Here is a 225,796-nt window from a genome sequence, read left to right as displayed (position 1 = left end):
AAAATCAAATTTTATATGAGAAGAAAACACTGAATGATAGCTGTTGAAACTGCAGTGAAATTTTACCGTTTTGGTTGTAATTTTAGGCCGGTTTGCTTGGAAATGAGAGAGATTGGAATTGTATTTAGGATCGAAACTACTAAGTTTGGGCTCAATTTTAGTACATTAGCGGTTTTGTGTGGAAATAAGTAGCGGGGCAAAAACATTCGGATTAAAGAAACAAAAGTATTTTGATCAGAAGTGTAATTACACTGTTTTGTTCGCCAGCAGCTCCTCAGTTGTAGTTAGTGTCAATCTATGCTCACATTACATATTACTAACTAGTAATAAAATACTCAATACAGATATTCATTGTACAATAATTTCAGAAACCCTAGTGTAAAGGGGTTTGATAGTGGCCTATGGTCTGGCCGCCATTTTGAATTTACACAAAAATGTTGCCGTAAGCTCTGGATCTCTCTTAAGTCGAGTTACTCGCGACTTGTTGACGAGTTAAAAGAGACGGTTCGGTAGGCTTTAGCAATTTTTATCGCAAATACCTAAGCTGCGTCGAATAGGTAAATAGGTATGAGTGAGAGAGACGAAGCCGAAGCTGCCAACTATCTCTTTCTGAAGCTCGATCTGTATTATTTAAACAATGTACAGTGTACGACCACATTGCGTACGAACACGCATTTACTTGAGTCTGACACATTTCAACTGCGTGTGAAATTTATGTCGTTTTGTACTAAAGCTCGTAACATTACTTAGCCCTTGTTGACTCAATTTTGTAAGACTGTAAATGTATATAAGGAGGAATAATCATACTGTAAAAGACATTTTGTGATATCTCACATATTTTTATAGTGTTAAGAACTTTTTTTACTCATAGAAAGTATTTGAGTAGATGTAATATCATAGCTTTTTCCTTTTTTGGGTTTCGTCTAGTCCGTCAGGCCGTCTGTCTTATTACAACTACTTTAAAATACCAGCTAAGTGCGAGTCACACCGAGGCAGGGTTCCGTAGCTTGAAAAGAAACATTAAATAACATATAGTTAATGAATAAATAAATCTACTGTCTCAAAAACAAATTCCTATATTTAACAAATCAAAAACTAAGTTTGTTTGAAAATATTGCTTATTTCTAGAAAAACCATGCTAAATAGAGACCTCGTTTTACTGTATCAACTCTAATTTTTAAAAAAATCGCTCTGCAAACTTTTTAAAGTATTTTTCATCACTAGGCACTCCTATAGATACCTCGGGGTGATTCGCTAACTCAGAGTCTAACACTGTATGATAGCCACAGTGCTATTCGCTGAACGAAAAAAATTACCTACCGCTTACGAAATGAAGTTTAAGCAACTAGCATGATAACGGAACCCTGCGAAATGTGTTTTTTTACTTGTACTTGACTAGATTTATTTTTTCATGATTTATTATGCTATAAACAATATTGTTACACTGTAAAAAAGGACTTTACCTACCTATTCTTTTAAATACGAGTATGTGTTATGAATGCTATGCTTTGAGAATTTTAGCGGCATTTATCAAATATTTGAAGAAATTAAATTTCTTAGTACGTATCACTAGAATTCCTATTTACTAGAACAAAATGCTCGTAATTGAATTGGTTGTATGGATGATAAATTAAATATAATATGAAAAACTGTTAAATGGCTGGTAATATTGTGTTCAACATTTCCTTTAATTAGTATATCTTGAAAAGCAACAAATCAGTGGTGTTTAGAATTAAGTGAAAACTGCAATATAAATATGATTTGAGATTTTTTCACGCTTTTTATTTTAGACTAGCTTAAGCCCGCGGCGTCGCCCGCGTGGATTTAGGTTTTTAAGAATCCCGTGGGAACTGATTTTCCAGGATAAAAGTAGCCTATCCGTAGTATCCCGTCCCCGAGATGCAAGATATCTCAGTACCAAATTTCGTAAAAACATCAAAACACATGATTCTATAAGAATCCCATGGGATCACCTCGATTTAGGAATGCAATTCCTTACAGATCAGCCCTCCAATTTCATCTTTATCGTAATCGTCAACAAATTCTGCCCCTTGATTGGCTGTGAAAAAATGTAAACAGTGATCAACCAATCAAAGGGCAGAATTTTTTGACGATTACGATAACGATGAATACGTTTTTCTTACACAATCGGGGGGGGGGGGGGGGGGGGGGGGGGGGGCTGGACTGAGGAGTTGGGTCCTCGAGTTCAAAAAGTCTACTTGGGACAGTCGTTACCGTCGGTTATAAATTTCGTCTTCCATCGCTCGTCCTAATCAAATGCCATAGCCATAGATAATTTACTACGCAACAATGTGTCTGCAGTCTGCACCATGAAGCTAATCTGCACGCAAGACCTGCCCCATATTTACATTATGAGTCGTGACACTTTTATGTATATAGCGACGGGTGTTTATCTACTGTTTAGGTAACTTCCATCATTTCTTGCCAGTTTGTATAAAAAATTAGATAGGTACCTGGTATACCTATCTCGATTATAATAAATGTTAGGTCGAAGCTGTGCATAATACGGACGAAGTCTACAGATATTCAACAAAGGATAGAACTAACCCTGATGACCCTATACAAATAAAAAAATAATTCTCGAAATATGTTCTGATTTGATGGACCTAGGTACTTACCTAATATTAAAAAAAAAACCTAAAGGAAACCTATTACTGCGATTATGCACTGCACTTCCGTCATCCGAGTTCTATCCGTTATCGATGAGAATACCAGCGGACATATCTCATAAGCTACCATACAAAACAAAAACGTAACGAACGTATTTTGACGGACTCGGATCGGATGCAGTACGTAACCTCTACTGGATAAAAAGTATGAATTGTATTTATTAACTAAGGGTATTAGATTAGTTTTACTTAATTTATAAACATGACAAATTGCCTTTAAATCCATTCGGTAGTTTCGGAGTGATCCACGGGCTCTAGGTAGGCATAGTAAGAGACAGGTTAAAATGGCAATACGGGAACGACCCGTAGACCCGCACAGCCCCCGCCTTAACACGTTGCGGGCGAGCGCGGGTGACGTCCCCCCGCCTCATACCCCGATTGTAACCTCAATTCTCAACCTGTCGCGTACTATTATATCGATAAAAAATAAAACATCCTCCGATTAAAATTTTCAAAATAAATTTAATCGTCTAGTACTTAACAGTTTTGTTTATGTTATTGCATGTTATGTTTCAATATTACCTAGATTATATCCTAAACTAGTTGGCGGCGCTAATGGATTTTTGATTTTGATATCAGTAAGTACCCTTATTATAAATGCGAAAGTGTGTTTGTTTGTCCTTCAAACACGTCGCAACGGTGCAGTGGATTGAAGAGATTTTTTGCATGGGTATAGATAAAGACCTGGAGAGTGACATAGGCTACTTTTTATCCCGGAAAATCAAAGAGTTCCCACGGGATTTATGAAAAACCTGATTCCACGCGGACAAAGTCGCGGGCATCAGCTAGTATACTTATAAATTAATTATTCAAACAATTCCTTGAATTAAATTTGATACAATACAAAAATAACTTTTGAATAGGCACATTAAAATCACTTTTCAATCATCTGTTATGATTTATTACGTCACATGCGCCGTATGTTTCATACACTAGCTAGGATTTTAACATAATTTTAATTTAAAAACTAAGTAAAAAGTTTTTACATTAAATAATTATATTGTACACATTTTATATTGTTACCTGCTTTTCTAAATATCTATCAAAAGTTTCTGCTATTCCACAATTAACTCGCGGTTTACCATCAACCCACCCAGGTGGGTAAAGTCTTAATTCTTCGGACAAGACCAGTGAGTTCACGTTCGTAATTTGCACCCTCGAAGTCAGCCAAAAGATCGTTGTTGGGATTGTCTCCTCTTAAAGCGGACCTTTTTGCGACTTTATGTTCTGGTTCTACTAAATCTGCTTCTTTGGTAGGTTCATCTAGCGGCAAAACAACCGGAACAAAACCAACTAAACCTTTGTTTATCAGAATCTCTGTTTCTGTCTTATTGTCGGGATCATAAGACACTGGTGTTGCATATATTTCGCCGAGTGCAAAAAGCAGAATTATAATTTTGATATACATTTTTCTTACTTCTAGCAATTTCTCTTTTGCTTGCTCTTGAATCTTGTTTGTAATATATTTGCTATCAATTTAATTCTGTTTAAGTATTTTAATTTTTGTTGCGATGTTGTATTGTCCAACGGGTATTGTACAATAAAAATTTGGCGGCATACTACGGTTATATACTTCTACGAGCCTAGAATAGTAATTGTGCTAACAAAATTATTATCCCAAATTTGATGCATATTTACGCATTATGTACCGATAGGGTCACGCGGTAGAATAGCTTAATATGATAACCAAATATTTTCAATGGTAATTTTATTGTGACCGTGAAAATGTTTTGTTTACTATTTGTGAATATTAATACGACTCAGAAATAGTCGCATGACCCAATTGCGTATTTGGGATAAGTAAGTGCTTACTTAGTAGATAAACGCATATTCGTGGCAATAAGATGGCTGAACAAATATCTAGCTAGGTAGGTACCTACGTCTCGTATCTACGTCGCACAAGTTTAACGTTGTTGTTGTAAGATAGATCTATAGATAGATGCCATATTTTATCTACCTATACTTAGTCATAATCTATTCTGTACTATATTATAGTACGCGACAGGCCGAGATAGCAATCGGAGATGGGACACCCGCACAGCGCGGCGCCGCGCTATCCCGGTGCGGGATAACGCGGGTGACGTGCGGTGTGCAGGGCGTCCCTCGCCTCATACCCCGATTGCCATCTCGATCTGTCGCGTCATCATCATCATCATGTTCAACCCATCGTCGGCTCACTACTGAACACAGGTCTCCTCTCAGAGTGAGAAGCGTTTTGGCCATAGTCTACCACTAGGTACCTATTTTTTTATTTTTAGGGTTCCGTACCTCAAAAGGAAAAACTGAACCCTTATAGGATCACTTTGTTGTCTGTCTGTCCGTCTGTCTGTCAAAAAACCTACAGGGTACTTCCTGTTGACCTAGAATCATGAAATTTGGCAGGATAGGTAGATCTTATAGCTGACATTTGGGGAAAAATCTGAAAACCGTGAATTTAGGGTTAGATCACACAAAAAAAATTAAATTGTGGTCATGAATTAATAATTAGTATTTTCAATTTTCGAATTAACATAACTATATCAAGTGCGGTATCATATGAAAGGTCTTCACCTGTGCATTCTAAAACAGATTTTTATTTATTTTTATGTATCATAGTTTTTGAATTATCCTGCAAAATGTCGAAAAAATACGACCGTAGTACGGAACCCTCATTGCGAGATCCTGACTCGCACTTGGCCGGTTTTTTAAAAACCCATTTATTCGTTTACGAGAAAAGTAGTCTGCTAGGTTACCTTTTTAAGGTTCCGTTGTAAACAAGGAACCCTTATAGTTTCGCCATGTCCGTCCGTCTGTCCGCCCGTCTGTCCGCCCGTCCGTCCTCGGTTAATCTCAGAGACTATTAGTGCTAGAAATCTGTAATTTGGCATGGGTATAAATATTAATCACGCCGACAGTGGTGAAATAAAATTGTGATAAATATTTTTTTTAGGGTAGCTCCCCTACATACAGGGGAGCTACCCTAAAAAAATAGGGGATGATTTTCCTCGTCTACCCCATAGTGTGGGGTATCGTTGAATAGGTCTTTTAAAAATACTGTGGGTGTGAGAACATCATTTTTCGATTTCTAGATCCGTTTGTAAAATATGATGTTTTAAAGTGCTAATTTTTATTAGAGTCAAATGTCGTCGTCGTCCCCCTATTAACTTCACGTCATGACCCGTCCGTTTATTTTATCGTATTGACCTCATTATTAAGACTATTGACGTGATTGCCGAAACATCTTAGCTTATTAGGTTATCATTGATAACATCTATTTACGACAAGTTACAAAACATTACATACCATACCTAATATGTAGCAGGCAAACAAGGCCTTTGCCTTTGTTATTTTATTTTTACCGACTCGATATTCTAAGGGTTGTTAGCACCTTGTTACTCTTGTTAACGTATCCAACGTGACTCAAGGCTCGTGCATCAGAGATTACTTTGCGATCTGTTTATAGTATTTCTCAAGAACGTGCGTCAATCCGGTAGGCTGAAAGCTGGTGGATACAAAGTATCAAGTAAAATACCTACAGTACACGGCCGCAAACAATGTACATCGACCTTTAGAAGGAGACAGCAAACTAGCTCTATGAAACTTCTAGAGCACTGTCTCTGTCGTTGAGACCGACAAAACTTCATATAGGTATATGAGTGACACATGACAGAGACAACACTCTACAAAGCCGAAATGTCATTCTAAAGGCCGATGCACATTACTTTCGGCCGCGTATTGTACAATGTTTTTGTTAGACAGATTACAATCCGGCCACGTCTCTAGTACGTACCTACTACCGTGGTACCTACTACGAATACTACGCCCCCGACACTATACTTACAAGCGAACGCGGCAGGAAAAGAGTTGAGGTTTCGTAGAGCGTTGTCCCTGTCGTTGAGACCGACAAAACGTCACATAGGAATGAGTGACCTATACAACGCTCTACGATGCCGAAATCTCTTTCTAAAGATCGATGTACAATATTTCCTGCCGATTACTGCAATTTAATTACCTATTACTACGCAATACCAGCATGTCCGATCACGATAATATTGTGTGTGTGTGTGTAGAAGCCAGTCGAGCGGGACATGGACAACGCTATACGTAAGCAACATCAGTGCTTCTCGCTAGCGTGATAACAATGTGAGAACCGAGTTATGCCAGCGCGGCAGTGCCAGTAGCCGTGCCATTACGTTGCAGAAACGATAAATTGGCGGGAAGGAGTGAGTGTCGCTTCTTTACAAAGGTTATAGTAATAATCTTTTACTATTCTGTGGTAGGTAAGTACTACATAGTATTTTCTATGAGACAACCTACCTACCTACCAATTACACTCAAACGCTGATGTCGATTGCGTATGCAGGAACGTCGTACAATGGTATGGTGACATGAAATCAAAGAAAAATAGGGCTAAGTAGGTACCTACCTTACTTAGGGCTATCTGCCGTCAAAATGTACTAACATTTGCGAAGGCTCGACGTTTTGTTAGTAGTTTCCTAACAGTCGTGAACTGTGGCTGTTCAGCGTAGAGGGTATCAAGTTGTGATATTTCTATTGACGATGAAGTACCTAGCTGAGATGGCAATCGGGGTATGAGGCGGAAGAAAGCCCCGCACACTCGCACGTTACCCGCGCTCGCCCGCGTACCGGGCTAGCGCGGGTGCTGTGCGGGTGTGCGATCGCTATCTCGACCTTTCGCGTACTATACTCTATAGAAAACTGTGATAGTGATAACTGTGAACCTACAGAAATCTTTCATTCACTAGCTCTTAAAAAATCTGCTTTACAATGCGGATTCAAAGTGTACCCTTTCAATAATGCCAAATAGATTTGGTAAGCAACGGGGTGCTTATAAGGAATATGGATTTATACTGAGGCAGATTATCATCAAGGCTTACGTCAAGATAGGATCGTTGGGAAATGCGTTCAGTGATTTTCGTCGTCGCCTCGCTGGCATTGCTAGCGGCCTGCGCTTGCGCTCCAGAAGGAGAATCGATCCAGCACATCCCGATAAAAGTCGGCGCAATACCGTCAGCTACAGAAAAAGATGGTTCGAAGTCCGATGCTGTGGAAGACGCTTCTGGTGCTTCTAAGCCCTTGACGGTGACCAGAGAACGCCGAGACATTGCAGGCCAGGAGAGCGATCTACTACCGTCGGCTAATAACTTCGATGCTTCCCCCTTCGGTGAAATCTCCAACCTCGATGGCCGTGGTCGTATTAAAGTCCTCCCAGCATATCTCGGCTAAAAATGTATGATCTTTACCTTAATATGGATATATTATGATAAAACGGTTGGGCTATAGATATTATATAAATATTAATTTTAGTTTACCTCTCGGGAAAGCCTATATCCAACAAACAGGCTGTTTAATTAATTTTCGGTAAGCCTCTCGCCTTTAGAATTTGTATTACCAAAAGTATTGTATTTATAAATTGCTATTAAATAAAATGATGTAAATAGTCAATCATGTTTTTATTTCCGAACTGCCGTGATAGCTTTATGTTTAGGTTAGGTTATTTTAATGTACCTACGACTTGTTCTATTTAATGCTCGTTGTAATGGTCCGTAATTAGAGTTACTCGGGACCTGTAAAACTGATAACATTTTGTTTAATTTTTAGTGTGTAATTCTGTGGGCTGTTCTTGGACAAATAAAAAAAAAGCCTAATGGTTAAAACATCCGCCTCCTTCGGATTGGAAGGTCAGTGTTTCGACCCCGGGCACGCAGCTCTATTTTATACATATATCGGAGTAACCTACCTACGCGAGTTTTAAGCAATTAATTAATATCTCAAAAACATCGTGAGGAAACCTGCATACCTGAGAGTTCTCCATAATGTTCTCAAAGATGTGTGTGAGGTCTGCCAATCCGTACTTGGCCAGCGCAGTGGACTATGGGCAATTCCTTCTCATTCTCAGAGGAGACCCGTGCTCAAAAGTGAGCCGGCGATGGGTTGATCATGATTTATGATTTCTGAGCAAAATATTTTTCTAGTTTAACTACCTATATAAGTACTATCAATTTTACCATATGGAGTTTGGTTTTCATTACACTTTTCGTAACGCTACGTTAAGCACATCTCTTATGTTAATCAGCTAATGTTAATTGTAACTTATTAGTAGGCAAGATCTAATTAAAGAAAATCTTTATAAATATTGGTACTGTTTTTTTGCGCTACACTTCCTGTAAGGTTAACCATGAAGTCAATAACAATATTTTTTATATTTTGCTTCATTCTTGGCATATATTCACTCACGATTAAAATTGAAAATGGAAATCAGACAACTGTGGGTGCAAATCAAAAACTAAAACGTGATGATCAGAATGAAAATAAAGATAAGATTATTGATGATTCAGAGTTGATCGCGACAGCAGAGAGTAATAACTATGTATATCGACCTCTCTATGTGTATAGAAGGATTGAACATAGCAAACGAAGAATCACTATGTATAACTCATTCGCTGGATAGGTAACTAATATTATGTTTCATCATTTATTCTTTAACATAGCCTATTCTTTATTTCTAGCCATGAATTGCTGAGAAATAAAAGCCAATAAATTGCCAATTTCTGTAACAATCTAGCAGTTATGGTTAAGATTGTTAAATGATCGTTAACGCTTATTTTATTGTTCGCAATTTCGAAGTTGTGTGTACTAGGTATATTTTTTGTAAAAATGTTTTCTGTAACGCGTGTTACTAATGTTTTGCTTTCAATCTTTGTAAGTTTTTTTTACAAAATTACGAACTAGGTTTATTTTAAGTTTAAGACATCTATATAAATATATAAGTCAATGGTTTAAGATGATTCCGGCTGTACTCCCGTGTTTAGTTGACGTCAGCTCGATTAGTTTCAAAGTCGGACCCATCCTTTTTCACATAGTTTAAACTTTAAACGCTATAATAGGTTTATTTTATTAAAATCTGAATAGAATAAACTAGAAGCTTGAGAGTTTACATGAAGGTTTTCGCATTAATAATAATAATAATAATAAAATAATAATATAGCCTTTATTTACTGAAAACATTACATGCAATTACATTTTATTATAATATTCAGTATATACAATATTTTAATAGAATCAAAAAGACAAAACTTATACATAATACTTATTTACATTTATATTTATATATCATCACTATTATTTATGTCATCACTATTTTTTAATTATTTTTTAATTCTTACTGTATATATTTTCATTTTTTAATATGTACACAATACTATTCTGTATATCACTACTAATTTTCATATTTTATTAGGTATATACATTCTTCTTCCACTTTTATTTTTCAGTACGCCCCATTTGGACGAAGGCCTCCTCCAGTCGTTTCCACATTTCTCTATCTTGGGTCAATCGTTGCCATGTTGCTCCCATAATTTTCACAAAATCATCATTCCACCTAACTCTTTGTCTCCCTCTTGATCTTTTACCGTCTCTAGGATACCATTCTGTTACTGTTTTTGCCCATCTGTCTTGGTTTTGTCTGCAAACATGTCCGGCCCATTTCCATTTTAGTTTTCTAATTTGTACTTGTATATCTACTATGTTAGTTCTATTTCTTAAGGTTTCGTTTGCTATTCTATCTTTTCTTCTTACATGTAGCATACTACGTTCCATTGCACGCTGGCAGATTGCTAATTTTTGTTCTAATTTTTGTGTCAGGGCCCAGGTTTGGCTACCATAGGTTAGTATAGGCAGTACGCAGCTATCAAATACTTGTTGTTTGTTTTTCATCGGCATTTCTTTTGATTTCATTACTTCTTTTAACATCCAATATCTGTTCCACGCATTTGCTGTTCGTCGTTCTACTTTCTTTTTCATCGAATCTTATTTCGCATTACGTAGATCCTAATAAGAAGGAAATTTTCAGAAATAACACCTGGGCGAAGCCGTGGTGGGGCACCTGTATGATAAATTTCTAATTCTCTTACAGATTATTGAAACAACAGCAGGCATATCTCCAGTACACGATTTGGCAACTATAATAAATGCAAAACTTAGTCACGAAAAATTTGTATTGAATTCACCGCATAAAGCTCTACAGCATTTAGACAACACTATTTTGAAAGCAACTAAAAATGTTACTCAAAATCCCGAAATGGAAGGAAATCTTTATCAAATATCGAAGGATTTAGTTTCTGCAATATTAGCCAAATTAGAAATACAAGATAAAATAACACGGATTACACGAGAGGCACTGGATGCTCCTGGAAACACTAAAGGAATGACCGCCATAGAAACTAGAAGAATTTTGGATTACATATCAAGAACACTGTCGGGACATATTCTTACAATAACTCGGGCATCTACAGAACCTGAGCTGCATAGGTTGGTCTTTGGTTTAGCACAAATAGCCGCTGAGGTTTCTATAGTTTCAGCACTAAAAGATATCACATACGCTACAGCTTTATCGAAGAAACAATCAGTAGACTTATCACTTCGTAAAAAAAGATCCGTGCCTGCAAAAGATAACAACCAAACCACTTCTGCGCCAGTAACTGCGGCAATGCCATTGGTTTATAGAGCTATTTTAAATAAACCTTCGAATGCTATAGATTCTACAATACTTCCTATAAGTAAAGAGCCTGAGAAATTAACTCCTTATTCTGTTATTTCTAAAAATAACAGAATACCTGTGCAGATTTTGTTATATAAGAAAAATGATTTAACGCCAGTTCGAAGAGGATTTTTGAACCAAACTGCTCTTGATATTGAAAATAGGGATAGGAATGCAACGGAAAATAACGCTATTGTTTTAGATAATAAGTTAAATGGAACTCACTACGTAATAACAGATACGCATACTTTAGACACTCAGGAAACGAACGTACCTAGTCTTGTAGACGATTGGATCGATCCAAAAGAAAACATTTATGCCCTAAATCCAGATGTAGTAGCTGAAATGGAAATAGATCAACCTGAAATAGAGGACGAAAGTGTAAACGAAAAAAAGATAAAACAAAAGTTAGAACGCATGGAGTTAAAGGCTAAAAAAGCTATTCTTTATGCGGGTGATGTGGCTTATTTAGCTGCTGCTAGTGTAGTAGCTATGAGGCGGGCCTTGACAGCTTCTATAGAGGTTCACATGTCGGTAAAATATGCTAAAAACGGCATGGCAAATCACCAAGATTTAATGATGAATTTAGCAAAGACAGCAGCACAACAAGCAGGGAAAGAGGCAAAAAGTGCAACTTCCAAATCACTAGCTTGTGAACGTGTTATTAAACTAGCTTTGAAGTATACTGCGCAGTCAAAAGGTGCTAAGCTGAACCATGTCGCAAATAGAGTTGTCATGGACACGTTATCCTTAGCTACTCTCGCTAAATCAATGGCATTTGTATCTTCTGATATTGCTATAAACTCTCTGTATCAAGCTACTGATGTAAAACCACCATCGTGATAATATTACACATTTACTTAAACGGCACTGTTTTATTATAATAACAACCAAATTATATACAAAATCAAGATCTGACTGACTGACTGACTGACTGATCTATCAACGCACATCCCAAACTATTGGATGGATCGGGCTGACTTTTGGCATGCAGGACGTAGTACATCCGCTAGGAAAGGATTTTTGAAAATAGGTACAACCTCTGAGGAGGGGGTAAAATAGGGGTTAGAAATTTGTGTAGCCCACGTGGATGAAGTCGTGGGCATAAGCTAGTTATTAATATAGTTAGTGCTCAAATCAGCTTCATATTGATTATAAATTCATAACATAATAATTTATTATAATACTTAGTTACCTAGCATAATTTTGCAAGTAGGTGCCTAACGCCATCTATCTTCCTATGCTGTCCTTATTTTTCGTTTGTGCGATCAAGATGAGCGTTGCTCTTGATCATAAACTATCTAGTTAGTACTATTACATATTCTGTGGCTATGTGACGTACCCACTACCTAGATCACAGTGTAAAGGACAGTATGACAGTTATTATCGGAAGGTAGGTGGCGTTAAAAAAACTTTTCATTAAAAAGTAGGAAGGTATTGTTGATCGAAGATAGGTAGGTACTGTCAACTGTGGTTTGGGAGAAAGCATAGTGAATAACAAGAGATTAGGTACCTAATCTTATCAAGTAGAAGTAGGTCCACTGTAGGTCTACTTTAGTTACAAAATCGTGATAATTTTTTCAACTAAATATCAAAAAACCGACCAAGTGCGAGTCAGACTCGCGCACTGAGGGTTCCGTACTGTAGTATCAAAATCAAAAACTATTATGCATGTGTCATATCACGATTAAAAATATAGCCATGATTATTATGCTAAAATTTACCTAATCATAAACTTGGAGTCTAAAATAAATATTTGTAGTAATATTTTGAACAGAATCGTTATGCCGTGACAGCATACAACGTCAAATGTTACCCAGCCCGAAAGGTTATGATTTAGTAGTATCTTATATTCTTTATTGTTGTCCAATTTAATATCTAGGAATGTGACAATACGAAAAATAATATTATGTAAATTATCGATACATATGACTAGTTATTTATTGTAAAGTAAATACTGACAACATACTAGGATTGACAGGATATGGCTGGATTTAAAATACAGTTGTCTATAGAAATTATGTGAAATAATATGTAAATCATCAATAGAGTATGGCATTAATTAATGTAGTAAAACAATAATAAGTAAACCGTCAATACTACGTAATGTTGCAAATAATATTATTTAAGTAAATTAATAATAATGTCAACAATCTCAATGTTGGTACAATGGTACCTACCATTGTACCAACATAAATAATTATTAAAGATGTCATGTGACTGTGGCCTGTGGTTTGTTTACAATGGAGAGAGGATTAAAACGGGACACACATCGATAAACGGGCAGTCTCGTATTATAACTCCTTCTCGTGTTAACTACAGCCTTAGTCTAGTGAAGTGATGTGACTTCAAAGTAAACAAAGGTGAAGAGTTGCTAAGTTAAGTATTCTTATATTTTATTGTAAATTGTAATGTATGTAATCACTTGCCTTTTAATGTTTACTTGTTATAACCATGTACCAAATATGTTTTAAACATAATGTAATGTTGTAATGCTTTTAAAAGATGTGTGTTGTGTAGTTTGTTTGCCCTTTCTTCTACACAACTAAACACCTTTGGAAACGGGTGGTAGATTAATTTGAATATAAATAGACCTATGCTGAAAATACAACAAAATACAGATAGGTCTATAAAGATTAAAGTATTAAAGGTCTTTCAATAAATGATCAATTATTATTCGACTTGGTTGGTTTTACTTCTGTATTTATAACCTACCCTCTTTTGCTATTTATTTTATACATTGAGATAAAAGTAAACACTAAAGAATAGCTACTAATTATTATAGAAACCAGTTAGATGATTCGGATTCTAACTTTAAAATAACACAGCAGATGCTTTGCTTGAATTTTAATTACTTAGCCTTACCTGACAAAATTTACAACTACCTACATTTCAAATAATTGATAGATGATAACTTTTATTAGTCGTCATTAGATTCTATTAATCATCATTATTAAAGCCCACTGTCTTAACTTCTCTTTTCTAAAATCTCACACATGCATAATGATCTGTTTTAGAATGTACAGGTAAAGCCCTTTCATAAGATATCCCACTTGATATAGTTAACTATCTTATTGAAAATTGAAAATACTAATATAACGATGACGATCGAACCCATCGTACCATTGCCTGTGCTCACGTGATTGCTTGCGAGTTTCAAGTTAGGACACTCTGAAGAAATCTGTATGTTTGAACTCATTGTGCGACGAAAACGCATCGAGCCTTCTTACGATCGTTGCCATTTAGGACGTCCTTCGGGTTACGGTCGCGTTGACTATGCGACTAGTCAACGGCGTAGGCTAGCGCGTAAGTATAGCCTCCTGATGCCCAACTCCGGTCTCCGAAGTCCGAACTCGCCTTTGTTCCACATCCCGCCAAATCTAAACAACGCAACGTAGAGCTATGTAGAGTAGGTAATTGTAGACCGCGTGGTGGAGGGTTTCTGCTCAGGCTGAGCCACACTACGTCAACAAAGTGACTGTCAGATTGGTCGTGGCTTCGAGTCGTTCTCGAAGTTTGAGACTATAAATATATGTTAAACTATTTTAATACTAGCTACATTAGCAGTATTTTTAACCTCTTTAGTTGTTTACATTGGTAGAACACTTTGCCTTATTATGCATATTTATATAGGTAACTTAATAATATACATATTTGCATAACTAACATCCTTATTGTTTATTTTATACATTCGAGTAGCCAGCAGGTCTACTTTAGATGATCCATAATAGGTAGGTTCCTATACTACTTAATATTATAAAATTGCGAAAGTGCGTCTGTCCGTCTGTCTGCTAGCTTTTCACGGCCTATCTGTTTGATCAATTTGGTAGGCAGGTACAGTACGCGGCAGAAAGTAATGTAGGTACATTGGCCTTTAGAATGGCATTTCGGCTTTGTAGAGCATTATCTCTGTCACTCATACCTATAATATGACGTTTTATCGGTCTCAATGACTGGGACAACGCTCTACAAATCTCTCTGCTATCACTTTCTAAATGTCGATGTACATTACTTTCTGCCGCGTAGGTACTTACTGTTTATAGTTATTTAGATGGCTTATACATGCCGGACACAATATGCTAAGTACTTTTATCCCGGGAAATCTAATTATGTACTTCCCACAGGTTTTTTAAAAACCTAGATTACCTACCTACCTAATTCCACGCGGATATACCTAGTCGCGGGCATCATCTAGGTATTATTAGTACCTAGATGAAGAAAACCAAGAAAATTTTCGATTGAGCTTAGAATAAAGGGAGTATTTTACGTAGGTATAGGTAGATATACATAAGTATATAAGTAATTTATTAAATACGTGCTTATCAATGCTAAGTGTTTAGTTTTATTGCAACATAGGATTCGTCTAAGTGATAATGTATCGATTTGTATTCAATGGCGCAAGACTTCGGTACAAGTTACGATGATTTTTGTTTCGATCTTCTTTTGTCTAGGTAGACTGACTAACTGACTGATCTATCAACGAACAGCTCAAACTACTGGACGGATCGGGCTGAAACTTGGCATGCAGATAGCTAAACCAATATGATGTAGACATCCACATAGTCCAAGCGGATGGGATTGCAGGAATAAGCTAGTATAAAATATTGAATATTTCAGGTTTATATACATATCAGATCCGTCTTTACTATCTTAAATATACGTTGGGCATCTGGGGCAAAAGCCCAGGGCCGAAGAACCCAGTCGAAGCCCGCCAGTGCCGGGCAAAAGGCTGAGATCGATGGTAGACCTGCTAGGTATAGGCACCTATTTTGATTTTGCTCAGACTAATCAATCAGCCTGTTTGCGTCCACTGCTGGACATAGGCCTTACCAAGAGCGCGCCACCACACACGATCCTCTACCTTCCTCATCCACCCACTTCCCGCTTCCTTCTTAAGGTCGTCAGTCCAGCGGGTTGGAGGTCGTCCCACACTGCGCTTGCTGATACGTGGTCTCCGCTCCAGAATACGCCTGCCCCAGCGGCCATCGGTTCTGCGGCAGACGTGACCTGGCTACTGCCACTTCAGCTGGCTAATTCGTTGAGCTATGTCGGATGTTACGGATTTTGTCCCTCAGAGAGATACCCAACATGGCCCGCTCCATAGCACACTGAGTGACTTTGAACTTGTGGACAAGGCCAATTGTCAGTGTCCACGTTTCAGCGCCATACGTCATCACAGATAAGACTAAAGAGATCATCAAAACGTAGGTACTGTATTCAGTTAGACCTAGAATTAAGTACCTTTTACAGTTCAATGCCCATTTGTGAGATTTTGATTGATTTCAGTAAATATCGGTTTTCGGTAGTAATTAGGTATGTAAGTACCTAGGTACTTAATTAATCATTTTTTCATTCCAGGTATACAAATCCTCTTTTATCTTCGTTTTAATTGTATAAAAATGTAGGTTAAAGTGATACGTTATGCCTATCTACTATCTAAATTTCACCCTAATCAGTATCTAAAGGTCCATTTGGAAGGTAATTAATAATGATTAAAAAATTAACGTTTCGAAAACTGAAGAATGCATTCGCTGATATGGTTAATTTTGAATGTCATGCTCATTTCGTAATTTCATAATCCTAATTGATATATTTAATAATTAATTTGGCAATTTTTAGGGTTCCGTACCTCAAAAGGAAAAACGGAACCCTTATAGGATCACTTTGTTGTCTGTCTGTCTGTCTGTCTGTCAAGTCCAAGTATTGCACGCTATACATTGCGGATTTGAAAAATACTAAATCACTAAAACTACAAAATGAGGCAAATGGTTATATGTATTTTATTTATTTTTATCAAAGAAGTAATTAAACTATTAATAAACTTAAATCTAAAAAAAAAAAAAAAACATTAAATTAAAACTAAAATAAATTAAATTAAATCTAAAACCTCGTCGAGACCACCGCAGCGAGGCATTGTACCCAAGATGCTGGCAGCATTACCCCTTTGGATGGCCTATAATGGTTATATTGGATTGTGTTTAGGTAAGTAGTATAACAATAACGTTAAGTTTTTGCCAGCGTTCTGGTTACATCCTGTATAGATCTCACCCTCAGCCTCCGACTGTGCTCAGATATCTTGAATCTTGACATTGCATCGCATCGGTGCAGCTGAGATGTCATCAAACCCTCTAGGCGCCTCACGCGCCGACGCGAGTGACTTTGTTGCGCGCAGAAAATAAAAATAAACCTTTTGTGAACGTTCGAGAAGGTTAATGCAGGTCATTAACCTTTGCAAAATAAAAATATAAGACTTTTTGTGAAATTCGATTCAATTGCAACGTCTATTCATGTCAGAGATTAGTACCTCTACCTAATAGCTAATAGGGGCTTGCCCACAGATGAGTGAATGTGGTAAAACTGCAGTGCCCCTACCTAGGTCGTTATTATGACTTAACTAGCTGATGTTCGCGGCTTCGCCCGCGTGGATTTAGGTTTTTATGAATCCCGTGGGAACTTTTGATTTTCCAGGACAAAAGTAGCCTATCCGTAGTAGCCCGTCCCCGAGATGTAAGATATCTCAGTACCAAATTTCGTAAAAACATTTAAAAATTATGACTCTTTAAAAATCCCGTGGGATCACCACGATTTAGCAATGCAATTCCTTACAGCATCAGGACTGAGGAGTTGGGTCCTCGAGTTCAAAAAGTCTTTACTTGGTAGGTACCTACCTCCAATATAAACCTGTAACTGACAGTTTCTAAATCCCATCAATTTTTGTGGCCAGGTCCGGTACAGCATCAGTATTGAGGAGTTGGAATCCAATTTTTTTTATGGGACCATGTCGCAAAGTTTCTCCATCGATTAGAAAAAATACTCAGAAATCTCGGAGATTTCGGTGTATATAGCTAAAAACACAACTCCCTTTTGAAAGTCGGTTAAAAGAGTAGCTTATGTTACTCCTTGATTAATCCTCTACTTGTGTGAAAAGTCCGTCCAAATAGGTACAGCCGTTTCGAAGATTAGCCCGTTTAAACAGACAGACAGATATTTTAAAAACGGAGGTAGGTACGTGTGATTCAGTTATGGTATAGTTCAAATAACAATAATTATGAGCTTAATTTATGGTAGTTATCATATTATTTCGAAATTACAGACAGACACTCCAATTTTATTTATTAGCATATGTATATATAGAGCTTATTTCCGCGACTTCATCCGCGTCGACTACACTTTCAAACCTCTATTTCACCCCCTTCAAAAATCCTTTCTTAACGGATGTCTACGTCATAATAGCTATCTGCATGCCAAATGTGTGTTACAAAAGATGATAATAATAAAGTTCTAAGTTTATGTCTTAGTATAAACTTCTACCTACTCCATAATTTTTTTGCAGTTCTTTGTATGTCTAGAGCACAGTACAAAAATTGAATAAGTAAACCAATTCCCAATTCCGTGGGCTTCTAGAGATTTGATTCTTTGTAAGTAGGTAGTCTCTTTCAAGAGTTTTCGCGTCCAAACCCTCTTTTTAACCGTTTTACTAGTTACTTAGCTGTATAGCTATCTATACAGTAAACGTGGAAATTCATAATCAGACATTTTGCTGATGAATACATAAAAGAAAAACAAAAAAAATTGTAGCGATAAATATTCGTAATTTGTTCAAATCAAATATCTATAGTAATTAGGTGGTATAGGTAGGAGTTAAAATACCTAGTAGTGTCAAAGTATTAATTAAAACAGTTTTTCATTGTTACGTGGTTCTATTGTTATGAATGATATACGGTCTACTTACAACACTTACTACAAGTAGGTAAGTGACGAGTAAATAAATACACAATTTATGTCAACTGCTAATTTATTTTGCAATGGAAACATATCTACTTACTAGACTACTAGGTATTACACCTACTTTAGATTTACAGTGTAACTACGTAGTTTCAAAAAAAAGATGAATGATTTCACCGTCAAAAAAGATGAAAAATTCCTTGGCAATTTGTTTTGTCATAGGACTCTGGTACTTAATCTTGATTTTCAATCACATACCACTTATTCTTCTTGAAATGCAATCATTAGGGCTATCTGCAACTTGGACACTGCTGCGCGGAAATGAGATCGGGTACTCTTGCCATACCATTGGCGTAAATTCTTTAGCCACGATGTTCTTCTTCGGCCGGGTGGTCGCCCGCTATTTTCCCCTGAATAATGAGCTAAAAGTTTCTCATAATGTGGCCGAAGTACCTACTCCAACTTCCGCACTTTTATGGTCTTCAGGATTTCAAGATCTTTGATTAGCCTTTGTAGTACAGTTGCATTTTTGACACGCTGTACCCAAGAGATTCTCAACATTCTTTTGTATACCCACATTTCAAAAGCTTTTTACAAAAGGTGTCCGTAAGTGTCCAGGTTTCCACCCCATATAAAAGAATGGAGAAAACGTAACAACGTGCGCCTCTTATGCGTAGTGGCAAGCTGAGATTACGATCGCCAAGTAGGTATCTTGTCCATTTTACGGAAGGCTGCACATACCACTAAGCCGTAAATTATCTGTGTGTCCACCACAAGAAGAGCCACTACAATATGATATCATCATCAACCGATAGACGTCCACTGCTGGACATAGGTCTCTTGTAGGGACTTCCACACGCCACGGTCTTGAATCCAGTCTGTCGACTAGTCTGTCGACTAGTCTGTCGACTAGTCTGTCGACTAGTCTGTCGTCCGTCCACTTAGTAGGGGGTTTTCCAACGCTGCGTTTTCCGATGCGTGGTCGCCATTCCAGCACCTTGAGACCCCAACGTCTATCGGTTTTACGAACTAAGTATGTGACTGACTGACTTATTTATATCAACGCACAGCCTAAACCACTGATCCTAGAGACATGAAATTTGGAGGGTGTGTTCTTTGTAGTAGAAGAGTAGGTATCCACTAAGAAAGGATTTTTCGAAATTCCACCCCTAAGGGCGTAAATGGAAGTTTGTATGGAAGTCTATCATTTTACCTATGTACAGGCTTTCGGTTAAGAATAAAAAAAATACGTAAGTACCTTCTTCACAATGAAAGTCCGTCATTTTTGAAGTATTTCCACGAAAATTGATATGTATTTGGGTTTTCGGTTACAAAAGAAAAAAATACGTAGATACCTATTTCAGGATTTTTGAAAATTCTACCCCTACGCCGATTTTCTAAATTCCACCCGAGCGAAGCCGGGGCGGGTCAGCTAATTAAGTATTAACAAAGAAGTCATTGTAATTATACCCTACTTTGCACGAATACCGTGTGCTATCTAAGGCCTAAGTATATTTTCTTATTTACTTAGGCCCAAAAAATTGACTTTGCCAAATATTCAAACATGGTGATAGTGATAGTAAGTAAGGTGACGAATTGCAAAACCTGTCCGTGAGTAAGGGTAACGTGTTTCTACTTTCTGGTGAGTTTCTCAGGTACTTCGTTAGGTACTTAGGTGCCACTGCCACACCTATATTCTTTCGAATCTTCTATTGCGATTTGCGCTAACAAATGAGTAAGACTTTGGTAAGTAGTAAGTAGGTATGTAATATACCTACCTATCTTTATCTGCGCAATTGTATTTCAAGGCAAAATGTTAATTTTGTATTTTTATTATAAGTATTTAGGTAGGTACCTACTTAGGTTAACAAATTATAAATTTTTATCGTTATTAATAATTACAAATTCCACGTGAAGAATAAAAACAGGCAATTAAAACTTAAAAACCGGTCAAGTGCGAGTCGGCATCGCACACGAAGGACTGTTTATTACCTATTTGTTGATACCTATAATAGTTACCTATAACATTATAACATTATATCCGGAACGAGGAAATTCGCAGAAGAACAAAAGTGACCGACATAGCTCAAAGGATTAGCAAGCTGAAGAGGCAATGGGCAGGTCATGTCTGTCGCAGAACCGACGGCCGATGGGGCAGACGTGTTCTGGAGTGGAGACCGCGTACCGGTAAGCGCAGTGTGGGACGACCTCCAGCCCGCTGGACCGATGACCTGAAGAAGGTGGTGGGGAGCGGGTGGATGAGGAAGGCTGAGGACCGTGTTTGGTGGCGTGCTCTTGGAAAGGCCTATGTCCAGCAGTGGACGCAAACAGGCTGATGGATGGATGGATGGATATAACATTACCTAATAGTCCGTACAAAATGAATCCTCACACGCCATTTTAACTCTATGGGTCAACTGTCATGTGAAAAGTACGGATACACCTTTAAAGTAAGGACTAAAATCTTACTTTTGCCATGAATTTGACAAAAAAAGTTAAAATGGCGCCTAAGGAGTTAAATTTTACGCGTTATACCTACATATTTTCATTCTGTCTTCTAATTAAAATTGTGGTCACAATACTTATAGTTCACACTTCACGTTACAATCTACTCGAGCATCTTACCTACCTATACTTATTATATAGGCAATAATATCATTATGTAGGTACTTATTCTTAAGTATAATATTATGATGACGTCCTACTATATCGCCGCGCGTCGCGTCGTGGAATGGACTTTGCCCAGCCTTGATTCCGCTCAAGCGTGTTTGGAAATGCCAACACCCAACAATCATTTCGCATATTTTCTTAATTCTTTATCGTATTTAAGTAATTTACATTTTAAATACTAGCTGCTTGTGTGATTTTATTTATTTGCGTTCCACATTTCAGAAAAGTGTAGTAGGTATTTTTTACACTTCACGATCACTTTATGTAGGTACCTACCTACTAAGTAGGTTATAGACTCTCTCAGATTACTAAGGAGCCTTTTATTAGTTGTTTATCTTTGTACCTAACCTATTATTGCTTTCAAACATTTTAATGTAGGTAGAGTTTGGAGTGATGATCTAGAGATACCTACTTGTTAGATAGGTAGGTGCCAGCCCAGGTGGGTATATATTTTATCGACATGCCTGCATAGGTACGTCTCTACGCAACGATATTAAACGATAAAAAGTCTAAAATTAACCAAAAATGCTTTATTAATTTAGTTCTCTTGGTTTAATTAAGTAGGTAAACCAAAAACGTAAAGTTAAAACTTGAACATTAGCTTGTTCAAGTTTAAATATCACAGAAAACTAAAATCGTAATTCATGGTTAGGTTAAATAAATGCGATCGAAGTAAGAACACAGGAAAGTCAAGGTGGTCAAAAACCTCTAACTGTTAAGCGTCACTTTAAACCGGTTTGCAAGGAAAACGTTTTCTTCATTATTTAACTGAGTTAATAGGTACCTATCAAAATCTATGTATTAGGTCAGTAGGTACCTATACTCGATAGTAGTGCTAAAAATGCGTCGACTATAGGTAGTTCTTCATCTCTCATTCTTATTCTTAGTTTGATAGCATTATCCCCTGCGTAGGTACCTAAGTATACAAGTTACTCAGTAATTTACTGTGGCAAGTGTTGCAGTTTTTATAGTTCGGGATATAGCAAAAGAAATTTTATAGTTTGGGATATAGCAAAAGAAAAGAAAATAATTTCAATAAATAGATTGTCCCTCTACCTACCTGTTTAGAATTAAGATTTCCGTTAGTTAGACAGTTTTGCGCTGGTTTGGATAATAGTGTATTCAACTTGTTTCAATTTGCGTCATCACCATCTGCCATGTTTTTTTAAGGTTTAACATATTTTGTTTTGGTAGTCGTCAACATAGTCGACAGCCAAAAACTTCCATGAATCAATAAAGTACCTAAGTCTAATAATTTTGTCTGGTGGGAGGCTTCGGCCGTGGCTAGTTACCACCCTACCGGCAAAGCCGTGCCGCCAAGTGATTTAAGCGTTCCGGTACGATGTCGTGTAGAAACCAAAAGGGGAATGTGTTTAATAAAAACTGCCATACCCCTTCCAGGTTAGCCCGCTTCCATCTTAGACTGCATCGAGCATCATCACTTACCACCAAGTGAGATTGCAGTCAAGGGCTAGCTTGTATCCAATGATATTAGAAGAAGAGGTTGTATCTGAATAAAAAATAAAATAACCATTCTGCCAAAACCAACCATTAATACACAGTCAGTTTTTACTTAAAATGGTCACTTCGAAGGTAAGTAAGTAGGTATGTGCTATACTTATACCAAGCCACTTGTAAGTATAAAATTTGTTGAACGATTTTTGCATTGTAAATAATTGTGAATGATTTGTTTTGTTATGTCTTGCGTCTTTTATGAAGTTCATAATCAATTTACTTATATTATTATATTATAATGAATTTACTTAGGTTTAATTAATTTAATTTAGGTAGGCACCTACTGTAGGTAAATTCATTAATGCGCCTATGTGTATAAGTATATGCCTATAGATATATAGTAGATACTTACCTAATCTACATACTCGGGAAATCATTTAGGTACAAGTTTGCAAATTGCAACTCGTTCTCGTTAGAGTTCAGATAGACATCGAACAGGTTTTAGGGCTCCGGATATTGTTAACTTCACATAGATACATATATTTATACACAGGGGCGTGCATTTCATAGAGGCATTAAAGCACTGCTTACCCTACTTATAATGGATCAATCATCAATGCTCATTTTTCTTTAGGCTCTGCTAGTAAATAGGTTCCAATCTAATAACTGCTTATCCTGCATATAAACATCTCTATGATATAAACCCTATGCACGCCACTGTTTATACACGTAGGTACCTATCACGTCTTTATAATATAGTAACTATAGATGATGCCCGCAACTTCGTCCGCGTGGATTTAGGTTTTAAAATTTTTAATTCTTTCTTTTCTTCTCTTTAATTTTCCGTAGCCTATGTCCTTCCCCAGGAAGTAAGCTAGCTGTACCAAATTTCATCAAAATCGGTTAAACTGTTGGGCCGTGAAAAGCTAGCAGACAGACAGACAGACACACTTTCGCATTTATAATATTAGTATGGAAGTATGGATTTATTTGTTGTAAAAAATACTTAGGTTTAAACTGTAAACAATTATAGGTACAGGGTGTAACTTACTGATTTTTTTTTTATTTTTTTTATTTTTATTTTTACATCTTATTAGAACGGCAGTGCCACTTACACTAACTAGATAATTAATAATAAATTTAAATACAAATAAAGGTACAAGAAAAAAAGACATAAAATACAAAACGATAAAAAATCAAAGGATTTTGAATATGTACGCTGAGAACATTGAATGACATATTCATGTAATGCTCTCAGCGTACTTCAGTAACTCTCGAACCAGTATTATAGACCCATCATTAAATGGGTCCCATTGAGCATTATTGTCCAAAAGCGCGTTGAATGATGCTAATGAACGGGGTATAGGTGACATAGATCTAGCAACAGTGCGATGATGTGGGACCACGAAAAGTCTATTTTTTCGTGGACGAAGATTACTGTTGGATTCAGGGACACGTATGCGACACAGTTGGTCATGAAGTTCTGGAGCATTAACATCTCCTCGCAAAATTTGACACATAATTTTGAGTTGGTCGCAAATGCGTCTGACCTCCAGGGAGTTGAAACCTAAGCAACCTAACAGAAATTTGGTTGGGTATAGGAAAGGGTAATATCCATAGCAACGTTTATACAGGTATCTTAGGAAGGCCTTTTGTACTTTTTCTAATATAAGCCCGTACTTTGCCTCGTACGGATGCCAGACACAGGTGCTTGTTTCGAGCTTGCTTCGGACTAAGGCGTAATATAGTAATCGTATTACCAAAGGACTATGGAACTCCCGAGAGTTCAAATCCTAATCTTCGAAATGAGTCAGCTGCTACGGTGTTAATATGGTCATGGAAGGTCAATTTTTTATCAAAAATTACACCTAGGTCTTTCATGTTCTGTACTCTGGGAATAGGGATTCCATCCAATTTATATTCATGTATCAAAGGATACCGAACTTTACCAAAGGTCATAACTGAACATTTGTCACGATTGAACTCCATTTTGTTCGCTTTACTCCAGTGATATACAGCTGTAAGATCGCATTGCAACTTGAGACAATCTTCGATAGAAGTAATTTAGAATATAAGTTTTAGGTCATCTGCATATAGCAAGCATTTTGCATATTTTATAGATTCCGGAAGATCGTTTATCATGATTAGGAAGAATAGAGGTCCTAAGATAGAGCCCTGGCTTACACCGGATCGCGTATGATATGGTTTAGACTCATATATGCCATATCGAACGAATTGCTATTTGCTGATGATTATACCACAAAAAAAAAACGCGAAAAAATATATAAAAAATTACATTTTGTAAAAGTTTACGATATATTGCAAATAAAACATCTGACTGACGCTAGAGGTCAACGAACGTTGCGTAAGTAGGCCACTCAGAGTCAATGCCGCGTCGTAGGCGGAGCATTGACCTGAGTTTTGCACGCTTTACATTGCGGGTTTGAAAAATACTATATCAGTAAAACTACAAAATGAGGCAAACGGTTATTGGTCTTGGATTGTGTTTAGGTAGTATAACATTAATAACGCTAAGTTTTTGCTAGCGTTCTGGTTACATCCTGTATACCTACAGACAGTGGCGTGCACAGGAGTTTAAGCCAGGGTATGCATTTAGGTATGAACTTATTTTACGGCAGGTTATGATGAAAAATAAGCATTGATTTATTACAATGAGGGGTAAGCAGTGCGTTTATGCTTCTATGAGCTGCACGCCACTGCCTACAGGACCGTAGCTATTAGTTAGTTGATTATAAGGTAGGGTAGCCGTGGTTACTGTAGGACAAATCCGAGAAAATCCGGACGCATGGTAACCCTAGTTGCAGGTAGGGCGGAAGTAAAAATTTTACTTCTACAGCTGTAAATCGATTTTCGTCGTACTTGACGTCTTGTGAGTGCGAGTAGGTAGAAAATATTGTACATCGACCTTTAGAATGAGATTTTTGCTTGTCTCAACGACAGAAACAATATTTTCTGCCGCGTACTGTTCCTACTTATTAATAACTAGCTTATGCTCGCAACTTCGTGTGCGTGGACTTCACAAATTTCAAATCTCTATTTCACCCCTTAGGGGTTGAATTTTCAAAAATCCTTTCTTAGCGGATGCCTACGTTATAATACCTAGCTTTAAAGCTATCTGCATGCCACAGCTCGATCCGTCCAGCAGGTAGTTTGAGCTGTGCGTTGATAGATCAGTCAATCAGTCAGTCAGTCACCTTTTATATATTAATAGGTTATACAGGTAGTACTCATTGAAAATGGATGCCACAAGGAGGTATGCTGGGTCCATAACTAGTAATTTTTCATTTGATAAACGATCATCTTGATTCTTGACGCCAACGCGTTTTATGCGCATATTATTATTATCATACAATAATACTTAATTATTTAAATATATTAGCGGAAATCAATCGAAATCAATTATTTTGTTTTTAAGTCCGTTTACGATTAAGTAGGTAATTTAAATTAAACATGATTTTTAAATTATTTAAACTACCTAACCAATACAATTAATGATTAATCAGTATAGAAGTACTTACAGTAAGCAATTATATTAATATTGTAAGTAGGAAGTACTCGTAGGTAAGTATATATGTACATATAGGTACATAATATAATTATAAATAATATTGGCTGTATTCCCTCTTTTAATTGTCATAGGTATAGGTTGGTACATAATATCTTTTGGCAAAGGTATTAGCCAGCCGTGGAAGTATTTATCTGATTATTTTGATATCTATGTAGGTACATTACAATTTACAATGTACATGCAATTTCAATAGGTAAAGACTTTCTTATTTACTAGATGAACTACATCTATACCTACCTATATCCATTCTCATATAGGTACCTATCATAATACTTATACTACTTACAAGGCTTTCTACGTCTACCTTTTTAGGGTTCCGTACCTCAAAAGGAAAAAAGGAACTATTATAGCACACGTAAACGAAAAAACCGAAAACCAAAAAAACTATATGTTTTGTGGTTTCCAAAAAAATGTGTTCATGAGCAAATAATTAGTATTTTCAACTTTCAAAGTAAGTTTACTACACCAAGTGGGGTATCTTATCTGTGTATTTTAAAACAGATTTTTATTTATTTTTTCACAACACTCGCTATAGGTACAACGCAACACACAACGTCACAAAATTCCTACGAATTAGCCGTGTGGTAGTGTTGTACTGAAATCGTCTGAAGAGATGTAATGTAATTTAAATTTAGAACATCCTGAAGCAAATTCTGTTCCTTACAAGCAGTTTTTAGTTTAGCTGCTACTGCTGTCTCGCTTCGACGTATGATGCAGTCCCTCTCACTCACCATGGTCTCATAAGTTCAATAATCTATGAGGCTATGGTGAGTGAGAAACTCGCTCCAAAACTATCTCCGGAATTTTGTATTGTGGTGTTACCTACTTATTGAAACTAATTATTTAATTTGAAATTAAAATGTCGTGATGAAGATATCCAGCAGTAATTTAACTCCGGAAACTATGAATGCTCAAATTGTATTTAAACGATTTGCAACTTCCAAAGACAGATAGGTAGGTAACTAGGTACCTATTAGAGGATACGAAGCTTTTGATTATATTGTCTTGCGAGGTGTGAAAAGTAGAGTATTGAACTTGGCGGTAATACTGTCTTAGTCTTGGGCGCCCCTAAACCCCGCGCTTCACTCAGGGTTCTAGATGCAACACCCTCGCTACGCGCGGGAGTTTTTCTAAAATCCCTCATTACGCTTGGGATTTATCCCAGCGCCCGTGACGTCAGAAATTACATTACCCCCATGTTGAATAAGACTATTATGTAAATTTAATAGTTTTTGATGTATCGTGCAAAATGTCGACAAAATAAGGCTGTAGTACGGAACCTTCGGTGCGCGAGTCTGACTCGCACAAATAAACAGCGTTCACCAGTGACTATTTGCGAAGCAAAAACACACGTAGGTACCCACCTACCTACCTACTTAGTAAGGTAAAGTGACCTTGAATTTACACTGTGACGTCTAAAGTCTGAACCACAATAAATATCAATATTTTTAATGTATTGCATATAATATCCTGGTTCGGAATCCGCGTAATCAATATTCACCTGTACCCGTAGTACAAGATTTTACGTCTCACCAAACGAAACCAAATTCGAGAGTCGAAATACTTTCGCGTTACAGTAAAATGAACCTAAACAGCCTTGAATTGAAGTCAAATATTCAATGCCACTGATTTTAATTTCGCAATGTTTCCGCTTGGAGCGCTGGCTGTAGAAGTGTAGACAAACTTGAGCTTTAAAACAAGGCAGTTAAGATCCAGTTTACTGTAACGCGGAAGTATTTCGACTCTCGAATTTGGTTTGGTTTGGTGAGACGTAAAATCTTGTACTACGGGTACAGATGCTTTCTTTGACCTTCGATTAAGTAAACTGTAAACGAATTATTTATTCTGAGATGAATAGCTTTACCTAGTGAATTCAGGGGCCGACTTCCGCTCTAAATGTCGTCATAGGTAAATGAGATTTTATTGCCGCGGAATAAGTCGTCAGACGTCAAGCCTTTTTACAGAGAGATGTATAAGCAGGTATACTGTGTCGGTGGTAAGTTATGTAAATATTTAAAAATTGATATACCGTAACTAACTACCAAAGTATTACCGATATTTTTCGGAATTTTTTAGTGGAGCAGTATAGAAATCTACTTAGGTAGGTAGGTACTCTACTTCTTCTTACTACTAATAATATTCTACTAGGTACCTACTATTATTATTATTTTCTATTTATTTACTAGCTCTGTTAATTAGCTCCGGCTTAGCTTCACCCGGGTTGGATTATATTATATTCCATGGATATACCTAAATATGAATGTGTTATGATGTACTTACCTATAATTAATATTATACTTAGGTATGTACCTATATTACAATTTACAATATAATATATTATACCTACAATTTCAAATGTTTGTACTTAAGTATTATATTATTATGTGTTATGGTTAAAAATCTACTTTTTACTAAGCTATTACACTGATAGCCATCGATTTGTTGTTACCCGTTGAGGAGTCTCGTCCTCCAACTTCGAAATTACCTATTCAAAAATATGAAATCTACCCACAATCTACCTGACAGTACAGCCTTTACAAAGAATTGTTAAAATAGGTTAAGTACAAAGTCATATTATTACTACTATTAATTTATACACGAATAAATTCTTTAGTTACCTATTAGTCTAACATTAAAAATAATTAATATTATAAAGACAATATTTGGAAATATTGTTCGTTTATAAACAAAAAACATGTGAAAAATGAATACACAGATTATTTAGGAAGGAAGGTAAATACCTACCTATAATAATTTATTATTTCGCAGAAAACATATGAATGAATATTCATGTAATGCTCTCAGCGTACTTCAGTAACTCTCGAACCAGTATTATAGACCCATCATTAAATGGGTCCCATTGAGCATTATTGTCCAAAAGCGCGTTGAATGATGCTAATGAACGGGGTATAGGTGACATAGATCTAGCAACAGTGCGATGATGTGGGACCACGAAAAGTCTATTTTTTCGTGGACGAAGATTACTGTTGGATTCAGGGACACGTATGCGACACAGTTGGTCATGAAGTTCTGGAGCATTAACATCTCCTCGCAAAATTTGACACATAATTTTGAGTTGGTCGCAAATGCGTCTGACCTCCAGGGAGTTGAAACCTAAGCAACCTAACAGAAATTTGGTTGGGTATAGGAAAGGGTAATATCCATAGCAACGTTTATACAGGTATCTTAGGAAGGCCTTTTGTACTTTTTCTAATATAAGCCCGTACTTTGCCTCGTACGGATGCCAGACACAGGTGCTTTTTTCGAGCTTGCTTCGGACTAAGGCGTAATATAGTAATCGTATTACCAAAGGACTATGGAACTCCCGAGAGTTCAAATCCTAATCTTCGAAATGAGTCAGCTGCTACGGTGTTAATATGGTCATGGAAGGTCAATTTTTTATCAAAAATTACACCTAGGTCTTTCATGTTCTGTACTCTGGGAATAGGGATTCCATCCAATTTATATTCATGTATCAAAGGATACCGAACTTTACCAAAGGTCATAACTGAACATTTGTCACGATTGAACTCCATTTTGTTCGCTTTACTCCAGTGATATACAGCTGTAAGATCGCATTGCAACTTGAGACAATCTTCGATAGAAGTAATTTCGAATATAAGTTTTAGGTCATCTGCATATAGCAAGCATTTTGCATATTTTATAGATTCCGGAAGATCGTTTATCATGATTAGGAAGAATAGAGGTCCTAAGATAGAGCCCTGGCTTACACCGGATCGCGTATGATATGGTTTAGACTCATATATGCCATATCGAACGAATTGCTATTTGCTGATGATTATACCACAAAAAAAAACGCGAAAAAATATATAAAAAATTACATTTTGTAAAAGTTTACGATATATTGCAAATAAAACATCTGACTGACGCTAGAGGTCAACGAACGTTGCGTAAGTAGGCCACTCAGAGTCAATGCCGCGTCGTAGGCGGAGCATTGACCTGAGTTTTGCACGCTTTACATTGCGGGTTTGAAAAATACTATATCAGTAAAACTACAAAATGAGGCAAACGGTTATTGGTCTTGGATTGTGTTTAGGTAGTATAACATTAATAACGCTAAGTTTTTGCTAGCGTTCTGGTTACATCCTGTATACCTACAGACAGTGGCGTGCACAGGAGTTTAAGCCAGGGTATGCATTTAGGTATGAACTTATTTTACGGCAGGTTATGATGAAAAATAAGCATTGATTTATTACAATGAGGGTAAGCAGTGCGTTTATGCTTCTATGAGCTGCACGCCACTGCCTACAGGACGGTAGCTATTAGTTAGTTGATTATAAGGTAGGGTAGCCGTGGTTACTGTAGGACAAATCCGAGAAAATCCGGACGCATGGTAACCCTAGTTGCAGGTAGGGCGGAAGTAAAAATTTTACTTCTACAGCTGTAAATCGATTTTCGTCGTACTTGACGTCTTGTGAGTGCGAGTAGGTAGAAAATATTGTACATCGACCTTTAGAATGAGATTTTTGCTTGTCTCAACGACAGAAACAATATTTTCTGCCGCGTACTGTTCCTACTTATTAATAACTAGCTTATGCTCGCAACTTCGTGTGCGTGGACTTCACAAATTTCAAATCTCTATTTCACCCCTTAGGGGTTGAATTTTCAAAAATCCTTTCTTAGCGGATGCCTACGTTATAATACCTAGCTTTAAAGCTATCTGCATGCCACAGCTCGATCCGTCCAGCAGGTAGTTTGAGCTGTGCGTTGATAGATCAGTCAATCAGTCAGTCAGTCACCTTTTATATATTAATAGGTTATACAGGTAGTACTCATTGAAAATGGATGCCACAAGGAGGTATGCTGGGTCCATAACTAGTAATTTTTCATTTGATAAACGATCATCTTGATTCTTGACGCCAACGCGTTTTATGCGCATATTATTATTATCATACAATAATACTTAATTATTTAAATATATTAGCGGAAATCAATCGAAATCAATTATTTTGTTTTTTAAGTCCGTTTACGATTAAGTAGGTAATTTAAATTAAACATGATTTTTAAATTATTTAAACTACCTAACCAATACAATTAATGATTAATCAGTATAGAAGTACTTACAGTAAGCAATTATATTAATATTGTAAGTAGGAAGTACTCGTAGGTAAGTATATATGTACATATAGGTACATAATATAATTATAAATAATATTGGCTGTATTCCCTCTTTTAATTGTCATAGGTATAGGTTGGTACATAATATCTTTTGGCAAAGGTATTAGCCAGCCGTGGAAGTATTTATCTGATTATTTTGATATCTATGTAGGTACATTACAATTTACAATGTACATGCAATTTCAATAGGTAAAAGACTTTCTTATTTACTAGATGAACTACATCTATACCTACCTATATCCATTCTCATATAGGTACCTATCATAATACTTATACTACTTACAAGGCTTTCTACGTCTACCTTTTTAGGGTTCCGTACCTCAAAAGGAAAAAAGGAACTATTATAGCACACGTAAACGAAAAAACCGAAAACCAAAAAAACTATATGTTTTGTGGTTTCCAAAAAAATGTGTTCATGAGCAAATAATTAGTATTTTCAACTTTCAAAGTAAGTTTACTACACCAAGTGGGGTATCTTATCTGTGTATTTTAAAACAGATTTTTATTTATTTTTTCACAACACTCGCTATAGGTACAACGCAACACACAACGTCACAAAATTCCTACGAATTAGCCGTGTGGTAGTGTTGTACTGAAATCGTCTGAAGAGATGTAATGTAATTTAAATTTAGAACATCCTGAAGCAAATTCTGTTCCTTACAAGCAGTTTTTAGTTTAGCTGCTACTGCTGTCTCGCTTCGACGTATGATGCAGTCCCTCTCACTCACCATGGTCTCATAAGTTCAATAATCTATGAGGCTATGGTGAGTGAGAAACTCGCTCCAAAACTATCTCCGGAATTTTGTATTGTGGTGTTACCTACTTATTGAAACTAATTATTTAATTTGAAATTAAAATGTCGTGATGAAGATATCCAGCAGTAATTTAACTCCGGAAACTATGAATGCTCAAATTGTATTTAAACGATTTGCAACTTCCAAAGACAGATAGGTAGGTAACTAGGTACCTATTAGAGGATACGAAGCTTTTGATTATATTGTCTTGCGAGGTGTGAAAAGTAGAGTATTGAACTTGGCGGTAATACTGTCTTAGTCTTGGGCGCCCCTAAACCCCGCGCTTCACTCAGGGTTCTAGATGCAACACCCTCGCTACGCGCGGGAGTTTTTCTAAAATCCCTCATTACGCTTGGGATTTATCCCAGCGCCCGTGACGTCAGAAATTACATTACCCCCATGTTGAATAAGACTATTATGTAAATTTAATAGTTTTTGATGTATCGTGCAAAATGTCGACAAAATAAGGCTGTAGTACGGAACCTTCGGTGCGCGAGTCTGACTCGCACAAATAAACAGCGTTCACCAGTGACTATTTGCGAAGCAAAAACACACGTAGGTACCCACCTACCTACCTACTTAGTAAGGTAAAGTGACCTTGAATTTACACTGTGACGTCTAAAGTCTGAACCACAATAAATATCAATATTTTTAATGTATTGCATATAATATCCTGGTTCGGAATCCGCGTAATCAATATTCACCTGTACCCGTAGTACAAGATTTTACGTCTCACCAAACGAAACCAAATTCGAGAGTCGAAATACTTTCGCGTTACAGTAAAATGAACCTAAACAGCCTTGAATTGAAGTCAAATATTCAATGCCACTGATTTTAATTTCGCAATGTTTCCGCTTGGAGCGCTGGCTGTAGAAGTGTAGACAAACTTGAGCTTTAAAACAAGGCAGTTAAGATCCAGTTTACTGTAACGCGGAAGTATTTCGACTCTCGAATTTGGTTTGGTTTGGTGAGACGTAAAATCTTGTACTACGGGTACAGATGCTTTCTTTGACCTTCGATTAAGTAAACTGTAAACGAATTATTTATTCTGAGATGAATAGCTTTACCTAGTGAATTCAGGGGCCGACTTCCGCTCTAAATGTCGTCATAGGTAAATGAGATTTTATTGCCGCGGAATAAGTCGTCAGACGTCAAGCCTTTTTACAGAGAGATGTATAAGCAGGTATACTGTGTCGGTGGTAAGTTATGTAAATATTTAAAAATTGATATACCGTAACTAACTACCAAAGTATTACCGATATTTTTCGGAATTTTTAGTGGAGCAGTATAGAAATCTACTTAGGTAGGTAGGTACTCTACTTCTTCTTACTACTAATAATATTCTACTAGGTACCTACTATTATTATTATTTTCTATTTATTTACTAGCTCTGTTAATTAGCTCCGGCTTAGCTTCACCCGGGTTGGATTATATTATATTCCATGGATATACCTAAATATGAATGTGTTATGATGTACTTACCTATAATTAATATTATACTTAGGTATGTACCTATATTACAATTTACAATATAATATATTATACCTACAATTTCAAATGTTTGTACTTAAGTATTATATTATTATGTGTTATGGTTAAAAATCTACTTTTTACTAAGCTATTACACTGATAGCCATCGATTTGTTGTTACCCGTTGAGGAGTCTCGTCCTCCAACTTCGAAATTACCTATTCAAAAATATGAAATCTACCCACAATCTACCTGACAGTACAGTCTTTACAAAGAATTGTTAAAATAGGTTAAGTACAAAGTCATATTATTACTACTATTAATTTATACACGAATAAATTCTTTAGTTACCTATTAGTCTAACATTAAAAATAATTAATATTATAAAGACAATATTTGGAAATATTGTTCGTTTATAAACAAAAAACATGTGAAAAATGAATACACAGATTATTTAGGAAGGAAGGTAAATACCTACCTATAATAATTTATTATTTCGCAGAAAACAGATTTCACTCAAACGTATTGGTAGGTTAATTATTATACTAATAAATACAACTTCTGACCTCGTTTGCTCGCAAATGGAATAATTAAATAATTACCTACAATTTTAAAACAATACAATATTAATACATGCATTTGATTCCTTTACAATTTAAATGCAGTTTACTATGCTGTAATATAACCTAAGGTTAATAGGTAGGTACCTACTAACCTGCCTAAGAGATTTTTGGGTTTAAGTTGTTTTAATTAAATAATATGTTACTGCGATGATATACATCCTAGTAATAAAATTCTAAACCCTTTTTTACTCTATTTACCAAGATTCTTAAACTTACATAACTGTCAAATAGATTAGAAATAGATAGGAATGTAGGTTAATAATTGACATAAGTTGTTAATGAATAACAATACATAACTAAATAATTACTTAGGTAGGTAGGTACTTAGCTAAATATTGTCATTAAGTAAATAGTTAGATATACCTATCAAATGCTTTATACTAAATTTATAAATTACTTCATCGAGTCGGTAACAATACAATTAACAGACAGATGAACAAAAGTGACAAATAACAAGTATAATATGAAATAATCTGAATAGTTTCTAAATGAGCAATACGAATAAACTAGATGTACTTATCCAGACGATCTACTCATATATATTTGTAACTCCTCATAACATTTCCAGAATACCTATTACCTACATACTTGGTTATAAGTAGGAACTACATACACACGTGAGTAAGCCGGGACAGATAGTATTTATAACTACCTACATATAAGGTTCGTTAATTTACTATTGAATAGCATAAAAGAGAAACTCTAAAAGAAGAAAAATGGCCACCTGCCTATTTCCTGTATTTATACATTAGAAATGTCGGTGCAAACTGCAAATCAGGTATATTTCTATGTAGGTACTATAGTTTTCTTGGTTACTTTTTTTAATTGGGTACTTTAAAGATGTTCTCATTATTATTAATATTTTCTTATCGTTATTAATAATAATGTTTCAAGTAGGTAACTACTTAGTTCTGACTTTGCTGGAACAAAATAAAAAAAAACATGTTATTTTGTTATTTACATTGAGTTTTTAAATAATCTGCATCTCGTAATCTGAATTACCTACTTAGGTATATTTTTTTAATCGCAAAATTTGTCGCATCATGCTAATAAAACCAAACTGCTGATTAACAGTAATTTTGAATGATAATGAACAGTAAATTATGAAATTACGAAAACCTTGTATAGGTAAACGAAGGTCGTTATTGCTTATGCAAACAAAGAAATCGAATAAATTTAAACGAAATAAGAAGTCGGTAGGTAAAATATTAATAATTTACTGTATCATTTTTTTACATTTTTTTAATGATTAGATAGGTAGGTATTTATTCTTTAAAAAACGAATTATTCGTTTTAAAATGAAACAATTATGATATTATAATTACAATATTAGGTAGGTAGGTATAAACTTTTTGGTAGGTATTTAATTGATAAATTATTAATGGATACCTACTCGAATGAAAGTATACTCAGGTACCTAACTACTTATTTACATTTACATAATATGACAACAGAACAGCTAGTACCCAAGTAGGTACTATGTACCTACCCAGTTGTACCTATTACAAAATTTTGGTAGTGATAGTAGGTGTTAATCATTATTTTTAACTTCACAGTTGCTTTCACGTAGGTATCTATATTAATATTTAGTTGATCATCATCGGTGCCACTGATACGTAAATAATATTTTGAATACCTATCTACCTTCCTGTTCTTATCTACTTTCAATTTATGGTGATATCTTTAGCTATGATCTTTAGGTACATAATACCAATTTAAGCATCTTTTTCACAAACAACTTTTTACGATAGGTATATTTAGATTGGTGTATGTCTATGGATTAAAATATATATATAGTGAGAGATATCTACTTCCTAACTATCATTAATCTTTAGGTAGGTAGATAAAGTTTTTAAAGCTAGAAGAACGTTCCTTCTGAAACATTGTAGGGTCCATTTATATGCACATTTCTTCCTTTTTGCCTAAGCTCAAAAATATCAAGCTCAAAAATATATATTTACAATAGTATTAATATGCACTCACTACTTAACTTTTATAATATAATATTATGTATTTAAAGGTCATTTACCCCTTTTGCAGTGAATGAACTTATTTTGTTATGTACCTATGGTTTAGACATTTGATAGACGTTGTGTGACCTAGTAGTGAGTAGGTGCCTACCTATCTGCTTTTATAGGTAAATATTTTTAATTAGAACATCAAAGTTCAAGTGATTAATATCGCAATATTATGTTTAATTTTTAGGCCTAAAAAGAAAGATTAGGTATAAATATATCAAAGGTGTACGCATTACCCATTAAGAAGTTAATGTACCTACTTGCAAAGAATTTAGAATGTGGCGGCACATGAGTAGATAGTGGTGGCGGTGTGTGACGCAAAAGGTAGATAAATAATTCAATTTATCAGCCAGTTTTGTGGGTGTGTTCCTACCTATACACAGTAAGCAGTAAAATCCGATCGACGTGAATCACATTAAGTGACATATTATGTGAGGTGCTGTTTAATTTTGTTGTATTACAATAGCATCGTCAAGGTTTTGTGCACACCTACTTCGTGTTTATACTTTATGAACTTTATGATCATTCCTCGTCAGTGAACGGTATTGATCGCACGTTGCTTTGTCCACTGTTCACGCGCGCTCTCGAAATTAATTCTAGTAATTTAAAGACGTACAGTCGTAATACCTGTTATTGATTTTTGTGGACCAAAAAAATCAATGAAAATGTACTCCATCGCTGAAGCTACATTGGCTTTCATTGTTTTATACCTTTTCTCCTTTCTCTTCGAAGTAGTAACGGGATTAGTGTCGTAGGCAGCTAGTGCGTAAAAATAAAAAGATGTGATATTTAAAATTTTCGTAATAAAGTTAGTTCTAAGGTAATTAGTCAAAATATCAATGCAATATAAGTAAGGTTTAGGATTTAATAAATTATTTAAGATAGTAAAATATGTAAAACAAATTCAATTCCAATAGAGGACTATCGTTGATGCCTGGTATGTATTTTTACCATTAAGTAATACTTTTGCTTTAATTTTGTTCTCACTTTTGTGCCATCATAACAACACATAATATATTGTAATTAATATTATTTTAGAAGACATTACTTAGCTAGCTTGTTAGGCTACCACCGTACCTATATAATTTACTACCTACTCACGCATTTAATATTACTAGTTTAACAGTTTTAACAAACTCATAAACAGCTGTTAATAGCAGGCAGCAGTATGTATTAACTTTATTATAATAACTAATTAATAGGTTTAGGTAAATAGTGAATTCTTCAATACATCTGAAATATACCTACACTATTTTAAATGATCTTACTATGTGGGTAGTTATCTTTTTAAGAATATTTTAGTCATATTTTCTCATATTAGATTTATATAAGTATCGTATCTTTAGTTAGTTGGGTTATGTATATTAATATAATTAACGCAATGCATCCTTTAATTAAATAGTGTTCTAATGTAACTAACTATACAACTATGTATCTATTGTAATACATGAGCGTATAATAAGTCTATGGTATTATTTTATCTGTTATTTTAGATGTCAGCTTTGATACTGTCATCAACGTCAATTGTCAATGTCACAATTGTTGTCCAATTGTTGTTAAAATGTTAAGAAGAGAGAACTTGGACAGTTTTTAATTTAGAAAATGCATTTAAATATAATAACAAGGAGATTACGTTTTAATTATAACAAAATACACAAACTGTACATAACGACGCCTTCTCTTAAAAAGTGGCAATGGCAAAGTGTTGTGGGTTTGGAAGTTCACGCTCAGTTAAATACCGAATCTAAATTGTTTTCGGGTGCTCAAAACACTTTTGGTGGGTTAGTGAACAATTGTGTATCATTATTCGACGCTGCAATACCCGGGACATTGCCTGTTTTGAATAGAAAATGTGTAGAACTAGGAATTTTGACGGCATTGGCCCTTTCGTGTAAAGTGAACGAAATATCGACTTTTGACCGCAAGCATTATTTTTACGCTGATCTGCCTGCTGGCTATCAGATAACACAACAAAGAGCCCCTTTAGCCAGTGACGGTGTTATTAATTTTCAGGTATTAAGTAAATATTCACCTTAGATTTTGCTGTTATTTTTAGCGTTCCGTACGTCAAAGGAAAAAAGGCACCTTTATAGGGTCACTTCGTTTCTGTCTGTCTGTTGCGTCTGAGACCCGTGAAGGGAATCAAACCTATAGGGTACTTCTCCTTGACCTAGAACCATGAAATATGGCAGGTAGTAATGTATTTTAGCACAAGTAAAGGGAAAAATCCAGAAACCATGAAGTTGTGGTTACATCACAAAAATAATAATTAAAGAGTGTTATTTCTTGTACGATGGTACAGTACCCTTTGTGTGCGAGTCTGACTTGCACTTAACCGTTTTTTTGATACTTCTTTTACTGTCTTGTTATTCTGTATTCGTATTAGGATTTTTTTTCAATTAACATATTAAGTATGCATTATAACTTTAAACAGCTATGTTAAACAGTTTCTTTGCAAATGTTTTTATTAGTAAAACTAATTAGCAAGATTTTTACATATAAGTTGATGAATGTTTTAAACCATTTGATCAAATAATTAAGCAATGTTCCTCTTTGTTGGCAGGTATTCACACCAGGGGTTCATAAAAAGCCATATAACAAGAGTTCAAAGATAAAGCAGATACAACTGGAGCAGGATAGCGGCAAATCCTTGCACGATGCTGACCTGAAGCGAAGCCTCGTAGATCTGAACAGAGCTGGGGCACCTCTTATAGAACTGGTGTTTGAACCGGACTTAGAGGTAAGCAAACTAAGCATACTTATCTAGCTTTTCCCCACTGCGTTGCCAGTGTCTCTGGTACAGTACACACACAACACAAGTAGTTCAATCTGAAGAATCTCGAAGTGAAAGATTAAATACACTAGCTTGGTTGAAATCTGTTTTTGTACAATACTCAGCTTTGTATCCAGATGAGACTACTTGTTTTGGTATAGTATAATAGGAAGGCGTAGTGTTGATAGACCCCCCACAAGGTGGACAGACAACATTAAATGATTTGCAGAGAGCCGCTGGAATCTGGCCGTGTAAGGCTGTGAGAAGTGGATATCCCTACAAGAGACCTATATCCAGCAGTGTATGTCTGTTGCTTGATGAATAATGATGATCATTATAATGATTTTTTCTGTTTCCAGGATGGGGAGGAAGCAGCGGCATTGGTCAAAGAGCTGGTGCTGATAGTGCAAAGGCTAGGAGCATGTACGGGACGCATGGAGGAAGGCGCGTTGCGGGTCGACGCGAATGTGTCCCTGCGTCGCGTTGGAGAGCCCCTGTCTACACGCACTGAGGTTTGATTTAGATGTTAGCTTGATTTAAATTGAACGAAAACTTAAAAATAAGTTTGTGTCTAAAGATACTAAGAGATATTTTAAGCAGATTGTCTCATTACTGAGGGTTCTGACCTCTTTCCGTTATTCATGAAATGGTAGTTTTCTTGGGATGATAAGTAGACCAATTAGATTTTTATAATTGTCAAGCTGAAGCTGTGATTTATCAATAATCTAAATATATAAAAGGAAAAGGTGACTGACTGACTGACTGACTGACTGATCTATCAACGCACAGCTCAAACTATTGGACGGAGCGGGCTGAAATTTGACATGCAGATAGCTATTATAACGTAGGCAACCGCTAAGAAAGGATTTTTCAAAATTCAACCCCTAAAGGGGTAAAATAGGGGTTTGAAATTTCTGTAGTCCACGCGGACGAAGTCGCGGGCATAAGCTAGTAGTTATTATAATAGCTTATAATATAAATAATGTTTGCGTAGGTGAGCCCATTGGACAGACAGACAGACAAATCGAATGAGCTTCACGTTTAAATGCTTATGAATAATTTATGACACTAATTTATTGCTTGTAGCCATTAAATTGTGATTTGTTCTGTTATGGTTTTATCAGGTACTGTATCTTTTTAACCCTCGACTACAGTTTACGACAGTTAGGAAACTTGTAACAAAAGATCGACTCTGGCAGTCCTAGACTTAAGTAAAGTAAGTATATAAAAGGAAAAGGTGACTGACTGACTGACTGATCTATCAACGCACAGCTCAAACTACTGGACGCATCAGGCTGAAATTTGACATGATGCTATTATGATGTAGGCATCCGCTAAGAAAGGATTTTTGCAAATTCAACCCCTAAGGGGGTGAAATAGGGGTTTGAAATTTGCGTAGTCCACGCGGACGAAGTCGCGAGCATAAGCTAGTTGTGCTATAAGACCTACCAACCTGCCAAACATGATTCTAGGTCAACGGGAAGTATCCTATAGGTTTCTTGACATACAGACAGACAACGAAGTGATCCTAGAAGGGTTCCTTTTTTCCTTCTGAGGTACAGAACCCTAAAAATCGATTATTTTTGTTTATAGATCAAAAACATCGGTTCAGTACGCGGCGTGGCGGGCGCTATTCGCCACGAAATTGATCGCCAGCGCACAATACTGGACAGTGGCGGTAGTATCTCCAACGAGACGCGAGCCTGGGATGCAGCGGCCAAACTCACCATTCCGATGCGAGACAAAGAAGTTGTTCAAGATTACAGGTAATAGTCCAACCCTTAGGATTATTGCTTACACGACTACAAGACCAGATGGTATCGCGACGCAGGCATTCGAGAGGTATAGTCCACGCTATATAATAGTCATTCTTGAAGTTAACTGCAAGACGCATCGGAACAGCATTTTGTTGGGGCATAAGTGGGGCGGGGCGTGCGACGCGAGGGAGCAGAGCACACCAGCCCGCGCGCCGCACTGCACCCCGCGTTTGCCATCTGCATTAGCGTGAGCGCTACATACATGCACAGTATGTACACAGCACGTGGAGCAATCAGAGGCGGATTATCCCTAAGGCAAACTAGGCACGTCCCTAGGGGCGCGAGATTACGAAGGGGCGCGTGCGATCATGTAGAGTTGGATTAGTGAGTCTGCGCTTCAGATATCTTCCAGTCTATGCAAAATCCTTGAGTGACCACCTCTTCTTTAAAATAGCAAAGTGTCAAGTTTTCACTCGTTCACTTCACCAACTACCAGCTTTGTAATTACAATACGTGACAAGTCGAGATGGCAATCGAGGAGGAAACACGTCCCACACCCGCACAGCCCCCGCGCTAACCTGGTGCGGGCGGGGCGTCCCCCCGCCTCATACCCCGATTGCCATCTCAACCTGTCGCGGACTATATACGATTCATCGTTCTTTCGAAGTTAGTAATTTTTTTTTTAATGACTGCTCTCTAGCAGCTCCTCTGAGCACTCCTCTGAGTACCTATGAGGTGCTTGCCTAGGGCGCTCTCGACATTTAATCCGCCTCTGGGAACAATACCTGCGCGAACCAATTTGCTATTAAACTTAAAACTCTTTGCAATGGCAGTCTTTGAGTACTTACTACTTACTACTTATTTTCTTTTTTACTATGGCTTCCTATGTCTATATTTAAAAAAATCAGTACTCTGTTTTATAACAGTCACTAAGCTTATTAAGATAAGCGTAGCAACCTGTGTATCTGCGTAACAACGCAACAACTTGATTGCAGTTCTTTGTTTTGCTTACTGATAGGTGCTAGCTCACATTCATAACATTATTATTCCATTATAAAATCCAGGAATTAGTTTTAGATTTTTTGCAGTTCAGCTATCTAATTCAATGCTCTATTGTTATTAAGCGAAGCGAATGCGAAAATTTAATAGTAGCTAGTTATAAAATAACATCGCGAAAAATGCAAAACGTTTCCTGAAATTATTGTACAAAACTGTAGGGCGATTGTCTAAAACCTGCATCAATCATTATTGCAATCTCAATTGTTCTGATTGGCTGAATTTGTGCGATTCTTGTTGCAATAATGCATTGTAGCCAATACTGAGCGAGCGTTAACCAATCAGAGATGATTGCGATCGTGACATTGTAGCTGTCACTCTCCCGCCATCGCGCAGCCGATCTAATGGTCCAATCCATAACTTTTTCACTCTAATTTACTTTAACATAGAAGTCTCCAACTCCAAACATGCTCTTGTTTACTGAGGTTTCAATATATAAATCGCTTGGCGGCACGGCTTTACCGGTAGGGTGACAACCAACCATATCAGACCAGAGACAGTAATTTACAAAATATAAATTTCCAAATTGCCCCCGCTGAGAATTGAACCCGGGACCTCCCATTTATAAGACTACAGCGGTTACCATTGCGCCATCCAGGGAGGTCGTCAAACATTTAGACCGAGGCCTGGGGAAGACCATCCCCTACCCTCTCCGCCCCGCCCTTAGTCCGCCACTGCTGACACAAAATGAATATAAGCCAGTCAATTTAGATCAGCTCTAAAAGTAGTGATATCCTTTTCTGAAGAGATCACTTTGACAAAGATAGCACTACTTTTGGAACTGCACATTAATCCATCCTACTATTTATTATAAATGCGCCAATTTGCTCAGGGGGTGCACTAGTATATGGTCTATGGTCACTAAGTAGGTACAGGGCGACAAGGCTGTCTTGGCACTTGAACGGCATTGACATTGGGGCGCTGTTAAAGAACAAAGACTTAGAATATTCAAACAAGAACAAAGGGGACACTTGACGTCAACGTTAGTTCCGATTTTCGCCGCGCGCCAAGATAGCGTTGTCGCACTGTATTTATGGTCTTGTATAAAATAGTTCCACGGGTTTTCCGCAATACAGCGAGGTATCTTATTTTTCTGGTCAGACTTTAACTGTGTATAGTGACCTTATGATACTCATAATAACATATATGTCTTTCATTACAGATTCATGCCCGAGCCGAATCTTCCACCATTACGAGTTAATCTCAATACAAAAGAAGACACCCAAGACGTCATCAGCGTTCTACTTGTAAAAGACAAAATACCAGAACTACCGGAACAATCTAGAACAAAACTAATCGAACAGTACGAGTTAAAACCAGAGGCCGCCATACAACTTGTGAACGAACCTGTTTTACTTGAATATTTCCATAATATCACCACAAATAAAGCCAGACATCCCACTAAAGTTGCTAATTTGTTACTCAATGAATTGTTAACTATACTAAATAAGAGGAAAATAGATGCGGAAAACTGCCCCATAACAGATGAACACTTAGCTGATTTAATAGATTTGTTATTACAAAACAAAATTAATTTGAACGTCTGCCGAGCAACTATAAATGAGCTCATTGAAGACTCAACGTTGACTGTTAAAGAACTTGTTAAACATAAAGGTTGGTTCCTTATAACAGATGAAAAGATGATAGTAGACAAATGTACAGAAATCATAGAAAACAATCCGAAAATTGTGAAACAATATAAAGAGGGTAAAGTCAAAGTATTCAACGCTCTATTAGGCTTATTAGCTAAAAGCACAGATAATAAATTCGATATGTCACTTGCGTCTAAAAAAATGGAAGAGTTGTTAAAGAAATAAATTTGTAAATATTTTTGTATTGTGTTTTATTGTATTTTCCAATGAATCTGTAAAAAGAAAAAGCTCTTACTGCTGTTTTGGTTTTCTGTAAAAGCTCAACGCACATCATAATAGTATTTTGACGTTTCGTATCACGCATTTCATTTACGCTCATGCGCTCTATTACTTTATGATATCTCTAGGTCTGAAGATAATATAGTCCGTACAAAATGATTTTTCACGCGCCATTATAACTCTATGGGTCAACTGTCAATTGTCATTTCAAAAGTAAGGTTCAGTGGCCCTACCGCGGTTGTTTGACAGCTACAATGTCACGATCACAATCATCTCTGATTGGTTAATGCTCGCTCACTATTGGCCACAATGCATTGTTGCTTATTGTTGCAACAAGAATCGCACAAATTCAGCCAATCAGAACAATTGAGATTGTAATAATGATAATAATAAAGACTAAAAAAATTGTCACATAAAGTTAAAAATGGTGTGTAAAATCATTTTTTTACTCATTATACAAAATACTAGATGATGCCCGGGACTTCGTCGGCCTGGATTTAGGTTTTAAAAAATCCCGTGGGAACTCTTTGATTTTCGGGGATCTAAAGCCGCCTCGCCTTCGCCTTATGTCCTCCGGGATGCAAGCTATCTCTGTACCAAATTTCATCAAAATCGGTTAAACGGATGAGCCGTGAAAAGCTAGACAAAAACAATTAAGACACACAAACAGACACACTTTCGGATTTATAATATTAGTATGGAACTAGTATAAACTATCGTGAATGATTTCCATTATACATATATCACACACCAGCTTTACTCACGTGTTTAGTCGACGCACGTTAGCCCGACTAGTTTCGAACCCATCCAACCGCGACGCGTGCGCGAACTGAGCCCCTGTAAAAAGGACCCCTGATGGGTTTGAAACTAGTCGGGCTAACGTCGAATATAAACACGTGAGTAAAGGTGTGTGATATATTATGTACAAATAGATTGTTATTTGTATATTGCTGGTCCTGTATTAACTTAGGTACAGAGGAATAATATGCAGCTTCTACTTATTATTATTTTAATCTTCTAAATGTATTATTTAGCAAAACGTTAATCTATAGGGGCTTTATATAGCAAGCGCCCCTGACGGGACGCTCGCTGTGAAGACAAAATAATATATGGTGCTGGTAACGAAATACAACAAGCGTCTGCCTTGCGCCTGTTTCGTTCCATAGAACGCCCTACACTTCGTCTGGCAATAGACCCACAGACGTCAGGCGCAGGGCCATTACTAGGTAGGTATATCAAGTCCCTTGTCCAAAAATGTTTGTTTGATGTTTACTAGAGGACTTGGTATGCAGAACGCGCGAAGGTTGTTTGTTGCCGATGTCACACGCGCCCCGAATATTGTAAGCAACCAGGGAAATGCAACCATTTTTCATCAACCATTAATTAGTATAAATATATTGTAGTGGTTAATACTTCCCCCCCTATTCGGGAGATCGGGGGTTGGATCCCGGGCACGCACCTCTAACTTTTCGAAGTTAAGGTATTATTAGGAATTTAGCGTTATATTGAGTTTCCTGCTATACACCTAACATCGAAAAGTTTGCGTGCACGGGATTGAATCCCTGACCTCCCGTAAAGGAAGTGCACGTATTTAATATTATGCTATCACGGCTTTCTATCAACAAGATAAAGTTCGCTACTAAAACCCAACTACGATCCTCTTAATAAACTCTGAAATATAGTAAAATTGAATTTCTGTCGCTTGATATATTATATTAATATATTTACTATATTTATATTTTTGAACTCAGAATTTTCTCCTCTTTCATTTCACATTCCACTCAATACAATAGCAATTTTTTTTTTTGTAAATCCCCATTTTTTTGATATAAAGCCCGTCAGATCAATAAGATGTAGCAAAATAATATCTCTATAACAACAAATCAATTGACACTTCATTCATCAAAATCGGGCCAGTAGTACCTATAGGCGCTACGGTGGAACACACAGAATCAGATACAAAATGTGGATACAAACATATATTACATAGACTGCTAAAATCATAATCCCTTCCTTTTGGCTTTACCGTAGTTGGGTAAAAAGACTTAATTAAAAAGGTTAACGACATCTGACAATAGTTACGTCTACTTACACTAAACACCGTCTCAATTAAACGTATAATCAAATCACGTATGGTTACATCATCCACTGTCTCATTTCTTTGCAATCAATCTATCACCAACCACTTACCATTTGTACTCCTATCGGGCACAATGTGGCCTACACGTATTATTTTTTTACTCTTCACTTCTGTCCTAGCTGATATGATTGCTCCAGGAATAGATAGATCAGTCTCGGATGGGGTGACGAGTATGGGATATAACGTATTGTACGGTGACGAGGATTTGACGGTCATTAATCAAGTAGTGGGTGAGGAAGAAAAGTGGAATGCTATGACGAAAAGCGCTGACGTGTACCGTGCTCTACCTCCGCTTCCAGCTCAAGACGTGAAGTGTTTGATGTCGGTTGATCGGTATTGTTCCAAAGATATGGGTAAAATGAAAAGTGAGTTATGCTTTAATTTAATTGGAGTGGAGTTGATTTTTAAAATGTAAATATATAAAAGGAAAAGGTGGACTTATCTGAAGGAAAAGACTGACTGATCTATCAAAGTACAGCTTAAACTAGACTGGTTATGATAAAAGTTTTGCAATTAGAAATTGTATTAAGTAAATTTAATAATAATCCTACTATGATTAAATAGATAGTGTGAATGAATTATGGCCCGCCCCTAATTCCGTACCTTAGCTATATGCATGGGTAGGAACCTAATTTGGTTGCACCGACAATAATATTATACAGTCATCATCATGATCAACCCATCGCCGGCTCAGTACGGGTCTCCTCTCAGAGTGAGAAGGGTTTGGCCATAGTCTACCACGCTGGCCATGTGCGGATTGGTAGAATTCACACACCTATGAGAACATTATGGAGAACTCTCTGGTATGCAGGTTTCCTCACGAAGTTTTCCTTCACCGTTCAAGCAAGTGACATTTAATTACTTAAAACGCACATAACTCCGAAAAGTTAGAGGTGCGTGCCGGGGATCGAACTCCCGACTTCCGATTAGAAGGCGGACGTCCTAACCACTAGGCTATCACAGCTTTTTTTTTTTTACAGTACGAGAAGTATTAAAAAAGTTTCGGTAGTGGACAACGACCAGGGTACCTACCGTGTAGAAACCAAAGGGGCATGGGTTTAATAAAAACTGCCGTACCCCTTCCAGGTTAGCCCACTTCCATCTTAGACTGCATCATCACTTACCACCAGGAGTGATTGCAGTCAAGGGTTAACTTGCATCTGAATAATTAAAAAAAAACCTGAATTTCATAGTCACGGAGATACGGAATTACCTTGCTAATCTTTTTTTCACCTTCAGATATACTGATACAGGCGTTAAAGGATGACTGCTCGAAATGTAGCAAAGAAGAGAAAGAGAGTACGGGAAGAGTCGTAGCCTCCATGATGGCGCACGACCCGAATGCTTGGAAGCTGTTCCTCACCAGGTACGACAGCCTCAACAAAATACAGCGGGTCTTCGGATAATGCACCATGTAAGGGTCTTGAAAGCTATACTTACCTATACCTACCTATTTTTTTGGATAGATACATATTTTCTGTTCCAGTGTTCCTTCTATCAAACCTTTATCTCTGAAGTTTCTTACAGATACAGGTAGAATGAGCTTTGGACGAAAGTTTGAGGTATCAACAAGGGTGTCTGACAGACAGGCTTGCCTCGACACTGTCTGGCAATGTATTACGTGATTTCTAATACTACTTATTATTCTAAAGAAAAATAATTAGACTTCATACTTTGACAATTTGACCTGTTATCTCCCAAAGCCACTAAGATCCAAACTTCATAGTCGCTGATTGTTCCTCCCTGTGTTGGGAAAATGCGAAAAGAAATTTTCGGCTTGTATAAAATAACGAAGGTCTGGCCCTCACAGCCTTTTTCTCTACCAGCGATATTTAATATTAACAGATACGCTAATCTAATATTCCATTTTTTAGGTCAACTCTACAAATTTTACCTGAAAAGAAATTACCCAAGCAAGAAAGGCCTAGATTTAAAATAACCGGAGAACCTGAATATATTGAAAACACTAGAAATCGATACACCATGCCTGGCTTTAAAGTGAGAGTTAAAAGATATGCAACGGAGAGAATTAATTAATGTACTTACAGTAAGCGGCAGAAAGTAATGTACATCGGCCTTTAGAATAACATTTCGGCTTTGTAGAGCGTTGTCTCTGTCACTCATACCTATGACGTTTTGTCGGTCTCAACGACAGGGACAACGCTCTACAAATCTGCTATCTCCTTCTAAAGGTCGATGTACATTTCTTTCGGCCGCGTACTGTAGGTATGTTGTCTTTGTTTGTCAATATTCTTATTATAAGTTAATTATGTGTTTATAATTTTTGTTTTATGTGTAGCGTTCTCAGTCAATAAATCCACTTTTTTAATCAATCAATGAGCTTTTGTATTTTTAGCATTTTTTGAAAAAAAAAACCCTTCTCATTATCCGGTAAGTATTCTATACTAATATTATAAAGAGGTAAAGCTTGTAAGTTTGTTTGTAGGAAGTAATCTCTGGAACTGCTGAACCGATTTCGAAAATTCTTTCACCAGTAGAATGCCTGAGTGACATACGCTATATTTTATTTTTTTTTAAATGCCGGGGCGGGTCGCTAGTTTTTTATAAAATCCACAGGGTTTTAGAAATCAATAATTAGAGAGTCCGCAGGTTAGCTGTTAGGATCTCAAAGGATCACCAATTTTCAGCTTATCGAGCACTTTTTCACAATTTCCTACATTCTCGGACCAAAAATCAAAATCAGTACCTACCTAGACCTACGTCTATAAATATGTCGACAAGCCGCATCATTAGATCACAAAAATTCATCTTCTGTGTCGATCTTTCGAAACCAGTTGAAAGAAATTAAAAATCAGAAATTTTTATTATGGAATCAAGGAGCTACTTGAATGAAAGCTAAAGATAGTGTTGCTTTCCCCAAATATTTATTAGCGACTTTCGTAATAGATTCTTTGTCTGTTCATATAGCTACGAGTACGATATAAATACTTTTATTAAATTATTTCTTTATATCCTTTTTCGTATAGTGATCTTTATTGTTTTCGTCGTCTTCATCATCAGCATCTTCATCGTAACTACCACTTTCACTCGTATCCTCTTTGGACGCGGATTTGTCAGCTGGTTTTTTGCTTGTTAAATACTTTAGTTTGTAGGTCCCATCTGAATTGTATCTGTCAAGACAATAAAATTTTTCAAAAAAAAAACCCCGACTGCGGTTTCTTCTGCTCGGACATTAAAGCGCATAAAATACGCCATTTTGATTTTTTAAAGAATTTTATGTAGGAAGTACCCAGTGATACTCGCGCCACGTAACATTTATCAAAATCGGTTGAGCCGTTGTGTAGTTACGAGCGGACATATGAACAGACATATACATACATACGGGTTAAACACATAACCCCCCCTTTTGGGCTTCGCCGCAGTCGGGTAAAAACACAGATGAGAGATTCTCTAATCTGTGGGTAAAAATAATTAATCAAGGAGGCACGTAGGCGCAACGAGTCTTAAAGCTAACGTAGCAATGAGTCGACACAACGCGAGTGAGCGGTTCAGGAGCCTCATCTGTTTTTGCATCTAAATCCAGTATTTCTTTGCCTGGCCAGAGATAATATATTAACCTGACCAAGGACTGGCATACGGCATGGCCCACACATGAATACGGCACAGTTTTACGATCGTAAAACTGTGAATCCGGCGTAGTATGTGGACCAGCGCAGATTAGACCTAGGGAATACAGAGCAATTTGTAGCCAACGCGCAACCGAGATCTTTGGACTTTGTCAGCGATATGTATACATCGATGGTGAATGGTGATATGTCTTTGTAAGATTGAAAAATAAAAAGGGTTCCGTACTACAGTCGTAATTTTTCGACATAAATCAATAAAAATAAATATAAACCTTTTTTAGAATGTACAGGTAACCCTTTCATAATATGATACCCCACTTGGTAGGTATATAATAATAATAATAATCATCTTTATTTCAGATATTACATCCATTTTGTTAGTAATAAAATTAATTGCTAATGACTATATTTAGTAAGTAGGCTCTTTTATGAAGCATAGAACCATTTTATTTGTCTATGAATCTACCACCCATGAGACACTGAGAGTGCATGTGCAAACCAACCCAGTGTCTCATGTAGGTACATAGTTATCTTACTTTGAAAGTTGTAAATACTAATTATTTGTTCATGACCACATTTAATTTTTTTTTGTGCTGAAACCATAAATTCACGGTTTTCAGATTTATTCCTTTACTTGTGCTATAAGTCCTATCTACCTACCGAATTTCATGATTCTAGGTCGACGGGAAGTACCCTATAGGTTTTCTTGACAAACACGACGGACAGACAAACAAAGTGATCCTATAAGGGTTCTTTTTTCCTTTTGAGGTACGGAACCCTACAAATAAAATGATTTAATATCTAATAGAAGAAAAAAATCTCACGTCAAGGCTATTTGTATAGCAATGTTTAAGATTTGCGTTAGGTTAACGTGGCTTAGATAAACTAACAATACTAATATTTGTGGCGATTGTGGCATAAATATCTTTGCTATAATATCTCAAATTTCCAGGATTTGAGGAACCCGCAGGATTCTTCCGGTTATTGCCACTATTTTTGATATGTATTTGAACCTTGAAGTGTAGGTAAAACACTATTATGAAAATCAGTACCTACCCTTATTATAAATGCAAAAGTGTGTTTGTTTATTGGTTTGTCCTTCAATTACGTCGCAACGGTGCAACAGATTGACGTGATTTTTTGCATGGGTATAGATAACAACCTGGAGAGTGACATAAGCTCCTTTTTATCCCGGAAAATCAAAGAGTTCGCACGGGTTTTTTAAAAAACCTAATTCCACGCGGACGAAGTCGCGGGCATCAGCTATAGTTAGATATAAATATCTCAAATTAATTAATGTTAAGTACTAAGTACGTACTTTTCTTCAAGCTTTTTCCAATCCTCCGGTCGATGGTCGATGACATAGTGCATGACTTTGTCAGCACCCTCGCGCTGTTTGTCCGTGCATTTGCTACAGTCATCTTGAATTGCATCAGGCAGGTTTTCTGGAAAACAAATATGTACTTATATTCATCTTTATTAAAACCAACTTCATTATCTTCAGTGTGAAGAACAGGTACCTACCGGCAGATGAGAGTACAGGTAAGTCAGTCAGTAAAACAAGAGATTCGCTTAACCGTATACCTAGCATCTGGCATCTGAATAGGTAAGGTATCTTCCCTAGAGAACTATATTATTATTATTTACTATTTAGTATGGATTTGCGAGGACACGAGCAGGCGGGCTACCTGATGCCAAGTGATTACCGACGTCCAAGAACAAATGCAGCACCAGAGGAACTCATAATACATAATATTATGCAGAAAAGTTTATTTTGAAACCAATTCTAGAATTGCTATATCATTTTGTTTACAAAACACTTTTGCTATTAAAACAAAGATTGTCTTGGGAAAGTTTTTCAAGAAGAAAGAAAAACCATATGGCACAGACCACAGGTTATCCCGGCGCTTCCTCCACTCCTCCTACACGGTGCCTTGCAGCATTTTTACCTAGATATGTATTGATTTTTAAGTACTTATTAAGTAATCCTCCGCGGTGCCTTGCAACATTTTTACCTAGATATCTATTGATTTTTATTTTTTAAGTAAATATTACTTACTAGCTGCCCTGGCGAACTTCGTACCGCCTAACAGTCGATTCAAACTTTTTAAATTTTTCTCTCCGTAAGAACCATCCTCGTACTTTAAGGAATATTATAAAAAAGAATTAGCGAAATCGGTTCTGCTGTTCTCGAGATTTGTGATGAGCAACACATTTAGTGATTCATTTTTATATTATAGATTGAGTAGCTAAATGTTGCCCGCGACTTCGTCGCAGATTTAGGTTTTTAAAAATGCCGTGGAAACTCTTTAATTTTCGGGGATAAAAGGCCTATGTCCTTTCCCGGGATGTACTTACCTAAGCTAATTCTGCACTAAATTTCATCAGAATCGGTTAAACTGATGGGCCGTGAAAAGCTAGCTGACACACAGACAGACAGATAGACAGACACACTTTCGCATTTATAATATTAATATGGAGAATATAGGTATGTGTATGTAGGTATATATAGTTCGACATACGTTTCAATTCCTTGCCATCAGGAGTGCACGGTCCTTTATCCAGAAGGCAATTCACATAGCCATCCAGCAGTCTATCGCTTGACAGGATTTGGTCCAGGTCTATGCCATCGTACTTGTTGGTGTAGGTATTGTTCTCGCAGCGGCAGTGGTAGATTACGTGAAGTAGCAGAAGGCAGGATAGGAAAGTGTTCATATTTTCTGTAATATTAGTTTTACTAGCAACGTACCAATTTTTTTCTTTAAAATAGGGTAATTCCGGGGGAGATGGCCCCATTAACTTTGAGGACTGATTGTCAATGAATCATAATAAATCAAACAATTACTTTAATCACAAACGAAACTTTAATTATATCTGTTATCAAATGTTAACAATAATCAGTCTTAAAATAAACAAAAGTAATCAACCTGGCACGAAATAAAAAACTTACGATTGGCCATCTCTCCCAGATTGTCCGGGTAAGATGGCCATAGGAGTCGGGGAGAGATAGCCAGTACTCTTTTTCCCTTTCCCTTTGCCCTTACGTCCTTTCAACTCCTTCTTTTTCTTATTGCCGCAGTCAGAGCACATATCCTCAAACTCCGTACAGTTTTCATGCGTCCAAAGCAGTGGCGTGCACAGGGTTTGAAGCCAGGGTAGGCATTAGTTAGGTGAAAACCTGTTTACTGGCAGGTCATAATGAAAAATATGCATTGAGCCATTACAACTGGGGTAAGCACTGCATTTATGCTTTTATGACCTGCACGCCACTGGTCCAAAGCATACAAATATTACATTGCAGCCAGTCTTCGACGAGTTGGGTCTTGTGATAATTTTCTCCACAGCCTCTACAGTTATCTTCTTCGTTGTCTTCATTCTCACTTTCAGAAGTATCACAAAGGGAGAAGGCAACTTCTTCACAGCTACTTTCTGAGATCCTCGGAATGGCTTTGCGTTTTCTAACAATAGGCCATCTATCCCGATTGTCCGGGAAAGATGGCCGTATGAATTAAAAAAAGAAACACGCAACTATGATTTATAATTTATAGGTTAAAATGCGTGGAAACTTAATTACTTTACAATAACTGTGCTAAAACATGCAAATATTGTAAAATCTTTTTGCCACCACGTATTATGATAACCCCTTGCCTTATATGAAATGTTTAATCAAACAAAAAAGTGGAATTTACTTACATTTTCATGTACTTTTTTGACAAAAACTCACAGACACCTGTCGCCGGTCGCGAAAGGAAGCGTACTAAACTGATATTAGTGCCATTTACTGTCTAATTGTCGATTTTTTATGTATTGGCCATCTCTCCCGTACGGCCATCTCCCCCGGAATTACCCTACTATAATTAGATGATGCCCGCGACTTCCTTCGCGTGGATTCAGGTTTTTATAAAAAATCCGTGGGAACTCTTTGATTTTCCGGGATTAAAGTAACCTAGCCCCGGGATGCAAGCTGTCGCTGTACCAAATTTCGTCAAAATCGTTTGAACGGATGGACCGTGAAAGGCTAGCAGTCAGACAGACCGACAGACGGACAGACAGACAGACACACTTTCGCATTTACAATATTAGTATGTAGTACTAAAATTAAGGTGAAAATGGGGCCAATTCTCTTGTAAAAATCTCTAAGCTTAACTAAATTAACAGGTCTAAATCTAGTGCTATCCTTTTCCGCAAGCAACATTATGAAAGGGATAGCAATAGATTTAGACGTGCCCTTTTACTTTCGTTTCTAGAGATTGTGTACAACGGAATTAGTCACATTGAAGGTCATACTGAGTCCTAATCATGGAGCTAGGAATCAGCTTAGCTTCAGTCTTCTTTTTATATTGTTTTTAGGGTTCCGTACCTCAAAAGGAAAAACGGAACCCTTATAGGATCACTTTGTTGTCTGTCTGTCGGTCTGTCAAGAAACATACTGGGTACTTCCCGTTGACTTAGAATCATGAAATTTGTCAGGTAGGTAGGTCTTATAGCAGACATAAGGGGAAAAATCGGAAAACCGTGAATTTAGGGTTACATCACACAAAAAAAAAACTGTGGTCATTAACTAATAATAGTAATTTATAATAGTAACTAATAATAGTATTTTCAATTTTCGAAGTAAGATAACTAGGTATATAAAATTACATCTTAGATGCCATAATATGCTAGTAGGTATACTGTATACATCTTCTCTATATATAAAAATGAATCGCTAAATGTGTTCCTGATCGCAAATCTCGAGAACAGCTAAACCGATTTCGCTAATTCTTTTTTTATAATATTCCTTGAAGTACGAGGATGGTTCTTACGTAGAGAAAAATGAAAAAAAATAATCCTGAATCGACTGTTTGGCGGTACGAAGTTCGCCAGGGCAGCTAGTTCATAATATAACTTGGCTTACCTGGCTCCAGGACAACTTACAAGTTCGTAGACCACTCCTATTCACAACTATAGAAAAAATACATTACTTTATACTTAGTTTTAGATGCGCTTATATACATTGTCCATAAAAAGATAATACCCTGCGGTATTTTACTAAATTACCTGAACAATGATTTGTCATTCGATGAAAATAGCATTTTACATGCAAGCATCATCCAAGGTTTGGCTAAGTGGGTAGGAACACATTTTTAGGGTTCCGTCGTAGTTCCGTACACGAAAAGTGCCAACGGATCCATATCTATATTAGATATGGATGATGATGATGGATGTTAATATTACCTACAAAGAGGAAAAGTTTGTATGTATGTTTGTAAGGGGGTAATCTCTAGAACTACAGAACTGATTTTGAAAATTCTTTCACCAGTAGAAAGCTACATTATCCCATAGGTATTTCATGTAAAAAAATTAGAGAGAAATAGCTACCCGTGCGAAGCCGTGACGGGTCGTTAGTTACTAATAAAGATCGAGAGTTGAATTTTTTAGTATTGCCACCATATCAACAAATAATAATAAAGAACAGCAAAGTGAGAGTGAGACTCGCGCACCGAGAGTTCCGTACTACAGTCATATTTTTTCGACATTTTGCACGATAAATCAAAAACTATGATGCATAAAAGGAAATAAAAATCTGTTTCAGAATGTACAGGTAAGGCCTTTTCATATGATACCCCTTGGTATGGTTATCTTACTTTAAAAAACCGGCCAAGTGCGAGTCAGGCTCGCGCAATGAGGGTTCCGTACTACAGTTGTATTTTTTCGATATTTTGCACGATAATTCAAAAACTATGATGCATAAAAATAAATAAAAATCTGTTTTAGAATGTACAGGTGAAGACCTTTCATATGATACCCCACTGGCCACTTAATATAGTTATCTTACTACGAAAATTGAAAATACTAATTATGATTAGGTTATGACCACAATTTTTTTTGTGTGATGTAACCACAAATTCACGGTTTTCAGATTTTCCCCCTAATACCAGCTATAAGACCTACCTACCTACCAAATTTCATGATTCTAGGTCAACGGGAAGTACCCTGTAGGTTTCTTGACAGACCGACGGACAGACAGACAGACAGACAACAAAGTGATCCTATAAGGGTTCCGTTTTTCCTTTTGAGGTCGGAACCCTAAAAATTAGCCTATGTCATTTCCCAGGTCTTTAACTATACTCATGCAAAATTATGTCGGTTGCTCGATTGCGACGTGATTGAAGAACAAAGCAACAAACAAACACACTTTCGCATTTATAATAATATTATGGTTAGGGACTATGGGTAGGGATTATGTACATAATTTCTTTGTAATATAAATATATCGTGATGATCTGTTGACTAGGTAGTTAATTTTTTTTAATTAAAAATGTTACAATAAACATATTTAAGTCCAGTGGCGTAACAAAAGGGTGACAAGACGGGCAGAATGACAGAGGCTCCCGGCTGGATGGGGCCCCCAACATATGAGACCGCGGCTCTCCCGGCGCGGCGATATGAGGATCATAACATTTATTATTACAAAATTTAACAACTAAATGGAAAATATATACAATGTAAATATATGTGATATAGATATTTTATATTTGCGTAATAATAATCTACTGAGTAGGTTGTAATGTTACTATACAACATAGTTAAGTCCAGTGGCGTAACAATAGGGTAGCAACTGGCAAGACGGGCAGAATGCCAGGGGCTCCCGGCAGGAGGGGGCCCCAAGACATGAGATCGCGTCTTTCGCGGCGACACGGATCCTAACATTTATTACTTATTACAAAATTTAGCAACTACAGGAAAATGTATACAATAAATAAAAGCGTTTGTACGTACTTTACGTAGTAAAAGAAACTACAACTACGTTGGTTGAACTCTTTACATTGCAAGAGGGCGCTATACGATGAATTTACTACGAGACTCTAACAGTATAGTTATGCCACTGGCTAAGGGCGTTTGTGCACTCATCTGTATTCGGTTCGAGCATCCGCGATTCTTCGAAGTGGCCGTTATACAAATACGATATTTGATTCGTATTTTTACAAACGCTCTAAACCTATGTAATACTAATCTATGTAATAATGAAAAAAACTATAGGTACCTACTGCTTTATTATAATTTATTTATAAGTAGGTAGGTACGCGTCTGGGTTTTTACTTTTTACGTAGGATGAGTATGTATGTATCTGTGACGTAAATCTGTAAGGACCGGTTAGCTTTACTTATAACCACTGTAATTGAAAATACAAGGCAAAACAATTTCTACCGTCTTACTTGGATTTTAAAATACTTTTGTGAGTAATATTCCACTCCACGGTCCAATCAAATCTTAAAAAGGCCTTTTCTGAGCTAGTGTTTATTTTCTTTTTATTTTACTATTTAATTGAGTTTCAATAAAATTCTTAAATGTTCGAGTGTAGTATGTACTATAGTTCGCGACAGGTCGAGATAGCAATCGGGGTGGGGACGCCGCACACATTTTTTTAAATAGAGATAGCGAGAAAACGAGAAAATAGGCGGGTCAGGATGTTATGTGATTACCGCCGCCCATGCACATTTGCAGCACCAGAGGAACTGCCGATGCGTTGCCGGCCTTTCAGTAGTTTGTTGGTCCACCCCTTGAATAACCCCATGTTGCACATGCACAGCCCCCGCGCTAACCCAGTGCGGGCTAACGCGGGTGACGTGCAGATGTGCGGGGCGTCTCCCCGCCTCATACCCCAAATGCCACCTCGACCTTTCGCGGGCTATAGTTATCTAGGTTTTCAATTAGGTATTTAAAAACACTGTAAAGTCGCATTCCTGTAAGTACCTACCTACTTAATTGATCTTGTTGTTTATTTTAATTTTCATTTATTTGGGACAATAAACAATTACCTACATTATAATTACGTATTAAATTAAAACTATAATTACTAGTAGGTAAGTAGTACCTCTGTACAAAAAACAAATAGAAAATCATAATCCATACTAACATTGGAAATGCGAAAATGAGTCGTTTGAACGGTTGGGCCGTGAAAAGCTAGCAGACAGACAGACAGACAGACACACTTTCGCATTTATAATATTAGTATGGATGGATATTATATGTACATATTTACTTTTCCTACTATTAGTACTATAACAAAAGATAAAACTACTAACTTAGTTACTAAAATAGTTAGCTAAATGGTCCTAACGCCCTTGCACTATAATGACCTGACTCAGACGCTCAAAGGTCATAAGACGTCTATTAATTTGTTTTTATAAGGTCTACACACATTTTGCATAAATAAGACGGCCAGGGCCGTTCTAGCATGTATGCAATTTTAGCACATAGAGTTTGGGGCCTTTCTGACAGCGGCAGACTAAGTCCGTCGGAGGCCTGGAGCGGTATCCGCATCATCAAATGAGCTCTTCGTTTCTTGATTCATCCCAAATTTGATCCCCGGTGGGGTCCGTAAATGTAATAACGCAATATGAGCACGAGAGAAGCGAGTGAAAAAACTCAATTTCACAAAAGATGTTCACTCATAAATCATAATGAATGCGACCAATCAGAATCTAATTAGGTATTGAATAATAAGGGAAGTGAAGCGAGCACGATTTCTTCCAGTTTTTTGTATATTTACATAATATACAAAAACGTTTACTAAACGCTTATTAATTGGTTTATTGGATGAAAAATACATGGGTACATACTGGGATTCAGAATTTCGGGGGCTCGGGGGCCATGTCTGACCGGGGGCCTTGGTTTCGTGCTGAGTCATGCCCCTCATGCCCCTATGGTAAAGACGGAAATGGACGGAACTAGCATAATAATTAAGGAAAATTCTAATCAAGATTACATAGATTAGAATTTTTTACTTTGCATGAAAATTCTAGTTTATAAAATTTTGCAAATTCTGCATTTGTCATTGAAATGAGCAACTTAATTTTTAGGTCACTATGATTGTTCCATCATATTTTAATAAAATTATAAATGTAAACTATAAAAATCAAAGATTTTGTGACTTATCGAAGAATAATCGCATTTTGTTTGTGGGGACTGGCTTCAGGGATAAATCGATATAGGTATGCGTAGATAGTAGATACCTATAAGTGTTCTTTCAATTTGCAACATAGGTATCGAGGCAAGTAAGCTGACAGTAGGTAGGTACCTTGAGGAATCGGCGCATGATGACTTATTTTGCAGATGTTTGCAATTTTTCGAAAACAAAATATGACTTCAGACTAAGTTATGATCATCGCTACCCCTATTGTAAATGCGAAAGTGTATGTTTGTTGGAAGTATTTTCGTAGAACTTTATAAACTTTATTAATTACTAGCTGATGCCCGCGACTTCGTACGCGTGGATTTGGGAATATTAAAATCCCATGGGAACTCTTTGATTTTCCGGGATAAAAAGTAGCCTATGTCACTCTACAGGTCTTAAACTATACCCATACAATAAATCACGTCAATCCGTTGCTCCGTTGCGACGTGATTAAAGGATAAACCAACAAACCAAAAACCAACAAACAAACACTCTTTCGCATTTATTATAATATGGGTAGTGACTAGTGAGGTAGCGATAAATATTTATAGCTGTAATTTCTTGGAAACTCCTTATAATCTTTATATGACACAACAACAACAACATTAAATCAATGTGCGTTCAAGCCTTGACGTCAAATACAGTTAGTGGAAACTTGGAATAAAATTTGAGTTTAATTAAATGGATTAATTTCAAGAACTAGTTACGCGGATGGAATAAACTAGACGACCTTACTGGCGCGGGCGCTATGATGGAAGTGATTGCTTCTGACTTCTGGTTATAATCTCCTAATCCCTTTTGATTCTTGATACAACGGCGAAAGAACACAATCCTATTCCTGATCACACTAACATTATTGAGGTGAAAGTTTGTATGTGTGTTTTTGTGTTTTTGGGGTTCCGTAACTCAAAAGGAAAAACGGAATCCTTGTAGGATCACTTTGCTGTCTGTCTGTCGGTCTGTCAAGAAACCTACAGGGTACTTCCCGTTGACCTAGAGTCATGAAATTTGGCTGGTAGGTAGGTCTTGTAGCAGACATTCGGGGAAAAATCTGAAAACCGTGAATTTCTAGTTATATCACACAAAAGATAACTATATTAAGTGGGGTATCCATATGAAAGGTCTTCAACTGTATCTACATTCTAAAACAGATTTTTATTTATTTTTATGCATCATAGTTTTTGAATTATCATGCAAAATGTCGAAAAATATGACTGTAGTACGGCAACCTCGTTGCGCGAGCCTGACTCGCACTTGGCCGGTTAAAAAAATAAGAATATTAGTCAAGTTCATCATGATGCCTAATATTATCCTTTCCCTTCCAATTAGGCGTAAAGCGAAGGTACGACAATAGGGCAACAGGTGGGATTTGAACCGGCAACCTTTCAGAATTCAGTCTGCTTCTGTAACTGTTGAGCTATTGAGGTTTCTTCTTTCACACAAGACGGATTTGGCTGGGAATGAAGATAAGTATACCTTGGATTAACGCATATGCCACTTTTTATCCCGTACAATCCATGATTCCTGCGGGATTCTTTAAACATCGTGTCGCGGGCACCAACTACTAATATTATAAAAGTGAAAGTATGGATGCTAGAAGTTTGTTAGTCTTTCACAATTGAAGCGCTTTGGCTGACATTTGAAATGAAGATAGCTTAATACCCTGACTATACCATAAAAGAGATAGGATTTTTTATCCTGGATTTGTCACGGGATTTTTAAAAACCTACATCCCCGATTCGTGCTTGGTAGGGAGCCGGATGATGTTGATGATGATGAGTTGATAATTTCTAATACCCAAGTAATTTGAAAAACCAGAGTATTTAAAAATGTGAATTTAAAAGGATTAATCCATACTAATATTATAAATGCGAAAGTGTGTCTGTCTGTCTGTCTGTCTGCTAGCTTTTCACGGCCCATCCGTTCGACCGATTTTGATGAAATTTGGTACAGTGATAGCTTGCATCCCGGGGAAGGACATAGGCTACTTTTTATCCCAGAAGATCAAAGAGTTCCCGCAGGATTTTGAAAAACGTAAAACCACGCGGACGAAGTCGCGGGCATCAGCTAGTAAATAATAATTGAGAATATTGTTGTTCCTAGCTAGCGTAGATACAATACAAAAAAAGCTGTTGAACTGGTTAACGAATAGCGTAGACGATTGTAGGCAAAAAATTTAATGGAGAAAAATCACTAAGTACCCATAAATGATTATAAATGCGAAAGTGTGTTTGTTTGTTGATTTGTCCTTCAATCACGTCGCAATGGAACAACGGATCGACGTGATTTTTGTGATTTTTCACATGGGTATTGGGTTGGTATAGTTAAAGACCTGGAGAGTGACATAGGCAACTTTTTATTCCGGAAAATCAAAGAACTTCCATGGGATTTTCAAAGGCCTAAATTACCGCGGTTGAAGTCGCGGGCATAAAGTTATCTTAAGTACATACAACTATCTGTTAGGTAGGTGCATAATATATATCACTACCTGTTGTTTATTAGTTTATTGGTTTGTTGGTTTATCCTTCAATAACGTCGCAACGGCTCGACGTGATTTCTAGCATGGGTATAGTTAAATACCTGCAGAGTGACATAGGCTACTTTTATCCCGGGAAATTAAAGAGTTCGCATAGGATTATTGAAAACGCGGACGAAGTCGCGGGCATCAGCTAGTATTAATGAAACAAAGTTATCGCTCACCTAGTATTCTTTAAAGTACAAGTATCAATTAAGTACATAGATACATACATATTTGTGATTTAGTTCATTGACCTATCCAACAGAGATAACCACCTGCACGGGAGATCCTAGAATCTATAGTAAACGACACCCGCATAGCCCCCACGCTAACCCGGTGTGGGATAGTGCGGGGCGCCCCCCGCCTCATGTTCTGATTGCCATCTCAACATGTGCGTACTATAGTTGCATTCTCTACTCTATACTACGTTAGAACTATTATATCTTCTGTGTCTTTACTATCATAGTAGGTACTTAGTCCGATGGGTCTGCAGCAATCCAACACGACTGGAAGAGATCAGATCAACAGCTTTACGTGCTCTCCGAGCCAGGGGGTGACTTTCCTAATTCCGGTACCACTGAGATTATCTTGACTGAAACACCCAATATAATACTAACTTGTAATGACACAAAATTGTAAATCGACTTATAGAGAGAGAGCCAGCAGGGCGTGCCAAACCTTCCTTATTTTATAAAAGTTGAAAGTTTCTCTACGTATGTCCCCAACACTGGGAGGAACGTTTGTTTGGATCGTGGTAGCTTTGGGAGATAACAGGTAATAAAGGTGTACAAAATGTTACGTCAAAGAAATTAGACTTTATAAGTCAAATTTTTTATATTTTCTACGGAGTAGTATTAGAAACACCCTAGGGTGTCTACCCTTAAACGTTAATAATTTATTAAACTTTACTTTTTTAGTAAGCACGCTATCAAAATAAAGCGATTCTATATCTTTTGCTATGCATCCTTGCATCCATTCATTTGGAGAAAAGCAGCCTTTATTGTAATAATCCTTGCTATGTATGACCTGAAAGTTATTATTAAGTATTCTGTGCTATAACCATGTAGACTGCCACCAAGCCACCTTTTTAATATCTAGATATCTTTAAGTCAAAAGTGAAGGCATCCTAGAGGAAAGCTGCATCATCACTTGCCAGCGGGTCTGATTGCAGCCAAGGGCATGTTTATAAATTTAAATAACCTTTCTTTGGGCTTCGTTGTAGTCGGGTAAAAAAGCCGTAGGTGGTCTAAAACATTAAAGTAATTACCGCTTGTAGAAGAATGAACTTAAAATGAATGATACTGATAATAATTAATGATCGAACATTCTACAATAATAAAATGAATATTTCCAGCTACATCGTACCTACGGACTTATTATTAGAACAGCAATTAGATAAAAAATTGTATTAAGGCATCGATTTTTTGAGTTTATCGATTAATTAACGACAGCACTGACGAAATAGCTTTCCGTGAATAGTTAGTAATAGCCAAAACTTGTTTGTTACGTCCCAATATATCTCGTTCTGTATTAGTATATAATAACTTCTAATGTTTAGCCTTCTGGACTCCGTAGACAACTGTGAACGACGAAAGAACGCTAGTGATTTTTTTAAAAATAAGGTAGGAATCGTGCTTATTTTACCTAAGTACTATTTTTTAGATCGTTCTCTGTGTTGATGATTCATGTAACAACTAACAATGTACCTACTTACCTAGTTAATTTAATTCACTGCAGTTAAATTGTAGGTAGTTTTTTTATGATTTTTCTGTAGGTTACCTAAAAGTCTTGATAATAATCTTCTTCATTAGGTAGTTTTCCATACTTTACGTTTTTTGTCACTGTTATTCTATGCGTAAACTTGATTTGTGTAGAATCTAATGAAAACGAGAATTTACTCAACAGAGGAACCTGATAACTATTATTGATTGATTTTTATCCTACTTAAGTAGAATACATATTATATTTATATTTAAAAATAATGAAATTTAAGTAATTATTTATTAGTTTTATACAGATTTTTATTCAAATAAACATAAATTACGAGTGCTTTTGAATTGTCAAAATAATTTATACCTACCATATTTGGCTGGTTTGGTATATATAGGTAACTAATGTTCTTTAGCAGTGTTTTTTAACTCGTAGTTTAATTTATTTTGTGTCAAAGTTCAAACTTGATTTTGTTTTGGATCTCTTTTAATTTAACAAAAATGGGCCGATGGGGATGGTGACTTAGTTTTACAACGTACCTATTATATCAATCGTTTGCGGTTGATAAGCAATGTTGACCCAAGTCGGAAATTGGATGGGTGACTGACTTTGGAGTTGAATTTAGTCTTTTCGTTTCCTCCGTGCCTTGGGGAGCACGTTAAGCCGTCGTCGTCGGCCCCGGTTAGTAAAAACCACAGAGTCGAAATTTTGTTCTCTTAGTCAAGTCTCTTTCATGCTGAAGGATCTGGGAATCCACCGCATAACTACTTATCCCAAGATTCATTATGTGATTAAAAGAAAGTGGTCACAACCCTCAGCAATAAAGAATACGACGTACAGAGAGAGACTGTTTGTCGCACCTATGTTTGTTGTGGGCTCTTCTCAGATCTGGCGCCTTTAGAACCCTCGTAGCTTTGGTTTTAAGTTCGCGTAAATTATCACCATCATATCACCATTTATCATCTTACAAATGCAACAACCGACCATCAATAAGTGTAATTTATTACCTACTAGCTTATGCTCGCGACTTTGTCCGCGTGGACTACACAAATTTCAAACCCCTATTTCACTGCCATAGGCCACTGCCTTGAATATTCAAAAATCCTTTCTTGGTGGATGCCTACATCATAATATATCGTCCGATCCGTCCAGTAGTTTGAGCTGTGCGTTGAAAGATCAGTCAGTCAGTCAACTTTTCTTTTTAGATATATATGTATTTAGATTTTAAATTAATTATTTGACTTTTGATTTTTTTGACTTTTTATGCCATCGCTGCTGCTGTAGCGTTTAGTGTGGGTCCAAGCATTAGATATGTCTCATCATCATCATCATCATGATCAACCCATTACCGACCCACTAGTGAACACAAGTCTCCTCTCAGAGTGAGAAGGGTTTAGGCCATAGTCTGCCACGCTGGACCAATGCGGATTCGCAGACTTCACACACCTTTGAGAACACGGAGAACTCTCAGACATGCAAGTTTCCTCACGATGTTTTCCTTCACCTTTAACCACCGCAAGTGTGATATTTAATTCTTTTAAAAACGCACATAGCCCCGAAAAGTTAGAGGTGTGTGCCCGGGATCGAACCCTGGACCTGCCGAAAAGAAGGCGGACGTCTTACTACTAGGCTATCACCGCTTATTTGCACCGGTCTGTCTCATAATCCATAATTTCTTCATTTTCAGAATGCAGCTCGTTACAGTTTTGTGCATCTTGGTGGTAGCAGGCCTTGCATCTGCTGGCGAAGATACCTACACTGACCGCTTCGACAATGTCGATGTCCATGAAATCCTCAATAATAAGCGGCTGCTTATTACCTACCTTACTTGCATCCTTGAAGAGAAAGCCAAGTGTACCACGGAAGGACGGGAGCTTAAATGTAAGTGCAAACAAATTTTATAAGTGAAAATTTCTTTTAGGCGATTTCGGGACGGGTAAAAACTTCAAGATCGCGTTACCGACATGCATGATAACAGTGACGATGAATGTAAAGACTAAATAAACCACTTATTGATAATTTACAATTATATTGGTTGTAAATGTGGTTATAATTTTAATTTTTGATACTAAGTAGAATTAATTTGAAAATTCAGAACACACTGTTATTCTTTTTTCGGCAGTCCCCCACTGACTGCCAATTTTTATTTATTTCATCATAATCACTGACAGTAGGTACGTAACTACTATTGTCTACACTCTACGCTGATTTTGTGGGCCCGGGCCTGGGTTTTGTGGCTCTAGAAGATTTGTCTATCAGTCTCTATCATTTGGATTGTTGAAGTTGGACAAACTTCTTACACCGATCCTTTTTATCTTGGTTAACTCATCCAACCCTCTAACTTATTTTTAATTTTTTTTATAATTCAATTTTTTTTTTTCGTAAACCGTACCGACATTATATTCTCAAAAACCTGTACAAAAACTTAGGTACTTATAGATTAAAAAACAGGCTAATCAACGAGGAGTAAATAGAGAATATATGCATAGTACCTACGCGACAGGTCGAGATGGCAATCGGGGTATGAGGCGGGAGGACGCCTCACACACCCGCACGTCACCTGTCGCGTACCTACAATACCTACCTAAATTTTTGACACTTGTACCATTACAGCCAAGCGAGTATAACTACGATCTTTACATAAATACGTCATGATTACATACATACTCGTACCTACCTACTGGCGCAGTCGGTAATAACTTCATTAGATTAGATACCATATCAGGAACCGATTATAACAAAACCATTCGGGAGAGGAAATTAAAAGCAGTGCAATGCCTACCTACCCACGATGGCTATTGGATTGGATGGCGATAAATAGTTCTTCTGGCTTCATCGGACTGTTTTTAAATACCTCTGGTGAAAAACAGTAACTAAAAAAAGGATTTGGAAATCCCCTTTTCTGGTTGCTTTTACCGTGACTGATTTGATTTGATTCGTATTTTTTGACAGATCCGTAAAATCACGAATGAGTGCACAAACGCTCTAAGGGGGTAAATTAATAGAGGTTTGAAATTTGTGTAGTCCAGGGGAATGAAATCGCGGGCATAAGCTATTATATTTATGTTTCATGTAGGACTTCGTCTGTGACTACCACCTGTTCAGTCTGTAGAAAGGCAGCCATGCCAGTTTTTCTGTTTCTAATAATCTAAATTTTCGTTTTCAGCAAACATTAAGGAGGCTCTAGAAACCTACTGCAAGAAATGCACAAAAGTCCAATTCAATTGGACTCGGCTTGTGATCGCCCATCTTATCAACCACGAACCGGCTTACTGGGACAAGCTCGTCGCCAAATACGACCCAGACCACAAATACACTCAGAAATATGAGAATGAACTGAGAGAAATCAAGGGTTAAACATAACATCCCTAAAATGCAGTAGAAACCCGACTATTCAGGCTAAGTCCATTAGCGATAAAACTTGTAGGAAGTTAGCCGTGGCAAGTCACTTGTACCAGAGATAATTTATCTGAGTATCACTTACGCAGGAAATGAATTTCTGCTTTGTATACTAAAATCTCTATATACATGTTTGTCTCTTATAGAGATAAATGCTTCCGTATTGACTTTTTATGTTTGTAATAAAAATAAAAACCTTAACTTTAAGTAAATCTTGCAAAAATTGACATTGACAATGAGAGCTTGCCTCTGTAAGTTTATTGCTAGCGGACACTACCTAAGTATATTTTTATCGAAACATGCATGAAAAAAAAGTGAAAGCCCGAGTTTTAGGAAGAAATGTTTAACATTACGCTAAGAGCTAGCGCGCACTACTGCGCGGGGAGTTGCGGTGTGTTTTAAAATCCGCAAATTTGATTTAATCTATCAAAATCTGGTGCGGATATAATTCCGCAGTACACACACTTCTATGTAGTTCTATAGTTCACAGATTTTGCCGGAAAAAACGCACGGAATTTTACAGTGGTGCGCGCTAGCTCTAATACTTCTCGTTTCTCAAATCACCAACTAAGTATAGAGTTATCCGTATTAATGTATTATCTACTAGTCCAGATAATTAAGTTTCTGCTTATGTTAAATACCAAGAAATCGATTCAATTCAAATAAATAATTAATATTCAAGTAGATACTTAATAAATTTTTTTTGTAAATAAAAACATAATTTTAAACAAGAATAAATTAAATAAGAAGTACCTTTGTAATATACATACATTACAATATGTACATCCTAACTATGCCATTTTTAAGCACGATAGTATTATATTAAATACGATAAAATAACTTAATATTATTTGAAATAAATTATTTTCATTTTTATTTATTTATGATTTATTAGTTTTATTTTGAGTTACCATCCCTATAGAAAATATCCAAGCTAAAGTTAAGTAAATAAATCGCTGTTAACAAGTTATTTCAAGATAAACCTAACTGTTAGATTAAATAATAAGATTGTTGATTTTCTTCAGTCCAGAATTGTAAATATTATTATCGAGTATGTAAGATCTAAGAATAGTAGGTATTTATCTCCTTACCTAAAACATATCATTTAGTTAGCAATTTGACATACATATAATATATTAGCTAGTTAGGACATAAAATATTATTTAAAGAAAAGTGGGCAAAAGAAAAGAAAAGTAAAGTTTATTAGTATATTAATCACCAATTTTCAAAGAGTCCACTGGAGCGAAGCGGAGCGGGTCGGCTAGTAACTTTATTTTACAGACAGACATACCTAAAGAGAAAACATATAAGCTTTTATCGAAGGAATTTAATTAAATAATGCTGCATATATCAATTATCATGGATCAGGATAACAATACCTAGAAGAGGTCAAAACCTTGGCTCTCGCTGCATTATATGGTGGTTATGTTAGATGCTCGTGTCAACGTCACGGAAAGTATTAGGTAAATAAACACAAGTACTTAGTTTTAATATTGTCCTCAATGAATAAGTATAAAAAGACACATCGGTAATGAGAGGTAAGCAGTGAATCAGATTTAATCCGTGGTTAAACATCTAATAACAGGTGAGCTTTAGACGAGATAAAATAAGAAATTTCTTTTTTTGGGTTATATAAAAAACAAGCGATAGGTTAGGTATAGGTTTTTCAAAAATTCCGTTTGAACAATTTGATTTTCGGGATAAAAAGTAGACTGTGTCCATTCCTGGGTTGCAAGCTATCTCTGCACCAAATTTCATCAAAATCGGTTAAACTGGTGGGGCGTGAATAGATAGCAGAACTCAGAAGACACACTTTCGCATCCAATACTAATATTATAAATGCGAAAGTTTGTCTGTCTGTCTGTCTGTCTGCTAGCCTTTCACGGCCCGTCCGTTCAACTGATTTTGACGAAATTTGGTACAGAGATAGCTTGCATCCTGGGTAAGGTGCTTCGTTTTATCTCAGAAAATTAAAGAATTATCATGGGATTTTTAAAAACCGAAATCCACGCGTACGAAGTTGCGGGCATCATCTAGTTTATAATATTATAGTGTGGATGTCCGAGATTATAGTCTGAGATTCGACTGTAATCTTTATTTTTATTCTTACCTGAAACTCTTACAGAAACATTTCACACTTTACATTTTACAGCTTCACCTCCTGAAAATCTCATGAGTAGGTATATGTGGACCTTACAGTTTTTTTACTGAAAATGTTTTGCAGTAAAACATAAAGCTACCCTTATCTAATTACTGTACAAATTATGCCCGCGTGGAATGGTGCCATGAATACTGGTTGCATTTCTACACTGGACAGCCAGGCTGATCCTTTGCCCTGAAAATGAGCCAGCAAAGTTCATCAATAAAAAAATATTTTATACTTATCAGGCCACAATTGATTCTTATTTATTTGGATACTTTTGTTTTACTGAAATAATAATTGCAGCGATATTTCATTAACTGTAATAAGGTTGGGCAAACATTATTTAAAACAATTCCTAATTTTAAGTCGATAGCATAAGTAGTTACTGTTATTATAATGGCGAAAGTTTGTATGTGTGTATATTTGTTACTCTGTCACACAAAAACTAATGCACGGATTTGGCTGAAATTCGGAATGGAGATAGAATGGAATGGAGATAGAGATTTTAAAAAAAAAATCAAAACATTTGGATGGAATAAAAATCAAACCGTTTTCAGAATTAAATTGTATATTTTTCAGTGAAGCTTCTAACATGAAGACTATCGTTTGCCTGTTCGCCTTAGTGGCTGTATGCCTCGCCGGGCCCGAGAAGTACACCGATCGGTATGACAACATCGACTTGGATGAAATCCTGGCCAACCGCCGTCTGCTCGTCCCCTACCTCAAATGTATACTGGAAGAAGGCAAATGCTCTCCCGAAGGAAAGGAGTTGAAAAGTAAGTAGTTTTCGTCTATAATAAAATTGCTAACTAAATTAATTAACTAATAAGACATCACGTAACTAATTCTTTAACGAGTAACGAGTCTTGAATTAAAATAATAACTAGGTATAGGTAGGTACACTGAAATAAAAATAGATCCATCGATTTTACTTGGAAACGATTTTTTATTTGTGTTCAGTACACAAAGAGGTGCATGCAAAATAAACACTCGTGTATTTTTACGTAGAAAATATCAGATGAAGGTAAGATCTTGCGCTTATGACTCATGAATCATGATCAATGACACTGAGGTTAGCTGTATAATATACAGCTCTTGTTATGAACATAATAAATTTTTTTTTGGTAACGGAAAATTACTTGCTTTAAATTACTACCGGATTTGATTAAGTTTATTAATTATAATAATTAAATAATTAGAAGAGCCATGCTTGCGTTGAAGTCTTTTTGTGCAAAAAACTTTTTAGCGTATCAAAAAAGTTGTTAGTTCCAAAATTGGCAAAAATAATAAAAACCGGCCAATTGCGTGGCGGGCCACGTGCAGTGAAGGGTTCCGTAGTCACAATTCAATCACAAATTCAATAGATACAAAAAAACTATAAATAGTATACATTAATATGCAACTCATAATATCTACGTACAATAATAACCTCGGAAAACAGATATAACTCCTTAACCTGCGGACCCTACTTAGCTATGATAGTTTTCCTTTAAAATTGATTATATATACAACTGCTGTGAATTTTTTCACGTTCCTATATACTATCATTTGGCTGATAGAGGGGAAACTTGACTCTAATAAAAATTAGCAGTTTAAAACATCACATTTTACAAACGGATCTAGAAATCGAAAAATGATGTTCCCATACCCACAATATTTTTAAAGGACCTATTCAACGATACCACACAGTATAGGGTAGACGAGGAAAAAAATCACCCCCACTTTACATGTAGTTGGGGAGCTACCCTAAAAAAACATTTATCACAATTTTATTTCACCACTTTGTCGGCGTGATTAAAATTTATACCCATGCCCAATTACAGATTTCTAGCACTAATAGTCTAGACGGACGAACATGGCGAAACTATAAGGGTTCCTTGTTTACTACGGAACCCTAAAAATGACCATTTTTTAAGCATTAAAGTATAATTCATTGACACTGAATGTAGATGAATGAATTCAAAAATAATAATATTATTATTTAACAAGAGTTGTGTATTCCGCTATTAAATTCTACAAACAGCTAATATTTGAAACTAGCTATCGTACTCCTGTTTATTTTATAAACCAGTAGCCTTTTCACGTGACTTCGTCCACGTCGAGTGCGTAAACGCACGTTAGATTTGAGATTCCGTTGGAATTGGTCAAGTACCACTCGAGCGAAGCTGAGTTGATCAGCTAGTACTCTTATACATGCGAAAGTGGGTGTGTCTGTCTCAGTGGCGTGCAATTCATAGAGGCATAAAAGTACTGCTTACCCTAGTTGAAATGACCAGTGCTCATTTTTCTTTATGACCTGCCATTCAGCAGGTCTCTATAAGGTGTATCTAAGGCCTATCTTACTAATGCTTACCCTGGCTTCAAACTCTGTGCACGCCACTGGTCTGTCTGCTAGTTTTTACGGCCTATCTGTTTAACCGTGTGGTACAGAGACAGCTTGCATCCCGAGAAAGGATACAGGCTACTTTTCGTTTACTCTTTAATTTACTGGGAGTAGGTCTCGGAAAATCAAAGCGTTTCGACGGGATTTTTAAAATACCCCACAAAAACATGGACAAAGTTGTTGGCATCATTTACTTGCTAGATACAGAGATATTCTTGATGGTTGGCATTCTGGAGATGGACATAGCTTACTTTTTATCCAGAAAAATCAAAGAGTTCCCACGGGGTTTTTGAAACCTAAATCCACGTGGATTAAATCGCGACTATCAACTAGTTTATTAAGATTGCACGTCAGATAAAATTGCAGGCTTCACCTTCACATACATGGTCACATGGTCGCGGATCGCGGTCACGAAAAAACTTGCTAAAAATAGCAAAAATATGTATTTTTTACTTATAGCACAGAATAATATAATAGTACTAACGTACTTATAGTGATATTTTAGGCACCTATAGAGTGTTCGATCGTTGGGAAGAGGCATAGTAGTTTCATTGAACCCATACGTTTCTAATTTCTCCACGGCATCGTATACTGGACCGCTGAATTGCTTTACGGGCATTGCCGGTTGGATGGTAACTAGCTACTGCCGTAGCCCCCACCAGACCAAACAATTTAGAAATTATAAATTCCCTAAAATGATCCCTGTCAAGGCAATCCTCGTCACTGTGCCAGGGAGGTAATCGAAAAATTGAAATAAATCTATATAAAAAAAATTATATTTTATTATAATATATTATATTTTATAGTATGTACCTATTAAAGTGTATATGTTTTATATATATATATATATATATATATATATATATATTATATATATATAGCTACATTGCTTGCAACTCCCCGTCTTACAGTTCTATAAGTTCTTAAGTATGGGTTGCCTGGAAGAGATCACTTTAGAGATAAGGTCGCCCTTTGTTTTTCAAGTGTATCCTGTATTCTTACTCTCTGTAAATTTATTAACAATAAAGTTGTTTTAAATTTAAAATTAAATCTATCGAATTTGGCATCAAATGAAAGGTCTCCGAAAATATAAAATTTGTACATTACATAAAATATGAATCGTTCTTACGTGTTAATATTTAGAAAAAGTATATTTTTAAGCGAGTCTGGTAATATTTTGAACTCTTTGATTTCAGTGCACATAAAAGAGGCGCTTGAAAATAACTGCGGGAACTGCACAGACGCCCAGAAAAACGGAACGAAGAAAGTGATCGCTCATCTCATCAATAAGGAGAAGGAGTACTGGAATCAGCTCTGCGCCAAGTACGACCCCGAACGCAAATACGTCAGTATGTACGAGAAGGAACTTAAAGAAGTTGCGGCCTAGGAAATTTCGTAGCCTAAAAAATATGTTAAAATATGTTAGTAAAACTATTTAAACCAGAAGGAGCATTATAATGAGCACTGATCATAATAAAGGGTACAAGCTGCAAGGAGGACTAAGTACATCTATTTATTTATTTCAATTTATATTTTGTTATACAATACAGTGCTCGATTACTAAAAACAAGCTAATAGTCCAGCAAATGATTGAATAATTTTAACTTAACATTTTAGGAACTGATATTTAATTAAAGCTTTTAAAATACTTATAGCGATATAATTTAATTATTATTGTAAAGTTCGAAGATGTTATTTATGTATTTAAGCAAGATTAAATTATACTAGCAAAATTATTAAAATTAAATAAAGAATGCTGTTAAATTGATTTGTATTATTTTATTTATACAAACGAATATAAAATAACATAGACTGCTAAAATAAAATATTATTACCCGACTTCAAAAAAAGGAGGTAGAGCTAAATTCAACTATATGTTTTTTACAATAGTAAAATTATTGCTGATTCCGTCAGTTTGGCCCACCTTCATATTATATTATATAAACTGTATGTGCCTACATACTCTGTAGCGATGTACTAGTAGGTTGAAGGTTGGTCACGATGGATGTACCATAAAACAGGTCAGGGGTCTCCAAACCTCAGAGCGACACTGGTTTCTACATAGTCGAAAGAACCAAGACATATTGTATTATGAATTTCGTGCAAATTAAAATTTTAGGACTAGGCGAGTGGCCTATGGCGCCTATGTTAGGTCACTTCTACTGGCGTGGGACGAGAATAATTATGAAGTTTTTTTTAATTTCTACTTTACTGGAATTTTATACGAATCATTATTCACTATTTCACATTATTCATAAGCACTTGTAAAACGTTTGTAAACTTTTATTCATTACAATACAATACAATTTTTTTATTCATGTATGAATAAAAAAAACTGAGACACTTTGCTAGTTTCATTTTGCTCTTCATCTTTTATTCGCTTTCAGCACTACTTATTATTTGTTTAAAAAATATTCTGTTAAATAATTATTTAACTAATAAGCAATAAGAATTTAAAGTTGCTACTAGTAAATTTGATTCACAAAGAAAATCACAACTAAGTACATAAATTATGTGAATTACTAAGTAGGTACCCTGAATTCCACATAATTTATTACAATTTAAATTAATTTCATTTTGTAAGTGCACTAATTATGCTCGTCTTCCCGTACGAAGTCACATGAAATGCTAGTAAGTAGTAATAATAAATTATGACGGACTGAATTTCGGGCATATAGCTTGCTTGACACAAAAAAGTTACATATAAAAGAAAACATACAATTAGCGGCCTTATCGCTGTGAAGCGATCTCTACTATTTAAAATAGTATGAGTGAGATAAAGGGGATGATAATCTGAGTTCAGGTTCTTTTTATTATTACTTCTTACAATATCATTAAAACATATTAAAAACATAAGAACTATTTGCTTAGCAGTAGCTTTACGCTTAGTTGGATTGGGACAAAGTTGTATTAATTTTTCGTTATTAAAATAAATGTGTAGGTAAAAAAAACTAATCACAAAAAGGCACTAAGTTACCCAAAGCCTATTTATATGAAAATTATAATTTGTTTTTGTAGAATATTTACTATGTACGGACTCTACCTTTGCATATTTTTAACGATATAGATTCACGGAAAAGATAAACAAGTTTAACACCTTATGGCAACAAGGAACAGAAATTGCAAAAGCCTATATATAAATGCTACCAGCCCTTGTTCTTTTGACATTCGTAGTTGGTGCGTGAAAGTATATATTATTACTGATATTATATCCACCAGTTTTAATACTTCAATCTTAAATAGTAAAGTGAGTAGGTAATACAACAATATTTTCGTTATAATGTATCTTAGTACAATGAATACATTTTTAGTATACGTAAATTCATTGATGTCCAAAACTTAATCGACTTGAAGGCTGGATCTTTCCAGTAAGGTGATCGAGCCTTTGCCAAATGGCTTTTGTTACCGTGTTGTTGTTGGATTAAAATAAAATCAAAGGACCGAGTAAATTCTTGTTTTTTTTAAAGTGATTTAATTAAAAAAAAAGCAAAATAAGTGTTCTGTAAATGTGAATATAGGTTCAAAAAGTTTCTTTCTGCGTCTCTTAATAATCCAAAAATAAATACTTAGTGAGATTATCTTCCACTTCTTCTCGAGTCGTTTTAAGAATCGTGGCCCGCGCGAGATATCATCTACTTCATGATATTGCGCCATTTCTAAGGTTCCGTATCTTCAGAGAAAAAAGGAACTTTACTTTGTATGTCTGTCCGGTCAAGAGAACCAAAACTTATATGGTACTTACCGTTGACCTACTTAGAATCATGGGCAGGTAGCAAAATCTTAGTTATAGTACAAGGGAGAAATTTCGAAAACTGAGAATTTGCGGATACATCACAAAAAAATGTTATTTCTTCTACGATGGTAAGGGACCCTTCGTGTGCGAGCCTAACTCGCACTTGACCAGTTTTTTTTCTGTTGGAAGCCGTATGGAAGGCATTGCAAAAGTGTGTGTCGACCGCTCTTCTTATCTGGTTAGACAAACATCTCGCTACGTCCACAGAGGCTCTTTCCTCTGATCTTAGCAGTTACCATAAGTTTCTCAATGCTACTCGCGTTTTCTCGCGTTTTTCATTGCAACGTGACCGAGCATCAGCGACAGACATATTATGTTGAATAGCCGTATCATTCTTTTCAATATGTTTAAAATCGAGACGTTGGTCTTGTTTTCCGTCCACGGGGGAAAATTTAGTAAATAACAAAATGTTATTGTTTTTAGAATGAAGCCTATAATTATCGCAAGCTTATGTCTCATCTCCTTTGTTGTGGCCAAGCCTGCTGAACACTACACAGATAAATTCGATGGCATCGATGTCAAGGAAGTTCTTGCGAACCGACGGCTGCTGCTTCCGTATGTCAAATGCATTCTAGATCAAGGCAAATGCTCTCCCGAAGGCAAAGAACTAAAATGTGAGTATAAGTCCATGAGACATGGTTCTAGCGCAATAGCAATTTGCGGGACTTATAATTAAATGTCATTGATCTAGACTTTTTCCTACCATAAAGCACCATTATAAAGTGGCAGCTTTATTACTACTACCATCTAGCCTATGGGCTAATTAGTAATATTATTCTAGCTTAAACTTCTACTTATGATTAATTTTTAAATCTAATTTACAGTCCAATAACTGTCCTTAGTTTATTCTAACACGTACAGTTTACAGTTCACTATGTTCTTGTGACCTAGAAAAATAAAGTAGCACAAGCACTATTACACAAACGCTGCACTTATGTACTTTTTAACACTAATTCGAACGGCTTGGTTCTTTTGAGCCTCCTTTTGATATCCATGTTATCTAGAAGCTTCACAGCCTCCAAATTAACATGATGGCGAAGTCGATGTTGGTGAGCTTCTGCGTACTTTTGGATGATTTTGTTTACGAACTCTATCTTAAGGTCCCTGTGGAGATCGTGATTTCTTACATACCAGGGTGCATTTGTTATTTCCCTGAGTACTTTGTTCTGGAATCTCTGTATTACTTGAACATTGGTCGGTTTAGTACATCGCTACAGAGTATGTAGGCACATACAGTTTATATAATATAATATGAAGTTGTAGTGATCTAGACTGTAGATAAAAATATTCGAAGTGCGGGCTAAGAAATCTTTTCCACATATTATATTCCGCACTTGGCCAGGCTGGTAGACTATAGACTATGGTCTACTACGCTGACCAAGTGTGGATTGGCAGAATTCGCAAACCTTTGAAAACATTATGGAGAACTCTCTGACATACGGGTTTCCTCACGATGTTTTTCTTTACCGTTAAAGCAAGTGATATTTAATTACTTAAAACGCATATAACCACAGAATACATATAATATAATGATATAACTCCGAAATGTTAGAGTTGCGTGCCCGCCTTTAAATAAAAATAAAATAAAAATAATACTACATAGTATTTAACTACAATTCTGATCAACAGCACATATCAAAGAGGCCGTAGAAAACTACTGTGGGAAATGTACGGATGTCCAGCGCAGCGCCACACGCACGGTCATCGCCCACCTCATCAACCATGAGTCGGACTATTGGAACCAGCTCACCGCCAAGTACGACCCTGACAGGAAGTACACCAAGAAGTACGAGAAAGAACTCAAGGCTGCCAAGCAATAAAAACCAAATTCTCACGAGTCACAATACAACTAATGCATTTTTTAGCACTGAGCTGTTATTTTTGACATTAGAAAGATATTAAAGTAATGTACTATTCAGTATAATAATACATATTTATTATTATAAGTATTGCAAAACATATTTTATTGTGACAAAGAAATACTATGACGTTAATTACCTCCGTGGCGCAGTGCGTGCACTGTTGTATTAAAAGTTGGAGGTCCCGGTTCGATTTCCGGCTTGAGTCTGGTCTGGTGGAAGTTTTCGGTACCGGTAAAGACGTAACACCAAGCGATTGAGCGTTGCCGAGATGCTGAGTTGTTAAGATGCCGTGTAGAAACCGATTAGGATTAGGTATACCTAACGGGTAGCTTCCATCTTAGACTGCCGTGTAGGCCATCCATCTTAGACGGTGTGGCGCGCCGCGCGGTTATGAGTCTTCCACAAACGTTTTATTTAGGTAACTCTCGGGCACTGTGACCCTTCCACGGAACCCCAGGGTTCCGCGGACCACCAATTGGGAATCGCTGGTCTAGGTCATAATAGATATCTGCATTTTTAGCCCGACCCGGCCAGTAGTTTGAGCTGTGCATTGATAACTCCTGCTTTAACGGTGAAGCAAAACATCGTGAGGAAACCTGGATAACTGGGAGTTTTTCTAAATGTTCTCTAAGGTGTGGGAAGTCTGCCAATGCCCAATTCGCACTTGACCAGCAGGCCATCTAAGCCCTTCTCATTCTGAGAAGAGACCCGTGAGAAGTAGTGAGCCAGCGGACCAGCCTAATGATGATGATATTTTGCAAACAGCCATTTTAAACATTTTGTCAGTCTCTTTGGCTGTTTGGTAATGTTCCGATTAATTTTCAAAACAGCTAATCTGATTTTGAAGTGACAAGCTACACGTGTATAAATTGGCAAGTTTTATGCAAAAATTCTCACACGGGAAAATACAGTTATCCTCGCACAGAAAGCCGAGTGAAACTGCAGTTCTGTATTAAAATATAGGTATTATTTATTACAAAATAACCAAGAATAAAATTATAAATAAAAAAGTTAAAAACTGTAAATATTCGTTGAAAACATTTCAAATAGGATGCCTTGTTTTTTTCAACCCTGATTGACACCAATCTTAGTCTTTTGGTATGACAATGCCCTTTTCCCTGGCCAGGTCCTCATACTTCTTCCTCCAAACTCCTTCAGGGTCATATTTGGCAGTCAGCTTGTTCCAAATCTCACGTTCAAATTTAATCAAGTGTTCTATTACTTCTGTTGCTTTAGTTTTTTGAATTTCGGTGCATTTCTCGCATCCAGTCTCTAGAGCATCTCCAAGATGATCTGTAAATAAAATATAGGTACATAGTTTGAAATCTAAAACAAGTAAATAATACAGGCCTACTATTTTGAATTAAAAAAGAAAAATAATCTAGAATTTGTAACGTGAGGATTGATAAAACCTGCTATAGGTAATAACCTATCTAATCCAAGCTATTTAGCTTGCATTTCTGAGACAGACATAACCTTACTTTATATCACGGAAAATCAAAGAGTTCCCGCGGCATTTTCCTGCTAAATCCACGGCATTACCTAAATCCATAGAATAATAATTATTATTGGTGCCTAAATCCAAGCAAAGCTGCAGCCATCATATTCTATTAGGTACAGAGATAACTTGCATCCGGAGATACAGATTGGCTACATTTTAATCTGAATAAGGAAAGAGGTCTCGTGAGATTTTTAAAAATTTGGATTTTACCAAATGTGTTTACCTGTGGTCCACACAGAGAAAGTCCCAACATAATCCACTTGGTAGTTGAGAAGTTATGTGTTTAGGAACAAATAACAGGTAAACGTGGGTTCATTCGCAAAGATTATGACTTTCATATCAGTCAGTTAGTATGTATGGTTTTTTTTGTATGTATATTATGTAGATTACAGGAAAAATATTGTAAGTAATGAAGCCTATAAGTTTTTTAGAAATCAGCAAACAACTAACAAGCCATTACAAAAAAATCCAAACAAAAGGGATTTATTCTTGAGGAGATAGGAGTGCGTGAGTCTAACTAGGACTAGCCATTTTCTAAATATGCAAAATGAAAAGCTGACTGACTGACTGACTGATCTATCAACGCACAGCTCAAACCACTGGATGAATCGGGCTGAAATTTGGCATGCGGATAGCTATTATTACGTAGACATCCGCTAAAATAGTATTTCTGAAAATTCAACCCCTAATGGAGACGTCCACGCGGACGAAGACACGGGCATAAGCTAGTTTTTTAATAATTATAGATACTAGCCTCTTAATGTATTTCCTTCAGGGGTGCATTTTGCTTTTATATCCAGCATGCAGTCGGTGTAAGCGTTCAGCAGTCGTTTATTTTTCAGAATTGGCTTTACCTCAAGATTGTCATATTTGGATGTATACTTGTCGTTAGCTAACACTGCCACTAGGAGACAGCTGATGATCAGGCATGATTTTGAAACCATCTGCGAAATTCACAAAATAAGCCGTTTATAAATTATTTTATAAATTAGGAGTTTTTATTTTTTATAAATATATTGGGGAGTAACGGGGAGAACGGGAATAACATTTAGTCGACCTCAAATGTCAACCTCATTTTTTTAGTTTAACTCAAAATTTCGGTAGTACTACTGATGGCAAATCGTTCTGCCGCGGGAAGACAACCACTAAAACTTCACCGTGTATTAAGTTAAATTACATGACGTTGTACTTATGTAAAATCATTTGAAAGCAAACACTACATGCACATTATCCATAGATCGACTACTGACACAAAGCGAAAGTCGAAGGCACTAGAACAGTGGTAGATCTAAATGGTGTTTCTCAGGCATGATTATCGTCAAGCGCTAGTCTATCTCACAATAATAATAAAAAGATTGCCGATGAGATGGGCGGATAAAATGTAATGACCAGAATGGGAATCTATATAAATAAAAGCAAAAGCTGGCTGACTGACCTATCAACGCACAGCTCAAATTTCAGGATGGATTGGGCTGAAATTTGGCATGCAGATAGTTATTATGACGAAGGCATTCGCTAAGAAAGGATTTTTGAAAACTCAATCCCTAAAAGGGTAAAACAGGAGTTTAAAATTTGTGTAGTCCACGTGGACGTAGTCGTTCGTGGGCATAAGTTAGTCCTAATATACGATTGTGTAATAAAGGCAACCGTCAGGGAAAAACCGGCCAAGTGCGAGTCAGGCTCGCGCAACGAGGGTTTCGTAAAACAGTCGTGTTTATTCGACATTTTGAACGATAATTCAAAAACTATGATGCATAAAAATAAATAAAAATCTTTTTTAGAATGCACAGGTGAAGACCTTTCATGTAATATCCCACTTGATATAGTTATCTTACTTCGAAAATTGAAAATACTAATTATTAGTTCAAGACCACAATTTAATTTTTTTGTGTGTTGTAACCACAAATTCAGTTCGGTTTTCAGATTTTTTCCCGAATGTCAGCTATAAGACCTACCTACCTACCAAATTTCATGATTCTAGGTCAACGGGAAGTACCCTGTAGGTTTCTTGACAGACAGACAGACAACAAAGTGATTCTATAAGGGTTCCGTTTTTACTTTTGAGGTACGGAACCCTAAAAATGGAGATGAATTGCCAAATGATTGCCAAGAGAGCCACAGCTGAAAGCCAAAGCCACGTCCAGTTTGCCAAGACTGTAGTGCCTAAGAAGAAGAAGATAGTACGCATACATACTTCCTTTAATTAATCACTTAAGTTTTTACCTTTTAAGGCGGTTTTAGTGGCACTGTAGTAGCACTGATGCAGTAACTTGTGATCAGAGATGGTACACAAACTGTATTTATATATTAGATTCGGGTTTCCGTTTACGTAGTTTTATTTTTAAAACTTCCTTAAACATATTATAAAGGGTGTTTTTTAGCCTTGTTTGTATAATTACTTTGAATTTTGTTTATTATTCAGATACCAGTTATCTCTCGACCGTGATCTCATCTGGTGGGAAGGGATACCGCCGTTTTTTCATTAAACTAATACCATTTCGAATTATCAGCTGTGGTAGGTAGGTACCTACCCGTAATTGGTTTCTACGCAGGCATCGTACCGGAACGCTATAATCACTTGGCGGTACAACTTTGTTCGTACTTTTAAAAATATCTAAACTAGGATAGAAATAGAAACTCGATTTTTGCAAACTCAACAGTCTGTAGGTACAGTACATATATCTATCGATGAAGTAATACAGTTTCCACTTTTAAGACCTTGTCCACAAAATTACCGCTAAAAATGTATATGTGCAGTTGCTCTCTTCTCTTTCTTTTTTCTCTCTCTAAAGTGTTTTATTTTTCACAAGCTTATGCTCGCGACTTCCTCCGCATGGACTACATAAATTTCAACCCCCTATTTGACTCCCTAGTGGTTGAATTTTCAATAATCCCTTCTTAGTGGATGCTTACGTCATACTAACTATAATTTCAGCGCAATCCGTCCAGTGATTTCAGCAGTGCGTTGATAGATCAGTCAGTCAGTCAGTCAGTTAATCACCTTTACTTTTATAACATTTTTAAAATTATAATTGTAATGAGTGATTCAATAAATGAGAAATTAATAATATACATCCTGTAGATAGATATTACATTGTTTCCATGAATATAAAGTTAAAATGAATTACTCAAAGATACTAATTTATCATTTGAATTGTTCTTATAATGCTTATTTTTTGTGATGAAATTAAAATTTGGACTTATACCAAAAGAAACAAATTACATACCGCAATTCTTTGTTTGCTACTATGGTTCAGCTCCACTATCGGGATTTGGCAAATGATTCGTAATATCGCGAATTGTGTGGCCGGCGGCAATCGTATTGGTAGGCACATTCGCGGTAGCCCGAATTCTTAGCGCAAATATAGGTTTTTTTTAAATCCCGCGGAAATTCTTTGTTTTTCGGGATATAATATATAATACGCCACAGGGAGGATCAGACATCACAGAAATCACAGAATGTCACGTCTGCCAGCCGGCTAATTAGACAAACTTATTTAAAAAATCGCCAAACACCGCCGTATCCTGAACAGTGTAGCCGTTGATTTGCCGAATGCCGAATTATCGTAAAATTTGCTCGAACTCGAATCATTGGCCAAATCCCGAGAGTGGAGCCGTACCATTAGGACAAATAAAATGCGCCAAATACCAATTAGGTAACTTGGTAGCTTATTTTTAATTTCAGGCTAGATATTCGACTGGTAAGTTCATTATACCTAAGAACATACAACGGTGATAAACTAGTGCACAGAGGTGGATAGTCTAGGGCCAAACACATCTCTTTCTGAGAGGAGACCCGTGTTCAGTAGTGAGTCGGGGATAGGTTGATGATGATGAATTTCATTATGGAAACAGATAAGTAGTATATTATATACCTATACCAATAAATATCAAAATATAATAAGAAATTTTATTTTACACACATTTAAATAACAACCAGAATTAAAGGAAATATGAGTAAATAGTGACAAGTAAAATTATGATGAAAACTTTGAATTTAGCAATTTAGGTACTACTTATACATTTAAAAACAATTATTTAGTATTAATAATTATCATCGATAGATTAACCTATGAGATTTTGTTTCCTAACGTTTTCATTCGTCGCAAGATTTAAATCGGATATAAATACACTGACAAGTAATAGCCAAAATTATAAGAAATGGTGACAAGTAAATTAAGTTAAGAGAACTTTGAAGGTTACAGTTTTACTTTATAATAATTTGTCCAAGCTTGAAGATAATAAAACTCCGTAGATCCTCCGTCCTTCGCGGTTTAGGCGTTAGGTGCTTACCCCCCGTCGCTCGTTCCCATTCGTCGCAAGATGTTAATCAAATATTAATACACACACTTAAGTAAAAGCCAAAATTATAGTAAACATTGACAAGTAAATGAAGATACAAGTTTTGAAGGTTTACTTTATAAAAAAAAAAATAATAATAAGCGGTAGATCCTATCCTTCATGGTTTATAATTTAGGTGGTTCGTCCCCCGTTCGTTCCCGTTCGTCGTACAATTTTCAAATACTTACGATACTACCACAGTAATAGTAGGTAATGACAATATCACCCACTCTGTGCTCAGTGGCGTGCAGGGCATAGAGGCATAAATGCACTGCTTACCCCAGTTGTAATGGCTCAATGCATATTTTTCATTATGACCTGCCAGTAAATAGGTCCCTACCTAACTAATGCTTACCCTGGCTTCAAACACTGTGCACGCCACTGTCTGTGCTACTCAGTGATGTGGTTATCTCAGTATCATAACTCTATGGTGCTACTACTATGATCAAAATATATTACTAAATGAAATCAACTTTATTTTACACTAAATTGTTTGAGATACATGATTAGTTAAAACTCTGTTAATGGAATTCGCTTTTCATATTATTTTGTTTATTCCTGTATGTATTTAATCTTCAGAATCGAGGAATGCTTCGTAAGTTGGCTTGAATTTGTTCTCGGGGTCGAATTTCTTTTTAAGATCTTCCCAGAATTGGTGTTCGTGATTCCGGAGATGGTTTACCACTTTTCGCGCCTTTATTTTTTGAGTTTTAGTACATTTACTGCATCCAGTTTGCATACCGTCTTGTAAGTTCACTGCAAAAAATAAATCGGTCAAGTGCCGAGGGAAGACCCGCGCTCAGTAGTGGGCCAACGATGATGATGGCAATAATCACTTAATATCAAGTGTCCCTCTGCTCGCTATAAGAAGTTACCTATATCCATACGGCATCCCATACGTTATAATAAGTAGAGAGATTACATGTTACAGTCCTGGGAAAAATAGGCTACATTTTCCGGGAAATCAAAAAATTCCCACGAGAATTTTAAAGGCCCGTCCGTTTAATTGGTTTTGCCGGCTATCCGTGTAACGTGTAGCACTGTCTAGCACAAGTAAAGAGAAAAAAACCAAAAACCGTGAATTTGTGGTTTTACTTTAATTTAAGTACATTATTAAAAACTAGAGAATGCCCGCGACTTCGTCTGCGTTGATTTAGTTTTTAAAAATCCCGTGGGAACTCTTTGTTTTTCCGGGATAAAAAGTATCCTATGTCCTTCCCCGGGATGCAAGCTATCTCTGTACCAAATTTCTTCAAAATCGGTTGAACGGTTGAGCCGTGAAAAGCTAGCAGATAGACAGACAGACACACTTTCGCATTTATAATATTAGTAAGTATGGATTTGTTTGACAATCGTGTAAAAAGGACAAAGAAATATTTTCAGATTTTCCTCTCGTAATGTTCGTTGCCAGGTTCGACCCAGTCACCTGTACCACAATACCGGGTGAGTAGAGAAAACCTTTGGGAAGTAACTATTAATTAATTTCTATTTATTGCCTTTGGAAACGTTCATGTAAAGATCGAAAAACATAAAATGTTAGTCTGTTACCTCTAATTTCTTTTCCTTCAGGAGTACAACGTCCTTGGCCCAACACGCACTTCATATACGACGCGAGTAATCGTTTGTTCTGCAATATCTCATCTATGTTTATATCGTCGTATCGGTCTGTATATTCTTCAGCCACCGAAAAACTTATTACAGCAAGACCAACTAATAGTATGAAACTCTTCATTTTTGCAATTGTTTTTTTACTTACTTTTTTTACAGACTGACAATGATAAAGATGAAAAATGACGAGTGATTCAGTTTATATCTGATTTGATCCTTTATAGACTGAAAACAATAGCACCTATAATAAATTACGCAAGCAAAGTAGGTATTAGCGGTCGGCCTATTGTTAAGTGTTACTGCAATTAATTTACATTGCATGTTGTTCTCCCTTATGGACTAAGAAACAGCGCATGCCAGACCTTCGTTATTTTATAAAAGCTGGAAATTTTTCTGCGTATTGTCGCCAACACAGGGAGGAACGATCAGCGACTATGAAGTTTGGACCATGGTGGCTTTGGGAGATAACAGGTAATAAAGGTGTAAAAAAATGTTACGTCAAAGTCTAATTTTGTTATTTAGGTATATTTTCTTTATATTGTGGCAAAGCGTCTGGCAGGGGGACCAAAATAACGAAGGTCTGGCACGCGCTGGCTCTCTCTCTATTATAATGTCATGGATAGTAAATATTAATATTTTAATAACGAAAATATTAGTTATCATTATAAAATTATTTTCATTTATTTGTGAATACTTTTAAAAAAAATTGTGCGTCATCTGTAATCAGTAATTGCAGTTATACATCGTGTTTGATGAATCTAGGTATAATTTTAATCATATGACAAAATATGAGGTATGTACCAAATAGTTAGTGCCATAGATTCTTTCATTGTCTCTCGCTTGACAAACGTTGGAATGGTCGTTAGAGAAAAGTTTTTTATGAGTTTTCTTTATTTCCACGATCACCATGTTTGCAATGTTGTTACAGTGGAGTTTTACACAAATTCTTTACCTAAGTCCTCATATCGCCCACGTATGATAACCAAGTACGCCCGAGGCTCATGGTTTTTTTTGGTAGGTACATATATCTACACATTAGCATAATAATTCCTAACCTCAGCCTGCCGGGATATCACGCCTTGTATTGTTTATATACCTAACTTTAACAAACAAATAGGTATATAAAAATTACAATTTGGTCTAAACCAAACCTACCTACTTATCATAAATCCATTGAGTAAATTAATTATCTATTCACTCTTCATAATGATGAAAAAATATTACCTACAGATTCTTATGACTAAAGGTTTGCAATCAGTATCCATATTATCAGTACCCATTATTATAAATGTGAAAGTGTGTTTGTTTGTTGGTTTGTTAGTTTGTCCTTCAATAACGTCGCAACGGAGCAACCGATTGACGTGATTTTTTACATGGGTATATAGTTAAAGACCTGGAGAGTGACATAGGCTTTTTTTCTTGGAAAATCAAAGTGTTCCCACGGGATTTTGAAAAACCTAAATCCACGCGTACGAAGTCGCGGGCATCAGCTAGTAAATAATATTTTTCTTTGTTTTAATAAACTTCCTTTTATGTTAAGATTGAAAAAAACTATTTTCGAAAGCTAGAAATCGCTAAGATTTCCAGCTGTTACAGACCGAAAACAAAAGGTGTCAATATAAATTTTTCGATTAAATTGATAAATATATTTAATACAAAATCAACAGGTAAACAAAATAGATATAAAAATTCATCATCTATCGGTTTTCATGGAAATAATTTTATTCCTTGGGTATGGCAATTCCCCTTTCTTTCGCGAGATCCTCATATTTCTTCAGCCAGATTCCCTGAGGGTCATACTTGGCAGTCAGCTCCTTCCAGATTTCAGGCTCATTCTCGATTACGTGGTTTATTACGGTTGTAGCTCCTTTAGATTGGGCGTCTGTACATTTTTTACAGCCAGTTTCGAGAGCGTCCTGAATGTGTTCTGTGAAAGAAGAGTAGGTACTTCTATATTTTCTTTGTCGCATTTATTTAAAACTAGCTTATTCCTGCGACTTCGTCCGCGTGGACTACACACATTACAAGCCCCTTCCTTACCCCTTTAGGTGTTAAATTTTCATAAATGCTTTCTTAGCGGATGTCTACGTCGTAATAGCTATCTGTATGCCAAATTTCAGTCCGATCCGTCCAGTGGTTTGAGCTGTGTGTTGATAGAACAATTAGTCAGTCAGTCAGTCAGGTTTTTCTTTCATATATATAAGATATCCATGCCTGCCCTTGATTCAACAGCTAATTGATAGATTGGAGGTGTTAGTCGATATTAAGTATTTGTAGCTAGATGATGCCCAAGTCTGCGTGGATCATTTGCATGTATTTAGGTTTTTAAAATACTGTGGGAACTCTTTAATTTTCCAGCATAAAAAGTAGCCTATGGCCTTCCCCGGGATGTAAGCTAACTCTGTACCAAATTTTATCAAAATCGGTTAAACTGTTAAAAAGCTGAAAAGCTAGCAGACAGATAGACAGACGCACTTTCGCATTTATAATATTATATTAATATGGATAAAATAATAATGTTTCGTGTAATACTAAACATGTTAAATATTTAGATACTTTGCGATGCAGAGCAAAGTAGGTACAAAGCATATTTTCTTTTTAAAACTAATCAACCAACAAATCAACAAACAAACACACCTTCGCTTTTAAAATAGGCATGGGTAGTGACTAGTGATAATATGGGTAGTGATTTATGCTATACTTATCTACCTCGTGTTTAGTAGATGGAAGTGAAGGAAAACATCGTGAGGGAACTGGCATGCTGAGAGTTCGCCATGTTCTGAAAGGTGTGTGAAGTCTACCAATACGCTCTCTGTAAATCCTCGTTCTGAGAAAAGATCGGGGCACAGTAGTGACCCGGCGATGACTTGATAGTGATGATGAAAGGGGTTTTACCTCTTAATTCCTTTCCTTCAGGGGTGCATTTCCCCTTGTCGAGAATGCAGTTGGCGTAAGATTGCAGCAATCTTTTATTTTGCAGGACCTCATTTAAGTCGAAGTTGTCATACTTGTCCGAATATTTCTCCTCGGCTAGTACTGCCCCTAGAAGGCAGAACAGCACCACACATGACTTCGAAATCATCTGCAAAATTAAAAAAAAAACTTTTTTAACATCATGTGGATAAAGTTGTAATATTTTTATTACCATTCGTCATTCATCATTCAATGTCATGTGGATAATGTTGTAATATTTTTATTACCATTCATCATTCATCATTCAATGTCATGTGGATAAAGTTGTTATATTTTTATCATCATTCATCAGTCATTGGATATTCTGATAGAACAACCAGTAGATCTATAGAAAACTGGACTAGCTGATGCCCGCGACTTCGTCCACGTGGATTTAGGGTTTTGAAAATCCCGTGGGAACTCTTTGATTTTCCGGGATAAACAGTAGCCTATGTCCTTCCCCAGGATGCAAGCTATCGCTGTACCAAATTTCGTCAAAATCGGTTGAACTGATGGGCCGTGAAAGGCTACCAGACAGACAGACAGACAGACACACTTTCGCATTTATAATATTAGTATGGATGGATTTAGCTTGAACATACACCAGCCCCAGGCATAGAGTTGGACTTGGATGTCTGAGGACCATGCACTTGCCAAAACAGCTTATTTGGTAATAAAATTCAACCTCAATCCAAATATGACGGGCAGGTTAGATAAAGTATAAAGGTTATAGTAAAGGATTATCTTTGCCCAGAAGGCCTAAGACTTAAAACTTAATTAGGTTTTTAAAGCGCCAAGAAATTAAATCATCCACTAAACACATGACCTAGAAGCATAAGTACCTATTATATTGTTAAATTCTGATGTAGGTAGGCAATCTCTAAACTCAACTAAATTGATAGGACTAATAGGTATATTGCTATCAATTTTGTGTACAAAAGTATTAGCCAGCCAGTTGTGTTTAGAGATTGTTTAGTTAGTCTAGTTTAGTTTTACAACATAATTAGCCACATTAAGTACTTATTTATTTTATTATTAACAGTAGGCTACAAGTTATTGTAGCAGGTTAGTATTTAATTCAATTTCAATAGGTATCTACTATATAAGCTGTGATAGCCTAGTGGTTAAGGACGTCCGCCTTCTCATCGGAGGTCGGGGGCTCGATTCCGGGCACGCACCTCTAACTTTTCGGAGTTATGTGGGTTTTAAGTAATTTTAATATCACTTGCTTTAACGGTGAAGGAAAACATCGTTAGGAAACCTGCATGCCTGAGAGTTCTCCATAATGTTCTCAAAGGTGTGTGAAGTCTACCAATCCACACATGGCCAGCGTGCTAGACTATGGCCAAAACCCCTCTCAGAGAGGGAGACCCGTGCTCTGTAGTGAGCCGGTAATGGGTTGATCATGATGATGACCTATTCTCAAAGAATGAGGGGCGGTAAATAGTGTTAGTTGGGATGTTAGAAAATGGTGCTCCATCTTCTGACGTAAACTTCTGTTTCCAATTTGCCGTCACAGAGAAGTTTACTATGCACCAAGACTAGGCTTTATTTAATGTCTACTTTGTGTTTTCTAATCAATGTTTACTTGCAAAAAGTGATTAAAATCCTACCTTATCAGTATCACACAATAAGCGTTGCACAACGTGTTGGTGACTTATGATCATAGAGTGGTCAACGGCGGTATTTATAATGGATAGAGTCAAGCTTGAAACGTCTAATTTGTCCTCCTCCCCCACCGTCATTATAGTCCGGTGGTGTCTGCTGCATAAAAAGTTACACATACTATACCTACAGGTGGATTCGTATTTTTTTCAACGGCGATCTCTCCGTCAATCGCTCCATACCAACCTAGTTTCATCATCATCATGATCAACCCATCACCGGCTCACTACAGAGCGCGGGTCTCCTCTCAGAGTGAGAAGGGTTTTTGGCCATAGTCTACCACGCTGGCCATGTGCGGATTGGTAGACTTCAAACACCTTTGAGAACATTATGGAGAACTCTCAGGCATGCAGGTTTCCTCACGATGTTTTCCTTCACCGTTAAAGCAAATGATATTTAATTAATTAAAACGCACATAACTCCGAAAAGTTAGAGGTGCGTGCCCGGGATCGAACCCCCGACCTCCGATTAGAAGGCGGACGTCCTAACCACTAGACTATCACAGCTTCCTAGTTTGCTCACAGAATAATATAATAGTACTAACGCAGTTATTTTTTAATATAATAATGGCAAGCAAACAGTCAGCCGGGTCACCTGATGTTAAATGATTACCGCCGTCCATGAACATTTGCAGTACCAGAGGAATCACAAATGCGTTGCCGGCCTTTCAGCAATTTGTTGAATAACCCCTTGAATAACCCCATGTTGTAATCTAATGGAACACCGCAGAATGGAGTTGATTCCAAAGTTTGCATGTGCGTGAAAAAAAGAATCTGGCACAACGGGTGGTCGAAGTGCTCCAGAAACTAGGTGGTGAGGGTGGAATTGTTTGCGGTGGCGTGCGGTCTGGTTCTCATTTAAATATGAATCAATCAAACTCGATGCAATTTTGTAGATACGAGTACGTGCTAAAACTTATATCTATGTCTATAATTCGCCAGATTTCCGTGAAAATATCGAGTTTCAAAGTTACGGGTTCAAAGATTTGTATGTAAATAGGCTAGTTGACACTTTTTTTAAGTAGGTCTTAAATGGTTAATATTTGTCCTATTAGATCAAAAAAATTAACACTATATTTTTTTGCGCCCTAAAAACCGTAAAACTTTAATTTAAAAATTTTTTTTTCTTAGACAGGTGAAAACACTGTCGGCCATGTTTGGCCGATAGATTATCTGTGCTCTGACGTCATGCATTTGTAAACAACAGCATAACCTCCCAAAGTTTAATAAACATGACTTCTATACTAGTTTACATGAAAAATATAGTAATTATCGTTATTGAATCATCCGAGAATGTAAAAAACGCATCGATAAAGACCACAGGAAAGTTGTGGACTAGAGTGCCCAGTGAAATAAATATACGTAACACGCGAAGACTTGCTTAAAGGGATCCTATATGACTAACGACTTCAACCCAAATTTATTATTGCAAAGATGACTTTGTTGTAAGTCTTACTTAATAACTTATTCAGTTTATAAAGAGAAAACGATATTTTTTCACGTTTACTATGAGTTTTTAGAAATATATAAAAACTAGCTTATGCTCGTGACTTCGTCCGCGTGGACTTCATAAATTTCAAACCCCCATTTAACTCACTCAGGGGTGGAATTTCAAAAAATCCTTTCCTAGTGGATAGCTTCTCTTTACCTACAAAGAACACACAGACCAAATTTCATGTATCTAGGACCAGTTGTTTAGATGTTTAGGCTGTGCGTTGATATATAAGTTAGTCAGGACTTTAAATTTTATATATATGGATACTACGTTAGTCCCCGCGTGACATAGGGATGACATTTCTTTGTTTACATATTTAATGACGTCACATCATGGCTGACAGCGTTTTCTGCGTTTCAAATAAAAATAAAAACTGTATTTTTTTAAATTGGATTTATATATCCATCCTGCGTTTTTAATAATTGTTATTGATATATTTCGTTGTCTTAAGCAAAATACTATAATAAATAATCATTTATTGGACGAAATTAGATATGAGTCAAGTAGCCCATTCTTGAGATCGTGTGACTTTGAAACTGAATATTTTACCATTAGCAATAGGCTGAACAAGATACACCCTATAGGTACAACTAAAAAAGTTGGAGGGAAATATGAGTATTTCCGTTTACTAAATTTGGTAATTTAAAATGGTATCTTCAAGATTGACAAAAAATATTATTTGTGCTTTATAATATTTTTTTATTATCTACGTATTGTTTACCTAATTGCGAGATATGCTTATGTTCGAATTTTTCGACGGATATTTCAATTAGTCCTGCTAAAACAATTCTTATGAATCTTTGCAAGGAATTTCCTTGAAATCAGTACCCTTATCATATTTTTCTCTTTAAGTCCTCATATTATGTCCCACGTATGATGGGTCCTACTAATAGATAGCTATAAAATACTGCACGCAAACTATACAGTTTCAGTACGTTTTAGTACTATTATATCTTTTGTGGTTTCAGTCGATCACGCACGAGGCTTATTTTTTTTTTGGTAGGTACAATGACATTCTGAATGTCATTGGGTAGGTACCTATATCTACATATTGGCATAATTCCTAACCTCAGCTTGCCGGGATATCACGGATATCTAACGCCCTTATTATAAATGCGAAAGTGTGTTTGTTTGTTGGTTTGTCCTTCAATCACGTCACAACGGTGCAACGGATTGACGTGATTTTTTGCATGGGTATAAAGACCTGGAGAGTGACATAGGCTACTTATTATCCCGGAAAATGAATGAGTTCCCACGGGATTTTTATAAAACCTAATTCCACGCGGATGAAGTCACGGGCATCAGCTAGTAAAATTATAACATATTTCCAACTTCTCAATGCTGATGCTCTCCCTGGAGTAAAATATAATATTATGTACTTAGTGTATCTTGCTGATGATTCCCACCTTACTGCAAGTACTCAGGGTGTACCTATTGAATATTATGATAGATGCAAAGTACATAATATAATAATATACTTCGTCATTGTACTTTAAGTTCTTCAATTCTGGAAAAATACTTGATTAAATCAAATGTTATGTACGTGGTAGAGATACTTACGTGATCTATTTTATTGATTATTTTGCTCGTGACTTCGTGTAATAACGTAGTATCTATTATATTTATGAAGGACTAGCTAATGCCCGCGACTTCATCCGCGTGGACTTTACAAATTTCAAACCCCGTATTCTAGCTGTAGGTTGAATTTTCAAAAATCCTTTCTTAGCACATGTCTACGTCAAAATAGCTAATAAATGTATGCCTAATTTCATGTTTGTTGTGTGGGAGCCCCCTTAAATATTTATTTGATTCTGTTTTTTTAGTATTTGTTAGGGGCAACAGAAATTGGTACGGTAAGTACATCTTCTGTGAAAATTTCAACTGTCTAACTATCACGGTTCATGAGATACAGCCTGGTGACACACGGACAGACGGACAGGCAGACGGACAGCGGAAGAATGGAAAAAGAAATATATACTTACTAGCTGATGCCCGCAATTTCGTCCGCGTGGAATTAGGTTTTTAAAAAATCCCGTGGGAACTGTTTGATTTTCCGGGATAAAAAGTAGCCCTTGTTCGCCTCTTCAGGTCTTTATCTATACCCATGCAAAAAAACACGTCAATCCGTTGCACCGTTGCGACGTGATTGAAAGACAAACCAACAAACCAACAAACAAATACACTTTCGCATTTATAATAGGGGTATAGTGATCTGTATTCTGGTAAAAACACAATTTGTAAAAATCTTAAAAATAAAAATGTAGATAGGTCTATCCATTCCAAATCTTGGATTAATTCATAATCCAAGATTTGGAATTTTGTAGAGCATGGTAACATTAGAAATAGGTAGACCACTCAGCATGTGTTTATATTTCTAGATTCCGGTACCTATAAAGAAGATGATTAATTAATTAGAATGTTAATTACAAGTAATTTACATAATCAGAAGCTTCATCTTGATGTTATACCTACCATGGCAACTCCAGTACAAAATAGTCTTATTTATTTAGATTTATCTAAAGTGCATGTAGGTACGCAAGTAAAGACCTTCCTGTATTATTCTTAGAACATTGTAATTAATTAACATCTAGTTCTGAGTAGAAAAACAAACATACTGACATACGGACGGACAGACAGACATGACGAATCTATAAGGGTTCCGTTTTTTGCCATTAGGATACGGAACCCTAAAAACCGGTCAGTTGCGAGTCGGGCTCGCACACGAAATTCAAATTTAATTTGCTTTTTTGCAATTTGTAAACTAATACGACAAAGTAGGCTTATGGCATTCAAATTAAGCCCCTAGCAGTATCATCTTCATAGGCTTATATAAAGTCTTTACTTGAAAGTGTCCAGTTTAAGAAATTAGTAAAAATAATGAGTTTGACGTGAGCTCACAATTAATTAGTGATTATTTTAACTAATTTCATAAACTGAAATAAGTACCATTAACCGACTTCAAAAAAGGAGGAGGTTCTCAATTCGTCGGAATCTTTTTCTTTTAACTCTTTCATTTTCCGGGAAATGCCTATATCCATCCTCGGAATGAAAGCTATTTCTGTATCAAATTTCATCAATACTGGATACACGTTTTTTTTTGTTAATAAGAATATTAGCCATGTTAAATGACTAATATTCCTCTTTCCTCTCCAACTAAGCGTCAAGCTTGTGCAAGGAGTAGGTACGACAATAGTGCAACGGGCGGGGTTTGAACCGTCGACCATTCGGTTTTCAGTCCACTCCTGTACCCGTTAAGCTATTGAGGCTCTATGAAAAGAGCTCTATGGATGGGCTATGAAAAGTTAGCAAACAGAAAGACAGACACACTTTCCCATTTAAAATATTTGTATGGATTTTAGTTTTGAGGTAGATTAAACATTTAACCGTACTATTCTGGATATATTGTACGCGACAGGTTGAAATGGCAAACGGAGAGGGAACGCCCCGCAGACCCACATAGCCACCGCGCTAACCCGGTGCGCGCTAGTGCGGGTGATGAGCGGGTGTGCGGGACGTCCCCCCGCCTCACATCTACCTCGATTGCCATCTAAACCTACCGCGGACGGTAAAGATTTTGCCAGAAATGTATCTAAAAAATCTTCGCACTCCGTCTCAACTTCGCAACGGATAGCGCGTGAGGCACTAGTAGACTAGGTAGCAGTGGGTACCTAGGTTAGGTTACCTAAGTAAGGTACGTGGTTGGGTGACCGTTGATCCATGTGAATCCTTTTGACAGCATAATGAGCGGCCTTGGCCTTCAGCTGTGCATCGCATGCTTCGGAAAACAAGGAATTACGTCAAATCTATTCGGTGTGAAAATATGTAAATTATGTCATTCATTTTAATGCATAGAAAAACAAGGCGTTGTCTTGCTTGGGGCGAATTACGAGTAGGTATATAGTTCGTGTAGTCTTGGGGCGAATTACGAGTAGGTATATGTATAGGTAGTTCGGGGGGACGCCCCGCACATCACCCGCACTGGGTTAGCGCTAGGGCTATGCGGGTGTGCGGGGTGATCCCTCCCCGGTGGCCATCTCGACCTGTCGCGTTCTATAACTATTTTAAAATCCTTATTACGTACCAAAAATTGCGGAACCGGCAGGATTCTTTAATTTTCGAATCTGCGTCTGTTTTGGGTGTTTCACCCGGAACGCTTAGTACTGGCTGAAAAATACTCATTGAAAATTGAAATTAGCAAGAAATAACAGAAATAAATAGCATTTTATAGCATACGAAAAGTTGCGCTTGTTTTGAGAATTAAAATGGAAAACACAGTAGGTACTTACTAGGTGCCTATAGTATAGCGACAAGTTGAGAATAATATAGCAATCGAGGTGGGAACGCCCCGCGCATCCGCGCAGGCCCCGCGCTAAACTGGTGCGGGACAGCGCGGGTGAGTTGCGAGTGTTGCCCCCCCCCCTCACACCCCCATTGCCATCTCGACCTGTCGCGTACTATACCTACTTTCGAGTTCCAAGTTGCTCGTTCTAATTTTACATAATGTAAATAAACATAACTATGTACCAATCTTTATAGCCAGCGTGGTGGCCTATGGCCAAAATCCCTCTCTCTGAGAGGAGACCCGTGCTCTGTAGTGAGCCGGCGATGGGTTGATCATGATGATGATGATGGAATAAACATAATGGATAGGATAGGTAAATAAAAACTTTTGACATAAAATCTTTCGCAATCTCATCTCTGCTTTTGCTGATTTTTAGGGTTCCGTGCCCGAATGGTGCTAATTACTAAGCCTATTACTAAGCCTCCGCTATCCATCTGTCCGTCTGTCAGCGGGGTAACATCTCGTAAACCGTACCTAATAGATAGAGAGTAGAACTTTTCACAGAATGTATATTTCTATTGACGCTATAATTACAAATCCATACTTAATATTATAAATGCGAAAGTGTGTATGTCTGACTGTCCGTCTGTCTGTCTGCTAGCTTTTCACGGCCCAACAGTTTGACCGAATTTGATGAAATTTGGTACAGAGCTAGCTTGCATCCCGGGGAAGGACATAGGCTTTTTATCCCGGAAAATAAAGGAGTTCCCACGGGATTTTTAAAACCTAAATCCACGCGGACGAAGTCGTGGGCATCAGTTAGTATCAATATATCCATCAAAATACCACTTTTGTAAGTTCAAACTCCGATGACCTAGGTATGACTAGGTGAGGTGATGAAATTCTTAACAGTGTCGTATAAATCATCTTATAGTAACGCAATTTTAATGATAGGGCGGCACGGACGCGACCTAGGAAACATGAAGCAGCACTTAAGTAGGTACTTATATCTACTTTTCCTTATTGTGTAAGAATAATGTCAATGCAATAATGAAAATCAACTTATCCCACGATCCGACTCAAGAGAAGTTTCCCTAGCCCAATCCTCAGCGTTTTTAGGCATCTAAATGTAGTTTGATTCTTTTAAGTCGTGCAACTTAAAAACTAAATAATTTTACGAAAATCTGGCAAATCACAGACACAGATATTAGTTTCTATAACGTACCTAGTATCTAGGTACCCAACCTATCTACATTGAGTTTGATTGGTTGATATTCGAATGAGAGCCAAGCTACTTTTGGACCCTATTGGGTGCGCTACAAATAAACTTCTCTTAATTACGATAGGTATAGTACACGACAGATCCAGATGGCAATCGGGGTATGAGGCGGGAATAGAATAGAATAGAATGTTTTTTTATTCATGTAAACTTTTTAAAAGTGCTTATGAATAGTATGGTAGTTTTAATTTACCACTGGTTCGGAATGCCGTTCCTACCGAGAAGAACCAGCAAGAAACTCGGCGGTTGCTCTTGCGGGGGGACGCCCTGCACACCCGCACGTCATCCGCTCTTGCCCGCACCGGGTTAGCGCGGGTTTGCGAGTTGTTTCCTCCCCGATCGTCTCGGCCTCTTGCGGTACTACTATACATAATTTGTAAAAACACATAACCCTCCTTTGGGTTCGCCGCAGTCGGGTAAAAAAAAGAAAATCCTGACTCAATGTCTGACTCATCAAAATTAACGTATTTCATCCAGATTTCTTCTTTCTTCGAGTCAGAGGCTCTCGTGTCCTGTCGGTATCTTTTCAAATTGAGTAACGCAGCATACGTGCATTGGTGTAAGAGAGCGCGCGCACTAAGGTGTGGCGAGTTGCGGTTAAAATCCGTGAATTTAAAATCCTATTAAATTAAATAAAAACCGGTGCGGAATTAATTCCGAAGTGCTGAGCTTCTGTATACTTGGTTCTATAGTTCACAGATTTTGCGGGGGAAAAAAGTGGGTACGGAAATTTTCCGTGGTGCGAATATGGACGCGGGTAAACCATGTCATGATTTGACATATCCATACTATAAAACCTCACGATTTTCAACTATGCAGGGCATTGATTCTATGGTCTACTAGTAGAGTGAAATGGTATAATATACTAAGTAGATAGGTTTATAAAGGTAATAAAAACGTAATAGGTATAATATAAGGTTTATAATTAAGTAAGTAATAAATAAAGTAAGTAATTAATGTTTTAATTATTAAGAGCCTCAATAGCTCAACCGGTAAAGGAGTGGACTGAAAACCGAAAGGTCGACGGTTCAAACCCCGCCCGTTGCACTATTGTCGTACCTACTCCTAGCACAAGCTTTACGCTTATAATTGGAGAGGAAAGGGGAATATTAGTCATTTAACATGGCCAATATTCTTTAAAAAAAAACTGTCTGGTCATTACCTAGTCGTTCGCGTATCATACTTTGTAGAATTTGTCTTGGCATTTAGATTAGGAAGATTTCTGAAATACTATCACGCAAGTCGTTCAAACAAAAGGGGCATTGCAACGCATGCCAAGCATTCATGATCAATCCATCACCGGCCCACTACTGAACACGGGTCTCCTCTCAGAATGTGAAGAGTTTAGGCCATAGTTCGCCACGCTGTCCTAGTGCGAATTGGCGGACTTCACAAACCTTTGAGAACATTATGGAGAACTCTCATGAGTCTCATGCATGCAGGTTCCCTCACGATGTTTAGTGAAAGGAGACCGATCATCTCCCATACATCGTTGGGTCCAGAAATTGATGAACCGTTACAAGTTCCAAATTAGTGTGATTTATTAGATAAAAAATTCTTTATATATTCCTACGGCTATACTCATGCGCGTGCCCGGAATCGAACCCGACCTCCCGAATAGAGGCGATGTCTACGTCTAGTTAGTAAAAAATAAAATAATTGTTGAATATTGACACGCATATTTTAAGACATCCTATTTTCTTCCGCGGGAAGCTATTGTCTAATCAGCTATTATTTACTTATTATTATTGTTATCAATTATTCACAGAGCCCTTCGATTGTTGCAACGTCAATAGCGCAACGCTGAATCTTACTATAAAAGCTAGCCGTCGGAACCTCACAGCCAGAGTTGATTCGATCAGTGTTTAGTACCAAACAGGATCACTAATTAAGGTAGGTTTTCAATAATTTAAAATAAATACTTTTATTAAAACAACAAAATATATTGTCCTAATCGTCTCGCGGTCGGAAACTTTGGAGATAGAAAAGAATCGAGTGATTACAGATTTGATAGAATAGCAATTAGAACTTTCGGAAATTTTCTTTCAGTTGAATAATAAAGTGTAATAACAACTTATAAAAATCTTTAAACATTGATAGATAGAAACAAAAAAATGTAGTCGTTCCAATCCAAATGATTTTCTTTGAAACTCTTTAAACGAGCAAATTCTTGTACCTACATAATTATGGATATATTGTATATTATGCTTCAAAATTTTGTATATATTTACATAGTACTCGATAGTATCATCCCTGGGAAATTAGTTTTCACAAAAAAAAACTCGAAAGACACCGAGAACTCAGCCACCTATTGAGATGTGATATTGATTTTCAGGCCCAGGATAAGAGCATAATGTGGTCGCCAGAAAGTGACAGCATTAAAAAAAAATTAATTACTTAAATAAATTTTTAAGTGTCTTGTGCAATTGGGCCTCGCGATTATATTACAGCAGATAACTATACTTACTAGCTTATTAGATTATAAATAAGTAAGTCGCTTATTTATTTGATAGATTTAGTGAGAGTGCAGGCTCAGTTATTATACAACGAAGGTAAATTGTGAAGTTAAATTCATTCAATAAACACTACCCATATTATAAATGCGAAAGTGTGTTTGTTTGTTGGTTTGACATTCAATCTCGCAGCAATAGAACAAGCGACGAATCGACGTATTTTTGTATATGGATATATAGTGAAAGACCTGGCGAGTGACATGGCTATATTTTATTCCGGAAAATCGCAGTTTTTACGAATTCTTAATAACCTAAATCTCAAGGATGAAGTCGCGGACGCGTCGTAACAATGACTAATTGCGTTATTGTGTCAGCATTATTGAAAGCGTGGCTACGATTTATTAGTTTATAGAATAGTATAGTATAATATATAGTAGAATATCTTTAGTAGCCTTTTAAATAATGGTCACGAATTTTTAAAAATATTTGGCGAGAATCGTGTAGATTTAACACTTCACAGACCACAGTGGAAGTGACAATGGCATGATTATAAAACAAACAATAAGACAATAGACAATCGTGGCAATTAAACTATGGCTAGGTACAAGCTTCTGAAGTATCAGATACCTATACTTAGGTATTTTTAAATAATATCTTTACGATGCAACGATGGAAAACTAGAGAACTCGTTGTAAGTTATAACCTAAGTAATACGTCATAATCATTTGCAATTCAATTAGCCTTCCATGTTTATGTTCTTTATAAAAACAATGTTGATAAAAAAATATAATTACACTCAACTGTTCGCATCAAAACCTACTCTGTCTAAGTCAGTGCAGAGATGATCTACCAAATGGTGATAAGCTAGCTAAGAAAACTAGTACCTACGTTTGCCAATGTGACTTAACGCATTTTTACATCAGGCTCCTACCCGATGTTTGATCACTTTCTTCTTCTTCTTTTCCTGTTTGGTGGCTTTTTGTAATAATAGACTAACATAATGCACTTTGCCAGTATCAAGTAGCTTGAAGGAGGCACATAGGATTAGTTGGTAAAAATGTGCCAATTTTCTAAGTAGTTTTTTTTGTAATAGAAACATCATGTCTGTGAATAGAAGGCTTATCATTTATTAGTTTAGTACTGAAATTTATAGATTTTTGTGTCTTCTACGGGCTTAGCGATTAGCGAATCTTGGTACCGAGTGCGTCGGATTTGTGCTATCAATATTAAATTACAGTAGCCGGCAAGAAAATATATTGTACATCGACCTTTAGATTGAGATTTCGGCTTTGTAGAGCGTTGTCTCTGTCACTCATACCTATGTGAGGTTTTGTCGCTCTAAACGGCAGAGATAACGCTCTAGGAAACAGCTATCTCGTTCTAAAGGTCGATGTACAATATTTTCTGCCGCGTACTCATAGTTATAATTGCATTGTTTAGATTTATTTTCTGTGTATTATAACATTTTTGTATTTAGGTATATTTTATTTATTATTTTATTTGTTACAGATAAAATATGAAGTCCTTAATCGTATTGACACTCCTCAGTGTTATCGCAGTAGCGTGGACGAAGCCAGCTAATACGTACACTGACAAATGGGATCATATCAACGTTGACGAAATTTTGGAATCACAGCGCCTCTTGAGGGGTTACGCTGATTGCCTGGTTGATAAAGGTCGTTGCACATCTGACGCTAAAGCCCTTAAGGAAACACTTCCTGATGCTTTAGAACATGACTGCTCGAAATGTACCCCGAAACAAAAGTCTTCAGCCGACAAAGTTATCAGGCATCTAGTTAACAAACGCCCTGACCTGTGGAAGGAGCTCTCGGCGAAGTATGACCCCAAGAACATTTACCAACAGAAATACAAGGACAGAATCGATGCTGTCAAAGGAAAGGCTTAATGTATTAGTCGGCCGTCGCGTCGGTCTGGAATTGGAAGAATAGAGTGGATGTGTAGAAAATAATATCAGTCATCGGTACCAAAGCAAAATTTTAATGTGACAACGTTTGTTCTAAGATTACAACTGTTAATTATATGATTAATAAATTCGATATTTTAAATTTTAACGTTCAATTTTATTTTATTACTTATCTCTATTTCTTTTATGTCTTAGTAAAAATGAAACAAGAAATATCAGTGTTCAATAGTTTCGATTTCCTCTATAAAGGCATTAAATGTATCTCTATATGTGTTATCCTTATCATATTTGTCTACGAGTTGCTGCCAAGCTGTGGGGTGCTTAATCATCACAGCTTTAATCACTTTACGGATCAACTGTTTCTGTTTTGGAGTGCATTTTCCACATGTAGTTTCTACAGCCTCTGGTATTGCTTCTGAAATAAAATAACCTAAGTATTAGTAAGTATAACCTATTAGTTGAAATATAGTTTTTTATATGCTAGGCTGAGCACTTTCACAAAAATTCGGTTTTTGTGATAAACGTGTCAAAATACCCTTGCAAGCCCGCTTCCATCTAGACCTATCCTTAGTTATAGCAGCAGTTAAAATCGCAAAAAAAAAAACTACCATTTATATGTACCTACTTTACCTCTTCTTTTTGCCGATGGGAAGTATTTAGTGGCTAAGGAGGAAAACCTAGGTGAGGAAAGGTAAATATCCTTGGACGAATAAACCAAAGTAATTATCACACAAGCCAGGGTGGAGTGAATATCATCAAGCCAGCGTAAGTTGCTTGAATTTATTGATTTGGTTATTTTAATAGAATAAGTATAATCGTAAACATTTTTTAAACCTAGTCAGAGTTCAAAAAATTCATAGGAGTAAGTAATTATCCTTACCAAAGTTATTCGTAATTTAATTTTTTTTTAAATCTCATTATGACATTATGACCATAGTTTCGTCTGCATGATCAACCAAATACTTAGGGATAGTTTTAAAATGCTTACTTTTAAAATCTTTAGCTTCAGCTGTGCAAGGTCCTTGTTCAAGAAAACATTTAGTGTACCCCAGAAGAATTCTGTCATTCTCAAGGAGTGGTTTGATATCAAAATCATCGTATCGGGAACTGTAGAATTCAGCTGCCACCAATGATATTGCCAGGGCGGAGATAAAAATTCTTGAAAGCATATTAATCTAGAAAATATTTAGATGTCTACCTAGTTTTTAAGGGTTCCGTAATCCGTACCCGAAGGATGGCAACGGGATCCTATTATTAAGCCTTCGCTTTTCGTCCGTCCGTTTGTCCGTCCAGGTATATATCAACATATAATATGGCTGTCATGAAAATTAAAAAAATTTAAAAGTAGGTACATAATCTTGTACGATGGTACGGAACCCTTCGTATGAAACCCCACACTTGACTGGTTTTTTTAGGGTTCCGTAGCCAAAAGATGCCAAGTGGAACTGTATTACCACCTCTTCTGTCTGTACGTCCGTCTGACACATTAGAGGTATACCTACAGCTTCAACCATAATAGGTAGCTAGTTGAAATTTTTATAGAATAAGTGTTACTATAGTTTCTAATACCGCAAATACTTGAAAAACTGAAAACGCGTTTCAGTTACTTCGATAAAATGCTTATAAGCAGCGATAAATTCCCTTACCATCATATGATCTTCCAGTTTCTATATTTGAAAAACAACTCTCCGGAACAATATTACCTGATACAATGTTGACTTTTGTAAGAAAGACTTTAACTAAGGCATTCATTAGAAACCCTCATGTATATATAAAGTGCACGGAGGCTGTTATTACATGAGTATACAGTAGGTAAATACAACCAGCAATTATTGTTACCTTAGGGGTCAACTGTGACTGTACCTACTTATTGTACAGCAAATTATACCAACTGCAAATATGACAAAAAAACATAATAGTGACGTGATGTCATGACTAAGTTATTTTTAGTTAAATAATAATATGATTGTTATGATCAGACCATTTTTACGGTAATCAGAATGAAGGGAAGTTTTCAATTAAACTAACTAGTAACTACTTACAGCAACTTAATGCATTTCGGATTTGATCTCAAAACTTGTATCAAAGGTGTAGCTAGGTATATTAGGAAGTCATACAAAACTGGTACAAAACCCATCCAATCCTTATCTATAGTTGCTTTCAATTGAATAATAAATCTAAATATATAAAAGGAAAAGGTGACTGACTGACTGACTGGCTGAATGACTGACTGACTGACTGATCTATCAACGCACAGCTCAAACTACTGGACGGATCGGGCAGTTTGGCATGCAGATAGCTGTTATGACGTAGGCATCCGCTAAGAAAGGATTTTTGAAAATTCAACCCCTAAAGGGGTGAAACAGGGGTTTGAAATTTGTGTAGTCCACGCGGACGAAGTCGCGAGCATTAGCTAGTGATCAATAAAATTCATTAGTAAAACACTAATGTACAATAACTTTACTGTCCATGGTGAAACAGAAAAAAGTATAAAGACTTTTTCGGCACTTGTTTAGAAAAAGAATGTGATGCAATTTGACAGTAGAATTCGTCTAAGTCAAACCAATAGTTATTATTGGTAAACATTTGGTAAACATAATTTTTTCACACAAGTTTACAATATGAATTTTTTGGACATAATTTTATACATATTTTAAAATACCTACGCTACAAGCTACTTTTCCATCATGCCAGTGGATTGTCAGAAATCTACTTCTGGTGGGAAAGGAAATCTCGGTATGTTTATTGAGAGAGATCCCAGAATATGTGCAGCTGGACTTCCTACAGCCCAGCCTGATGAAAAGGTTTCGGATTCTTTACAGCACTGTTTGTTAAAGGATGAGGTTGATGCTCTTATTAGTGACGCTATTATACCCTCCAAGAAGCCAAAGCCGTTGCCACTACTTCGTTTTCCAATTCCCCGGGATAAGCGATTCGCTGGACCATTTGGACAACTTTCAGAGCTTATTAAACCACCAATAAAAACAAAATTCCAAACTCTAATTAATGACTTTAAAGATACTTCATACTCTTCGTATTGGAAAAAACCGCTCGGCCGTGTTGGTGATGTTGTACCAATGTTTCCCGAAGGCTTTGATATTTTTGGAACAACGTTTGGAAAGAAAACTGAAAATCACGGTCGTCTTTACGACATAGTAATGCCGAAGGAGCCTCTAATTGATAAAACTCCACAAACAAAGAATCCTGGAGTACAAGCAAGTCGCAGCTATTGTGCTCCTCCATACAATCCAGAATTAACGTTTGGCCATCGAACTTTTGTTGATAAATGCGGCATTTATGCTAAATGTTGTCTAACTGATGAAAGAATTTTACTTGGTACAAGTAATAGAACAATAGAAAATACAATTCTCTCAAACCATCAAGAGTTGAACAAAGGCAGGATTGGCACAGTATTAGCCCCAAATGATAACATTAGTAATTTACCTGAGGGATATACTTTTGGAAAATTAAAAGCACCTGACAACTTACCTGAATGTCTTACGAATTGCGAGATTAATCCACATCGAGATTTATGCAGAAAATGTCTAGGACACCTAAATTCCTTGCGAAAAAAATTATCAAAACGCTTTTTACCTACATTCTTCCGAAGTTTTTATTTAAATCTTAAATATTACGACATTGAAAAATCTGGTTGGCTTCCAAAAGATATTGTGTATAAATTATGTGCATCAAAATTGATACGATTTGATTCTTCTTTAATTGAACCATTGCTTTCTATGTGGCAAGCTTTTGACGGCTCTAGAATTGAATATAAAACATTTGTTAATGTGATTAACTACAGAGAACCCTCCCCAGAAATTCCCAAAATACTTGATGTACCACTAGAATGTCTTGACTTTCGCACAACATATACTGATATGATAAAACCAGTAAAAGAAGCAGGTGAATTAAAAATGGCAGGGTTACCATCGGGTCGATATTTAGATTTAGATTACCCTATAACGCCAGAAAGGTGTTGCAAAGCTGATAGAGCATATTTTTGTCACGAATCCGATATGAAAGCTTGTTTGTCTCCGAGTATATTAACTTTGCTTCATGTGAATCACAGAGACATGTACGCTAGGCGTGAACCACATATCGTTAAACGGGTTTTTGAAGCTACCGGTGAGTCATTAGATGATGGAAAGTTCAATGCTCTATGGGAAGAAGCCAAAAAGTATCACTCACAAGGGTGGGTTTGCTACGAAACATTTCGGCGAGCCTTACACATCTACTCACAGAATCATAAGGAAAATAAAAAAAATAGCTGATTAATACAATATAATGATCTTTATATTTTTCCGTACAAAATTTTGTTTAATTTTTAAGAAATTGCCTTGTTAAGAAATTATTAAGGAAAAACTTGTATTTATTAAGATTTAAGAAATTCTTCCAACGCTTCACGGTACTTTCCTTGAGGATCGTAGAAAGAAGATAAATCCGACCAAATTTCAGGATGTTTGGATTTGATTTCATTTACCAATTGTTTTCCCATCTGTCTTTGCTTATCTGTACATTTTGCGCACTGTGTTTCCAAAACTTCAGGCAATTTTTCTGAAACAAAAAATTCAAAATAATTTTCAATAATAAACTGAGTTGCGTACACTACTTATGTACAGTACGCGGCAGAAAGTCATGTACATCGGCCTTTAGAATCACATTTCGGCTTTGTAGAGCGGTGTCTCTGTCACTTAATTGCTCACACAATGCTCTACAATCGGTCCTTCTAAATCTTCTTCTAAAGGTCGATGTACATTAGTTTCTGCCGCGTACTGTATTACTATACAGAATCGGTGATAGACCAGTGGTTAAGATGTCGGCCTTCCAGTCGTGGGGATCTGGAGTTCGGTCATGGGCAGGGGCACACACCTCTAACTTTTCGAAGTTATGACGTGCAGTTTTAATAGTGAAGGAAAACATCGTGAGGAAACCTTCACAATGTTCTCAGAGATGTGTGAAGTCTGCCGAATAACACTTAGCCAGCGTGGTAGTCTATGGCTAAATCTCCCCGTGTTTACGGATACCCGTTCTCAGTAGTGAACTGGCGAAGAGTTGAACATGATTACTATATTAGTAGATTTATATTGTCATTTCCGCCCCCATCTGCATCTGTGATTTCGGCATAAATAAGAATGTAACTACAATTTAAACATAATATAGTAGGTACCTACGATAACATTAGCGAAGCGGAACGCTCAGATGAAAGTTGGTTGGAAGCTACGAGGAAACTAATGAACGTACGTAAATTTACATACACAAACAAACTACCAAACAAAAAATATAGACTGCTAAATCACGTAACATTGTAATTTGTTAAAGGTATACCCCCTCTAGACGTAGAATTAGATTACTGAGGACTGAATCTGAATACTTAGGAATTAGAAAGTACTAAGTAGGTAGGTACTTGTCTCAATAAGCTATGCTGACTAGTTCCATGGTGGTTCTCTCAAAGAAATTTTATGTACTAAGTACTTCGTAGTACAACAAGAATTATTACCTCCTATGTCGATGGATTCTCTATAATTTTATTCACTCCGTCAAAACTAGTCAAAACGTCAAAACCAACGCATATCACGGAAGATCAAGTTTCAAAAAGCTATTTTCAATTTATATTTGTATGATTGAGAGTTTTTCAAGATTTCTGCAAATATGGTGCCCTACAATAATTAATTAATATACTTTGAATTAGGATTTAATGCAAGATGGCTACAAAGTGTTCTACTCAAACAAGCGGTGATAAAGGTAATATGGGACGTTTCATAGAACATGAACTGAGAGTTAAAGATCTCCTGACACAATATTGTTTGCAAGATGAAGTAAATGCTCTTATCGGGGATGCAACAATACCTATGCATGAAAAAACTAAATTGCCGGCCTTGAGGTGTTCACAAAAGCGAGATATGCGCCATGCTGGTATATTTAATGAAGGACATGATATTCTCAATCCTCCAGTAAAAACAAAATTTCAAACTTTGGTAGAGGATTTTAAAAGCACGACCTATAAGTCATATTGGGCAAGGGCAGTTGGTAAAGCGCCCGACCAAATACCTTCTTTGCCGGAGGATTTCAAAACATATGACACTGTTTTAGGTAAAGCATATGCAGCTCATGAAAATTTATACGAAATAATTATGCCAAATGATTCAACTCCTGATAAAACTTCTGGTTCAAAAAAAATAGCCCATCAGATTAATCGTAACTACTGTTTGTTTAATCCTTTGGCAACTTTCGGAAATAAAACTGATGCAGATCCATCTGGAAAATTAATGAAATGTTGTCTAAGAGACGACCGAATAAGTGAGGGCACTTCTTTAAAAAGGCCAATTCTAGAAAAGCAAGCTGAATATCAATTTTCAACAGTAGCTAGATTGGGGCTTGCGCAAACACCAAATGAAAACATCAATTGTGTACCTGAAGGGTATACTTTTGGGATTCTATGTCATCCAGACAATCTTGCGGAGTGCTTAAGAACCTGTGTAATAAATCCATACAAGGATGAAATAAAAAAATGTTTAGTTCACTTAAACACATTGCGAAAATGCTTAGCTAAGCGATATGATAGAAACTTTTATCGTAAGTTTTACTTAAGCCTTAAAATTTTAGACAAATCTCAAAGCGGTTGGTTATGTAAACAAATTGTTTACAAACAATGTAGTGATAAATATATACGATTTAATCAGTTCCTTATAGAACCCCTCTTGTCTATATGGCATGCGTTTGATGGATTTCAAATTGAATACAAAACATTTATACATGTAATCAATCACTATGAACCGTCTCCAGAAATGCCTAAAATACAAGATATGGAATGTATAGACTACAGAACTATTTACAGCGATTCTTTTAAAGACTGCTTTAGTTATGATACTAACGGCCCCATGGCTGGAACACCATCAGGAAAATACTTTGACAAAGAATATCCAGTCACTCCCGATGGGTGTTGTAAAGCTGACAGAATTTACCTTCCTGAAGAGTCGGATGCAAAAGCATGCTTGAATCCCAGTATATTTACTTCACTTGGAGTAAGTCATCGTGATATGTACGCTAAGCGAGACCCAAAACATGTCAGAAAAGTTTTTGAAAATGCTGGAGAAACGTTTGAGGATAATCAATTTGAAACAATCTGGGAGATTGCTCAGAAGTATCATTCCCGAGGATGGGTTTGTTTTGAGACTTTTAGGCGATCTATCGTCGAATATAAACGCACTAAAGTGTGAAATAGGAGAAGTATTAATTGTATAGTCCAGTTTGAAATAGTTAAAAAAATTAATTATATTATATTCAAGTGCTTTGATATTTTGTTATGCTACTAAGATTTATTTACGTAATAATTAATACTATTTGTTTTTATTATTATTAAAGAGTAACATTAAAGAGTTTGCTTGAATTAATTTAATCTCAAAATGTTGTAGCTTTGAACTTCATTACCCTTACAACAAGCTTCACTTACAGCTGGCAGGAAAAAGAACTACAAAGTTATACTACTTTATGATGTAACTATTATAATATTTAGTTTAAAAAAATAATAATTTTACCTTTGAGTTTCTTAACTTCTGGAGTACAAGGTCCTTTGTTCAACAGACATTTAGAATATGAAACTAACAGCCTGTCATTACCCAGTACTTCGCTGAGATCTATATTATCTAGAGAATCGTATTTATCTTCAGCCAGAGCCAAAGCGGCCATACACAGGGCCAGTATGATTAACTTCATTTTCAGTTTCAATTAACACCGATTAAATGTACTGCTTAGATCTAGTTGTAGTGCAGTATGATTAGAACAGTGCTGTTCCTGCATTTATATGTGTGACATATTCATGTTGTTTCTTGGAATGGTAAGCAGAATGCAAACATGCAGTAATTACAGGTCTCACTGATATGTCCTTGTTACAATAATATATTATAGTCCGATCTCGCATTCAATTATATCAAGTATTGATCATAATTAAATCATTTAATTTTCTGTCCCATGAAATAATCGATTCAAAGTCATGAAAAGGAAACTTCATCTTATAATCTTTAACTAAATAATACTTTATTTTTATCATAAATGCATTTAGTATTTTTCCACGAATCATAGTGTTGTAACATTGCTGAAATAATTCACATCTGCGTGGAATCCTAACATGAATAGGTAAGTACCTACATAAAAAAATAGAAATCCTTTCGAGGTAACTTTTTTTTTTTTTTTTTTCTTTCTTAAAGTAACTTAAGGCGGAAATAAACAGACAGCGCAACGGAACGTGACTAGCGCGGCTCCTAGAAACAATTTCTTTTATTTATTTACTTAATTAAATGATTTTATTAAACGATAAATAAAATGGGTCTCTCTACTACGATGCTACACATAAACTGGGTATCCATATTCCTACTAAGTCCCGCAAATTGCTATTGCGCTGGCACCATGTCTCACTAACATCGAAATAACGTCAGCCGAAATGAAAATATAGCATCAGCTCGAAACTGAAGTGCTGACGTCACTAAAATGGCGGCCACGCGCATTAGCAATTTGCGGGACTTACCTATTACATAGTATTTATAATGTATTTATGGAAATTACAATAAACAATAAACCTACTAATTCTATATCAATGACTAGCAATAAAACTTGCAGAAGTCAGCTGTCATTGTCGAGTAGATTTCCTGCCACTAAAACTTGCAGAAATTAACTGGCTGCGAGTATTTACACAGTGCAAGTGTGCCAGAGCGGCTTTTGTAAGGTTTATCGCTAATAGATACTAGGCAAAGTGTGCTTTCACAATGCAAAGCACGCGCTCATTAGCTCTCTGGAGTATCTCACGGAGATCAACATGTTCTAGTTTGCCAGCGCCGACGAACAGGTTGAGAAGAAAACCAGCCTTGCAGTTGCAGATGCGCTACACCTTGACATGTTCTACACAGGTCCTTGAACTACTCGCATACCTACTCGAACGTTTAGTATCACGTGTGTTTCCGCCGCGCGGTGTGTGTGTTTCAGGACTAAAAACTATGCTAATTTCCCGTAACTAAAAATGCGTAGAGCGCCTCTCGATTGATTTGTGTCGGGTCGTATTTCTCTAGTAGTTCAGTGAAGCGGGGCTCACTCTTCGCCCTGATGCCGAGGAGCATCTTGCGTACAACCATTTTCTGTTTGGGAGAGCACCGTCCACAAGCCGTTTGCAACGTTTCAGGCAGTACACCTGGAAAATCACAAATTTACATTTTAAAACGTGAACGACGCATCTTAAGCATGACGTCAAATAATAAAAAGGTTTATGATTAAAGAACCCCGCAGGCTATGGCAGAAATAAATTAGAACCAAGTTCCCACCACAGTCTTTTAACCTAAATTTTGTGTCTAAACTCTAAGGTGGACACGTATAGTAACGACCTTTGAAAGCATTTTGGCTTTTAACTAAAACATTTAGATCAGTATGAAAGTTGGCCCATTTATAGGCATAAAAATTTTAAAGATCCAGAATCAGTGGTCTGACCGCCTGTGATTCATCAGTTACATGGCAACCAATAATAGGGTTTGAGGCATGAGCTAGTGCTTTTTATGTAGATGTTACAGTCCAAAGCTAAAATCCCGGCACAATGTTATTCCAGGTCTTGGCAATCTTCAGAAATACTGAGAAAGCTTAGGCAAAGGACTAAAACTAGACGACGAGACGATTGCCTAGGTCAATTGTTATGTGCCAGCATTTCAGCTTTGAACTGTAACACGGGTACTATGATTTTTCCTTATGATATTCGAATCATTACGATTCAAGACAGCAAATCAAGCCTACTGTACGCTTAGTATAAGATGTTACGTCTCACCAACGTTGCTAGAATTCTAGAGTCGAAATAAAATAACGTCAAAGTAAAATGGACCTAAAGAGAATTGAATTGAAGTCAAAAATTTAATGCCACTGATTTTAAACTCGCAACGTTTCCGCTTGGAGCGCCGACTGTAGATATGTAGACAAACTTGAGCTTTAAAACAAGGCACTTAAGCTCCAGTTTACTATAACGCGGAAGTGTTTCGACACTCGAATACGATCAACGTTGGTGAGACATAAAATGTCATACTAAGCGTACTGGACGAGGAAGTTTATTTTATTCAGACTAAATAGGGAAATGATGCAACTTACGTTTGAAATTCTTGCCGTCCTTAGTGCAGGGGCCCTTTTCCATGACGCATCTGTAGTATGCGAGTAAGATCCTGTCGTTCTGTATGATGGAATCGGCATTGAAGTTGTCGTACCGGTTGATGAATTGCTGCTGTGCTGAACTGAACTGTTGTGCTATGGAGGATGCCACCACCGTTAGCGCACATACGCTCAACAACAAGAGTCTCATTTTGTTCTGGTGAAAGAAAAATATTTTCTATTAGACATCTTGTCCCAAGTTTGGTTTTGATTCTTATAGGCTTAGATCTATAGTCTGTTTTGACTTAGCTCCAGACTTTTGTTTCAATTAAAACTTAGACCCTTAGACAGATTTATGTGTCTGACATAAATGTGTCTAGTTTTCCGGAATGACATTTCATCCAAGCATCGGATATTAAGGTGACAGGTTGAAATGCCAATCGGGGAGGTAACGCCCCGCACATTCGCTCAGCCGCCGCGCTAAATCGGTACGGGCGAGCGCAAGTGACGTGCGGGTATGCAGGGCTTACTCTGCCTCATACCCTGATTGCCATCTCAACCTGTCGCGGACTATAGGTACAATTTTTTATTTTTTTTAAAGAATATTTAGCCATGTTAAATGACTAATATTCCCCTTTCCTCTCCAACTAAGCGTCAGGCTTGTGCTAGGAGTAGGTACGACAATAGTGCAACGGGCAGGGTTTGAACCTTATTATGTCGGTCAGTTTGTCGTGAGGAGGAATCGTCTCTTGTGAGGCCTTGGAGAAACTAAAGATCTCATGACTAATGACACGGCATGTACCTGTATCTAGAAGATACCGGTCAATTAAATGTTATTGTTAGCTCGCTATAGGAGCGATTAGCCTGGAAAACTCCTTAATAGCATTAAATGCTATGAGACATGACACAAACTCGTTATTATTCAACTTATTGTGATTATTTGAATAATAAAGCTACCAATTTATGGTACCTATCTTACTGTGTTCTTATTTTGTACTGGGTTCTTGCGATTTATTACTTATTTGTTGTGTTACTTAATAATAGGTAGTACATTACTGTCCAGGCTTGAACTAAAACAATTGACATCCGAGTAATATTGGAAGGCTTTAACAAAACGAAATAGCTTTAGTCCGCAACAGGTTGAAATGGCAATCGGGGTATAAGGCGGGGGGACGCCCCGCACGTCAACCGCGCACACCAGCGTCGGGTTAGTGCGCCCCGCACACCCGCATAGCCATGCGGGTTCCCTCCCCGATTGCCATTTCGACCTGTCGCGTAGTATACCTACACACTAAATATCGTTAATATAACATGATCATTTGACAAATACATAGAATAGAATATAAGCGGACAGGAACGGACATTAGTACATACGAACCAGTGGTAGATGCATCCGACTATTCGAAAGTAGGTACTTGTAAAAGTCTATTTGAATCAAAAAGATTTTTATTAATTAATTTATTTATTTACACACATGCAGGTCAAACACATAACCTACTTCCTTTGGGCTTCGCCACAGTCGGGTGAACAACAGAAAGAAAAAATTGGTGGTCGTTACTGATAAATAGTTAAAAATCAAATTGAAATTATTTATAAATAAAATATTGAAAATCATAGTTAGTATCTCTCGAAGACTTTTCTATCACAATGGATAGAAAACCTATAGTTTTCTCAATTTATTAAACAATGGTTTTGTTATACTTATAAAGAAACCATTATTTATAAAAAATCTCTTACATTCCTTACACAAATAAAAAAAGACCGTAAAAATTGACCTGGTCCGCAGTTTATGTAGAGCGTCACTTTCTAAGCTAAGTAAAAAATTTGTTTAAAATTGAAATGGCTACTTACTGTTTGAAGAAAGTAAGAAAGTCTGTGCGGGTCCTTCGATAGCCACGGCCAGTGTCGGTATGGGCCTTGTATGGGCCCGTTACTAACAGTGGGGTGAGCATTTCTCTAAACCTGTCCCAGGTCGATGTAACGGGCCGCATACAAAGTAAATGCGCCCGGAACAGAAGAAAGTAGTGAACGGAAGGCCACATCAATGTAGGTACATATTTTTCTTGTTCTTGTGATCTGAATCTATCTATCTGTAGACCTTGAAATACATTGGGACGTAATAAATTTGGTTTGATGGTGTTACTTTACATTTTGAGATCTATAGCATGCGACATGTCGAGATGGCAATCGGAGTGGTTACGCCCCACACACCTGCACAGGCCCCGTCTAACTCGGTGCGGGATAGCACGGGTGACGTGCGGGTGTACGGGGCGTCCCCCCGCCTTATACTCCGATTGTCATCGTGACCTATCGCGTACTATAGGTCTTAGAGGACGAACTAGGTCCAGGACAAAGACGCAGGCATCATAATTATATTCTAGTTTATAATCTAGGTAGTAAATGATGCCAGCGGCTTCGTCCGCATGGATTAAGATTTTTTATAGGCCCTTGGGAACTCTTTGATTTTCCAGTATAAAAAGTAGCCTATGTCCGCGAATCGCGATGCAAGCTAAAATACATAACCCTTTCTTTTGACTATGCCCGTAGTCGGGTATAAATACATAGATGATTCCCGCGTCTTTGTAAACTTGAATTAGGTTTTTGAAAAGCCAGTGGGAACTCTTTCATTTTCCGGGACAAAGAGCTGCAGACAGACAGAAAACAGTTTCGCATTTAAGTATAATTAGCACAGGTATGGGTTGTAATAATAGTTTTTTCCGTTTATTTTATGTCGATGCATTACGAATAAACAAACGTTGAGGAATTGTTCCCATAAAAGTTAGTTCGAAATTATTTACTTATGCACTTGATACGAATTTCACGTTAGTAATGCTAAGGATATGGACCTTACTTCTGTTATCTATGATAATATGGACTCTGACAGGTAGAATTTAGAAACCTTTAGTAAGTATAATTGTACCACTTCTAGGTATAGGTTGTATAAATTAGGCTTCGAGGACAGTACTCGTAGTACAAGATTTTACGTCTCACCAAACCAAACCAAATTCGAGAGTCGAAATACTTCCGCGTTACAGTAAACTGGATCTTAATAACGCCTTGTTTTAAAGCTCAAGTTTGTCTACACTTCTACAGCCAGCGCTCCAAGCGGAAACATTGCGAAATTAAAATCAGTGGCATTGAATATTTGACTTCAATTCAAGGCTGTTTAGGTCCATTTTACTGTAACGCGGAAGTATTTAGACTCTCGAATTTGGTTTGGTTTGGTGAGACGTAAAATCTTGTACTACGGGTACTGCTATATTATATTTTAATCAATGAAATTAGGTAGATAATTTCATTTATCGAAATATCCGAATTTCGATGTTCCCTTTCAAGTTTAAACTGGTTTCAAAGTTCGAAGCCTAAAATCGTTACCGTTAGCCTGGCTGTAATGCTAAAATTTAGTATCAAGGAAATGGTTTTTTGTACCTACAGTATTTTCAACAGGTTTTGTGCACACCTATTAAGCTCAACGAGCATTGATTTAGGGAGATGTTACCGAGTGCCCAGTCCGTACCAATCCAGATATTTAAAGGAATTGTCTTCCAAAGCTGCGTAGGAGAACTAGAGTAACCGACATAGCTCAACGGATTGCGAAGCTGAAGTAGCAATGGGCAGGGCACATAGTTCGTAAAACCGATGGACGTTGGGGTCCCAAGGTGCTGGAATGGCGACCTAGCAGTCGCACCGGAAGACGCAGTGTTGGAAGACCCCCACTAGGTGGACGGACGACATCAGACGAGTCGCAGGGAGCCGCTGGATTCAGGCGGCGCAAAACCGCGGCGTGTGAAAGTCCCTACGAGAGACCTATGTCCAGCAGTGGACGTCTAGCGGTTGATGATGATGAATAACCTATATACGATTTCATTAATTTAAGCCAGAATATTAACAAACGACTTTCGTCGATAGTACAGAGTCGCATATTAAAATTCTTCGGGCACGTCTCCCGGCGTGAGAGTGACTCCATTGAGCGTCTTGTCGTGCAGGGCAGGGTGGAGGGCACCAGAGGGCGAGGAAGGTCACCCATGCGATGGACCGACCAAATTAAGTCTGCTGTGGGCGGTCCTTTGCACGAGTGTACCAGGCTGTCAGCCAGCAGGGAGAAATGGCGAATGCTCGTGAGGCATATAACATCTGCCCTCAAAGACGTTGCCTCGTGATGACCACGACCGCTCTGCCAAGAGCGATACGACAAAGAAGATTAACAAAATCGTGTACCTAAAAAACTCAATGTATTTTAGTCTACACCATAAAGAACCTCGTCATCAGTATGAAACTGTCCAGCAATTTCTATTACAGTCCCCTTGTAAATTGCTGGCGTGCGGCCAATAAAGACCCGATAGCAGTCCTCTGTAGTGAAAACCTTTCTTCAGTAAAGTAACAAATTCCGAGCAAGTGGAAGAAAAATAAATTAAGTCATTTTTATGTCTTTATTCGTAGGGATGTTCTTTGGCAGAATACTTTAACACTAAAGCATTGAAAATCTCTGGATTCCTTTCGAGGAGAACTTTGGATACGTGGTCATACTTCTTTTTCTCTCTTGGAGTACATGCACCGCATTTGGTTCTTATCAGTTCAGGAATTGTATCTGAAAAAGTATAATTAAATGAAGTTTCAAGAAATTCAGTTTTAACGTCTGCAGTATGCACCTGCTTTAAAGTCTTGACTAATATCTAATGCAGTAGAAAAGGGCATTATTCCTAATTTCAAATCATTTTCCGTTAACGAACGGACGACGAAATCCCCGAAGCCTATATTAAGAGTTCCAAGATACATCGATCTGACCACTAGAGTAGCACGATACCCACTAGGAGGAAGATCTTATATTGTTAGTTGTTACGGACTACGGTCTAATAATTATAATAGTCTAACGGTCGAGACTCGAGCCCACCTAAACACACAACTGCCTTACCCTAATATTTTATTAACAGCAAGTTACCTCTTCAAAATATTTGCGATTAAATATTTCAAAGGAGACTTTTGCCCAACTGAAAACTTGCTGATGCAGTGGTACAGGTACGCGGCAGAAAGTGAAACGAATGTACATCGGTCTTTAGAATGACATTTTGGCTTTGTAGAGCGTTGTATCTGTAACTCATACCTATAGGTATAACGTTTTTTAGGTCTCAACAACTGAGACACTGCTCTACAAATCTGCTATCTTCTTCTAAATCGATATACCTACATATATTATTTTCTGCCGCGTGTACAAAATATGAGTTGCACTTGCAGTTGCGCGAATCACAAAATTATTATTTCATAATAGCTATTACGTTTTAAAAACTTAGCAAAACTCCAAGAAAAATATCGAATCTTAGGGCTAAGGCTGATCATAGTTGGTTCACACACTAACAGATTTTATCTGTTTTGACGAAGTAAACCAAAATAAGCTTGTTACTGTTTATTACATAGAACTTGCATTCAAATCAGTTTTTAGGGTTCCGTACCTAAAGAGGAAAAAAAGGAACACTTATAAGATCACTTTGTTGTCTATCTGACTGTCGTGTCGCGACAGGTCGAGATTGCAATCGGGTAGGGAGCGCCCCGCACACCCGCTCAACCCCCGCACTGACTTGGTGCAGGCGAGCGCGGGTGACGTGCGGGTGAGCGGGGCGTCCCCCCGCCTTATACCCCGATTGACATCTCAACCTGTCCTATATTATAATAATATATAGGTCTTATAGCACAAGTAAAGGGAAAAATCTGAAAAATTTGAATTTTTGGTTAAGTACCTTCATCACAAAAAAATAATTAAATGTGTTATTTGGTAAGGAACCCTTGGCATGCGAGTCCGACTCGCACTTGACTGGTTTTTTCTGTATACATACCTCGTAACCCTTGCCATTCTCCACATGGTTTCTTGTCCATGAGACAGGCAAATGCAGATTTTGTCCGTTCCTCATTGCTGAGGAGTCCCTCAATGTCAAGCTTATCAAAATTGACTTTAGTACTGATGACTGCTGTTATAAAAGTGAAGAGGAATAACCGAACAACTAATTTCTGTTTTGTGTACATCTGTAAAAAATAATATATCGAACGTAATGTTAATTTAACTACGGTCAGAAACAGTTAAGGTTTGTATGTAGTACCTAGGTACTTACAAAACGAAATGAAGGTAAGAAAGTTCAAAATTAACGAATCCTGATTTTCGCAAACTACTTATCTTTAAACTGCTGATTCATTTAATGTGTCAGACAATCCATGGTTGAGAAAAACTTTATCCTCATAAAATAATAAATTTTGATATTGGCTGAAATTTGGAATTGAGATAGTTTTTATTTAATACCTAACATCTAGTTGTGCTAGTTTTTATGTCGGAAAGTTCCCGTGGAATTAAAAAAAATATATATTCACGCGAACGAAGTCGCGAGCATCATCTAGTTAGTAGCTGGTACCTAATATTATAAAAGTGAAATTTTAGATTTTTGTTACTTCTTTTTTACAACCCGTTTACTAAAAGAATGGACACGGCGTCGATTAAAAATTTAAAATATTAAAAACTCAACAAGTGGCAGACAAAAATTCGTAGTACGTGTATGTTCGCATCTTTGTCACTGATAACACGTACCTACTACGAATTTTTGTCTGCTACTTGTTGAGTTTTTAATTTTTTTTGATTTTTAATCGACGCCAGGTACATTCTTTTAGTAAATGGGTTGTAGTGCATAACGACTGAAGTTGAACCGATTTGGCTGAAATTTGGAATAGATAACTATTTTTGTAAACAACGAAGTATTAAAATCTGTGTTATTATTGTAAAGGATTAATCTAAGAGAAAATAATACGTAAAAATATGACCAGCTTACCATGGAAATTCTGCAGAAACTACTATGTACCACAATGCGATTCTATCTTTTATATGCAGCATCAGTCAATTAGGTATAAGCTTTTGCGTGTCTAGTATACCTAACTGGTACTGCAATCCGGGTTTTTAATTACCCATGTTTTCCTTTTTCCTTGTTTTTGTTTTATTTCTTAAATGTATCATAATATAATTGAAATCGATAATTTAGGTTTATCACTGACTAGCCTGCGACATCCTCCGCGTGGATGTAGGTTTTTTAGAATCCCGTGGGTACTTTTTGATTACACAAAGTGAAAGTCAAATGATTTATTCAAAATCCATACTAATATTATAAATGCGAAAGTGTGTCTGTCTGTCTGTCTGCTAGCTTTTCACGGCTCAACCATTCAACCGATTTTGACGAAATTTGGTACAGAGATAGTTTGCATCCCGGGGAAGGACATAGGCTACTTTTCATCCCGGAAAATTTAAGAGTTCACACAGGATTTTTAAAAACATAAATCCACGCGTACGAAGTCGCGGGCATCTGCTAGTAGGTAATAAATTACTCTTTTTGATGGTCAGATGTTGGATTTGTAAAATATAGTGGTGATAATTATTACGCAAACTTAAAACTTAAGCTACGAGGGTTCCAAACGCGCCCAGGTCTGAGAAGAGCCCACAACAAACTCAGCCGGGTATGAGTCACACACACACACCTCACACTTTCGCATCTATAATAATATGGGTACCTAGTGAAATGAAATGAAATGAAATGAAAAAAAATGAAATGAAAAAATGAAATGAAAATTTATTTATCACAACAATGTCGGCTTACAGTTTAGTGTCGGGAACCCTGAAGTAAGTTTGATAAACCTGTGTCTCAGGGTAATTACAATATTTTATCCATCAAACTATCATTTCAGTCTGCAGTAGTCCACTGCTGAAAAAAGGGCTTTCCCAAAGAGCGCCACTATACCAGACCCTCAACCTTCCTGAGGGTCTGGTATACTGGCACTCCACTTACCAGACCTAAGAAAATTAATGAGTCTGACAGCAAACATGTGTTAGGTATAAGATTTCTAAGTTATAACTTAGGTATAAGTAACTCAGAAATCTACTTCCTATGAGGAAAGTGATTGTCGCCACGTAGCTGATGTACAGTGAAACGTCAGTGCGTATTATTCTCAAAACCACAAAAAGACGTATTCGCATAGCGTTACAGTTTAAATTACTTCGTTGAATTCCAGAGATTTAGCAAACTTTTCAAATTATTTACTGTTAAACAGCCGTACTCAGAGTCGCTTAATCGTTACTTAAGTTTAGTTAAAACGAGACAGAGCTATATCTCTCACGTAAATCTATCTCGTTTTGACTCAATCTTAAGTAACGATTAGCGACTCTAAGTACGGCGGAAAGACAGCATTTGACATATCTATTAAGTTTTTTTAGAATTCCGTGTCTATTACCAATATTTGATTGGAACCCACTGAGATTATATGAGATGGTTATACAAGCAATGTTGTGGTTACGTCACATTGCAACTGCGCAACTGACCTACCCGACACACAAACACACATGCAACAGCTGTTTGCCTCGACTTGCCCAACCTTTCCGATTTTGGCCGACTAAGGGTGAGCTCAGACAATCGTACTGACTCGTATTTTTTTAATTAGTTAACGGATAACTTGTCATCCAGTTAGCCCTTGACTCCAATCTCATTATGACAACGAGTACCTGCACGCCTCACATGCGCCCCACGAGAAAATTTTGTCTAAGCATTTACTCGTCTTATCTCTATGAATAACACGAGAAAATGCGTAGACTAAATTTTCTCGTGGGATGCGTCCTCTGGTAGTGATTACCTCGTAATAATAAGTGACGATCTATTCCAATTGAAGCGGGGTAAAAAGCGGGAACTTGTAAAAAGGGGAGTGAGAGGTTGTCCGCATTTCCTGCACCTATAACCTAAATCCCTTCCAAGGTAAGCGTGAATAGGCATTTTGTAGGTAAGCATGTTTTAACCTAGACCTTATCGATGCATTTTATTGAGCATGATTGTCCTCTAGCGCTAGTCCATCTTGCAATAAAAAACCGGCCAAGTGCGAGTCAGATTCACGCGCCAAGGGTTCTCGGCTATTTTTTCGACATTTCGCACGATAAATCAAAAACTATTATGCATAAAAATAAAAAAATAAAATCTGTTTTAGAATGTAGGTACAAGTACAGCCCTTCCATATGATACATAATCTTGCTTTGAAAGTTGAAAATGCTACAATATTTGTTCATGGACTCATTTTAATTTTTTTTGTGATGTAACCACAAATTCACTGATTTCGGATTTATTCCTTTACGTCTTGTGCTATAAGACCTACCTACCAAATTTGATTGTAGGTCAACGGGAAGTACCCTATAGATTTCTTGACAGACAGACAACGAAGTGATTCTATAAATAAGGGTTTTTTTTACTTTTGAGGCACGGAGCCCTAAAAAGAGGTACATGTGTACCTCTTTTTAGGGCTATATCTCCCTACCTACCTATATCTCTAATTGGTTCCAACGCACATATTACATTAAAAACGCTAAATGGCGGTAGGTACGGTTTGTCTGCCAGTTTGGTGGTAAGTAGCCACGGCTTCCCATTAAATTGACAGGGGCAATTAGAATGTTTCTAAATTGCCTCTGCGCTTTCCGGACTAAGTCGGTACGTTTTCCCCAGTTTTCCCACTGGATGGACGACATCAAACGAGTCACAGAGAGCCGCTGGATTCGGGCGGGGCAAGACCGTGCCGTGTGGAAGTCCCTACACGAGATCTATGTCCAGCAGTGGATGTCTATCAGTTGATGATGATGATAAAATTACTTAGTATCTATTATGTTCTGTTCATGAATACTTTCTATCTTCTTTTTGTACCTATTCTCTACCACCTCTCGCACTGAAAAGGGTTACTGGTAGAGATATTTCGTAGAGATAAGTACTTTCCTGTCCAATTTTACTCTCTTTTTCTCTTTATTGTAAATGTTTTTGGTACAAATCCATATCCATATCCATACTGATATATAAATGCATCCGTCTAAAAAGTGTGTCTGTCTCTCTGTCTGTCTGCTAGCTTTTCACGGCTCAACAGTTTAACCGATTTTGTTGAAACTTGGTACAGAGTTAGCTTACATCCCAGGGAAGGACTTTAGATCCCGGAAAATAAAGAGTTTCCACGGGATTTTTAAACAACCTAAATCCACGTGAACAAAGTCGCGGGCATCATCTAGTAAAAAATTAAATTGCCTCTGATGTGACTCGTATCCGATACCTCTCACTTATAAAACCACATCGCTTACGACTGCGTCACAGAGGTCGCATGTTGAAATAAAATTATATGCATCAGTAACTCTTACGATAGCAAAATATGCAATACAAGTTGAATAGAGTGCGATAACAGCTCGTTCTATAATAAAAGCAATCATTGAGTTCTTGAAAAAAGTGATAGAACTAGATAAACACAAAAAACTTTGATTGTCCAAATGATTTGAAAATCTTACCAATGAAATCTCATTTCTCATTCAAATAAGAAATGCTACAAAAAATTCATCAAGAGAAAGAACGAAACACTAAACAGTTTATTTACTAATCTTTCAAAGATTATAATAAAAAAGTTGTAGATAACGTTAGAAAATTAAGAACAAAACGTAGTTTCAGATTTTCATTTATTAAAATCAGTCAACACCAATAATTAATAAAATAAATAACAATTTTTCACCAATACTTATAGAAAATTACAAATGCATTACCTTATCAATTAATTTAGGTGTTATTCTTCACGTCATACCAAAACCAAATTATTGATTTTCTTCAATTATCCATATCTATTTTATCACATTGACTACTAGTTAAAAATAAGGGCGTATAATAATCTAACTTTTTGTCGGCAATAAATTAGATTTGTTTCTTAATGTAAGATAAGAACTAAAAGTACTTTGTAGTATTAATCTCTGGTCAAGGTAACCACAATTGTACCACGTCACACAATATCTGTGCAACCCAATAATTAAACTTGTATGTATGTCAACCACTTATAAACTGGGTCTTTTGCACCATTCAAACAATTTTTATGGAAATTCTCCAGCTTTTTGTATCGGAACTATGTACTTCCCTCTAACTCATTCACTTGGTGAAAAATAAACTTAAAAGTAATATTAAGTACACTAAAAATATCTCTTAGCCCTAATTTAAGTAAAAAAAAGAGTAGTTGGCAAACAAAAATAGATTTGTCTACTATATAGCCGGTTTTGGCTCTCAAAGTCTACATCAAATTAGTACCTAACTATAAAGCCCTGATATATTTATGGATCAAAAACAGTTCTTTTCATCATCAACCTTTATTAACCCGAACTCTTCTAGAACGTAATTTTTTTTTGTGTTAAAAATGTCTCTAGAAGCGATGTACCTTCTGGCAAAGATTCTATTACCCTGTTGTCAGGTGTTCGCCAGTTTATTCTAAAATACATGTATGGGAAAGGAACATCAAAAAGTGCCTTAAATCAGAATGATCGACAGTGAATTGATGCTGTTTCATTTGTTTTTGGCCTCTTCTGTAAAATGTATCTGATTTTGTTCGTCACCTACTCAAATACTTAGTATATAAGTTTAGCTTCCCTGAATGAACTTCTCGAAGCCGGCGCGGTATTTGCCAGTAGGATCATTTTTCTTCACAAGATCCTCCCACTGCTTAGGGTACTTCTGCTGGATTGCTTTGATCACCTTCCTGATGTTTAGCTTCTGTTTCTCAGTGCATTTTGAACAGATCGTTTCCACAGCCTCTGGTAGGGCTTCTGAAAAGTTGCATAAACTTATTAATCTTTAATCTTCTTAATATATAAAAGGAAAAGGTGACTGACTGATCTATCAACGCACAGCTTTAACTACTGGACGGATCGGGCTGAAATTGGACATGCAGATAGCTATTATGACGTAGGCATCCACTAAGAAAGGATTTTTGAAAATTCAACTTCTAAGGGGGTGAAATGGGGTCCGAAATTTGTGTAGTCCACGCGGACGAAGTCGCGAGCATAAGCTAGTAACAGATAAAATTAAATACCAAATCTTTGTCTACGTAGAAAGAAGGTCATGGATATTATTTAATGAATCAACGTCATCATCGTCATTGTTATCTACTAATGCACGCAAAGCTTATTCATAAATATTCTGTCTTATTAATAAAGGAAAAATATTGTTTTGGGAAACTTATGGTACGATTACACCTACCGAGTAGTTAAGCGAGACAGTAAAATGACACTCGGCCGAGACAGTGTTGTGGCTGAGAACTTGGTGAAATTGCATTCGTTAAAGTGTTTATACCAACCGAGTACTCGGCCGAGGACACTGACTCTCCACTGTACTCGTTAGGTGTAATCGTACCATTATGGGCAGATTACACCTACCGAGTACAGTGGCGAGTCAGTGTCCTCGGCCGAGTACTCGGTTGGTATAAACACTTTAACGAGTGCAATTTCGCCGCAATTTCTCAGCCACTGCACTGTCTCGGCCGAGTGACATTTTACTGTCTCGCTTCACTACTCGGTACGTGTAATCTGCCCATAACTATCCACTGAATCTTGATCAGTGTCACTGGCCTTGTTATGTTTAGTAATATCACTAAAGAGCTCATAATTTTTGACTGTTTTATAAGCTTATTATTCTATTAGGTAAATGTTATATTATGTGTCATGGCTTCGGGTCATGGCTTTGTATAAATTAATTGACTACAAACCGGGAAAACCTTGCTGCGTTTTGAGAATGACATTTTACAATTGATGTCAAAAAATTGTGCTAGTCCCATGGCAGTGGGAAGTACTCATTCTTGGATAGACTTAACTGACTTAAGAGGGCTCAGGACGGTGCTTTCTTCATACAAACGTAGGAGGGTAATTACTACATTATTTGATACTGTACGCTCAAAACTAAGTGTTATATCGATTTATCTCGTCAATATCTAGGTTTTTTGATACTTATATAAAACATTGAAAAAAATATTGATCTTAAAATTAAAGCGAAGCGAGCCTCAAAAGATTCCCATTTTTACACTAAATTTATGACAACTTTGGGCGTAAAAAAAAAGATTAGGGGTATGAAAATTCTAAAAGAATTTAACATTAGACATAGTTTATTTATTCATTAATTGCAATAACTATACTTCGAAAGCATAAATTCAGTAGTTTTTTCTCAAAAATACTTTTTCTAAACCCCTTTCGCGCACTTGATTTCGGGGAAAATCATCTTGCCTCTCACCTTTCTCATACAATGTCAAGTGAAAAGCAAATAATATGTTACCCACGTGCGCTGCCAATTTCGGTCGAGCGTCCTGCGTCACCTTTAAATCGTGTCGTGGTAAATCTTTTACGACTTGTGGAGCCAAACTTTGTCAAACTATAGATATCGAAAGCTGGTCTGAATAAACGGTATAATTACACTTCAGATCTATCTACTATTTTAGGGTTCCGTACCCAAAGGGTAAAAAGGGACTATATTACTAAGACTCCGCTGTCCGTCCGTCTGTCTGTCCGTCTGTCACCAGGCTGTATCTCATGAACCGTGATAGTGAGACAGTTTAAATTTTCACAGATGATGTATTTCTGTTGCCGCTATAACAACAAATACTTTAAAAGGCAATAAATTAAATATTTAAGGGGGCTCCCATACAACAAACGTGATTTTTTTGCACGTTTTTATAGATAACGTACAGGTACAGAACCCTTCGTGCGCGAGTCTGACTCGCACTTGGCCGGTTTTTTCTTTAAATTGAGTCCAAAGTTCGATGATTTCGGTCACTGAATACCTAAATACAATCTTGAACTCATTTCCAAACAAAACGGCCTAAAACTGCGCTTTTGAGTCCAAAGTTCCTGATTTCAATCTAAACGGTATAATACCTATACTTAATTGCAGTTAAGTTTCATCAGCTTAATTATTCAGTTTTTTGCTCCTCGTGTTTATTTCTTTCAATTTCACCATTTTGGTGCCAGCTCCTTAATTAGGAACATAGACTTTCCAAAACATATTTATGCCTTTACTATATATGACAAAGGTGCTTCATGGTAAGGTATTACGTTGCCCAATTAAATTTTATGTGTCATTTCGCGATTTATGGGCAAGGTACAATAACCTTGACCTCGACCTTTTTAAGTAAGTAATCAGACGCCATTATACTGAGCTCACGCAGAATAAATATGTGGTAGGTACTTTGTAAACATTACACATACGGCATAAGTCAGTATTCGTTAGCATTACAAACGGATGTGTTGAAAGGATAATGTTCTTAGTCTATTGCTTTACCAATAGCGCTATAGTATATCCTACCATTTTCAATTATAGTTACCTAACTATGGAAATAATCAAATTATTAGCAAAAAATTGTCTTAGATGTACTTTACGTCTATATACATAGACTCTACGAAATAGTTTCAGAATTGATTACTAACACCCTCTATCTACTATAGGTACACTGTACAGTCATGTACATGCCTATTGAGTCAAAAACAACCCCTCACGGCAAAGCAGTGTCGCTAAGCGATGAAGCGCTTCGATATGACATCGCGTAGAAGTAATTAGAGGTTCAGGCAGGCGCACTCATCTTAAGCTGCAACATCACCTACTATTTTATGTGCAGTTGTGCAGTCAAGTACATGCCTATTTAGTCAAAAACAACCCCTAACGGCAAAGCCGTATCGCTAAGCGATGAAGCGCTTCGATGTGATATCGCGTAGAAGTAATTAGAGGTTGTTGGTTTAATCAAACTGTCAAACCCCTTGAAAGTTAGGCACCGCTAGCGCGCACCACGGTATATTTCCGTACGTTTTTTCCCTCTAAAGTGAATTAACTTTAGAACTACATAGAAGCGCGCTCACTGCGGAATTAATTCCTTACCTCCTTTTAATAAATTTAAATTCAAATTTACGGATTTTAAAACCCACCACAACTCTAACTCTTAGGCCGTTTTCATCTTAGACTGCTGTATAGTCACCTACCTAGATGACATAGCCGTCAAGGGTTCATTTCTCATCGAATTATCTGGTCTAGTGACGATTTTAGAATTTAGTGAAGGGACAGTAATTAATCGAATTATCTGGTTTAGTGACAATTTTAGAATTTAGTGAAGGGATAGTAATTAATCGAATTATCCCGTTTAGTGATGATTTTAGAAATTAGTGATGGGTTAATAATTAATCGAATTATATGTTTAAGTGACCATTTTAGAATTTAGTGAAGGGTTAGTAATTTTAAACTATGACTAAACTTACTTTTGAAATCGTTTCCTTCAGCGGTGCACCTGCCCTTGTCTAAGAAGCAGTTGACGTATGATTTCAGCAGTCTATCGTTTCCAATCAAGGTTTCCACGTCGAAGTTATCATATTTTGAATTGTATTTGTCCGCGGCGTACACCGACAATACCAGGCAAACCAAAACAATACAAGATTTCATTGTATTATTATTCTGAAAAAATAGACAAATTGGATTTAGATGGATTAGAACTACGATCAAAATCTGTAAAAACAAAAACTATAAATGAATACAAATGAAGTGTCTATCTGTAATATCCCGTGGTAACTCTTTGATTTTCCGCGATGAAAAGCCTATGTCCTTCCCCGGGATGTAAGCTAACTCTGTACTAAATTTCATCAAAATCGGTTAAACTGTTGGGCCGTGAGAATCTAGCAGACAGGTAGACAAACACACTTTTGAATTTATAATATTATATTAGTATGGATGTTGATTTAAAAACTAAGTATGCCATATTATATGAAAGATGATAGAAGTACCTAACTATGAGTTAATGGGTTTATCCAATTGAAATACAATGAAGCGAATGAGTACGCTTCTGAATATTAAGCAAGATCTTAGTGACAATACGAAAAGCTTCCATGGGCATCAAATGCGTGATTCGAATACTTTGTAACTTTAATGATGTGAGACATCTAAATGAAACAAGACTAGACAAAAAATTAAGTATTGATATATTATATATATTATATATTATATATATTATATATGATATATTATATATTATATATTATTAGAAACAGATTGAATATCAATCTGTTTCTTTGTGAAAATCCAAGACCTACTATATCAATAAAGGTGAAAAATTCATGCAGTGGGATTAAAATAATCACAATACTTTTTAATAGAGTGTTTACGGAAATAAATTACCTACTTAAATAATCTATACTTCGATACTACTCTATACTAATATTATAAAGGAGTAAAGTTTGTAAGTTTGTTTGTGTAACTTCTGTAACTCTTGAAATGATTTTGAAAATTCTTTCACCAGTAGATAACTATATTATTCCAGAATTCTGAGTGACATAGGGTATGTTTTATTTTCAAAAGAAATCCACAAATACACAGTTTTCAGTTTTTTTCCTTTACTTGTGCTATAAGACCTATCTACCTGCCAAATTTCATGATTTTAGGTCAACGGGAAGTACGATATAGGTTTTCTTGACAGACACGACAGATGGACAGACAGACAGACAACGAAGTGATTCTATAAGGGTTCCTTTTTTCCTTTTGAGTTACGGAACCCTAAAAAATTGCAATATTTTTGGAACTATTATTTTATTAGTATATTTTAAACATTTTATGAGTTTTGTTTTTTCTTAAGAAAGTAATGATATACCTAACACAATGCACAAGTGGTAAGGTGTACCTATATAATCAATTGACCTTCACTACATAATTATAAATTAAAGTCTCCCGCCACGTAGAGTTCGTGTTTATTCAGGCTAATCTCAGAAACTACTGTACGGATTTTCACACAATTTTCACCAATAAAAAGAGGGATTATCTAAGAAAGCTATAATTTACGAATATTTTATGAAAATAAGGTATGGTCATTTCGGTCAAGTCGAAGAAAATCGTCACCCGAGTCAAGCCGGGACGCGTTGCTAGTATCACACAATGCACAAGTAATAATCGATAATCCTATAGAACAATCAATGAAAACGTGATCTAGATTATCCGTAAGTATCACACCGGGTTACGAGAGCATCGAGCCGATTGTTGCGTAACACTATCACAAATCGGTTAGGTACTGTTGACACTGATTGCAATAATGCAGTTCGTTCACCCACCTTTTACTCTCTATAGGACCCAAAGAACTAGCCGCCGCAGAAAGCGACAGTGCTTTTATATTGACGACCACTAAACCACCACCTTTGCCACCTCGCAGACCAAATACAGTGCCATAAACGTATTGAATTCTAAGCCTTTTGTCAATGCAGATAAGAACCTTTATTTGGTAAACATTAGCATATATTAAGGTCTCGCTTTGTTGTCGAAACATATCAAATACGATTTGGTGCTGAATATTACCAGGAAACTAAATTGAGCAACTCAAAATCCCCTGGCGTTGGTAAATGAGGAAGATAGTAATAGCTACAAAGTTCTGACTAAGCAGGATAAGCCGGCAAGCTATTCTGGGCCTGTTTCATAACCTTCAGATAAAATTTCTTCTTCTTATCTTGTTTGCTGGCTTCATGTAGTGCCAGACCAGCACAATGCACTTCGCCAGATAAACTTTATCTAACGAATAAATTTGACATTCTACATATTAATAAGTTATTGAAAAACACGGAAAATATTAGGTACTATAGACACCTACCTATTAAAAAATATTATATTTTGTCGATTGCTAATGGGACATTTTTTGCGATGTGGATAAAAACTAAACTTTATGGCTGAAGTTTATCCATTAGTTAATTTTTTAGTTTCTTTTATTTGTCATCTAAAAATAATGTTTCTATGACGCATTTCGGTGCAGTTTTTGCGTTTGCAGGTCTACTTAGTTACATTTCGTATAAAAAATGTCGTCATCGTCATTGTCGTTAGTACAAATTGTGTAGTTTTTGTAGGCTTTATGCTACCTCGTATTTTGTAAGCGATGATAGCGACATCGGGGTTCAATCCCAGAGCCCGGATTTTCGGAGCTATATAAGCATTTAAAATAAGTATAAAGCATCGTGAGGAAACCTGCATGCCTGAGAGTTCTCCATAATGTTCTCAAAGGTGCGTGAAGTTTGCCAATCCGCACTTGACCAGCGTAGTTGACTATGGCCAAAACCCTTCTCACTATGAGAGTAGACCCGTGCTCTGTAGTGAGCCGGCGATGGGTTGATCATGATGATGCTGCTCAGTATTAAGTAATAATTAAGCCTGTCTGTTTAAATTTTCGGTAGATTTTAATTTCGGTGGGTAGTTTCTCTCATTTCGGTGGATAATTCTATCATTTATTCTACAAGAAGAACAATAAACCACAGTTCAAATTCTTCTTCTTCCCTTCTCTTTGGCTGGAGACCCGTCCTTAGAAGTGAGGCAGTTTTGCGTGGATGGTGATGATGCTACAATGCATGTTACAACCAAACTTTTGCCAATGTAGGCTTCTAAAACAACCCGCGCTTGTTTATATTATATTATTCGTAAATAAAATATATTTCATTGTGTACTTCCTGTCACATTGTAGATATCTACCATCCAAATAAGGCTAGGCCTCACATACAGGCTACCTAGTTTTTCTGTTCGCCAACATTTTTTGGCGCTGCTGATTAATAATACCTACCTATAGTCCGCGACAGCTTGAGATGGCAATTGGGGTATGAGGCGGGAGGACGCCCCGCACACCCGCACGTCACCAGCGCACGCGTGCACCGGGTCAGCGCGGGGGCTGTGCGGGTGTGCGCGGCGTACCCTGCCCGATCGCCTTCTTGACCTGTCGCGTACTATACTTGGCTTTCATGTCCAGCCTATACATGCACCGCGTAAGTACGCCTCTTTGGGGTAGTATTGCTGAAAAATGATTATTGTTGTTACTGTAATTCTGATGAAGAAACCACCCGTAAACCGTAAGGAGGCACAAGAGCCGACTCCGCTGTATGTCTGTCCGTCCGTCCGTTCGTTTGTCTGTCAGCGGGTATCGCGTGAACCGTAATAGGTAGAGAGTTAAAATTTTCACAGAATGTGTACCTATTTCTATTGCCACAATAACAATAAATAAAAATTTTAAAAAATTAAAAATAAAAAGTGTTATTTCTTGTATGTTTTTTTTTATTCAGATAGGTACATTGTACAAGTTAGCCCTTGACTGCAATCTCACCTGGTGGTAAGTGACGATGCAGTCTAAGATGGAAGCGGGCTAACCTGGAAGGGGTATGGCAGTTTTTAATAAACCCATGCCCCTTTGGTTTCTACACGGCATCGTACCGGAACGCTAAATTGCTTGGCGGCACCGCTTTGCCGGTAGGTAGGTAACTAGCCACGGCCGAAGCCTCCCACCAGACCAGACCAGAAATTTAAAAATTATAAAATTCTAAATCCCTGCCAGGAATCGAACCCGGGACCTCCCACTAATAGGACCACAGCGCTTACCACTGCGCCAGGGAGGTCGTCATGTTAGTACGGAACTCTTCGTGTGCGAGTCCGACTTGACAGATTTTTAGAATTTCACTTCTATTCGACCCTTAAAGGTCGGTTCACATTGGTATGAATTTTCCTAAATCTTTTCTTACTGCCCATTGCATACCTATACCTACCAATTAGCAGTGGCGTGCACAGGAGTTCAAGCCAGGGTATGCATTTAGGTATGAACTTATTTTACGGCAGGTTATAATGAAAAATAAGCATTGATTTATTACAATGAGGGTAAGCAGTGTGTTTATGCTTCTATGAGCTATACGCCACTGCCAATTAGGTACAATAATATAGGAATTCCTACGCATTTCATGCTTAGTACTATACCCACTGGTAAAAGATATGTATTGTTTGTCAGTCTGTCAGTGGAGTTTTATTAAGTAGAAGATGACAGGTAGGTGTGTGGCCTTCAATTACTCTAGTCTCTTTACAATCACGATCAAAGTTTAAAATTCATTCATAGGTCAAGATAAACAAGCATGAAATGTAAACTGTAGTTACCTACCTATCTATCAATTATAATTATTTATAAACATTATTATTTAAATTTAACCAGCTTATGATTGTGTTTAATAGGTATTTTAAATGTGAAGTAGTTAAAAAAACTATGATGCTAAGTAGGTACCTAAAACAGTATTCAACCAATCAGAATTATGATGATCATGAAATAAACTACATAATAATATGTGCTAATATTTACATCTTTTAATATCAATATGCATTTTTGTTGAGTAGGTCCGTGATTTTCCACAAGTCGCTTAATATCATCATCATTATCATCATCATCATCATCATCATCATCATCATCATCATCATCATCATCATCATCATCATCATCATCATCATCATCATCATCATAATGAACAACCTATCACCAGCCCACTACCTGAGCACGGGTCTTCTCTCAGAATGAGAAGGGCTTAGGCAATAATCCACCACGCTATCCGAGTGCGAATTGGCAGACTTTACATACCTTAGAGAACATGGAAAAATCTCAGGCATGCGTGTTTCTTCACGATGCAAATGTTTCCCTTCACCGATAAAGCAAGTAGGTATTTAATATTATAACTCCGAAAAGTTAGAGATGCGTACCCGGGATCGAACCCCTGACATCTACCCTTTCTCGTCTCGGCGCAACTATCACGGCTCTTCAATCAAGTAGCTTAACAATGTTTAATAAACAGTCATAATAGTTAATTATTTTAACATTGTTACAACGACAACAAGACGAATTTAATATACCAGTAAGATAATATGCACGGCTACGCTTATACTTATTGTGTCAATTTTATTATAACAACTAGCTTACGCCCGCGACTTCGTTCGCGTGGACTACACAAATTTCAGACCCCTATTTCACCCCCATAGGGGTTGAATTTTCAAAAATCCTTTCTTAGCGGATGCCTACGTCATGATAGCTATCTGCATGCCAAATTTCAGCCCGATCCGTCCAATAGTTTGAGCTGTGCGTTGATAGATCAGTCAGTCAGTCAGTCAGTCAGTCAGTCACCTTTTCCTTTTATATATATATATAATTTATATATATATATATATATATATATATATAAATTATGTTAACAGACTTTGTTTTATAACATGGTCTTGTTTATTGTTGAGGCTAGTGGAAACGTAGTGTATCGTCGTTTGATGGACATTTGTGGTCGATATCCGGATTTAGATTTTATGAAAAAAAAATAAAAAAATAGCATTTTTAGGGTTCCGTAGTAAACAAGGAACCCTTAAAGTTTCGCCATGTCCGTCCGTCCGTCCTCGGTTAATCTCACTAGTTTTGACTATTAGTGCTAGAAATCTGTAATTTAGCATGGTTATAATTAATATTAATCACGCCGACAAAGTGGTGAAATAAAATTGTGATAAATATTTTTTTTAGGGTAGCTCCCCTACATGTATCCCCTACATTTTAAAGGAAAACTATCATGGCTAAGTAGGATTCACAGGTTTAGGAGTTATATCTGTTTTTCGAGGTTAATTGTGACTACGGAACCTTACACTGCGCGTGGCCCGCCACGCACTTGGCCGGTTTTTTATTCACTGGAATACGTCATTCATACAACAGTTTTTTGTGCAAAATGACACAATATTTATCTTTGCGATTTACATAAAAGAGTACCTATACAATTTACATTAGACACTAAATGTAAATTGCTAGTTCATATTTTGACTGTGCAAACAATTTTGACGAGTTTAGATAAACTTACCAAGAGTTTTAAATTTTCAAAAAATCTCGATGAATCGAATCAAAAGTCAAAACACCTGCAGGCATGCCCATTGAAGACGACTTTACTAGTTTATTAGGCCAGTAATTTAAATAAGACGTACATACAGTCAATTTTGGTTTTTAATTCAACATTTAGTTCATAACAATTATTATTACAGTGTCTCAGAATGACATAGATAGTAGGTACGTGTTAATAAAATTGCGTGTTTTAAACACATGAGATTAACTAGCGCACATAAAAATTACGGGTTTTACGCAACGTTTGTTCCGTAAAAGTTTATCTAGACACGTAGGTACGAGTATATTATACAATCTTAACAATCTTATACACTAACCATTTGGTCCCAATACGTTTTTCTAGATCTAGAGAAAATAGAAATATAATTGCAAAGGGAATAGTCGCATTCTCTATGCATAAATCAAGTCGATCCGTTGCTCTGTTGCGACGTGATTGAAGAACAAACACTTTCGCATTTATACATTTATAATATGAGTAAGTAGGTACTTAGTTCAGGAGTTGGGGGGGGGGGGAGGACATTAATTATAATGCATGTAAAAATTGCCACTATGGGGCTAATTATTTCGTAACGGTAATATTTTTCCGAAAAACCTTGGAAAACTCAATCTAAAGTGCTGACAGCCTAGTGGTTAAGTTGTCGCCTGTTCGATCCCAGCACGCACCTTTAACTTTCAGAGTTATGTGCGTCTTAAGCTTTTAAATATCACTTACTTTGACGATAAAAAAAAATATCGTAAGGAAACCTAGCTAGGTATACGTCTGACATTGCCTGAGGGTTCTCCATAATCTCCTCAATGGTGTGTGACTACTCTGCCAGGAGAGTTACGACGAAGAAATAAAAAAACCGGTCAAGTGTGAGTCGGACTCGCACACGACGGGTTCCGTGCCATCGTTCAAGATAATATTATTCCTAACACTTTTATGTGCAACACTGCAAGTTGGTTACGGACAGCGCCATCTAGGATGTGATTGAGTACACTAATTAGGTACTTGTACATGAACATGTTTTGATTTTTTTGTGATGTGACCATAAATTCAAATTATTCCCTTACTTGTGCTGACGGTTGCTACCTGCCAAATTTCATGGTACATGGTTCTAGTTCAAAGGCAAGTACCCCATAGGTTTTGATTCCTTTTTCTTGAGACACGGCAGATAGTCAAACAGACAGACAACGAAATGATCATGTAAGGGTTCCCTTTTTCCTTTTGAGTAAAAAAAGAAACGGGCCGAATTGAGAACCACCTACTTTTTGGAAGTCGGTTAAAAATAAACAAACACACTAAATTTGACATTTTATTTCAATATTACAACTTCTTTGTATGTATTGAGATTACAATATTTTCATCGATAAGCACCCTAATATTTTGCGACAGCAGCCTCCAAAGCGGCGAGATATTTGTTCTCAGGATCGTACTTGTCCTTGAAGTCTCTGTATCCGTACATGAACTCCTTCGCCTTGATTGCTTCCAAGAAACCTTTTAAAATGTGCTTTTGCGCATCTGTGCATTTTGCACAGGCTTCGACGATTGCTTCCGCTAGGTCTTCTGCAAAAAGAAAAGGAGGTAAGCTGTTTGTCAGAAGAGCACAGCTGTAGTTCGATTTCGTAAAACCTGCATCAATCATTATTACAATCTCAATATCATACGGTATTTGCCAACTAGTCAAATAAGTAACTTTTTATCAAACTTCAAAACGCGCGCTTAGTATGCGAGATTCTATGAAATACCGGTGTGTGACGTCACAATCATTTGACGTGCTTTTATTAGTTTAGCCGATAATTTAAAATGGTTATTACACTTAAAACCAACAAAGGACTTGGATTTTACGTATTTTGGAAGACCCTCTATTTAATAATCACTGAGAAATAATTTATTCTTGATGTAGTCAAATATCCAATTGTTTTGATCTTTGCTTACTTTTACTTACTTTTAAAGTGAGCACCATTCTCCCTGCAAGGACCTTTGCCAGTAAAACATTCGAGCATTATCTTCAGTTCCTCGGGGTCTGCGCGTAGAGCTTCAATGTCAAAATCATCTTGTTCTGTGGTATACTTTTCTTCTTCTGCTGCTGCTAAAGCCACTAAAGCCGAAAGTATAATAACCCACTTCATTTTCTAGATCTGAAACGAAAAAAGTAAGGTTTTAGATTTACCCATAAAGGTGGTTTGAACTTCGAACCCAGGCAGGTAGAAGTTACGAAGTACATAAGTACCTACTCGGGCTACTAGCTGTTAGGTACTAAAGGTTTCAAAGATACATTTTGCCTGTGGACCTATTACCTACTCGTATAACTAGAATGCGTAATATGGAAGTATGTTAAATATTTATTCACTACCTACACTCATTAGAGGTGTCAATAGATTCTATAAACAACTTTGTACTATAAGACGTAAGGATAATACATTAAAGAGGGGTTTATCTGTAGTGCGCTCCAAACAAAAGTAGTTTGGCTCTGCCCCCCAATTGCGTAAGAATAACCATTTCATGGCTATCGCAATCGTCAAGAATTCTGCCCTTTGATTGGCTGTGAAAAAATGTAAACAGCGAATCAACCAATCAAAGGGCAGGATTTCTTGACGATTGCGATAGCCATGAAATGGTTATTCTTACACAATTGGGGGGCAGATTTAAATTATTAATCAATGAAACTCGATGATATTTTATGGATATTAATTAGTTCTTAGAACGTTTCTTGCATCAAAAGCGCTGAAGGGCAAGCTAGGGACACTTCTCTGAAAAAAAACTGGCAGAGTATATTTTCGACAATTTGCACGATAAATCAAAAACTATTATGCATAAAAATAAATAAAAATCTGTTTAGATAGCACAGGTAAAGTCCTTTCATATTATGATACCCCATCCGCTATAGTCATGTTACTTTGAAAATTGAAATACTAATTATTATATTTTGTTCAAGAACACATTTTAATGGTAAATTAAACTAGTTAACGATTTAAAAGCACTTGAAATAAGTCTACTTGAATAAAAATATATTCTGTTTTATCTATAATATTTTTTTAGTGATGTAACCACCAATTCACGGTTTTCGGATATATTCCTTTACTAATTGTGCTATAATACCTACCTACCTGCTAAATTTAATGATTCTAGGTCAACGGGAAGTACCCTATATTATGTTTTCTTGACAGACAAATAGACAAAGAAGTGATCCTATAAGGGTTCTTTTTTTTCTTTTGAGGTACGGAACCCTAAAAATATATTAATAACAAATATTATTAATTACAATGGCGATTAAAAAACCAGCCCCTAATAATAAATAATCGGCGTGAAAAAATATTTGGGATATAATCTTAAATTTGAGTAGGTGTAGCTACGTGATACGATGTATTTATTTGCCCAACCAAAGAACACAACTGAATATCTTATTATCTTACTTCAGTTAACAATAACAGTAGGTATTGTAGTGTTACCCCGCTGTGTTGTGAAATTTAAGACATCGTTATACAAACCTAGGAAAAACACGAAAGAAAGTAGACAAGTCCGTAAGATGTGGGCGGATGGTAACCCTTACTGAGATAATACACTTAGTTACTAGGTTTAAAGATACAGTAATGAATAAATAAATACAGATCTCCATTTACATAAGTTATCACCTTTGACCTTACGTATTATCTTGAAGATACAAGAAAATGTACCAATAACTTTAATTTTAGTTGTGCAATTATTGAAACAAGTCTATTTGTCGTACCTATTATTAAACAAACCGGCCATGTGCGAGTCAGGCTCGCGCAATGAGGGTTCCGTACTACAGTCGTATTTTTTCGACATTTTGCACGATAATTCAAAAACTATGATGCATAAAAATAAATAAAAAAATAATAAAATCTGTTTTAGAATGTACAGGTGAAGACCTTTCATATGATACCCCACAATTGATATAGTCACTCACTTCGAAAGTTGAAAATACTAATTATTAGTTCATGACCACAATTTAATTTTTTTTGTGTGATCTAACCCTAAATTCACGGTTTTCAGATTTTTCCCCAAATGTCAGCTATAAGATCTACCTACCTGCCAAATTTCATGATTCTAGGTCAACGGGAAGTACCCTGTAGGTTTCTTGACAGGCAGACGGACAGGCAGACAGACACACGGACAGACAGACAGACAGACAACAAAGTGATCCTATAAGGGTTCCGTTTTTCCTTTTGAGGTACGGAACCCTAAAAATAATAGTAAGTAGTATAGATAGTATTAAATCACGTCACCCATTGACAGACACTTAGTATGGAGGAAACCCCCTGCCAGACACACGGAGGCCACCAGTTTACATATTATCATGTTTAAATTTGAAGTAATTACGTTCAGTAATTCAGAAGTTATAACTTATAAGGCTGTGACAGACGGACGGACGGACGCACAAGCGCAATATTTCACTCAAGTAGACTCAGAGACAGTCGACGCTTCGCTCGGGTAATTTCTTGGTACCTACATCAATGGTTACCAATTTCAACGGAATGACAATATTGTAAGGACAAGTCAAACTAACAAATAACCAAAAGAATTAGTACTTCCTATAGATAGTTTAATAGGTACTTACCTACATATAGTACTCGACGGGTCAAGATGACAATAGGGGTGGGGACGCCCCGCACACTCGCACAGCCCCCGCGCTAACCCGGTGCGGGATAGCGCGGATGATGGTGTCCGGGGTTTCCTCCCGCCTCCCGATTGGCATCTCGACCTGTCGCGTAATATAACCTACCTAAAATTCAAATTCAAATTCTAACCCACGCTCTCAAGGTTGAGAGATCTGCTGTCGAGATAATATTATAGGCCGTCAAGGTCCAAAAATAAATGTTAAAATAATATAATATAAAAATAAATTATTACCTTTATCAGCTGAGCTAAGTCTGAACAACACGAAATTTAAAGTCAAATGTTTAACACGCTGTTGTTAACGCTCCTTTTATATGTAATCCTGTATATTGTATCTGTATTCTGTACGCATAGCCCATACTCCATATCGACATCATAAAACGGGAAAGTATTTCTGTATTCCTGTTTGTTACCTTTTCACGGCTCGATCGCTAAACCGATCTTGATGAAATTAGCACAAAAGTAGCTTGTTTCATGAAATTTTGACGACCTCCCTGGCGCAGTGGTGAGCGCTGTGGTCTTATTAGTGGGAGGTCCCAGGTTCGATTCCTGGCAGGGGTTTGGAATTTTATAATTTCTAAATTTCTGGTCTGGTCTGGTGGGAGGCTTCAGCCGTGGCTAGTTACCACCCTACCGGTAAAGCCGTGCCGCCAAGCGATTTAGCGTTCCGGTACGATGCCGTGTAGAAACCAAAGGGGTATGGGTTTACTAAAAACTGTCATACCCCTTCCAGGTTAGCCCGCTATCATCTTAGACTGCATCATCAATTACCACCAGGTGAGATTGCAGTCAAGGGCTAACTTGTATGTGAATAAAAAAATAAATAAAAATAAAATGTTTTATCCCGGGAAATCAAAGATTTCCCACGGCATATTTAAAACCCATCAATTCAAGCGGACGAAGCCGTGGACATCAGCTAGTGAGTAGGTAATTAAAATTCTGCCCACTTACCGCACCTATAAAATCTATTTTTTACTAGATTCTGTCATACTGCTACTGCAAACTCATGCTAGGTAAGTACATACTTACAGGTTTTTTATTTGAACGTGCTTTGCATACTCCTTTAAAACGTAGGTACACGGTCCCGGTCGCATAAATATAAACATAGATTGTTCTAGTGTTTTGTTTATGTATCAATTACAATCCCAAGAAAAGTTTCTTGTGGTAATAATGGTGCTGAAAGAGTCGCGGGCGCGCTCTCTCAGCAGCATTATTACCAATGACGCTAGGCTGTGAGTTGGAACTCCGAGGTTTTAGGCAGAACTAGTCCGGCATTACGCGAACATAACGATTGAGTGTGGTCAGTGGTGCAATGGCCTCCATGATGTACCTATTTCATCACGACAAAAAAAATGGGACCGGTAATGTTGACATTTAATAAACTCGTTTATCAAAATTTCAAGAAAATTGTAGGTAAGTAGATTGCCTGGTGTATAAGAGCGGATGTATTGGCTCCTTGAGATTGCCCAAAAAAAGTGCCTCGACTTTTATCTTTTACGGGAGCGGTATTTTGTCCTTCCCCGGGATGCAAGCTATCTCTGTACCAAGTTTCGTCAAAATCGGCTAAACGGTTGAGCCGTGAAAAGCTAGACAGACAGACAGACACACTTTCGCATTTATAATATTAGTATCGATTTAGTCTTCTTGATGATATATTAGTTGCTTGCAAGCCTCTATTGCTTTTTTAAAATCATCGTAGTATTGGTTTTGGCGATCGTAATTATATCGCAAGTCCAGGTATTCTTCATACAAAGAGGTCTTAAGGATCTTAAGGAATACATATGCCAAATGCTTGTATTCATCCGTGCACTTTTCACATTTAGGGCCGGTTGTTTCAACAAACTTTGACGGACACGTAACCTTTAAATATGGCGCTAACGAACGTAAGTAAAGAAAAAGCGTTGATTCAGCATCTATTAGCGCTAACGTTCGTTAAAAAGTTACGTTTACGTTAACCAGTGCTGGCGCCATTGGTGATCGTCAAATCAGTTCGTAACTTCATACTTCTTACAAACGGAATATTTTATTTACAAATTATAATGGAATCAATTTAATTCAAAGCTTTTAATGGTAGTTTTTTTGAAGATGAAGAGAGTTTGTAAGAAAGAAAAGTGTTTAAAATGCGAAGTAGCAATATAATACTATGTATATAATTTAATATACTTAAAATGAAATAAAAAAAGGATACGGAGAAGTAAGTTAATTTTTAGGGTTAGTTTCGCAACCAAAATAACAATGACGAACAGTTTTTTGTACAATGAAGCAACGCACTTAAATTAACAGATGTTTAGTTCGTCTACGTCTGTTAAATTTTAACGAACGTATCTTACGAAGACCAATGGTTTGAAACAACCGGCCCTTAGTTGCAAGAATTTCGGGAATCAATGCTGTAATTTAAAAATATAAGTTAACTAGCTTATGCTCGCGACTTCGTCCGCGTGGACTACACAAACTCCAAACCCCTATTTCACCCCGTTAGGGGTTGAATTTTCAAAAATCCTTTCTTAGCGGATGCCTACATCATAATAGCTGTCTGCATGACAAATTTCAGCCCGATCCGTCCAGTAGTTTGAGCTGTGCGTTGATAGATCAGTCAGTCGGTCAGTCAGTCACCTTTTCCTTTTATATATATAGATTAAGTATTTTAGCGTTTAAACTATCGTGAGTGATTTCCGGCGTGGCGTGTGTAAGTCCCTACAATAGACCTATGTCCAGCAGTGGACTTCTATTGGTTGTTGATGATGATGATGATGCGTGATTTCCATTATAAATAATATCTTACACCCGGCTTGACTCACGTGTTTAGTCGAAGTTAGCCCGACTAGTTTCGAACCCAGGTACGCAGTGTGATTTTTACGACTTCGTGTAGGTACGTGGAATTTTTATTATTATAGAGAGATAAGTGTTGCGCTTAGCGACAATCATGCCTAATAAAAACAATGATGAGGTTTAAACTGGAGCACGCTTGCCTAGAAGATGCCTATTCACTCTTGCCTCGAAGGAATTTAAATCATATTTTTGGCAGAAAACACGGATGCGCCAGAAGGGCATTCCACACCTTAACGGTTCGTATCAAGAGCGTTCAGCAAAAACTTTTTGTACGAGTAGATTGAATGTGGAGTGTGGACCACATAAGGGTGCCAACGTCCAACAGATTCTTGCTGTGCTGTAGTAGAACGGTAAAACAAAATAAGGTTGTGAGGTTCCTGAGCACACTCTACAAGTATAGATAAAGTAACTCTCCGATAAAAGAGCGATAAACAGGTGACTTTGCGTCGGTGCTATAAGCCGAGCAATTTCACCTGCGTGATTGATTGCCAATAATTCTTTGTGCGCGACGATCTATCGAGTCAAATGCATTGAGTTGGTAGGTGGTAGAGCCATCCAAGGGTGGCAGAAGTAATTCATGCCAGACCGAAAATTGAGCCTGATAAAGAGTAAGACGTTGTAACTTTGGCGTAAAGTTCCTACAAGGAAGACCTGTATCACCAGGAAGTCCAGGAATATGTACCTAAAACAATTTTTTGGGATTAAGTGAAAAACCGGCCAAGGCGAGTCAGACTCGCGAACCGAGGGTTCCGTAATGCAGTCGTATTTTTTCGAGAATTTTGCACGATAAGTCAAAAACTATTGCTATACTAAATTAGGTAATACCTTTCTTTATTTCAGACGCGCTTCTCATTTATATCAAGAGTTTTCATTGTAATTTATTCAATGAAAAAACTCATTAAAGCAAAGTTAAATTTAATAAAAAAACAATAATAAATGAATAGTAACATGAAGATTCTATAGTCGTCCGTATAGGACCTAATAAGCTTCCATTCTTTTTCAAAATCGTCAAAGTATTGTTTTCAGGATCGTACTTCAGTCTGAAGTCCCTGTATTCTTCGGGTAAAGCAGCCTTTAGTCCCTCAAGGAATCCATGTGCCAAATGCTTAAGTTTATCTGTGCATCTTTCACATTTAGTGACAGAGCTTTCGGGGAATCAAAACTGTAATCAAAAAAAATTTTATATACGTTAATCAGGTAAATTAAAAAACCAGCGAAGTGCGAGTCAAGCTCGCGCAACGAGCGTTCCGTACTACAGTCGTATTTTTTCGACATTTTGCACGATAATTCAAAAACTATGATGCATAAAAATGAATAAAAATCTGTTTTAGAATGCACAGGTGAAACAACTTTCATTTGATACCCACTCGATACTTAGTATCTTACGTCAAAATTGAAAATACGAATTGTATTAGTTCATGACCAAAAATTTTTTTTGTGATGTAACCACAAATTCGGGGTTTTTAGATTTTGCCCGAATGTCAGCTATAAGAGCTACCTACCTGCCTTTCGTGATTCTAGGTCCAACTGGAAGTACCCTTTAGGTTTCTTGACAGACAGACAACAAAGTGATCCTATAAGGGTTCCGTTTTTCCTTTTGAGGTACGGAACCCTAAATACTAACAAATCGCAGACAGCTTTGGTATGCTGCTAGTGAAAAGCGGCCACCAGGGGCTCGATTGTACGTTTGGATTGCCTCTTCAGGGAATGGGCAATGGTATGGCTATAGTCAATAGACGCCGCCTTAGGCTTGCCTTCAGCGACTGAAAAGAATGGGGTCGCAAGCAGGTGTATCCAATTTTTTTCAAAGAACAAAACATCTGTTTTAATCAAAATACAAGAAAAACATCCTTTAATAAATATATTCAGCTTTTTTAATGTTTAACATGTCGACGCTGAGCGTAATGGAGGCTTTTTAATCGGTTACAAAACGACTAGCAGGGTGGTATCCATGAGACCACCCACGGAAAGGGGTTAGCTCTTAGGACCTACATATAATATAATGGTTATGTTTTTTTATAAAAATATTACAATAAACTTAAAGCTAGCCTTATCTAATTACTATACAACTCATGCCCGCGTGGAATGGTGCCAAGAATACTGGCTGCATTTCCGCGCTGGACAGCCAAGCTGATCCGTGCGCAAAAAATGAGCCAGCCCTTCTGTCACCAGATGAGGCTATTAATCGCGGTGAAATGTCTCGTAAAAAATTTTTTGCACTAAGACTCCATGGCCCCAGGGTCTCCACGGCAACGGAACAAAAGATGTAACTTCGATAAGGAGAGGACATACTTGCGCCGCTTGCCGTTTTCAGCTGTTTTCTGCTGCGCTCTATGGTTATGTTAATATTAATAATTATGTCTGCAGGTGAAGCAAATACGTACGTTTGTAAGTAGCTGGCCGGTTCGAAGCAAGGCGCTCTATCCAAATAGCAAATCCACAAAACTTTTCATCTTTGATACTTTAGAAACTAATTCATTAAGATCCAGAGTATCATCGGCAGCGTAATACTCTATTTCAGCAGCAGCCAGCGCAAATAGCGCAAATAATACAATAGTCTTCATTTTGAGGAAACCTAAATAAACAACAACATTTAATTTAATATAACAACTTTTCTGTAAAATGGCAACACTTTATTAAAATTATAAATAAAATATATCTATACCAGTTTATTTAAAATAATATTAGCCTTGTTAATATATGACTAATATCCCCTTCCCATCCAACTAGGCGAAACGCTTGTGCGCAGTTATCCAGCTTAAACAAAAAAACTCTAGGCTTCGAACGTGGAACTAGGAATCAGTTTAGCTTCTATGAAATAGCATCCTGACGTGGGCCGTCTAAGGTGTTTTATGAGGTAGATAAGTGGTGTATATGGTGTGTCTAAGGTGTATAACCGGGTTAGTGCGTGCGGGCTGCGCGGTCGTGGGCGGGGCATTCCCTCCCTGATTTTCATCTCGACCTGTCTACTACGTACCTATAATATAGTAGAGGTATTCGTTCTAAAGGTAAAATACTTACGAGTGAAAACTGAGACCGTCGTGTCGTCTTGTCAAAAATGCCACCTGTTTTTCTAAAATAAGATCTACATTTTATACCCATTTTTGTGGTGTTAATTACTTTGGGTACTTAACTTCATTTGTTAATGACTAAAACTATTTGGAAGTCATCATTGATTAATCGATATTTTATTAACTAACACTAACTACATTAATTATAATATACACATAAAAAACTTCACATTACAGGTATAATTTGAATTTCGAGAAAGTTTGAGTATGAGTAAAAATGTATAGGGTTACAGTTGATTGATTGTTTTTCAGGCAGATTAGAAATAACGACCAATTTTAGGATGCGTTAACGTCGCATCAAAAGTGAAAATTATATCAGGATATCGACAATATCAAAGTATTTGTTATCTGGATGTTACACTTTCTTCGCTTCTTCCACAGGCACTCCTTTGCTTATTGCATCGACAAACAAGCCATATTATTTTTTGTCAGAGCTGTCATTTCGGACAAGCTTTTTCAATAGCATCTGGAAAATTATCTGCAAAAAAGCATCTATTCAAAGTTCTTGCAATTCACGAAGGCGAGTGACCTTTACTTGTGGTTACGTCGGATAAACGGGCATTGCATAAGTGTGTGTACATGTCGGACCAATCAGTCTGCGAGCAAACGCTGGCAAACGTCCACATTTAGTGTACCTTACTTATACCGATACGACTTAAACACACAGCAATGAGCCACTCGCCTTTGTGAATTGCAAGAACTGTAGGTTGCCATTGTACATTTTTTGATGTGTCAGTAATTGTTGATAGTTTAATCATTAATGATACTTAATCAAATAGTAATCTTAAAACTAAAGTTACGAAGGTTCCAAACGAGCTTTGGTCTGAGAAGAATAAGATTATATAAAACTAAATAATCAATCTAGCCAGAAGTTTTTCATAATGGTTTTTCATCTTGCGACAGATTTTTCAATTAGGTAGGTAACTTCTATTATAACTGTGGCACTCGAAATAAGAATGTAATAATAGTGTTCCAGTGAACTTCGGATTCAACCCTTCAATTCTGCAGGGTACAACGAGGCGTAAGGGTGTCTACCGATTGTGAATTGATAAACATCATTATCATGATTAACCCATCGCCCTACAGAGCACCGGGTCTCCTCTCACAGTGAGAAGGGTTTTGGTCATAGTCTACCACGCTGCCATGTGCTGATTGGTAGACCTTCACACACTTTGAAAACCAATATGGAGAACTCTCAGGCATGCAGGTTTCCTCACGATGTTTCCTTACTTAAAATGCAATATAACTCCAAAAGTTAGAGGTGCGTGCCCGGGATCGAACTGCCGACCCCCGATTAGAAGGCGGACGTCCTAAACCACTAGGCTATCACAGCTTAGAAGGCCCAAGGCCTTAGAAGGCTTAGAAGGAATTGGTACACATAAAACCATATTATTATTCTTCAAAAGTTTTAGTTTGGGTTGATATAAAAAATATATCTTCAATTAAATAGAAATGAAATTACTTAATAATTTATTTCATTTAGGACACCTGTGCCACTTATGATACTATGTTAAAACTCTATCACGGGTTCGGAAAGGAGTGTTCCACTCTAAAGAGCCCGGCAAGAAACTCAGCAGATGCTGTAAAGTCGAAAATTAACTTCCTTGTAAGTCACTTACCGTTGGTACTCGCTAATTTGTCAGCACATTTTCACCAGGGCGACAGTCATAAAGTTCTTGTAATGATTTGTTTTCAAGCAGAGATTGATCCAGTGCTTTGGCTGACACGAGGGCGAAGAACGCAAACAGGATAATATTTTCATTTTCCCCGCAAGTGTCTTCTTATCTAAAAGACGGATAAGATATCTTTGATATTGAACTCGTGGGCTCGATTGCGATAGAGTGACAGCTATAAAGTACAATGTCACGATCGTAATCACTTCTGATTGGTTGAACGCTTGCTCAATATTGGCTCAATGCATTGTTGCAACTAGCCTACCATAAATTCAGCTAATCATAACAATTGCGATTGTATAGTGATTGGTGCAGTTTTTTCGCAATCGACCAGCATATTTTTACTTTGATCAAGGATGTTTCCCGATCGCTGTATTAAGTACTTATTGTGATGAGTTTTGTAAAAAATAGTTGAGAAGGTAATCCTAGTCGTAAACCCTCCATAAACCAAGAGATCAGTATTAATATTATTCTTGAACTATCTCCACGGGTAATATAGGTATCATATTGTGAATATGTAAATATACTGTACCTAGATGTATAATACGCGACAGGTCGAGATCGCAATCGGGGAGAGGAATGCCCCGCACACCCGCACAGCCATCGCGCTAACCCGGTGCGGGTGAGCGCGGCGGTGACGTTCGGCTGTGCGGTGGCATCCCCAGCCTCATACCCCCAATTGCCATCTCGACCTGTCGCGGATTATTATAGTAAAGCGCGATTAGCGACCACTATAGTGATTACCTACCTACTTCTTATTCCAATAAACTTACCTGCTCTCTCTCTGTAGGCTTTTTGGTTTCATACCTATCCTAATTAAAACTTTTATACATTACCTTACTAATTACCAAAATCACCGAATTATGGGAAAATCAATTTTCGTTATCCTCACTAATGTTTAGGAAATTTATGAATACGACCAACTTTAAAAATTAGTGCCGAGATCATCATCATCATCATCACGATCAACCCATAGCCGGTTCACTACAGAGCACGGGTCCTCCTCTCAGTATGAGAAGGGTTTGGTTATAGCCCACCACGCTGGCCAAGTGCCGAAATTTTCAGGATTTTATAAATAAGGAAGGTCTGGCACGCGCTGGCTCATTCTCTAATAGAAATCCAGTGTCGCTTATCCTATTGGGCTTAGTGATGTGTATTGATGGATTATCTAATGGAAAAATAATAATAGCGTATTTTATCAGGACTTCTCAATCATTGTATTTACATCAATTTATCAATATTTAGGTCGCGTAGAGACTACAAATACTTCAAGATTTTTAATTCATACAACCTAGAATAGGTTATTTGAGTTATTTCATAACAAAAATGCAGAATCACGGTGTGAACAGCCGTTGGATTATTTCAAATTTATACAGCTAGCGTTCAGAGGTAGGTAAATACAAATCAAATTATTTACAAAGTGTTATCTTTATTTAAAAAATATTTAATTTTAAATCATCGCTTAGTTAAAAAACGAACAAAGATAAAAAATATTTTTAGTTTAGAAATACGCATAGCATTAGAATTTAACAGTGTATTAAATAAAGAATCAACGTAGGTATTATTATAGAAAACGTCATCTTAGCAAAACATGCGATGGTAATTATTGCATTACTTTCAATTGTTATCAAATATTCTGATCTAACTAATATCTGAATTCAATATTTGATATCTCGGTTTCTAAACCCTCAAAGTAAATGTTGTCAGGGTCGTACTTCTCTCTGAGGCTTCGGTATTCTTCAGGCAACATGACCTTTATACCCTTTAGGTACTTCCAGAAAATGTGTTTTTGATCTTGATTGCACCTTCTGCAAGCCTGTACAATGGCTTCAGGCATGATTCCTGCAAAAATGGCATAATATTATCATAGTATCTAGGGTGTAGCTAAAACGCTAGCTAAAACGAAGTCAGGTGGTAATACTGATGATTACTGATACGATACCACAAAAACGCGAAAAAATATTTTAAAAATTTCCCATATTTTGTAAAAGTTCACGTTATATTGCAATACATAAAACATCTGACATAAGGCTTTTAACGTAATAAATAACAATACAGGTATTTTCCAGAAAGCAGAGCTATGATTTTGCTTATCATCAAGTTGAAAACTGATTCGAACTTAACCTAAGAAACATGCATTTATTGCTATAATAAATAGCGAGAAGCGAGAAACAGAACAAGTTGAAGAGAAAAAAGACCTAACTACTAAGTAGGTACCTATCATATTACAATAAATAGGATATTATGCGCTGAAATTTTTAGTAGGTACAATAATTATCTTATGTAGGCGTATTTCAACCAACATTGTGTGGTCTTCTTGGTTCTTGTTATATTTTAGAGGGCCTATAGTTATTTTTTCAGTCAATAAATTAGCATCAACAGCTAAACGCAGTTTGTTACCATCTCCATAGAAGTTCAGCTGTGTCATATTTTTAACTTGAAAACTTATAGGTAAGTACTAAGTGCTAAGGTTTATGATTGGGTGATTTTTAATACAATAAAACTTAAAGCTAGCCTTATCTAATTACTATATAAATCATGACCGCGTGGAATGGTGCCAATAATACTGGCTCATTCCGCGCTGGACAAGCCAGGCTGATCCGCTGCGCAAAAAATGAGCCAGCCCTTCTGTCACAGTTGAGGGTTGATATAAGGTTTTCTGCAATATAACCAAAATACGTACGTTATAACTCGCTGCCAACTCTGAGCATGGTCCCAGATCCAAGTAGCAGTCCAAGAACTGCTTTGTCTTAGCACGGTCAGCTAGAAACGCATCCACGGTCCAGATGGTCGTTGCCAGTAGTAGTAGTACTGTTGAGCTACCGCTAAGGCGATAACGCAAACAGTATTAATATTTCATTCTAATATTTTGATCTGCATCAGAGGAACTATTAAAATTATAATCATCATATTAAGTATAATTATAATCCATACTTTCACACGAATTAAATTATAAATGCGGAAGTGTGTCTATCTGGTGGCTTTTTACGGCCCCTTGCCTATACTAAGTTGGTACTATGTTATACCTAGCTGTCCCGGCGAACTTCGTACCGCCAACACGTCACTCATTTGTTTGCCTTCCCGAACCCCTCCACTAACACACTTGAACTTTATAGGATGTATTAAAGTTCAATTGCTTTTAAGCATTATTACGAATCTTTTGTAAGGAATATAGAAAAGTGTTGGTTTTTTAGACTTTTTCAGGCTTTTTTAAAATTTTCTCTCCGTAAAAACTATCCTCGTACTTCACGGAAAATTATAAAAAAAAGAATTAGCGAAATCGGTTTCAGCTGTTCTCGAGATTTGCAACACATTCAGCGATTCATTTTTATATGTATAGAGATTATACAGTTATGGATAATAATATTTTGTTTTTAAGTTTTATAATATTAATAATAATATTTTTTAGTTATAAGGAAGGTTTACCTACCTGAACTCGTAGTTTAGAACAAACAGAAATAAAAATATTTTTAAACTGTCCAGATATTTATAGTAAGTTGGTACCTACAGCTAGCACTTATATTATAATATTGCCCCTTATTAGCGACGTTAATTTTAAAACAAAGCGATGTCATCGATAGAGACTTGTTATAGAGAGAGCCAGCGCATGCCAGACCTTCGTTATTTTTTTTAGCTGAAAGGCGAAATAGGGATTTACTCGAGCGTCGTGGGGACCTATTAGGTTGTGAAGATTAGGTTCTAAGAAGACAAAAAGGTTATATAAATGATGTATGCCCTTTCACCGGTGGGGAGAGCGTGTAGACTGTAGGTACATGTTTTCAAAAATGTAAAAAACATTGTCACAAAGAAAAACTCGAGCGCTTCAGATATTAATAGCGTATGCGCCTCACGTGTTTCTGTTATCGGAAAAATATTAATCTGCCTGTTTGCATGGTGCAGGTGGCCGTACGAAGGGGTAGAAGAGGGCGCTCTATCTTAGGCTGCATCATCACTTGCCACCAGGTCTAATTACAGCCAAGCCTATAAATGAGTCTATAAATTTAAGATAAAAGAAAAGAAAAAGAAAATAGAATCAAAAATATTTATCGAGCGGGTCAGATATTGAGAAGGGGTGTCAAGTGAATCCTCGAGTAGCTCCTATTAAAAGACTGACGATTTGGACGAAACCTAAAATCATGGCTGATGTTTGAAACTTTGTGACGCTCCTATTTCCTTATGTCACGCTCAAATTGTCAGATTATTGAAATGCACACTTTTTCTGCATCTAATTAACTTCTTAACCTTGCCTTAATCTGACGCGCTCGAGGAAATCCCAAAATCCCCTCTTGGGGCTCCCTACCATAAAGTCAAACTTTTTTATTTTTCTTCGGAATAGTAGAGCAAATCACATCATGCATTGCCAGATACTTAGTGTCTTGGCAACCCCTTGCCAGACCCCTTACACTTTTATACTTTATGGGCGTCTGGCAGGGTTTAAAAAAAATGATAAGAAAACTAATGAGAAAAAAATCAGCAATAAAGAACTTCACCTATGATAATAATGGAGCCTGACCTCACCGATCGTTTAGGATATAAATTAGCAGCAGATATCTACTTGCGACAGAAAAACTGCATGTCATGTGCAGACAGGATGTTTCCATTTTAGAATAATAATATTATAATTACTTTATACTTTATGCTGTACCAACCACAAGAAGGATTACTATAAAAGAACAAAAGAAAACACAGACAGAAGGAGGATACAAAAGGCGGCCTATCGCTAATAGCGATCTCTACCAGTCAACCTTAAGAAATAAGAAAATATGAGGAAAAACAGACTGCAGGTGGAGTGTAATATAATTAATTATAATATACATACATTCAAATAACTGCTACATTCTAAAACATTAACCCACCTAATAAATATATTAAATAATATGTATAATACCAATCTTTTTAGTGGTAGTTATATTCTAGAATCCTAGATGGCGTCGCCGCTTGTCGTTGTCGTGTCGTTGCCGTGTGTTGTAATGCCATTGCCGGTATCGTTGCCTTGTCGTTGTCGTGTCGTTTGCCGTATCGTCGGCGTGTCGTTACCAAGTCATTGTCTTGTCATTACTGTATCATGTTAGCATTGTCGTTGCCGTGTCGTTTGCCTTGTCTTTGTCTGGTCTTTGGCGTAACGTTGCAATGTCGGCGCCATGTCGTTACCATGTCGTTGCCGTGTCCATCACCTGTCCCTTACCATGTCATTGCTGTATCGTTGTCATGTCTTGGCGTGTTTGTTGCCGGTTGAGGGGTATGCTATGCAGGCGGAGGTTACTGGCTTGAAAATAGACGGGCGCTCTATTGCCAGCGCTGGCTTGACTTGAAGAACTGTTTATACAAGCCAATCACTGCTTCGTTTAAACAATGCTTGGCCTCTGCTCTCTGTCCCATTCACATGTTGCGTTCAATAATATTGATAACGAAAATAATTTCGATATTATGCCCGACATGTATTAGTATGATCATCTATCATTAGACCCCCCGTTATCTTGTCGCATCATCAAAATAGACGATTGGGTAGGTAGGGAGATTTCACACATACACACTTTAGAAAATTAGACAATATGTAAAATCTTTACTAATCAGTACACGTGATTCACCTAGCTGCATTAGGTGATTTAAGTTTACACAAAATTAAATTAAATTAGAAACCCCGCCACAAACACCCTCTAAAAAAGTAAAACATAATATGCATAGGCCCCCTCCGTAGTATTTAATCCAAGCGTTGTCGATTTGGGGGACCCCCTCTACTATGTAGCTATTCTTCTGACGGTCCCCGACACGACAACGACGCGACCGGCTTGGAATAAAACTATGCATATTATTTTGTTTTACTTTTTAGAGGGTTTTTGTGTCAGGGTTTTTTTAATTATTATTGCATGCCTTTTAAACTTTAGGTTTAGTAGGTAGACACTTGTGTTGAGCAGCCGTTTACCTAAACTTTACCCCCCCGGCCGGGGTCGAAAATAGCTTGAATGGTTCGTATAATATAATATAAGTACACATTACACTGCCATGCCAGTGCGTCGCCTTATTAGAAGATTTAAATATAGGTCTTATTTGAGTCTGACGAGTCTGACACGCATTGGCCGGTTTTTAGGGTTCCGTAGTATACAAGGAGACCCTTATAGTTTCGCCCTGTCCGTCCGTCCCGTCCTCGGTTAATCTCAGAGACTATTAGTGCTAGAGATCTGTAATTTGGCATGGGTATAAACATTAATCACGCCGACAAAGTGGTGAAATAAAACTGTGATAAATATTTTTTTAGGGTAGCTCCCCTACATGTAAAGTAGGGATGAAATTTTTTTTGGAGCGAGGATTGTGATTACGGTACACGCGCCACTGCGCGTGGCCCGCCACGCAACTTGGCCGTTTTATTATTCCAAAACACCACAAATTCCAATGTGTGCTATCTTGTTCTCTACCTTCCATCTATACAACAAGATAACGGGGTCTACTTATCAAACTATTAGCACCTACCTATTAGTGTCTATTTTACATAATTGTTATTAAACGACGAAATACAACTAGCTCATTCATTACATCTCCGAAACGTAGAGAAAGTAAGTTCTTTGTACGTAATATTTACTAAAATAGTTTTTTTAAACTCTCGAGGTAAAATGAGTGGTTTCGTCTTGTATGTCTGTATGTGTGTATAATATCGTGTGTAATTAAGAGCCTGCTTCATCAAAGCGACAGTTCGTTGCGGGTAGAGCCTAAAATAGTGCCGTTTCCAGAAATTACGGAAAGCGTCATATTATCACCCCGAGAGAGATGTCCAACAAAGAATATAATAATAGGCGTAATCTGTTTATAGGGAGAAGTGCGTAAGAAATTGCCATCTTAAATGAGAATTCGTTCAGCCGCTTAGCTTTAGGTTATCAGCTTTGAAATAGGAATATTTCATGTAAAGAATAGAGATCACATTGACCCAAGACAGTTCGGTCTGATATTAGAAGCAGGAAGACCACCTGGTCATTAGTAAGCATTACCTACCAAGTTTATTCTAGGCCTCTAGGGCCCCTCACGAACGTGCGGACTGGTCATATATAATTTTGTCAGACCCGGTTCTAGTTTCATAGCGTGCTCTGGTGTTGTGGGTAACATCAACAAAAGGATTTGTCGATAGTCGACACAGGTTATAAAAAAGCGTCCATACATTACTTGCATCTACCACCTGCGTCCGAACGGCATCGATAACGACTTCTGCGGCACTCTCACAACCCTTGATCGTAATGATTTATGACTGCGTTCGCACGTTCGTAATGGCCCCAAATATAGACTGTTGGTTTGGTCTTGAAGAGTATGTATAGCATATCAAGGTCTGAACTCTGATGAAGAACAGTGTTCAGTTTGCAGTCCAAATAAACCCAACTCACCTATTCATATTGTCAGCTGGGGTGAATTCTATGTACTTATTGTTATTAATTTAAAATTATTTATCTTGTCTTATTTTTAGTATAGTTCTTTCAATTCACGAAGGCGAGTGGACTTTACTTGTGTTTACGTCGATACGCGGGTATTGCGTAAGTGTGCGTGCATGTCGGACCAATCAGTCGCGAGCAAGCGCTCGCAAACACCGATACGACTTAAACACAAGCATGAGCCACTCGCCTTCGTGAATAATTGCAAGAACTGTATTAAAATATGTATATAGTTAATTCTCATTTTACTTCTAGGTGACCGAGCCAACGCTGAAAATGAAAACCATTGCGTTGTTGGCGTTTCTCGCTCTTGTATCAGGCGAAACACTGGGTAACAACGTGCTTGTAGACTCGCCTACACTACAAAATCTGCTAGCCCGTCAGGGTGAAAAAGGTTTAGAAATATAGTTACTGTTACTGCTAGTAGTACCTATTTATTTTAATCTCTGTTGTAGAGATTAGTTGGTATGTTGTGTTAGTTGCACATTTAATTTAATAAAAGCTGAAAGTTTCTCTGCGCATTGTGAACACACATGGAGAAACGATCAGCGACTACGAAGTTGTTAAAGTTTAAGGCTATCTCTCTATTTGAGTGGGTATGCTGAAGGCTATAACAATTGCTAGTGAGTCCCACATACCCTCTCTTGTGCGGAATGCGTACCTAATTGCATTTTACCAGCAGAAAAAAGGAGGTTACCATGATACTAAGTGTCTGGCAATGCATGACATGACTTGTAATACTATTCCGAAGAAAATGTATATTTAAAAAATACTATACTTTGACGTAAGATTTTATACGTCTTTGTTACCTGTTATCTGCCAAAGGCACCATGATCCAAACTTCATGATCGCTGATCGTTCCTCCCTGTGTTGGGGACAATACGCAGAGAACTTTCAGCTTTTATAAAATAACGAAGGTCTGGCCCTCCCGGGTTCTCTCTCTATAAGGATCTCAAATGACATATTAAATTCTATTTTCATATCGATGCTATTTCCTCTTTGCAGATAATAATATTTTTAAAGTTGTCGAAGACACGTGCCCGAAATGCAGCTATGAGCAGAAATTCAAGATGGCCTCATGATTAACGCGTATCAGAACGGTGTTTCAACAGAAGAGGCGAACAGATTGTATAATCCTGATAACAAATACTTCGATACAGCCTTCATAAATAAATAAATGTTTCAACTAACATGACTTGTAATTTACAATAGGGTCTTGGACTGTAGTAATAAAATAACGTGATTTTGTGTATAGCGGTAATTTATAGGGCTATCATCATCATCATCAGCCTGTGGAACGTCCACTGTTGGACATAGGCCTTGTCTAAAGAGCGCCAAAACACCCGGTCCTCAGCCTTCCTCATCCAGCCACTTCCCGCCAGCCTCTTTATATCGTCGGTCCATCGTGCTGGATGGGGCATCCCACACTACGCTTGCTTAAACGCGGTCTCCACTCAAGGACTTTCCGGCTCCAACAGCCATCGCCTCTACGACAGGCATGACCTGCCCACTGCCACTTCAGCTTGCTAATAGTTTGGGCTAAGTCAGTGACCTTGGTTCTCCTGCGAATATAGAATAGGGCTATAGAATTCATTATTAAAGAGAATAATTTTTAAAAAATCATTATTTTTATTAATTTTTATAATATTAATTATTAACGTCACATAGCATAAACGACAAAATATAATTTTAATTTTTTAACAAAATAAATGCTTTCCCGCAGAAGTCAGTCTATTTTTAATTTTTATGTTTAAAAAATTTAAAAATTGTGGCGTCATTATTAATTACAGCGTGGAGTTCATGTTAAAAATAAATAAAAACCATTATTTTTAAATTATTCTCTTAAATAATGCATTCTAGCCCCATAAACTACCGCTATACAAAAATCAAGACCCTATTAATTTTAGCTATCAATTATTTATTTGGCAATCCGCACTTGGTAAGCGTACAAAGTCACTGAGTCACTGAGTTCCAAAAAAGAGGAGATTCTCAATTCGGTGCGGTTTTTTTTTATATGTAGTAGTTAGGTACACCGATTTCCTCCGAGATTTCTGAACTGATTTGCAGAACTCATTATACTGAATAAAGGAATTTTGCGAAATGGTCCCATAAAGATTATAAAATGACAAAAATAACCCTCCCCTCGTAGCTTTAGTTTTAAGTAGATACGTAATTAATTATCACCACTATACCTATTATCATCTACAAATTAGCAATTTTAACCATCTGTAAACGTAACATGTTACCTATTCTGAATAAATAATTTGACTTTGACTTTGACTTTCGACAAGACCACTGCTCTAGAAATGCGATAACTCTGGATTGAGGTAAAGAATAATGCGCTGATTCGGCTTTACGTGCGTTTGAACGTTGCAATAATATGATTGGTAATTTTTAAAAATGCTGACAGTTCTTATATACTTAGAGAATTAGAATATATAAAACGTGCTGAATGCAGATATAAAAATTAATGCAAATACAAAATCGTATTAAAATAGTGCAGCTGTGAAAAGTTGCTCAAAGTGAAAGTGAAAAGCAAAGTACCTACTTATTAATTAGGAAAAATAGCGTCTACTAGATTGTGCTACCATAATAAAAGGTAGGTAAATAGAAACCAATCATTCTTCTACCTGGCTGTCCAGCGCGGAAATGCAGCCAGTTTTCTTGGCACCATTCCACGCGGGCATGATTTGTATAGTAATTAGATAAGGCTAGCTTTAAACTTTTATTGTATATTTTCACTAAGAAAAAAAACTTCATAGAAATATATAAGCACTAGCTTATGGATCATACCCCTATTTAACCCCCTCAGGGGTTGAATTTTCAAGAATCCTTTCTTAGCGGATGTCTGCGTCATAATAGCTATCTGCATGCCAAATTCCAGCCCGATCGGTCCAGTAGTTTGAGCTATATCAGCGCACAGCCAGTCAGTCAGTCAGTCAGTCAGTCAGTCACCTTTTCCTTTTATATATTTAGATTTAGACTACCTTATTCCCGCGAACGTCATCCGCGTAAACCATACACAATTTCTAACCCATACTTTATCCCTATAGGGGTTGAATTCCAAAAATCCTTTCTTATCGATTGCCTACGTCATAATAGCTGTCTGCATATTAAATTTCAGCCCGTTCCGTCCAGTAATCTGAGCTGTGCGTTGATAGATCAGTCAGGCAGTCAGCTAACATATTGTCATTTTATCCTCGTAGATTCAGATAAGTAGTTATGAGTATGCATAAACAGTATTTTATGATGTATTTTTCAAAACAGTATGCAGTCAATAGCAGTATTAGCAGCATTTGTATCGATGGCTCTGGCACTGCCCTCGCAAACCTACGACCCTGAGTACGACAATTTCAACGCAGAGGAGTTAATGGAAAACGTGCGTCTACTCAGGAACTATGGCAAGTGCTTCCTCGACAAAGGTCCTTGCACAGCTGAAGGCTCCGACATTAAAAGTAAGAGTTACTAAATATTACAAGACCCAGTTTGTTTTTAGGATTCCGTACCTCAACAGGAAAAAGTACCTACCCTTATAGGATCACTTTCTTGTCTGCAGACAGTATTCTTGACAGACACGACAAATGGACAGACAGCTGTTCATCTGTCGTGTCTGTCAAGAATACCTATAGGGTACTTCCCGTTGACTTAGAATCATGAAATTAAGCAGGTAGCAATATCTTATTGCAGGCAAAGGGAAAAATCCGAAAACCGTAGTTACAAAGTTCAACTAATATAATTACTATTTTCAATTTTCGAAGTAAGATAACTATATCAAATGGGGTATCATATGAAAGGGCTTTACCTGTGCATTCTAAAACAGACTTTTATTTATTTTTATGCATCATAGTTTTTGAATTATCGTGCAAAATGTCGAAAAAATACGACTGTAGTACGGAACCCTCAGTGCGCGAGCCTGACTCTCACTTGGCCGGTTTTTTAGTAGGTAAATTGCATTTTGTATTTTCAGCAATAATTCCTGAAGCGCTAAGAACTGGTTGTGCTAAATGTACGCCCAAACAGAAACAGCTAGTTCGTACTGTGGCGCACGCCTTCCGGACCAGACTCCCTGAAATTTGGGCTGAACTCGTCGACAAAGAAGATCCCAAAAGAGAGTTTAGACAAGCCTTCACCCATTTCCTTAAAACCTCTGATTAAATTAGTAAAAAAAAAAACTAGTTTGAGATAATTACCTACATCTTACGAGTAAGATTAATTTGCCCACCGTTAGTAACGTTTTGTACCACAGAATATTTATTAGTACCTTCCAGGCTCACTCCTCAAAGACGTTTGAATAAGGGTGCCTTCAAAATTTGCCGGAAAGAGAAATTTGTAAATCCATATAAGTAATATATTGTACTTAAATAAAAACGCGCTACACCCGCGCTGTGGCCGCTCCATCATTCCAAAATATATGGATTTACAAAGCAGCGCTGCAGCCGCGCTGCCTCTGCGCAGCAATTTGTTGCAAATTTGAAGGCGCCCTAAATACTGACTCTTTGTACAGCGCAATAAAATGCAATTGAGCTCGCACAGGGCTGCGGCCTAAAAAACAAACGCTGCTCTTTCTATCGCGTACACTCTTATTTCTCTCTCTCTCTCTCTCATGTATGAGATTTAAGACGTACGCAAGAGCCGTGGAAGGGGCGCTACCTATAGTATACGTGATAGGGTGAAATGACAATCGGGAAGGGAACGCCCCGCACACCCGAATAGCCCCCGCGCTAACCCGGTGCGTGCGAACGCGGGTGACGTGCGGGTATGCGGGGCGTCCCCCCGCCTCATATCCCGAATGCCATCTCAACCTGTCGTGGACTATAGCCTATCGAAGCAGGACTGTTAGTCTCACAGCCCAGTCTGAAGAAGTGCCTTCAAACAGGAGGAAAAGGTAATGACGTTACCATAATGCTAAATTGCTTGGAGGCACGGATTCTCCGGTGAACTGGTAGCTAGCCACGGCCGAAGCCTTCCATCAGTACCACCATCAAATTAGCCTTGCCTTGGACCAATTGAGGGATCTCCCAGTTATAAGACATCACTCACCACCTTGCCAAGTAGTATCACCTTTCATTCCTACATTGGGATTTGTGTGGTGCTGCGTGGTGGTGGTGCGTAGTGCTTGCCTGGTGGCTACTTCTTCCTCCATGTTTAGCAGTGGGAGGGCGGGCGGTGCATTTTGCATGCTGCATGTTGCACCATACAGATTCAACCTGTTTCAGCGGATTATAGCAAACTAGCTGATGCGTGGATTTAGGTTTTTAAAATCCCGTGGGAACTTATCAATTTTCCGGGATGAAAAGTAGCCTACGTCCTTCCCCGGGATATAAGCTAACTCTGTACCAAATTTCATCAAAATCGGTTGAACGGTTGGGCCGTAAAAAGCTAGCAGACAGACAGACACACTTTCACATTTATAATAGTAGTATGGATTAAGCTTTTGGTTCATTGTATATCATGGACTTCCGCAAAGTAACGCCTGCTTCCATACAACCGCTGTCAACAACAAGTCCGCTGTAAATGAGCATTTTTCGGGCCAAGACGTTTTTTTTTTTTAAAGGAATAGAAAAACTTATTTCGCGATTAAACAAATGTATTGAAATCATTTTCAAAATGATGTGTTTTGAATATTCTACTATTATAGCCCGTAGTGTGAAATAAACTTCAGAGTTGTTTCTTGATGTCAAACTTGAAAACATACACACAATGCCTGAAAGGTCCTATTAAAAAGTAAGTGTTGACAATGATTTTTGTTAAGAATTAGTCGTCGGCATTCAAGAACTCATTTAAGAATTCCTCGTACTGGCCAGTGGGGTCGTGCTTCTTCGTGAGCTTTGACCATATCTCAGGCAAATCCTTCTGGAAAGCGCGTATCATTATGCGCACCGACTTACGTTGTTTGGGCGTGCAATGTGCACATTTTGTTTGAAGCCCTTCGCCAATCACACCTGGAACACAATTTTTTTTCTTTTTTATTAAATACTAGCCATGTTAATCATGACTAATATTCCCCTTTCCTCTCCTACTAAGCTCTGCTAATTTTTAGGGTTCCGTACCTCAAAAGGAAAAACGGAACCCTTATAGGATCACTTTGTTGTCTGTCTGTCTGTCTATCTATCTGTCTTCTGTCTGTCTGTCAAGAAACCTACAGGGTACTTCCCGTTGACCTAGAATCATGAAATTTGGCAGGTAGGTGGGTCTTATAGCTGACATTCGGGGAAAAATCTGAAACCGTGAATTTGTGGTTTTGTATCACACAAAAAAAATTAAATTGTGGTCATGACATGAACTAATAAGGTTTTTAATATTCGAAGTAAGATAACTATATCAAATGGGGTATCATATGAAAGGGCTTTACCTGTGCATTCTAAAACAGATTTTTATTTATTTTTATGCATCATAGTTTTTGAATTATCGTGCAAAATGTCGAAAAAATACGACTGTAGTACGGAACCCTCAGTGTGCGAGTCTGACTCGCACTTGGCCGGTTTTTTTTTAGAAAACGTTCAATCGATTAAAAATAAAATAGTCAAAACATGAGCTCGGTGGTTACCATTCAGACACTGAGTTAGCGAATCAGTAGGCTGACGTATAAAGTGATAACTGCCGCCCATGAAAATTTGCAGTACCAGAGGAATCGGAAACTACGAAGAATATAATAAAACCTGTCATTACTTTTGATATGGGTTCCCTCCGCAGTACATGGTCCCTCTTCGAGAAAGCATTTGCCGTAGTAGACAAGCAGACGTAGATTTCCGACCACCTCCTCAACATCAATGTTGTCGAACTCGGGACTGTAGGCTTCAGCAGGAACGGCCAGCGCCGCTGCCACTAATATTGCCAGAACTACAATAGCCTTCATCCTTATACGTAATACCTATAATAAGAATAGAAAACTTTTAAGGTGCGTCCCCGAGCCTAACTCTGTATATCTACTCTTTACTTATATCAAACATCAAATAAAAACCAGTCAAGTGCAAGTCGGACTCGCACACGAAGGGTTCCGTACCATCTTACAACCTAAAAACCTACTTACCAGATATTTAGAACTAGCGACCCACCCCGGCTTCGCACGGGTAGCTTATTACAATTTTCGTATAGATCTAAGGACAGGGACAGTCGGCCCTTAGATATAATATGCACTGCTTACCCTACCATTTGGGATCTACAAAATTATATGAAAAATAAATCTTCTTCAAAAACATAATTAAAAAATATAAGTAATAATGTCAATATAAAATTATTGAAAAAATAATTACATAATTAGTATTAAATAATAGTGTTAATATTGGGTAAGTAAGTACGGTACACCTCTTCAAAAACTCGCTGCCCGGCCTCTCGCAAACGAATTCGAGCGGTCGCGATCGCGATCACGCGGTTCGAAATGCTTACGGTTTCGAAATTGTTACGGTTTTCTTGTTTAATTATACTAATGTATAATTAAAAAAGAAAACGTCTTTATGTGTGTCACATTTCTCTTACACTTAACATCCAAAATACCCGTATTAAATACAAGTCTCTCCCTAGTCCCTATATACACTGTAGTCTGTGTACAAGTCGTTACCCCTTCCAAACAAATAATAATTGTCTTTGTCAATATACGTCTTGTCATGAAACGTATATTGACATATTTCATAAGGTGTATTGGCGTAGCTACACTGTTGTTTCATGACATTTACTTCTGGACAGTAATATTGCCTTTGTCAATATAGGTACGTCTTGTCATGAAACATATATTGATAAAGGTATAATGACATATCTAATAAGGTGTATTGACGTGGCTACACAATTCCTAATACAATCAAATAAGTAGCTATATTTGTTATGATTCTGTACTTTATCAATATAATGAATTATTTGATATTATTTCCATTTTGAGAACGTTTTAGATTCTAAGGAAATAACATGATAAAGTTTGAAAATTCATAATTTTGTATTATCAGTTTACAGCTGTTGTACTTGGAGTTGTCCAAGCAAGTTTATGTCTTTGGTTTGTTATTATTATGATCATGATATTTTAGCTATTTCAAATCAAATAGATTGTTTTTTTCACGGGGCGTTCCCTCCTCGATTGCCATGTCGACCTGTCGCGTACTATAGGACCTATAAGATGAATAAATGGCAACCAGTTTATATGCAAAATGCAGACTTACGTTTCAAGTTTCTTGTTCCTAGGTAGTGCTAATACTGCGTGGAATATCGTCCAACAATCTTTTATATGTTGTGACAGAGAGGAAAATGTATCCAAAAAAAACCGACTTCAATACACAGACACTAAAAATTGAAAAATTATTTAATTTATTACCGAATATATTATAGTATACAAGAGTTAATAATATATGTAGTTCCATAATAATACTTTTTGGTGCCGGTGCCAATTAGCTTTAGCTGCGCGAATTGTCTAGACTTTATATTTTCATGAGACTCGACAATGGCACCTCGTTGGCACCGACCCCAAAAAATATTATTATGGAACTATATTAACTCTTGTATACATAATATATTCGGTAATAAATTAAATTATTTTTCAATTTTTAGTGTTTGTGTACTGAAGTCGGTTTTTATTTTTTTCGTAAAAAAAAAATATTTCACAATTATTTTTAGTGGCCCCATGTTATTAAAATAATCTATGCCTGGTTAAAAATCTACTGTTTACTAAGCTATTACACTGATCGCGAGCAATTTACTCTTATCCGTTGAGGAGTTCCATTATCTATCATCAGATCTTCACCAAATTTATATGGGACCACCTTTGAAGTATACCCTTTCAAACAAAAACGAATTTTCAAAATCGGTCCAGGCGTCTTCGAGTAATCGGGGAACATGAATAAAAAAAAATAGATTACGACGAATTGAGAACCTCCTCCTTCTTTGAAGTCGGTTAATAAATGAATAGAACGCAAAATATTATGCAAGTAAACATGGCTGACTGTATTCGAGATGGCCAAACACTGGCCAACACAGAGCGGCCGTGTCAAAAAGTGGTGTTCGTTTTTTGAAAAATGTTCTTAGAGCCACTTATAAAGTGTTGTCCAAACTCCAAATTCAAACTTTGTTTTGTACTATTTGGACAACACAAAAAAGACAATCGACGACGAATGACGCGGATTTCCAAACGGTCAAAAAATCTAACATAAACATAGCTATTATTCAAAATCCTTTGATTTTTTATCGTTTTGTATTTTATGTCTTTTTTCTTGTACCTTTATTTGTATTTAAATTTATTATTAATTATCTAGTTAGTGTAAGTGGCACTGCCGTTCTAATAAGATGTAAAAAATAAAATAAAATAAAATAAAATAAAATAGCTATACCTACCTACGAATCTACCTGCGTCTAATTATAGCTCGTAGTTTTTAGGGTTCTGTACCTCAAAAGGAAAAACGGAACACTTATAGGATCACTTTGTTGTCTGTCTGTCTATCTGTCGGTCTGTCAAGAAACCTACAGGGTACTTCCCGTAGACCTAGAATCATGAAATTTGGCAGGTAGGTCTTATAGCTGACATTCGGGGAAAAATCTGAAAACCGTGAATTTGTGGTTTTGTGTCACACAAAAAAAAAAAAATTGTGGTCATGACATGAACTAATAATTAGTACATGTTTTCATTTTTCGAAGTAAGATAACTATATCAAGTGGGGTATCATATGAAAGGTCTTCACCTGTACATTCTAAAACCGATTTTTATTAATTTTTATGCATCATAGTTTTTGAATTATTTTATTTTTATTTTTATTTTATTAGGAGAACCAACAGCTTACATTAATCTATTATAATCTTAAACTTAAGTAACTACAAGCTCATAAAAGGTTTTCACAATTAGAAAATCGAATAATTAGAAAATAGAAAATTATCGTGCAAATTGTCAAAAAAATACGACTGTAGTACGGAACCCTCGTTGCGCGAGCCTGACTCGCACTTGGCCGGTTTTTATTTGATAATTTCGTCAAGAATGACTTTACATCCTAGGTCTCAACAGATACTGCGAAAAATGTAAAATATGATAATAAACACGTATCTAAGTTATCTAAAGTTCTAAACTAAACCCTTATCTTATGTTTTAGCGTTAAACTATCGTGAGTGATTTCAACCGCGAAGCGTTTGCGAACTGAGTTTCTCTGAAATACGATCCCGGATAGGTTAAAACCCATCCCGGGTCCATTTTCACAGGGACTCACTACTAGTTTAGAAACTAGTCGAGCATACAACGGCTAAACATGTGAGAACAGCCGGATTCTTCTACATTTTATCGTAGGTATGTTCCTTCGATGTGCAATGAATGCTAAAACTATTTTACTTCCGCACGATAGAAACCACGGACGAGAGACTCCTCCGTGGTACAGACTAGTCTACCCAACTTTTAAAAACAGTATTTATATACTACTGAACTAAAATGCACTGTACGAGTAAGTATTATCCATATTAATATTATAAATGCGAAACTGTAGTTGTCTGTCTGTCTACTAGCTTTTCATGGGCCATCCGTTTAACAGTTTAGCCATTACATAGTCCACCTTGCTAGCCAAGTGCGTATTGGCAGACTTCACACACCTTTGAGAACATTATGGAGAATTGACGCTGTAATGGCCAGTAGGGCCAGCAGTACGTATATAACCCAGTCTGAAAGAAAAATCTCAGGCATGCAGGTTTCCTCACGATGTTTCCTTCATCTTAAACCAACTGACATTTAATTGCTCAAAACCCACATAACTCCGAAAAGTTAGAGGTGCGTGCGTGTGATCGAACCTTTTTTCTTTCGGACTGTGTTATATTGTTGCTACTGGCAGTTACAGCCTCACCGGTGGGCCAGAACTTTGGGTTTGAGCCCTAGGGCTCGACCGTAACGTCGTCCTAAGCGCGCCTCCTATGAGACTTGGACCCCCGACCTCACATCTATATTAGGCTAACTACTTTGTTTCTATACGACTGCTACTCTGTATAGAATCAACTTTTAGGCCAGTAAAATTAAATTCAGATTTATTACTAGGTACAGGATCTTTCCGAAAAAAAAACGTTTGAAATATTAAAAAAGTACGTGTTTTATTAAAATATACTTATACTTTATAGAACTATGAAACAAAAAATAAAAAGTATTGAATAAAAAATTGTATAACACCTTGAAAATGTTTGATTTCAAAACTCCACTCTTTTGAATTTCGGCTTAAAAAGTACTTACCAAATTAATACGGACCTGAATAAAATTATCGTATATCACAGACATTTTTCAGAGTTCAGTAACGCTAGGTTTCATTAATTAACATAGTCATACTTAAGTTAAAAAAACCGACTGTGTCAGACTCGCGCACCGAGGGTTCTGAAATACAGTCGTATTTTTTCGACATTTTGCACGATAAATCAAAAGAAAAATATTATAAAAAGTTACAGCCATTGACCTCGACTAATTTTTTTATTATTATTACATGAATTAATAGATGTCAGTACGTTATGTATGTTGAAAGCCCTTAGTTTTCAAGCAGGTAAACACGACTTGTGCGTTGGCGTACATCTGTCGTTTGGTGGAATAACGTAACTCCAGAGTTATTTGTTATTGTTTAACTTGAAAACTTGCACTCAGTGCCCTGAAAGGTCCTATTGAAAAGGAAGTGTAACGGCGAAATTCGTATTTCACCCTGTAACTTATCTTATATTATAGGTAAACCTACGTGACTTGCCGTGTTGTTGATTTAACTTGAAAACTTGCACGCAGTGCCCTGAAAGGTCTACGTGGTCTAAATATGGTGGTCTTTGGTAAGAATTAGTTGTCGGCGTTAAGGAAATTATTGAACGATTCCTTGTACTGGCCATTGGGGTCGTGCTTCTTCACGAGCTCTGCCCATATCTCAGGCAAATCTTTCTGGAAAGCGCGTATTATTACGCGCACTAGCTCACGTTGCTTGGGCGTGCACTTTCCACAACTGGTTTGAACCGCTTCGGGAACTATTTCTGAAACACAATAAGTATGATATTAATAATTTAAAATACATATCAAAAATTCCTGCCGGTTCGCAATTTTTGTTATGTAAGTATTTAAAATTATTTAGAAATTTCCTTGAAGTGAAGGTAAAACACTATAAAAATTGATTATGATATTAATAAAATAATAGGTAAATAGATGACATGCCCCGACATCGTATGGGTAAAAAAAACTCAGTTTTGACCGACGCATTGCCAGACACTTAGTATTGTGGCAACCCTCTGCCAGACACCCTTACCCGAATGGGTTCGTAACTAGTCGGGCTAGCGTCGACTAAATACTTGAGTAAAGCCGGTTATCTTCTACATTTATAATGGAAATCACTCACGATAATTTAAACGCTAAAATAGCTATCTTCAATTTTGTGTTGTAGTACGCTGTCGTGCAAGAAATCCAGATAGAAATTAGTCAAGAATAAAACCTGTCATTACTTTTGAAAGCGGATCCCTCAGCGGTGCATGGCGCCTTGTCGATGAAGCATTTCCCGAAGTTGCTAAGCAGACGTGGATTTTCCTTCAGTTCCTGAACATTGAAGCTGTCGTACTTAGGATTGTAGGTGTCAGCAGGAATCGCCAATGCCGTTGCCACCAAAGTTGCCAGAACTACAATAATCTGCATCCTAATAATAAAATGAGAACAAAAAGTATTTTACTAGTAGTAGTACAGGTCGATTATAATATACTTATACAATTTTTTTTTTACAAAAAATATAAAAATTGACTCCAATACCTAGCCACAAACACTAAAAATAAAAAATAAATTATCTTATGACCGAATATATTATGTATACAAGAGTTAATATAGTTCCATGATAATACTTTTTGGTGCCGGTGCCTTCATATTTTTATGAAACTCCACAATGGCACCTCATTGGCACCGACCCCAAACAACATTATCATGGAACTATATTAATTCTTGTATACATAATATCACGGCATAATATATTCGGTAATAAATTAATTTTATTTTTTATTTTTAGTGTTTGTGGCTAGGTATTGAAGTCGGTTTTTATTTATAAAGTAGTATATCTTTATCCTGACACTTTTTTATGGAGTTCAGTTTATCAATTTTAGCATAGACCGAGCTATGCTGAAACTGATTATTTGTCCTATGTTAGTTAGGTTTATGTTTAGGCTCAGCTGACCAAATATTATTGAGAAATTTGCCTTTGTGCGAGCACGATGAAACCAATGTCCCGCGTAACTTGGTATTAAAATAAATAAAAAAACCGGCTAAGTGCGAGTCAGGCTCGCGCAATAAGGGTTCCGTACTACAGTCGTATTTTTCGATATTTTGCACGATAATTCAATAGGCCTAAAAATAAATAAAAATCTGTTTTAGAATACACAGGCAAAACCCTTTCATATGGTACGGTACCATTGGGGGGGTTACCATTACCATACCATACCAGCTATCTTAGTTCGAAAATTCAAAATACTAATTATTAGTTCATGACCACAATTTAATATTTTTTGTGTGATGTAACCACAAATACACGGTTTACAGATTTTCCCCTAATGTCTGCTATAAGACTTATAAGGATCCTGTAAGGGCTCCGCTTTTCTTTTTGAGGTACGGAACCCTAAAAATTAAGTTACTTATTAATAGATAAGTTAATAACATTAAGCAGCTATCTAGTTTTTTTATTCTCAATGTAAATCATTATATAATTTTTCTTATTTCTATACACAATATGTATTGTTAAAATGTATGCAAAAAAATCGAAAAATTAGAGATAATATTACATTGAATCATTATTAATTTCGGCCATTAATGGCAACCGGTTTATGCGAAAGATGTTGACTTACGTTTCAAGTTTCTTGTTCCTAAGTTGTGCTAATACTGCGTTTGATATCGTCCAACAATCTTTTATATTATGTCAGGAGGAAAACACAGAACAGTTCCGCAAACTAGATTCATACGATGAGTGTACAAACATGTCTTCAAGACCGACACTGAGTGGGTTCTTCAAAAGTGGTGTACTTTAGGCGAATCCAAGAATATGTAAAAAAAAACCGGCCGAGTGCGAGTCAGACTTGCGCACTGAGGGTTCCGTACTACAATCGTAGTTTGTATCATTTTGCATGATAAATAAAAAACTATTATACCTAAAAATAAATACAGACTTAAAACTTGGAAACAAATTGGAATAAAGTTAATCTCGCTCTAGTCAATGTTTATTAATAGAGTGTGTGTGTATAGTACCTAGATATAATAATACATGACATCAGTGAGTTCGTCCGTGTGGATTTAGTTTTTTAAAAATCCCGTGGGAACTCTTTGATTTCGTGGGATAAAAATAGCCTATGAAATGAAATGATTTTTTTTTATAACATACATACTTTGGCATTTATAAAATATTAGTAATGAATTTTTAGGGTTCCATACCTCAAAAGGAAAAACGGAACCCTTATACACTTTGTTGTCTGTCTGTCTGTCTGTCGGTCTGTCAAGAAACCTACAGGGTACTTCCCGTTTGGCAGGTAGGTAGGTCTTATAGCAGACTTAGGGGAAAAAATCTGGTTACATCACACAAAAAAATTAAATTGTGGTCATGAACTATAAATTATTCTATCAAATGGGCTAACATAAGAAAGGGTTTCACCTGTAAATTCTAAAACAGATTTTTGTTTATTTTTATGCATCATAGTTTTTGAATTATCGTATAAAAGGTCGATAAAATACGATTGTAGTACGGAATCCTCAGTGCGCGAGTCTGACTCACACTTAGCTGGTTTTTTTTATCCAATAAGCAATCAATAATAATGATAATTTGCATGATTACGTATCTACTATTTAATTATTAAGTATGCTAGGTAGGGTATGTTTTGTATTTTGTATTTTGATTCTGTGTATTTTGATTGCGTCAAGCAACAGGTTTTTTTGCCCAATAATAATATCGCTAGTTAATATTTACGAGTCCAAACAAAATCGATGCATGATAACTTAAGCACATTGCTGTTTTTAATTTTTTATACCTACCTACCTATTGGTTATTACAGAAAAAATCTCTTACGTCAACCACGAGAAGTTCGCTGTATCCATACTAATATTATAAATGCTGTCTGTCTGTCTGTCTGTCTGCTAGCTTTTCACGGCCCAACAGTTTAACCGAATTTGATGAAATTTGGTACGAAGTTAGCTTACATCCTAGGTACGGACATAGGCTACTTTTTATCCCGGAAAATTGAAGAGCTCCCACGGGATTCTTAAAAGTTCCATTCAACCGATTTTGCCGAAATTTGGTACAGAGATAGCTTATTCCCACATAGGCTACTTTTTTCCCGGAAAAATAAAGAGTTCCCACGGGATTCTTAAAAGTTCCGTTCAACCGATTTTGACGAAATTTGGTACAGAGATAGCTTATTCCCTGGGCAGGACATAAGCTACTTTTTATCCCAGAAAATCAAAGAGTTCACACGGGATTTTAAAACCTAAATCCACGCGGACGAAGTCGCGGGCATCATCTAGTACGTCTATAATATTTTTATTATTTTTATAGTGCTTTGACTTTTACCTACACTTCAAGGAAATTTCTAAATAATTTAAAATACCTAATCAAAAATTGCGGACCGGCAGAAATCGAACCTGCGTCTCCTGGGATCGCGCCCGCGACGCTCTGACCACTAATTTAATCCGCAATTCTTGATATGTACTTATGCAATAATAATAAAACTTGATATGTACTTATACCGGCCAAATGCGAGTCAGACTCGCGCACGAGGGTTCCGTACTCAAATCGTATTTCATCGACATTTTGCACGATAAATCAAAAACTATGATGCATAAAAATAAATAAAAATGAACAAGTGAAGCACTTTCTTATGTTACCCCACTTGAAAGAATAATTTTTAGTTCATGACCACAATTTTTTTTGTGTGATGTAACCACAAATTCACGGTTTTCAGATTTTTCCCCTAATGTCTGCTATAAGACCTACCTACCTGCCAAATTTCATGATTCTAGGTCAACGGGAAGTACCCTGTAGGTTTCTTGCCAGACCGACAGACAACAAAGGATCACTTTGTTGTCTGTCTGTCTGTCGTTTCCGTTTCTCCTTCCGGTTCACGTCGCTGAGCTGGTTTTTAGGGTTCCGTACCTCAAAAGAAAAAACGGAACCCTAAAAACCAGCTCAGCGACGTTCTCTTGGCGGTCAAAACCACGGAGGAGAAAATTAATAAGGTCGAAAGTCGAAACACTCGCGCACTTTTCGCAGGAAATGTGGATTCCTAGCTGGGTGGATAATGGCAGGAACAATTCAAGATGGCAATCGGGGTGGGGACGCCACGCACACCGGGCATGAGGTGGGGGGACGTCCCGTACACCCGCGCTTGCCTGTACCTTGTCGCTGGGGCTGTGCGGGTGTGCTGGGCGTTCCCTCCCCGATTGCCATTTCGACCTGTCGCGTACTAAGTATATCATAATAAACAAGTAGGTATACCTTATCTTATGTTGTTTCGATGGTCAATGAATGTTAACTAAGTATATTTTACTTCCCCATGATACAAATTACCAAATTACAAACAAAACATCCTATAGTGACGAGACATGGACGAGACTCGACTTCTAAAGTATAGATCATAGCGACCTAGGTATAGTAAAATTAAGGCTGATTATATTATACGACATTGATAATTTGGTGGTGTATATTTAAATACATTTATAAAAGGAAAAGGTGACTGACTGACTGACTGATGTATATCAACGCACAGCTATATATGTATCCTACATTATTTGTTTTAGGTATGGTCGGGTACAATGAGCTGAGAGTTAGGAGGGAACTAGCACTTGTTACATATATTTTAAAAGTAATAAGAGGGGCGCTGCATGTTGTTTGAGGGATGTTTTAGGGCAAGTCAGGTTTCTGGTCCCGGATGGATACGTGTGTCGGAGACGCAGGCCGCCGCTGCTGTGGGTACCGGTGGGGCGCACCAGCCTGCTCAGCAAGGCGCCGCTGACGCGCGCGCTTCGCACCCTTAACGTCATAGCGGGGAAAACTGGCCTGTTTTGTTGTGCTCTGAGTGAATTCACAAGAATTGCATTGGGGACTATCTGCTACGATAGTGGGAGTTTAATATAATTTTTTTTTTAATTTCTAGTTTAGTATATTAATTAGATTTAGATAATATTTAAGGCTTAATCTAGTGCATTAGGACTATTTCCTGTAATGCTAGATTTAAGGAGTTGAATAAATAAATAAAAAATAAATAAACATATCATATTATATCAGCTCAAACTATTATACGGTTCGGGCTGAAATTTGGCACGCAGATAGATGACGTAGGCATCCGCTAAGAAAGGATTTTTGAAAATTCAACCTCTAAGGGGGTGAAATAGGGGTTTGAAATTTGTGTAGTCCACGCGGACGAAGTTGCGAGCATAACATAGTTTTCAATATATTATTATACTTATCGACTGTGAACTGGCAACGTGTTCTATCTCGAATTTTTGACGATTTCACTTTATAAGTCCCGCAAATTGCTATTGCGCTGGAACCATATCTCATTAACATCGAAATGACATCATTTTGACGTCAGCTGAAATAAATATATACCTTCAGCTCTAAACTTCAGTCTATTGCTGACGTCACTAAAATGGCGGCCACGCGCGTTAGCAATTTGCGGGACTTATAATACCTATTTCGTGCTTTGCAGTCAGACTTCACCTACACTGGCAAGCATAGTTATCAATATTGAGATAGTACCTACAGTTGGCAATTCACAGTCGATATGTACCTACTCAATTGTAGTGTCTGTAGTCTGTACATATTATCTTGAACAGACACAACAACAATGCTATGGATGCCTTAATTATAAAAGTCTACTTTGATCGATTTTTAGTAAGTAAAACCATTTTTTGGAAGTAAAAATGATTGGCCATAATTATCTCAAAACAAAGACAACGGATATATAGGTAGTCACTTTTAAAACTAAGGCATAGTACTATATTTCAATTCCTCAGAGGCCAGAGAACACGAGTAGTCAGTAGATGTAGCCAGAGCCATGTTATTTGTTCTGATTTCTGAATGATAATATTATGACAATAGATGTCGCAACCGAGTCGTAGTCGTGAGATGAGACGTCATCTCACGACGACGATCGCATCAAGATCAGTGACAATATCAACATTATGAGAACCAGTAGGTCGATTTCGTAAAATCTGCATCAAGCATTATTACAATCTCAATTGTTGTGATTGGCTGAATTTGTGCAATTATTGTCGCGACAATGCATTGTAGCCAATAGTGAGCGAGCATCAACCAATCAGAGGTCATTGCGATCGTGACGTTGTAGCTGTCATTCTACTGCAATCGAGGCCCAGTGGCTCTACCGCGGTTGTTTGACAGCTACAATGTCACGATCGCAATCATCTCTGATTGGTTAATGCTCGCTCACTATTGGCCACAATGCATTGTTGCAACAAGAATCGCACAAATTCAGCCAATCAGAACAATTGAGATTGTAATAATGATTGATGCACAGTTGCATGGTCAAGTAGACTTTGTCACAGAGAATTGCCTCTAACTGTTCTTCTAATAATATCGATCAGAGGTATCGAAAGGTCCTCAAGGAAATCGGCTCAAAGGTCGTAAAGGACAAAACGCTACTTTTCAGGAGAAGCAAAAAACGAAAAAAATAAAATTCTTTTTTCTCTAGCATCTTCGTTTCTTTAGCTATTTAAATGAAATCTAGGAAGAAAGTGCTTAGAATTTATAGTGTTTTCTAAGGCAGTGTTCAAAAATTTCCCTAGTGCTGTATTTACTGAAATAGATTTCTTTTACGACCATAAATTTGAAAATAAATGTCCTTTACACCCTACAAATTATCATTCTATGATATCACCTAAGGGCGTAAATTTACTTTACTGCACAAAACTGAACAAAATAAGGAAATAACCGACATGTGTAATAATTTTTAGGTTCTTAAGGGTCACCCGCTAAGGTATTCTGTAAGGATAAAATAATAATTACAGTTAAGTATTAAACGCATTATGTAATTTTGTATGTAATTATGCATAAATTATTATATTTTCTCTAAAAATAATAATGAAATAACATATTGTTCAAATAAAACGTATTTTTTCTAACCAAACCGAGATCATTTATTTGGAATTGAACACGAAGCCTTACAATAAATTTTATAAATTAATATTTTGGTAACTAACTATTTTTTTATCCACTCTCTTCTTTAATGTTATAATTAGTTTCACTTCTTTCTTAAATCAACTTTATAAACATAAGATGGTTTATTTATTCATCTTCCTTCTCACTTTCTTCATCATCCTCTTTATCTGTTTCGTTCAAGGTTTCAAGTAGCTCATAATCGCATGGAAGTTCCCTGTATTCGTTATTAAATCTTTTACGTGTTGTTCCATTTTCACACTAACTTATCAGGTAAATATAAAGTATGCTTATTTCGTCATTTAACGACATGTTTTAATGTATTTAATGGGTACGGGTACGGGAAAGACAGATGTCCTACCTACCTTTTGTAAAAGGAGTAACTGATAAAATAGGTACATTGTTGAAAAAACAATACAACATTAAGATCGTGTTTACTCCCTTACAAAAGATTGTCCATTTGATGCTATCAACGAAGGATCGTCTTCCATACCAATGTCCGGGTGTATATAAGATCGACTGCAGCTGTGGGAGCTTCTATATTGGTCAAACAAAGAGACCCATAGCAACTCGGGTATTAGAACATTTCAAAGCGGTGCGAAACAACGATCCTCAGAAGTCTGCGATCGCGGAGCATATTCTACAGCCAGGCACAAAACATTGGATTGAACTCCACAATTCTCGAGTTCTCTCCATAGACCTCCACTATATACCTAGACTAGTGCGCGAAGCAAACACCAGAATTTCCATCGTGAGGATGGTTTTAAACTAGCAAGTAGGTATGTGGAATCCAGTGGTAGAATTATGCAAATCAAGACAGCATCGAACGACATCGAAAGTTAATAGTGACGCTGTGAGTGCATTTTGCCGGACAGCTCGTGAAGTTCCAGCGAAAAGAACAAGAAAGAGGGTAGTTCGCTACTGCCCTTGACAACTCGAACTTAATCTCTCGCAGAACCGCAGTCCCGTTGTAACCACGACCCGTGCAATGGGGTTGAAATGTCGACAAATAAAAACAAAAATTAATTGTGGTATGTACCCGTTATATACATTAAAGTATACAGTATTTATATAATCTTTCTTATTACAATTTACTTACTTTAATTCTAAGATCAATAAAGTACTTGCTTGTACTAGGTATCTTAACCTAATTAGAAAAAAGTCATTTATATTAAATAAAAAATGCCCAAAAGTAATTTTACTTTTTTCTATGTTCATCTTACAGGAATTCTGAGACCAATCATGTAAATTCCTATAAATATCCTTATTTACTGCTAAAATATTTCTACTATTTACTTCTGTGAGATGGGTAAATTTGTTTGGTGTACTAGTACTATCAAAGATATAATTTTGTCAGAAATTAAAAGTTTGAAATCACTAGAAAACTCAAATAAACCCTCCAAAATTATATGTGCTATCGAAGCAGGCGTTACTTTGCGGAAGTCCATGATATACAATGAACCAAAAGCTTAATGTAGACCTTACAATCCAATGTAAGGTCTTAAAATTGATGATAAAATTGATGCTGAGCCAGCACCTATATTAGATAACAGTGAAAGATGTTAATATGTTGGCCAATCTGAAGTATTTGTAATAAACGCTTTTTGTAGTCGAGCGAGTAGTGTACATTTAAAGATACATAATATGTAAAAATGACATCATAAAACCATTGGAATTGTTTTATAATATTGACATTTATCGATATAAAATATTGTTCATATAATTTTGTATGGTTATTTCAAAAATTTGACAAGAATAGTATTAAAAATCAATATTTTTACTTCGCGCAGACACCAACATGCGGTTTATCATTTCAGGTTCTGCTGAAAATGTGATGTTTCAAATAACGCATTTATATTTTTTTGTAATTTAGTAGTGTATGAACTAATACAATATTAAAAAAATAAAATTAAAAAAGGTTTCGTGTAGTGTCAGGATTTTTTTTTTCAAAGTGTGTTATGCATTACAATGCACACTGCCAAGAATAGGGTTAATCAAGTTAGGTAGTATATTCTAGGACTTATGGGACTATTCCTCATCTACTTTTGTTTATTTACGCCCTTAAGGGCGCAAATGAAAGCGCATTATTAAAATGAAACTAGGTAGTAAAGGACGCTTTCATTTTTTTATTTTAAATTGTAAGGGTGTACAAGACAATTTGTAAACATGATGTCCTTTACGTCCAAAATTTTGAGGTGTCATATTAACCATCTAAGGTGGTATAAGACAATTGATAATTTATTTGTATGTTACGCCCAAAGGTTTTTTTAATACTTTGCTTTACTACCAAAAGGAGTAGACTCTGGTAACCAAGTGTTACTTACACCCATATTTTCACGGTAAACTTTGTTTAACGTGCCAAATTATGTGGGTCGTAAAGGCATTTTTTTTACGAATTTCGTGAAACGGAATATACAGATCGATAGAGAATTAAAAACTGAGTAAAGCAGTGTCAAAAAGTCATTTTCGGCCAAATGTCCTTTACGACCTTTGAGCCCAGAGGTATCGATATAGTCTCGTCTGGACACAGAAGTGAGAAACACAAATAAATCTTATTTTGCAAGTAGGAAACTTGTAAACAAATTAATGTGTTATATATAATATGAATAAACCTTGAATTTTTACGACCTTACAATTTTTTGTATATAATAATAATCACCTACTTCGTCCGCATGGATAATCTTAAGCTTTAAGATTTTTAAATCTATAATATCTCTAACCCGGCTATACTCACGTGTTTAGTCGACGTTAGCCCGACTAGTTTCGAACCCATCCGGGGTCCTTTTTCAAGGGAGTCAGTTCCCTTGAAAAAGGACCCCGGATGGGTTCGAAACTAGTCGGGCTAACTATTATACATAATGAGATATTAGAGACACGGCTAAGATAATATATAATGGAAATCTGTTTATCACCTGTTCTAATAGGTACTATACCTACTTATAGTACGCGACAGGTCGAGATGGGTATCGGGGTATGGGGCGCTTTCCCGCACCGGTGACCGGGTTAGCGCGGGGGCTGTGCGGGCGTGCGGGGCGTTCTCTCCCCGATTGCCACCCGACCCGACCCTCGTACCTATCTATTTTGTGATAGGTATCGCTCTAGCTGCCAGCGGAGAAAAACTAAGCGAATTAATTATGGCACGATGTTTCGTGGAATTATAAGCTAAAAATATGTTTACGTAGTTTTAATCACTATAAGTTCCTCGAATAGCACAAATCTTATAATTATGTTAATTCGTAAATGGTAGCGGCAAAATAATATAGATTTACTTTAAAATGACTAGGTACCTACTTTTACAAATCTTTAATAGGAACTACAGAATATACATAATTAATTTTAAAACGCCTTCTATTTTCACAACTGCCCAAAAAAGGAGTGTTATGTTTTCAGGGTTCGTGTATGTGCATGTATGTGAGTTTATTTATTCCACCATAACATCTACATGCCTGAACAGATTTGAATTTATGGGACTAGGGAGTACTATTATATCTTCTGTGGTATGGGGTATCGACTATCGTTACAATCCTTACATCATCGCGAGTGACACTGGCTATACTTTTTTTAAATATATGGCGTCATTTTCAAATTTGTTTTTTTTTACTTTTTAGTTCGTTTTTGGTTTGTCGTGTTTTTTTAATTAATAGTTTTGCCATACTTTAGTTATTATATTATAAATGTGAAAGTGTGGATGTTTGGATGTTTCTTACTCAATCACGCAAAAACGGCTGAACGGATTTGGATGAAATTTTAAAATGGAGAAAGATTATACCCTGGGTTAACACATAGGCTACTTTAATCCCGAAAAATCAAAGAGTTCCCGCGGGATTTTGAAAAATGTAAATCTACGCGGACGAAATCGCGGGCATCAGCTAGTATAATATAAAATAGTACAGAGTGTACTAACACTCTGTACCTACTATGTTCTTCATATTATATTTGGTATATATACCTATACGTATTTTGGTTTTTGTCAAATAACAGGAGTCAGGAGTCAGGAGTCAGGACACAAGTCCCCTCATATTGTTACGTAGGTACATCTTTATAGTATGGACAATGGAGTATGGACATTTATGTCCACATTTATGACATAAATGTACCTACCTAGAGTATAGACATAAATGTCCATACTATAAAAAAAACTCAAATAATTATTACTTAATTAAATGCTTATCCGGTAGTCCTTGATTGTCCCAGATAATATAATATTAGGCATTACATAAAAAGTCTAAATTATTCACTTAAGCAGTGGAATATTTGCAATTATCTATGTATCTGTTGTAAGTATTTAGAGGTTATCAGTTATAGAGAGGTCAGTTTAATTTAAACGCTAACAATCCCATTTAAATTAGATGTTTTTTGTTAATTGAACTAGACGGAAGAGTGAATTTACAATAATTTTAATATGCCTAAATTAACGGTATGTAGAAATATATTGTGCCTTTTATGAAAATAATACCCACTGAAAACAAAGCGCAGGTTGTACATTTTGTGCTTTAATTTCATTGTGTAGTTCTTGCAATTCACGAAGGCTACTGAACTTTACTTGTGGTAACAAGAGAGCAAGCTCTGTCAAACGCACACATTTAGTGTGCCTTATGTACCGATACGACTTAAACACAAGCAAGACTCTCTCGCCTTCGTGAATTCCAAATTCTAATTTTGGTTAGGTATTCGAAATTTAAATTTTGGCTAGGAATTTCTTATTCAAATTTATAGGCCTATGTATTTGTGTTTTTGTGATTGATTTTTATAATATATAAAAGGAAAAGGTGACTGACTGACTGATCTATCAACGCACAGACCAAACCACTGGGCGGATCGGGCTGAAATTTTGCTTGCATCAGAGAGCTATTATGACGTAGGCATCTTCTGCTGAGAAAGGGTTTTTAGAAATTCAACCAGAGGGGGTAAAAATATACGGGTTCGAAATTTGTGTAGTCCACGCGGACGAAGTCGCGGGAGTAAGCTAGTTAAAAATATAATTCTTATACTTATAGTTATAAGTAATTTCATAGAATTGTTTTTCGTTTTAATTTTTCGATAATTTCATTTACGAAAACTACAAAACGTCTACAATATACCTATCTATGTAAGTATAGGTATTCCGAAATAGGTTTTGTAGGTACTCTTTATTTTGCTTTTTCAGTACCTACTTGTTCTGATAGCAGCTATCACCATCGTATCGGCTCGTCCTCATCCACAAGGCGGTAAATATAATACTTATTATTATCTTAATAGTTTCTGTAGTAGGTATAAGAAAATCTGAAAGTTTATAATATAGGACTTTTAACTAAATGGTGCCCGAATTAATATTGTGTTTCTGGGAGTTCAAAGAACCTTGCCCTACCCTACGGGCAAAGATAACATTTTAAAGATCGTCTTATGGTTAACTTCTCCCGTAAGTAAAAATGTCGGGGTTTCTGCCTAGACCCCATAGTCTCCCTTCCTATGTCAATAGATATCGGAACTCCCGATCGAGATAACACGATTTTAATCCCGACTCTATAATAATAAACGTTTCATGAGTATAAATCCCGCTAATTGCTAATGCGCGTGGCCGCCATTTTAGTGACGTCAGCACTAGACCGAAGTTTCGAGCTGATGGTATATTTTTATTTCGGCTGACGTTAAAATGACGTAATTTCGATGTTAATGAGACATGGTTACAGCGCAATAGCAATTTGCGGGACTTATAAGCAAATAGGTAATTAAAATATCTAATATCCAATCTCTTTGTTCTAGTGACCGTCGTGGAAAATGAAAGTGGAGGTATACCTACAGTTGTATTATCGATATTTAGAATAAGACGTAGTTATACTTAAGTATTGAAACTTTAATCCCTAAGGGGGATAGGGGTTTGAAATTTGTGTAGTCCACGCGGACGAAGTTGCGGGGATAAGCTAGTCTATACATATACCTATGTAAAAGTAAAAGCTGACTGACTGACTGCATGACAGATCTATCAACACACCATACAGCTCAAACTCCTGGACGGATCGGGCGGTTTGGCATGCAGATAGCTATTAATATGACTTAGACAAAGGATTTTTGAAAATTCAATCCCTAAAATGGTAAACAGGGGTTTGAAATTTGTGTTGTCCATACGGATGAAGTTGTGGGCATAAGTTAGTAAAATATATACTTACCTACTTAATATTCAGTAAAAAAACAACTTTGAATTAAACTTAAGCTGAAGACTCATTGACAGCCGGAGCGACGCGACACGAAGCGTACTTATATTATGTTCGTTGAGCACATTAATTGAGCTCACAACTCACTTGCATACGTCGTCGGCCTACAGATTGATCACTGGGATTAACGCCCTGCTAGAATAATTCACGCGAGAGTGCGCTTTTTCTTCGATCCTTCTGCAATGTGAGTTGAGTGTTAAATTTTAATGTTAGTACTTATTTGCTTAGGTACGTAATTAGGCTAAATATATTATAACATACCTAATTAGTTATAAATAAATAACGAGTAGATATTTATGACGTAATCGTCGCGTGTCCGGCCAAAACAAACGGTATCCGGCTTTTGTTAGGTTTTACATACAAGTTTTTTGTCGTACGTACCTATTAATACTAAGACACAAAATCCTCAATAATGTAGGATGTCCGGCCCTTCTACCCAAATGTCCGGCCAAACTGGCTGGTCTGTCCGGCTATTAGGTTTGGCGACCTGGCAACCCTAGACGCGAGTGAAGCCGTGGGCAAACGTGCTATTATGAAGTTCAGTAGGTAAACTTGAATAACAGCTCTCATTTTCCTTTTTCAGTTGCAGTCGTCGATGGAAACGGACCGGGTAGGTACCTTTTTTATATGTAAGCCAATTCTTATGTCCACTCGTAACTAAGTCCTCAACAGCTTAACCGATTTAATAAAGAATACGTCATTCGATTTGTCTTAATGGGGCGAGTATCAGTGCGTACATAAAAAATCAAAATTGCAGATTTTATGCGCTCTAATGTGCGGACTGAAAAAGACACAGTCCAAACCACGGGTTTAAAAAAAAATTGAATTATAATATTTGTTATATTTTAAACAAGCCAAATCGAAAATATCGTCTAAACCTCCGTAACGAGGCAGGGTGCCAACGCTTCTTATTTAAACTTTCGTCAATGGTACTCATATTATACTTGTTTTTTGGTGCAAGCCTGACTAGTTTCAAACCCGTTCGAGGTTTTTTTATTGTTCATGAGCCCAAAGCCACATTTCGGTACGGGATGTGGGGTACCAACCACATGATTTATCATGATTTAGTTCTCCAAACGGATTCCAAACTAGTCGTGCTTACACCGATTAAAACAAGTGAGTTGAAGCCGGTTTCCTATTACAATTAATTTGATCCATATTAACAGCAATAATACCTATTCACATACATTATTACATAATATATTTATCACTATCGACCTACTCATTTGTAATAATTTTTTGTTACAGCGGTTGGCGGTGGGGGAGGTAATTTATTCTTTTATTTTTAACTAGTAGTTCGCGTAGATTTAGGTTCCTAAAATCCCGTGGGAACTACTTGCTTTTCCAGGATAAAATGTAGCCTGTGTCCTTCTCCGGGATGTAAGGAAAAGGTGACTGATTGACTGATCTATCAACGCACAGCTCAAACTTCAGGACAGATCGGGCTGAAATTTGGCATGCAGATAGCTATTATGACGTCGGCATACAATAAGAAAGGATTTTTGAAAATTCAACCCCTAAGGGGGTGAAATAGGGTTTTGAAGTTGTCCACGCGGATAAAGTCGCGAGCATAAGCTAGTCTTCCTATAGAAGTTTTTAATAGTAGGTAATACCTGTTCATCTGCGAGGATTTTTACTTTCAATTATTAGTTTTAAATCCCGGAAAATCAAAGAGAAATTCTTTGATTTTTCGGGATAAAAAGTAGCCTGAGCCCATAAGCTAAATTCAAGGTACCAAATTATATCAAAAATGGTTAAGTGGATGGGTCGTGAAAATGTAGCAGATAGGAAGACAGACACATTTTCGCATTTAAAATATCAATAATTATGTATTTATACTAAAATGTTGCTAAAATCATTTACAATTGTTGCATTGGCTGAAAAAGTCTATTTATTTAGTGATTAACAATACCTAATAGTTTTTACTTTCAGGCATAAAAAACCCATATACACATTTAAAAAATTACAATAAATAAAATTTACATTATATAGCATACATATAATACATCAAAATAACTTACGACTAACTGAAATGGTTAAAAACTCATTTCATTAAACTTCTACAAAAATTAAATTGCTTATTATTTATATTAAATTGAACAATTTTTCAATGCTAGGTATGCAATCCTTGAAAAAAAAATCTTCATTTCTATGATAAGTAAACACATTATTTAAAAATCATCTCTTTGTTCTAGTGATCATCGCGGAGAACGAAAATGGAGGTAAAACGGAGGGAAATGATAATATCTACAGTTTTTTACATTTTTAGTTTTTTTAATTCTGTATTATACACGCTTGGCCACAATCACACCTGATTTAAACTGATAATGGGGCCGATTCTCTTGTACACAATCTCTAAACTAAACTAAATTAACAGGTCTAAATCTAGTGCTATCCTTTTCCGCAAGCAACATTATGAAAGGGATAGCAATAGATTTAGACGTGCCATTTTAGTTTAGTTTAGAGATTGTGTACAAAGGAATTAGCCCCAATGGCACCGATTCTAAGCACAACCTAATTTTAGAGTATTCGCACCCTCTTCTTACTATTGTAATATGAAAAGGACAGAAGCAGTTTGACATTTCTAAATTTAATTTTTAGATAGTAAAACCCGTGTTTTAGCACGCACTCGCGAACGTACTGTTTAAATTTGTATTGTGCACTAAAATTTAAAGTCTTTAAATGTGAAAGTCATGTTCCGTTCCTTTTTTAGCATTAGTAAAAAGAAAAGGATGCAGATACTCTAAATTTAGTTTAGAGAGAGACTAGAGAATCGGGGCCAATGGGGCTAATTCCTTTGTACACAATCTCTAAACTAAACTAAAATGGCACGTCTAAATCTATTGCTATCCCTTTCATAATGTTGCTTGCGGAAAAGGATAGCACTAGATTTAGACCTGTTAATTTAGTTTAGTTTAGAGATTGTGTACAAGAGAATCGGCCCCATTGTGGCATAAGATTGGAAACTTCTTAACATAAATGAATAAGTAACAAAGAAAAAGGTAAAAATAAAGCTGACTCCATGAGTGCTTTAGGACACGTACAACATACTAGAAAAATACTGTATAACTTCTATTAAAAAAACTGATATGTTTTGGGAAAGACATACTTACATAAAATATTTAGTGAAACAAAATATTACCCCATGGTTGTAAAATTAGGCTCAATGCTCATTGATGTGAGCCGAAGCAGCGGTCGAAGCGACGGACGGGCGAAATTCACCGAGGCGATAGTTATCGTATACACAATGTATACTAATCACTAGGTATCGCATATCGTAACCTCAGCAAACATCGCAACAGCTGACAATCGAAGTAGTTGATTTAAAACCAGACACCTCACTTCGGAGGTGTGAGGTTTTTCCGAATAAAATTATTTTAGCTTCATAATAGTACCTAAACACATACAAATTAAAATCTTTTTGTTTTAGTGACCGTTGTGGAGAATGAAAATGGAGGTACCTACTACCTACTGTATTATTTACATTAATTAGTAAAAGAATAAGGGATGATTTAAGCTAACACGTGGCAACCACGTGCCGTGTACCGTATTCGTGCACGGACGCCACGCGGTGAAGCATGAACTGCTTCATATAAAAATGTTTGTGATGTTTTAAATCCGTGCCTCGTCCGCGCCTCGTAAGTGACGCGGCCCGCGCCCTCTACGTGTTAGCATATTCATCCATAAACCTAGTTACTAACTATGAAAAACCTTTAAAAAGTTTTGAGGTAAAAATTAATTTTGTCATTACTGTCGCGCAATTGTGAAAACCCAAATTAAATTTGAATTTCGCGGGCAGACCCGTGTCTTGGGCCTTCAACTTTATCATTATTGTTGGGTCACATTATTATTATCAGAATTTAGTCATACAAACAATAGGTAATCACTTAGTTTATTCAAGCGAATGTTCTTGAGTAGTTGAGTGGTGGGGAGTCAATTGCGATAAATCATAACGGTTTCTTTGGATTTTTCCACAGTCGGGTAAAAAGTAAAACAAACGAACGAACGCGGCGTATAAGTCCCGCAAATTGCTAATGCGCGTGGCCGCCATTTTAGTGACGTCAGCACTAGACTGAAGTTTCGAGCTGATGGTATATTTTTATTTCGGCTGACGTCAAAATGACGTCATTTCGGTGTTAATGAGACATGGTTGCAGCGCAATAGCAATTTGCGGGAATTATACCTACTCTGCCTCACTCACTCTATGGACAACAATACGCGCTGCCTAACCAATGAGTTTCATATCCACCACATTTGTTCTTTTCACTTTTGCAAGTTAGATTATTTTTTTCTTTTCAATAATTTTATATTTATTAATAATTATAATTTTGTTTTTTATTTCAGTAAATGTTGCTGAATAGCCAGGTGATAACCAAAATATAGGTAGATATATTATTTTACTTATAAAAAATATAATTTCAGACGACAACCACATCACAACGCCATAAAGTCGTGATGGTAGGAATACTATCGCAGAAGATATGAGATAATACCTAAGTACCAATATCTTGAAAACAAGTTGAGAGAGATTGTATTTTGTGCAACGTACTATGGTGATCAAGATTGCTTCTTATTTTAGGGAAACAAAATTTCTTACGATTATGAAAGCTGTTAACTTACTTACGTACAAAATAATGTACATAAATAATGTACCTTCAGAATGAGATTTTGGCTTTGTAGAGCGATGACTCTGCTCATACCTATGTGACGTTTTATCGGTCTCAACGACAGAAACAATGCTCTACAAAACTGATACCTATCTTTTTCTAAAGGTTGATGTACATTATCTTCTGCCGCGTACTGTACCATAATGAGATACCAAACAGCTCGGCTCGGTGTACCTGATACCTATCAATAAAAGCCAAAGCGATTGATATTAAATAGTAGGTACCTAGGTACCTAATTTATAAAATTACTTATTCTGTTGTATTTTATTACAGACTGGGAAGAATCCTTCTTGCGATAAAATGAAGACTAGAAGCGATTTTTCTTTGCTGATCCTGCGTTTACCTGAAATGTTTGCTAATCGTATAACTCATATACCTACCTACTGCTTTTGTTTTATTGCATGATTCGACATTCTATTCATGGATCTAGTAAAATAAATTCAATAGGTACCTACTGTTTATTTATTTATAGATAACTGTACTTACTGTGTCAATACAAATATATAGGTAGTAAATAAATAAAAAATAAATAAATTGAATACCCCGATAAACTTATATTTCTAGCTTGGCATTGAACTTATTAAAATTTAAAGCAACAGTAAAGCAGTCTTAGTATTTATATTTGTACTAGATGATGCCCGCGGCTTCATTCGCGTGGATTTAGTTTTCATAAATCCCGTGAGGTTAGATTAATATAATAATTCATCTGGGCCCGTGAGAACTCTCAAAAGAAGCTTATTTCCGTGCCGGGGATGTAAGTTATCTTAAACGAAGCGGCTTTTAGAAATCCCGTAGGAGCTCTTTGATTCTTTGCGATGAAAAGTAGCTTATGTCCTTTATGTATGTTTGTACCCACAGACTCTGTGGTCTGTAAAAAACCTCAAAATCGGTTGCACGGATGGGCCGTAAAAGTAAGCTGACAAACTCACTTTCGCATTTAAAATTACTATACCTAAGTATTAGTATGGACTATGGATTATTATCTTCATGCACATTTTTCGTGTGATACAAACAGTGGTGACCTCAGACGATATGAGGACAAGGGTTCAAGACCGTAACATCCGCCGGGTTCGCTTGATTGATTGATTTAGACTAGAGGTGGGGATCATTGCTACTTTTCAATCATTTGCATTCGGTGAATTTTTTTCCTTTACAGTGATTTCACAGGTGATTTTTCACGAAAAATGCGAAAAGTATTAATCGTGCTACCTAACTAAGTCCTAAAAGTATTAATGGACCTGCACCTACCTATAATGCGTACAAAAATGACTTCTCATGCGCCAATTGAACTAGATACTTATGTGTCAAACTTCATGTCAAAAGTACGATTTTAGTCCTTATTTTAAAGGTAAACCGCACTTTTGACATGACAGTTGACCCATAGAGTTAAAATGGCGCGTGAGAGGTCATATTGTACGGACTATACCTACTCGTTAGATATTTACATTGTAATAGGCAATTTTAAGTAAAGTAGCTAGTGATACATATAAAAAGGCTTTTCACGTGATTTTTCACATGCTATCTGTGAAATCGTCCAACTCTTATTAAGAGTGTATAGGCACATCACTTATCTAACAATAGCTATAGTATCTAATACTTATATGTAGAGAGTTATGTTGTGTACTTATGTATAGAAATTCTCCTATTTATATATTGAGTTTAAAATCTATATGATTTTGTATATTAGACGCAAAGAAAACCAGAAATATTCAGTGCATTACTGAGGATCGTGGCTGTTTTTCCATGAAATCCTCTTTGATGTTCTCCACACATAATCGGTTCTCCACCGTGCGATAAGTGCCAACATTCACGACAGTTATGAAACTTATCTATAAGTAAAAATTAACTCTTCACGCGCCATTTTAATTTTGTGTCAATTTTCATATCAAAAGTACAATTTTAATCCTTATTAAAGGTGAACCGTACTTTTGACATGCGAGTTGGCCCATAGAGTTAAAATGGCATGCGAGGAGTCATTTTGTACGGACTATAAAAAAGGCTTCGCTACCTGGCAGGAGTCAAATGTTATAGTCGTCGTGGCAGCGTGGTAAAAAGTTTGAAATTATAATACTAGTTGATGCCCGCGACCACGAACGCGTGGATTTAGGGTTTCAAAAATCCCGTGGGAACTCTTTGATTTTCCGGGATAATGTAAGGAATTGCATCGTGGTGATACCATGGGATTTTTTGTAGAATCATTCGTTCAAATGTCTTTACGAAATTCAATTCTAAGATATCCTGCATCACGGGGACGGGCTACAACGGATAGGTTACTTTTTGTCCTGGAAAATCAAAAGTTCCCTCAGGATTTTTAAAGACCTAAATCCACGCGGGGAAGCCGCGGGAGTCAGCTAGTATAATATATTTTGACAGATGTCGATTCAAGATCAAGTCGAGAGCTCACTTACACTAGTTCACTCTGCTCCTGTGTTGTTGCGGTAGAGAAATAGACCAGATAGTTACAGATGTCTCGGTCTCCGTCGGTGTTCCCAATTTACGCATTCAAAGGCATACTATTACTAATTATCTACAAATACAACATCAAAATGGGCGTTTCAAACTCGTAGGTATATTCGTCACACAACAGGAGGAGGACCAAAAGTTTTCTCGTTACTACCATTTTGGATTACCATTTTTATGTTTTGGTTTAAATCTAAGTAGGTACTAGGTAGGTATACTAATCTATATCTATATCTATATCTATACTATTATATAAAGAGGTAATGTCGTTAAGTTTGTTTGTAGGGGGTAATCTTTGGAACTACAGAACCGATTTTAAAAATTCTTTCACCAGTAGAAAGCTACATTATTCTTGAGTGACATAGGCTATATTTTATTTTCTAAAAAATTAGAGAATTCTACGAAAATTTAATAAACTACCTGTGCAAAGCCGGAGCTGTGCGCTATTTCTTTATATTAATAAACGGGCTTTCTTAATTATTCTATCTGGAATGCGCTTCAAACTCTTTGCAGATGTTTCTTTTATGAAGAAACTGTGGCTCTACCGCGGTTGTTTGACAGCTACAATGTCACGATCGCAATCATCTCTGATTGGTTAATGCTCGCTCACTATTGGACACAATGCATTGTTGCAACAAGAATCGCACAAATTCAGAAACATTTTAAATTGTAATAATGATTGATGCAGGTTTTAGACAATCACCCTGCTGTATTAATAATTTACTCCTCTACTTTTTAAATGGCAAACACGCTCTTACGTAATTAAACGAATACATAATTTATAGGTACTTGTATGGTGTACGTACCTAAATAACTTTTACTTTAAGTAATTGGGTATTTTCCTACTTTTAAATTTGATAAATATTATTAGGTACTTTATTATAAACTAGGGTAAAAATAATGACGTACTTACGCTGAAAAAATATTAAAATCCAACAAAGATTTACAAAGTTACAGGCATTTTAATTTGTGAGTGGGAGGGGAGGGTCTTCTATCCCTTTCTCGCAAAACGAAAACTTGTATGAAGCCGCACGAAGCTACTATGGCATTATAGGGTGTGACGTCAAAATGCTATATCGCTATCTATGTCTAATCAGAAATATTTCTATGCATAAAACTTTCTGGTTATTTGATTGATATAATTCGTTTTTTCAGTTTACGTCATTCTTTTTATCCTAGTTTATAATAAAGTAATAAAACAATTGGAGTCAAATACCCAATTTCGATTTTTAACCGACTTCCATAAAGGAGGTGGTTATCATTTCAAAATAGCAAGAGGGAAACGGTTCTTCACACGGATCACTTTGTGATAAGTAGGTAGGTAGGTATACCTTGCTCCACTTTTCATAAGATCTGTGATATATTGAAGGCATACAGTGGCAGGGGCGAACTCGGTTCGTAAGATTGAGAAACTGGTTTAGGAATTATCTGTTATAAATAAAAAAATATCATACTTAGTACAAAATGGTTTTCTATGCTTATTATAAACCTCATTAAATACCCTATCGATTTTCATAGTCATTAGTGCAATTATATCTTTTTATGGCCAAAAATAAAAATGGTATCTCATAATCGGCATCCTTACCCTAGTAGGTATTACATTTACTTACTTAAATTCGTATTTAGATCGTATCTTGTACCAACAACGTTTTAGAAAACTGTGCCTTACAATATTGTAAGCATGTCTTCATGTTACCTACTGTTAATTTCTCTTCTTTGTGGTAGGTAAGTATAATTTATTTTCAGACTAGCTTATGCTCGCGACTTCGTCCGCGTGGACTATACAAATTTCAAACATCTATTTCACCCCCTTAGGGGTTGAACTTTCAGAAATCCTTTCTTAGCGGACGTCTACATCATAATAGCTAGCTGCATGCCAAATTTCAGCCCGATCCGTCCAGTAGTTTGAGCTGTGCGTTGATAGATCAGTCAGTCAGTCAGTCAGTCAGTCAGTCAGTCAGTCAGTCAATCAGTCACCTTTTCCTTTTATATACATAGATTCATACGCGCGCGCATGCTAACACAATCAAAATTTGTAATATGTGGTTAGTTAGGAGCACAACGCTTAATAAACCACGATCGAGGTCATAAAAATATAACAGCTACCGCCAACCACCTGGTATCAATTAAATCTAAGTAGGTATCTATAATTATCGACTTGATATTTTCCGTATAAAATAAAAGACAGGCATAGCACGTGCAAAATGAGTTCTGACGCGCCATCTTAACTCTGTGTCAACTGTCATGTCAAAAGTACGGTTCCCCTTTAAAATAAGGACTAAAATTGTAGTTTTGACATGACAGTTGACACATAAAGTTAAAATGGCGCGTGAGAACTCATTTTGTACGCATTATATGTAGGTAAAAACTAGAGTAGGTACCTACCTACCTACTACCTGTGTTGTATAATACATAACGTAGGTAGAGTTCATAAATACAATAGGTTCATAATATTATGTGTTATCTATAAAACATGAAAGTCTGTGATGTCTGTACATTGACTGGAAAACTGGTAATCTATGGTTGTAAAAGAAAATCCTATTTCGGGTAGAGTGAAAACTACGAACGCCTTAGTACAGATTAAAAAAAGAACCCCAGAACTTAGTACAGAGTAAAAAAAAGAAACCTTGAAAAGGACCCCGGATGGGTTCGAAACCAGTCGGGCTAACGTCGCCTAAACACGTGAGTAAAGCTGGGACAGATATTATAAAAAAAGAAGTTGAATTGAATTGAAGTTTTTTACGATTTTTATTTGCGTATGATTTAGCGGACAACGCTTGGTAATAAAGATAAATAAAATTTCTCGTAACAATTAATGAATAAAGTAATAAGTAACAACCATGTAAGAACATAAAGAATACACTCCGTCCAGTGAGAATGACTCCTTCAGTAAATAACTTAACTCTAACCGTGCAACTCGCGATAAGGGAAATTCCAATGCCGCTAACTGTAAACGAAAATATATTGGGCTCATTGTGCCAAATGAAGCTGCTTCAATCAATCCAATGACATCACACACTAAAAGAGCAACAACTGGCTTAATTGAGAACGACGACGAGATCGGTCCAGCTCGCGATCTCGCCAGCAACTGTTTCAATCTCGAAAGCAATACCCGTGTCACATTCGAGTTCTAGATTCATTTTAAACGTTGTGACGATTACCATGTCCACGTACATTATTGGACTAATATGCGCCATGATCCTGGTAAGAAATTACGTTATACTAACTCTAGTTATTATAGCCTATACTATTTATAATATTATAGACATAGAGCCTAGTGGTTGAGGCGTCGATCTCCTATTCGATTCCGGATTATCTATAACTTTTTGAAGTTATTTATTTATTTATTCATATACTTACCAATAACCTCCTAAATACGTACTAAAACATATACAATGGAAAGACATGCACAAAAAACAAGTTATATATACTTGTTTAGATAGATTTATTCGAAACTAAAATTAGTTATGTTGCGTTTTAAGAAATTTAATATCACTTACTTTAACGGTGAAGCAAAACATCGTGAGAAAATCTGCATGCCTAAGAGTTCTTCATAAAGTTCTCAAATGTGTGTGAAGTCTGCTAATCCAAACTTGGTCAGCGTGCCATAGTCCACACTATGGCCAAAACACTTCTCATTCTTCAGGAGACCCGTGCTCAGTAGTGGACCGTGGCGATGGGTTGATGATAATGTTGATGATAAACTCTAGTTAAAGGATGACGTTGACCGTTGTAGATAGTTTTCTCTATGGCTTCCTTCTATTATTGTTTCAGGCGGCATTTGTGATCGCTTGGATAACATTTTGCATGTTTTGCAAAGAACGTCACAAATCGGAGTCTTATCAGTACAATATATCGGATTTGCGGCGAAAAAATTACGAGGTTGCCCAAGAAAAAATGGAGGAAAATAGTGCTAAAGAATATAAAGAAGTGACAGGCGGAATTTTCATTATGCCATCGCGTCACAAAGAGGACTATAGCTACGAAAGAAGGCCAGATTATCCTGAAGGGACTTTGGCGAATTTGCAGCCGAGGACTGATCAGTTGATAGAGATCATCAGCGACAGTCCTACTGACGCGGAACATAAATGTGTTGGTTTTGATGTCGACTCTAGCGTCCCGTATCACAGTGACGTATAAAATCGTTGCAGCAACCATTGTCATTTGATTACAATACACTATTCAAATGGTAGGTTAGGTATAGTTATACGTTTATTTATTTCTCATCGCTCTATATTATGTGTGATAAAAATGAGACAATTTAGTTTGGTAATAAAAGTTAAAATACATTTATGAGAATTTATTTTTCTTACAAAATATGATTGTTAGCCTAATTTATTATCTCACAATGCCATTAGTAAGGTAATTAATTAAATAGTGGTTATAAACCGCATCATTTATTACGGTACCTATTAGTACGGAGCAAGGTTACCCTTAGTAGTTTAATCAAGCCTTATTAATTAGGCTTACCAACCTATCCCGTCGAAAAAGGATATGGTTCCACTAATAATAATAATAAATAATTTATACTTAGCTTCTATGAATTTTATTGTAAGTTTGTACAGTACGCGGCTGAAAATAGGTAATGTACATCCACCTTTAGAAAGAGATAACGGTTTTGTAGAGCATTGTCTTTGTCATTGAGACCAACAAAACTTCACATAGGTATGAGTGACAGAGACAACGCTCTACAAAGCCGAAATCTCATTCTAAAGGTCCTACATTATTTTCTGCCGCGTAGGTACTGTAGTAATTCTTGCTACCTAGATTATGCCATGTCCGTGCCCCGTCTGACCGCGATAAGTAACTAAGGGCAATTGCCTGGCAAGGCAATAGCAGTTCACGGCGTAAAAAAATCATGCCTAAGAGCGATCACGCACTCCGTGAAAATACGGATATAAAAACTCGGACAGAATTCGGATATTGCTTACGCAATAATCAGTTCTCTGATCCAAATCCAAGCTATTCAGTGGACATCTTTGATATACATATTATTATATCTACATCATAACTGTCCGATTTGAATCCGAGGCACATCCGAGATATTCTCACGGATGACGGAGAGATATTGCATGACGGAAGTACCCTACAAATAGTGCTTTGAATACTTCGGATATTTTCACCGAATCGGATCGGATGAGTGCGTAACCGCCCACAATAAAATAATTATAATTTGTTTAATATTCGAACAAACAAAATTAAAGATTTTTGGTACCTATTTTATTTACTATTCAATATATTTACCACAAATTGAATAATCACAATCACAAACATCTAATAACTTTTAAATTATTGTGAGTGATTTCCATTATACATAATATATCACACACCGGCTTTACTCACGTGTCTAGTCGGGCTAACTACGTCGACTAAACACGTGAGTAAAGCCGGTGTGTGATATAATATGTATAACAACTATTAAGAAAAAATATATTAAGATTTCACAGCACACGCGATATTTTATGTTCGTATTTTCAGTAGGTAGTAGGTATCACTCGGAATGATAATATGAGGATTCTAACCACATTCTAACGATACATCCGAATCTGTTCAAGTATTTGGAAGTTACGGTGGAATAAAGAAACTCACATACATACCTACTCGTGAAAATATAAGTCCTGAAAATATAACACTCCTTTTTCGGGCAGTCTTGTAATAATAAAATGTTATTTTTGCAGAGCATTACATACCTATTACACCAACCCCCTCGTCTGAGGACCTTGGTGGTGGAAATTGGGTGGATGAGGAAGGCGGAGGATCGTGTGTGGTGGCGCGCTCTTGGGAAGGCCTATGTCCAGCAATGGACGCAAAAAGGCTGATTGATTGATTACATTACTTTATCTGTACTAATATCTGTTTTGTGCTCTTCAGGAGTTGTTCTTTAACAAAGCGTCACGTACCTATAAGTCCCGCAAATTGCTATTGAGCTGGAACCATGTCTCGTTAACATCGAAATGACGTCATTTTGACGTCAGCCGAAATAAAAATATACCATCATCTCGAACCTTCAGTCTAGTGCTGACGTCACTAAAATGGCGTTATAAAAAATAAATATTTTTATTTCGGCTGACGTCAAAATGACGTTATTTCGATGTTAATGAGACATAGTTTCAGCGCAATAGCAATTTGCGGGACTTATAATCATAATATTATTAATCTGCGAGACTCTTGACCCCGTCAACCATTTTGTCCACAAAATTCTTCTCTGTAGGCTTAAATACATGTACGACAGCATCTCCCGCGTCAGATAAAGTCTTCACGACCTCGTTCCACGCGTTCTTCATTGACTCCATCACATCCCGTTTTAAACGACCTTCAGACTCTGATGGCAGTGCTAGTACAACTGCTGCGTAAAACTGTAAGAAATGTGAAAAAAGTACCTAAGAGTAACGTTAATTATATCTCAATATACCTACCATAGATTAATTATTGGTCTCGCTCCGCTATACATATAAAGCGCGGTGATAGCCTACGGTCAAAACATCAGCCTTCTATTTCGGGAGGTCGGGGGTACGATCCCCGGCACGCACCTCTAACTTTCAAGCTATGTGCGTTTTAAGCAATAAAATATCACTTGCTTTCTTCCTGTCTCGGAATTTCTCCTTCCATCCTCCTTCATTGGGATGCCTTCTCATCCCAAGAGAAGACCCGTGCTCAGTAGTGGGCCAGCGATGGATTATATTTAATCTTTATGGGTAGAGATCTTTAATCTTTATCTTTATTTGATAAAAATTTACAAGGTATATATAAGTACATAACCCTGGTAGTAGCAATGCAAAGTTCCTGGCCCCCAAACTAGGATTCCCTGTGCTATGGGAAGCCAGTCTTTCGCCCGAATATAAATAGTTAGGTACAATTAATGTAAATAACTTACTTATAAATACATAAACAGATTACATTAAAACAAATAAGTAGTTTTCTTATTAGATGTAGGTAGATATAAAAAAGAAACAAAAAAAACATTAATTGTCGATATTCCTGGCCCCCGAACTAGGATTCCCTGAGCTACGGGAAGCCAGTTGAATATACTTAGTTGTACTTAGAGGATAACAATATAATTTAGTTAATCTAATTCAAAAGGTATTGATACTAATAAACGAAAAGTTTGCAACCACAAAAAATAATACATCCATACCAACTGATATTATAAATGCGAAAGTGTGTCTGTCTGTCTGCTAACTTTTTACAGCCCATCCGTTCAATCGATTTTGATAAAATTTGGTACAGAGATAGCTTGCATCCCGGGGAAGGACATAGTCTACTTTTATCCCGGAAAGTCAAAGAGTTCCTACAGGATTTTTAAAAACCTAAATCCACGCGGATGAAGTCGCGGGCATCATCTAAGTTGTTTATGATATTGAGAGTAGATAGGTACTTACAAGGCATAAGAAAATGGCAAGCCGTAATTTCATTTCTAAAGAGTATCACTTTTTAAAATAATATTAGTAGAGGCAGTCGTGTTGTCAGTATAGAATCTGATGTCCTACTGGATGTACATTGCATCAGCAGGAAATCATGAATTTGCTCTGGTCACGCACATGTGTCGAATAAGCGTGCAGACAAAATAACACAAGTGACAAGGAATAACACCGGCTTCCCACGGTGCGTGATTCTGCGGATCATCACGCACGTCCGGACGACCACGGACATCCACGCACCACGAACAAGGCTCTTCCAACTGTGCGTATCAGTCTGTGGGGGTCTTGAGATTCGAAGCCATATTGAATTTCCCCACTCGCCGCGCCGCGGATCAGACGATACCGTTCCCGTTTCGTTTAAGGAAATAGGTGTTCTTACAGTAGCCTCTCAATATATTTACAATAAGATAATTTTTGTAAGACAAAATATTCTTAGTCACAAGAAAATTGGTGATTCACACAATTAACTAGAAACCGTAATAAGCTTGCAACGCGCGCTAAGCGTTATGAGCCTTAATAGCTCAACAAGTAACGGAGAGGACTGAAAACCGAAAAGGTCGAGCGACGGTTCAAACCCCGCCCGTTGCACTATTGTCGGTCCTACTCCTAGCACGAGCTTGACACTTAGTTGAAGAGGAAAGGGGAATATTAGTCATTTAACATGGTTAATATTCTTTAAAAAAACTCCTATCCTCCGCCTCAGGAAAGTCCAAAAGTCATTTGTGGGTATGCATAAGCTTTTATAACAAAATTCCGCAAACTATTTTGGACTTACCAATACACAAGTTTAAAAATCTATTAAAAGTATGCTCCTGAAAAAGCATATTACACAATTGAAGATTACCTATGATAAAAGAGCGTGGATTTGACCTGCAGCTCGTTCCAGCAACGCAAATTTTTTTTAATACATGGCATAATATTGTATATCAAATCTTTGAAAAGAGCAACCGCTGTGTTTCTTGCTGGTTCTTTTCGGTAGGAAAGGCATTCCGAACCAATGGTAGATGCATCTGACGATTCAAAAATACTTGAAAAAGTTTCATTGATTTTTTTTTATCATGGTGAGTTGGCGCGAACTGGTCCGCGTCCGTACTCCGTCTGCAATATCTATCACGTAACGTGGGAAGCAAGTATTAGGCAAGGGCGGCTAACCACGGCTTTTTAAACAATTTATCTTTATTAGAATTTTATCGATATTTTAACCTTTTAGCGCACAGCGAAACGCCATAAAGGTCTGTACCCCTACATGCCTAGGCGTCCTAAAAGTAAAAGTCCACGGACTCGTACGAAGCGATTCGCTTCCTCGTTTATAACGCACTGTTAGAATATAGAATGCCCATCCGGCTTCCGTTTTTCCCCCCAACTTCTACCGTTTAATTCTAATAAATAAAACGTTGATATAGGTAAAATACTTATCTACTAAGTAGGTATATTCTGAAAAGTGAAAATGATTTCTATGTTTGACGTGTTTCACAAAAAAGTCGTCGCAAGCAGCGCAAACATTTAAAAGAAGACAAGATTAGTGTTTTTATTATGTGGATATAAATCAATGAAACTTAGCAAAAAATTGTTTCATTAATTCCGCGGGGTCCAATTTTCCAACTATTTGTCCAAGGCCGGACGAAGTTTTATCTTCTCCGGCTTTCTCCTCGTTTCCAGTGGGAGGAGCCGATGCTTCTGCATTCCTCCGTACGCGTGCACAGTCAAGAGACTGGATTAGGCATAAAAGCACAAGAACGCTGACGAAAACCTATAAGAAACAATAGAGTCAATTTATTATTATAAGACATCGTATTTTTCACATTATTTACAAACAAAAATCCTTCTACACAAGGACTTTTCATTGACACTACCTACCTCCCGACGGTCACAAATAATAACAAACGGGCAACTATAGTCCGCGACAGGTTGAAATGGCAATCGGGGTATGAGGCGGCGGGACGCCCCGCACACCTGCACGTCACCCGCGCTCGCCTGCACCGGGTTAGCGCGGGGGCTGTGTGGGTGTGCGGTAGTGAATGTCACATTTTAAGAATGCGAATATGAATATTCAGTTTTTGTTTAAATTTGGCGTCATTTGTCTATATGGCTTGGTTCACTTGGCGGCAGTCCCGTTACCAAATGATAAAGAGAAGACTGATAATTTATGATTATGAGGTTAAGTTACTTTTCATTACATTAAAAACATAAGAAATTAATGTATTTTGTTTTATTAACCAACTATTACATCAATTTTTTTTTTATATTCGCAAAACATTCGCAGTAATTTCGCGGAATGCGAATACGAATATGCAAAAATATGCGAATATCCGCGAATGCGAATAATCGTTACATCACTAGTGTGCGGGGCGTTCCTTCCCCGATTGCTATCGCAACCTGTCACGTACTATACAATGTTGCGAAACGTGCGAAATTCTCGCGTAAATATAGACAACTAGGCACATTTTTCAAGAAGTACGAACGGACATATAGACTATGAAGGTACCTACTGCAGTCGTCCGTATGTTTGTCGGAGTTCACGAAATACCTCTAGTTACCCAAAAGCCCCAAAAGATATCTGCCTATGTCCATTTCTACGTGTATTGGCTACCATTTATCTCATTATATTACACTAGCGACCCCGTAATGCATAGCATAGCACACGTAATGGGAAAAATCTGCAAACCGTGTATTTGTGGTTACATCACAAAAAAATCAAAATGTGTTCATGAACAAATACCTACCTAATTAGTATTTTCAACTTTCAAAGGAAGATTAAGTAATATACCAAGTGGGGTATCATAATATTATGAAAGGGTTTTACTTGTACATTGTAAAACAGACTTTTATTTCTTTTTATGCATAATTTTTTGATTTAACGTGTAAAATGCCTAACCACAAACACTAAAAATTAAAATGAACGCGGAAATGAGCCAATATTAAGTTTCTAATAGAAACAATCACTAACTCAATACACTCAAATAAATACTATGTACTATGTACCTACTAATATATACATATAATATATTACAGGCACATGAGCCGAACTTACTTTGGAATTAATCATGGTTACTGGATAACGATTAAACGGAATGTCTGCAACGTCTGCAATTTATACTGTGCCACTATCTAATAACGGCACGTTCATGGAAAATAAGGGCTTATAGTGTGCGTGTGTGTGTATCAAGCCCATTTTATTAACAGTAACAAAGGATATCCTCAAATTTATTTCATCAAGTTACTTAATAAATACGGACCACTTTTCTTAATCTTCCTTCCTGCGTCGCTCCCTCAATTTTGAGGATCGTGGCTCCCTTTTGATATGATCTTTGCTACGATGTTTTTCCATTTTCCTCTGTTTCGCGCCGCGTGGATTGCATTGCAGATAGGTGTGTCGACCGCCTCTTTTATTTGGTCTACCCAACGTCTCGGGCTACGTCCGCGGGGTCTCTTTCCTTCGATCTTCCTAGTGACCATGATTTTTTCAATATTGCTGGCGTCCTTTCTTGCGATGTGACCGAAGTACTCGAGGGTCCTCCGCAGACAGATGATTCAGACAGAGATTCTTGACATGACAGAGATTCTTAATCTTAATCTGTCTTTATTTTTTATTTTTTATTTTTTTTTTATTTTTGTTTATTTGAAAGTAATCAACAGCGTAAATACATAATTATTATTTAAATTTAAATCTAGGTATAACAGAAGGCCAAAAGAGATTACTTAAAATTATAATTAAACTATTTTAACAGAATAGAGTTAGAATAAATGTAGGTATATACAATAATAAAATAAAATTACAACAGTGTGTGTATGATTGTATGTGTGTGTGTATGCGTGTGTGAGTGTGTGCTTATAAGTATGTGTGAGCGTGTGTGCATGTGTGTGTGTGTGTAAATGGGAGTGTATGATTGCATGCATATTTAGATGTTAGCTACTTTTTTTTTTTGTTTTACGATGATAGTTTCTTAATTTATAATTATTTAACCTCAAATAATACTGGTGAAACCTACCTACATTATTATTCCGCTTGAATCCAAAAAAATACTATAAAGTAAGTAAAAATATCACAGTTAAAAGAAAAATTAAGTATTTCTTAGAACATGCACTATTAACCATGCAGGGAGAGTCTATTAAGAGCCCCACAAGGACCATGGATCATAGTTGTTTGGCAATCTCATGAATCAATGTCAGGATTAGGTAATTTCCGCACTTATAATTTTATCGATGGGGTGTGGGTTTAATTGCCATACTCCTTCCAGGTTAGCCCGTTTCCATCTTTGACTGCATCATCACTTTACTACCAGGTGAGATTGCAGTCAAGAACTAACTTGTAACTGAATTTAAAAAACCTGTAGTTTTATGAAAATGTAAAATAGTATATAATATGTTATAATTACCTGCCTACCTACCATAATATTAATTTGTACGTCGAACTTTTGAAATGAATTTTTTTATCATTTGTAACTAGGTTTGCCATCCATCCGGATTTTGTTCTGATATATTATATTCTACCGATTCCTCAGTGCTTGAAGACCAAAGTCTTCGAACAGTGCGTGTTGCCAGTGATGACATATGGATCCGAGACATAGTCGCTAACTATGGGCCTCATAAGAAAGCTCAGAGTCACTCAGCGGGCGATGGAGAGAGCTATGCTTGGAGTTTCTTTACGTGATCAAATCAGAAATGAGGAGATCCGTAGGAGAACTAGAGTAACCGACATAGCTCAACGCGTTGCGAATCTGAAGTGGCAATGGGCAGGGCACATAGTTCGTACTACCAATAGACGTTGGGGTCCCAAGGTGCTAGAATGGCGACCTCGCACCGGAAGACGCAGCGTTGGAAGACCCCCCACTAGGTGGACGGACGACATCAGACGAGTCGCAAGGAGCCGCTGGATCCTGACGGCGCAAGACCGTGGCGTGTGGAAGTCCCTACAAGAGACCTATGTCCAGCAGTGGACGTCTATTGGTTGATGATGATGATGATGATATATTCTACATTTGAGGGCATCCGGGACGCGCGTATCATAATTCGATACCTCTGGGCTCAAAGGTCGTAAAGGACATTTGGCCGAAAATGACTTTTTGACACTGCTTTACTCAGTTTTTAATTCTCTATCGATCTGTATATTCCGTTTCACGAAATTCGTAAAAAAAATGCCTTTACGACCCACATAATTTGGCACGTTAAACGAAGTTTACCGTGAAAATATGGGTGTAAGTAACACTTGGTTACCAGAGTCTACTCCTTCTGGTAGTAAAGCAAAGTATAAAAAAAACCTTTGGGCGTAACATACAAATAAATTATCAATTGTCTTATACCACCTTAGATGGTTAATATGTCACCTCAAAATTTTGGACGTAAAGGACATCACGTTTACAAATTGTCCTGTACACCCTTACAATTTAAAATAAAAAAATGAAAGCGTCCTTTACTACCTAGTTTCCCTAGTTTCATTTTAATAATGCACTTTCATTTGCGCCACTTAAGGGCGTAAATAAACAAAAGTAGATGAGGAATAGTCCCGTAAGTCCTAGAATATACTACCTAACTTGATAACCTCTATTCTTGGCAGTGTGCATTGTAATGCACAACACACTTTGAAAAAATCCTGACACTACACGAAACCTTTTTAATTCTATTTTTTTAATATTGTATTAGTTCATACACTTCTAAATTACAAAAAAATATAAATGCGTTATTTGAAACATCATATTTTCAGCAGAACCTGAAATGATAAACTGCATGTCGGTGTCTGCGCGAAGTAAAAATATTGATTTTTAATACAATTCTTGTCAAATTTTTGAAATAACCATACAAAATTATATGAACAACAATATTTTATATATTATAAAGCAATTCCAATGGTTTTATGATGTCATTTTTACATATTATGTATCTTTAAATGTACACTACTCGCTCGACTACAAAAAGCGTTTATTACAAATACTTCAGATTGGCCAACATATTAACATCTTTCACTGTTATCTAATATAGGTGCTGGCTCAGCATCAATTTTATCATTAATTTTAAGACCTTACAATCCACAATTGCAATTTTACAATTGTGGATTGTAAGGTCTACATTAAGCTTTTGGTTCATTGTAAATCATGGACTTCCGCAAAGTAACGCCTGCTTAGATAGAACATAATATAATTTTGGAGGGTTTATTCGAGTTTTCCAGTGATTTTAAACTTTTAATTTCAGACAAAATTATATCTATGATAGTACTAGTACACGAAACAAATTTACCCATCTCACAGAAGTAAATAGTAGAAATATTTTAGCAGTAAATAAGGATATTTATAGGAATTTACATGATTGGTCTCAGAATTCCTGTAAGATGAACACAGAAAAAAGAAGTATAATTACTTTTGGGCATTTTTTATTTAATATAAATGACTTCTTTCTAATTAGGTTAAGATAACTAGTACAAGGAAGTACTTTATTGATCTTAGAATTAAAGTAAGTAAATTGTAATAAGAAAGATTATATAAATACTGTATATTTTAATGTATATAACGGGTACATACCACAATTAATTTTTGTTTTTATTTGTCGACATTTCAACCCAATTGCACGGGTCGTGGTTACAACGGGACTGCGGTGCTGCGAGAGATGAAGTTCGAGTTGTCAAGGGCAGTAGCGAACTACCCTCTTTCTTGTTCTTTTCGCTGGAACTTCACGAGCTGTCCGGCAAAATACACTCACAGCGTCACTATTAACTTTCGACGTCGTTCGATGCTGTCTTGATTTGCATAATTCTACCACTGGATTCCACATACCTACTTGCTAGTTTAAAACCATCCTCACGATTGAAATTCTGGTGTTTGCGAATTTCAATCGCTTCGCGCACTAGTCTAGGTATATAGTGGAAGTTCTATGGAGAGAACTCGAGGATTGTGGAGTTTAATCCAATGTTTTGTGCCTGGCTGTAGAATATGCTCCGCGATCGCAGACTTCTGAGGATCGTTGTTTCGCACCGCTTTGAAATGTTCTAATACCCGAGTTGCTATGGGTCTCTTCGTTTGACCAATATTGGAGCTCCCAGAGCTGCAGTCGATCTTATACACACCCGGAATTTGGTATGGCAGACGATCCTTCGTTGATAGCATCAAATGGACAATCTTTTGTAAGGGAGTAAACACGATCTTAATGTTGTATTGTTTTTTCAACAATGTACCTATTTTATCAGTTACTCCTTTTACAAAAGGTAGGTAGGCCATCTGTCTTTCCTGTACCCGTAAACTTTAAATACATTAAAATATGTCGTTAAATGACGAAATAAGCTTAAAATCATTAGTTAAATACTTTATATTTACCTGATAAGCTAGTGTGAAAATGGAACAACACGTAAAAGATTTGATAACGAATACAGGGAACTTCCATGCGATTATGACCTACTTTAAACCTTGAACGAAACAGATAAAGAGGATGATGAAGAAAGTGAGAAGGAAGATGAATAAATAAATCATCTTATGTTTATAAAGTTGATTTAAGAAAGAAGTGAAACTAATTATAATATTAAAGAAGAGAGTGGATAAAAAAATAGTTAGTTATCAAAATATTAATTTATAAGATTTATTGTAAGGCTTCGTGTTCAATTCCAAATAAATGATCTCGGTTTGATTAGAAAAAATACGTTTTATTTGAACAATATGTTATTTCATTATTATTTTTAGAGAAAATATAATAGTTTATGCATAATTACATACAAAATTACATAATGCGTTTAATACTTAACTGTAATTATTATTTTATCCTTACAGAATACCTTAGCGGGTGAGCCTTAAGAATCTAAAAATTATTACACATGTCGGTTATTTCCTTATTTTGTTCAGTTTTGTGCAGTAAAGTAGATTTACGCCCTTAGGTAATATCATATAATGATAATTTATAGGGTGTAAAGGACATTTGTTTTCAAATTTATGGTCGTAAAAGAAATCTATTTCAGTAAATACAGCACTAGGGCAATTTTTGAACACTGCCTTAGAAAACACCATAAATTCTAAGTACTTTCTTCCTAGGTTTCATTTAAAAAGCTAAAGAAACGAAGGTGCTAGAGAAAAAAGAATTTTTTTTTTTCGTTTTTTGCTTCTCCTGAAAAGTAGCGTTTTGTCCTTTACGACCTTTGAGCCCAGAGGTATCGATTATTATTATCATCTTGCATACTTACATACTGTCCAGCTTCCTTTTCTGATGAAAAATGTTTTATTTCTTGAATGGTGAGAGAAAAGGGCTGCTTAATTTTTATTTGATACTAGCTGCCCCGGCGAACTCCGTCCCGCCTAACAGTCGATTCTTTAATTTTTAATTTTTTTAATACATACTTACAATTTTTAAATTTTTCTCTCCGTAAGAACAATCCTCGTACTTCAAGGAATATTATAAAAAAGAATTAGCGAAATCGGTTCAGCTGTTCTCGAGATTTGCGATCAGCAACACATTTAGCTATTCATTTTTAGGGTTCCGCAGTTATAGTTTCACCATGTCCGTCCGTCTGTCCGTCCGTCCGTCCGTCCTCGGTTAATCTCAGAGACTATTCGTGCTAGAAATTTGTAAGTTGGCATGGATATAGGTAAATATTAATCACGCCGACTAAGTGGTGAAATAAAATTGTGATAAATATTTTTTTAGGGTAGCTCCCCTACTTCTGAAGTGGGGATGCTTTTTAGGGTTCCGTACCTCAAAAGGAAAAACGGAACTCTTATATTATCACTTTGTTGTCTGTCTGTCTGTCGGTCTGTCAAGAAACCTACAGGGTACTTCCCGTTGACCTAGAGTCGTGAAATTTGGCAGGAAGGTAGGTTTTATAGCTGACATTCGGGGAAAAATCTGAAAACCGTGAATTTGTGGTTACATCACACAAAAAAATTAAATTGTGGTCATGAGTAAGATAACTATATCAAGTGGGGTATCATATTATGAAAGGTCTTCACTTGTGCATTCGAAAGCAGATTTTTTTTTATTTTGATGCATCATAGTTTTTGAGTTACCTACTATTGTGCAAAATGTCGAAAAAATTCGACTGCGTTTTACGGAACCCTCGTTGCGCGAGCCTGACTCGCACTTGGCCGGTTTTTGGTATGACGTCACAATAAGTCCTGCAAATTGCTATTGCGCTGGAACCATGTCTGATTAACATCGGAATGACGTCATTTTGACGTCAGCCGAAATAAAAATATACCATCAGCTCGAAACTTCAGTCTAGTGCTGACGTCACTAAAATGGTGGCCACGCGTACCTATGAGCAATTTGCGGGACTTATACCCATATTATAAATGCGAAAATGTGTTTGTTTGAGGTTTCTTGGTTTATTAGTTTGTCCTTCAATCACGTCGCATCTGAGCAACGGATCGACGTGATGTTTTGCATGGGTATAGTTAAAGACCTGGAGACTAGAGTAACAGGCTACCTTTTATCCCGGAAAATCGAGTTCCCATTCCCATGGGATTATAAAAACCTAAATCGCGGACGGAGTCGCGGGCATCAGCTAGTAAATAATAAAAATATAAAAACTATTAAAGTGCGAGTCGGACTCACACACGAAGGATTCCGTACCATCGTAGAAGAAATGACACTTTTAATTTTTTTGTGATTTAACCATGAAATTCACGGTTTTCGGAAGACATACCTACCTGCCAAATTTCATGATAAGTAGAAGGACCTTATAGGTTTAGACTTCTATGACGAGTCTTGACAGACAGACCGACAACGAAGTGATCCTATAGGTACGGGTTACTTTGTAGGGTTCCGTACCTTAAAAGGAAAAAGGAACCCTTCACTACGTTGTCTGTCAGTCTGTCGTGTCCGTCAAAACAAGGGGTATTAAAACCTCCAGGGTACTTCCCGTTGACCTAGAATAATAGAATTTGCAGATAGCAATGTCTTTATAGCACAATAAGTAAAGGAAAAAATTCCAAACCCCTGAATTTGTGGTCACAGCCCACCGTGGAGGAGTACGTCCACGCACTTGCGCGGCGCATGTTCGCCCGCGCGGACCATGGACCGTACGTACACCTCCGCGGGATAGCACTGCTTCAACCCAGACCACTAAACGGGCGTCCTCTACCTCGCGAGCTTCTGCGGTCACCCACACCAGCGCAACGTGCTGATGAAGATGAAGACGATGAGGGCGACGCAACCTTTACCGGCCTTGACAATACCCATGTGCACAACGACGAGCCCACCGCCTACAGTACGGGCGCCCTGGCGCGCCGGGCGCTACACACAACCGAGCCCTCGAGGCCCTAAGCCAAGAAGGCAGGCCTTGGCCAACAACGGCTTAAAGGACGTTACCGGGGAAGCGTTCTTCCCCGCGCCACACCCGGGCAAGGAGGCCATGCCTCGAGGCCCTAGGTCTTGGCCTACGTTAAACGGAGAAGACCCCGCTGCTGTCACAAAAAACGACGACAGGGTCTTCTCCGGTTGGCCGAAGGCCAAGCGGGGGTACGGGCCTCGAGGCGTAGCCTCCTTACCCGGGCAAGGCGCGGGGTATTCAATTACCCCGGTGTTGGTCTTCTAGCCGGAATTTCACCGGCTAGGGCCCGCCATCCTGGCTTGGGGCCTCGTGGCTGGTTGTGTTCCCCGCGCTGAGGGCGATAGAGTCGCCGTCGCGCGCGGGGGTGGTGTCTGGTCCGGTCGTGATCTCCGCGTTGCGGACGATAGGCTGGCCATCGCGCGCGGAGATAAAAAAAGTCACAAAAAAGTGTTACAACGAAATAGCTTACTAAATCACATCATAGATGGCGCTGCCCATCATTAACTTGCAGGGTTGTATAGCTATTGGAACGAACATAATATTAATATTATTATACTGTAGAACTGCTGTTATACTTATAGCTTCTAAAGAAATACTATTGAGAAAACATCAGCTAGGTGACAAACAGCCGCACTTAAAAAACGAGACAGATTTATGTGAGAGATATAGCTCTGTCTCGTTTTAACTAAACTTAAGTAACGATTAAGCGACTCTGAGCACGGCAGTTACTCTCGAGGCCTCAAATGTAATATGAGATATCTTAGATTGCCAAAAAAATGTTTTCCTAGATTCGATTTGAGAAATAAATAAAACTTTTATTAATATATTTGTAATAATATTTACTGGTGCTGAAAACGGGAGGTGATCATATTGTGTAAACTGACATACATATATGAAAGGAGTGGGTTCACACTGTAGGTATTATTTGATTAAACGACAATTCCTAATAGTTTTAAAAGATTGAAATTGCTGTTTTCTGCATTGCTGTTAGCTAAAGCTGAGGTTTCAACACGTGTATTTTGATTGACGTCTTCTGTATTTTGTCTTGAACCGTCGCCGCTTGGATAGTGGCTTGGCAATATATTGCATTCCGAAGAATGGATCATGAACACGAGCATAATGACGCTGAAGAGAGTTACCTAAAAAAAAATAAGTGAATATGAGCACAGTTATGAAACTTGTAACAAATCCTCGAGGCTTCACCTGCCAAATGTAGAAATGTAGGCTATGAAACGACTACTTAGGTGTGTGATATGGGCTATCGTGACAGCGCAGCGCGGCATGGCAAAGAGTTTTGAATATTATTGAATATTATATTTTTTAATCTTTGATTCCACATCATCTCTAGTGCTCAAATATAGTACGCGGCAGAAAGACATCACATCACATCGACATTTAGAAGGAGATTGCAGATTTGTAGAGCGTTTTCTATTTCGTTGAGACCGACAAAACGTCATGTAGGTATGAGTGACAGAGACAACGCTCTACAAAGCCGAAATGTCATTCTAAATGTCGGTGTACATTACTTTCTGCCGCGCACTGTACTTAATATTTGACAGATGCCATTTCAGGAGCAAACCGAGAGCTCCATCGCTCTAGTTCACTCTGATATAAAGGTGTATGTGTGTGTCGTTTTCCCCATTGCTGACGGTGGTGACATATTTTCATTAATCACAATGGCTCTCATAGCCTAACATATTAGAAATCGGCCTTGGAGTACTCAATCTGTGTTTAATAAAACTCCCCTTGATATTTAAGAACATTTATTGGTGCTTAAAACGGAAGGTGTATAATATATAACTGATCTATGAAAGGATTGTTATTTGTAATTGGTTATAAAAGTTTAAAGGGTTATTAATGAATCTAATATTAATTTATTTAAAAGACCCCTTTTTTGTTGAATATAATTATGAACTTCAACTTGGGTGTTAACATTAGTACTTTGTTCGACGTCTCCTGTATCTTTTTTAATTGTGTCGTCGCTTGTTGGCAACACAGCGCATTTTGAAGAATGGATCATGCAGACGAGCAAAATAACGCTGAAGACAGCTGTTACCTTAAAAAAATAAGTTTAAGTCAATGTCCGTGTGTGTCGTATTCCTCATTGCTCAGAATAGTTATAAGGTCATGTATAATTAGTACTAAGCAAGTAGTACAGACTTAAGGATTCTTAGGTACTCGTAGTTATGACTTTGCAACAATTTTAGTGTTAGGGGCGTTTAAATGTAGTGTATACAGTGTGTCTGGTTACCGATGTCGGTCAATTTTATCGACAAATCATTTTTTTTAAATCATTTTTGTGGAAATGGCAGCCATTTTAATTTTAATTTCGACTAAGCAAGGTTACTTGGATTTATTTAGCAATTTCTCATGATGTGGCAGTCCTATAGACACAAAACTAGTTTTTTTCGATAACTAAAATGTACCTACCCCACAAATTAATGTTACAAATATTGACTAATTTTGTCATTAAGATACAGAAAAAATTGTAAACCGTAAAAAACATGGTGAAAGTTAGGTTCATTTTTTTTTTTTAAGATTTTTGTGAAAACTAGGCAATTAACCTGCTTGTTTTTTGCATGCTTTGGATAGAACAAAATATTTCCTAAAAATAAACACCAAAATGAAAGCTATTAATCAAATAGTTTAGAAGTTATGACAGTTTGAATATGACTTTTTATGAGCATCCTGTAATATGGACAGAAATAAGAAACGATATCAATCATAATAAATGGCTTTTAATTTAGCAGAAAATTACATAAAAATTTATTTTTTATTTTATGTAATTTTTTGCTAAATTTAAAGCCATTTATTATGATTGATATCGTTTTTAGGGTTCCGTACCTCAAAAGGAAAAACGGAACCCTTATAGAATCACTTCGTTGTGTTAGTGTATGAAAAAATATAAAAAATCTAAGAATTTAAAATTATTAAATTTCCATTTACCTTTGATACCATTTTTCTGTTCTTTTAAAATTTAAATTGCACAATTTAAGATATTATATTTTCTGTATGGCTCGTTAGCTTCTGCTGTCTTTTATAATAATATTGTATACACATACTCATATTTATAGTAAGTATAGACGACATAATCATGTTTCGTGTAAGTATATTATATCTTAATTGAACTATTATGTTTCTATTTACTCGACATTAACATAAGTCTGCTTACTGTAGAGAAAAGACGTCGAGACAGATAGTAAAATAATGTTTCCCGACATTATATTTTAATGTTTATGTATGGTTTGCTACTTAATTTTATAATGGAGAGTTCTCTGAAGTGCTCTTTGACCTCATTCCACCCTCCTTTTTAGGGTTCCGTACCTCAAAAGGAAAAACGGAACCCTTATAGGATCACTTTGTTGTCTGTCTGTCTGCCTGTCTGTCTGTCTGTCTGTCCGTCTGTCTGTCAAGAAACCTACAGAGTACTTCCCGTTGACCTAGAATCATGAAATTTGGCAGGTAGGTAGATCTTGAGCCTTGACCTACGTCCTTGAGTAACTACAACCTTGTTAATATATTATCTCTGCTACAACGGACAATAAACTATGCTCTTGAATTAAGTACTTACTCCACGATTTACTTACTCCAAGATACTCATTGCTCAATGTAGGTGCACGCTCGCGTAGTTGTACGCTCGATGTGCGATGACACGAATTAACGTCGTTACATACAAGTACGACGTAGAACCCTGAAAACCTATTTTACGGTTAAAAAAATCTTTATTCTCACTTAGAATATAGATTCACTTACATGAGAACTTAAGAAATTAACAACAGGTAGGTATATTATTCACAAATCAACTGCGACTTTATACAAAAAAAAAATTTGTCAACCTTTACTATCATCATCATCATGTTCAACCCATTACCGATCCACTACAGAGCACGGGTCTCCTCTCAGAGTGAGAAGGGTTTAAGCCATAGTTTGCTGACCTAATGCGGATTTGCAGAATTCACACACCTTTGAGAACATGTAAAACTCTTAGGCATGCAAACTCAAACATTAAACTCGATAACCACCGCTAAAGCAAGTGATATTAATCGTTTTAAAAACGCAAATAACTCCGAAAAGTTAGAGGTGCGTTCCCGGGATCGAACCTCCGACCTCCCGAAAAGAAGGCCAATGCCATAAACACTAGGCTATTACCGCTTTACTATACAAACTTACACTACTTTTTTTAAACTTTTAGTGATTAAGTTTGTAGCTGTCCTAAAAATAATTAAAATTAGGTTGTAGATACTCTATAGGTATAATTATGTGTGTAGCTATAATGTGAACAACATAATAATATGATAATAGTAATGTATGCAAATTGTCCGATTACGTAAATAGGTACTTAATCGAAATTCTCCAAAGTATGAAGGTAATGACCGCTTAACTAACATTGGTAGTGATAAATAAGGCCTCATTACCGCTCAATTAATTGTGTTATCGGCATGTCTATTTTTGGTAAAAAGTCCATGTCCGCCATCTTGGATTTGAAGATAAATGTCATCATCGAATTCAGCATCCTCCAAAACCCTGAAAACGACACCCATGTCTATTATTTGTAAAAATCCATGTCCGCCATCTTGGATTTGAAAATAAATGTCATCATCAAATTCAGCGTCATCGAACACCCTGAAAACGACACCCATGTCTATTTTTTGTAAAAAGTCCATGTCCGCCATCTTGGATTTGAAAATAAATGTCACTATCAAAATCAGCATCCTGGAAAACCCTGAAAACGACACCCATGTCTAATATTTTGTAAAAAGTTCATGTCCGTCTTGAAAATAAATGACATCCCGGAAAAGTGCACACGCAATATGTAGGTGTGACTCAACGGGACAACAATTTAAAAAAAATCCCGTTGAGTCACAGTGTTCCACACGGGGGTGTGACTCAACGGGAAACAACTCTACGTAGTTCTTTGTATTGTTCGCTACGCTCCGACCATAGCGAACGACCAATAATTGACGTAAGTCTTGTTTTTCATGACATACTTTTATTTTATTAAATAGATCTCTTCGGTATTATGCTATATTCTTCGGTATTATCGTATGCATAATTCAGATCCTGCATGGTGCACCGGTAGGCATTGGGGTCGGTGTAGACGAGGATGTTGGTGCAGAAGACGCACACATAATTTCGCTGCTGTTGCAAGCAATCAAAGATATTGCTACTTAGGATATTATTACAAAATATGCTGTGAGTGTAAGTGGTACATACATTATGGTTTTACATTAAGGTTATGAAACCTACAAAAATTTATTTATTAAAAATATATACAGCAATATACATTCTCGTATATCATTTATATCATCATCATCAACAACAACCGATAGATGTCCACTCCTGGACATAGGTCTCTTGTAGGAACTTCCACATGCCACGGTCTTGCGCCGCCTGAACCCAGCGGCTCCCTGCGACTAGTCTGATGTCATCTGTTCACCTAGCAGGGGGTCTTACAATACTGTGTCTTCCGGTGCGAGGTCGCCATTCCAGTACCTTGGGACCCCAACGTTTATCGGTTTTACAAACTATGTGCCCTACCCATTGGCCTCATATTAGTAGTGTTTACCCGAATGCGGCGAAGCCCATAGGAGGGTTATGTGTTTGACCTATATTGTATGTATGTAGTAGGTATGTCGGTTCGTTCCTATGTCCACTTGTAACTACTCAACGGCTTGATCGATTTTGATAAATGATACGTCACCAGTTTCGTCTTGTTGACGTGAGTGTCACTGGGTACACACAGTAAAATCATTCGCTGACCATAGCATACTAATGCGCGCGTAAGCATAACACACAAAGATGCGACGCGATGCTATCCGATATAAGATACACTCACTCACACCTACTAAGGTTATCTACAACCTTACCAGTAGTATAAGCACACGTACTCGTGTGGTATAAGGTTGCAAATTTCACGATATTTGTAGTAGTTCAGGTAGCCGAGTGGTAATAGTGTTGAGTTTCATAGAGATGCCGTGAGTTCAAATCCAGTTGGGTGATTGCTTTTTTATTTTTTGTAATTATTTATGACACTATACCGAAGATATCCCGGACGTCAGCCTATACGAGATTAGTATGGCTCTCAAACAACTCAAGAACAACAAGGCACCAGGTGATGACGGAATCACAGCAGAACTCCTGAAAGCGGGTGGAAAACCGGTACTTAAGGTCCTTCAGCGATTGTTCAATTCCGTCATTCACGAGGGCGTAACGCCAGAGGCGTGGCACAGGAGCGTGGTGGTGCTGTTCTTCAAAAAGGGTGATAATACCCTGCTGAAGAATTATAGACCCATCTCGCTGCCGAGCCATGTCTATAAGTTGTTTTCGAGTCATTACGAATCGTCTCGCTCGTAGGTTTGACGACTTCCAACCTCCCGAACAAACCGGATTCCGAAAAGGTTTCAGTACCATAGATCACATCCATACGCTGCGGCAGGTTAAACAGACGACTGAAGAGTATAATCGGCCACTTTGCTTGGCGTTTGTGGACTATGAGAAGGCCTTCGATTCGGTGGAAACTTGGGCTGTATTGAAGGTCTTTACAGAGATGCCGGATCGACTACCGGTATATCCAAGCGCTGAAGTGCTTGTATGAAAACGCAACCATGTCAGTCCGTTTACAGGACCAGACTACGAGACCAATCCAATTGCAGCGGGGAGTTCGACAGGGAGACGTAATCTCCCCGAAGCTCATAACCGCTGCTTTGGAGGACATCTTTAAGCTTCTGGATTGGAACGGACTTGTCCCAGGAAGTAGTGTCAAGCGTATACCTAGGACACACAATCCAGTTGGGTAGGTCCAATTTCGAGAAAGAGCTCAACCGCCGAATCCAACTCGGTTGGGCAGCATTCAGGAAGCTTCGAGATGTCTTCTTGTCCAAAATTCCTCAGAGCTTGAAGACCAAAGTCTTCGAACAGTGCGTGTTGCCAGTGATGACATATGGATCCGAGACATGGTCGCTAACTATGGGCCTCATAAGAAAGCTCAGAGACACTCAGCGGGCGATGGAGAGAGCTATGCTTGGAGTTTCTTTACGTGATCAAATCAGAAATGAGGAGATCCGTAGGAGAACTAGAGTAACCGACTTAGCTCAACGGGTTGCGAAGCTGTAGTGGCAATGGGCAGGGCACATAGTGAGACGTAAGACATAAGACGCAGCGTTGGAAGACCCCCCACTAGGTGGACGGACGACATCAGACGAGTCGCAGGGAGTTGCTGGATCTAGACGGCACAAGACCGTGGCGTGTGGAAGTCCCTACAAGAGACCTATGTCCAGCAGTGGACGTCTATTGGTTGATGATGATGATGATGATTTATTGTTTATGTCGTCTATAATATAAGCAAGAAAAAATAAAAGTTATTTATTGTAAGCAGTTTATAATATTTTTTATGATAAGCAACAAATTACAGTAGGTAAGTTCAAAAGCTTAACAATACAAGAGAGTAAAAAAAATATGTATGATATTATGACAAACTTTATCTTCGTCCCCTATAGTAATTTTATGATATTAAAATTGTATGCTAAAAGTTGGTCAAGTATGGGTGTAATGTTTTATGTGGGTTTTGCAGAGGTTTTGGGTTTTAGGTTTGTGAGATGAATCAACATATTAATTACCCAGTTAGAAATTAAAGTCACTTGTAAATTCCTATGGTAAATTCTAACTGCAATAACAATAACATCACTCACAAATAGAATTAAATTAACTTTGATTTTATAATATACTTAGGTACTAGCTGCCCCGGCGAACGGCCTGAATTTTGTGTTCTAAGACCTTCGAGTGCGAAAATATAATATAAATCTACCCAATCTACTTATATGTTTGAACACAGTTTGAAGTGACAAATTACAAATCAGTTTATTTAAGATCTACTCCATTCCACATAATCCCTCCAGACACCTGGCTCCCTTCCCTTTAATTGTTACAAAATGCTAATAGGCTGGGGCACTACTTAGCCAACTAGTAACTACTTAGGTATATTAGCTTGGCCCCGCCTGCCATGCGTTTTCTAACATTTATATAGAGCCTCAATAGCTAAACCGGTATAGGAGAAAACCGAAAGGTCGACGGTTCAAACCCCGCCCGTTGCATTATTGTCGTACCTACTCCTAGCACAAGCTTGACGCTTAATTGGAGAGGAAAGGGGAATAGGTAATGGCTAATATTCTTAAAAAAAAAAACACCATGACCTCATCAATTTTCATTTCATAGAATAGGCGACCCGCCCCAGCTTCGCACGGGTAGCTTATTACAATTTTCTTAGACATCTCTATTTTTATTTTGAAAATAAAATTCAGCCTATGTCACTCCGGAATAATGAAGCTTTCTACTAGTGAACTTCTTACTTACGGTACTTCCAGAGATTGATTTCTTGATCTTGAGAGATTGATTGATTGATTGACTGACTTACATAATAATCAGCGCATAGCCTAAACCGCTGGTCCTGGAGACATAAAATTTGGTGGGTGTGTTCTTTACAGGGGTGCCAGCCAGGTAACCTCCCAGTGTCCCTTTTGGATGCATCGGGCATCCGAGGGGAAGAGCAGTATTCGGGCCGGTGCACCCCGGTAATATGGCTAATATAATCTCTCTTCGGGGATATTGTTAGCCATGGCCAAAGATACTTGTTTAATATATTATCTTTGGCCATGGCTAATGGCCTGGCAGGGGGGAGGTTTCTCCGCGTGTCCCTCTGACTAGCAGAGGACACAGTGGACGAGGCGGAGGATGGCACGCGGGCGACGTGCGCGGAGTCTGCAGTTGTCGCCCGTTGGGTCCCCGGGTCGGGAGGCGCACGCACTTCGTCGGTGCGCCTCGGACGTGCGGTGTGGGGAACTCGCGAGCGGGGTCCCCGGTGGAGGGCGGCGGCGGATGTCGCTGGCTGGGTCGCGGCGGTTTGCTTCGGCGTTCCCGTGACCCAGTCACCAGGCGACGCGCAGCCACGCGGCTAGGTTTTAGTGGGTATTCCGGTCCCACATACCTTCCCCCTCCAGTTGGTTGGCTGGCTGGATAGCTGGATGGCTTTCAGGAGGGGGGATGCGTAAACAACGCATTTCCCAGCGTTAAACAAAAAGGGTGTGTTCTTTGTAAATTTTAACGAGTCCACTAAGAAAGGATTTTTCGAAATTCCATCCCTAAGTGGGTTAAATCGGGGTTTGAAATTTATGTAGCCTACGCGGATCAAGTCGCGAGCATAAGCTAGTATTCTATATTATGATTAAATAACAGATAAGAGTAGATATTTCTAATAACGGATCTTAGACCATAAGTAAGTACTTGGTTTTACAACATACAACAAAGGATTTATTGTAAATAATTGTACGTGCCGTAAGACCTTAATATACGACTTATAATTATCTAAGTACATTAATCTTATCTTAATCTCTTGAAGACAGGAAATCTCTATTAGAGATAAGCTGTTCCAATGCCCACTCTACAATTTTTGGTATGTACATCACTATTAGTCCCGCAAATTGCTATTGCGCTGGAACATGTCTCATTAACATATAAAAATATGTTAATGAGACATGTTCTCACTCATAAAAATATACCATCAGCTCGAAACTTCAGTCTAGTGGTGACGTCCCTAGAATGGCGACCACGCGCATGAGCAATTTGCGGGAATTATACCCATATTATAAATGCGAAAGTGTGTTTGTTTGTTGGTTGGTTGGTTTATTAGTTTGTCCTTCAATCACGTCGCATCTAAGCAACGGATTGACGTGATGTTTTGCATGGGTATTAGTTAAAGACCTGAAAAGTAATATAGACTACTTTTTGTCCCGTATAATCAAGTTCCCACGGGATTGTAAAAATCTAAATCCACGCCGACGAAGTCGCGGGCATCAGCTAGTAAATAATAAAAATATAAAAACTGGTAAAGTGCGAGTCGGACTCACACACGAAGGGTTTTATTATATTACCAAAAACTCGATTTTCGATTTTGATTTTACAAATATTTTTTGAACCGGCATTGCTCCAAAAGGCAACCCAATTTCTGATTATTTTTTACACAGTTTGTATGTGTAAGACTAGTACTTTCTATCTATGCCATCAGCAGCCATATTCCTCATCATTTTTATTTTAACAATATGTTTGAACATGCATAGCTCCAAAACGCAACCAAATCTTAGATCAGCCTTTACGGACTTTATGTAAACATAACTAGAGCTTACTTATTACACCATCAACAGCCATATTCATTCAAGTCTTTTTTTGAGCTCCATATAAGCAGAGTTTTTGAATCAGCATTGCTCCATAACGCAACCAAATTTTTGGTAAGGTTTTACATAATTTGCATGTATAAGGCTAGGCACTTACTTTCTACTACGAGCAACAGCCATTTTGCTCGTCGTTTTTATTTTTACATGTACTTTGGAAGGGCATAGCTCGAAAACGCAACCGAATCGTGATCAGTCCTTATGAGGTTTGCATGAGCACAACTAGTACTTACTTTCTATACCATCAACAGCCATATCCATCATGTAATTTTTGGTAACGATCAGACCTCTTTCAGGCGCCATAAATACTTATGACAACCACTCAGGGCCGGCGGCGGCAGAGTAGCATATTTAGCTTCAGAGAGTTGCCCTCTATACTCTGAACCCATCAAAATCCATATCGGTGATGGTTACCAAATTTGTTGTGACCCGCCGGGCCATTAGGTGACTTGACTCTCGTGGACTCAAATATATGTATAAGAAATCTTAGATTGCCAAAGTCGTTCCTAGACTCGATTTGAGAAATAAATAAAACTTATATTAATATATTTGTAATCATATTTATTGGTGCTGAAAAAGGGAGGTGATCATATTATTGTCTAACTGACATACATATATGGGTTCACACTGTAGGTAATATTTGGTTAGAGAATAATTCCCAATAATTCTAAAAGATTCGCATTGTTGTTTTGTGCATTGCTGTTAGCTACAGCTGCGGTATAAACATCTGTAGTTTGTGTGACGTCTTCTGTATTTCGTCTTAAACCGCCGCCGCTTGGATTGCGGCTAGGCAATACATTGCATTCCGAAAAATGGATCATGAACACGAGCATAATGACGCTGAAGAGAGTTACCTAAAAAAAAGCAAGTTAATATGAGCACAGTTATAAAACTTGTAACAAATCCTCGAGGCTTCACCTGTCAAATATAGAAATGTAGGCTATGAAACGACTACTTAGGTGTGATATGGGCTATCGTGACAGCGCAGCGCGGCATGGCAAAGAGTTTTGAATATTATTGAATACTAGCTTATGCTCGCGACTTCCGCGTCCGCGTGGACTACACAAATTTCAAACCCCTATTTCACCCCCTTAGGGGTTGAATTTTCAAAAATACTTTCTTAGCGGATGCCTACGTCATAATAGCTATCTGCATACCAAATTTCAGCTCGATCCGTCCAGTAGTTTAAGCTGTACTTTGATAGATCAGTCAGTCAGTCAGTCAGTCAGTCACCTTTTCCTTTTATATATTTAGATTATATTTTTGAATCTTTGATTCCACATCATCTCTAGTGCTCAAATATAGTACGCGGCAGAAAGTAATGTACATCGACATTTAGAAGGAGATAGCAGATTTGTAGAGCGTTTTCTCTGTCGTTCGACCGACAAAACGTCATGTAGGTTTGAGTGACAGAGACAACGCTCTACAAAGCCGAAATGTCATTCTAAATGCTGGTGTACGTTACTTTCTGCCGGGCACTGTACTTAATATTTGACAGATGCCGTTTCAGGAGCAACCCGAGAGCTCCATCGCTCTAGTTCACTCTGATATAAAGGTGTATGTGTGTGTCGTTTTCCCCATTGATGACGGTGGTGACATATTTTCATTAATCACAATGGCTCTCATAGCCTAACATTATCAGAAATCGGCCTTGGAGTACTCAATCTGTGTTTAATAAAACTCCCCTTGATATTTAAGAATATTTATTGGTGCTTAAAACGGAAGGTGTATAATATAATAACTGATCTATGAAAGGATTGTTATTTGTAATTGGTTATACAAGTTTAAAGGGTTATTAATGAATCTAATATTAATTTATTTAAAAGACCCCTTTTTTGTTGAATATAATTATGAACTTCAACTTGGGTGTTAACACTAGTATTTTGTTCGACGGCTCCTGTATCTTTTTTATTTATTGTGTCATCGCTTGTTGGCAACACAGCGCATTTTGAAGAATGGATCATGCAGATGAGCATAATAACGCTGAACACAGCTGTTACCTTAAAAAAATATTAAGTTTTAAGTCAATGTCCTTGTGTGTCGTATTCCTCATTGCTAGGGGTTGTCACCCCTTTTCATTGATCAGAATAGTTATAAGTCATGTATAATTAGTACTAAGCAAGTAGAGTAGACTTTAGGATTCTTAGGTTCTCGTAGTTATTAGTTTGAAACAATTTTAGTGTTAGGGGTGTTAAAAATGTAATTTAATAAACAACGAGCGAGCACAAGGAATGCCGGTGCACGGATAAACCCGGTTAGGTTTTTGATACACCGAAATATTCATTGTAATGTGATATTTAAAAAGTACCTACTATTTATGTTTGTTTAAAAAAATAAGTTTTCTTGTGATAATAAAGCGGTAGGCTCCCAGATCTTTCTCCATTATTAAGACTCGACTAAAAGAAAGTGATTTATCGACTCTTGGTTTTACGGTTGATATTAGTGAGAGGAAACAAAAAGACCGGACCTCCAAAGTCGGTCACCCATCCAGTTAGTGACTAAACTCAACGTTGCTTGACCAGCATGATTGGCTGATATCTCAACTCCAAATTTTTTCCTTTAGTAATAATAGGTATATAAATATATATATATATCTATATATATAAAACTCAAAGTCCTAACTGACTGACTGACTGACATATATATCAACGCACAGCCTAAACGCTGGTCCTAAAGACATAAAATTTGGAGGGTCTATTCTTTGTAAAGAGTAGGTATCCTCTAAGAAAGGATTTTTCAAAATTCCACCCCTAAGTGGGTTAAATGGGGGATGTAAGTTTGTATGAAAGTCCGTCATTTTTCAAGTTATTTGCATGAAAATTTGTATTTGGGTTCTCGGTCACAAATGAAGAAATACGTGTTTCAGGATTTTTGAAAAATTCGCCCATAAGGGTGGTAAAATAGTTGATGAAAGTTTGTATGGGAAAGTTTAAATTATTGATATTATTAACTTGAAATTTGGAAAGTAGGTTTTTTCTTGAGGTTAGGTGTCAGCTAAGAAACGACTATGAGAAAATCCCCCCAAGAGATGAAATGGGGGTTGGAAGGTTATATGTGTTATTCGGTGCTGTTCAGGGTGCGCGTCCTGATGTTATAATGTTTGTTTCTGAAAAAATGCCATTTGTTTCGTGTAGGCCACGCGGGCGAAGCCGTGGGCAGAAGCTAGTAATATATATTTATAACTTATGTATTTTGTAGAACAATGGGCAATATGCACACACTTCCGATACGTGAAATACATCATAGAGATATAGAGACATAATATTATATAGAGAAAGCCAGCGCGTGCCAGACCAGTTTGGGTCAAACTGTTATGATTTGTTTCGTCTAAGTAAAATCTAAAGGGAAGTGGCCGTTCTTGAGGACCAAGGTCCTTGTATCTAGCCCATTGTCCTTAAAAACAAACAATAAAAGCTAAAAGCAGCTTTGGTCTAAAAGTGTGGTGTAAAATGTTAACTTTTCATTAAGTCTATGAAAAAAAAATATAAAAAATCAAATAATTCCAAATTATTATAAAATACCATTTACCTTTGATACCATTTTTCTGTCCTTTTAAAATTTAATTTGCACAAATTAAGATATTATAGTTTCTGTGTGGCTCGTTAGCTTCAGTTGTCTTTTATAATAATATTCTATACACATACTCATATTTATAGTAAGTATAGACGACATAATCATGTTTCGTGTAAGTATATTATATCTTAATTGAACAATTATGTTTCTATTTATTCGACATTAACATAAGTCTGCTTACTGTACAGAAAACGCGTCGAGACAGATAGGGAAATAATGTTTCCCGACATTATATTTTAATTATAACATTGTAATGGTTTGCTAATTAATTTTACAATGGGGAGTTCTGTTGTTTGAAGAGCTGTTTTATCTCATTCTCCCTCCTTTTTCTACAACCGCACCGCACACCACCGTAAGCAATTTCACCCTCACCACATGGGTGCACTTCGACCGCCAGTTGTGCCAGATCCTTTTTTCCACGCACATGCAAATTGTGGAATCAACTCCCTTTTACCGTGTTCCCATTAGATTATAACATAACATAGGGTTGTTCAAGGGGGGCGGACCAACAAACTCCTGGAAGGCCGGCAACGCATTGGCGGTTCCTCTGGTGTGCAAATGACCCGCCTGCTCGTTTACTCGCTATTTTTAACCGACTTCCAAAAAGGTGGTTCTCAATTCAGCCCGTTTTTTTATGTAGGTACCTATGTACATCGATTTTTAGAGGTTTCTGAACCGATTTGCAATTTTTTTTAATCAACAGAGGATGTTTCCGTGGTGGTCTCATAAAAATTTCTGGTTCCAACTCCTTAATCCTGATGCTGCAAGGTACTGAACTCCTAAGCCGTGGGGATTCGGGAATTTCTGATGGTCAATTAATACTTTAGGTATCAAGCAACGGCTTTATGATTACACTCCAAGTCTTAACACCTCAAACCTGATGATGCATGGTACATCACTCCTAAACCATAGAGATTCACGAACTGTTCCTGGTGAAATAACATTGTAAATGCCGAGCATAGACTTTGTTATTGAATTCCAAGTCTCAGCTCTTCAATCCTGATGCTGGAAGGTACTGAACTCCTAAGCCGTGTTGATTTGGAAAGTTTTGCTGGTGAATTAATATTTTAGGTACCAAGCAATGAGTAAGTACTCATTGCTCACTAAAAAGCTTAAAATAAAAAAAAATATTAAAAAAACCGACTTCCAAAACCACTTCAAAGTAAAAAATAACTTTGTTTCTACTCGTGTATACTGTATGTATGTGTGAAGTCGGGCGACAACAACAGAAACTAGAAATCAAAGCGTGACCCTTGCCTGACTTCAACATACATACACGTGTAGAAACAAAGTTATTTATTACTTTGTAGTGGTTTTGGAAGTCGGTTTTTTTAATATATTTTTTTTATGTAAAAATTATATCTACAGCAGCAATAATAATGGGCACAAGGAATATATTGGAACGCCTACAATAATTGTTTGTAGGCGTTGTGCTCGCTCGGCTCGGGCGTTTTGGGAGGTCGTATGCTGAGACGCAGCTGGCGTTACTGTAGATTTTGCAGGGCAGTGCAGTTGAGGCAGACATATTATGCCACGAGCGTATGCTGCGACGCAACTGAGGGACACAGATTTGTTCTAGTTAGTATAAAGAATAGACGCGTTGCGATTCGCGCAGAAATTTGTAGACCGATGACAGAGTGAACTAGAGTGAGGTAACTCTCGGTTTGATTCTGAATCGACGGATGTCAAATATTGGGTGACGTGAAATCAAAGAAAAATAGTCGATTCATAGGCTACCTAGCGTCAAATGAAAGTACATTTGACGCCTGCCAGTGACGTCGAAGACTCGAAATTTTGTTACAAGTTTCCTAAGAGAGAGCACGCACTGCGGTGCGGTGAGTTGCGGTGCGTTTTGAAATACTTAAAGAGTTCAAATCAATTAAAATCTGGTGTAGAATTAATTTCGGAGTGCGCGCGCTTCTATGTAGTTGGAATCATCATCATCATCATTATCATATTAAATCCATTACCGACCCACTACAGAGAACGGGTTTCCTCTCAGAGTGAGAAGGGTTTAGGCCATGGTTTGCCACGCTGGTCTAATTCGGATTTGCAGAATTCACACACCTTTGAGAACATGTAGAACTCTCAGGCATGCAGGTTTCCTCACGATTTTCCTTCGCCGTAAAAGCATTTAATATTTAATTGTTTTAAAAACGCAAATAATTCCAAAAAGTAAGAGGTGCGTGCCCGGGATCGAACCCCCGACCTTCCGAAAAGAAGGCGGACGCCTTAAACACTACGCTATGCTATTACCGCTTTTTTTTACTTTTATTGATTAAGTTTGTAGCTTTCCTGAAAAATAATTAAAAGTAGGTTGTAGATAGTACTCTATAGTTACAATTATAGTGTAGCTAATTATAGCTACACTCATTATACCATGTATTTCACATTAGTGAAAAACATAATAATAATTATGATAATAGTAATGTATGCAAATTGTCCTAATACTTACGTAAATAGGTAATCGAAATTCTCCAAAGTATGAAGGTAATGACCGCGGGTAGTGATAAAATGCCTCATTACCGTTCAGTTAATTGTGTTATCGGCATTTTATATTCTGTCATAAAATGATACCAAAGTCAATATAGTACCTTATACCTAATACTTAACCTCATTTACATACCTATCTAATAGGCATGCAATTTCTAGAAACGCAAACAGTTACCTCGACATTCATACTAATCCATACTAATACTAGCAGTTTGCCCGCGACTTCGTCCGTGTAAAATTTCAGGTTTCTCATAAGATTAGAAATTTTCCTGCTGCAAAAGGCCTTACTAATTAGTCTCAGTAAAAAATTCAAAGTCGCTCAGCGAGCTATGGAGAGGGCTATGTTAGGAGTTTCCTTGAGGGACAAGATCCGAAATGAGGAGATCCGCAGGAGAACCAAGGTCACTGACGTAGCCCAAACTATTAGCAAGCTGAAGTGGCAGTGGGCAGGTCATGCCTGTCGTAGAGGCGATGGCCGTTGGAGCCGGAAAGTCCTTGAGTGGAGACCGCGTTTAAGCAAGCGTAGTGTGGGACGCCCTCCAGCACGATGGACCGACGATATAAAGTGGCTGGCGGGAAGTGGCTGGATGAGGAAGGCTAAGGACCGGGTGTGGTGGCGCTCTTTAGGGAAGGCCTATGTCCAACAGTGGATGTCCACAGGCTGATGATGATGATGATGATGATGATGATGATGATGACTTAATAATCATACGAAGATGTTTATCCTTTAGGTTTTTATTTATTTAGAACTGGAGGATGCCAGCGACTTCATCCGGATTTGGGTTTTTAAAAATCCCGTGGGAACTCTTTAATTTTCCGGAATAAAAGTAGATGTCCTTCCCCGGGATGTAAGCTAACTCTGTATCAAATTGCATCAACACCGGTTAAACTGTTAGGACGTTAAAAGCTAGCAGACAGACATACAGACAAACTTTCGCATTTATAATAATATTAGTATGGATTAGCGTTTTGCATAGTTTTGGTTTACATGCTAGTTTTGTCTTTACTAAAAAATTCACTATCAACACTAATATTAGCGTGTAGAATTCATAAAAGTTTTATCGAAAACCAGGTTTTGTATTTTGACTGCAATAGATAAAATATAAATGCAGATGTATCTATTCAAAAACCTGAAATGATAGGAGAAGGAGGACATTTCAATAAATATTTTCATTTATTATATTTTGATAAGAAATTAGTATAAAGTCGGAAAGTTTCGCCTAATAGTTACCATTGTCAGTTTTCAGTACAACCATGACATCCAAGGTAAGTTCTTACTCTTTTAATTATCCATACTAATATAATAAAAGCGAAAGTGTGCCTGTCTGTCTGTCTGTCTGTCTGTCTGCTAGCCATTCACGGCCCATCCGTTCAACCGATTTTGATGAAATTTGGTACAGAGATAGCTTGCATCCCGGGGAAGGACATAGGCTATTTATCCCGGGAAATCAAAGAGTTCCCACGGGATTTTTGAAAACCTAAATCCATGCGGACGAAGTCTCGGGCATCAGCTAGTTCTATTATACTTGTTAATGTTCACTGTGGAATGGCGAACTCGCACCGTCCGCACAGTGTTGAAAGACCCCCCACTAGGTGGACGGACGACATCAGACGAGTCGCAGGGAGCCGCTGGATTCAGGCGGTGCGGTGGAAGGCCGTGGCGTGTGTCCAGCAGTGGACGTCTATCGGTTGATGATGCTAATGATGATGACAATTCGTAAGTATACCTTATTTTTAAAATAGCGTGACAACAAACTGACGGACTGGAGGCAAGGTTCCTTGTCGGATTCTTAAACACCGAAAAGAACTCATGCAGTCAGTATTGCGTATTACGTAATCCACGTGGTACCTAAAGCATTTAGGCTTGCTATACCTACTTCATCATAATGATCAACCAATCGCCGGCCCACCACTGAGCAGGATCTTGGAATGACAAAGTTTGGCCATACTCTAACACGCTCGCCAAGTGCGGATTGGCAGACTTCACACATCTTTGAGGCCATTATGGAGAACTCTCAAGCAAGCAGGTTTACTCACGATGTCTTCCTTCACTGTTAAAGCAATTGCTTAAAACTTGCATAACTGAAAAAGACTAAAAGAGACAAAACTAAAAGAGCAACCGCCGAGTTTCTTGCTGGTTCTTCTCGGTAGGAACAGCATTCCGAACCAGTGGTAAATTATACTAGTTAACGATTCAAAAGCACTTGTAATATAGTCTACTTGAATAAAATATATTCTTTTATATTCTATTCTCCGAACAGTAAGAGGTGCTTGCCAGGAATCGAACCTCGATCCCCACCCTAACTAGGAAACTCTAAGTTATAGGTACTTAGGTATCTAACTTTTGTTGTAACATCTTGTAACATATTCATTTCATTTCGCAGGTAATAATCTTAGCCGCTATTATGCTGGTATGCATAATTCAAACTATGGATTGTACACCAAATGTATTAGAAGGTGTTACAGGAGTTGTAGAAGACATTACAGATACCGTAGGCTTAACCGTCAAAACGGTCCTGGGACTGTTGGGCGATAAGGTGGTCCTCCTCGCGGCAGCAGTTTTGAAAATCGTATTCTCACTCCTCGAAGCTGTTGGGTACGTTTGTAGTCTGGATTAAGTAGTTAAATTGCTCCAGTACAGCTGAGAGAGTTTACAATAAAGAAAGCCCTGTACGAAAAATATTATTAAGACATACCTAATAAAAGAAGCAATATGATTAATTTTCTTGATTTTTTATTTACTTAGTCCTTCCCTGTGGTGTTCGTAACTTATTTGGTACTAGCTGATGCCCGCGACTTCGTTCGCGTGAAATTAGGTTTTTTAAAAATCCCGTGCAAACTTTTTGATTTTCCGGGATAAAAGCGCGTGGTGACGGTATAGAACGTTGACTCAAAACCAAATAGTAATTATTTTTTCTAAAAAATTATACACTGTAGATTGGTTCAAAGTAAAAATGACTTCTCACGCGCCATTTTAACTTTATGGCGTATTTTAAACTACGATTTTAGTCCATAGAGATTTACACTAACTGTAACACAAGTTAAAATCATACTTTCAAAAACAAATATTAACAATTCCCATTTTTGAAAAATTAAATATAACAAATTATTATCATGTAACGCTCCCTAGTGCTAGTGCTCTATACATAATGTATATATTATTTATGGAAGCACTATACCCAAAATCGATTAATGGACGGAATGATAAGCAACATACTAAACCTTAGTGGTTTTTTTGTTGTGTTAAAAGTATTTGTAAAATGTTCAATATTTGATAGTTAATAAAAAAAAAAAAAAAAAAAAAAAAACATATCATAAGTTTGAATTTGTACGGACCACGGTAATTTCATTTCATATAGGTACTCGGTTAATTTTTGACAAGCACTATTACATGCTTCTACTGGGAGTGCTAATTTCTAGCCTCGTGTTATAGACGCCCTCGCCAAGGCTCGGGCCGTCTCTCACACTCGACCAGAAAACATTTACTTCCCGGTCTCGTGCAGTAATGTACTATTTCCTGTCTTTAGAATACTTATTTTTATTTCTGCTCGATCAAATTACTTAGTTTATTCCAGCCCCCCGATTGTGTAAGATTACACCATTTTCATCGCTATCGCAATCGTCAAGAAATCTCTGCCCTTTGATTGTTTGATTCGCTGTTTACATTTTTTCACAGCCAATCAAAGGGCAGAATTTATTGACGATTGCGATAGCGATGATGAAATGGTTATTCTTACACAATTGGGGGGCAGGTCTATCACACTAATTTCAGAGCTACCATACTGATATTTTTTAATTTGCCGCGCTTTTCCAGTCTTTTCTTTCGTCAGCCAGATTAATATATTAGGGGCATGAGGTGAGGAGTTGGAATCTGGAGTATTGTTACCTACTTTAGTCTAGTAGCTACAATATCTACTCACAATCAACAGATCCTTAGTCCTCACGGTTTAGATGAGTAGTACTCACTGCAGTATCAGGTGAGGAGTTGGAAGCTGGAGTATCATGAAAGAGTTTATACCTGATAGCCGCAATCACACAATCGACAGATCCTTAGTCCTCACGGTTTAGATGAGCAGTACCACTGCAGTATCAGGTTGACGAGTTGGAAGCTGGAGTATCATGACAGAGTGTATACCTGATAGCCGCAATCACACAATCGACAGATCCTTAGTCCTCACGTTTAGATGAGGCAGTACCACTGCAGCACAGTTTAAGGAGTTGGAATCTGAATTTACCAGGACATACCTGGGACAGAGACAAAGTTTACAATGTCTGGTAGCCACAGATAATCTGTCCAGCCGTACCGTCCTTTAATCGGTCCGTCTGTCTATCTTGGCCCATCCACTACCCGATGAATTTTGACAAAAATTGGGTACAGTACAGTGATAGTCTACATTCCCAATGACAGACATAGCTTACTTTTAACTTGGAAAATCAAAAATATCTCACGGGATTGTAAAAAAAACCGCCCAAGTTCGAGACTGACTCGGGCACCAAGAGTTCTGTACCCAAGATTTTTTCGACATTTTGCACGCCTAACTCAAAAACTACTATGCTTAAAAATTAGTAGAAATCTGTTTTAAAATGTATAGTTCATATTATCGTGATACCCCACTTGGCATAAATAAGCCTCTTACTTTGAAAATTGAAAATACGGGTTTTTAAAAATCCAGTGGGTACTCTTTGATTTTCCTGGATAAAAAGTAGTCCATTTCAATCCTTCCACGGGATGTCTCAGCTAACTCTGTACCAAATTTCATCAAAATTGGTTAAACTGTTAGGCCATGAAAAGCTAGCAGACAGACATACACACTTACTTACGCATTTATAATATTAGTATGGAGTATAGAAGTATGGATTATAAGGAATTAAGTACTTATTCTAAAGACGTAGAAGGAAGAAAATGAAAATGTATGTAAGTATTTGGTTTAAAAATCATGTTTAAAATTGTACTTTTTTAAAACTTATTGCTCCTCTGCTCCTTTCGAGAGGGAGGGAGGTTTGATCTCAGGCACGCACCTCTAACTTTTCGGTTATTACGATATATTGCAAATAAATAACTTAGCGAGAGGAAGGGCTCCAGGACATGATAAGCTGAGTGTGGACCAACTGTTGCATGCTGGTTCTCACGTTTACCGGATTCTTGCGATGTTTTATACGTTTTGTATCCGACACTCATACCTTCTTGCAGACCTAATGGACAGTGTAGTTGTGCCTGTTGTTAAAAATAAAACGGGCGATATTGCAGATAAATGTAATTACAGCCCAATTACCTTAGCCACAATATTTGGGAAGGTGTTTGATGGTCTGCTTGACCGCCAGCTTTGTGGATATACAAAATTAAACGACGCACAGTTTGGCTTCAGAAGCAATTTATTATCCCGGACCACGGAAATTGCTATACTAGCGCTCAAGCAGACTGTAAAATACTATACTGACAGGAAGACACCTGTCTATGCCACTTTTCTCGATCTTACTAAGGCATTTGACCTTGTTTGTTACGAAAAGCTGTAAAGTTAAGGGACCTCAATGTACAATCAGATTTGGTTAATATATTGAGGTTCTGGTATAGATCACAAACGAACAGGGTCAAATGGGCTGGTGCTTTGTCTGATGCATATCACCTTGAGTGTGGAGTTAGACAGGGTGGCCTAACATCTCCCTCTCTGTTTAATGTCTACATTGATCAGCTGATTGATGGACTCTGCAGAACCGGAATTGGCTGCTCGATTGATGGCACTATGGTTAATAACTTAAGTTATGCAGACGATATGGTTCTGCTGAGTCAATCAATTAGCGCACTTAGAATGTTGCTCAAGAGTTGTGAGTCGTATGCTGAGTCACTACTACTAGTTTTTAAGAGTAAAGGTAACTCGTCCGATGATATCCCTCCTGTGACCCTTAACGGACTCCCCCTAAAAAGAGTCGCAAAGTTTAAATATCTAGGGCATATTGTTACAGAGGACATGTCTGATATAAAGGACATAGAGAGGGGGCGCAGGGCGATGGCGGTCCGATGCAATATGGTAGCCCGTAGGTTCGCACGTTGCAACAAACAAGTAAAAATAACTCTCTTTAAGGCATATTGCCAAACTTTCTACACGTGCAACCTGTGGGTGTCATATAGTAGCTTCCCAATATATTTACAATAATATAATTTTTGTACGACAAAACATTCACAGTTACAAAAAAATCAGTGATCTCCATGATAGGCAAACTAGAAACAAAATAAAGCTAGCTACTCCTGCGCTCCGCCTCTGGAAGGTGCGAAAGTCATTTGTGGGAATGAGTGTAATATTTTTATAATAAATTCCACAAGCAATTTTAGACTTGCCTTTACACAAGTTAAAAAATGTGTTAAAAGTATGCTCCTAAAAAAAGCATATTATACAGTCGCGACTATGTAAACGATAATAAAGCTTGGATTTGACTTGCTCCGCAATGCACGGGGCCTGCAATGGCTTGTATAGTACGGTTATAATAACATTGTAAAGTGAAAATTACAATGTTAAATGCCGAGTTTCTGCTGGTCTCTTCTCGGTAGGAACGGCATTCCGAACCAGTGGTAAATTAAACCTGACTATTCATAAGCACTTTTAAAAAGTTTACATGAATAAAAAAACATTCTATTCTATTCTATTCTATACGCAGAGGGCCTACAACGACTTGCGTGTCCAATACAATAAAGGATTCAGAGTGCTGATGGGGCTGGTGCTGCCGAGGTTCTGCAGTGGGTCGCTGATGTTTACGAAGGCTCATACCGACGATTTTTATACAATCATGAGAAAAACAGCAGCTTCAGTGATGAGCAGAATCTGAGGTAGTTCCAACGGTATTCTGAAAACCTTATCTGAAAAACTAGATAATCCATTTATGAGACACTGGGTTGGTTTGCACATGCACTCTCAGTGTCTCGTGGGTGGTAAATTCCTAGACAAATAAAATGGTGCATAAAAGAGCCTACTTACTAATCTAAATATATAAAAGGAAAGGTGACCTGACTGACTGACTGACTGACTGACTGATCTATCAACGCGCAGCTCAAACTACTGGACGGATCGGGCTGAAATTTGGCATGCGGATAGCTATTATGACGTAGGCATCCGCTAAGAAAGGATTTTCAAAAATTCAACCCCTTGGAAATTTGTGTAGTCCACGCGGACGAAGTCGCGAGCATAAGCTAGTATAGTCATCAGGGGGCGTCCACAAATTACGTGAGATGTTTAAGGAGGGGAGGGGGTCGAGTCAAATCTCATCTAATCTTACGTTGGAGAGCAAATATTTGGTCTCGGCAAATATCACGCAATTTTTTTTCTGATTGAAACAAAAAAAAGTACTATTTTGGTCCATTTAATCCAGATTGTACATGATTAAGATTTAATCCTAAGCATAATCGTAATACGATTAAGATCATTCACTAATTCGTTCGAAAGAAAATAATTTCATTCAAGTATCCAACGCGTTTACGTAAGAAACCCACATTTTGAAAAATCTCACGTGGATGGGGGAGGGGGTTGAATAAAATCTCACGACATCTTACCAGGGGGGGAGGGAAGGACAGAAAATTCAAAAAAACACCTCACGTAATTTATGGATGCCCCTAAGCAATTAATTTTATTACTACAAAATGGATGTAATATCAGTACCCTTATTATAACTGCGAAAGTGTTTTGTTTGTTGGTTTATTGGTTTGTTGGTTTTGGTTTGTTGGTTTGTCCTTCAATCACGTCGCAACGGTGCAACGGATTGACGTGATGTTTTGTCATGGGTATAGATAAATACATGGAGAGTGATATAGGCGACTTTTCATCCCGGAAAATCAAAATAGTTCCCACGGGATTTTTAAAAATCTATTCCACGCGGACGAAGTCGCGGGCATCAGCTAGTCTGAAATAAAGATGATTATTATTTATTAAATAACCTGACTGACGCTAGAGATCAATGAACGTTGCGTAAGTATGCCACTCGAGTCATGCCGCGTTTGTTTCGCACGCTATACATTGCGGGTTTGAAAAAATACTGAATCAGTAAACTAACTAACTAAATGATGATTGGTATTGGATTGTGTTTAGGGGCGTAATCACAATAA

The 225,796-nt window shown here is 37.1% G+C and overlaps 23 protein-coding genes and 4 long non-coding RNA genes across 35 annotated transcripts; 11 read left to right on the top strand and 16 right to left on the bottom strand.

The window, feature by feature from the left end:
• Positions 1-7,530: 7,530 nt before the first annotated feature.
• On the top strand, positions 7,531-12,094 carry LOC117992105 (uncharacterized). 2 transcript variants are annotated; one of them, XM_069505503.1, is made up of 2 exons: positions 7,531-7,892; positions 10,606-12,094. In XM_069505503.1, the coding sequence occupies exons 1-2, from the start codon at positions 7,590-7,592 to the stop codon at positions 12,070-12,072; spliced, it is 1,770 nt and encodes a 589-aa protein (XP_069361604.1). In that variant the 5' UTR covers positions 7,531-7,589; the 3' UTR covers positions 12,073-12,094. The 2 variants fall into 2 exon arrangements, with proteins under 2 accessions (XP_069361604.1, XP_034835654.1); XM_034979763.2 differs by lacking the exon at positions 7,531-7,892 and adding an exon at positions 9,262-9,392.
• A 25,127-nt stretch (positions 12,095-37,221) lies between these two features.
• GatB (glutamyl-tRNA(Gln) amidotransferase subunit B, mitochondrial) lies at positions 37,222-44,129 on the top strand. Its single transcript, XM_034979762.2, has 6 exons — positions 37,222-37,648; positions 38,205-38,724; positions 39,275-39,451; positions 39,844-39,996; positions 41,078-41,250; positions 43,460-44,129. The coding sequence occupies exons 2-6, from the start codon at positions 38,314-38,316 to the stop codon at positions 44,112-44,114; spliced, it is 1,569 nt and encodes a 522-aa protein (XP_034835653.1). The 5' UTR covers positions 37,222-37,648; positions 38,205-38,313; the 3' UTR covers positions 44,115-44,129.
• A 2,171-nt stretch (positions 44,130-46,300) lies between these two features.
• LOC117992119 (ejaculatory bulb-specific protein 3-like) lies at positions 46,301-48,324 on the top strand. Its single transcript, XM_034979790.2, has 3 exons — positions 46,301-46,673; positions 47,548-47,722; positions 48,183-48,324. The coding sequence occupies exons 1-2, from the start codon at positions 46,301-46,303 to the stop codon at positions 47,712-47,714; spliced, it is 540 nt and encodes a 179-aa protein (XP_034835681.1). The 3' UTR covers positions 47,715-47,722; positions 48,183-48,324.
• Positions 48,325-49,171: 847 nt separating this feature from the next.
• On the bottom strand, positions 49,172-54,877 carry LOC117992121 (ejaculatory bulb-specific protein 3-like). The gene is made up of 4 exons (XM_034979793.2): positions 54,793-54,877; positions 52,418-52,615; positions 51,214-51,340; positions 49,172-49,439 (listed from the first exon to the last, which is right to left on the bottom strand). Exons 2-4 carry the CDS (start codon positions 52,608-52,610, stop codon positions 49,268-49,270), a joined length of 492 nt encoding a protein of 163 aa, XP_034835684.1. The 5' UTR covers positions 52,611-52,615; positions 54,793-54,877; the 3' UTR covers positions 49,172-49,267.
• A 7,858-nt stretch (positions 54,878-62,735) lies between these two features.
• LOC117992126 (allergen Tha p 1-like) lies at positions 62,736-67,350 on the top strand. The gene is made up of 3 exons (XM_034979799.2): positions 62,736-62,976; positions 64,752-64,945; positions 66,231-67,350. The coding sequence occupies exons 2-3, from the start codon at positions 64,753-64,755 to the stop codon at positions 66,419-66,421; spliced, it is 384 nt and encodes a 127-aa protein (XP_034835690.1). The 5' UTR covers positions 62,736-62,976; position 64,752; the 3' UTR covers positions 66,422-67,350.
• Positions 67,351-67,957: 607 nt separating this feature from the next.
• Positions 67,958-76,602, top strand: LOC117991987 (uncharacterized). Its single transcript, XM_069505552.1, has 6 exons — positions 67,958-68,048; positions 69,186-69,382; positions 72,186-72,375; positions 74,164-74,244; positions 75,206-75,396; positions 76,412-76,602. Exons 2-6 carry the CDS (start codon positions 69,199-69,201, stop codon positions 76,600-76,602), a joined length of 837 nt encoding a protein of 278 aa, XP_069361653.1. The 5' UTR covers positions 67,958-68,048; positions 69,186-69,198.
• Positions 76,603-77,595: 993 nt separating this feature from the next.
• Positions 77,596-81,904, bottom strand: LOC117992127 (ejaculatory bulb-specific protein 3-like). Its single transcript, XM_034979800.2, has 3 exons — positions 80,369-81,904; positions 78,900-79,089; positions 77,596-77,937 (listed from the first exon to the last, which is right to left on the bottom strand). The coding sequence occupies exons 2-3, from the start codon at positions 79,087-79,089 to the stop codon at positions 77,732-77,734; spliced, it is 396 nt and encodes a 131-aa protein (XP_034835691.1). The 5' UTR covers positions 80,369-81,904; the 3' UTR covers positions 77,596-77,731.
• Positions 81,905-82,041: 137 nt separating this feature from the next.
• On the bottom strand, positions 82,042-84,792 carry LOC117992131 (allergen Tha p 1-like). Its single transcript, XM_034979806.2, has 2 exons — positions 84,035-84,792; positions 82,042-83,242 (listed from the first exon to the last, which is right to left on the bottom strand). Exons 1-2 carry the CDS (start codon positions 84,216-84,218, stop codon positions 83,055-83,057), a joined length of 372 nt encoding a protein of 123 aa, XP_034835697.1. The 5' UTR covers positions 84,219-84,792; the 3' UTR covers positions 82,042-83,054.
• A 933-nt stretch (positions 84,793-85,725) lies between these two features.
• On the bottom strand, positions 85,726-88,773 carry LOC117992124 (allergen Tha p 1-like). The gene is made up of 3 exons (XM_034979797.2): positions 88,660-88,773; positions 86,990-87,176; positions 85,726-86,021 (listed from the first exon to the last, which is right to left on the bottom strand). The coding sequence occupies exons 1-3, from the start codon at positions 88,711-88,713 to the stop codon at positions 85,816-85,818; spliced, it is 447 nt and encodes a 148-aa protein (XP_034835688.2). The 5' UTR covers positions 88,714-88,773; the 3' UTR covers positions 85,726-85,815.
• Positions 88,774-100,197: 11,424 nt separating this feature from the next.
• Positions 100,198-101,889, bottom strand: LOC138403715 (ejaculatory bulb-specific protein 3-like). The gene is made up of 3 exons (XM_069505360.1): positions 101,790-101,889; positions 101,132-101,318; positions 100,198-100,558 (listed from the first exon to the last, which is right to left on the bottom strand). The coding sequence occupies exons 1-3, from the start codon at positions 101,793-101,795 to the stop codon at positions 100,359-100,361; spliced, it is 393 nt and encodes a 130-aa protein (XP_069361461.1). The 5' UTR covers positions 101,796-101,889; the 3' UTR covers positions 100,198-100,358.
• Positions 101,890-102,795: 906 nt separating this feature from the next.
• On the top strand, positions 102,796-104,414 carry LOC117992103 (EF-hand domain-containing family member B-like). Its single transcript, XM_034979761.2, has one exon. It carries the CDS (start codon positions 102,831-102,833, stop codon positions 104,412-104,414), a length of 1,584 nt encoding a protein of 527 aa, XP_034835652.1. The 5' UTR covers positions 102,796-102,830.
• On the bottom strand, positions 104,412-107,933 carry LOC117991986 (allergen Tha p 1-like). Its single transcript, XM_034979629.2, has 2 exons — positions 107,679-107,933; positions 104,412-104,697 (listed from the first exon to the last, which is right to left on the bottom strand). The coding sequence occupies exons 1-2, from the start codon at positions 107,854-107,856 to the stop codon at positions 104,516-104,518; spliced, it is 360 nt and encodes a 119-aa protein (XP_034835520.2). The 5' UTR covers positions 107,857-107,933; the 3' UTR covers positions 104,412-104,515.
• On the top strand, positions 105,846-107,366 carry LOC117992109 (EF-hand domain-containing family member B-like). The gene has a single exon (XM_034979769.2). It carries the CDS (start codon positions 105,846-105,848, stop codon positions 107,358-107,360), a length of 1,515 nt encoding a protein of 504 aa, XP_034835660.2. The 3' UTR covers positions 107,361-107,366.
• Positions 107,934-108,366: 433 nt separating the features above from the next.
• Positions 108,367-112,202, bottom strand: LOC117992123 (ejaculatory bulb-specific protein 3-like). 2 transcript variants are annotated; one of them, XM_034979795.2, is made up of 3 exons: positions 112,105-112,202; positions 110,257-110,470; positions 108,367-109,321 (listed from the first exon to the last, which is right to left on the bottom strand). In XM_034979795.2, exons 2-3 carry the CDS (start codon positions 110,462-110,464, stop codon positions 109,134-109,136), a joined length of 396 nt encoding a protein of 131 aa, XP_034835686.1. In that variant the 5' UTR covers positions 110,465-110,470; positions 112,105-112,202; the 3' UTR covers positions 108,367-109,133. The 2 variants fall into 2 exon arrangements, with proteins under 2 accessions (XP_034835686.1, XP_069361456.1); XM_069505355.1 differs by lacking the exon at positions 112,105-112,202 and adding an exon at positions 111,224-111,271.
• A 2,470-nt stretch (positions 112,203-114,672) lies between these two features.
• On the bottom strand, positions 114,673-117,126 carry LOC117992133 (allergen Tha p 1-like). The gene is made up of 3 exons (XM_034979809.2): positions 117,060-117,126; positions 116,082-116,268; positions 114,673-114,841 (listed from the first exon to the last, which is right to left on the bottom strand). The coding sequence occupies exons 1-3, from the start codon at positions 117,060-117,062 to the stop codon at positions 114,684-114,686; spliced, it is 348 nt and encodes a 115-aa protein (XP_034835700.2). The 5' UTR covers positions 117,063-117,126; the 3' UTR covers positions 114,673-114,683.
• Positions 117,127-120,722: 3,596 nt separating this feature from the next.
• Positions 120,723-127,247, bottom strand: LOC117992132 (ejaculatory bulb-specific protein 3-like). Its single transcript, XM_034979808.2, has 3 exons — positions 127,163-127,247; positions 125,330-125,522; positions 120,723-121,864 (listed from the first exon to the last, which is right to left on the bottom strand). The coding sequence occupies exons 2-3, from the start codon at positions 125,508-125,510 to the stop codon at positions 121,680-121,682; spliced, it is 366 nt and encodes a 121-aa protein (XP_034835699.1). The 5' UTR covers positions 125,511-125,522; positions 127,163-127,247; the 3' UTR covers positions 120,723-121,679.
• A 5,786-nt stretch (positions 127,248-133,033) lies between these two features.
• On the bottom strand, positions 133,034-136,680 carry LOC117992130 (ejaculatory bulb-specific protein 3-like). 4 transcript variants are annotated; one of them, XM_034979804.2, is made up of 3 exons: positions 136,607-136,680; positions 133,680-133,872; positions 133,034-133,297 (listed from the first exon to the last, which is right to left on the bottom strand). In XM_034979804.2, the coding sequence occupies exons 2-3, from the start codon at positions 133,861-133,863 to the stop codon at positions 133,110-133,112; spliced, it is 372 nt and encodes a 123-aa protein (XP_034835695.1). In that variant the 5' UTR covers positions 133,864-133,872; positions 136,607-136,680; the 3' UTR covers positions 133,034-133,109. The 4 variants fall into 4 exon arrangements, with proteins under 4 accessions (XP_034835695.1, XP_069361298.1, XP_069361297.1 ...); XM_069505197.1 differs by lacking the exon at positions 136,607-136,680 and adding an exon at positions 134,997-135,104; XM_069505196.1 differs by lacking the exon at positions 136,607-136,680 and adding an exon at positions 133,969-134,051.
• Positions 136,681-139,714: 3,034 nt separating this feature from the next.
• Positions 139,715-144,025, bottom strand: LOC138403765 (allergen Tha p 1-like). Its single transcript, XM_069505551.1, is given in 7 exon segments — positions 139,715-139,883; positions 140,180-140,222; positions 140,225-140,358; positions 141,586-141,635; positions 141,637-141,776; positions 142,223-142,750; positions 143,892-144,025. Coding segments are annotated over 5 exon segments (525 nt in total). The 5' UTR covers positions 141,766-141,776; positions 142,223-142,750; positions 143,892-144,025.
• A 1,332-nt stretch (positions 144,026-145,357) lies between these two features.
• LOC138403764 (ejaculatory bulb-specific protein 3-like) lies at positions 145,358-147,014 on the bottom strand. Its single transcript, XM_069505550.1, is given in 4 exon segments — positions 145,358-145,787; positions 146,625-146,724; positions 146,726-146,764; positions 146,997-147,014. Coding segments are annotated over 4 exon segments (354 nt in total). The 3' UTR covers positions 145,358-145,590.
• A 1,501-nt stretch (positions 147,015-148,515) lies between these two features.
• On the top strand, positions 148,516-153,051 carry LOC138403778 (uncharacterized). Of its 2 annotated transcripts, none has more exons than XR_011237939.1 (3): positions 148,516-148,729; positions 151,613-151,780; positions 152,363-153,050. It is a non-coding gene; the product is annotated as an uncharacterized lncRNA (long non-coding RNA). The 2 variants fall into 2 exon arrangements; XR_011237940.1 differs by lacking the exon at positions 148,516-148,729 and adding an exon at positions 150,392-150,496 and having other exon boundaries at positions 152,363-153,051.
• Positions 153,052-153,795: 744 nt separating this feature from the next.
• LOC117992129 (allergen Tha p 1-like) lies at positions 153,796-155,543 on the top strand. Its single transcript, XM_069505601.1, has 3 exons — positions 153,796-153,956; positions 154,625-154,812; positions 155,325-155,543. Exons 2-3 carry the CDS (start codon positions 154,626-154,628, stop codon positions 155,510-155,512), a joined length of 375 nt encoding a protein of 124 aa, XP_069361702.1. The 5' UTR covers positions 153,796-153,956; position 154,625; the 3' UTR covers positions 155,513-155,543.
• A 1,386-nt stretch (positions 155,544-156,929) lies between these two features.
• LOC117991985 (ejaculatory bulb-specific protein 3-like) lies at positions 156,930-159,586 on the bottom strand. Of its 3 annotated transcripts, none has more exons than XM_034979628.2 (3): positions 159,505-159,586; positions 158,027-158,214; positions 156,930-157,299 (listed from the first exon to the last, which is right to left on the bottom strand). In XM_034979628.2, the coding sequence occupies exons 2-3, from the start codon at positions 158,211-158,213 to the stop codon at positions 157,112-157,114; spliced, it is 375 nt and encodes a 124-aa protein (XP_034835519.2). In that variant the 5' UTR covers position 158,214; positions 159,505-159,586; the 3' UTR covers positions 156,930-157,111. The 3 variants fall into 3 exon arrangements, with proteins under 3 accessions (XP_034835519.2, XP_069361704.1, XP_069361703.1); XM_069505603.1 differs by having other exon boundaries at positions 158,027-158,228; positions 159,505-159,549; XM_069505602.1 differs by lacking the exon at positions 159,505-159,586 and adding an exon at positions 158,388-158,549 and having other exon boundaries at positions 158,027-158,228.
• A 2,831-nt stretch (positions 159,587-162,417) lies between these two features.
• On the bottom strand, positions 162,418-165,257 carry LOC117992128 (allergen Tha p 1-like). The gene is made up of 3 exons (XM_034979801.2): positions 165,134-165,257; positions 163,757-163,944; positions 162,418-163,294 (listed from the first exon to the last, which is right to left on the bottom strand). The coding sequence occupies exons 2-3, from the start codon at positions 163,941-163,943 to the stop codon at positions 163,107-163,109; spliced, it is 375 nt and encodes a 124-aa protein (XP_034835692.1). The 5' UTR covers position 163,944; positions 165,134-165,257; the 3' UTR covers positions 162,418-163,106.
• A 9,514-nt stretch (positions 165,258-174,771) lies between these two features.
• Positions 174,772-181,757, top strand: LOC138403724 (uncharacterized). The gene is made up of 9 exons (XR_011237918.1): positions 174,772-174,862; positions 175,592-175,652; positions 176,188-176,214; positions 177,220-177,246; positions 177,885-177,902; positions 178,832-178,858; positions 180,067-180,093; positions 180,981-181,019; positions 181,577-181,757. It is a non-coding gene; the product is annotated as an uncharacterized lncRNA (long non-coding RNA).
• A 4,885-nt stretch (positions 181,758-186,642) lies between these two features.
• On the top strand, positions 186,643-188,062 carry LOC117992122 (uncharacterized). The gene is made up of 2 exons (XM_034979794.2): positions 186,643-186,967; positions 187,538-188,062. The coding sequence occupies exons 1-2, from the start codon at positions 186,926-186,928 to the stop codon at positions 187,901-187,903; spliced, it is 408 nt and encodes a 135-aa protein (XP_034835685.1). The 5' UTR covers positions 186,643-186,925; the 3' UTR covers positions 187,904-188,062.
• LOC138403712 (uncharacterized) lies at positions 188,049-191,419 on the bottom strand. The gene is made up of 2 exons (XR_011237906.1): positions 191,143-191,419; positions 188,049-190,119 (listed from the first exon to the last, which is right to left on the bottom strand). It is a non-coding gene; the product is annotated as an uncharacterized lncRNA (long non-coding RNA).
• A 10,791-nt stretch (positions 191,420-202,210) lies between these two features.
• LOC138403729 (uncharacterized) lies at positions 202,211-204,455 on the bottom strand. The gene is made up of 2 exons (XR_011237921.1): positions 204,368-204,455; positions 202,211-202,560 (listed from the first exon to the last, which is right to left on the bottom strand). It is a non-coding gene; the product is annotated as an uncharacterized lncRNA (long non-coding RNA).
• Between the last annotated feature and the right edge of the window lie 21,341 nt (positions 204,456-225,796).

Source organism: Maniola hyperantus, chromosome 20, assembly GCF_902806685.2.
Source record: "Maniola hyperantus chromosome 20, iAphHyp1.2, whole genome shotgun sequence".
NCBI lineage: Eukaryota > Metazoa > Arthropoda > Insecta > Lepidoptera > Nymphalidae > Maniola > Maniola hyperantus.
Note: the sequence above shows the minus strand (reverse complement) of the source record. Positions and strands in the feature narration are given on the sequence as shown.

Coding starts and splice junctions, on each gene's coding strand:
- LOC117992105 (XM_069505503.1), top strand. CDS start 7,590: ATGCGTTCAGTGATTTTCGTCGTCGCCTCGCTGGCATTGCTAGCGGCC. Junction 7,893..10,605: donor ATGGCCGTGGTCGTATTAAA/GTCCTCCCAGCA, acceptor ATTCTCTTACAG/ATTATTGAAACAACAGCAGG.
- GatB (XM_034979762.2), top strand. CDS start 38,314: ATGCATTTAAATATAATAACAAGGAGATTACGTTTTAATTATAACAAA. Junction 38,725..39,274: donor ACGGTGTTATTAATTTTCAG/GTATTAAGTAAA, acceptor CTTTGTTGGCAG/GTATTCACACCAGGGGTTCA. Junction 39,452..39,843: donor TGTTTGAACCGGACTTAGAG/GTAAGCAAACTA, acceptor TTCTGTTTCCAG/GATGGGGAGGAAGCAGCGGC.
- LOC117992119 (XM_034979790.2), top strand. CDS start 46,301: ATGGTTACATCATCCACTGTCTCATTTCTTTGCAATCAATCTATCACC. Junction 46,674..47,547: donor AGATATGGGTAAAATGAAAA/GTGAGTTATGCT, acceptor TTTCACCTTCAG/ATATACTGATACAGGCGTTA.
- LOC117992121 (XM_034979793.2), bottom strand. CDS start 52,610: ATGAACACTTTCCTATCCTGCCTTCTGCTACTTCACGTAATCTACCAC. Junction 51,341..52,417: donor TGATGGCAAGGAATTGAAAC/GTATGTCGAACT, acceptor TTTGTTTTCCAG/AAAACCTGCCTGATGCAATT. Junction 49,440..51,213: donor TGGAAAAAGCTTGAAGAAAA/GTACGTACTTAG, acceptor TTGTCTTGACAG/ATACAATTCAGATGGGACCT.
- LOC117992126 (XM_034979799.2), top strand. CDS start 64,753: ATGCAGCTCGTTACAGTTTTGTGCATCTTGGTGGTAGCAGGCCTTGCA. Junction 64,946..66,230: donor GGAAGGACGGGAGCTTAAAT/GTAAGTGCAAAC, acceptor TTTCGTTTTCAG/CAAACATTAAGGAGGCTCTA.
- LOC117991987 (XM_069505552.1), top strand. CDS start 69,199: ATGAAGACTATCGTTTGCCTGTTCGCCTTAGTGGCTGTATGCCTCGCC. Junction 69,383..72,185: donor CGAAGGAAAGGAGTTGAAAA/GTAAGTAGTTTT, acceptor CTTTGATTTCAG/TGCACATAAAAGAGGCGCTT. Junction 72,376..74,163: donor CTTAAAGAAGTTGCGGCCTA/GGAAATTTCGTA, acceptor TGACATTCGTAG/TTGGTGCGTGAAAGTATATA.
- LOC117992127 (XM_034979800.2), bottom strand. CDS start 79,089: ATGGTTTCAAAATCATGCCTGATCATCAGCTGTCTCCTAGTGGCAGTG. Junction 77,938..78,899: donor TGAAGGAAATACATTAAGAG/GCTAGTATCTAT, acceptor TTTTATTTACAG/ATCATCTTGGAGATGCTCTA.
- LOC117992131 (XM_034979806.2), bottom strand. CDS start 84,218: ATGAAGAGTTTCATACTATTAGTTGGTCTTGCTGTAATAAGTTTTTCG. Junction 83,243..84,034: donor TGAAGGAAAAGAAATTAGAG/GTAACAGACTAA, acceptor TATTTTTTGCAG/TGAACTTACAAGACGGTATG.
- LOC117992124 (XM_034979797.2), bottom strand. CDS start 88,713: ATGATCATAAGTCACCAACACGTTGTGCAACGCTTATTGTGTGATACT. Junction 87,177..88,659: donor TATTGTGTGATACTGATAAG/GTAGGATTTTAA, acceptor TTAATTTTGCAG/ATGATTTCGAAGTCATGTGT. Junction 86,022..86,989: donor TGAAGGAAAGGAATTAAGAG/GTAAAACCCCTT, acceptor CTTCTTTCACAG/AACACATTCAGGACGCTCTC.
- LOC138403715 (XM_069505360.1), bottom strand. Junction 100,559..101,131: donor TGAAGCTAAAGATTTTAAAA/GTAAGCATTTTA, acceptor ATTTTATTTCAG/AAGCAATACCAGAGGCTGTA.
- LOC117992103 (XM_034979761.2), top strand. CDS start 102,831: ATGCCAGTGGATTGTCAGAAATCTACTTCTGGTGGGAAAGGAAATCTC.
- LOC117992109 (XM_034979769.2), top strand. CDS start 105,846: ATGGCTACAAAGTGTTCTACTCAAACAAGCGGTGATAAAGGTAATATG.
- LOC117991986 (XM_034979629.2), bottom strand. CDS start 107,856: ATGAAGTTAATCATACTGGCCCTGTGTATGGCCGCTTTGGCTCTGGCT. Junction 104,698..107,678: donor AGAAGTTAAGAAACTCAAAG/GTAAAATTATTA, acceptor TTTTTGTTTCAG/AAAAATTGCCTGAAGTTTTG.
- LOC117992123 (XM_034979795.2), bottom strand. CDS start 110,464: ATGAGACTCTTGTTGTTGAGCGTATGTGCGCTAACGGTGGTGGCATCC. Junction 109,322..110,256: donor GGACGGCAAGAATTTCAAAC/GTAAGTTGCATC, acceptor GTGATTTTCCAG/GTGTACTGCCTGAAACGTTG.
- LOC117992133 (XM_034979809.2), bottom strand. Junction 114,842..116,081: donor AGAATGGCAAGGGTTACGAG/GTATGTATACAG, acceptor ATACTTTTTCAG/ATACAATTCCTGAACTGATA.
- LOC117992132 (XM_034979808.2), bottom strand. CDS start 125,510: ATGAAATCTTGTATTGTTTTGGTTTGCCTGGTATTGTCGGTGTACGCC. Junction 121,865..125,329: donor TGAAGGAAACGATTTCAAAA/GTAAGTTTAGTC, acceptor GCAACTTTTCAG/AAGCCCTACCAGAGGCTGTG.
- LOC117992130 (XM_034979804.2), bottom strand. CDS start 133,863: ATGAAGTGGGTTATTATACTTTCGGCTTTAGTGGCTTTAGCAGCAGCA. Junction 133,298..133,679: donor GAATGGTGCTCACTTTAAAA/GTAAGTAAAAGT, acceptor TTCTTTTTGCAG/AAGACCTAGCGGAAGCAATC.
- LOC117992129 (XM_069505601.1), top strand. CDS start 154,626: ATGCAGTCAATAGCAGTATTAGCAGCATTTGTATCGATGGCTCTGGCA. Junction 154,813..155,324: donor TGAAGGCTCCGACATTAAAA/GTAAGAGTTACT, acceptor TTGTATTTTCAG/CAATAATTCCTGAAGCGCTA.
- LOC117991985 (XM_034979628.2), bottom strand. CDS start 158,213: ATGAAGGCTATTGTAGTTCTGGCAATATTAGTGGCAGCGGCGCTGGCC. Junction 157,300..158,026: donor GGAGGGAACCCATATCAAAA/GTAATGACAGGT, acceptor ATTGTGTTCCAG/GTGTGATTGGCGAAGGGCTT.
- LOC117992128 (XM_034979801.2), bottom strand. CDS start 163,943: ATGCAGATTATTGTAGTTCTGGCAACTTTGGTGGCAACGGCATTGGCG. Junction 163,295..163,756: donor TGAGGGATCCGCTTTCAAAA/GTAATGACAGGT, acceptor ATTGTGTTTCAG/AAATAGTTCCCGAAGCGGTT.
- LOC117992122 (XM_034979794.2), top strand. CDS start 186,926: ATGTCCACGTACATTATTGGACTAATATGCGCCATGATCCTG. Junction 186,968..187,537: donor TAATATGCGCCATGATCCTG/GTAAGAAATTAC, acceptor TTATTGTTTCAG/GCGGCATTTGTGATCGCTTG.